Genomic DNA, 288,358 nt, shown 5'->3' on the forward strand with positions numbered 1-288,358 from the left:
CAACTAGCTCTGCAATGAGAGCTATAGTGATTGACACATAAGATGGGAAGAACAACGAGGAAGGAAAGAATGGAGCCCATGGAACACCTGATCTCTTAACCATGGTTAGCAGAATAAGAAGTGTCGCATCAGCATTGAGCTAAAGATATTCTGTGTTTCATTGTTGTTGTTGTTTAGTCGTTTAGTCGTGTCCGACTCCTCGTGACCCCATGGACCAGAGAACGCCAGGCACTCCAGTCTTCCACTGCCTCCCACAGTTTGGTCAAACTCATGCTGGTAGCTTCAAGAACACAGTCCAACCATCTCGTCATCTGTCCTCCCCTTCTCCTTCTCTTTCCCAGCATCAAGGTCTTTTCCAGGAAGTCTTCTCGTCTCATGAGGTGGCCGAAGTATTGGAGCCTCAGCTTCACGATCTGTCCTTGCAGTGAGCACTTAGGGCTGATTTCCTTAAGAATGGATAGGTTTGATCTTCTTGCAGTCCATGGGACTCTCAAGAGTCTCTTCCAGCACCATAATTCAAAAGCATCAATTCTTTGGCAATCAGCCTTCTTTATGGTCCAGCTCTCACTTCCATACATCACTACTGGGAAAACCATAGCTTTAACTATACGGACCTTTGTCGGCAAGGTGATGTCTCTGCTTTTTAAGATGCTGTCTAGGTTTGTCATTGCTTTTCTCCCAAGAAGCAGGCGTCTTTTAATTTCGTGACTGTTGTCACCATCTGGAGTGATCATGGAGCCCAAGAAAGTAAAATCGCTCACTGCCTCCATTTCTTCCCCTTCTATTTGCCAGGAGGTGATGGGACCAGTGGCCATGATCTTCGTTTTTTTGATGTTGAGCTTCAGACCATATTTTGCGCTCTCCTCTTTCACCCTCATTAAAAGGTTCTTTAATTCCTCCTCACTTTCTGCCATCAAGGTTGTGTCATCTGCATATCTGAGGTTGTTGATATTTCTTCCTGCAATCTTAATTCCGGCTTGGGATTCATCCAGCCCAGCCTTTCGCATGATCAATTCTGCATATAAGTTAAATAAGCAGGGAGACAATATACAGCCTTGTCGTACTCCTTTCCCAATTTTGAACCAATCAGTTGTTCCATCTGTGTTTCATAGGGATATATATTTTTTTAATTTGTGCAAATGTTCAACGCAGGCAGGAGAGTAGGATTGCTTCCCATCTTCACCCTCCATTGCTGATTGTACCTTGTAAGCGATTATCACCATGCATTTCAGCTGTGTCTGTGTAAACTCTCTCCACATGATTCACACCCGCAAAAGCACTTGGGATGAACCATTCAGAGAGAACCAACCTGCATATACACAGGAATCCCGCGGTCAGGACCAATGAGTGCAATTCCAGTTTCCCCCCTCACTGCCTGATTATGCCCATTGCAAGGATGTCTGCACAGCGTTTATGATTTTTCCATATTTCTACTTCCAAGTGTTTCTCAGGTGGTGCAGAGAGAGCGCATTCTGTGATTCCCTTCCCAACATTATGCTGAACATTTCAAGCAATCACAAATGTGGGAAGGGACTTTGTATCCCTCCTCCCCCGGTTAACATGCACATTGAGGCTATTTAGAATATTTTATACAAAGGACAAAAGAATAGCATTTCACAAAAACCTGTTTTGCCTACTGTATGCTATTCCATCCTTTCTTATCTGGCCACTTTATCTCCATGGATTTTTTCCAGAAGATAAATCTTTCAATCAGGATTTCTATACAAGCCAGATCCCTTGTCCACTGTGTTGTATGCTGACTTGTGTGTGTGTCTTTTAGTGATTTTATTCAACTTTAAAAAGACTTGAAAGGCAAGAAACATTAGATGTGCTATTCATTCTATCTGGGGGGGGGAGGCCTTTCACCTAGCTCCTCCCCACCTCCCCGGAGTTACTGAACAAGTCAGTGACAGCAGATTGTCACAGGTTTGAAAGGTAATAAAACTCAGTATTAGTAACTATGATCGCAAAACTAAGAAATAAGGATGAGTCACAGATAAGAGATGAACGGAAGTGTTTTGAAGAGTATCTCAGTGGGTATAATAGTCAGTTTAACCTACAAGTAGGAATGAACATATGAGCAGCAAGTAACATTAAATAAAGGAAGATTTGAGACAAAAATGGGTGGAATAACACAGTGTTTCCCAACCGGTGTTCCGCGGCACACTAGTGTGCCACGAGACGTTGCCTGGTGTGCCGTGGGAGGGAGGCGGGCGAATCGGGTGGCGAGAGGCGGGGCGGCGGCGGCGAGCACACGCGGGGCGGCGAGCGAGCTCCCTCCCACATCCCATCGCCGCTCGCTTCGGCCGGCCTACTGGGCTGTCGCAGGCGGAGGGCCTGCGCATGCGCGAGGTTTTCGCGCCTTCGGGATTCCCTTCACGTCTTCCTCCTCCCGGGTCCTTGAGAGCGCGGGAAGCGGCAGCGCGAGACCGACGTTGAGACAAAAACGCAAAGTTCCATTCAGGGCTCCCCTTTTGCCACGTCGTCTCACAGTTTGGAAGATAGCAGCTCTCCAAATTAATAGTCCTCTTTGAATAGGCGGGGCCTGAGCGTTCCACCAATTTAGGCCTCCTGCCGGGATGTGATATGGCTCCACCTTCCTCAAGGTGGTTCTGCTTTTAAATATTTTCCACCCTGTCACCATGAGGACTAGCGACTTCTTTTCGTAAAATATAAAATCGCTGCTCCTTGCTCTCGTGAGACTATGTGTTTTAATTCGAAAAGGGTGTTCCGTGTACATTTGTGCGAGCTGTGCTGTAAAAAAAAGGGGTCTGTATCCGTTTGTCAGTGGCAATTGGATGGCCGGAATAAAGTATTTTATAATTTTTCATATTTCTGTTTACTTACTATTTCATAATAAAGTAATTATAAAATACTATCTTTGTGTTTATTTGATTCCTATTAAAGAGAGTTACTTTATATATAGTCAATATAGGCACAGAGTTAATTTTTTAAACATTTTCTAATGGTGGTGTGCCTCGAGATTTTTTTCATGAAACAAGTGTGCCTTTGCCCAAAAAAGGTTGGGAAACACTGGAATAACAGATTGTCCAGTCAACAAAAGACTGCCTAGAATCACAGTGACTGCCTAGAAAGACTACCTAGACAAAAGACTACCAGGGAGAGATGGACTGGGAAGTCCGGGAGATAAAGATGAATATTGTATGGTGTGTATATGTTGTAAAAATGCCTTAACAACAACTCATTGGCTAGGACTGGACTATGCGCTGTGATCAGTTGAGCATGAGAGGTTCCTCAGAGACCCTCTTATATAGTGAATACGGTAAGCGTACAACTTCAGCACAGATGCATAAATAAAATGGAAAGCATAATATTGGTGGTCAATAAAAGCGGTTTAAAGACTGTCTCAAGGCAAATCTTTAAAAATGCAGTATAAACACTGACAACTGGGAAACACTGGCCTGCAAGCACTCCAGTTGGAGAACAGCCTTTACCAAAGGTGTCATGGGTTTTGAAGACTCTTGAACTCAGGACACAAGGGAGAAACGTGGTAGGAGGAAGGCACGCTTGGCAAATCCACACCGTGATCAACTCCCGCCCGGAAACCAATGTCCCCACTGTGGAAGGACGTGTGGATCCAGAATTGGCCTCCACAGTCACTTATGGACTCATTGTTAAAACCGTGTTTGTGGAAGACAATCTTACTCGGTTACGAGTGATCGCCAAAGAAGAAGAAGACATGTGAAAAAGATCTAGGGGTCTTGGTGGACCACAAGCTGAACCTGAGTCAACAGCATGATGCATCAGCCAAAAAAAAGCTAATGCTGTTCTAGGCTTTTCTGTCCCTTGCAATTATTACAACCATGCTTTTCATGATGATGAGCATCTAGTAGCTCTAAAAGTTGGTAAGATTGTGTTTTTGTTCCCCAGTGCTCCTTATATACAGCCCACCACTGGGTACTGAAATTGAAGGTAAGAAGCTTTTCAACCAGCAAAAGGTCCAGGAATAGATTCTTCTATATTCTTATAGAAGACTTTAAAAGAGGGCTGAACCAATTCATGTAGCAGAAGGCTGCCAGTGGCTCCTAAGCATGATGGCTACATGCTACCTACAGCATCAGAGGTGCCATATCTCTGAATACCAGGGGTTGGAGAACAACAACACAAGAGGGCTATTCCTCTCATGCGCTGCTAGTGGTCTTCCCCTGGGCATCTGGTTAGCCATGTTGTAAAAGATGCTCAATTATATAGGCCATTGACGTGATACAGGAAAGATCTTCTCATGTTCTGAACATGCTGTCTCAACTCCACTAAACTTTCCAAATGGAAAGGTTTCGGCTTCATGAGTATTTTAGATGGGGGTTTTTTATGGTGTTCAAATGTTTAAAATATGTGTTTATTTTTTAACTGCATTGCTTTATTTTTGTGTGTGTGTTTGCCACCCTCCCCCCGTGCTCCTTTGGGAAGGAGAATGGATTATAAATTTTAAAAAATAAAATAAAAGTCTTCTGACAGGTAGGAAAATCAGCAGCATAAGGCTGCTGGTTCCAAGAAACAAAAAAAATTAAACATCTTCATATATTAAGGCTTTTCTTTCAAATGAACAGTGCAACAACTAAAAAGTCAGCATTAGGATCCCTTGAGAGTGAGAACATAATTTCCACAAACAAATGATTCCTTAATCACACAATTTTCCTCTTATTTTTTTTATTTTTTTAAATGGCATGTTTCACAAACTGTTTACTCTGAGCCGCAGCTGAAGGATATTGAATCTTTGAAAAATCTTACTAAAGCGTGTAAACATCACTTGATTGGCAATGTACAGTCAAATATTTCCTATTTATGAACTAATTCCTTCACCAGATTCCCATAGTAAAAATGTTTATTGCCATTTCTAAATGAACTGAGCAACGTCGGCTCTCAATGCAACAGTGTTAACCCGAGTCCATAGGAGGGTGGCGTTTTCATATTCCTTAAGGGGGCTCGTGAAAGAACAGCCCCCTTTTTTTTAACAAGTGTGTCTTTCTTAATATTTTAACAAGTGCATAGACCTCTTGGGGGGTGCAGTGCACTGACTCGGCTTCCAACTAATGCATTCAGAATGGCTTTTCGTCTGGAATCTGTCACCTGCGTTGGTTAATGTGAGATAAAAAGCAGATGAGAACCATTTCATAATGGGCTATACATTACAGCCAGAGTGTTTCTCTTTCGTTTGAACGACATCTGACTCTGCTTCACACTGAGCCAGACTTTGGAGCAATGAACTAATCAGCACTTATTTGACTGGCATTAGTTTTCGATGTCCCCTTCACTAAGATCCGGGCGTTATTTTCATCCGGAACTCACCGGAACGGAGTTCCAGCACCTGTCAGGTGGGTTGTGGCGCTATTGCCATTCTAAGAGAACAAGAGAGGTTGACACCTCTCTCTGACACCTCTTTTTCTAGGAAAATAGCACTGCTAAGATCCTTTAAAAAAACAAACATTTTTATTAGATTTTACAAAAATGAGTTTATAACAATACATATCCACATGAAGAGATTTCTCTGAATCTCGCAACTTCACCCGGTCCCTTCCATGGGTCCTATTGTGAACATTTTCAGCTACATATTATTTCATAATCTACCATACTTTTCCGTGTATAGCATGCCCCCATCTATAATACGCCCCCTATTTTGGGGGGAGATTGCCCATAGTTGCTGAGCTTTTTTTTTTTGCAGAGGATTGACAGAGTTGTTGAGCTTTTTTGGGGGGGGGTTGCCAAAAATCACTCACCCACTTGGCCGGCAGAAGCAGCTTATTGATCTATGGGCTACTATTAAAATGAGTCTGCATTTTTAATTGTCTTTAAATTGTTTTTCCCCCCCATTATGTTTTTATTGTAATTTTACTGGTGTTAGCCGGCCTGAGCTCTGCCCTCTGGCAGGGGAGGGTGGGGTATAAATAAAAAATTTAGTATTATTATTATTATTATTATTATTATTATTATTATTACCACCATGGTTCTCAAACTTAATCCGTTCCAGAAGTCTGTTCCAGAACCAAAGCGTTCCAAAACCAAGGTGCGCTATCCCATAAAATGAAAGCAATAATCAATGTACTGTGCTATAAAATAAATAAGACAGTATTGTAGATGATGAAAATTAAAATTATTTTTTTCTTCTTACTTGCTCTGATGATAGTCATTGTTTGGAGGGGAGACTTTTATCCATTTCTGCAGTCACACAATCAATCAATCAGCTAAACTGGGTTCAACACAGTCACAAAAACAAATTAACCGAAAAAGCCTGAAAAACAAAAACGCAAAATCAAAAGCGTCAAATACAGTGGTACCTTGGTTCTTGAACTTAATCAATTCTGGAAGTCCATTTGACTTCAAAATGTTCAAAAACCAAGGCCCAGTTTCTGATTGGCGACAGCCACATTGGACGTTTAACTTCCGAAAAATGTTTGAAAACCGGAACACTTACTTCCGGGTTTTTGGTGTTTGGGGACTAAGTCGTTTGAGAACCAAGGTACCACTGTATTTTATTTGTCTTTTTTCACTCTTCCTCATAAACACATCTGTCATGACGTTTATCCTATTGATGCATACATTTATGTGCATTGCAGATTTATTCTGAGGGTTTTTTCCTTTTTAAAAAATAAACATTTAAACAACTTTAGAAATGTTTTCTTACATAACCCTTTATGCACTCCCTGCATGTCATAGTCCAGCCAGTGGATTTTAAACCTCCCTTAATTTCTGCATATTTTCCATGACTGGACTATGTCTCTCCCCCCCCCTTTTTTTTTTTTTAGAAGACGCTGACATCTGCAGCCCCTGGCTTGATGTTTTTCAAATATTCGTCAGGAATATTTGCCAACCCTCAAGACCACAGAAATCGCAAGGTGAACTTTGTGTTTTAAAAGCCAGAAGGGAAAATAATTTCATGGCAATGATGAAGGATTGGGAAATAAAGACCATCAGCACCCGTTGTAAAGAAAATAAATATGGCATCCAGTGAGCTACATGGAAAGGAGGAAAGGAAGATGGATTAACATTTCATTTCAGGAGAACCATGGTCTCTGTGGAACCCTACATGCGTGGAAAGTGCAGGGCTCCAGGTAGGTTTAATTGACCTGTGTGATTCCTGTCATCTCTAGCTAAGGCTGTGAAAGCCAGTATGGTGTAGTGGTTAAGAGCGATAGACTCGTAATCTGGGGGACCGGGTTCACTTCCCCGCTCCTCCACATGCAGCTGCTGGGTGACCTTGGGCTAGTCACACTTCTCTGAAGTCTCTCAGCCCCACTCACCTCACAGAGTGTTTGTTATGGGGGAGGAAGGGAAAGGAGAATGTTAGCCGCTTTGAGACTCCTTCGGGTAGTGATAAAGCGGGATATCAAATCCAAACTCTTCTTCTTCTTCTTCCTGTGTCTGAAATTATGGAGAGCCTCAGCCACGATGGCCAATAGTTAAGAACAATGGGGATTGTGTGATTGGAAAGCACCACATTGGCTCTCTCCAAAGTCCATGTCTTTGGAAACCAAATTGGCTACCCCATTAAATTCAGTAGCAAGCGTCTATCAAACACTTGTTCACATGAGGGTGTTTTTTTTTAAGAGTTAAACTTCTAAACGCAAGTTGTTCTTTAAGAGTTTAAAACATGGATTTTTAAATGTAGAGTTGTAAATGTGGTGTTTTAAACACTGGTGTCCACCTCTGAGGGTCCTCTGGCCGTTCCCTCACTGCGAGAAGTGAAGTTACAGGGAACTAGGCAGAGGGCCTTCTTGGCAGTGGTGCCCTCCCTGTGGAATGAGGAGATAAATAACTACACAACTTTTAGAAGACACCTGAAAGTAGCCCTGTACCATGAAGTTTTTAATGTTTCTTGTTTTATTATGCTTTTATATGTGCTGGAAGCCGGATGTTAATATTATTAGTACAGTCGTACCTCAGCTCCCAAACACCTTGGAGTTGAACGTTCTGGCTCCCAAACAATTGAAACCTGGAGATGACTGTTCCGGTTTTTGAACGTTCTTTCAGAAGCCAAATGTCCACGGCTTCCAATTGGCTGCAGGAGCTTCCTGCAGCCAATCAGAAGCCATGCTTTGGAATTCAAATATTTCTGAAGTCGAACCTACTTCCAGAACAGATTCTGTTTGACTTCCAAGGTACGACTGTATTAATATTAGTATTATTAAACTTTCTAATACGATTTACTGTTTTTGACATATCCTGATAAAAATAGCATCTTATGTCAAATAGCACCAGTTTTAGATGTTTTCTACTGGAGTAAAAAAAAAAAAGAATACCCATGTTTGTGATTAGTGAGTAAGATTTAGTGACGATGGTTTGAAACAGGTTTTCACAACCTGTAACCCACCAAGCCAAATATGGAGTGGCCACCATAAATCTGTTTTTCTGCCTTGAACTGCAAAAACAGTGGTGTCAAGCAGCAGCCAGGCCACCACTATGCATTTAGCAGCATGTAGTAGGTCTAGTTTTACAATAATAAGAATATTGGTGTCTGCTAAATGATAAGTTGCAATAAGATCGCATTCTCCACTTGAGTGTTGCAAATAAAAAAAGAGATATTTTTCTTAATGGGAAATAATGCATGCTTGAGCAATGCTTGTCAGAAATGCAGAGTGGGTCCTTGTATTGGATATTTATGGGTTATTTAGTTTGGCTTCTCATTTGCTTTCAACATTTAAGAGGAGCGCCATTAATGCAATTCATTGCTAAGAGTTTACTGACAAGAAAATCTGCACAGTGAAGCCATATATGATTTTTTAAGAAACATATTTTTTCAGGTGAAACTATTAACCAGGGTCCCAATTAAGCTCACTGTTTCCTGAAATTTTTGTATGTGGTGCTCCAAGAAAGAGAGTTGCATGGAAATACAGGCTGGATGGTGTAAGAGAGCAAGCAGGTGAGCCAAATGAACCATTCAGGACTAAGTCTTCACCTGAAGACAAAGGTGAATGGGGCACATTAAAATCTCTTAATCATAACAAGGTGAAAACCTCAGTTTGGGGATGGAGGAGGAATTAATTTTAAACGGATTTATGCACAGAATTTGAGAGCTCCAACCTAACATGTATTTTTAAATGCTATTTTTCTCTATCAAAATATCACTTCGAGACATATTTTGATGCATTAAAACTGCTGAGTGGTGTGTAGTAGGTCCATAACATTGATGGAAGAGCAGAATCTGGTAGCATAGATCAGATTTGACCCACACATTAGTTGGAGGCGTACAAATCAAATAATTTTGTATAGGAATTTCCAAACGTCCCATTCCTCAACCCCAACTTTTGCAGGCTGGCAAAATCCTTTATGGAAAAACCGCTCAACCTGTCCGTCTGCACCTTTGTCAACTCACCTCTTTTACCTTTGGTTCCTCTCTGCTTTTTTTATCTACTCTTCCGTATTGCATCCATCCAATCTATTTCCCTACTAGGTATTTCAGAGGGTTGCCTTGTGCTCCCTTTTTCTGGGACATGTCCTATTTTTCATGGGTAGAGTCGCCATAGCGATCCATAGTTAAAAGTAGGAGTCGGCAAATGTGTGCTCTTCCTTGCTCTTCAAAATATGGCAGCCCTAGACCAGGCTACAGCAGTGGCATTGGAGAGAAGAAGCATCAGGAGCAACTGCTATCTGCTTGCTTGCAGTCTTGTTCTCCGTCACTTGGTGACAATAGCAGGGAGGCAGTGATGAACCCACTGAGGGATTGGGGCCCACACAGAGATGGTGTTGTGCCCCAAAACCTGGGCACCCTATTGTGTGCATCTAAGATAATAAGATAATAAGATACGTATAAGGTCCGTATAGTAAAAGCTATGATTTTCCCAGTAGTGATGTATGGAAGTGAGGGCTGGACCATAAAGAAGGCTGATCGCCAAAGAATTAATGCTTTTGAATTATGGTGCTTGAGGAGACTCTTGAGAGTCCCATGGACTGCAAGAAGATCAAACCTATCCATTCTTAAGGAAATCAGCCCTGAGTGCTCACTGGAAGGACAGATCGTGAAGCTGAGGCTCCAGTACTTTGGCCACCTCATGAGAAGAGAAGACTCCCTGGAAAAGACCTTGATGTTGGGAAAGATGGAGGGCACAAGCAGAAGGGGACGACAGAGAACGAGGTGGTTGGGTAGTGTTCTCGAAGCCAGCAGCATGAGTTTGACCAAACTGCGGGAGGCAGTGGAAGACAGAAGTGCCTAGCGTGCTCTGGTCCATGGGGTCACGAAGAGTCGGACACGACTAAACGACTAAACAACAACAAAGATAATAAGTGCATATGAACTTTCAGAGATTAAGGCCATATTCACCAACATTTCTCTGATGAAAATAGAAATGTTCTATTTAACAACAACAATTTCATTGTGTATACTCCACCCATCTGACTGGATTGCCCTAGCCACTCTGGGTGGCTTCCAACACATATGAAAACATAATAAAACATTACACATTTAAAAAGCTCCCCTCTACAGGGTTGCCTTCAGAAGTCTCCTAAAGGTTGTATAGTTACTTATCTCCTTGGCTCGCGGGTCGCATAACTCCAGAACCTCCAACGTTTCTCAAAAGAAAATAGGAACATCCTCCATACCTTCCGACATTTCTCTGATGAAAATAGGGTTGTCCTAAGGGAAAGCGGGACATTCTGGGATCAGGTCAGAAACTGGGATGGCTTCTGTAAATCCAGGACTGTGCCTGAAAAATATGGACATTTGGAGGGTCTGTAAGGCCCAGCTTGTGGATGTTGAATAATACACCTTGAAACTGTGTGCCCTATGACTCATGGTCTAGTATGCCCAGAGTGGCAAACCTGGGTTTGCTGCTGCACAATGTGTGGAAAAGCCATTTTATATCAAAAGCTATGGTTTGGAAGCAGGTTTAAACCTGACATGCTATCCCTGGCCAGAGCAAGACAATCCGGGCAGATTATTTTCACAAGGACTATAAAACATATAAGAGACCCTCAACAGGACCACCAATCCTTTCTGTCTTAAGAGTGGATCTACACACTGGAAGGAAACACTGTAAATAAGTCAAAAATTAAATTGTTATAAGCAGTGCTTTTTTTCTGGAGGTATTCAAGGGAATGCAGTACCGGCACCTTTTTTTCTAGAATAAAAGCAAAGGTTACAACAAAAGAAAATAACTGCTATGGAAAATCCCAAATATTTTATTTTATTTGCTCTCCAGCACCGTTTGGTGTTGCATGTTTATAACACATTTGAAGTGCTATTTTTTGACTGGCGTAGCTAAGTCCTAAGTGTTCTAAAACCAACCTTGTAACAGTAAAGTGAACTCCTTGGCCAAAAGCACAGGAACGAGTTTGCCCTCCAAGGGTTAATACATCATCATTTTTACCAGCCAGCTAAACAAAAAATGGCACAAATCCTGCCACTCAGGTTTTCAAGTATCATCTACATAATACAACCCAGCTTCTTTAAGATTAGGGAGAAAGGGGACCAAGCCAAGGAGACAATGGCTGAATGAACCTCTCCAGTTGACATCACAAAACCATCATGCTATGGGATTGGCTGAATGAGCCAGCTAGGGCTCAGTCCTGCTTGTTGATACAAGTGCCAGTTGAACCAACCCCCCTCAACACAGCCAATCTTGCCTTATCGTGGTGGTATGGGTTGATGAAAGGCCCAAATAAATGAATAAACATAAGGATTTACCTAGTGTAGGGTTGCCATATTTCAAAAAGTGAAAACTCAGACACAAAACTTGTTGAGCTTTTCTGTTTTGTTTTGTTTTGTTTTGTTTTTGCCAAAGTTGTTGAGCTTTATTTGCAAAACCGCAAAAAAGCTGTTTTTGAGCAAATTCAAACAGTTACCGTATTTTTCGCTCTATAGGACGCACTTTTTCCCCTCCAAAAATTAAGGGGGACATGTGTGTGTGTCCTATGGAGCAAATGCAGGCTCCTTGGCTTCAGCGATAGCAACACGAAGCCTCCAAAGTGCAGAGGGAGCGCTCCCTCCATGCTCCGGAGGCTTCGCATTGTTTTCGCTGAAGCCTGGAGAGTGAGAGGGGTCGGTGCACACCGACCCCTCTCGCTCTCCAGGCTTCAGGGATGGCCCCTGAAGCCTTCGGAGCGCAGCACGAGTTCCTGCTGCGCTCCGCAGGCTTCAGGTTTTGCTGAAGCCAGGAGAGCAAGATTCTCCTGGCTTCAGCAGAGAGGGAGAGCTGTGCAGCGCCCCTTCAGCCAAGCGGGAGAAGAAGTGGAAGGGGCTCCATTTCTCCTGCTGCTTCGCTGAAGGGGCGCTGAGCAGAGAGGGGGATATTTTTTTTTCGTGTTCTCCCCCTCTAAAACAAGGTGCGTCCTATGGTCAGGTGCGTCCTATAGAGCGAAAAATACGATATTTATGAAAACTGGCAAAACGGCACTGCCAACATGGCTTGCCACACATCCAGCTTTCCCCAGACACTGCTTTTGATCACAGTATTCCAGGTATGTCTGGGGAAATGGCAACCTTAACTAGCGTGCCCAGCTGTCCTGAACGAAATGGCTTTCCTTGGGTACAGTTATGCTGAAGAGCCTCCTGTTTGAGCAGCTCAGGCCCATTTAATTGAACAATCCCTCAAAAAGTGATCTTTTCTAATGAGAATGAAAGGTTTTGTGAGGCATTGCTGTTGATCGTATACACGACAGGGTGTAGACTGTTCCGGAATCTCTCTCCTCATATAAACGGAGTGCTCCCGTCTCTTTGAAAAGCATTTTAAACTCTTTTCAGATCCCCCGCCCTCCACTTGGGTGCTCAGGCTTCTTTCCTTTGCCTGCCCCTCTTCCTGAGCACTCCAGCAGGTATTAGAGCTCAGAGGTTTCTGGTCTCCAAGTAGTTAAGTCTACATCAGCACTAATAGCTATGAGCTCATCTCGTATAAGCACATTTTTTCGTTAAAAACCCCGCAACCTCGGAAAAAAATGCGAGCACTCTTAAACAGCCCGGCTCGGAATAACTCACGATATGACGCATACCACAGGAAATAAAGTGGTATGAGGCACCTACAAAATATTTTTCAAACAAGTCATTGAAGCCGTAAGCCCCATGCCTCAGCTTTTAGGAAGTCACTTATTAAGAATCAACACCAGCCGTGCCAAGCTAAGCTCTCGCACTTGGTGATTTTCCAATTGAATATTCAGGGCCCCGTCTCGGTCTTGTTTTCAGGGAAGTACATGCCTGGAATGTTAGCAAGCTATTTGCTGGAGGGAGAGAGAGAGAGAGAGAGGGAAAATGCCCACAACAAGCCCAATGTTGATCACATTAATGCATTTGAGTGGGTATAGAGTGCAAATCATTGAAAGCACTTCCAGATCTCGGTTGCCGGGGGACAAAGCAGACTCTGTTCTCCGATCCGATGGTCATATTTTTCTGAGGAGGATGTGGTGAAGGAAGAGGGAACGCTGCCAAGCCCTGTCGAATGGTTCCAAACAGGGCCTAGGCCTAGCTCTTTGGCCATTGATGAGCGGGAAATGAAACACAGATGGGTCAGATGCGTGAGGAGAGGGGGGATTACAGGTCAGGCCAAGGAGTGGGAATAAATTAAGTGCTTATGAGGTACAGAATGGAACATTGTGGAACCGAAACAGAGCGGGATTGCGGGGGGGGGGGGAGAGAAAGAAACGTACATCCTAAAGCTGTTAGGCAAGGGGGGTGATAAAGCTCCTCTCTCCCCGTCACTGGAAATACACCATATCCCTGCTGGGATTACTGCGCAATTGTCCTACGGATTCCTAGGTATGGTGTGGGCATTTGGGAGCATGCAACCCCCTGGAGCAACCCGTAGGGAGGGGGAAGAAACACTAGAAAGAGGTTATTTATGGGGAGTAAGGGCGGGACGAGACATTACGGGAGCGATGGAGCTGTAGCCAAAAGTAGCAACTTCACGTTTCCTCCTCTCCTCCCTACTCCCGGTAGCATTTAGTAAAGTGAAACGTGATGTCATTGCGTTCCGGTTTCTGTATACCCCATCCAGCTTTGAATCCAACTGCAGAAGCAGTTTGGTGAGCTGTCACCATCTAGTGCCCAGTGCTGGCTTCTCCTTCCCTCAACCGCCACTACATGGGCTTCTGGTGAATCCTCTTGCCCCGAGGAGAGCAGAGTAGAAGAAAGAGACCACTGCATCAAAACCGTTGTTGGCACTGTTGTTGTCCTTGTGGGGAAAAATAAAATGACAATGACTCTTCTCGTCGTATTAAATTCATGTGCAACGCTCTGTGAGATCAGCCTAAAAAAAGAGATACACAAATATGTTAAATTAATGGTTTGCAGCATGGTAAGACCAGCCACGGCTTGAAATAGTTACCAGGGAAATTATAATAGGTGTAATGCCGTGGATTTACCATACAGCTGCCCTGTGTGTTAGGAGCTCCAGACCAAAGCAACCATCAGGCGTCTTCCCTGTGTTGAAATTTCACGGCTTGTTTTCTTAAAAAGGCATCTCATTCTTGTAATACGTATTAATGTTCCTCTGAAAAGCCAGTGCAAGGGGCCAAGAACACTTGCTAGGCCATTCACAAAAAAAACCAAGACCTTTTTCTTATGAGGATGCTCTCTGGGTTTATGGTTCTCAGTTAACTAAGAGGGTCAGCTTAAAGGTCTCCCCCAAACTCAGCTCAAGGAGTGTGCATGCACAATGTCTGAGAAACAAAAACCTCCAGGAAGTCATTGTCCTTTCTTCGCAGGTCAGCACTGGAGCTATATCCTCCAACATTTCTCCAATGAAAATAGGAACGTCCTATTCCATCATCATCATCATTCCCCACCCATCTGGCTGGGTTGCCCCAGCCACCCTGGGCGGCTTCCAATATTTATAAAAACATAATAAAACATTTCATATTCTTTTAAAAAAGACCTACACAGAGCTGCCTTCAGATATCTTCTAAAGGTTGTATAGTTTCTTATCTCTTTGGCTTGGGTGTCATATAACTCCATATCCGCTAACATTTCTCCAATGAAAACAGGAACATCCTACCGTACCCTCCAACATTTCTCTGATGAAAATAGGGGTGCCCTAAGGAAAAGCGGAACATTCTGGGATCAAATCAGAAACCCAGACGGCTTCTGTAAATCTGGGATTTTCCCTGGAAAATAGGGAGACTTGGAGGGTCTGCTGGAGCCCAGTCACTTTCCATTCCATCTTCAGTGTTACATGAGCTTCCTAGTGCAGTTTATTGTATAGTTCTGAAAAGTGGAGCTTCTCCGACTTGGTACCGTTATCAGATATATGGACCGAGGAATTCCCCTCACCCCATGTAAAACACTGGCACACACTACTGAGGTATAAGATTTGTCCATTTACCCATTTTTTCAGGTTTTAAAACACAAACCTTATTTTCAAAGTCTGATTCTGTACAAAGAAGGCCTTTAAAAAGTCAACACAGCTCTAATTCTTTCTTGCGGATCTGATGGAGTAGATTTGGCTGACTGGTAGTGTTTTGACCTTTGAAATAAAAAAAGAAAGTCCGTGAGACAATACCATCTCTTGGCAAGATGTTGTTGTCACTCTGAATTTTCACTTCAGCCACTGGCCAGATGCCACAACCACAGTCTTGTTCAAATGGTGTTAAGTCTCACCACATTGCCATGTCTGATACCCAACACTATCTATTTGACCATAAATCATTGCCTGTCAACTGGGCCCCCTCCGGATTTGTATAGTAATAAAACTGAGGCAATTTGGCATAAATGATGGGGACTAGAAAAAATATCTCATGTGGTTCCACTACTTCACCCCAGGTCACCTCATTTGCAAACTCTAGCTATTCACTTACAAATTTAATGTGGCAGGGGGAACTCCATTGCTGATGGTACAAAATAATTTTGTGCTTATGATCAAATGGTAATAACTGCCTTTTACCGATCATTAACAGTCATTCATTTTGTTTGTAATTAGAATGGACAAATATGTCCATTTCCTCTCTGTGACACTTTCACATGTTTTGCTCTGTTCCATTTCCACATCCGCCTGCAATTTGTCTATTTATTTTAAGAAAGCAGCCCTCTCAAAATACTGTATGTATTTTCAAATGCCATTTTTCTCTATCAAAGTATTACTTTAAGACATATTTTGATGCACTGAAACTGCTGAGAGGTGTAAATATCATAACATCGAGAGAAGAGCAGAATCTTGTGGCGTAGATAGGATTTGACCCACACATTAGTTGGAGGAGTACAAATCTAGGATTGCCGAGAAGTAAAAATCCGGACACAGTTGCTGAGCTTTTTGAGGGCGATTGTCCAAAGTTGGGTGCCCAGCGTGCACATGCCATGCCATCATGACATCAGCACAATGTGACGTCAATGTGACGTCATGACATCATGCCATGTCATGACAGTGCGGTGCATTTACGCACTCTGGAGCCATGACAGCAACTGGGCCAGGGCCTGCTTCTCCACTGTGGATGCACTCCAGAAGCAAGCAGTGGTAGATGGTGGCAGCAGAGGTGGAGTCCGGGCACCCAAAGCAAAAAAATTGTGGGTGCCTGAACAGCCAGGGTGTACTGGTCCCGGGGGGGTTACCGTTCGGCGTGGTCTGAGTCTGGTCTTAGGTCGAGGGTATGGGGGCTGTCCGTCAAGGGCAAAGCAGGGTCCAAGGCAAGGAGCCAGCCGTGGTCAGGAACTCTGGAAAAGCAGGACAGGGTGCAGGCAGGAACAGGTTACCAACGATGTTGCTCCCGCAACCTGGGACTGGGCTGACTGGCCTTTATCTCCTCTGAGGCATAGGGCGGTCCCGGCCCACAGGTGACTCGCCTCTCCTGGCCTTAAGGCGAGCACTCCTCCTGTGAGAACTTAGTTCCCTCCGCCTCTCTGCCCTGAGCCTCTGCAGCTCTGGAGAGGCTGGAGGGTTACTGGACCCAGAGGCAACCTCACCTTCCCCTGACAGGGCTGGGAGAGGAGCACCTGCAGGCAATGGGTCCTCCATCACCTCAGGGGCCAGAGCGGATTCAGCTGGTGTCTGCTCCTGAGGATCCGGCACAGGTGAGGGCCCTTCAAGTTCAAGCCCCTGCCCCAGCTCAGCCAGCCCTGGAGGTGGGGATTCCTGTGCAGGCTGGGATTCCTCAGGTTCAGCCTCTGAATCGGATTTCCAGGCCATCACACAGGACCTCTTGGATGTTTTTTTCAGGCCCCATAAAAGGTACTGGTGGCCTAGTGATGTATGAGCGCAGGTGGCGCTATGATCTAAACCAGGTATAGGCAAACTCGGCCCTCCAGATGTTTTGGGACTACAACTCCCATCACCCCTTACCACAGGTCCTGTTAGCTAGGGATGATGGGAATTGTAGTCCCAAAACATCTGGAAGGCCAAGTTTGCCTATGCCTGATCTAAACTGTGGGATGTGTTACATCAGTACAGTCAATTACAACTTTAATTCCTAGAGTGGACAGAGAGGGGAGGATATGTAACTTCCTGTTCGTCTTGTAAATGACACCGCAGATGAGTGTGACTCTATAAAAGGCAGAGCCATTTTCTCTACTGTTCGATTTCAACTCTGTTCGATTCAGTTCAATTAAGTCTCTGGCTCTCAGCCAGCAGCACCTAGGCCCATCTTCACAAAGGATGTGAGCCACTTTATATGTTTTAACCTGAAGCTTAAAGACTGCCTTCTAGGATTTGTACTGTGAGCAACTTATGAGTAAACTTATTGTTATACTTTTAAAAACAGACTCATGAGTCTTTATTGTATTTCAAGAGGGAGAAAAGGGGACACCAGGAGGAATCCATCTGGGCAAGTCAGATTGGATTAGTCATCTTGGAAAGGTTCAAATGAATCTAATCAACTAGCTTCTGTGAATATAGAGGGGCTTTGCTCTGCTACATCTACTAGAGTGAGTGAAGGAAGGAAGGAAGGAAGGAAGGAAGGAAGGAAGGAAGGAAGGAAGGATAATACTTAACAAATATTTCCTTGTCTATTATCCTAAGCATCCCCATATAAACCACTGAGCCTCTTGGGCTTGCCAATCAGAAGGTTGGAGCTTCGAATCCCTGTGACAGGGTGAGCTCCCATTGCTCTGTCCCAGCTCCTGCCGACCTAGCAGTTTGAAAGCACGCCAGTGCAAGTAAATAAATGAGTACCGCTGTGGCAGGAAGGTAAACAGCGTTTCCGTACACTCTGGTTTCCATCAGGGTGTCCCGTTGCGCCAAAAGCGGTTCAGTCATGCTGGCCACCTGACCTGGAAAGCTGTCTGTGGACAAACGCCAGCTCCCTCGGCCTGAAGCGAGATGAGCGCCGCAACCCCATAGTCACCTTTGACTGGATTTAACCGTCCAGGGGTCTTTTACCTATATGAGCGCACCATGTTGGCAACTCCTGTGTTAAAGCATTCACCGTATAGACAAAGACCAACTTGTGGGGTTGACTTCAGCACTTAAATAATGCCAGTAGCAACTCACTTCTGTGAAGCCGTGCTATATCCAGGCAGCAAATTCCAAGAGAGAGGCGATCTTCTTGCCTTCCATTGGCCACCTCATGAGAAGAGAAGACTCCCTGGAAAAGACCCTGATGTTGGGAAAGATGGAGGGCACAAGGAGAAGGGGACAACAGAGGATGAGATGGTTGGACAGTGTTCTCGAAGCTACAAACATGAGTCTGACCAAACTGCGGGAGGCAGCGGAAGACAGGAGTGGCTGGCGTGCTCTGGTCCAGGGGGTCACGAAGAGTTGGACACGACTAAACGACTAAACAACAACAATATATCTCTGTGCAGCACTGCAGGCAGCAGTTGGGGAGGCAGTTCCATTCCAGAAGAGTAGGGAATCGTTTTAAACTTGTTGCTTCAGGTGCAAAAGAACCCCTACTCCATCCAAACCCACAACGTCTCGGGTGTCGCTTCCCCACCAAGGCTTTGTTGTTAAATTTGCTAACATTTTGTGCCTATTGAGAAAGCCTCCTTAGAGGGGTGCGGACCTCAATAAGAGAACGGCTGCGCTCTTAATGAAAAAAACCTTCGGGATATTTCCTGAAGAAGGAGGGGAGTGTTCCCAGCTGTTAGCTCAGGTCTCTTTCTGGAGAACATCTGGAAATGCATCTCCAGGGACTGCATCTGGCTTCACTTCCCAGCACTCTGTCTCACTGATCTGGTTCCGTTCTGGCCCTCTGTACTCATAGTTCAAAGAACAGCAAGGCCTGTTAAGAAATTACTGCCATATTGTTCAGCCGGTTGCAACGAGCAAATATATGGAATCATAATTGGGAACATATTAAGGGAAACAGCTCGATAGAGATAAGCTGTTCAACTACATATGCTTCTTCATGAGGGCTTAGTGCCAATCCTAGAGGGTTTCCTTTTTCTTTTTGCTTAAAAAAGGGGGGGGGACTTAAATGTTTGTTACCAGTCCTTTTGAACTTCTGGCAAAGCAGATGGTAAAGCATTTTTTGATTCAAATGAAAAGCATCCTAGTATAAAAATAGCTTGTTCTCCCAGACCTCTCAAATTGAAACCATTGGCAGATTATTTATATATTTTTTGTTGCCCTCTTTCCTACGAATCTCATTAACATATGCATTTCTGAATTGCAGGTTAGTCTGGCCTGAATAGATATTCGACTTATTGTATACATCTGCATAGCAAAGACCAAGTGCATATGGCATATAATAGAACAAATTCTGTTTCCCCGCCCTCGCAAGACTGGGGTGGAATTTACACACATATAAAAAGCGCTGTGAAAATGCTTTTTTTAAAAATGTTTTGAAAAATACATTGAATTTGGCGTAGCTCACTGTCACCACCTAGTGTCACATTTGTATATTGCACTTTTATTGTTGTTTAGTCATTTAGTCGTGTCCGACTCTTCATGACCCCATGGACCAGAGAACGCCAGGCACTCCTGTCTTCCACTGCCTCCTGCAGTTTGGTCAAACTCATGCTGGTAGCTTCGAAGACACTATCCAACCATCTCGCCCTCTGTCGTCCCCTTCTCCTTGTGCCCTCCATCTTTCCCAACATCAGGGTCCTTTCCAGGGAGTCTTCTCTTCTCATGAGGTGGCCAACGTATTGGAGCCTCAGCTTCACGATCTGTCCTTCCAGTGAGCACTCAGGGCTGATTTCCTTAAGAATGGATAGGTTTGATCTTCTTGCAGTCCATGGGACTCTCAAGAGTCTCCTCCAGCACCATAATTCAAAAGCATCAATTCTTCGGCGATCAGCCTTCTTTATGGTCCAGCTCTCTCTTTACAACACATTTAAAACGTTTTATTTGCAGCTGTATAGCTGAGTGCCCAGGACTCAGGGCAAAAACTAGGCTTGTTGGAAGAAACGAACCAGAGATCTATGGGGCAAACTGTTTAGCTTCTCTCACGTGGGAATGCAATCAATCAATGGGGGAAGGGGAATGACAGCACTGTTGAAACTGGAACTGGTCTTAGCTAGGGAAGAGAAGAAGATAACAATGATAATAACAGATGAATACATATTGCCTTAAACTCCTGTTCTAAGTTGAGCAAACGCTTACTTGCATTTTGCTAGCAAAAGCTAGCAAAAGATGCCTTTCTGCTAGCAAAAGCTGCTCTGTTCGTGTTCTGAATTAAAGAAACCACACTGCCACTTGCAAAAGTCATCTGCCAGGTGGGGCAGAGTCAGTTACATGGATCACTGTGTGGTGGCTTTTGGTGAGACCTCACAAAGTTCTCATGAGATCTTGCTGAGCGCCACGAGATCTCGCTGAAAGCTGCAGCCTCCACTTCTCCAAACTACTATGCAGTTCCCCAGCCAAATCATGCATTTAAAAATGAATATACTAAATGAAAGGTTCATAAAAATGTAAATGTTAGTGATCTTCACATACCAAAATGCATTCTATGGGGATATTGCTTGCAAAGATGCCAATATTAGGCAAAATTGTACAGGTGAATTTTCAGGGATGCTTAAAAAAAACACAAAACCCTCAAGCTGATGCAGAAATATTGTGTGAGCTGAACTTAAAACTAGGAAGCTGAAAGAAACTGAAATTCACAGGTTTGACCATCGCTGTTCCTGAGTGACATAAGGGGGAGCTGACTGGCACCGTGAAGAGTCCTTTGGGCTGCAAACCAAGAGTAAACATTTCCCTGAGCAGATACAGGAGGAAAAGGACCAAAAAGGAGTAAATGGACTCACCGCTAAAAATTTTGTCATCAGCTTACATCCCTGGTATGAAAAAGCATTCGGAAAAGGTTTCAAAAAGTGTTAAATTAAGCAAAAGGTTTTCCAGTCTCATAATAACAGTAATACTTTTGTGCACTATTATATTTGTAACATGTGGAACTTCACAGAATTGCTTCTCTCGTCATTCTCTTCGTAATCAGGACAGTTTTATGGGGATAATATAGAACAGTAGGGCATGTCTTCGTGAGATTCATAAAACAGTCAAATGTTCGGCTGATGTTACTATTCTATCATTCTTATAAGGCCCAAACTTGCTACTCAAGATTTATTGTAAAGCCGGTTTCTTTTCCAAAGTTGTTATGTGGTTGTATAGATTTTGCAAGTCGTTAGAGCCTTTGTTACAGAACTATTTTGATCGATGTAAACGCAATAAGGTCTGGTAAAAATTAATAAAGAAAAATAAACAACACGGCTGAAAGTTACATTTACTGTGCAAGCTATGCAAATTAGATTAACTTGAAGCTGCCATAAATCTGGTATGACTGTTGGTTGTTAGAACTAAAGACGAATGCTTAGCACTAAAACCACGCTTTCTAAGTACTTGTCGTAACGATATTTCTGTAATGTGTTACTACAGCAAGCTGCTATTATCATTCCCTCAGATGGGAGCCTGAGAAAAATAGTGGCTTGCCTGTGATAGTGATAAGATTAGAACTGGGGTGCTTCTAGTTTATATATTGTTACATGCCACCCCAACCTCTGAGCTGTGCAAAATTCCAGCGGTTCTGAGATAGATAAGATAAAACTTTATTCGCATTAGCCAATGGCCATAGCAACAGTAAAACATTACAGTGGTACCTCAGGTTACAGACGCTTCAGGTTACAGACTCTGCTAACTCAGAAATAGTACCTCGGGTTAAGAACTTTGCTTCAAGATGAGAACAGAAATCGTGTGACGGCAGTGCAGTGGCAGCAGGAGGCCCCATTAGCTAAAGTGGTACCTCAGGTTAAGAACAGTTTCAGGTTAAGAACGAACCTCCGGGATGAATTAAGTACTTAACCCGAGGTACCACTGTACAGTATACGCAGAAAAGGAAATTTGATATAAGAGCACAATTTAAAGTCCTGACTCAGCCGTCAGTTCCAGGGGTTCTGAGAGCTTACCCGGGGTTTTGTTTCCTCAGATTGAGGGACAGCGGAGACTGTGGTGTCTTTATGATCTATGGTTCATTGCCACTCACATATGAAATCTGAGGATACTGTGGGGAAGGTCACAGCATCAACACCCCAAGAAGTTCATGCTCTGCTCAGAGCCACAGTCTTAGATTCCTGCAGAAATCAGGCATGGCTCTGTCTCACAGGCTTCTGCCTGCAACCAGTCTTGCTCTTGTCTTTTTAACTACCAGATAGTTGAGGGAGAGAGCATCCTCCATTTTCCCTTTAGCACAGAGCCCCTTCCTTTGTTAGCTGAATGGCCCATATTTAAAGGGCCATTACCAAGAAACTCATCAATTGTTTTGCCCAAGTCTGCATGGAGTTCAGCCTTACCGTCATCCTGACAAAGACCCATATTCAGGGTGTCACTCTGTGCATCAGCACTGGTGTCCACACTCAGTATAGACAAATATTATTATTAATAATAATAATCCAAAATTCTCCTAAAACACACATTTTCTGTGAAGCAATTTCCCCAATATGTGTGTTATTTTCAACGATCTATGCTATGCTTTATAGGGGGAAGGTAAATGGCATTTCCGTCTGCTGCTCTGGTGCCGGTTTGCCGGAGCAGCGTCGTCACGCTGGCCACGTGACCCGGAAGTGTCTGCGGACAGCGCTGGCTCCCGGCCTCTAGAGTGAGATGAGCGCACAACCCTAGAGTCTGTCAAGACTGGCCCATACGGGCAGGGGTACCTTTACCTTTTATGCATGTATGTGCAGACTTTACCCTAGTATACTCCTTCAGGTACAAAACACTTGGTTGGAGAACTGCGTGACAACATTCAGAGAAGCACGAATTATTTAGAATGGCTCTGTTTCCATTTGGTTCTTATTTGGGAAAGTGCAAGCTTTGGTATGCTCACATTTAAATGTGAACAGAACCAAATTTCTCAGCCCATTCCTATCCTCTAAATGAAAGTATCTGGTCAACGCATCTGGATAATTTAAAGGCGACAATGCATAAAATGGATGAACACATTTCTGTATCCTTACATGTAAACCTGCCCCCTTGTAGCTGTCCCAACACAAACACACAAACACTGTCTGCATCTTTTTAAGATTTAAAGATTTAAATTAAGACTATCCAAGGCAGCAGAGATATGAGATGATCAGAGCCCCACCAAACTCAAAGCATGGGAAGTCCCAACAAAAAAATTATAATTCAGGTGGAATATTTGGAATAATTGACATGTAATTGTATATTTTTTGGGGGGACGCAGGTGGCGCTGTGGGTTAAAGCCTCAGCGCCTAGGACTTGCCGATCGAAAGGTCGGCGGTTCGAATCCCTGCGGCGGGGTGCGCTCCCGCTGCTCGGTCCCAGCGCCTGCCAACCTAGCAGTTCGAAAGTACCTCCGGGTGCAAGTAGATAAATAGGGACCGCTTACCAGCGGGAAGGTAAACGGCGTTTCCGTGTGCGGCTCTGGCTCGCCAGAGCAGCGATGTTACGCTGGCCACGTGACCCGGAAGTGTCTCCGGACAGCGCTGGCCCCTGGCCTCTTAAGTGAGATGGGCGCACAACCCCAGAGTCTGTCAAGACTGGCCCATACGGGCAGGGGTACCTTTACCTTTACCTTTAATTGTATAATTTGGAATATTTAATGTGATTTGATTGGATTGTTAAAATGGGAAACTTAATAAAAATGATTTATTAAAAAAAAGAAAAAAAGTTCAAGATACTGAATTGTGAGCATACATTTAAAATATCCTTTATTTTGACCCTAAGGGAAAAGAGCTGCCGATTTGGGCAACAAATCTCCTAATTGTTTGGGAGAGGGTTTGTAATAAACTTAACTTCTGCTAGCTTTCTTCATGCCACCATGACATCTAGCTGTGTTTCTCGGGAGCAGGCAAGTCAGTGGCACAATACCACAGCAATTTGTTGTGTTGTCATGATCTCTTCATTTTTCAGATTTTAGGAAGCTCGACTCATTTGGATCTCCATGGAAACTATTCAGAAACGTAGCTAACCTGCTGCGGGAAGGCCAGGAAAATAATGCTCTCTCCTAGTGGATGGTTCGCCAGTTGAATAACGCTCAGCCGTGCAATTTATAATGATTTGATAAGCAGTGGCAGCTCGTGGATTATTGCAGTAATTCTCAAACGGACGTGGGCTACAGCAGTGCGCTGCGAGAGAACGGCTAAAGTGCAGCAAAAAGTTTAAAAAGTGACTGGTTGGCTGTTTATATGGCATGCACGCATTCCAAAACACACATCCACCCACTCTCAGAGGAGTCTGCCTGACGCCACTCTGCATGATCTGGCCTTAGCTCCTTCCAGTTAACCTCCGCAGAGAGGTCTAGAAGCCATGCAATTGGATTATCCCCATAATTTACAATGCAGATGGATTGCCAGCCGTCAGAGAAGTCTCGCTTTTACCTTCCCAGTCAGTGAGTATAAATTTGAAGGAGCGTCTCCACCCCCATTGTCCAGACCGGACCCTGAGCTCCAGCCTCGAGGGTCTGGCAGTTTTCTCACTGAGAGAAGTGAGGTTACAGGGAACCAGGAAAAGGGCCTTCTCAGTAGTGGTGCCTGCCCTGTGGAACACCCTCCAAGCAGATGTCAAGAAAATAAGCAACTATCTCACTTTTAGAAGACATCTCCCCTGTATAGAGAAGTTTTTAATGTTTGATGTCTTTGCTTTAATTTGTTGGAAGCTGCCCAGAGTGGCTGGGGTAACCCAGTCAGATGAGGAGCATATGATGATGATGGTGGTGGTGGTGATGGTGATGATGGTGATGATGAGTAGCCTCTTGATAGCTGGTCATTTGTGCTGGGCTATTCCCATGCCTGCTGTCTTTGTCCATGGAGTTTTCTTTTTTATATATATAATAATTTTTAATGATTTTCAAAACAGACAACAAACAAAACAAAAACAAAAACACACCTCAAAAGACAAATACATACAAATAAAATTTGACTTCCCCATACCTCCCTTTCACTGCATCCTTATTTTACCATTTTTTAGCAACCCTTCAATCAGTTCTAATTAATTCTCTTTAGATTTTCTTAACATTATCATTTACAGCTGTATTTCTCTGTTTCTTACCCCTTAACATCTTATCAGTCCACAATTTTACAACAATTTTTAAGATATACTTTAAATTTTCCCCAATCCTCCTCCACTGTCTCTTTCCTCTGGTCGCGGATTCTGCCGGTCATCTCTGCCAGTCCCATAAATTCAGTCACCTTCGTCTGCCATTCTTCCAGAGTAGGTAATTCTTGCATCTTCCAATACTTTGCCAACAGGATTCTTGCTGCTGTAGTTGCATACATAAAGAATGTCCTATCCTTCTTTGGTACCAATTGGCCGACCATGCCCAAGAGAAAAGCTTCCGGTTTCTTTGCAAATGTCCACTTAAGGACTTTCTTAATTTCATTATAGATCATTTCCCAGTAGGCCTTAATCTTTGGGCAGGTCCACCAAAGGTGATAGAAAGTTCCTTCAGATTCCTTACATTTCCAGCAATTATTATTGGGCAAATGATAGATCTTTGCAAGCTTGACTGGGGTCATGTACCACCTGTAGATCATTTTCATTATGTTCTCTTTCAAGGCACTACATGCCGTAAACTTAATACCGGTGGTCCATAACTGTTCCCAGTCAGCGAACATAATATCATGACCGATATCCTGTGCCCATTTAATCATAGCTGATTTCACCGTTTCATCCTGTGTGTTCCATTTCAGCAGCAAATTATACATTCTGGACAGATTCTTAGTATTGGGTTCTAACAATTCTGTTTCTAACTTTGACCTCTCTTTCTGAAAACCTAGTTTCCTGTCTTGCTTAAATGTCTCATTTATCTGACGGTAATGTAGCCAGTCTCGAACTTTATGCCCATGGAGTTTTCTTGGCAGGGATACTGGAGTGGCTTGCCAGTTCCTGCTCCAGATGGATCACGTTTGGTCAAAACTCTCCACTATGACCTGAAGTGGAAGAAATGGAGGCAGAGCGAGATTTTACTTTCTTGGGCTCCATGATCACTGCAGATGGTGACAGCAGCCACAAAATTAAAAGACGCCTGCTTCTTGGGAGAAAAGCAATGACAAACCTAGACAGCATCTTTAAAAGCAGAGACATCACCTTGCCCACAAAGGTCTGTATAGTTAAAGCCATGGTTTTCCCAGTAGTGATGTATGGAAGTGAAAGCTGGACCATAAAGAAGGCTGATCGTCAAAGAATTGATGCTTTTGAATTACGGTGCTGGAGGAGACTCTTGAGAGTCCCATGGACTGCAAGAAGTTGAAACCTATCCATTCTGAAGGAAATCAGCCCTGAGTGCTCACTGGAAGGACAGATCCTGAAGCTGAGGCTCCAATACTTTGGCCACCTCATGAGAAGAGAAGACTCCCTGGAAAGGACCCTGATGTTGGGAAAGATGGAGGGCACAAGGAGAAGGGGACGACAGAGGACGAGATGGTTGGACAGTGTTCTCGAAGCTACCAGCATGAGTTTGACCAAACTGCGGGAGGCAGTGGAAGACAGGAGTGCCTGGCGTGCTCTGGTCCATGGGGTCATGAAGAGTCGGACACGACTAAATGACTAAACAACAACAACAGTTCCCATGCCTGAATACTCCTCCATATAAAAACAAACTCAGATAGAAAACATGCTGTGTCGTTGTCTGGTGGGTGGCAGAACCATCTGTTTATAGAACATGATGGTTTGCTTGACATCAGGATCCTGGCAGTAGATCCAGCCCCAAGTCAACTTCAGTGGTACCACCATTGAGAGGAAGGCCCCAGGTACAATCTGAAGTGAGGCTTAAACAGACTCCCTTTTGAGACCCTGGAGAGCTGCTACCACAGAGCATAGACAGTCCTGATCTGGATAGACCAAAGGTCTGGCTCAATATAAGGCAGCATCAAATGTCCCCATACCATTTAGTTCAGACTGATAGCTCCTTGGAGGAAAAGTGGGATTTAAGTGTAAGTCATAACGAATTTTAAAAGCACGTAGGTTTGCGCTGTCAGTCAAAGTTTCTTAAGACAGATGGCAAGCCTGCAGATTGATGAGGAGGTGATTGGTACTGAAAAATATATTTCTCAAGCTGTGTTGAAGGAAAAAAACGGAATCCACATGTGTCTGACAATGCTCTGTGTAACTTGCAGAGGCTTCAACTTCACAGGGAAGCAAATCTTGGCAAAGCAATTGCATTTTTTCATATTATTGTTGGCTTCCCTGTGCATAGAGGCACAATACCTTCCGCTCCTGAGGTTCCACGTTTCGGGAAGTCTCGTTCTGCTTAATTAAGCAACAAAGCAGAGCGGCCATTGTTTACTCTTTATATTATGGGGGCATTAATTAAGGACTAATGAACTGAATACAAATTGCAGGCTGGAGTGGCAGCTTATTGTGATATCAGAAAAGTATAAATAATCTGTCCCTATTTAGCATTCCTCTCTTCTCACTGACATCTAATAGTGCCCTTTATCTTCAACGTAAGGAATATAGGATTCCTAAAAGGAGCAATTTATTTACTTGCTACATGGTTCTGTTTCCAGGCATTAATGTGATTGATGCAGGAAGACATATCCTTTTATGGTCTCTTGTTTCCCCGAAAAACACAAAATAATACACGCAGCCAAAGGAAGCAAAATAACAATAGCCATGTCCCTGTGTGCATCTGGCATCTGCGTGATTTCGCCACCATATATGTAAGCAGACAGTTCCAAGGAAGAAAAATCAGTGCGAAGTCCTGATTGGGCCTACCACATGTGAGCATGCAAAGCCAGAGATTTACAGAAGTGATCCCAGTTTCTGATTCAATCCCAGAATGTCCTTCTTTTCCTTAGGATGTCCCTATTTTCATAGGGGAAAGACTGTACTTTTAGGGGAAGGACTATAGTCCATGAAACAAAGGCTTTGTCTGCAGAGATGCCGTATTTCAAGCAGTAAAAATCTGGACAGAAAAAATGTTTCTTCTTTTTTAAGGAAAATTGCCAAACACGACACTGCCAACATGGTTTACCATACGTCTGTATTTTCCCAGATATTTAAGCGCTTTCCGCTTGGGCACAGCTTCTGACTGCAGTATTCCCGATAAGTCCTGTCTAAAACCCTAAAGACCTGCTGTCAAACATTGCAGCATTGCATTAACTGATCTAGGTGGGTTGAATTCAGAGTATGGTAGCTGTAATGGTTCTAGGGGTTGCTCGTGCATAAACCGGCGCCACACCTGGCTGGGTTGCCTGAGTGAACCTTTTCTGTCCGGACAGCCACTCGCCCGTGGCTGTCTCAATCGCTGGCAGAATCCGTCAGTGGGCGTTTCTTGAACTTCTTCCAGCAAAGAAGCTCTTTGATGCCTAGTCTCCGCCTACTCTCCCTGCACGGAAGCCTTCTGCGCAAGGAGGGTGTGGGCAGCGGAGGACCCTTACTCTCCCTGCTGGTCCCCGGCGAGGAGTCATGGAGCCACCTCGCCGATTCCCCCATCTGCCCCCCTTCTCCACTGGTGCTACGCTGATTCCCTTCCCCAGAAGATGGGCTGCCTCTCCCCACCCCGTGACGCTCTCTGGAATCCCTCTGGCCCTGATGGCAGTTCCCTGACAGTAGCTTTCAGGTGTTTTAAAACATTATTTTTTAAAAAATGAAGAAAGAAAATATTCTACATAGATTTAATTATTTATTCATTTGTTCTATTGTTTCATTGACGTGCGCTGCCTTGTGGGGAGGAAGATCATTTTAAAGTCAGGATACAAAGAACTGAAATAAAGCAGAGGCTGAATGGCCATCTGTCATGGATGCTTTAGTTGAGATTGCTGCATTGCAGGGGGTTAGACTAGATGACCCTTGGGTCTCTTCCAGCTCTACGATTCTCTGAAAGAAGCATAGCTGAACTACCACTTGAAAACAGCAGCAGCAGAATAAGAGGAGCACACAAACATCTGGGAGATCTCCAGAAACGGGAAGAGCAAGACACATCTCACCATACTTCAGCCTTCTCTTGTCCGCATTTGGAAATGTTAAAAGTGGCATCTGTTTTGACTTTGCTCAGGGGGAAAAAAGGCAAACCAGCTTTGATTTATTATTTTATTTTATTTTTAAAGGACATAAATTCATAAAAGGCAAGCTGGCTTTTGTGGTGGAACATCCAGCGGATAAAAAAAAGTATTTGGGTACATTTGAGACCCACATGGCCTGTGTTATCTTCTGGGTTGCCCAATCCATTCCTGTTGCCCTGGCTTACATGTTTTCCCCTTCCTTCCTCCTTTCCTTCTTTCCTCCCTCCTCTTCATGCCTTTCTTTGCACACTTGCTTTATTGCTGAGCCCCCACCCCGCCTTGAAAACAACACGCTGTAAATTTGTTTATGGCCCCCATTTTATTAATAGCGGCAATCAGTGGACACTTCATGGATATGGCGATTTCCCTCCAGCCGCAATTGTGTCTGCCGACTTGGTGGGAACCCCACGGGGTGCTCGTAAATGGACAAGTTTACAATCCGGCCGGCGTAAAGTACCCAAGCGGCATCTACAGCCAAGTCTCCTTTGTGCTCATTCGCCACCTGTGATGCCAGAGGGCAGAAGGTCAGGAAAGGGGGCTTCCTTTCCCTCCCCATGGATCAGGATCAGCCAGCCTCCATCTATCTGCAGTGGAAGACTTGTTTTGGTTTCTCCCATCATGACTCTGTGGGGTTGTTTGGATATTTTTAATTGAAAGACAAAGCACTTCCTTCTCAAAACTTGGCATCCATGAGGAGCACGGTGGGGGAAATGCTCGTTCAAAATAATTAAGGATGTCAGGAAAATCCTTTCCTAACTACTACAAGATGAATGCATTTCGTAGCATAGTCAAATTAGAGTCTCATAGCTGCAGAACTTTCAGCTGACCTATATTTTTATTTCCTTCACCCTTCCAACCAGTGCTGGGAACAAGCACTGTGGGAAATACAAGCTATTTCTAGTGTATTTAAATACCACTGATTAAAGAAAACTAACCTTAGAAAGAGAGAAACAGCCATATAAGCATCTGACCAGGTACAAGCTCATCAGAACCCTCTGGTCTGCAATGGCCTTACATTTACTGTGTGGGCCCTTTAAGCAGAATTAAGTCCAGAAGCAAAACAAGAACTTTAGTACAGACCCTCCAAGTGTCCCTAATGTCCAGCGAAAGTCCCAGATTTACAGAAGCTGCCTGGGTTTCTGACTTGATCCCAGAATGCTCCGCTTTTCCTTAGGACACCCCTATTTTCATTGGAGAAATGTTAGTGGATATGGAGTTCTGCGACCCCCGAGCCAAGGAGATAAGTAACTATACAACTTTTAGAAGACATCCGAAGGCAGCCCTGTGTAGGGTTTTTAAAAAAAGTTTAATGTTTTATTATATTTTTATATATGTTGGAAGCAGCCAAGAGTGGCTGGGCAACCCAGGCAGATGGGTAGGGTATAATAATGATGATGATTATGGAATAAAGATAAAGGAACCCCTGACCATTAGGTCCAGTCGTGGCTGACTCTGGGGTTGCAGTGCTCATCTCACTTTATTGGCCGAGGGAACCGGCGTACAGCTTCTGGGTCATGTGGCCAGCATGACTAAGCCGCTTCTGGTGAACCAGAGCAGCGCACGGAAATGCCATTTACCTTCCCGCCAGAGCGGTACCTATTTATCTACTTGCACTTTGACATGCTCTCGAACTGCTAGGTTGGCAGGAGCAGGGACCGAACAACGGGAGCTCACCCCGTCGCGGGGATTCGAACCGCCGACCTTCTGATCGGCAAGTCCTAGGCTCTGTGGTTTAACCCACAGTGCCACCTGCGTCCCGATGATGGAATAGGACATCCCTATTTTCATTGGAGAAATGTTGGAGGATATAGCTCCAGTGCTGACCTGCAAAGAAAGGCGATTGACCTCCTGGAGGTTTTGATTTCTCAGACGTTGTGCATGCACACTCCTTGAGCTGAGTTTGGGGGAGACCTTTAAGCCAACCCTCTTAGTTTATGAGAACCATAAACCCTCTCTCTGCTCAAAACCCAGAGAGCATCCTCATAAGAAAAAGGTCTTGATTTTTTTCTGAATGGCCTAGCAAGTATTCTCGGCCCCTTACACTGGCTTTTCAGAGGAACATTGTTATGTATTAGAAGAATGAGATGACTTTTTGAGAGTATGGAGGACCTCCCTCTTTTCATCAGAGAGATGTTGGAGGATATGGAGTTATGCGACCCCCGAGCCAAGGAGATAAGTAACAATACAACTATGTTGGAAGCCACCCAGAGTGGCTGGGGCAACCAGTCAGATGGACAAGGTACAAATAATAAAATAGTTGTTAATGATTAGGAAGTCCCTATTTTCATTGGAGAAATGTTGGGCACAGTATCTGTCTTAAACAAGAACAAAACAGCAATGGGAAACTCCTAACTTTACCCAGATACAACTAAGTCCAGCACCATGTAGTGACTATACTATGTATACCAACACTATCCCAGCACTGGCCTTCCTGTGTCACTGGAGAAGTTTGGACACAACTTTTTCTGCCTTATTAACCCAAGATAGGTCTGGACCTTTCACACTCTGTGCTTTCTCTACATCTTTCATCCTCCCTTCTTGGCCTGATGCAATTCATGGGTTAATTAAATGTAGTTTTCTTTAACAGCTGAACTGGGAACTTGCGATCTGAACAACTCGGGAGCTACAGCAGTGACCCACATTGACTCCAGATTCTGACAGGGCAAAATGGAGTGTGTCACTTCAGACTGTGGGACAACTCCTTTTCACGCAGGAAGGAAATCTCTCAGCTAGCAACCTCTCCCCTTTCCCTCCCCTTCCCACCAAAACAATAACAAAACCACCCTCTAGCAACTTCAGGAGAAAAAAAATCCCACTTCCCGAACATATTGCACACCTATTGATTGCATAGATTCCAGGGCTTTGGCAGTATTCCTTGACATGTTTTCCTGTTGATGCTCTTCCTAACATCCCCTATTGCTTTCTTGCCAATAAGAGGAATCCCCCTAACTTATTCATTCCAGACTCCACTACATGAGCACGCTGGTTGTGTAAAACGACAACGCAGAATAGCAAAGCACAAAGGAATTTTTCACAATCAGTTTGATCCAATAGAGCTCCATTTTCTGTCAACCTGCCACCTTTTGACCTCTGCCCTAAGAGCACTGGTCACTCAAGGGCAAAGGTTCAGTGGTAGGTTAAGTCTGTGTGTGTTTGTGTCGAGGGGCAAGGGGCTGTCTGCTCCTGCTTCCTGTTGTCTCTGGCCCAACAATGCAATTGCTTTCTAAATGCAAACTTCACCCCCGCTAAGCAATGGTATACAGATGTTCTGTTCTTCCCGTTCCCATGCCTTTGAGTTTTGTTGCACAACTAATCAAGTTGGAGGAAGTGCAGAAGGAAGGAGATGTTGCTTGTAAGTCTCTATCCTACTTTGGGGTCGTTGAGCTTAAGAAAATATTCTACATTTCCTCTTGCTAAGACCTTCCTTAATTTTAATCACTTATATATAGGATTGCCTGGTCGCATGGCAGAGATCTTCCCAACTTTTTTTAAAGAGCAACACAGCCTCAAAAAAGGACACCATCTTCATCATCGCCCTATGAAGCACCTCAAAGCGATTCCATCATATGATAGAAGGATATATAAAACAATGGCATATATAAAAACAGTTAAAGCAATTTCAAATATAAAAAAGCAATTTCAAATCCAGCATAGGTATGAACTAGGACAAGCCTCCACTTTGAAAGCTTGTTGAAAGAGGATCCCGTGGATATTGCCAAGGGATGTCTCCTAGACCAGCTTTCCTCAACCCCCAGATGTTTGGGCCTACAACTTCTATCATAGGATTGTCATATTTATTTCAAAAAGTAAAAACCAGAGCACACACACAAAAAACATGGTTTTGACTTGCCAGAGATCAAGAAACAAGCATCATGCTTCGGAAATTCCCACCAGAAATGCGGAGGCTGGTGCGAACTATGATCCAAAACAAAGGAGCTCTATGATCCAAAAGAAGGAGCTCTAGGATTTCTGAATTCAGGAGGTTGCTCAGAATTCTTCTGAATTCAAAAGGAGCTCTAGAATTTCTGAATGTGTACGGTTGCTCATTCCTAGGGATGAAAGATATCTCAGCTCTCTCAGTTTCTCAACTGTAAATTCAGTTCACATTTCTGAAGTAATTAACAAAAATAATCAAGCAAACAATCTGCTTTATTAGCATAGAGGAAGTGCATCATTTACAGTGGTACCTCAGGATGCAAATGGGCTCCGTTCCGGAGCCCTGTTCACATCCAGAAGCAAACGTAACTAGTGACAGCATGTCTGCACACACACACATCACTTTTCACCACTTCTGCACATGCGCGTGACGTCATTTTGAGCATCTGTGAATGCGCAAGTGGCAAAACCCAGAAGTAACGCGCTCCATTACTTCCAGGTTGCCACGGAGCACAACTTGAACGCGCTCAACATGAAGCATATTCAACCCGAGGTATGACTGTACGTGGATCAGAAAACAACACAGTTAATGAAACATAGTAGGAGATATTTTAGGATAAAACTGTCCAGATATCGTGAGGTATGGAAATTACTCTTAGCACCTATGGTGATGTAATACTCATGAATCCTGATGAATGGTGCCAGCATTTTAGTGCAAATTTCTCCAAATAAACGCATTTTTTATTCATGTACACATTTTCCCAAGCAAATTCCCCTTATTTGATTCATTTATGTGTGTTATTTTCACTCGTTTATTCATTTTAATGTACACTTTCGCCTCATGCAGGCATATTTGTCAACCTTGGTTGGGGAATTTCATTGCAAAATTTGGATCAGTGCGAATTTTCTTCGGTTCTCACATTGTTTCAGAAAGTGTGGATATAATAGCTTCACCTTTAAAATGCCAGTTATTTAACAGCAGCAACAATAAAAAAAAATCTCTTTCTTCTTCCTAAATTATGCTGCCGATATTAAATCCTTCATAGGTGAGGGAACCAAGAATGGATTTTTGTCTGTCAGGATTATAAACTCCGTTCGGGTAGTGAATACAAATTGCTGGCTTGAGCGTGTACCAAGAGCCAAATAAAAAAATCAGCTTTAAAAGATTAGTATATAGTGAAAAGGTCAGGGTGGGAGTCTTTGACAGATATCAAAGCGTGTCTGAGGGTACCATGGTGCCCAAAATCACCACATTGGATACCCAGATCCAAGCAGAGGAGTCAGCATGAAATTAACATGACGTTAACAGAGAGTGCTATGTCTAATTGTTGTTGTTTAGTCATTTAGTCATGTCCGACTCTTCATGACCCCATAGACCAGAGCACACCAGGCACTCCTGTCTTCCACTGCCTCCCGCAGCTTGGTCAAACTCATGTCCGTAGCTTCAAGAACACTGTCCAACCATCTCGTCCTCTGTCTTCCCCTTCTCCTTGTGCCCTCCATCTTTCCCAACATCAGGGTCTTTTCCAGGGAGTCTTCTCTCTCATGTCTAATTAGGTGTCCAATTTCTCTCCTTTTCTCAGCAGGTTGTAATGGAGACAGTGTCAGGTGTGGACCAAGGGCTCCTGGATTCGAACTCCACCACAGTCATGTTGAACTGCTCTCATGAGATGACCCCACCAAGTGGGATTCCCATAAACATTTTGTTTGTCACCATGAGAACGGGATGCTGGGCCATTGGCTTAATCCAACAAGCTCTTTTAGTGTTCTTATGATCTCAGGCCAGTCTCTATCACTCAGCCTAAGTTACTTTGCAGAGCTGTTGTAAGGATTAAAAGAAGGGGGGATAATTCTACATACATCATATCACAGCTGGCCCCAGAAGTACCCACATCTGACTGTCTCCGTTTCGTGACATCTGAAAGAAGTCTTTGAGGTCTAGGGATGAGAGGAGACACTGGTGACATGATGGGGTTTTGAGATGGCAGCTGTAAGGGATGCTGGGGCCCGGAGCTCAACATTTACGAAGTGATGGGTACCGTCTTCTGAATTTTTCACTTGACTGAACCACATATTAGAAAGCTAAAAGCAGATGTAGCTGTGGCCAAAACCATACAAAACTCAACTGAGTTTAGCGCAGAGGAAAGGAAACTTCAAGCAGTGGGTGTATTTCTGTTTTGTGGTTCCCCTTCACAGGAAACACAAAGGGTACACAAAGGACTGTAAAAATCTACTTTTAGCTTATGCTGACTGTGTTTGATGTACGTGACACTTGGTGGCGGGGAGGGGGAATTTTCCGTTCCCTGTGGTGATAATAGCATGTACAACTCACACCTGTATATTTATGGTAAAAAAAAACCCCTAGAACTGGCCAAATGACCGTCAGTTTTCATCCCTATTGTGTTATTTGAAGAGTGACTGCATACTTGCTTCCTCCCTCATCTGTTAGGGCCTCTGTACAATTCAGGAATCTAAATTGGAGCTGTATGCTTGAAGTTTCTTAAAAATATACATCTTAAAGATGTAAGGCATGACAAACAAAGGTCTGAAAATGCAAGGATCTTATAGGTAAATACAGAAGCAGATTTGTTTCTGAACGCACACACACACCCCAAAACCATCCTATATGTAATTAAACAGCATCACTATGTTGTGTTCTGTTTTTATAGTATATTGCAATGTGTTGTTATGAGTTCAGCATAATTCCTGGATTTAGTAAAATTTAGTGGGACGCAGGAGGCTGTGGGTTAAACCACAGAGCCTAGGGCTTGCCGATCAGAAGGTCGGCGGTTCGAATCCCCGCTTCCGTTGCTCCTGCCAACCTAGCAGTTCGAAAGCATGTCAAAGTGCAAGTAGATAAATAGGTACTGCTCCAGCGGGAAGGTAAACATGACCTGGAAGCTGTAAGCCAGCTCCTTCGGCAACCCCAGAGTCGTCCATGACTGGACCTAATGGTCAGGGGTCCCTTTACCTTTTATGTTGTGTTCTATTTTTATAGTATACTGCAATGTGTTGTTATGAGTTCATGGGGGAAGACTCCCCATAATTCCTGGATTTAGTAAAAAATATAATTAATCAAGGTTTGATTAAACTGTGAGAAACAGTGAACCCCTCTGTATTTAGTTTATGCTAGCAGCCCATTCCAACTTGGAATAGCCACTGAGATGGGCCATTAGCAGGGGCCAAAGGCCAGTGATGGCCCATCAAGGAAACCACCAGAGGGCAAAACTGCCAGGCAAGGAGGAGAATGGCTCCTTCTCTAGCTGTGTGTGTTAGTGGGCAGGGCAAGAAAAGAGTTAAGATTTCAGTGCTGGGTGATGTAGGCTGAGTGGCGCTTTGCTAGTGGTTCGAAAAGCAGGCCAGAAAGTGTCCAGCAGAACTCTTGATGGGCTGGCTGGAGCAGGGTAGAAGAAAGGGACAGGAAGTATGGCTGCTTCCTCTGTTTGTAGACCTAAGCCTGCTGCTCCTAAATAATCATCTTGAGATGCTCTGAACCTTCTCTTCATTGTAAATTCAGGGTGTGTATGTCTAAATCAACCATATATCATAAAGACACTGCAGTCTACCCTGTGCCCAGTGTTCAAAAGAAACACAAACTCTGGGTAAGTGGCTGGAACGTTTTGTGCACTGCTCATTGGAGATAAGGGTGGTGTGTAACAGTATTTATTATTTTAAACTTGCTTGGAGACCTTTGAGGAACAAGCAACTAACAAATAATAAGAATAAGAATAGCAATAATAATACAAAATGACAACATAACCAAATCACGGGGTACAATTCAGCCAAAGTTCAAAACTTTTCTGTCCCATTGGTTTCAGCGGGAAAGGTTTGCAGCCTTCCAATTCGAGTCAACGGTGCTTCAAAGCAGCTGGATCATGCCCAAGGTGATTCATCCACGATACCTAACAGAATGAGGTGGAAGTCCTTTGTGATGTCAGTTACCCACCCTATCCACATTATGACCAAATGCCAGGACTGTACTAACAGCCCGGCCCCCCTTCAGGGATAATCCAGACCCTCTCTGTGAATGTTCAGCTTTTGGTTGAAAAAGCAAATGCCTAGACCATAGCTGCATGTGGCCCTCAATTTCACTTTTTGTGGCCCTTGGCTTAATTTTGAAATCGATCTGCAGTTCTCATCCCTGGAAAGAATAATTTGTTGCTACTTTTTGGGAGAGAGAGAGAGAGAGAGAGAGAGAGAGAGAGAGAGAGAGAGAGAGAGAGAGAGAGAAGCAGTGTTAGAAAATGAGAGAAAGAAGAGGCAGAAGAAACAGAGAATGGGTTGGTCCTTTTCCCCAGTTTTGACTGAGGCACCACTCACTGCTACACCTGAAATGCTAGTGATCTCTAGAGAAATGTGGCCTGTGACCCACTCCCTCAAAAATGTCCACCCATGTCCTTGGCCTTTTGCTTGTGGAAAAACACAGAACACTGCTTTTTTTTGGTGTTCTATTCAGTGGCTCACTAAGAAGTATGCTTGCTCCTGCCATCAAACATTCTGGCCAATGGTACAAAGGCAAGCAGCAGGCACTGTATGGGTTGTAGAGTAATGGGAATAAAGGAAGCTGAATAATATAGAGTCAGAACCTCAGTCCATCTACAGTGGTACTGTAATGGTTATAGGGGTTGCTCGTGCGTAAGTTGCCGCCACTCCGGGCTAGGTTGCCTGGTTAAACCTTTTCTGTCTGGACAGCCCTTCACTTTGTGGCTGTTTCAGTCGCTAGCAGAATCCGTCAGTGGGCGTTTCTTGAACCTCTTCCAGCAAAGAAGTTCTTTGACACCAATTCTCCGCCTACTCTCCCTGCGCGGAAGTCTTCTGCGCAAGGTGGGTGTGGGCAGCGGAGGACCCGTGCTCTCCCCGCTGGTCTCCAGTGAGGAGTCCTGGAGCCCCCTCACCGATTCCCCCATCTGCCCCCCTTTATCCCTGGTGTTACGCTGATTTCCTTCCCCAGCCGATGAGCTCCCTCTCTTCCTACTGGGCCCTTCTCTGGCATCGCTTGGGAGCCTTGCCTCCACCTCTGGCTCAGATGGCAGTTCCCTGATAGGTACCTTGGGTTACGTACTTAATTAGTTCCAGAGGTCCATTCTTAACCTGAAACTGTTCTCAACCTGAAGCACCACTTTAGCTAATGGGGCTTCCTGCTGCTGCCACACGATTTCTGTTCTCATCTTGAAGCAAAGTTCTTAACCCGAGGTGTAGCCTTTTTAGGCTTTGCCCTCGGGTGGGAAGAGCATTGCACCGGGACAGGGAAATGGGAGTCAAACAGACACTCAAGGAATAATTTCAGAGAAAAAGCTTTATTTCTACCATCCGGGCTTGGTAGAAGGAGCTAGTGTGATAAATTCACGAACAAGCACAAGCACAGCCATTTGCACAGAGCAAATATTCCCCTCCAGTTCCTTCCCCTTTCTCCCTCCTCAGGAGCCCTGCCCCATGATGAGTTTCCTGAGCATGAACAGAAAGTTCCTGTCTTGAGACTCTTGGCACCCTTCCCAGAAAAGGGGGTAGAGAAACCAAGGGGGTTGAGGAGCCTTGCATTTCAGCGTGTCCAAGATGTGTTGCAACCGAATGAGATAAGAGTCAGTTCTGTTCTTTTAGCAAGGTCAACTAGGCTGGGAAGCGAAAAAGCATTGTTCTTTTTCAGCTACCTTTCTTACAGCAGAGCAAATGAGCAAATGCTTAGCTAATGCCTTTTAGCTACTTGAGAAGCTAAACTTCTCAAAGCTACTTTGAGAAGCTTTGAGGCTTGAGGCCTAGTGAGGGGGTGACTTTGGGCCTAGGTGGGGCACCTGTCCTCACCTCCTTCAGAGGTACTATTTCTGGGTTAGCGGAGTCTGTAACCTGAAGCGTATGTAACCCGAGGTACCACTGTACTTCCATATTGGCTACTCTGACTGGAGGCAACATTCTAGAACAGAGTTTCCCAAATTGGGTCTCCAGCTGTTTTTGGACTACAACTCCCATCACTCCTAACTCACAAGACCAGTGGTCAGGGATGATGGGAATGGTAGTCTGAGAACAGCTGGAGACCCAGGTTTGGGAAGCAGTGCTCTAGAGCAGCCTTTCTCAACCTGTGGGTCCCCAGATGTTGTTGAACTACAACTCCCATCACCCCTAGCTAGCAAAGCCAGAGCTCAGGGGTGATGGGAGTTGTAGTCCAACAACACCTGGGGACCCACAGGTTGAGAACCACTGCTCTAGAGGAAGTGGTTCAAAAGGAAGCCGGTCCCATCCTAATGTGGAAATGCCAGAGATTGAACTATGGACCTTCTGTATGCAAAGCAGATGCTCTATGATTGAGCTATGGCCCTTAGGAAGAGATACTCTTCTTGACGCATCATGTTCAAAATGCAGGTCCTGGGGAGGCAGGGGGCTTTCTCAGATTCCTCTTAGGGCCCGAAAGCTGTTGATTGGTTTGGGGAAAGAGGCAGGGAAGCAAGGAGGGCAGGTATTGAAAGGCAATGCCTTTAGCAATTAACTTCATGACCATCTCTTATCTGCTAACAAGCCAATAGATAGATAGATGATAGATGGTAGATAGATAGATCAGTGTTTCCCAACCTTGGGCCTCCAGATGTTTTTGGCCTACAACTCCCATCATCCCTAGCTAGCAAGACCAGTGGTCAGGGATGATGGGAATTGTAGTTTAAAAACAGCTGGAGGCCCAAGGTTGGGAAACACTGAGATAGATAGATGATAGATAGATAGATAGATAGATAGATAGATAGATAGATAGATAGATATAGATATTATTATTATTTATTTATTTATTTATTTATTTATTTATTTATATCCCATCCTCCCTAGCTGAAGCCGGGCTCAGGGCGGCTAACAACAATAAAATAGTACAACATTCTAAAATCATTTCATTATAAAATTAATTCAACTCAAATTGATGGCAACCATTGGGCTAGAGTTCTGTGAAGATTGCCAAAGGAGGATGTCAGGCTGTGCCCTGGCCAAAGGCCTGATGGAACAGCTCTCTCTTGCAGGCCTTGTGGAAAGATGTCAAGTCCAGATAGATTAGATGATAGATAGATAGATAGATAGATAGATAGATAGATAGATAGATAGATGGATACCTCGGGTTAAGAACTTAATTCGTTCTGGAGGTCCGTTCTTAACCTGAAACTGTTCTTAACCTGAAGCACCACTTTAGCTAATGGGGCCTCCTGCTGCCGCTGCGCTGCCGGAACACGATTTGTGTTCTCATCCTGAAGCAAAGTTCTTAACCCGAGGTACTATTTCTGAGTTAGCGGCGTCTGTAAGCTGAAGCGTACGTAACCTGAAGCGTATGTAACCCAAGGTACCACTGTAGATAGATGATGATGATGATAGATGATAGATATAGATAGATAATAGATAGATGATAGATAGATAGATGATAGATAGATAGATAGATAGATAGATAGATAGATAGATAGATAGATAAGATGATAGATAGATGATAGATGATAGATAGATAGATAGATAGATAGATAGATAGATAGATAGATATAGATAGATAGATAGATAGATAGATAGATAGATAGATAGATAGATGATAGATAGATAGATAGATAGATAGATAGATAGATAGATAGATAGATAGATAGATGATAGATAGATAGAGATAGATGATAGATAGATAGATCGATCGATAGATAGATGATAGATAGATAGATAGATAGATAGATAGATAGATAGATAGATAGATGATAGATAGATAGATAGATATAGAACAGATATTGTATCTTGGTATCTAACATGGCTGCAGGATATAATACAGACTGGGGTCTTGCAAATGAGGAGAGAGGGCCATGCAAGTTAGACAGGCGCTTTCCCCAAGGCTCCTATGGGTCAAACTATATAGAATTTATTCTGGGGGTGCGAATTTGCCCCCCTCCTTGGACGCTGCTGCCAGGGGTGCCTGCAAATCCTTGTCTCTCCATCAGCCGTCCACCTTCAGGCAGTTTCCTGCCTCTGCAGTTGAGATCTGCCATTGCCTGCCTTTCAAGTGTCAACACTCCCTCCCCCCCCCCTTGGCTAGGCCAGCCAAACGCTTGTTAATGAGAAATAGCAGCTGGGTGGAGGTGAACTACTGAGAAGTATAAAGGCCTGCTGCTGGTGCAGGAAGCAATGCCTTTTGGATCTTTTCAGCACTCCAAAAGCATTCGAATCAAAGAAGGTATGTTGCATTCATTAATCCCAGTTTCCCATGCAACGGTAGGCTAAACTAGACATCACACAGAGGATGCTTAGAAAAAACCTCCCTAGCACTTTAGGGTAAAGTTTTGTTCTCAAACTGAAAAGTAGCCTTGGAGGCTGCAAGCAGAAGTAGACGACCAGGGGAGTGGAACTGCTTAACCCTTTCTTTTCTGGTTAGTTGTCTACTCAGATCCACTCTCCCCACTGCTTTCCTATCCATTTCGAAAATGATTGTTGGTCCCCAAATAATAATAATAATAATAATAATAATAATAATAATAATAATAGTGTGATGGCCTGGGAGTCTGATTCAGAAGCTGAACCTGAGGAGTCCCAGCCTGCACAGGAGTCCCCGCCTCCAGGGCCAGCTGAGCCAGGGCAGGGGCTTGAATCTGAAGGGCCTACACCTGTGCCGGATCCTCAGGAGCAGACACCAGATGCATCCACTCTGGCTCCGGAGGTGATCGAGGACCCTTTGCCTGCAGGTGCTCCTCTCCCAGCCCTGTCAGGGGAAGGTGAGGTTGCCTCTGGGTCCAGTAACCCTCCAGCCTCTCCTGAGCTGCAGAGGCTCAGGGCAGAGAGGCGGAGGGAACTAAGTTCTCACAGGAGGTGTGCTCGCCTTAAGGCCAGGAGAGGTGGGTCACCTGTGGGCCGAGACCCCCCTTGTCTCAGAGAAGATAAAGGTCAGTCAGCCCAGTCCCAGGTTGCGGGAGCAACATCGTTGGAAACCTGTTTCTGCCAGCACCCAGACCTGTTCTTCCGGAGTTCCCGAGCATGCCCGGCTTCTTGCTTTGGACCCCGCTCCGCCCTTGGTGGACAGACTCCAGACCCTCGACCCAGGACCAGACTCTGAACACGCCTCATGGTAACCTCCCCCCGGGACCAGCACAAATAATAATAACAATTTATTTATACCCTGCCCATCTGGCTGGGCTTCCCCAGCCACTCTGGGCGGCTTCCAAAAAAATATTAAAATACCGTAATACATCAAGCATTAAAAGCTTCCCTAAACAAGGCTGCCTTCAGATGTCTTCTAAAAGTCTGGTAGTAGTGGTTCTCTTTGACATCTGGTGGGAGGGCGTTCCACAGGGAGGGCGACACTACCAGAAGGCCCTCTGCCTGGTTCCCTGTAACTTGGCTTCTCGCAGTGAGGGAACCGCCAGAAGGCCCTCGGTGCTGGACCTCAGTGTCCGGGTAGAATGATGGGGGTGGAGACACTCCTTCAGATATACTGGACCAAGGCCTGAAGAGCAGGTTGGGTGGAGCAATTTACAAATGGCCATTGTTTGAATTGTACTCAGGTCATACTTGGAGGCCCACTGTATGAGACAGGGTGTTCTAGATGAGTTTTTGGTCTAAAGCAGCAGGGCTAATCTTATATTTTTGTTATTTTGTTATTTTTCAGGGGGGGGAAGCATATAGGTGGTGCTGTGGTCTAAACCACTGAGCCTCTTTGGGCTTGCTGATCAGAAGGTCGGCAGTTCAAATCTGCACAATGGGGTGAGCTCCCAGCTCTTCCCAACCTAGCAGTTTGAAAGCATGCCAGTGCGAGTGGATAAATAGGTACCACTGCAGCAGTAAGGTAAACGGTGTTTTCATGTGCTCTGGTTTCGGTCACTTTGCCAGAAATGGTTTAGTCATGCTGGCCACATGAACCGGAAAGCTGTCTGTGGACAAACACCAGCTCCTTCAGCCTTAAAGCAAAATGAACACTGCAACCCCATAGTCACCTTTGACTGGATGTAACCATCCAGGGGTCCTTTCCCTTTTACCTTATACACATTGATATCACTTGGATTATGATGGCCAATTTAGTATAACACTGAAGGTCCACGTATTGAATACGATTTATCTTTCTATACAGTGGTACCTCAGGTTAAGTACTTAATTCGTTCCGGAGGTCTGTTCTTAACCTGAAACTGTTCTTAACCTGAAGCACCACTTTAGCTAATGAGGCCTCCCATTGCCGCCGCGCCACCGCCACACAATTTCTGTTCTCATCCTGAAGCAAAGTTCTTAACCTGAAGCACTATTTCTGGGTTAGCGGAGTCTGTAACCTGAAGCGTATGTAACCTGAAGCATATGTAACCTGAGGTACCACTGTACTAGATTCTCATTCTGGACATAAAATGTTGTTTGGCTGTATACAGATTCATTTTCTAACACAACGGGAACTTCAGACATTGTTGGACTGCACTCCCTTCATTCTTGACCACTGGCCACACTGTTTGGGGTTGGACAGGAGTTGGAGTCCAACAACGTATGGAAAACGACAGGTTCTGCAGCCCTATTCCAATAGATAGAACCTTCCTTAAATAGCAACCCAAGTTTTGGCTATTATCAAGATGTTCTCGAGCTGAAATGTAAGTTCACATAAACTCTAACCTCCTGCTTCCTTTATTTCAACAACCCATGGGTCTGCCACGATCATGTCTAGTTAGAGTTAGACGTTTACAGCTCAGTCATATTCTTATTCATAAGTAAGGCCCACTGTATTCAATGGAGCTCTCTCCCATGTCATTGTGGCTAGGATTAAAGCAGAGACAGGGGTCATGTGGCCTTCCAAATCTTGATAGACTCCAACTCTCACTGCTCTCAGCCACATATGGAGGGCAATGGGTTTCCCATCCCTGTATTACAGATTTAGGCCAGCATTACATAGATAACTTTGCTTGTAAAATAATTCATCTAAATGCCCTGTTCTTTTAAAGGCAATATACTTATCTGAGTTACTCATACACTTACGTCTTTTGTTAAAATAGTTGAGGGGAGGGCTTCAGGTCTTTTAAAAGTGTTTTTTTCTGAATTCTCTAATCCGGGACAGAAGTTGCGTCTTATAGTGGAAGAGCATTTCTTGTTCAAACATTTCAAAGTCCAGTCCGGTCCGTTCCTTCAACATTATTGCCTCCCACTGGACTACCGTTTAGTTGAAGGAGCATAGGAATAGGAACGAGATACTTGCAGACTTCAGAGCTCAAATGTTCACCAGGAGAGACAAACTGATGGAAGAGTATTTGACAGAAACACCCCACATGAGCAATGTAGATGGCTGCTTATACCACACAAAACCTGCTAACCATTTCCTAACAAGCAGTTTTTGTTAAACCAAGCAGTTAAACCAAATTTAAGCAACCAATAGACTTGGGGAATCACTTCAAGTTGGAGGAAATTGGCTGAGCCATTTCAGAACTGTGTAACACACACAAAATTGGACCCAGGCAGCCGACAATTTGTTGCTTGTGTATGCGATTGTGTTGGCTGTGCATGTTTCATCTTTTGATCATTGATGTTGCTCAAGCAGTAAAATTGCAGCAACCAACCATCACTCTTCTTAAGTTCATTGTTCATCAAAGTGTTGCTCAAGAACCCTTGACAGGTGGTTCTCATTAACTTCAATGAGAACCCAATGCATGCACCAGAAGAACAAATTTGGTCTCCAGGCTCTGCCAGCCTAAATATATATTCTTTGGTAGGGGCGGTTTGAGAGAGCAAGAGTGTTCTGTTAAAATATGTTGAAAAAGACATGCTGGCAACGTTTTTAGAGAACGCATCTATCTGTCGGTGGAACAGTGTAGCTGGAAGATGTTTAAATGTACGTCCACACAGAATGGTTTAATTTAAGCTGAAGAATTTAGTGGTCATCAGTTTGGAACACTCTCCCTGATGAATGAGTATCAGGGAGATTCAAAAAGACAGTGCACATAAATTTAACGGATTCGGGAAAAGAACAAAGAGTTCAAGGAGAAGGTGTTGGAGGGAGACTCAGGTGGTGTCAAGCTGAAGGAAATGTATTCTCCTGTTTTCTTTCAAAGAGAGATCTAGCAGCCATAACAAAAAGAGAGGGAATGCTATAAAAAGTAGGGGGGGGTGTTTCTACTATTGAAATACAGTGTACCTCTGGTTAAGAACTTAATTTGTTCCGGGGGTCCATTCTTAACCTGAAACTGTTCTTAACCTGAGGTACCACTTTAGCTAATGGGGCCTCCTGCTGCCACTGCACCGCTGCTGCATGATTTCTGTTCTCATCCTGAAGCAAATTTCTTAACCCGAGGTACTATTTCGGGTTAGTGGAGTTTGTAACCTGAAGCGTCTGTAACCTGAGGTACCACTGTATTGTTGACTTCTCTTTCTTTTCCTCTCTCCCGGCCTGGGCCCCAATCAACCTCCTAGGACAATGTACAATATATTTTAGAAAGCTGTTTATCTAAGGCAGTGTTTCCCAACCTTGGGCCTCCAGCTGTTTTTGGACTACAACTCCCATCATCCCTAGCTAGCAAGACCAGTGGTCAGGGATGATGGGAATTGTAGTTCAAAAACAGCTGGAGGCCCAAGGTTGGGAAACACTGATAAGGTATCATAACTGTTTTTTTCATTATGGTCCCTGCGATCAAGGATCAGCTTTGGGATAAAGTTTTGATATGACTGGACACCCGCTTGAACCAAGATGGCAGACTGATCCTTTCAGACCTGCATTGATATTTTGGTTTCTTAGACTTCCTGAGCAATGCTGGTTAGGCAGCTGCAAGTATGTTACAATTCTAGGTAGACGATCACGTGATTTGTTCTTTCATTGCAAGTCCATATCCGATATATAAATCCAATAAATTGAGCTGTTTCAAGTTTTGTGCTTTTCACTTTTTCTACAAGGCATCTGTTTTTGAAAAATGAAGTCAGGAATTGGGGGGTGGGGGGAGCAGTGCAAGCAGTTAGTCTTGCCTAGTCACAAAATAGCCTCAAATTGGATAAACCACAGTTAGTCTCAGGCTTCCATCCTCCCTTCTTTCCTTTCCTTCCCTTGCTCAGCTGTGGCTGTAAGGAGGTGATTGGAAGCTTTTGATTCCATTTTAGATTAAGCACAATTGAGCACTGCATTCAAGTCCTAAATTCCGATTAATGTTAACACGGCATAGGCAAACTCAGCCTTCCAGATGTTTTGGGACTACAACTCCCATCATCCCTAGCTAACAAGACCAGTGGTCAGGGATGGTGGGAGTTGTAGTCCCAAAACATCTGGAGGGCCGAGTTTGCCTATGCCTGATCTTAACTGTGGGTAGTCTAAACAAGCCAGCCTTCATAGTTGGAAGTCGCCTTGTTTCCATTAACCATCGTTTAAACTAGCCACAGTTTGTTGAGGTTCAGATGTCAGAACAAGCTGCACTTTTCCAAAGCAGTTCCTGAAGTCCCACTTGCAGAGACACGAGAAGAGAAGCATGGACAGACAGACAGACACATCAATCTATCAAACTTCTATGCTGTCAAGTTCCCCCTTTTTGTGTGTTCAGAACCATGTTGCTCGTGAATTTGATACAGGTGTACCTTCCAAATAGGAAGCTGCAAAGTAGTATTCCTTTGGGTGGAAAATATGCAAGAGTTATTTATTACACTGATATATTTATTATATCACAATCCCTCTTGCTGTCTTACTGTCTGCTTTGAGTGCCAAAGTGTCTGTTATTTCATAGAGTTTCCATACTTTCACTTTTGAGAAAGTTGTCAGCTGTTCAAAGTCAGAATTTTCACTGCCCCTCTTTATCACAGCTGAGCCAAAAGGCATTTTCTCCATATTATTTGTACGCCGAATATAAGAGCAACCCAAGAGCACCAGTGTTAAGGCATCAGGTATGTAGATATCATATAATTCACATTATCATTTCAATATTATGTTGACCTGGGCTGCATCTACATAGCTATAAAAAAACGCTCTGGAAATGCTCGGGGAGTGGGTGGGAGAGACTGTTTTAAAGCTCACAATGGAAAATTTCATAAGGTTCTGGTTTCAGCTCTACAGCGCCATCTGGTGTCACAGTGTTATGACATATTTATAATGTTTTATTTTTACTAATGTAGCTGAGTCCCTGAGCTCTGTTCACAAGTTACTCATGTCTAGGACATAATTGTGTGGAGTGTGGAGCAAGGTCATGCTTTTAGTCCTGCTTCCAGGGTCTCATTTCCCGCCCCCCCTTTCAACAACTGCATTGGATGTGGCTGTCCATCATTTGACACCTTCCTCCGGTTGATCAGGCAGGGTCACTGATAGTTTTCTGTCTCCTCTCTAGGCCAGTCAACAGACTAACAGGCAGAGCAAAGGCAACTTCACAGCAAGACAAATTTCTATTTTTACCAGATTACAAATTTTTGTCTAAAAGGGGGCTCTCTAAGGTATCTAAATGTTGGAGATGCAATAGGGATAATGCTTCTCTAAAACACATAGTTTTTTTCATTGTCCTATATTGAAGGATTTTTCGCAGAAGGTAACTGAAACCATCAACAGAACTGTATGCAACAACTTTACATTTACAGAGCAAAATATCTTCTTGAATTATGTACCCATAATGTGTCCTTACAAAAGGACAATACGAGTGGACTCTTCGTGCCCTTATCACAGCAAAAAGACTGATGAATTGGAAATAAAAATAAAAATGTGGCTTCCTTCTATAATTGGACTGAAGACTCATACAAACTCGCAACATATGAACAACTTGCATATAAACACAGACTTGCCATGGACAAATATTTGGAATCCATTCTTACAAATACTGTGATAGGTTAAGCTTTGGTGAAGTACAATAACAACTTTGTAAAATATACAGTTTTTGGGGGGTGTCCCCCTATTTTCCCTTCTATGTGTGTTCAGTTTCTCTTTTTCTCTTTCTCTCTTTTTATTTTACGTCTCACCATGTTTTGCTGTTGTTTAGTCGTGTCTGACGCTTCGTCATCCCATGGAGCAGAGCACGCGTGGCACTCGTGTCTTCCACTGCCTCCCACAGTTTGGTTAAACTCATGCTGGTAGCTTTGAGAACACTGTCCAACCATCTCGTCCTCTGTCGTCCCCTTCTCCTTGTGCCCTCCATCTTTCCCAACATCAGGGTCTTTTCCAGGGAGTCTTCTCTTCTCATGAGGTGGCCAAAGTATTGGAGCCTCAGCTTCAGGATCTGTCCTTCCAGTGAGCACTCAGGGCTGATTTCCTTAAGGATGGATAGGTTTGTTCTTCTTGCAGTCCATGGGACTCTCAAGAGTCTCCTCCAGCACCATAATTCAAAAGCATCAATTATTTGGCTATCAGCCTTCTTTATGGTCCAGCTCTCACTTCCATACATCACTACTGGGAAAACCATAGCTTCAACTATACGGACCTTTGTCGGCAAGGTGATGTCTCTGCTTTTAAAGATGCTGTCTAGGTTTGTCATTGCTTTCCTCCCAAGAAGCAGGCGTCTTTTAATTTTGTGACTGCTGTCACCATCTGCAGTGATCATGGAGCCCAAGAAAGTAAAATCTCTCCTCTTTCACTCTCATTAAAAGGTTCTTTAATTCCTCCTCACTTTCTGCTGTCAAGGTTCTGTCATCTGCATATCTGAGGTTGTTGATATTTCTTCTGGCAATCTTAATTCTGGCTTGGGATCCATCCATTTGCGAAAGGCTGGACTCACCATGTTTAGTGCACATATAATTATGTACTTTTTGAATTTTCAGTAAAGATGTTTGAAAAAAGGAAAAAAAGATTACAATTTTCCATTTTTACCAGATGCTGCTGAAGGACATACCTGATATCTGGGATGCATCAGAGCACAGGTGAGCTTTCTCACCTGTCCCTCCTGGCAAGCAGTCAGCAACGACTTCACTGCTAGGTCAGGTAAGAGGGTCGCCCACGACGGGACTGTCTCCTGCTGCCCTGTTGTTGCTATGAAAAGCACCACCTATTTCTTTCTGCATATCAAACTGTGCCAGGGAAGAACAGGCTGGCTGGCAACTCCATATATGAGATACCTTCCACTTTAATGGGACACTAAAAAAAAACTGCTTCAAAATGAAGAGGAAATGTACTATAATTTTGCCTCGTGTGCATTAATCCTGTTAAGTAGGGCCTCTTAAGGCCTGGTGGAATTGCACTTTTATCAATGAGGGTACTATGTGACTTTTTTTTTTTACAAATTCCACTGCCGTAGGAAAACGTCTGTTTGCTTTAAAGGCTAGATTAAGTTAAGGGTGCCCCCCCCCCCGCCCTGCTTTGCACACACAGAAATCACCATATTTAGGAAAATAAAAGTTGGCCTAGTAGAACTATGGAACCACAACAGTTTTAAAAATATTCAAAAAGTTGAAGTATCTCAGAAACTATTCTTTTAAATATGGGCTTCATTATTCCATGCTGCCGGGCTACCTACAGCTGGAGGAAAGATGTCCAAGTGGATGGTTCTCAGTGATCATAAGCGGTTTTCCAAAATAAACATGGAATTCGTTTTGTGCCTCCTTCCCAGATTAGAATTTCAATGTGCAAACACATTCCAGGGATTTGCCATGAAATAAGGCTCTCTTCTTAAATGCCAGGAAGCCAATCAGCAAGTAGAGTCAAGGACTATCCACAATCTCATTCCACAATTCCTGTCTCATTTATGGACACATAGGTAACTCAATCTTGAAAATGTCTGCTGTTTATTATAAAGTTACATTTATAGGCCAATGTAGCCATGAGCACTAAGGACACTTTCTCTCTCTCTATTTCTGCTGCACTCTAATAGGTAAAGGTAAAGGGACCCCTGACCATTAGGTCCAGTCGTGGCTGACTCTGGGGTTGCGGCGCTCATCTCGCTTTATTGGACAAGGGAGCCGGTGTACAGCTTCCAGGTCATGTGGCCAGCATGACTAAGCCGCTTCTGGCGAAGCAGAGCAGCGCACGGAAACGCTGTTTACCTTCCCGCCAGAGCGGTACCTATTTATCTACTTGCACTTTGATGTGCTCTTGAACTGCTAGGTTGGCAGGAGCAGGGACCGAGCAACGGAAGCTCACCCCGTCACAGGGATTCAAACTGCCGACCTTCTGATTCAAACTGCCGACCTTGAGAGCCAGTGTGGTGTAGTGGTTAAGAGCGGTAGTCTCCTAATCTGGGGAACCAGGTTCACGTCTCCGCTCCTCCACATGCAGCTGCTGGGTGACCTTGGGATAGTCACACTTCTTTGAAGTCTCTCAGCCCCACTCACCTCACAGAGTATTTGTTGTGGGGGAGGAAGGGAAAGGAGATTGTTAGCCGCTTTGAGACTCCTGAAGGGGAGTGAAAGGTGGGATATCAAATCCAAACTCTTCTTCTTCTTCTAGGCTCTGTGGTTTAACCCACAGCGCCACCCGTGTCCCTTGCTGCACTCCAGAACTACACAAATAGAATCACCTTCTGTTAGGATGGAGGCATCTATCAGATTTGGGTGTCTCTCACTTTCATATTTTTCCAAACATACATTCTCCACATTTCCATTTTTAAAAAACTGCTTTTGAAAATTCACCAGCATTATAGTTTGAATTTCTCCTCATATACACATTTCTCTACATAGTTCAGCCCTAAACAGCTTCGGCCCAGTATACCTGAAGCAGCATCTCCACTCCCATTGTTCAGCTCAGACCCTGAGGTCCAGCTCCGAGGGCCTTCTGGCAGTTCCCTCATTACGAGAAATGAGGTTACAGAGAGCCAGGCAGAGGGTCTGCACCTGCCCTGTGGAACGCCCCCCCCCCAACAGATATGAAACAGATAAACAACTATGTGATTTTTTTAAAAAGATATCTGTTCAGGGAAGTTTGTCGTGTTTGATGTTGCATTGTGTTTTTACTATTTCTTGCTGGGAGCCACCCAGAGTGGCTGGGGCAACCTGGTCAGATGGGCAGCATAATAAAACAACAACAACAACAATTTATTACTAATGCATATATATTGCCAACCATTCCCCCTAAGATAATTTTTGCATGTTGTTTTCAGGGACCCATACATGTTTACGCATATTTTTCCTTAGTATATGCTGGGTTCTTGGTGTGTGTTTTTATATCGGCATTATTTGGGTTGGAGAATTGCATCGCAAACCTTCAAAGACCTGCAAATTTTTAAAGGAGAGCAGTATTTTGCATTGTGTATTGTTTCAGGAAGTGTGAATTAGGTTGCTTTGCCCAAAAATGTGAACCACGCCAAATTTCTACCCCCACCCCTCTATCCCATGTCTGCTCAGTTTGCTTATGAGATTTCGAAGGGAAGCTGGTCCATAGCTTTTGGAAAATTGAAGAGTCCAATGGCTGCCACTTAACTTGGCATCTTCTGAGCTGCTTGATAAGTGGTGCCATGAAGAATTGACACGCTGGATCTGTTCTCGAAACTCTCGTCGCAATCCAGACCTGGCTCTGGAAGAATCTCCTTGTTTTTCCTCTTCTTTCTTTAATTAGCCCAAACTGTGGAGTTCAGAAAGGCTAAATAAATGTAGTATTTTAATGGCAGTGGAACAGCTGCAGAGGCAGACACAGTCGTTCATACATACGCATAACCTCCTGACCACGTCTGCCAAAAGGCTGTAAACAGGTGCACCCAGAGGCCGGAACTGTTTTTTAAAAAATAAAAATAAAAACTGTGACACTAATTTCATTGTCCGCAGAGAGCTTTACAATTAACTATGTGTTAGGACACCATAAAGGAATCCAGACACATATGGTCAGCTGGAATTCCAAGCCCCCTTTCCTCTCTCTCTCCCTCTCTCTTTTTTTCTTCCTTTCCCTCCCCTCACCTCCCAAAACTGAGCTGCAATTCCACTCATCAATACTGAGCTCTTTCGTACCATGAGGGGGACCCTGTTGTTGTTTTCAAGTAAGCTTCTGCATGGCTGTACATTTGAAACACACTCTTTCCCTCACGCCAGCTCCCTCAGCCAATAAAGCGAGATGAGCGCCGCAACCCCAGAGTCAGCCACAACTGGACCTAATGGTCAGGGGTCCCTTTACCTTTACTACCCTGGGAACAGTCTTTTACCCACACAGAACTACAGTTCCCAGGATGCTTTGGGAACAGTGGGATGTGGTGAATTTTTTCATAGGGGGACAGTTTTGGCCAGAGACACCAATTTGTGAGGAAGATTGGAGGGGCATTGCATGCGCGAGCATCATGCCTTCTTCCCTAAGCTGGGCAGAAGCTTCCCAGTCTTTGGAAAGGAGGCACCAGGGTGACATGTAGGTTACTAGCCCAGCCCCCCCAGTCTACTGAACGCACATAACTGTTTGGAAAAGACATGTTTTAAGCGCATGGGGTGTGTCTGGCTGTGAGAGTAGGGTAGTTACATCATAGAAAGCTGTCCTCCATTTGAAGAGCCAGCAGAGGACCTTCCTTTATTTGAAGTCTTCTGCTGAAGAGCTGTAGTGTCCAAGTCTGTTTTAAAAGAGAAAGAAGCATAATAAGAGACAACAGGGGCCTTGAAATTTTCAGCCAGCAACATCTGGGCCGTTGACTGAGCAGGCACAGGCCACAGTCGCCATCTTCCCTAGTGGTGTGCTGAAAAATTATCCTGTGGTTTCCCCAGCCCTTCACCCCAAGCAACCATTCTTCAACAAATAATGAGAAAAGGAATTGCATTAAAAAGTTATCAAAGGCTATATTTTATAATGAGAACGATTGGAAGCTTTTCACAGAAGACTTTATTGGATAAGACATGATGTTGTATAAATATCTGGTACTTTTAATTGTTGTTTTCTTCTTGTTGTTACTTTTAAACTTTTTGTACTTTTTGATGTGGAGAATTCTTTTTTTTCTCTTTTCTTTTCTTTTCTATTGTATTTTAAACCAATAAATATGTATTTATTTTTTTAAAAAAATTATCCAAGGCTAGATAAACTTTCAATGAATTTGCATGAGCGGGGAGCAAGCTTGTTGTCATGCCTACAGAAAAGTCGAACGGAGAACATCATGGGATTTTCAGGAAACATGGGTACCCCAAAAGTTTGCAGAGTGAACATGAATAAGTACCATGAAGCATGTGAACCGCTGCCCTAAAAAGGGCCAGTGTGCAGTAGTTTATTACATTGTTGAAGGCATGGCTGTTTGCTGCGGCCTTCTGCATGTTGATGAACTCTGCCAGGCCCAGCAAGCTTGGTCAATGGTCAGGGATTATAGGAGCAACATCTGGAGGGATACAGGTTTGCATGAGGAAAAGGCAGTCGACACCTTGAATCAGTATTTGATTCCTTTTGCATGTGTGTGAAGCAAAATGCCATCACTTTGTGACTGAAGGACCTGCTAGGAACACAGGTAAAATTGTCACGTCTGCTTCCATCCTGCCTTTAGTCACAACTGTAACAGTTCCTTAAAAGTTAATTCCCTTTACAGTGGTACCTCGGGTTAAGTACTTAATTCATTCAGGAAGTCCGTTCTTAACCTGAAACTGTTCTTAACCTGAAGCACCACTTTAGCTAATGGGGCCTCCTGCTGCCGCCACGCCGCCACTGCATGATTTCTGTTCTCATCCTGAAGCAAAGTTCTTAACCCGAGGTACTATTTCTGGGTTAGTGGAGTCTGTAACCTGAAGCGTATGTAACCTAAAGCATATGTAACCCCAGGTACCACTGTATAAATAAAGGAGTTCAGGGAACTTGTGTCCTTGTGAGACAAAATTTCAATCAGATGTTATGAACATTTACCAAAGAGAAAAAAAAAGATTTTTTTTTAATATTAAAAAAAATCACATTATTGGATATGTTTTTGCTTTGAGGTCAACAGTCTTTAACTGGGTTCCAGAGGAGATGTCCTGCTTAACTTTGCCCTGATTCACTCTATTTTTTTGGTGGGGGATCGTTCATTTCCTGGTGTGTTTCCCCCCAGTCTCCAGACATTTTCTCCTTGCCGGATAAGGTATGTGCCTGCGGTATCTCAAAATGGATTTAGAGAGTGCTTTTAATAGAATTCAATTTATAATCTTCAGTTTCAATTGTTTTGTGTAAAGTATCCTAGCCATGCCATTGGGTTATGGCCAAGAAGATGTGATCTTCTTTATAGTTGAATCCCAAAAGTTCCAAAAACGTTTTGATGCGGGGGGGGGGGAGATGGTTGGGGGGGTGACTAGATGCTGGAGTGCTGGCCCACTGTCATCTCTGATAAAAGATGGGATACCACATGTGCTTAATACTGGATCCAGAGCAGGAAGCAAAGTATCCGATGAGGTAGATGAAAAAATGCCAGTAACGGATATCTGGAATATGCATCTGTCAAAATGGAAAAAAAAGTTTGCCATTGGGCAGAAGTTCTTTCAATGCTCAGTAATTCAGATGCCTGAAACTTTCTGTCTTGGATGTCTGAGGCTTCAGTTGATTCACCTCAAAAATTTAATGAAAAATTCAGACCGACGAAGCTACTCTCTCGCCAGCACATTTATGAACAAAACCATACTTTCTTCCTTAATCTCACCCCCCCCCCTCAAACCAAGGAATGCATTATTTGCAAATGTTTACATAGCAGAGGCTGGTCCATTAGACTGAATTGCCCCACCAACCTCAGTCTCTCCTCAGCCAGCCCCCACCTGACAGAATTCTTACATCCAGCCCAGGAGGCATCGCTGCTGTCAATTTCTGCTTCCTTAGTGTCAGAACTCAGTTTGGAGGGAAATGGTGGCAAAAATGTCCATCATTGGTTCTGGCTCCATCTTGTGTTAATCACTCTGCCTTCCACCCTGACAGTACCAATAGTCACTAGATATTGCTGTGTTTAGACCAGGGTTTCCCAAACTTGGGTCACCAGCTGCTTTAGGACTACAAATCCCATCATCTCAAGCTAGCAGGACCAGTGGTTAGAGGTGATGGGAACTGTAGTCCAAAAACAGCTGGAGACCCAAGTTTGGGAAACCCTGATTTAGACTATAAAGAGGCTTTTGTTTTTGAAATGGAATTAAAGGAAGAAAGCAAAAGGAATAAATCATCACAACATTCCAATAGCATGGTGCAAAGCAGCACAGGTATAAACGCAGGTGTGACATTCATTCAGAGGAGCAGGGTGAAACCAGGTGTCAGGATGCTGTCAGCGGTTCCCGGCTGGTTGCCCAGGAAAGTATAAAGTCCAGGGGAAGTTTATTACCGTCCTTTTTTACTTCAATCTTTACACAGAGAGGCTATAGAACCCAGCCTCTTGGATAATGGCATCGTCCCATGTGAATCTCCACACACACACACACCGTCTCTCCCACTTCCTTATTCGTCATCATCATCATCATCTCTACAGCTGTTGCTATGTGCCCTCTGTCTTTGAGCTCTTTGCTCTCCTACTTTTAAGGCTCGCTGGGTTCTGGGATATGGAGGGTCTGGAATGCTTTCTAGTGACAACTTGTCAGCCGGGTCTTGTTCTGGCTCTCCCATGATTTCCCAGCTTTTCCCCTCCTTTGCCTCTAGGCTGCGACCTCCCTCAAACCCCTGTTGTAAAACTACAATGTCCTCCCTGGAAGGGTCAGGATAGGCAGTCTCCATCACTCCTCCTCTGCCCAGTCCCTGACAACAGGGTTGCCTGCTCCAAGCAGTATCATGAAGTGGGTGGGCATGGCAGAAGGAACTGAACTGGTGTCTGAATGGTGCACCAAGACATATTAAAATGTTTGCTTTATCTGTGACTTAAAAAACACACACACCAAAGTTGCCATCACTTTGCACACGTAGCCAGGAGTAATCAGTTAGACTTCCCTATGTTTGCATTTATACCCTCATGTTACGGGATGTCCTGAACCTAAAGGTAAAGGTAAAGGGACCCCTGACCATTAGGTCCAGTCGTGACTGACTCTGGCATTGCGGCGCTCATCTCGCTTTATTGATTGAGGGAGCGGAGCCAGTGTACAGCTTCCAGGTCATGTGGCCATCATGACTAAGCCGCTTCTGGCGAACCAGAGCAGCACACAGAAACGCTGTTTACCTTCCCACCGGAGCAGTACCTATTTATCTACTTGCACTCTGACATGCTTTCGAACTGCTAGGTTGGCAGGAGCTGGGACCAAGCAACGGGAGCTCACCCCGTCATGGGGATTCGAACTGCTGACCTTCTGATCAACAAGTCCTACGCTCTGTGGTTTAACCCACAGAGCCACCTGCACCCCTACCTAGTAGCAAATAAGTATGCCAAGTCCCCAGTCCAGGGTCAATCCATGTGTCCAAAGTCCAAACCTAAGCACAGTCCTGCAGAGCTCCTGGAGCATCCAAGCTGAGGTCCATCAACATGGCTATTTGAGCAGACCCAGCACCTCAGCTCTGTTGCCCTTTTCTATCTTGCATGATGATTGCAGCATCTGGGCTTGAGGAGGCAGGTGACCCTCACCTGTTCCAAGCCTACTCCAGCTGAGGAATCACACACCTCCTCCCTGTGCTGGTCCAGGGGGGAGGTTACTGTGGGGCGAGGTCCAGGACCTGAGTTGAGGGTCGGCAGACAGTCCTCCTCGGGTGAAGCGGGGTCCACAGCGGGAAGCCGGGCAAGGACAGGAACTCTGGGGGAAACAGGACTGGATGCTGGCCGAAACAGCTCTTCAATGACGTTGCTTCTGCAACCTGGCTGACTGGCCTTTATCTTCTCTGAGGCCAGGGGCGGTCCCGGCCCCCAGGAGACCTGCCTCTCCTGACCTTAAGGCGAGCACTCCTCCTGGGAGAAACCAGTTCCCTTTGCCTCTCTGCCCTGAGCCTCTGCAGTTCAGGAGAGGCTGAAGGGTTACTGGGCCCGGGGGAGACTCACCTGTAGGCACTGAGTCCTCAACCACCTCTGGAGCCAGAGTGGATTCACCTGGTACCTGCTCCTGAGGATCCGGCACACGTGCAGGCGCTTCAGAATCAAGGCCCTGCCCCAGTTCAGCCGGCCCTGGAGGCGGGGACTCCTGTGCAGGCTGGGATTCCTCCGGTTCAGCCTCTGAATCGGATTCCCAGGCCATCACACTCCCAGAGCTAGCGAGCCCCACCTGGCCAACTAGTGAGCTGGGCTGTGGGCCCTTACCTGCCTCAGCCTCCTGGATCACCCAACCTGCTGCTCCTCAGAGCCCACCACATTGATGGAGACCGGGGCCGCTATAGCTCTGGTGACCCGTCCTGCCACTCTGGTTCCTCCGGCTCCTGACCCCCATCCCCTCGTCATCCTCCATCACCCCATGAGTACTTCCTACACCAACCACTCCTTCTCCATCCCCAGTTTGCCCCAGTCCTGACTACACACCTCTCTGGGATCCTCTTCCCCATTGTCCTGCCAGTTCATGACACTGGAGGTCTTCACTAGATCAAGCAAACTCTGGAGTCTTCAGACCCAGTCCAGTTGTTCTGGGTGGCCCAGAGGAAAAGCTGCTTGGCTCCATTTTTAACATATTAAGAGCATATGAAGCACAGTCCTAGATGTGTCTAAGGAGAGGGGTTGTGTGTGTGTGTGTGTGTGGGAAGCGAACTTGATTCTTTGCGATTTGGTGAGAATTGGGAACATTGCTGTAATCTTTTGAGTACCACTTCAGTTCCAGGGTGTAAACCACAAGACCACACTTCCATTTTGGTTCCAAAGCGAAAGATTGTCATCCAATTGAATGAAATACTGCATGGCATTAAAGTCAGGCTGTTTCGCTGGCCTGCTTTCCCTCCTCTTACTAACTCGGGGGGGGGGGAGCAAGGGAAGGAGGTGAGATTTCCAATTTGCACGACGATGGCTCCCAGTCATTGGATAAATTATAACACATGCTGTGGTCGGGACACAAAAAGCCCTCTGGAATTATGCATTCCACTTGGGGAAGATATTGTGATAGCAAACATTAAAATATATGACTGCACAGATATTTGTGGTGAATTGTTATATAAACTTTTTCCCCCGGTGCCAAAAATAGAGTAGCTAAACTGTTCTCAACAGCAGTGGCGATATCTTTTGACAATGTGATACCCTGGGAGCAAAAACTGAAAGACGGTAATGAGAAAGAGGAAAATATGCGCCACTTCAATTGTATATATTTGAATACGATCCTCTCTTGTGCCAGAGGTCTTAGACTGATGTATTTGAGAGATTGCTAGACTCTCTCCTAGAGCCATTGGCAGGGTTGGACTTTGGTATTTCAATTTTCAGCGGTGCCCTGTGCAAGGCCAAAAATTGTCCATGCCCCCACCCTACTTCTTGCCTTCTGTACTGTTCAATTCACTATGTCATAACTTTGATGCCCTGCAGCGCCCCCTAGGCTCAGCACCTGGTGTGATGGAAGTGGACCCACTGTTCTGAATCCACCTAGGATTCATCCCTAGAACCAGGCGTGCCCTTCGTGTCTCGGAGCAGAAAGCCAAATAGAGACAGAGGGATTCCCTTAGCAGCAGCCGCAGGTGGTAGGAGGGCTAGGAAGTAGCTGCCAGGGGGTTGGAGCAGCACTCTGAGCAACGTTGGCTCCAACTTGAGAGTGTACATTCCGTGTCTTCCTGTGTTTCTGTGGATTAAAATAAGGAAACTGAAAGAAGCTCTCTGCATCTCTGACTTCACTAGGCAGTTAGCCAGTGAGCTGTTGATGGCGCCCCTGACAATAGGATCGTATGCAAGCAAGCAAACAAATGAATGAATGAATGCTCTTCCATGCAGAATGGACAGAATATCCATCTTCAGGTATGCCACCACCTCTCCCTATTCTATAAGGCCTTCAGGTGGGCAGAAAAGACTTTTAAAAAGAAAAAATCAGATTGCATTTTAAAAATAAACTCTGTGCATCTATTGCTTTTTTACAGGTATTTAATTGATCCTACATTTTAGGTTCCAAGCAGTGTTTGGCAGCGGCTTCATGGCCTATCTCCTCTCTCCAACTCAGAACTGCCTCTTTCCTTTTAGCCGGCCTGTCCTTTCGTGACATCAGGACCTGAGCACAAAAAGAGCCCTCTCTCCTCCGTCAGTTCCCAGGAACTGGAAGAACTCTGGTGGGATGGAAGAATGGGGGAAGCCCACTCTCCCAGCCACAGGCTGCCCACTTGTGCTTTAGAGCATCTGAACCAACAACAACAACAATAATAAAAATAAATAAATAGCAATAATCTGAGGCCCTTCGTTGAATGCCTCCTCCGCTAGAGGTCTAGAGGATGGCAACATGAGAAGAGGTCTTTTCTGCAGTGGCTCCCCATTTGTGGAATGCTTTACCCAGAGAGGCTCACCTGGCGCCTTCATTACATATTGTTAGGTGCCAGGCAAAAGCATTCTCCCAGGCCTTTGGCTCATTAAACAATCTATGGCCTTTTAAATTGTGGTGGGGTATTGTTTTCTCTTATTACAAGGTGTGTATTTATATTGCAAACTCCCCTGTGATCTTCGGATGAAGAGCAGTACAGAATTTTAATAATAATAATAATGTCCCTGATCCCAATTTTTTTCATTAAAAAAAATCAGTGTCCATTAATTTACCCAAACAAACCTTGCACATGTGGAGTTGGAAACAGGAAAAGGTGGCATTCATGCCCCTATCATTTTTTGAAGAGAGACAAAAAGGTATTGATGCACACTTTAATCCTTTTCTGCATAAAGGAAGCAAACCTCTGGGTTTAATGAATCAAAATTCCCTTTTGAAGTCTCTCCCCCCCCCCCCCGCATTTCTTCACAATTGATATGTACTGGAGACCAGCAGACATTATGTGTGTACGTTTCTACAGTCTCCCTCAATATATAATCTCCAGCCGGTTCCCTAGTCACAATTTCCCATGCTTTCAAAGCTTTGCTGCGAAGGCAATCAAATGCAAAGCCGACCACAGTCTCAGCATCCTCCATGTACTGGCATGAAGGCTTCAGAGGACGCCCGGCTGTGATGGCTGTTGTGCAGCCTCAGAGGCAATCCTATACCTCCCCCCTGGAGATGCTTTTTCGGGACTTGCTTCTGAGTAGACTGGGATAGGCTTGCATGGTCAGTCTGCCATCTCAAGCACTTTTACTGGGTGGAAAGTCCCGTTGAACACAGTGGTCCTCGTTTCTGAGCAAATCTGCGCAGCACAGTGCACCAATTATGTATTAATAGGAGTTAAGAGGGGTTCTTTCCCCCCCCCCGACTCCTCAGCACACATGTGGGCGAGTCAGCTGCAACTGATTTGAGCTGTGTACCAATTCCATGCTCCACCATGCCAAATGGCACCGCCTTGCAAAATATATGAGCTAAGAATTTCCCACGGAGCAGCTCCACGGCCGTCTATTAAACGTGTAATCCACAGAACCAAAGTGCCTTTTTGTTTTTTATGTACTTGGGAACAGCCCTCGGTGAAAATTGAATCCATTCCTCAAAGGGCTGGATGTTAAAAGCTGGGACAACTGAGGAGGAACTGGGCTCGTCTACGACGAAGGGAGAACCCAGAAGGAGCATGTGGCGGTGTTGTTTGGGGTCTCGGCTTCAGAAAGAAACTGGCAGCTCGGCTTAATCTACAGATGGTCACAACCGATGTGGGAAAGACAGCTGCTATTAAGAACCAGGCCTCATAAAACTCAAGACATCTGCACTGTGTCTATTAATGTGGCCCTTCAGATTTTTGGATCCTAAAGGCGTCCAGGTATCCGATTACATTTGGCAAGCAAAGGCCCGAGATACGAAGCAGTTGCCAGTTATTATACTATGTGTTATTGCTTTAGCGTTGATTGATTTGGAAGTCTTATATTCCAACTCCTGTGCACAAGGGACAGGTTTTGTTCTCTTTGCCAACAACCTTCCCCAGGGTGGAAAACCCACAGTTCGTTCATCTTCACAACAACCCTGAGAAGTGGAATAGGTTGAGAGACAGGGCAAAGTCAACCAGCAGGCTTCACAGATGCATGGAGTCATTCCCCTTCGTCTAAGAGCCAAACTACAGATTACATACAATCAGGGCTTTTTTTAAAGCAGGAACTCACTGGAACTCAGTTCCGGTACCTCTTATGTGGGCACCATAACCATTCTAAGAGAACAAGTTCATAGTGAGTTCCGGCACTTTTTTCCTAGAAAAATAGCACTGTGTACGACAAGATGGGGTAGAATTCTGGTTGCACCACTTCAAAAGGCTGGTGGGGTCATATTTTTCGAATCTCCCCCTGCACACAGAAAACAGCCCCCCTGAAAATTTGGAAGAGGGCTATAGCAAACCTCGCTTCATGTTGGGCTTCAGTGTGCAGATATAATAGTCCTCGCCACCGTTCAAAAATGTGTGTGCATGCAAACAGCTGTCTGAAGTGGTAAGGTAAAAGGTAAAGGACTCCTGGACAGTTAAGTCCAGTCAAAGGTGACTATGGGGTGTGGCGTTCATCTCTGCTTTCAGGCCGCAGACAGCTTTCCTTCATGTGGCCAGCATGACTAAACCACTTCTGGCACAACAGGACACCATGGCTGAAGCCAGAGCACATGGAAATGCCATTTAGCTTCCCGCCACAGTGATACCTATTTATCTACTTGCATTGGTGTGCTTTCACTCTGCTACGTTGGCAAGAGCTGGACAGAACAATGGGAACTCACCCCGTCATGCAGATTCGAACCGCCAACCTTCTGATCAGCAAACCCAAGAGGCTTGGTGGTTTAGACCACAGCACCGCCAGTGTCCCGACTCTGAAGTGGTGCAGTTCACGAACTCTACCACCTCACTCCACCATTCTGCCTATTATGGTATGACTCAGTGTCTAAGACGTTATCCACAACACCACACAAGCTTCCCACTTTACATACATTGCGGAGCTGAGGCAGGGAAATGGTAAATACTGGCCCAAGGCAAGCTATAATTGAGGCTGGCCAGCATTTCCCCCTAGATTGCTCTGTCAGCCCTTATGTGCTAGAGAACAGAGTGGGGGAACCTCAGTATTTATTGCATGGTTTCCTTTTCAAGGAGCACTGTGCTGAAATCCACAGACTGCTTAAACTGGTGTAGCCACAGCTGAAACCACAGATCCCAGGAACACTAATAGCACAATCCTAAGCAAGTTTCCTCAGAAGTAAGCTTCACTGCATCCAATCTAGCTTGCTCCTGAGCGAGCATATGTCAGAATGCAGCCCAGATTCCTTTTAAACGCTGGCTAATAGGCTTTGTAGGGACGCGGGTGGCGCTGTGGGTTAAACCACAGAGCCTAGGGCTTGCCGATCGGAAGGTGGGCGGTTCGAATCCCCGCGACGGGGTGAGCTCCCGTTGCTCGGTCCCTGCTCCTGCCAACCTAGCAGTTCGAAAGCTCGTCTAAGTGCAAGTAGATAAATAGGTACCGCTCCAGCGGGAAGGTAAACGGTGTTTCCATGCGCTGCTCTGGTACACCAGAAGCGGCTTAGTCATGCTGGCCACATGACCTGGAAGCTGTACGCCAGCCTCCTCGGCCAATAAAGCGTGATGAGTGTCGCAACCCCAGAGTCAGCCACGACTGGACCTAATGGTCAGGGGTCCCTTTACCTTTAATAGGCTTTGTGGATCACACTTCTCTGGTTTGTACATCATGGTAAGCGAGAGCCTGGCTTACTGTGGCTGGATCTACACTGACCTGTTTTAACATTATTTTCCTCCTATTAGAACGATATTGTTGTTGTTTAGGCGTTTAGTCGTGTCCGACTCTTCGTGACCCCATGGACCAGAGCACGCCAGGCACTTCTGTCTTCCACTGCCTCCCGCATATTAGAGATGTCTAAAACGATATTCGAGATGTCTAAAACATCACAGGGCATACTTGTTAATGGAAACATTTTTTTATGCTTCGGTTGGTCAAATAGGATCCCTTATTCTAACAGATAGCATTTATCACAGCATCAGCAGAATCAACTGTGATTTGAAAGATTCTTGATCTGTCGAGGGTCAAGAAAAGCAAAAAGGCAAGAGGGCTTCACAGGAGAATTTCTGGCTCTCAGGCAGGCCCAGTGAAGAAATGATGCATGGTGCTTTCCTCATTTTCACTCCCCTCTTCCCAATCCTAGCCCCATCATTCTTCTAATCTGGTGCTTTCGGCTTTGTTTAAAGGTCAGAGCACCAGTCTCCACATGCCAAGCCAACTTAGACAGGGCTGGCATCAGGAGTTGCCATCATCAGGCACCTATCAAGGGGTCCTGCTGTTGATCCCTAGTACCCTAACATTCATAGCAGGTGTGTGTCCATTCGTAAGTACATCTATGGAGCTCAGTGGGGCTTGCTCCCTGCTAAGGGTGTATTTGCAATCGCAGCTTCCCACCTGCTGTCTGAAGTGGCATCCCACACTCTTTCTGCCTTGAAATACGCAATGTGGAAAGGATGTGGGGATTGAGGAGCGAGTCGATTTCCCTAATTGTGTAACGCGAGATAATTGGTTCAGGCTCAGGCATACGGTACTCGGCGGGAGCCAAGAGTTGTTCTCCAAGACTGGCAGCTCCGGATCTTCTCAGCTCTTGCCAGGTTAGTTTGAAATGTCCCTCCATCCGTCCTGACAGATGCAAACCAGCTGCGTTTCAACAGGAGGACACAAGCGAGAGGAAGAGGCAGGCGAGTTGAGACTGAGCAGCAACAGCTTCTGGAGCCAGCTGGAGCCCAAAGATCACAGACACTGCCACAGCAACACACACAACAAAAAGATGTTGTTTAATATTTGCCAAACAGTGAAGTAATTCATCGCGAGGTTATAAGTGGATCTAAAAGGTCTGGAATTGCCTGCTGAAGATTAACGTAACATCTCATGTTTCCCAATGTGATGACCCAAACGGGAAGGAGAGTTGAACGGGGCTTGTCGGAAAGGCAATCGGGACATTCAGAGAACCAGCAGAAAATTCTCAGGCTGACCATCTGGTAACACATTTTCAAAAGGCCCTGAACCAGAATGACATTGTGAATGAAGATAGAAAGCAGAAGGTGGTGTAAAGAACAGAATACTCGTGTTGGAATTGCTCTCCACAGCATTTGATGCAGACAATCATTGTTCAGTGAATTGGTTGCGGGGTGAGACCCAGATCATTAACTCGGGTGTACACAAGAAGAATAAGAGTTTGGATTTGATATCCCGCTTTATCACTACCCGAAGGAGTCTCAAAGCAGCTAACATTCTCCTTTCCCTTCCTCCCCCACAACAAACACTCTGTGAGGTGAGTGGGGCTGAGAGACTTCAGAGAAGTGTGACTAGCCCAAGGTCACCCAGCAGCTGCATGTGGAGGAGCGGAGACACGAACCCAGTTCCCCAGATTATGAGTCTGCCGCTCTTAACCACTACACCACACTGGGCACTCTCCTCAAATAATTTCCACTGCTCTGTTCACTTTAATTAAAAATAAGCTAGCAAGTGTGCATTTTTTCTTGTAAACAGTTTCATGCTACCATTTTCTTGATACCATTAATCTCAGGTTGGCACATCAAACAAAAGACTAGTCAAAATTGTCGGTTGACACTAGTTAATTAACCTTCCTCCTATTTGACCCCCACAAATATTGTCAGATATTCCATGAAGTCATGTGGTAGCTGGTGCATGATGAATTGCCAGGCTGCCTTGAGTAAACTCATGGGGAGGAACACATTTAGAGCTCCCCATTACTACACAACAGATTCTAAACTTCACGAAAGCCAGTTTAATTAACTACCATTCCACCCCCCCCCCCTCAAACAATCCTGGCTTCATTTGCTATAGAACGTTTCAAAGAACTACAGTTCCCAAGGTACCTTAGGTGGAAAATGACAACAGCTAAACCTACTGTGACGTAGACAGGCCCAGGTGACTCAATAGGAAATGATGACGCATCTCTCAGGAAACCCCAGAAGTCCTAAGTTCTCAATAATTGCATGCCGGGTAAATAACGTCCTCCCTCTGGTAGCTCACCGAAGTTCAAAACAGGTCATTTTCTAAATATGATGCACAATTCTCTCTCACACACAATCTGCCATGATCATAGGAGAGCCAGGAACTGGCTGAAATTTAATTAAGTAGAATACTAAACAAGTATCAAATCATAACAGATTTGCTAATAGTGCTATTTCAAATGTGTGTTTTATAGTTGACTTCCTTTCAGATGCTTTTTTTGAAATGTTTAAGGTTGTTGTTGTTTTTGTTAACTTTGCTGCATTAATGCTGTAATTGACCACCTTCATAATGTTTTGTTTTGAAATCTTTAAGACAATGCTTTAGTTTCCTGTTAACTACAGTGGTACCTCATGTTACAAAAACCTCGGGTTACAAACACTTCAGGTTACAAACTCCACTAACCCGAAGTAGTACCTCAGGTTAAGAACTTTACCTCAGGATGAGAACAGAAATTGTATGGCAGTGGCAGTGGGAGGTCCCATTAGTTAAAGTAGTACCTCAGGTTAAGAATGGTTTCAGGTTAAGAACGGACCTCCGGAACAAATTAAGTTTGTAACCTGAGGTACCACTGTACATTGCTTTGAATGTATACTTTCTTTAGTAATGTTTTATTCTGGGTTGTTTTATTTGATGTTTAAATGTGTTGTAAACGGCTTTGAGGTTTTTTTCTTGAAAACGTAAAGCAGTATAGAAATGAAATAAATAATAATAATAATTACAGGTGGCGGCCATTGCAGTTTATAAGGGGCATGGAACTCTACGTTTGAGTTTCATCCAGATAATTATGGAAAAACTAAAGGATTAGGGAGGACAATGAATGAGCAAGTCTATACAGATATAGAATCATTTTTAGCTAGCCTGTGTAATATTGGTCTTAGAGAGAGTCACAGGATTCCCTTTTTTTACATAATTGCAGGGTAAGGAGGCAGGCGTAAGTGCTCCTCTTATGACTTGGATAACTACAGACCACACTGAACAGCAGAAGTGTTTCAGCTAATGAAATGTGTGTCAAGGTGGTGGATTCCCTGTTCTCTCCTGAGCTTGCGTCAAAGAAGGTACAATCTGCATTAGCATGATGCACTTAGGGGGAAATAGTGCTTCTTTTGGGGTACGTTTCTTTTGGGGGTACATGCATGGACCATTGCAGTGGAAATGAGTCACTGCCATGGTTCAAGAACTCAGTGATCATTGCTACATGCCCCTGAGGAAGAACTACAGTGGTACCTTGCCCTCGGCGGTGGTGGATGGTCGGTATGGCAAAGTACAGTACAAGGAGAGACTTTGCCTGTGTGGGCAACCTTGCGTAGAGGACCGGTACCACTATTTATTGCAATGCCCACTATATATAGAACCAAGAGACCGATTTATTAAAAAAACCCTGCTTACAAACGGAACACACTCGAACAGGGCGGAAAGGGTGAAATGGCTGCTGAGTGATATTGATGACTTCGCAACTTACAAAGTAGCACTATATGCGTTGGCAGCTAAGAAGATCCGGGGAAAAGAACTAGATAAAATAGCGGCCAATTGCAAAGGTGATTTAGACATTTAAGCTGGCACATTCTATCTGAGAACCCCCTGCTATTCTATCGTACGCAACAAATGATTGCTAGGAGACGTGACCGTGGTTTATTGTATTTGCAGTGCCTGGTGTTTTTATGGTTATTGTTGTTTTTCTTTTTGTTTCCTTTATGAATGAGGCCATGGAGTTTGGCTAATGCAATAAAGCTTATGATGACGACAGTGGTACCATGGTTCTCAAACTTAATCCGTTACAGGAGTCCATTCAACTCCCGAAACCATTTGAAAACCAAGGCGTAGCTTCCGATTGGCTGCAGGAGCTTCCTGCACTCAAGCGGAAGCTGCGTCGGACGTTCGGCTCACAAACCGGAACACTTATTTCCAGCTTTGCTGCATTCGGGAGGCAATTTGTTCGGCAACTAAGCCATTCGGGAACCAAGGTTTGACTGTACTCTGAAATGTGTCAGGCCTGAATGGAATCTTTCCTCAAGCAGCTAGCATCTTTTCCTGTTAGTGCTGTCTCCTTGGTTTTCTGGTAGCTTGGGACCATAGTTTCCATCATCCCTGTCTGTTGGCCACACTGGCTGGGACTGATGCTAGTTGTAAGCTGGCAACATCTGGAGGAGACCCCCATCTCCACTGTAAATCTTTGAACTTTAATTGCATTTGAAATTAACTGTAAGACCCCTTCTCTCAGGAAGAAGCGCAAACAGCCAAAGAGGGAGATTTGTAGCTTAGAAGCTGTTTCGATGGACCTAGTGAAGGCAGACATCCTGAGTAATTGCAGGTTTATTGTACTTCCGGCTGCATTGGCCGCCAAAAGCCAGTTTGGATATACCAAATGTTGCATTTGGCTTCCATGGCAACATAAACTTTAGGAGTCCAAACTGCTTGGCTGACATATTTACTGCGATGTTTTTCTTTACTTCTGTTCCCTGCCTTACAAGGTGTCTGTGAGTCCTGATTACTGCCAGAGACAGGCTCAGATGACTGCTATATTATATTATATTATATTATATTATATTATATTATAATGTACTATATTATATTATATTATATTATATTATATTATATTATATTATATTAACCATTGTTTCTCTTGCCCATCATGGCTGTATATGGCCTGAAATACTTTTGCATGAGACTGAAATTGGGAGATATAATTATAATGTTCATACCACCTTATCATGGAGGGAGAACTCAACTTTGGTTGCATTTCAGTGAGAAAGTGCCTAATACGTACTTCTCACCAAAGTGCTATACTTCATAGCTCCAAAGCAGCTATACTTCATAATTTGCTCGTCTTCAGGTTTTTCAGTGCAGTTTTCCAAGTAAAATGTGCCTAGTGTTGTATTGGTTAGTGAAAATAGCATATGAAAGTATTTGGGAAAATTGCTTCAGATGTTTTCTAAAAGTCAGACAGTTGTTTATTTCCTTGACATCTGATGGGAGGGCGTTCCACAGGGTGTAACCAGGGAACACTTCTCCCTGTGGGGGAACTGCCAAAAGGCCCTCGGAGCTGGACCTCAGTGGGTGGGGATGGAGCTGAACGATGGGGGTGGAGATGCTCTTTCAGGTATACTGGGCTGTTCATGGGGCAGTGCTGGATTAAACCCTGTGGAGACCCCTTGGCAGCCAAAATCTGGGCAGGAGGACAGGCCTCGTGCGCACACTGGAATAACCTTGAACAAAGAAAGCTTGATTGTTGTTTTCTTTCAAGATCAAATCAATCTTATTGTGATCCATTGTCACGGGACCCCTAAAAAGTGTGGGGTCCATAGGCCAGTGCCTACTCTGACTATTTGGTAATCCAGCCCTGCCCCATGGCTGCAGGAGAGAGAAGAAACGGAAGTTGAGGGACGCCTCCTGAAGCGCTGCAGCTGTTCCCCAAATGGAAATGGAAGGCTCAACATTTGTTAGGCACTTTCAGATGCTCAGCAGCCTTGTGTGGTTACAACAACCCTGTAAAGTAGGCCAGTGCCATACGCTCCCCAAATTGCAGCTGAATCCCTCGCAGATTGGCATCTAACCTCTGCTTAAAAGCCTCCAAGGAAGGAGAGTCCACCACCGTCCCAGATAGTCTTACCGTCAGAAAGTTCTTGCTAATGTTTACTCCGAATCTCCTCTCCTGCCCTCCCCTCTGGAGCAGCAGAAAACTAGCTTGCTCCCTCTTGAAGCCCTCAGATATTGGAAGATGGCTCTCCTCTCTTCTCTTCTCCAGGCTAAACATACCTAGCTGCCTCAACTGTTCCTCATCAGGCTTGGTTTCCAGACCCTTCAATCATCTTGGTCGCCCTCCTCTGCTCACCTTCCAGCTGCTCAATATCCTTCTTCAACTAGCCTGCGCTGACTGGCAGCAGCTATCCAGGGTTTCGAATGGGGGGGGGACATTCCCAGGACAGAAGGCCTGCATGCAAAGCAGATGGTCCAATGCTGCGCTATGGAGACCCCTAGCCTGCCTTGAAGGATGTGGGGGTGGTCTCCCTTTGGAAATGGGGCTGCAGCAAGAAGGATGTGAAATGCCGACGTGAATCTGTGGATAGAAGATACAGCCCAGCTGCAGGCGCAACAGAAGGTGCCTCCAAGTTCTGACAGAGAAGCATCACCTCTCAGGAGGGGCCAGGTCCAAGTGGAGGGGTTGCCATGGTGACAAGGACCTGCCCTCCTTTGTGACATCTCTTGCTCTTCCCTTAAAAGCCTCTGACTGGCAGGCGGCCATTGTGGGTTAGTGAGGAGAGTCAGGAGAGAGAGGTAGTGGTGGTGGTGGTGGTTGTAGAAGAGGAGAGGTTTGCTTGCTATTTTTCTTTTTCTTTTATTTATTACTTTTATTTGATTCATTTTATTTTATTTATTTTTATTTTATTTTTTATTTTACCTTTTTTATTTTAACACTTTTATTTTATTTTTTATTTTTTATTTTTTATTTTTTATTTTTTGATTTTTTATTTTTTTTTATTTTTTTTTTATTTTATTTTTTTATTTTTTTTTATTTTTATTTTTATTTATTTTTTTATTTTATTTTTTTGCATATTTGTGCACATTTGTGCACATTTGTGCGCATTTCTGCGTATTTTTACGCATCTGCACGTATTTGCGCACATTTGTGCGTATTTGCACACATTTGCGCACATTTGCACATATTTGTGCGCATTTGTGCGTATTTGTGCACATTTGCACGCATTTGCGCATATTTGTGCGTATTTGCGCGCATTTGTGTGCATTTTTTAATATATTTCTTTTGTTTGTAGAAGAATAGTTAGGGGTAAGTGTAGGGTTAGGGTGGGGGTTAGGTTTAGTGTTAGGGCTGGGTTTGGGGGTGGGGGTGGGATAAGAGTTTGGGATCAGGCTTGGGTGGGAATTTTAGATAGGTAGTTAGCTTAGATAGGGGGGGGGATTTGTCATCAAGAAGATGTGCCGGCTGTAAGTACCATTCCTTTGCTTTCTCTTGGTCTCCTGGGGGTGGGGTGTGAGTCCTGGGTCCCCTCCACACCTTTAGCTCTCTGGTCCACCAGGGACCAGAGTCTCCTCCCTCACCAGGAAGGGCAGGGCTGTCCTGTTAACGGAAAAATCCGGGGCTCCCTTGGACAAAAACAAAGACACCAACCAATAATACAAAGATATTATCAAAACCGCACAGATTACTACTGGACTGAAAAAATGGGAAAACAATGGGGGGAAAGCTTAAAATTCACCCTGTGCTATCTGATAAAAAGGTAAACAAATACCATTCCACAAACAATGTTTGTTTGTGCTTCGATTAATTTCATAGACATCATGGAAAAAGTGATTTAATAAATGAAAACAGATTATTTGTAACTTAAAAGGTGTCAAAGCCATAAAGAAATAGAGGAAAGTCAACTAATATAGCAGGGATTCAGACTTGTTTCGCAGAACAGAAAGAAAGTGACTGTTTGGCTGTAAGGGAAGAAAGACGAAAAGAAATACAAATGCAATGACTTTTCTGAGAATCTTGGGTACAGAATATTTAAATTACTGTTTGTATTCCCCCCCCCTTTTGTTTGTTTTTTGGTGGGAGAAAAGAAGGGACAAACTGGAGGGGCGTATCAGAATCCTCTCTGGGGCAAAAAGGCTTCACGGAAGCTTTGTTGCCAGGAGGAGTCCAGCTAGGGTGTTTAGAAGAGTGAGCTCCCATTTCCCTTTAATACCGGGGGGGGGGGGGGTTGCTCGATAACAAGCTACACAAGGAGATACATAAACAGAGATACAAGAGAGGGACAAAGAGGGAGGGGAAGAGAAAAGAATATCCTATTATTCAGTCTAACACTCAAGTGCCCCTCTCGGCCCTTTCTGGGCAAAACTCCGACGGATCGGACCGGAGAAGGCTAGTAGAAATCCAAAGGCAATCCCTGCCTACAACTAAAACCATGGGCAACTAGCCTGGAAACCACGGGTCTCTTAACCCAGAAAAACCACGGATCTGGCATTCACTCAGCACTGCTCACAAAACTAATCCTAGTGCGGGGCCCCGTCTTCTTCCCAAACCTCCCGCTCTACCGTCCACAACAGCCTCCTGCCTGACCTTAGAACTATGTCCGAATTCCCTACTGGACGCTTGCACAGTGCAGTGCCAGATTGGGGTCCGAGAAGACAAAGGTTTGAAAGGAAGCAAATGACAGAGAGAGAGAGAGAGATTTTCCACAACCCTTCCGGCCACGCTCCGAGAGAAGGCGTCAAGGAGAGAAAAAAGAGATTTTCCACGATCCCTTTGGGCACACTCCGAAGAAGGGAATCAGGAGAGGGAGAGAGAAGGACTTCCAGGACGCTTCCGGCCACGCTCTGAGAGAAGATGTCAAGGAGAGAGAGAAAGAGATTTTCCATGATCCCTTTGGTCACGCTCCGAAGAAGGGAATCAGGAGAGAGAGAGAGAAGGACTTCCAGGACGCTTCCGGCCACACTCTGAGAGAAGATGTCAAGGAAAGTTCAGCTGCCGTGAAAAGAAAAGTTCAGCTGCCGTGGAGACATTATTCTTCCACCCCCCTCCCAATGTACTAACTTCAAACCATCACGTCCTTGAATGTCCCTCATGGATCCCGGGATCCTTTTCTTTGGCCGGCTTGACCTTGCCTTTGCTCCCCTGGTTGAGCTTTCTGGTGACGATTGATTACAGCCCGCAAAGAGGAGGCAGTGAAATGAAAAAGGATCCCTGGGCTAAGGTTGCCCAGTGGCGCCTGATCCCCTCTATCTCCCCCCCCCTCACCTTCACAGGAGAACCAAGAGTCCCTGAGCATTGTCACCAAACTGTTAATGGAAAACTCTGAGGGCTCCCTTGGACAAAAACAAAGACACCAACCAGGATAACTTGGAGCAAAACAGCAGCCTGTAGGCTTGGCCTTTATTGATCTGTTGCAACAGGGTGCTCCCCTCACCTGCGGGAGAGAGGAGGGACCCAGAAAAATGGTGTGCAAGGCCTTATAAAGACTTTTGGAATTGCCACCCTGCAGATCAAGATCACCCCCAGAAACATCATACATACATCACAGAAGGGGTGTAACCTAAGACCACCCCTCAGATACAGCACACCTACATCACAGAAAGGAGGGGTTGAGGGAGGAGTTGTGGTGGTAACCTGAGTGTCCTGTCACCTGGCTGGTTCCCCCTTTCCCCCTCCCCATGAGTACTTTCCAGGTGACAGAGGGGAGTTTGCAGTTTCCTGCCCCCAGAGGGAAGAGCTGATCATTGTCCTTTGTTCCAGTCCGTGTTGAATCCATTCCCATATGCAAGTTCTTTGTGATCTTGATGGTCTTCTGTCTAGGACCATCAGGGCTGGCATAGCAACTGGGCAGGGCTCCTGTGTATGTGCTGGTATGCTCAAGGGATTATGGCTGCCCTGTATCAAACCTTCCCCATTTTGTAGTCCTTCCTCCATGGAGTAAAATAAAAGTGGAACAGTGCAAATCCGATGTATGGTTGATTTTCTATGGATTTATAACAGAAGTGTAGTGTATGTAGTGTGTGAGTGTGAGTGTGTGTGAAGTTTGTACAAACTGAATGATTGGGGGGAGGGAGTTCCTGCAACAGTCCTAAGAAGACGAGGCACAGCAGCCCTTTAACAGCTGTCAATGCTTGTCTTTCTTTGGGCCGGAACTCTTGAACCCATAGCACTTGGGACCTTCTTACTCTCTCTGCCAGCCATTTGTGCTCTGGGCTGCCTCTTTCCAGCTCTGCCGATGCCCTTTCAGGTCGCCGAACTGCAGAGAGATGGCAGGAATTGGGCCAGACGCCCCTCCTCTCACACACACACACGAATTGGGGCTGCCAGCTTCTGAGTTGCTCTCTCTGCTCGTCTCTTCTAGGTTCAGACGCTTAAGGCGGCTGATCAGCTGCAAGAAGGTGGCCCCCTTGGAAGTTCTGGAGCAGCCCACGGTGTCGGGTGAGCAAGTGGCCCTCCTTTTGGAGATGGAGGAGGGCAGGAATGGGCTGGGGGGGCATCTAGTAAAAAGATGCACAGAGCCAGACGGCTGGATCCAACCCGCCTATCTGCGACAGCATCTGGAAACCCAACCGCCGCCCCCCAGCAACCACCCCATTTTGTGTAGTCTGTTGGAGGAAGCAGGGGGGTGGGCTGTGGGGCAAGGCAGGGGGACAGTTGTCAGTGGGAGGGGCATCTTCCCTGGGGAGCCATGTTCTGGGGGCAGGAGGTCATGATTGTCCCCCAAGGCCTGGGCTATCCTTCTCCTGTAGTAGGACTTGGAATCCAGGAGAAAACTCTTGGAAAAGCCTTGCAAGGGGATCAGGGAGGAACTCACTTGTCCCCATGTCCTTCTCTTTGCAGATGTGCTGGGAATCCACATCCCTTCCGTTGCGGTGAGTATTGGATAAAACGAGAGTGGGGAGGGGATCCCTCAGACCTGCCCCCCTCTTGCACTGCACTCTCAGATGTGGAGGAGCCCTCCCCCCACAAGGAACTGACAGCCTGACTTTTGCCTTTCAGCTGCTGGACAAAGATCAGCTCCAGCTTCTGGGCATCATCCAGGACTGCCAGGCAGCTCGGCTCAGGGGGCTCCGAACCCTGAAGTACTCCAAGGAGGAGACTGCCAAAGCCATTCTGGTGAGTGATGGGTGGTGTGAGGGACCCCCATGGGGAGGGAGGGGCAGAGAGGGGCTGGCGTTTGGGGTTGGAGCCGTCCTCTGGAGACTCCCGGAAGGAGCTGACTTTCCTCCTCTGCTCTCTTCCAGGACATCCTCGGCCACTTGGAGTACTTCAGGGATCGCCCCCTGAGCCTGGCCCTGGCCTTCGAGGCCCTCCTGCAGTTGAGGTGAGTGGGGTCTTTGGACTGGGCGGGGCTGCAGGGGACAGAACTCCAGGGGGAGCTTTGGGGGGGCAAGTCAGGCAGGAGGGAGAAGGGTCAAGGGAGACTTGGAGGAGGCAGTGTCTAACCCCTTCCCTTTCTCTCTCCAGTTTTATGAGACCCCACTTCAGTCCCTCTATGGTGAGTTCAATCCTCCATAGAACAACAGAGGCAGTTCTGGGGAGTGCAGAGGAGGACAAAGAGGTATGTCCTCTGCTTTAACTTCTCTTTGCACAGCTCTTTCTTCTTTTTCACTCTTACAAAATTTAACCCAGTAGCACTCAACCTCTCTTCTCTCTTTTCCCACAGGAACTGAAGAGGCCATTCCAGAGCCTGCTGGGGGGTCTCCTCCTAGAAGCCCCCAATACTAGCACCCTTCTCCAGTTGCTTACCGTAAGTATCCTGATAGCACCAGGAGTGGTTTTAGGGTTGCCCCCCTGTCCCTTACCCAACTGACTGTCCCATTTCTTTCATCCCGCAGGACCTCCGATATTACGCCCTTTTGGGGAGTGAAGACCAAAGGAAATTAGGGGCCAGCAGTATATCCCTGCTGCTGGCCCTTTCACGAAGATTCCCGAACCTCAGAGTAAGTATTTTGCCTTCCTGTATTCAGTTCTTTGGTTGCTTCCATCCTTCCTGGGTGGGGCTGCTTCTCTTACACCCATCCAGGGTGGGGTTCATAGAGTCAACTGTCTCATATTTGTCTTTCCTCTGCAGAACACAGTAATTCGTCCGGAGCTGACATGTTTCAGGAATAATCTGAAAGAAGGTAAGCCCCACACCTTGGGGACAGTGAACGCCCTTGTCCCTTGTTTGCCCAAGACACACCTCCCAGGTCTTCTTGCTGGGAGTCCTGGAGGACCTGCCCCCTGCCTGGCAGGCCTTTCCCACCTGGCCTGGGAGGGCACCACCCAGACTGACTCCAGCTACACGAAGCGAAGAGGACTGAACTGATTTTCTCTCTTTTTCATTCTTTTCCATCCAGATGACATAATCGTTGAGGAGTTGTGATTTGGACGTCTCAACTGGCCAAAGACTGGCAGAAGAAGAGGCACTCACTGAGAATCAGGAGGGGGACAGATGATTTAAGCAGCCATGAAATATGGACTGAGATTGGGCAGAACAAGAAAGAAAGAAAGAAAGAAAGAAAGAAAGAAAGAAAGAAAGAAAGAAAGAAAGAAAGAAAGAAAGAAAGAAAGAAAGAATCCATGACAGATGGCCATCTAATCTCTGCTTTAAAACCTGCAAGGAAGGAGAGTCCATCAACTTCCAGGGGAGTCCATTCCTCTGTTGAACAATGTTCAGTCGGAATCTCCTTTGGTGTATCCTGAAGCCATTGGTTCGAGTCCTACCGTCCAGAGCAGGAGAAGAAAAGCTCGCTGCATCTTCCAAGTGAAAATGGCTCTCTCTGGTGTCACTAGATCAAGCTAATCGATTTTCTTGCATTACTTAAACGAAATAGTTTTTAATTGATTTTGAATAAACATGCAATAAATAGTTACTGTTCTGAATTTCATTGTGTTATTGTCTTCCATTGAAAAGGGGCAAGGAGAGGGGCTGGCTTTGGACTCAGAGCCTGACTGATGAGCTGGGGGGGGCAGTGGCATAGCAAGGTTAGGTGGTACCCGATGTGGAAAATTTCTTGTCAGCCCCCCCCCCCCATTGAAATTATTAAAAGAAGGAAAAATAAGATACTTACAGCTGCAAGTGTTATTTTCTGGTTTATTTACTTAACATTGTGAGCATAAGCACTTAAAACCTTTTTTTCACAGTGGGAATTTATTATGAATGATTTTTTTTTTAATTAATTTTGCTATTTTGCAACCTACTGTTGATGTGAAGTGCAGGAAGCTGAGGTACAACTGCAAGAAACAAGCACCAGTGCGGATATTCCCTCACTCTTAAAGAGTACCTAGAATACAAGAAGAGCCAGTGGGGGGGAAAAGGGGTGGAGGTGTCATCACTGAGGGGGGGTGACAAAATAACAAAAATAAGCGGGGGGGGTTTTAAAAAAAATTGAGCTCACAAAACTTTTTAGTTCAGTCAACAAATGTAACGAAACACGGCTGGCACTGGGCACCACACCATGGAGGCCGGCACTTACTGCAGGGCCTGCAGCGTGCCTGATCCACACGTCTCTCCTGGGAGTGACATGGTGGCCTGCAGGCTCTGCGCTGCCTGAAACGGCAGCATGGGGCTTGCATCTGCCCTCCGCCTCTCCTTCAGCTGCTCTACAGCCGAGGGGGAGGCGGCAGAGAGGTTCCACACAGCGCTCCCTGGCCCCATGGGTGGCTTGCCCTGCCCCCATTGGGCTGCTCGCCCCGCCCCCGGCTGCAGGATGCGCACCCCGCACCCAGCACCCGAGCGGCTGGCTACGCCACTGAGAAGAGCCCTGCTGAATCCTATCTGGAACAGAATCCTGTTCTCACAGTGGTCAGCTAGATGTCTATAGGAAACTCTCAAGCATATACCTTCCGATACGTATTTACCCACCAGCAGGATCTTGCACCTTTGCTAGTGCTGTGTACAAACATTTGAAGTGTACAATATGATTGCATCCTGCCCTATGCCCACCCCAGTTGTGCGGCAACTGAAATGTCTGTGGGTCCTTCCAGCTGGAGCCTGAATACTGCAAACTGGCCGTTCAGACATTGCAAATGGGACGCTGGCAGCAGGTTTTTCTTTGTTTGTTTTGACTTACCTGATTTTCTGTGAAAACTGTGACTCTGGATATAAAAGGAATGAAACACAGCCCAGCATTTTGATGCTGATGTCATGGGGGTGTATGCGAGAGGAGTGCCAATCCCACAATAAACACCAGTCTGGAAGCAACCTATAATATACCGGGATGCGGCAAGATAGGGAAACGTACCTTTTAACTCTTCAAAACTGCAGCGGCAGCACATCTCGCCTTGCCATACGGATGAGACTGTAACACAATAACATAAGACGATCCCTACTGGATCAGGCCACCTCGTCCGGCATCCTGGGGCTTGTCCACACCTGAGCAATATGTGGCTTTGCACCTGCCTGTCTCATTAATAGAGGGACATCCACATTACGTCCTCCACATCCCAGTGTTGTCCCAGATCTTTTCGAGCTTTGAAAAGTCAGAAATAACAATAACAATAACAATAACAATAACAATAACAATAACAACAACAACAACAATAATAATAATAATAATAATAATAATAATAATAATAATAATAATAATAATTTATTATTTATACCCCGCCCATCCCCGCACCACTCTGGGCGGCTTCCATAAAAACCAAAAATACAGTAAAATATCACACATTAAAAACTTCCCTGAACAGGGCTGCCTTAAGATGTAATAATAATTTAAGAAATGGCCACCATAAGTAGGACTCCCCCCCCCTGGGGGTATGAAATAGTATGCCGTACCCCCACACACACACCCCGTGTTAAAAGTGTGGCACTTATTGTAACGAATTCATGGTGATAACCAGCATTTCCCCCCCCCCTTAAAAAAGAATAAAGCACTGGGAGACCCACATTTAAAGGGTGGAAAGGTCCTAAACAACACTGGGATAGGAAAGTTTCCCTGAGCACTCTCCTCACTTGTGCTGTAACAAACTTATACAGGAGAGGTCCTGTATACCTGAAGGTGCGTCTCCACCCCCATCGTTCAGCCCGGACACTGAGATCCAGCGCCGAGGGCCTTCTGGCGGTTCCCTCATTGCAAGAAGTGAGGTTACAGGGAACCAGACAGAGAGCCTTCTCGGTAGTGGCGCCCACCCTGTGGAACACCCTCCCTTCCAATGTGAAGGAAATAAGCAGCTATCCTATCTTTAAAAGACATCTGAAGGCAGCCCTGTTTAGGGAAGTTTTTGATATTTAATGCTGTATTGTTTTTAACCCTTGATTGGGAGAGTGGCTGGGGAAACTCAGCCAGATGGGCGGGGTATAAATAATATATTATTATTACTATCATTGTGCTTCCTGGGCTTGCAGCCTCCTACAGAATCTCCCAGGCACATGTGGGGTTTTTTCATGCATTACCTTTGGCAAAAATGACTTACGGTAGCATAAATCTGCTCTAGAATCGGGTACCTCTGAATTCTGTTAGCTGCCTGGTGATAGGCTCATTTCAGTAATCAAGACAGCAATACTCCTCACAATATCTTCGTATGATTCTTGCAATCCCATCGCTCAGGATTTCCAGCTGTGTGTGAACTGACGCCTAAGTAAGACTGGCAGATTTGGCTTTTAAGTTCATTCCTGAAGATTGGGAGGGGAGAAGGTTGGGGGCTGGGGGGAGAGAGAGCAGTTTCCTCTATATTCCCCTCCACCCCATAGATGTCATTACATTCTCACTCCTTGGAGAATTAGCCAATGTGGAAATACAGAGGCTAACACTTGGCCTTCCTTCAGCAATGAACACATACCGCAGAGTTCACATTTGCTCAGAAATGATCTGGGTGGGGAGGGGGGAGCAGGGTGGAGAAGGGAGAGATGAAGCGAAGCACAACTGCAGATCATCAGTCTGGCTTAACCTTGTCAAGCAGGGATGAAGCAGGAAGTTTCTTGTGACAATGACTGGCAGGTATACAAATGGATGAAGGAAACATGCTGCAAAGCAGAGTGGGTCTCAGACAGTCAGCTGGAGCACAGGAAGAAGACACAGGCAATAGCCAAGATCAGAGGAAACTGACGTTGGTGGCAGACATTTCAGCAAAAAGATCTATTCCAGATGCATTTTATTGGGGGTGGGGAACTTTTCCAGCAACGCTGCTTGCTAAGTGATTGCAGTGAAGATCGAAAGATTTCATGGGGGGGGGGGTTAGCTTTTTAAAGTACACTGTTACAAACGTGGAAATGAAAAAATAAATTGAAGGAAGCTCAGAAAGAGGAGGGTGGAAGTCGAGGTTTGAAATGTTGGAACTATTGTTAAATTATATAAAGGAAAATTATAAATAAAATTAGTATTCTTTAAAAAAGGATACCTTTACAAAAGTCAGCTGCCTGCCCCCTCTCTGCCGAGCGGTGGCAAGAACCCACAGAGTCACAGGCACCCACACAAGGCCTGTGTCCCTTTGAAGACGCAGTGGAGACTGGGCATGTTTAGCTTGGAGAAGAGGAGGTTAAGGGGTGATATGATAGCCATGTTCAAATATATAAAAGGATGTCACATAGAGGAGGGAGAAAGGTTGTTTTCGGCTGCTCCAGAGAAGCGGACACGGAGCAATGGATCCAAACTACAAGAAAGAAGATTCCACCTAAACATTACGAAGAACTTCCTGACAGTAAGAGCTGTTCGACAGTGGAATTTGCTGCCAAGGAGTGTGGTGGAGTCTCCTTCTTTGGAGGTCTTTAAGCAGAGGCTTGACAACCATATGTCAGGAGTGCTCTGATGGTGTTTCCTGCTTGGCAGGAGGTTGGACTTGATGGCCCTTGTGGTCTCTTCCAACTCTATGATTCTATGATTCTATGACTGTTGTGGCTTTAAGAATATTCGCCTATTTACACCTTCAGTCTGCATGGAGGGAGTCAAGATCTTATAACACGGTCGTTTCAAGAGGCAGCCGCTCAAGCAGCCGGCAGCCAGCCTCCTGGAAAGGTGGATCTCAGCTCTTTTTCCTAATTCTTCTTCCCAGAAACCTTTTCCTGTCCCCTCAAACATACACCTCATCACTTTTGTCATGTTAACAGGTTTGCTCTTCGCCCAGCCAGGCTGGTTTACATAAGCCAGCTTAGGAATTCCCTGAATTCCTTGTCCAGCACAGTTCTGCACTTTAATCTATATCCCAGTTAATCAAAACCCTGGCATTTATTAATTTCTGGGGGTAAAGGTAAATGCCCCTTGAGCATTTAAGTCCAGTCAAAGGTGACTATGGGGTTGCAGTGCTCATCTTTGATAGAACCCTTTGAGGAGTTGGAGATGGTGTTTGTAAGTGGTCCATGTTTCACAAGTATACAGTAAGGTTGGTAATACAACCTTCTGAACAGATGAAATATTCAGCAGTAGAAGGTGGTTGGTTCAATAAATAACAGCTGGTTTGCACTTGTACATATCTCTCTTATTTACCCAACCCCTGATAATTCTCAGTGGAATCTCCATTAAAAAAAAAAAAAATCAGAGCCAAGCACACTCAGGCAGCAAATAAGGGTCCAACACCCCCAGAAGACACATGCACTCATCATGCTAAATGTAGCTGGACTTCAATATTCTAGATGGAGGCATTGCTGGCTGGGTGAAACACTGAACAAGAAAGTAAATTCTGTTAATTTAAGTCCCACTTTTTCTGACCTAAATTCAGTCTGGTCATTCTTGGCTGTAAGTTGGAAGTTGAGGGCGTGGTCCTTGTTGTACGCAAAATTGAGTGGCGGAGCTATGTGACACTCAAAACCAGTCTTGAGGAGGCTGTGGTTTGGACCGGTGGGGTGGGGAGCAGGCATGTCAAATTTAAAATCACCCTCCCCAGGTTTCTCCCCTCCCCCCATAGCAGATCCAGATGTGTTTGCTCCGAGGGGCTCTTTAAAATAAGAGTTTTGAGGGCGGGGGAAGGCAAACCGACAGGTGCTCAGGAGCACTGGAGTCAGAGAAACATCTGCTGCGGATGTCAGGAATGCACAAAAGCTGCTCTGTGTTGGGTAGTGAAGCATAGGAGCAAAGGAACAGCTGGAGCAAAGGACGGAAGGAGCCCGAGAAAAACAAGGTATCAGATTAAAAGAAGACAAGCGAGGAAAGCTACTTTAGGGGCCTGGTAAACAGTCTCTAGATAGATGATAGATAGATGATAGATAGATGATAGATAGATGATAGATAGATGATAGATGATAGATAGATAGGATAGATAGATAGATAGATAGATAGATAGATAGATAGATAGATAGATAGATAGATAGATAGAGATAGATAGATAGATAGATAGATAGATAGATAGATAGATAGATAGATGATAGATGATAGATAGATAGATAGATATAGATGATAGATAGATAGATAGATAGATAGATAGATAGATAGATAGATATAGATAGATGATAGATAGATAGATAGATAGATAGATAGATAGATAGATAGATAGATAGATAGATGATAGATAGATAGATGATAGATAGATAGATAGATAGATGATAGATAGATAGATAGATAGATAGATATAGATAGATAGATATAGATAGATAGATGATAGATAGATGATAGATAGATAGATGATAGATAGATAGATAGATAGATAGATAGATAGATAGATAGATAGATAGATGATAGATAGATAGATAGATGATAGATAGATAGATGATAGATAGATAGATAGATAGATAGATAGATAGATAGATAGATAGATAGATAGATAGATATAGATGATAGATAGATAGATGATAGATAGATAGATGATAGATAGATGATAGATACTGGGGAACTGTAGAACTGTAGCTCTGTGGCTGATCTGGATTATTTATTTGTTTATTTGGTTTATTGTAAGGCTGGTCAAATCTGTTAATTTTGGTTTTGGTTTAAATTCAATTCTCCACATTTTAGAGTGATTTGTGGCTTGCTTGCTTGCTTGCTTGCTTGCTTGCTTGCTTGCTTGCTTGCTTGCTTGCTTGATTGCTTGCTTACTTGCTTAAAAATCTTCATGAAAGTTTGCCAGCATTTCAATGTCAATTTCTCCCAGCATACACATTTTTGCAAGCAATTCTCCCTAATTTCTGTATGTTACTTTCACTCATAACTGCATTTTTATGCACACCTTTGACACATGCATTTTTATACACATTGGTCATCACAGAATTCAGAGAAGAATGAATTTCAAGGCATAATTGTATTTCGGTTCTTGTCTTGGTCTGAGAAGTGAGAATTGGGTGGTTTCACATTCACATGGAAACCAGATCAAACTCCTCCTCAGCCATAACTGTAAGTCTCCCTCTGTGTCTTCAAAGAGAAAGATGGGTTGCAAATTGTAGCATAATAAGTAGGTTGGTAGAACATCTGATCAATTAATACTCTAAGGCAGTAGTTCCTAATTGGGAGTCTGGGGACCCCTAAGGGGTCTGCATAACACAGCCAGGGGTCCGTGGCACCATTCACATAACAAAAACTAGTATAGAGATATCAATGTTTTCAAAAGTAGGGGGTCCATAACTTGGCTTTTGAAAAACAGGGGGTCCGCAGAACTTAGCTAATTGGGAACCATTTAGCTTCCCAATGAGGAGAAGCAGAAGAGAAGTGTATTCTGGCTTCTTACATCAGCCAGGGGATCGAGAGACACTGAGAGGCTGCACTCCTCTGCCTCTCAGGAATAAACATCAAGACAACCGGGAAGCCGTCCTGGCTCTATCCATCAGCCAAAGAAGAAGCAGCTGCAGGGAACTTACTTTCCCCCTCCATTCCTGAAAGAATGTTCAACTCTAGTTGACTGTTGCAGAAGCCAAGCCGGAGAAAGAGGACACCTAGGCCTAGGGACTGGGGAGAATTTCTACTCTGTTTGCATTGAAAGGCTCTCAAATCCACCCTTTCCGACACAATCTGTGAACCAAAATACAGCCGTCTTTCGAAAATCGCACTCCTCCGAATTTTACAATGCCGTTCTCCGGCCCGGAAATGTACACAAGAATGCACAGCCCAGGAATAAAATGTGCATCTGTTAGTGAAAATAGCATGGTGGGGGAAAGGGTTTTATTAGAGCCATCCAATACGAATAGAACAACCTGGGATTGCTGGCTCATTTCATGTCAAGGTCCTCCTTGAGGATACATCTGATACTATTACACTGGCTGTAGCAGAATTCCTCTTGAAGGCAGTAAAAATAAAAAATCAGTATGTGCTGCCTCTGTTGACTAGCAAGGACGATCTTACACCTTAATAACTGTTGATATATACTATTGTTGTACTGTGTATTTTGGGTCTACGGACAGCAATAAAGCTGTGTGTATGTGTGTTTATTAGAGGGACATTGCTTTGCAAAAACGTGTCTTAGGGAAAATTGCCCCCAAATTATATATATTAGTAAGAATGCAGGTGAATTATCAGGAGGACTTTTAAAAAAATAAAATAAAATGGCAAGTTCCAATTTGAAGAACTAAAGTTCAGATTGGAGAAATGAGAAACTGAGAGACACTGAGATTCGCTCATCCCGCCTCCGACCCCATCCATCATTCAAAAGAGCAAGAGAACACCAGCAATGGAAGACCAACCTGATCTGAACTGCATTCTTATGAATATTTGTTGGAAACGTAAAGAGAAGGAAGACACTTTCTACCATATGTGGTGGACATGCAAGATAACAAAAGCATACTGAGAAATAATATATGAGTTAAAAAAATGTTTGAAATAACGTTTGTGGGAAAAACAGAAGCTTTTTTACTAGGAATTTTAGGGGCAGAAATACCAAAGGAGCAGAAAAGACTATTTATGTATGTGATGACAGCTGTGCAGATACTTTTTGCCCAGAGATGGAAGGAAGCTAAAGTCCCTACAAGAGAAGAATGGTTGATAAAGATGATGGAATACGCCAAAATGGCAGAAATGACCGGGAAGATTAGAAACCAAGAAGATAAAAACTTTCACAAGGAATGGGGGGAAATTATAAGTTATCTTGGAGAATACTGTGAACAATTAAAAACATTAGCAGGATTGTAATAGCACTTGTAATGTAACAAGAACTATGGTAAGAATAGAATTTTGAACGAAAAGTGGAGAAGAAGAGTTTGGATTTGATATCCCGCTTTATCACTACTCGAAGGAGTCTCAAAGCGGCTAACACTCTCCTTTCCCTTCCTCCCCCACAACAAACACTCTGTGAGGTGAGTGAGTCTGAGAGACTTCAGAGAAGTGTGACTAGCCCAAGGTCACCCAGCAGCTGCATGTGGAGGAGCGGAGACGTGAACCCGGTTCACCAGATTACGAGTCCTCTGCTCTTAACCACTACACCATGCTGGCTCTCAACATTATTATTAGAACTTATTAGATGCAGTTGAATAAGATTAACAATGGAACCCATGGAGGGAAGTCCAGTGATTCAAGGAATCCCATATTTTTATGATTATGCTTTTTATTTAAATGTCAATGTCATTTGTAAAACTGAATAAAAAATATATATTAAAAAAAAATGAACTGCATTCTTAGAGATGACCAATTTTATTCCAGCCCTGAAGAACTGATCTCCTTCCTCCACCTTTTCTCTCCTCTCCCTGTTTCAGTGTATGTCTTGCTTTTTTCGTTTGTGAGCCTGATGGTCTCTGTCTGCTTAATGACAGGAAGAAGCTTCAGGAGTCAATACCTGTTTGAAAAGCGGATTCAGTCAGTAAGCAAACCAATAAACCAGAGTCCTCTGAACTTGTGAGCTTACCTGAGTTGGGCTGCATACACACCACATATTTAAAGGATTGAGCTGGTGGCGCTGTGGGTTAAACCACAGAGCCTAGGACTTGCCGATCAGAAGGTCAACAGTTCAAATCCCCATGACGGGGTGAGCTCCCGTCGCTCGGTCCCTGCTCCTGCCCACCTAGCAGTTTGAAAGGACGTCAAAGTGCAAGTAGATAAATAGGTACCAGCGGGAAGGTAAACGGCATTTCCGAGCGCTGCTCTGGTTCGCCAGAAGCAGCTTAGTCATGCTGGCCACATGACCCGGAAGCTGTATGCCGGCTCCCTCAGCCAATAAAGTGAGATGAGCACCGCAACCCCAGAGTCGTCCACGACTGGACCTAATGGTCAGGGTTCTCTTTACCTTTACCTTTATGGCTACCAGGTTTTTTCAATGAATCTGGGGACACATTTATTATTATTATTATTATTATTATTATTATTATTATTATTTTGAAGCTGAGTAGCAACAGGGAGTCAGTAGCGGGGATGGTGAGGCAAAAGACCCTGGGCCCAAGCACACGTGCTGTTATGTACTGAGTTGAATAGGATCCAAACTGCAGCAGTCTGATTGGTCCTAGAACAATAGGCTCCAAAAGGCAGCAGTCTGATTGGTCCTAGAACAATAGGATTCAGAATGCAGCAGTCTGATTGGTCCTAGAACAATGCAGCAGTATGATTGGTTAGCAGGAACCACCCAATCATGCTCCAGATAGAAGTGAATCCACAACCTGATTGGCTTACAGTAGAATTAGCCAGTCATGTGCAGCCCATTGTGTAAATAATGTATATAAAGCAGATACTTTGAGGGGACTTTCATTCATTCCTCCTCACCACTATGAGCTGAATAAAGAGCATGAAATCACTTTGCGACTCTGAGTATATTTCACATGCATATTGTATAAAGATGCAAAGCCCTTCTTTTGCACCCTGTGAAACATAAATGCGCAGAGTTTTTAAAACCTAGGCAACAGCCGCCCGCCCACAACTCCCTAGCCTCCCCCGATCAGTCAAAACAAAGGGGGGAAGGGGGCAGGAGATCTGTACTGCCGGACGTCCCCAGTTTCCATTCAGCAATGGCAGCAGCGGCGGTAGTCAGCAGCCCAGAGCCAGCCTGGTAGCACAGTTGGCTCTGGCTGGCTTCAGGAGCTGCCTGCTGCCATGGCGCCCCGAGTTTGCCTCCTGGAAGTCCCCATATGATGTGTCTTGTGCACAACACATCATATGGGGACTTCTGGTGAGGAAAAATGGCAGGCGCCATGGCAGCAAGCAGCGAGCAGCTCCTGAAGCAAGCCAGAGCCAATTGCGCTACCAGGCTGGCTCCGGGCTGCTGAGGCTGCCGCTGCCAAGTTTCCCGGGGACGGATTTGCAAATCTGGCGACATTCCAGGGACAGAATTTGTCTGGGGACAGATTTGCAAATCCGGAGACTGTCCCTGGGAACCGGGGATGTCTGGTAACCCTAGCTTACCCCCCAAGAATCCCAGGAACTGCAGTTTCCCCCCTACATTTCTCAACACCCACATTTAAAGGGCTTCCTTAGGGGAAGTCATGTGGTGCCTCGGGCACTGTTGTAAAGGACCCGGGAGTAAAACAAGGACAAATCTTTAAAACAAAAGGGACAGAATATCACAGTAAAATATTTTCCTCTTTTTTTGCAGAGGTTTTTATGAAAGTTTTCACAATGCAATAGGGTTATATCTGGAACCAGTATCAAGAAAGAAAGAAGAAACAACAACAAAAGAAAAGAGAGGAAAGCAAAGAAAGAAAGAAAAGAGAGAAGAAAAACATTTGAAAGAATAACACACACACACACACACCTAGTGAGAAGGTTTTCCCTTCTCTCAGCCTCACACCCTAAGAAATCCTATTCTTGCCTGTTTTCTATCCATCACCTATTTATAATTTCCAGCACATTCCTAACCCCATTGAATTCAATGGGGCCTACTTTGGTCAGGAGTGCAGCTTTAGTGTCTGTATATGATAATAAGACAAGGTGGGGGGAGGGAGAGTTGGAAATTGCCCAGAGCGGCAGAAAAGTAGTCATAATCTTGTGCCAGCCCTGATCCTGACCCTGATTTCAGAGCACGCTCGCTGCTCCTTTCACCCCTCCGAAAACAAGTCGGAGGAATGTTCACAAAGTCCAAGAAACACAGGTAAAGCTATGGGTGAAAAAAAGAAAGATGTTATGTGTGTGTGAGGGAAATAAAACTCGGGATTTTGGGTGTGGTGGAATGCGTTCGGGAGCACAAAAGACCCATTGTTAATGTGGGACGAGCCTTTCCCCAGTAGGGGAGGGAGATGAGAAAGAGTTTCTAGTAGATCAGGGTAAAAGCATAAATGCTGTTAATACGACACATAGCTGGTGTATAGAGTCGGTCACAACTGGACCTAACGGTCAGGGGTCCCTTTACCTACCAAATCCTTAGCAGCATGTGGGGATTTTCTGACAGGTGCTCAAAAGCTCCTTCGTGGACAGAGCAGTGTGGAAAGCGAGCCGTGAAGGTGGAAAGATGGAAAGCCATTGACCATGTGATATAAATGCATTTAGTATTTAGCACAAGCAGCAATGTCTCATTATACAAATATGAGCCAAGCTCCACTTTCTGGGTCTCCGTATATTCAAACAGCAGCATGCGATGGTGAGAATGACTGCATGTTCAGAATCACTGCATCGCTTGCCATTCTTCCTTCTATCGACACCAAGCTATCCCCGAAGACAATAAGATATTGTTCCTAGTACATGCAAAAGGGTTTTGTTCTGGCAGGTAGAGGCTTCCATCCAGCCAGCTTAAAATAGTAGGTTAAAGAGAGGCTTGACTTGTTGAAACCGGGCTGTCAGAGCACTTGATAACAGCAATGATTCACTACTGGCTCGAGCTGTTTTGTGGAAGTATTGCAAACAGAAACCAGACATTGAGTGAAAAAGAGACTATTGCAGGGTTGGGGGGGGGGGGGGAGAGAGATGTTCTAACAAGGAAGAATGCCCAAGGTAACAATGGTGTTTCAAAACAAATAGCTGCAGATCTTGACGTTACAAAGTGTCCCAACTGCGTGTTTTTGAAATCCCCTGCTTCCAAATGTTTTCTCAAGACCGAATCAAATTAAACTCAGCTCCCAACGAAGAAAAGCAAATGGTGTGCATTCTACAATTTTGCACTAACGAAAGGGGGAATGTTGCACTGAATTCAACTGCCTTAGAATCATAGAAGTGTAAAGTTGGAAGGGACTACAAGGGTCATCAAGTTCAACTTCCTGCAATGCAGGAATCTCAACCAAAGCATCCATGACAGTTAGCCATCCAAACTCTGCTTAAAAAGCTCCAAGGAAGGAGAGCTCATAACCTCCTGAGGGAGACAGTTCCACTGTCAAACAGCTCTTACTGTCAGAAAGTTTTTCCTGATGGTTAGTCGGAATCTCCTTTCTTGTAACTTGAAGCCATTGGTTTGAATCCTCACATCCAGAGCAGGAGAAAACAAGCTTGTTCCCTCTTCCATGCGATGGAGATATTTGAGGATGGCCATCATATCTCCTCTCAGTCTCTTCTTCTCCAGGCGAAACATAAATCTCATTTCTTTAAAAAGTTCCTAGTGTGGTGCCAGTGTGGTGTAGTGATCTCGTAATCTGTGGAACTGGGTTCGTGTCTCCGCTCCTCCACATGCAGCTGCTGGGTGAGCTTGGGCCAGTCACACTTCTCTGAAGTCTCTCAGCCCCACTCACCTCACAGAGTGTTTGTTGTGGGGGAGGAAGGGAAAGGAGAATGTTAGCCGCTTTGAGACTCCTGAAGGGGAGTGAAAGGCGGGATATCAAATCCAAACTCCAACTCCTCCTCCTCCTCTTCTTCTTCTTCTTCTTCTTCTTCTTCTTCTTCTTCTTCTTCTTCTTCTTACTGATATAATGATAGACTTGGGAAATTGACTTGAAATTCCACCGCAAAAATAAAAGATGTGCTGTACCCCTGTTTATTTGGAAGTCAGTCCTATTGCTCAAAATGCATCTCACTTCTGATTAAGGCTGCCGTCTTATGCGTACTTACTTGGGATTATTGAACTCTGATTAAGGCTGCCGTTTTATGCGTACTTACTTGGGATTATTGAACTCAGTAGGAATCACATCTGAAGAAATAAGCATAGTATTGGGTTGTAAGTGCATGTAAGTGCATGTAACTGCAACTTTAAAATAGCCTCCAGTGGCGGGGTTTGGGGGCCCCATGATGTCCCTTCATACTGAGCAAAAGCCGGAAAAAAATGTTTAAAAAGTATATAAAAATGATGCGAAGTAAGCATAGCTGTCAACTTACAGATTTGAAAATAAGGGATCAGCAGCCTTGAAAATAAGGGATCAGCAGCCAAAATAAGGGATTTTAGTCAACCAGCAGCCAAACAAAGCCTCAAGTGGTTGTTCCCATAGCGCAGCAACCCGGCAAAGGGGATGCAGCAAGGAAAACCACCATCACCTCTCCGCTGGGAAGCGCTGAGCAAAGGCGACTCCCCAGGCAACACGGCCGATTTGATCGGCACAAGGCATGCAAGCTCCACCCCCCCCCCAGTCGTTCTTAGACTCCTTATTGGGTGAGCAACACAGCCAAGTAACACAGTTGGAGCCTCCCTCCTCCCTGGTCAGCAGGGAGGGAGGGAGAGGAGCTGCTTCCTTTGAAACCCAGGAAATTTAAGGGACATCATCAATAAGGGACAGCAGAGGGACATGATGCTGGGATAAGGGACTGTCCCACTAAATAAGGGATGCTTGACAGCTATGGAAGTAAGCCCAAGGTATGTTGGTCACAGAATTCACCTTTTCTTAATAATTACATCTTTATTTAGGTTCAGCGTGCACAGAATGCTGCATATAGCATGTATGTGGGAGTCTTTTTTGGATACTAGTTGCACTGGGAGGAATGCAAAAAAATTTTTTTTGACAAAAATGGATAAATTCCTCGCAGTGCAAATAGCAGCTTCAACGAATGTTTTTCAACAGGACACCAGAAGGCAGGAAAGGGTTAAAGTCCCCCCTCCCTGCATGCTGTGATCCCATTAATCCTTCTCTTCATTTGCATTTTTTAAATAAAAAAACCCCTATGCATTTAACCCACCAGTTTGGGTCCCAGTTTAACAGATGCAAGAGACCACATATCAGAAGTGCTGTTGTCTGAAAACTTGTGCATTTCCTTCCCCATTCTGCCAGCTGACCTCCTTCTTGACCCGCAAAAGCTTTGCCATTCCTTTCTCCCCTGCCAAGTTATGCGGTGGTTTCGCGATGCGCACAAATAAATGATCAAGCTCCCCGGGACATCCGCTCCAACACGTTTGAAGTCAAAGCTTCAGGCGATGCAGACTTTGGCAAGATCAAGACGTTGGTATTTGAGGGAAGAACCTTGTTTTTAATCCAGAGTTCACCAGTCACCTGCCAGGGTCACCTGAGAACTGCCGAAGGATTGTACGTGCGAGGCTGCTCAGAAATTGCCGTTTCAAATATCTAAAGTCTGCAACGCACACCTGAGTTTTGGTTTCTGAACGTGCAGGTGGCAAGAGACACATGTGATGCAGCTCTCTGTTCAGACACACGTATTTATACAGCGATTTCCTTAAGAGCTCTAGGATCATCTCACGAATCCTTCCAGCAACCTGCACTGTGGGCCAATATTGCTATCAGCATGTTGCAGACCCAGGGGACTGAGGTTGAGAGAAACAGTGGTGGGTTGGGGTTACTTGGGATATACCTGTCTTGAACCACCTAGCCAAGTATCCACGATGCATCTAAAACAAGCAGGACAAACATTTCACATGATGTGAATAAATGCAGGCATACAGTGTGCAAGTTTATTCTCTTATAAATTGTGTGTGCAACTTGTGAAGCAAAGTCATGACACAGACTGTCTATGCAAAGAGGTATTCAAAAGTTAAACAAATGAAGGGGATGACAAACACTCTCCTTGGCTGTAAGGTAGGGTTGCCGTATTTCAAAAAGTAAAAAAACAGGGACAATGAAATTCCAGGACAAACCTAAATTTCCTGCATCCAACTTCAGAGAGTTCCAATATGTCCTAAGGGACAATGTGTTAAATAAAGGGTAAGATGCAAGCACATATAAAACGCTCCAAGAACACAGAGCCAGCTGTTCTCAAACTGATCTCGTTTGCTGACAGGGATCAACAATGGTTGGGCAATCACACATACAAATTATTTGGATGTCAAGGAGATAAATAGCTATACAACTTTTAGAAGACATCTGAAGGCAGCCCTGTATAGGGAAGTTTTTAAAGATTGATGTTTTCATATGCTTATATATTTGTTGGAAGCAGCCCAGAGTGTCAGGGGCAATCTAGTCAGATGAAAGGGTACAAATATTATCATCATCATCATCATCATCATCATCATCATCTTCCCCTGCCCCTCAGTGTCCGATGACATATTGCATTCCAAAAAGCACATACAGTGGTACCTCGGGTTACATACGCTTCACGTTACAGATGCTTCAGGTTACAGACTCTGCTAACCCCGGCTTAAGAACTTTGCTTCAGAACTGAAATCATGCTCCGGTGGTGCGGCGGCAGCAGGAGGCCCCATTAGCTAAAGTGGTGCTTCAGGTTAAGAACAGTTTCAGGTTAAGAACGGACCTCCGAAACAAATTAAGTACTTAACCCCGAGGTACCACTGTACATGAAAAGGTAAAGTTACACAGGAATATAATATTCCTATTTGCCTCACGGAGCTACAATTCTCAGAGAGGTTAACAGTCAATCCCTAAGGAATTTTGGGAACTGTACCTCTGTGAGGGAAATAGAGGGCTCCTGACAACTCTCAGAGGTCTTCACAAACTATACTTCCCAGGACTCTTTAGGAGAAACCAGAGCTTATTTTTTCAGCTGGAACTCACCAGAAAGTTTCGACACCTCTCAGGTGGATGTCGTTTCTGTTATAAAAGAACAAGGTTGATGTTCATGGTGAGCTCTGGCACCTCATATTCTAGAAAAATAGCACTGGGAGAAACCGCTGCTGTTTAAAACGGTATGATACTGCTTCAAATGGAGCCTGAGACGGTTTGTCCTCGCAGCTTTTTTTCTTCTTAGGGGTCGTAAATGTAATTTCTAGTCCACACTTTCAAAAATGAGCCACGAATGATCAAGATGCTAAACTTGCATGCTTTTCCTTCTCCTCTCACTATGCATGGCTGATACAGCTCAGCTTGAGAACCTTTGTAATATGGGTCCCTCACTGTTTTATCTGCCAATGTGGTTACCTGCTAGTGCCAGATTTCCATATAAGCTAAACAAGCTATAGCTTTGGGCCCCACTCTCTTGGGCCCCCCAAAAAATTAAAGGGGAAAAACTGGATAAAATACATATTTTGTTATGTGCAAATTGCTTTAGATACCTATTAGCTCCATAAATTACCATATAACATATATTCAACACAAAAAACAGCGATAATTTTTTGACAAAGGACAGCTGGACATATAAAGGGCCCCATTACCTTCAGTAGCTTAGGGCCTCACCAAACCTAAATCCAGCCCTGTTACCTACCTACTCCAAGACTGGGAGGTTAAGCAGGTTGTACACCGAAAACAAGAACATCTGTATTTGTAAAGAAGGCTGCCATACACCCGGAAAATCCCAGACATCGCCGGGATTTTGATCCCAAAAATGACACCTGGACGGATTTTTTACTGTTCATTCCAAATGTTGTAGGACAAGCCATTCTGCAAGTGGTTGGGGGTTTTTTTGCCAGTTTTCTTTAAACTAGCAGAAAAACTTTGTTCAAAAAAGAGAGAAAAAGAGAGAGGAGAGAGAGAGAGAGAGAGAGAGAGAGAGAGAGAGAGAGAGAGAGAGAGAGAGAGAGAGAGAGAGAGAGAGAGAGAGAGAGAAAGAAAGAAAGAAAGAAAGAAAGAAAGAAAGAAAGAAAGAAAGAAAGAAAGAAAGAAAGAAAGAAAGAAAGAAAGAAAGAAAGAAAGAAAGAAAGAAAGAAAGAAAGAAATGTTTTTGTCCGGATTTTCACTTTCTGAAATGCAGCAATCCTGCACAAAAAGATGTTGCATTTGGGCTAGGGGATTTCTCAGTAGCTGAAATCCGAAAGCGTCCCACCTTGGCTCGATATTTCTCTCCCCACTTTCACCCCTCCCATTTCCCCGCTCAGTCCGATGACAGTTAGGTGAGAAAAGCTGCCGACAGCTATTGTCAGCGCTGCGTTTCAGCCCTGCGGTGACTGGTGCCATTTCTGCGCTGGTCGCATTCCACGCAGAGGGGAAGTCGAGGAAGATGGGGTTATAAAAGGGAAAGGCTTTCGACATTCCATATCCTCCTCTCATTTGCCAATTCGGAAAGCTGCCTCACAAATAGGTCACTCATTAAATGCTTATATAGCTGGATTGAGGAAGGCCACTTCTCCGGAGAACAACGGAAGAGAGGAAAGTGGTTTATTGAGCCTTCTGGGTGGTCACAACGGTCAAGAAGAAACCCAAGCTTAATGAACTCATTACCCTTCAGGTCCTCATACGGATACTCATTACGCAACTGGTTATTTACCCTGTGTAAATATCTGTGGGCATTTTTTTTCTCTCGTCCATGTTCTGTACTCAAGTCAAAAGAGAGGGAGGTGTCTTATTTTGTTTTTTTAAAAGTTGGCTCCTGATCTTGCAAAGTCCTTCGGTTCCCCTGTATCTGATAACTAAAAGAACACTATTAAATTCTAGTGGAGCGGTCGGAAACGAGAAGGGAAATGACCGGTTCCGACCAAAGGTCACAGTTAGAAAGATTTCCCAATAAACGAATGCCGAGAACTGCAGGCTTAACAAACTAGGGTGCCCAGAATTCTTTGAGGGTTTGGGGGGAATGTGGTTTGAATGTGCTTTGAAGCTATAATGTGTACACAATCAGAAGGGGGAAAATGTGTGTCTGTTTCCAAAATCAGCATCTCAGGTGAGTTTGAAAACAATTAAAGCAAGATTCCTGCATTCAGAATGCGGCAGCTAGACTGGTGACTGGGAGTGGCCGCCGGGACCACATAACACCGGTTCTGAGAGATCTGCATTGGCTCCCAGTACGTTTCCGAGCACGATTCAAAGTGTTGGTGCTGACCTTTAAAGCCCTAAACGGCCTCGGTCCTGTATACCTGAAGGAGCGTCTCCACCCTCATCGTTCAGCCCGGACACTGAGATCCAGCGCCGAGGGCCTTCTGGCGGTTCCCTCATTGCAAGAAGTGAGGCTACAGGGAACCAGACAGAGGGCCTTCTCGGTAGTGGCGCCCGCCCTGTGGAACGCCCTCCCATCTGATGTCAAAGAGATAAAGAATTATCTGACATTCAGAAGACATCTTAAGGCAGCCCTGTTTAGGGAAGTTTTTAATATGTAATGCTGTACTGTTTTTAACACTGATTGGGAGCCGCCCAGAGTGGCTGGGGAAACTCAGCCAGATGGGCGGGGTATAAATAATAAATTATTATTATTATTATTATTATTATTATTATTATTATTATTATTAATTATTATTATTATTATTATTATTATTATTGCAGGGGGCTGGACTAGAGCACCCCTACGATTCTATTTTATTCTGCATCAGGAAGTTTCTCCCGCGTTTGATCTCGCTGCACACATAGACGTCATAAACGCATACAAATCTGTTTCCTTGAGCCAACGACAGCCTCTCCTCCGAACCTGCCTCACAGGATTGTTGTACATAAAAAAAAATGTGTGAGGGAAGGGATCACGTGCAACACCTTCCACGGAAAAATGGAATGAAATTAAAATCAAGCTGCCTCAAGTCACTGTTGGGGAAATAACAACAACAATGGAAACTGTGAAAACAATCAAGAACATACCAGAGAGTAAATCCTATTGAAGCCTGGGGGACTTAGTTCTGAGTCAAAATGCTTAGGATTGCAGTGTAAGGCTGCCCAGTGTTGACCCATTTACCTGGGAGTAAGCTCCATTGAATACAGTGGGACTTCCTTCTCAGCAGACAGTGTAAGGCTCCATTTGCAAGAAAGGAATCGACACTCCCACCCATTTCCTACAAAATCGCTGGCTGCCGAAGCATTGCAATTAAAGAATTTAAGGTGGATTGGTGACCTTTTCTGTCAAAATCATAGGAAGGGTTTTCTTCGCCAGTTTCACCATTTCCGATATTTTATTTGCAGTATAAACAGGGCTCCATTTTTGCGCACCCACACACACTTTTTATTGTTCTCCGACGATTTCCGCCCGGACACTGCTTGTGGCTGCAGTATTCCGGATAAAATTCCTGACATATGGCAATCCTAGGGATGGGGGACTCCAATAGTTAACATTTCTGCTCATCGTAGCAGAGAGTGGTGCACTTTGGGAATGTACAGAATTGGACGCCACTTAATTCCTGTCTGTGACGTCAACTCTTTATTCAGAAAAACCAAAACAGCACAGGCCTCATGATCCCAGCAACTCTTCCTAGGTCTTGCCCCAATGAGGCCGTTGTGAGGAATGAAGGTCCCCACCTTCCCACCGTTATCTAAGATTCCTCCCTCAGCAACCAGAGGCTCCTTTTCCTCATTTTTCTTGTCTCCCGTGTTCTGGAAGACCAGGGAGGAGGGCAACTAGACACAGAAGGAGGGGTAGACTCCTTGGCTTCTCTCCTCTCCAGTCTCTGCTCCCGCCTAGGAGTCTGGACTGCTCTCTGCCACGGTCTCTTCCTGCTCATTAAACCCTGTTGCCTCGTCAGCTTCTGACACCTCCTCCTTCCAGTCTGCTCCCTCTCCTCTCTCTGACCACTCACCATCATCCCACCACCAATCCCCTGGCTCTTCAGCCTTCTTCCCTTGGGGGTTCCCTGACTGGTGCTCCACAATAAAAATACCAAATCTTAAAAGCCAACCCACATTTACAAGACTTCTCAAAACATCCAATACCCATAAGTTATGATAGAGCTGATGTCTGTCAGGATTTTCCCCAGACATTACCGGGATTACAAAGGTAGAATTTCCAAAAGGCGGTGCTGGATCTTAGACAAGTTAAATGAAAAATCGTGTTTTTGTAAAACACCACCACCACACCTCAACAACTTTGGGGTTTTCCTTAAAAGGCCTTCCCCAAAAGACTTTCAGGGTGTCTTGGCAATCCTAAACTATGAGCCTACATCTCGTTACATGTGCACAAGTCCCATTCAAGTACGTCTCCCCAATTGATGGAGATTCTGTATAGGAGTCAATCCAACGACAGATTTAAACGCTTCCTATGATACTAGTAGCTTAATATAGAAATAAAAAAAAGCAGGACTTTCTGCCAACATGGCAATAACAAGAGACTACAGCCAAAAACCATTAAAATGTTCAGAAGAGATCGTCTAAGTCCTGTTTATTTTATTTTCCTCAAATAACTCTTTACAAGAACAATGTCTACTAATCCCTCGGCTTTAATATTTGTCTGAAGAGAGAACAAAATGAACTTGAGATAAGTTCATAGATATCCAAAACTGAAGTCAAAGAACAAAACTTTATGAATGGGCTGTTTAAGGTTCTGCTATTTTGATCTCTGATGCAGAAGGACTTTTGGTCCCAGGAACTGAAATGCCTGTTTCAAATGTAAAACAGATTATTTTTAAAATCTACTGTATTTTTCGCTCTATAGGACGCACTTTTTCCCCTCCAAAAATGAAGGGGAAATCTGGGTGCGTCCTATGGGGCGAATGCAAGCTTTCGCTGAAGCTTGGAGAGCGAGAGGGGTCGGTGCGCACCGACCCCTCTCGCTCTCCAGGCTTCAGGAAGCTATCAGCAAGCCTGGGGAGCCCACGGGAGTTCCCGCAGGGCTCCCTAGGCTGCGGATAGCAGTCTGCTTCCCGGAGCGCGGGGCGCGCTGAAAGCAGAGTGCCCGGCGCTTCGGGCTGACATCGGGCAGCCACACAAGCTTGGGGGACAGCGGGGAGGCGAAGCGCCGCCATCCCGCTATTCCCCGACCTGGTTTGGATTCCCTGACCTGGTTTTGGGGGGGAAATAAAGGGGGGAAATTCCTTTATTTCCCCCCCCCCCAAAAAAACTAGGTGCGTCCTATGGGACGAAAAATTCGGTATATTTAATATCAAACGTCTGTTAAACTTTATACTTAAATCTCTTACAAACCAAATCCATGACCCTCTATTAAAGCAACTACTCTATTCCCAACTCAAGAATGGAAAGTGTAATGCTGGTGGTCAGCAAAAGAGGTTCAAAGACTCTCTCAAGGCAAATCTTTAAAAATGTAGTCTAAACACCGACAATTGGGAAACACTGGCCTGCGAGTGCTCCAATCGGAGAACAGCTTTTACCAAGGGTGTCAGGACGAAAGGGAGAAACCAAGCCAAGAGGAAGCCGTGTTTGGCAAACCTTCAGCTACTACCCAGAAACCTATGTCCCCACTGTGGAAGGATGTGTGGATCCATAACTGGCCTCTACAATCACTTACAGACTCACTGTTAAGACCATATTCATGGAAGACAATCTTACTCAGCTATGAGTGATCGCCAAAGCAGCAGCTTTGATCTAACTAAAAATACCACTCACACAAGTATGTCCGTTCTCTCTCTCTCTCTCTCTCACACACACACACACGTTTACAAATCCTCCACAACACTGTAACAAATTTATAGTTTTAAAAATGGAACCAAGCAGAAAGAATCCAGACAAACCATTTGACCTGATAGAAACTGCAGCAGTTTCCTAATGTGCAACATAAAACCAGGAGCCTTTATTCCAAAACAAAAACTTTTATTCACCTGCCTCTTATGAGAACAAATAATGCAAAAAAAAAGGAAGATAAATAAGAGAGATAGAGAGGAGAGAAAATCATAGAAAAAATACTGATGAATTCAGAGAGAAACACATGGGAATTCCCCAGAGAATCTTGTTTTCATGAAAAGCAGTAGTGGGCTTTTGCTTTCAAACTCTTCGGCCTTTTTTTTAAATTATTATTAATCCTGAAATATTAAAGAATATAAACCTTATGCATACAATAGATACAAAATTGGATACAGCACTAAATGAGACATATAATTCCTCTACACATTAGTATTAAAAATGCAAGAGTTCAAATTAAGAAACAAACAAAAGAATAAATGTGCATCTACCACTCCCCAAACGCAGAGTGATTAGTGATTGGCAGCAACTGAGATGAGAGCTGTTTGTGGATATCTGGGAGATTTTGTCCCCCGTCATGCCAGAGTGCAGAGTCCCAGAGATGTTTGGGGAAGAAACACATGTGCTTCAACATTTGCCTCCCCATAAAAAGCCCTAGATATATTCCTTTGCATGGGAGGGCCATCATTACTATGGTGCAGATACCACTGATGGCGAATTGCTTGTATTTTTGCAAGGAAAATGAAAATGTGCCCAATGGAATTGACCTAAACTTAACATCATTCCTGTGAAAGCATGGCGAGTAACCTTTGGGGTTAAGGAACGGTGATTATGGAAATACTCCCACAAAACACAACGACAAGGAAAACTGACACTCCGGCTTAAAGAACTAGGTTGTTCACCCACTGGTGGTGTGCAGTGTCTGTTCCTTTCACCTGGAATGGAGCAGGGCTCCTTGACAAACTCACCTAGAGGAGTGGAGGGTGTGCAGTCGGAGTCAGAGAGTGTACAGTCCTGATCTCCAGTTAGAGCCAATGATTGCAGGGCGAGAAAAAGGAGTGGGGTAGAGGTCTACCTACCTAGGAAAAAGTGCAGGACCAGACTAGCAATTATCTTACGCTAGCCTTTCCAATGAGATGATGAACATGACAGTGAAACGAGTGTAAGATTTCCCCCCCTGCAGGACCGGGACTCAAAATCCATCAATTTGTGCCCTTAAGGAAACATCATTGTTCTGATGCACATCTTAATTCTTTTGGCTCTGTACAGATTCTTGCCAAAAGCTTTCTTGCAGGGCTTAACGCTCACAAAGTTACACAGCCCCAAAGACCTGTATGCACATCAAACTGGTAAGACATTGGAGAAGAAGTGATATTGCTAATATTTTGCCATTGTTTGTAATCCGGACACTTCTTTTTGAAGCGTAAGGGCTGGTGGGAATGTTTTGGGAGCAGCGCAGCCACTGATCCAACATGGCTCAATCCCATGTTGCTCTGCTAAGGCAGAAATAATGGAGAGGCCACAGAGGAAGAGAGAGAGCAATCCCATTACTCCCTGATCTGATAACTGAGGCTACTGCTCCCATCTCTCATCTGGTTTCCTAGATCACTAGAACAGCATGGGATGGTGTTACACTTTCCTGTAACATAATTATCAGATCAAATATTGGGACTTTACGAACTACAGCACATGCAGATTTTTTTACTGTATATGCATACTTTAAGAATCTGTTCAAATTGGGCTTAAAATGGCAGTGATTAAGGCTACTGCTTTTATGGCCCACATCTATGTAGGGGGAGACGGGACCCAAATTCACACCAGTGTAAGAGAGGTGCACTAGGGAAACCTTGGTTAGCCCTCGACAGCTTTTCAATGTGTGTTTATAGAACTACATATCATGTGATAGAGCAGTTTTTATGTGCATAATTGGATGAATGCAATTTACATACTAACAGAGTCTGAGTGGCTTACTGTGAGTCATTCAGTACAAATTACTTGTACTTAATGAAACTTCTGTTAAGTAGATAGTACATAATACTGTGAAAACAAGTTACCACTTTAAATCTTCCAGATACAAAACACAAATTAGTCAAGTCTGGCTGTATTCAACTGCTTAGCAGACCATATGCATGGAATTTATTCTTTTTAAAGTTCTTGTTAAATTAGCACATATGCATATGTGCAAGACAAAAGGCAATGCTTAATATAAATATTTAGTGGAATGAACAGAAATGGCACTTAAGCATAGACCACCCTGTCATTCCCTAAGCGGCAAAAAGATCCTGCTTCAAATTTATCTCCTGCTTCTAGTAGTCGTCTTCCCCTATTCGCTTGGAAGGTTACAGATTGGCTGGAAGTTCACATTGGTATGAGAAAGGAATGTCTGGTCGATGCAGTCTGGGAATAAAAGAAAAGAGCTGTATTTTAGTTAACTAAAAAAATCAGCGGGATAATCAAACAACATATTTAACAATACTGCATTCTGAAATATGTATGTGAATATAGTCTCTCGGGGATATTTCAGTACATGGAGAATTTTTCACCGTTACAACAAGAACTCCAGTAGAGGCAAATTAGTTTCTGGGCTAAGTTAAAGGTGCTTTAATCTTTAATACCCCATATGCTTTTCCCCTGTGGTATCTGAGTGAGCATTTTCCCCCTGCATTCGTTCCCAGGTGTTAAGTACAGGAAGCAAGGCTTTTCCTGCAGGTGTAACCACCATCAGAAATGTGACTGGCCACCACCTTAGGGTGGTGGCCAATTATTGTGGAATTCCCTTCCTTCAGAAAAACTCAAGATTCATTTAGTTGCCCCTTCTAAAGCCCATGGGAATCTCTCTGTTTGGAAACATCTTAGGTTTGTAAACCCTTGGGAGACACGGTTTACAGACTGCTACCTATTCCATGTCAAGGGATGCGGGTGGCGCTGTGGTCTAAACCACAGAGCCTAGGGCTTGCCGATCAGAAGGTCGACGGTTCGAATCCCCACAATGGGGCGAGCTCCCATTGCTTGGTCCCTGCTCTTGCCAACCTAGCAGTTTGAAAGCACGTCAAAGTGCAAGTAGATAAATAGGTGCTGCTCTGGCGGGAAGGTAAACAGCGTTTCCGTGCGCTGCTCTGGTTCGCCAGAAGCGGCTTAAATCATGCTGGCCACACGACCCGGAAGCTGTACGCCGGCTCCCTCGGAAAATAAAGCGAGATGAGCGCAGCAACCCCAGAGTCATCCACGACTGGACCTAATGGTCAGGGGTCCCTTTACCGATTCCATGTCAAGAATGGTCAGACACTCAGCTGTTTTTATTGAGAATTTATGCTATGATGTTGTTTTCACCTATGCTTTAAGGGCTCCAGTCAGTTATACATTTTGAAAACAAGCACACCGCTCATTTACATTGTTCTGAAGCCATATTAAATTGGTTGGTCTACATTCTTATCTGCAGCCCCTGAATTATATTCAGACTTTGATACAAAGAGTAATAACAGATTAATACTAGATTATAGTATAGTATAGTAGATTATAACAGATTAATACTGAATATTGATAACTATTTAAGTGTGAAGATAATCTTTGCCTTAAACACATCTTCACCACACTATATTTGGGGGCCCTTTCTTCATTTTATCCCTTCCATGCATCTATGTATAATACTATAGCTTTTGTGGTCAGTTTAGGGGCATGATACTCTGGGGATGTTAAACTCTGGACAATATCATTTATATATAAACTAAATAGTGTGGGAGCTAGGATGCAACCTTGCTTAACTCCCTTTGTGGCTGGTACGGATCCTGTGAGCTGCCCATTTGTAGAGCAACACACTTTCAGCACTGTGTTTTTATACAGACATTTAACAAAGAGCAACAATATTTTTATCTATACTTGGAAGAGTTCAGCTTATCCCACAGTCTTACTCAAGAGACTGAATCAAATGCAGCTTTCAGATCAATGAAATCTGCATATAGCACACCACCTGGTTTCTTAACATACTTATCTATAAAATGGGCTAGTAAAAAGCAATGGTCTATAGTGGATCCGCCTCGTCTAAATCCTGCTTGCTCTTTGGCAAAAATAGCTCCATCGGTTATCCAATCAACTAGCTTATTGTAAAGATGCTTTGTATATAATTTGCTAATTACAGGTAGCAAACTAACTGGTCTATAACTAGCATGCAAGGCCCTTTTTGAATATAGGGATGACTACCGCTGTGGCCCAAACTTCAAGAAATAACCCGGATGAATCAATAAATCAGACTATTGTGCATTTAAACTACTCTGTCCTTTCCTCCCCACCCCCACCCCATGAAAGACCCTTCCGGAAAGTGAACATTGTGCATGCCACCTCTCTCTTCCTTGAAATCCCTCCTTACAACCCACCTTTTCCACATGGCTTTTTGTTTATCCTCTTAATCCTCATCCAAACTTCAAGTGTTTGCAACAGCATTTGCCCACATTCTTCCCTCTTCTGTTGTCCCCCCCTCCCCACTCTCCCTTTTAGATTTTAAGCTCCTTGGGAAACAGGAACCCATCTACATTGCTGGCATAATTCTGTAAGGCACCACTGCACACTGACGGTACAGTTTAAACATCCTCTTCCTTGTCCAGGGAGATGAGCATGTTTGGAAAGAGTCAGGACTGTGATATGAATATTATACTAGGACCACAAGTGTTGCAAAGGGAAACCTCTCATTCAAATCGCACTTTGGCAATGAACTTGCAAGCTACTTTTATGCCCCTTGCTATTTTCTTAGCCCGCATGACACACACTCCCAAACTGAAACATGGGATAATAATGCCGGTCTAACTTGCATTTTTGTCAGAAGTCCTTGCAAAAGCCTTAAGATAAGTGATCTGGAAACTGAAAAGGGAATGCAAATATCATGGGCAACGTTCAATGGGATCATACTACCATCAGTTAAGGCCTGGTATGTCTCTTTTCTATAGAATGTGGGTTGAAGTTTAAATGCTCATGGACTTTGAAGACATAACAGTTACGCCTGCCAAATGTTAAAAAGGTGTTTAGGGAGTTGATTTATCCTCACTACAGAAGAGTCAGGCATTTATGCAGAGGCCTACAACATTTAATAAAGTTGGGGAAATGAGATATTAACAGCTTGCTTTTTCGTCAGAGGAATGCATGGGACTTGCTGGTTTTTTTTAAAAAAAGAATGGGGGAAACTCAACCCTGACGTTGCAGAAATAGGCTTGACAAACAAAGGCAACTATCAAGCAATATAAGGCAATATTTGTGCATGCATGCCCAAGTGTGCAAAATGGAGAAAGCAATTTCGCTGAAGGCATTTTCTGTGCCAAGTACTTACCTACGAAAGGAGCTACGGTGCTTACCTCTAGTACAAGAAGAAAAATCTTGTTCTATGAGCAGCTGCCATACTTTCAGACATGTTTCTGACTTTCAGGTAATTAACAAAACCTCGGAAAAATAGGAGGAGACCTGAAAGCAGAGGTGCAATGTGAAACGTTGATTAAAAGATGCATTCTTATGCTAATTGAAAGGAAGCAAGCTTTCAACGATTTGCCATTTTACACGTTCAGTACGTATGCCAAGGAACTTTTATAGAGTCACAGTCACATCAACATACCTTGGCAAGTTCAAGGAAAGGGTGTTTTCCTAAGCTGGCTTTCTAAGTAGGAAGTCAGGGACTGTACAGAGAAGCTAAAAATATGCGGCAAGTAAGATGAAAGCTTAACTTTCCTATGCAATCAATCACAGTATCTCCAACAGGAACCTATATTAATTACTGAATCAATCAACGGCCTTAATTTTAATTAGACTTGAGTTTTACTCTTGCTTTTTCTGCCAAGGTATGTATGGGCTATATGGGCATTTATTTGCATCTATAAATTGCCGCTGTTTACATTTAGTTCTTATATTTTATTGTTTATGGGCCGTTTCAAGAAAGTTGGCATGGAATTTTAAAATAAAGTGGTAGGAATAAGATGTAAATAGTTGGGGTGATAGTTATGCCACAAGGCAAGATCACCAGCTGACCCAAGTAAGTGAGCCAAGCTTCGGATGTACAATGGATGCTCAAATACACTTAAAAGCCTTCTTTTCCCCAGCAACCTTCCCTGCAGCTGCCCCAGAAGCCTGAAGCTCGGCAGACAGCTTTTCAAAAGAAAATTGAGGGAACAGAAGCACTGTGTTCAGCAGCATAAAGCCCTTCCCCTTGCCTGAGTGAATAATGATTAATGCACAGTGCATTTCTAAGGCAAAAAGGATACCTCCATGGATTGAATACAAAGTGACAGGCACACTCGCATTCAAAACCATTCATATAGTCCAAGAAAATAATTATAAAAACTAGGTATCTTAAAAGAAAAGCTTATACGCAAACTTTGACCTTATATACTTGAATAGTCTTAGTTCAGTTATGATGCTGTGTTTTAAACATAATGAGATCAATTCAGAAACAAGCTTCATCTTATTCAGATTTAGAAAACGTAAAAAATAATTCAGAAAAATCTACCCTCTAACAGACTTCTATTTTTCTGACTTTTAAAAAGGAGCGGTGGTAAAACAAAGAGTATCAATGAAACCCACAGAGTATGAAAAATATAAAACAGATTTTCTAATAGAACGTTGAGGATAGGTATCAAATGACCCTTTGCATTAGCATGTTTGGGATTTTGCTTTTTAAAGTTAAATTAAATATTTAATTGATCAAACTGTATTTATTAAGGACTGGTGCCACATTCAAGCATGAACCGCCTCTTGTGAAAATTACTTTGTCTGTGAAGAGGCAATATGGAAATTCTATCTAACGTGCTTGATCTGTGATAAGTTCTACCACTGCTACAGTAAGCCCTTGATTTCAATGAGCATACATGTGCAAATTTACTGCCAATCTTTCTTAAACCCAGTTAGGATTGTTCTACGCAGTTATCAAGTTAGTTGGAAGTTCAGAAAGTAAAGTTTTTGATTGGGACTTACCAAGTACAAGAAATATCCACCAAAGCCAGTATTGTCCATTGAAATAACCAGTAAAGTAATCTGAGAACTGGAAGGGGAGAAAAGCCCCCAAACATGTTAGCTACATTTCAAATCATGCTTGTAACATATTAGGTTTACTGAAAATACATAACATTATTACAGAACATACACAACAAATAAATAAAAAATCACAATTGGTGCATTTGGGAAGACAAATATACTCTGTGCAGCTTTAGAATAAATGAGGAGTTATTTCTTTTACTTTCTTGCAAGCAAAGAAGTCTCAACCAACCTGTGAAAAAATGGTTTATTAAGCACTGCTCATTAGAATCAGACAGTCACCATAATAAAGGTTGCGTTTGTAAATCCGTCTCTCCCCCGCCCCCCCGCCCCGTGTCTGCCATCTCAAACACATTACAGGAGCCTGCTGCTTTCGATATTAACACCAAAAGTCACATTAGTTTAATCTTATCAGATGGGGATGTTTGGCTGACCCCACAAAAGGAGAGCTTTTGACCTTCTGTACACCCCCTGCTGATAATCGCTGCCAAGAATACCAGTTCCATAAAGACCCCTGATTCATTAAACTCTTTTCATTTTCAAACTAGATTCTCCTGCATTCAGTTCCCAGCAGTGAGCTGAACGCAGCTAAATGAACCTTGAAGGGCCAATTCAATCGTTCCTGTTAGCGAGCACGGTAGACAGTTTTGTCTTCTCTGTGATGTGGGAATCTGAACAGGCAGCTGGAGGGTAGGGTGCGATGGTTTTGGAGACAGGTATCTGGCCTTCAGCAGACTGCAGTCTGCATGCTTCACTGATAAAAAGGGTTGACTCAAATGTCTCCAAGAACTCAGCACTGTTACAGCCTGAAACTCAAAGTAACGCAGAAGGTGCACTGCAACTTTTAGAGGGTGGTAAGAAACAATTTAGCCAAGCAGGGGCTATTCAATCACTTCCTTCTCTGTTGCTACAATTGCTCCAACTTGCCAATCAACTCTAGGTTGTTTCGTGTCAGTAAATAATTGGCTAATTGGCTAATGCAGTATGTTAAGTCAAACATTTAAAAGAAACAAGGCAGGGCCAAATGCTCTTATAAATGATTACATAGCAGAAAAATAAGGCCAGTTTGCACATAATCATTTAAACTGGCTAATGGAGCATTTCCATTATTTAAAGCTTGTTAGTGTATTTATGGCATTTGCAAAAAGAAAACACAGTAAAAACAAAAATACTTCCAACAAAGTCTAACAATATGCCTTCATTAAATGCAGAAAAGCTTCCCACAGTATTACAACACATTCACTAAACTTTAGTAAGAGGTGGCCACATTATTATAGCTTGGCCAACTATGAGTGTCTCATAGGGCCATGAACAACCTGTTCCTGCCAACTGCAACCAAGCAGTACACTTGCCTCTGTTTTTGTGTGGTCCCACCTATTTATATCACCTAGATTTGGCATCATGACGCAACTGCAGTGCAGCAGAGGACGCACACTGGAAAGGGCTTGAGCCTGCTGTAAGTCCTGAGATTTCCCCAGGCTGTGGGCAAAAAGAGGGGAGCTACAGGAAACCCAAACAGGCCAGCAAGGAAGGTTTGTAATAGCTGTAGACAGAACAGGTCAAGTATCTGACATCTATTAAAATTCCCATGCCTGAGCAATTTTAAGGGGGTCTCTGCTGCTGTGTTAACTGCAACAGACTGCCTTTGCTCCCACTGCTTTCCTTTGGATGTGACCTACTTGTCTCACCTTTGCACCCTCTCAAAAATGTGGCAGGAGCAGGGAATCTGTGGCATCCTTAAGTAGCTGCTGGTGCCCATGTGCCCTAGGCGTGCCTAGACCCTCACGCCTAACCTGAGCCCAAATTTTAACATTAATAGCACTTAGAAAAGCTCTTAATGGTTTGGGGCAAAAAGGTAGCATGTTGTATCATTTATTGGGAGCTTCTGTACCCTGTCCCACAACAGCTTAAATACAATCAATTAAAAGAGTACACTTCCAGACTTCAGGCCAAAAAAATCCAAAATGAATGGCCCAAAATGAAAAAGGGATCTGAATGGAGGAGGGGGAAATCAAACTCAGAGACCAATTCTTAAATGTGAATAGTAGGTCTTATAATAATGATTAGCTAGAATGGAATACACAAACTACCAAGTTACTTGATAGACATGTTGTTCCTCTTGCCTAAATTGAATCATCTGTAGAAATAGCATCATAATAGTTCAATAAAATTAAAGCATTAAAAGATAACCAATTAAACAAAACAACTATAAAGGCAAAAGTTCCTATGTCATAAAAAACAACCACATAACTCAAATTTTCTTGCGTTAAACTACAACAAATTCTTGGTCCTTTAAGTAGATTCTTGATCAAAGTGGAAATAATTATCTGCCAATATTCATTTTAAACAAAAAAAAGTCCTTTTAAAATTCATTTTAAGACCTGTAATTGAAAGAGACTTACTCGAACAATGAGAATCCATTTGATCAGAGACAGCCCAAATCCACAGATGGCACCATATCTTCCTGCTATGGTGTTCGTTATACAGAACGATAAGCAAAATCCAATCCAGTTGAAAATGAAGGCCACTAAAATGAAACGAACGTCTCATTAAAACTTAATTGCATTTATTTTAGCCGAATTCATATGTGTGTGTGTGTCTGTATGTAAATTGACTTTATCAAGATACTTATTTAAGACTGTTTAAAAGGTAAAAGCAAACAATAAAAAAGAAACCGCTAAGAACGGAGAAGCAATGGAGTAGCTCGTAATATTTAGGGTGAACTGGGATGAACCAAATCAAAGTTCTAAGACATGGGTGAACGGTCTGGGAATCAGCATGTTTTTTACATGAGTAGAATGTGTCCTTTTATTTAAAATGCATCTCTGGGTTATTTGTGGGGCATAGGAATTCGTCCTTTTCCCCCCTTTCCCCCCCTTCAAAATATAGTCCAGCCCCCCACAAGGTCTGAGGGACAGTGGACCGACCCCCTGCTGAAAAAGTTTGCTGACCCCTGCTCTAAGGCTTCACAGACACTCCTGACAAATGTCCAGAGTGAGCAACTCTGAGGATCTCTCAATAAATAGCAAAAAGCTTGAGTCAAAAAAGTGTATTATGGACATATGGACTTCCTCACTTCTAACAAAGTTTCCCAATGAAAGATGACTTTAAAAGAAGCACTCATTGTTTTAATACCCCGGGAGGTCATCCAGAGATTTGAAGCAAGATGTCATCAACACGCAGATAACATCCAGGTGCACTTTCGCTTTTCATGCAAGACAGGTGAAACTGTAGGGATGCTAAACGGATGCCTGGATCTGGTAAGTGATGCATGAGGGCCAGAAACCTGAAATCCAGTCCAGACAAGATGGAGGTGGTGTTAGGAGGTGGTTTGTCTGCTCTAGGAGAAGTTCAACCTGTTCTTGATGGGATTGCATTCTCCTTGTCTTTGAAGCCCTGAGTAGCCTCCATAGCACGTAGCACATAGCAGCTTTCACCAGCTTTGGCTATGGACCAGCTCTAGCCCCTTCTGAACACATATACCCTGGCGATGATGAAACACTTAACAGGCTTTTTAGGTCACCAATTTCAACTCTATTTTTAGCTGGATGCTGGCTGTTCCATCTGTATTTTTCATTGAAGATATTTTACCCTTACATTGCTTTTAAGGATTTTACATTGCATGCCTCTCTGGAAATTTCTCTGTTAAAAGTGAGGGGTTTCAACTGCTGGGGATAAACACAACCCACTATCCAAAGATTAACAGATTTAATTGTCCTTTTCTTTCTAGAGGTCCAGAAATTGCAGGGAGGTTTTGTATTCCCCACCCCATTGCTCAATACTGCTAGACTGGAAAAGCAGCCTCCACAGTGGTGTGCTAAATATTTAAAGGAGCATCACGTCTTATGCCTTGTGCTAAAGAGGTGCACAAACTCACATTTCCATTTACAAGTGGCAAGTTCCATCATGTGGAGCTCTTATTTTCATTAGAGTACTCAGCTATTCGAGAAGCTGCTCCAGTTTCCCAGAAACATTAATCAGCGCTGTCAAAATGTAATTTTACTCTTCCACCAGTTCCTTGTTTACATCTAGATTGCACAACTTGCAACCCACCGAACTGAACATAGCCTAAAGGCCATATATGGTGACTACCCAGAGCTTGATAAATCTCCCGATTTTGCTGCCTGTGAAAATTCGGGGCGGCGAAACCATTTGGTTCATACGTGGCTCATCTGCTATGCTTGGGCAGTGCTGACCTGGCTGACATGAATTGAAAAAAGCCCCTGCCCCATTATCCTAATGCAGAGCTTTCCAAACTTTTCATGTTGGTGACACACTTTTTAAGCATGCATCTTTTCACGACACAGTAATTCAGTTTTACTAGCAAACCAGAGGCTTTCCAGCCACTGGAGGAGCACGGGGAGCGTTCGTGCGACACACCTACAGACTGCAGCTGACAAACTTAACGTGTCGCGACACACAGTTTGGAAAGCTCTGCTCTAATGTGATTTTTTTACTTTGCAAACAGCAGCCAAAGATATGCTTGTATAACATATCTGTAGTATTCAATTAAAATACAAACACAGAATCTAAAGACCTGCGTTATTGCAGTTAATTTCAAGTATCGACATGAATAGTTGCAAAACATTAAACACTTGTTGCATATAAGTTCTGAATGACAGCAGCTGCAATACAGAGAATTGTCACAGGATGGCAGTCACGTATCATGATCCACAGCAAGGACGGAAATTAATTTAACTTCAAAATAAGGAGCAATGTTCAGTGTGTGTGACACACTATGGAACTACTGGATTCAAATTACAATGCTTCAATTACTGTAAATTCAGAATCAGGTGCTTTTATCATAACACTGGTCTACTGGGGAGGAGGACAGGAGCTGGGTGAGAAAGATTATCATCCTACTCCACATATCAAGAGCCCAGCCTATGTTACTGATGTCAGTAAAAACTGATATTTGAGAGTACCATAATCAACCTACACTTTGCCTCCACTTATCCAGCCTCGGAAGTCAAGTGCAAATATATCATCGGCCGCTCATGGAGTTAAATTTGCTCAAACCGCATGTCAATGGCAACTCTTAACAACACAGATCTCTCTCAGGATTCTAACATGCTTTGCAATTTGATGCATAAGCCTAAAATCGTAAAATGTGAGTATCAAGGCTGGTTGTGGCTCCTTGTGGCGCACATGAATCTAGGTCAAACTGCAAATTGCCTCTGCCTAACGTGTGGAACAGCCCTCAGAAGAGAGCTAAATGATGAACAAGACTTTAATATATTTCTCTATTCTCCATTAGTAAATGCTGTGTCTTGCGTGGCTGGGAAAAGAGGATTCTTAGAATCATAGAACTGCAGAGCTGGAAGGGACAAGGGTCATCTACTCCAAACTCCTGCAGCGCAAGAATCTTTTTGCCTAACATGAGGCTGAAACCCATGATCCTGAGATTAGGAGTCTCATGCTCTACCAACTGAGTGACATCAAGAATCCTGCTGCATTTGCCATGGAGGAGGAACCTCTGGCTCAAGGTCTGAGTGTGTCCCCAGGACTCAATCCAGGCCCTGTGCTCCCCCTTCCCTCTACATCCTCCTCTGTCAATTTTGCCTAGCTGGAATGTGTCCTTGAACTACGATGAAACCTTTTGCATGTCTGAATGGAAGATGGACAGTGATCGGTGTCTGACCACACCCATCACTGGTATGCAACTGTCAGAAAGTTGTTTGCAATGAGAAGTGGCCCTTGGGCTGAAGGGTGTTCCCCACCCATGTCTCAAACAACTGCTGCTTACGAGGACACAAAGATGTATTACTTACTGAAAAAAGCCAACATGAAGATGCCATCATTGCCCACGCGAAGCTGGTCTGCGTCACTGAAATCGTCCCTTGGGGGATACTCTTCTTCCTTTAAGATGATGATGATGATTAATAAACACACATTGCATGGAATTAAATTAATACTTTTCAAACTACTAATTTAAGTGGGAGTAGGTATCTAGGTAAAAAACCAAGGTGAATAGATATGTACACTTCAGTTGCTTAGATTGCTTGTTCATAATATGTTATTTTTATTTATTAAGTGTACATGGCCACACATCAGTAAAATTCTGTGACTTACAAAATAAAAACTGAAATATTTAAAAACATAAAATGCAATAATTAGAAAAATAACTAAGAAAAAATCCCTAGTTCAGTATCATTTATTTTAACATTGTACTGAAGTCAAGCTAAACCTATTTACTGAAGTGTTTTTAAATTGCTTCATATACTAAGATTCCTAAGGACAAACAGAAAAACGGTATCATAAAAACAATCTAGTAATGGCAGGGTCGAATCTTATGGGTCTGGGAAAACTTGGGACAAGAAGTTATGTCTTTGTCAGATGCTCGAAGCAACTGACAGAGGACACTTCAGGTGCAGTGGAGGGATGCAGGATGCAGAACACAGGAGCAAGAATAGAAAATTCTGATTTTCCGCTTACTGCTTGAATGGGAAACATGCAACCTACTGGATGTTGCCAGACTACGAATTCCACCCTCCCTGGCCAAACCACGCTGGCACGGTTTGATGACAGTTGGAGTTCAGCAGCATCCACAGCCCCCATGGATTCCCTCCGTGCTGTGGGGTGTGGTATGAGTACAGGACTTTACAGAGGAAGGCAGTCCTTTAGGTAAATAACTTGTTAAGTCCTGTCTAACTCTGGAACAAGACCTTGAAAATGACCTGGCAGCTAACTGGCAACCAGTGTAGTTCTCTCTGTAATATGTTTGCAGCCATGTGCCCAACTCAACAACCTGGCTGTGGTGCGGTGTTCTGCACTGGCTACGGCTTGTGGAGCTGTCTCTTGAAAGGCACATTAAGGTAGTCCAGTTTGAGATTACCAACACACATACATCAGGCGGCTACGCTATCCTTGCTGAGGAAAAGGCACAGTTGGTGAACCAAATTAAGCTGGTAATAGGCATGCCTTGCCATTGATGTTACCCAGATCTCCCTTGGCAAAGATGGATCACAGAGCACACACACCCCCATGACACATCTGGTCTGTTAGAAGGAGTGCGGTCCCATACAGACCTGGGAACCACCCACCAACCAAGTCTCCCTCTTACCAAAGTATAGGCCAGGCTTCCTCAACCTCAGCCCTCCAGAAGTTTTGAGACTACAATTCCCATCATCCCTGACCACTGGTCCTCCTAGTTAGGGATCATGGGAGTTGTAGGCCAAAAACATCAGGAGGACCGAGGTTGAGGAAGCCTGGTATAGGCCCATGAATGGCTTCTCTATTCTCACCATTCCTAAACACTTCATCTCTTTCCCAAGCTAATGGGTTAGGCCCACATTCCTTCCTGGTTGTTCCTTCGTCTCTCTCTCAAGAGTCAACCAAAACAAGCAGCAAAGGGTGGCAGCCTCAATGAACCACATAATTTTACGAAAAAGTTGCGCTCTAAAATTACTTAGCCGCTGAAGTCAGAGAGCCCCTTCACATTTCACGTTCTTGGGGTGCAGTGTGTAACATGCATGACAAAGACACTGGTTAAAAATGCACACATACAGAAGGGAGCAGTGACTGGCCGCTCCCCCAAAATGTACATTTATGGAAAACACTAAAATGTCAACGGGCCACCAGTTTATGTATGGATATTTAACACCCTAAAGTGTGGAACACCTGCGTGCTTTCTAATTAACTCAACAGAAAAGTTCAGGTGTGTGTCTTTCTTCCCTAAGTCTTGCTACAGTAATTAAGATTTTAGATTCTGTTGAGTTTATGTGTCTCAACAAGGAGCCATAGTTTACTGAGGGACTGCAGAAAGGTCTAAGTTGGTTCTCCAACTTCTGTATTGAAAAGGAAATCAGGAAATCAGTCCAGCGCCGAGGGCCTTCTGGCTGTTCCCTCATTGCGAGAAGCAAAGCTACAGGGAACCAATCAGAGGGCCTTCTCGGTAGTGGCGCCCGCCCTGTGGAACGCCCTCCCATCAGATGTCAAAGCGATAAACAACTACCTGACATTCAGAAGACATCTTAAGGCAGTCCTGTTCAGGGAAATTTTTTATGTGTGATATTTTGAGTGTATTTTTGGTTTCTATGGAAGCTGCCCAGAGTGGCTGGGGAAACCCAGCCAGATGGGTGGGGTACAAATAAATTATTATTGTTATTATTCCGGGAAAATTATTTCCGCTGTAGAGACAGGCCCAAAGAAACTCCACCAAAGCCCAATGTTTAACCTGCTCCCTATGCTTACTGAGCCTTGGGCTTCAAGTCTTAACTTTTGGCTTCCATTCTTTAGTAAATAAAGTAGGTGGTCAGAAGGTATCCAGCTGGTATTTTAGCGTTAGATCAAAATGCACAAAAATAGAACTACAGCTAAGACACTTCAGCAACTTCCAAGAATTCTTGTCATTGTTTTCTTGTTTTCTTAGTGGCACTTTGGGAAGTTTGAAGATTATTTTTGTTAACTTGGTCATGAAAGAAGCTGGAGAACCCCTAATTCTACTGCATTCCTGGATATATTTTATTTTGAAGATGCATATAGAGCATTATCAAGCCATTTTTTAAAATGCTGCAGCAGCCCCTGTGTAAACATAGACAGACCTATCTATTTTCTGATTTCCACCCTCAACTGTTCACATACATTTTAGTAGTTAGGGACTCTCTCTAAATTCCCAGTAAATAATATGAACTTAAATCTCATTGGTTCTAGCTACGCTATTGAGATATTCAACATGTGCTTATGTAATTGTCCAATGTAAGACAATAGTTCATTCATTACAAGTGTGTAATGAATATTCTAAATCAAAAGCTTTGCTGCTGTCAGACAGCAGAGGGTGCTAACATCCTAAAAAATACAACTTCAGTTGAGGTACCATAGTTTTGTTGCTCATACCATTGCAATGTTAAGCAGCAGTCTGGTGTCCCTACATTAAAGGGATATTTATTCATCATCTTTTCTTTCTTTTTTTTTTTTTTACTTGCTAGTATGTACTATATAATAGTGAAAATTATACCTATTTTGACTATATGGAAAGACATTATAACAAACATATATCTGCTTCGTATTCTGCCTGATAATGTTTAGTAGCTGCAGCATAAGCAAGTATTTGACAGAAATTAGCCTAAACACATCTTCGTTGGTATTTTAGAAGTACCAAACAATCATCATTTGGAAGCATAAAGGTGCTGCGTAGTAACACCTCACAGAAACTCAATGAACCGAAAGCAAGTGTTGCATTTTATTTCCTTTCATCCTTCCTACTGGATACATTTCCCACTCCAACCCCACCCCTACCCCCCCCCAAAAAAATATTGGAAATTGCATCAATATCTAATACAAAGGAAGAAACCTTGTTCACAGCAAGATATACTCTAAAACAAGGGAGGCTCAATTGCCCACAGAAAGGATACTAGTTTGAATGACCATGATCAATGCTCCCCAAACTGATGTTATCCAGTTGTTTTAGACTAGAACTCCCATCAATCACAGCCAGTATGGTCAATAGTCAGGGATGATGGGAGCTGTGGTAGAAGGCACACAGTGAAGGCTCTTCTAGAGCAAGGATGCCCAGCTTACCAGGTATTCCTGGTTATTTCCCTCATGTTTTCAAATTTATTTCGACTACTGTAGCAGATGAAAGGATATCTTCATAACAGCATAATCTTATGCATGCTTACAATTAAACTTAAGTCCCAGTGTGCTCCGTAGTCCTTATCTCTATTTAAGTCTTTATAGAAAACTAATGAGAATCTTCATACAGCATTGTGAGATTAGAATCGCGGCAAGTTCATCGAGTGAAGGCATTGAGAAATTCATTTGTTTCTGCTTGGCAGGAAGAAAACTCACTGCAAAATCTAAACTTCATAGAACTGTTTCATACCTCTGGTGGGCTCAGGAATATTTCATCAAACAGACTCCTAGACTCCCTAAATTGGCCGTGCTAAGCATGTAAAGAAAATAAGACAGAAGAACTAAAGGAATGTTAAGCCATTCAGTACAAGTCAAACATTCAAGCAATGTTTCTAGCAAACTAAATTAGAATTTAAATGTAATGTAATATAAAAGGAATTGAAAATAGCTCACAGAGAGAGATCCAGTAATTCAAATACTGACAGTGCTTTTCTAAACATTTGTATTCAGAGGCAAGCCCCACTGTACAATGGGACTTACTTCTGAAGCATAGAATTTTAGCATGGAAATAGATTATTGCTATTTGGTCCGATTAGAAATGAAAAACTCATGAGGAAACAGTCACACAAAAAGGTGTTTTACTACACAGTATGCAACAGCTTTTACAAATGGGCAACTGAGGTCAAAATACAGGCTAAAACAGCTTTCTGTGGTCTTAACATTTATCTGGGATAGCATATCACATTGTTACTGTGATGGCAAACCCCTGTATTTGAGCAAACACTTTCTTATCCGATTTATAAGATTTGAGAGTAGTTAAAAAGGGCAGGAAGTTTCCAATGCTACCCCCATTTCAGTGTAAGAGTGAGTGAGTTTGTTTAAGTAAGCAAATGTCTTTTCATTAAGATGAATACAATATGTTGCATTCAATGTAGAGCTAACCAAAACATTCCATCACTGCAAGGATTTCTTCTTGCTCCTGCACCCCCTAAATCAATTCTGGGGATTCCTCCAACCCAGTTTAGCAGATTTGGGGTGGCACAAGGAGCATGTAAGGAGGTGAGGAAGGGAAATCCCCTTGTAACACCACTAATTGTACTAGCACAGCTATTTAGCTGAATACCACCTACAGCCCAGTACAATGACATCAGAGATGGAAAAACATTTCAAATATTTATGCAGTAGTTTTATATTTATATATACCAGACTTGAACAAGAATGAGAATAAAAACCTGCAAAAATTCCTATGTGCCAGCAAAATTATTAAGCATGTGCATGCAGCCAGGTACCTGCAGTTTTGTACTGTGACATATACTTACTCTCTAGCACTGTAACCGGTGACCCTTCAGATTAAATGCAGCTTAACCACTGCATATGGTGGCCCACCAAGAATTCAGTGGAGCTACTATTGTTGCCTTTCTAGGTCTACGAAATAGAAAGGACTACTGTGCTCTTGTAGCTGGTGGACTGTGCATAGTTTGATTAGTTATGAACTGAGTTCATGAATATTAAGCATGAAATAAAGCATGAAGTAGTCAATGGGTCCTTTTTTTCTTTCCTTTACTCCGTAAAGTGCTACAGAAACATTCTCTATTCTTAAGATGCTTTGTACAAATAATCAAAGCAACCCCCTCTTAATTTAGCTAGCTAATATATCCTTTAACAAGCTAAGCGTCAGTGAAGTTTGCTTCGGAAATTGATTTTTATCCAATATATAGTGAAGCCAATCCGAAGTTGCGCATTTCAAAATTGCATGTTTTCATGCTGCCCAGATTGCTCACTCACTCTTTGCGCTGCTGCTGCTTCTGCTGCAACAGCTGCCATTGCTGCAGCTTTGGCCTTCTCCGCTTCATCATAAGTGGGAAGAGAGGTAGCTACACTGTATGGAGGTGGCACAGGGTAAAAGTCATTAGGCGATTCCATTTCTGTTAAAAAAAAACCACAGAGACACAAAGATCAACTCATGTTTTAGAGGCTAAATAATCGTTAGTCAGAACTAAAAGTCTATAAAGCCTTTAAGAATGCTGTATTGTTTCTTATAGCTAGAAATACTGAGGGTGGTTTGATATATTTATCAAAACAATTGATTCCTCATATCTCTGTCCTGTTAGGATTGTGGTCCACGTTTAATCAAATAAGACATGCTAGCCTTAGCATACATAGACAGAAAGGCATCCAAGACAAATCCATATCACAAAGAACATTAATTTAATCTGGTTATTTGCTCTATTAAGCACAAAGTCATTTGGGGTCCTGTACGAAAAGAAAAGAGCAGATCGCATTTTATAAAGGGCAGCAGAAGGAAGCATGAAGAGATGATGGCACCATATGCATCTGAAAAGATTATTCAAGCTATATTTACTGCTCCAGCATAGCTAAAAATATCTGAGGTTATATAAATGAAAGGAAATACCTGCTGTTGCAGCTGCTTCTGCAGCAATACTACAGTAAGGTGGAGGTGAAGTATCTTCTTCAGGTAAAGATGCCTCCATTTGAGAGGCTGGTGCAGTTTCTGTAGAGGTGGAAGGTTGTTCAGCCACTGATGATTCTGGAAGATCATCTTCATTGTGAAGCTTTTAAGAAAAACAAATACATTCAGGGAACTGTTTCATCTACTCCAATGCAATTTATTAAGTAATGACTGAAGAGAAACCAGTAACAAGAGTAACTCCTAATCTGGACTTAACCATACTACAGTGGTACCTCTAGTTACGAACTCAATTCGTTCCGGAGGTCTGTTCTTAACCTGAAACTCTTCTTAACTAGTGACGTGCTTTCGCTAATGGGGCCTCTTGCTGCCACTGCACCGCTAGCACACAATTTCCGTTCTCATCCTGGGGCAAAGTTTTCAACTCGAGGTAACTCTTCCAGGTTAGCGGAGTTTGAAATCTGAAGCGTTTGTAACCTGAGGCGTTTGTAAGTCGAGGTACCACTGTACTCACCTCCCGCCTCTCCCAAAAGGCAGCAAGTACGTGAAATGTTTTTCCCCCAAAAAAATGTACAGTACTACTTACAAGTATTTGCCCGTGATAAAAGGCTGAATGGTACTGTAGTGTTTCACCATCACCCTATTGTGTGTATTGGGGGAGGGGGTGTATTTGAGAGTTTTCCTAAAAGAACATAAGGATCAACTAGACCCAGACAAAGTAAATGAGTGAGAATATATGAAACCATTTCATGATATGTAGATAACAATGTGCTATTTCAGAATATCACAGAACATTGCCTAAACTGTCAACTGCCCTCTTCCTGACAGATAATTGGGAGTGAAGTCCAACTCATTGCACCTTTGATGTATTGCGACTTATTATGTAGCTTGCACTAGGCAATCTTCTAACAACCCTTGATGTTAGGCCCTATAATGTGCAATTATGGTTGATTCAAATACTAGTCCAGAGTGTGAAGCAAGAGTTTCCTATGAACAACAATAACATTTCAGATTTGCCTGAAAATCCTCCAATTATTTCACTATGTCTACAAAGTCCTAGTTTCAGAATATACAGAACAAGCCATGATAGTAAAAAATAAGGGTTATGCAAACCACTTGTAGCTGCCCAGATTTAAATATATATATTTATATATATAACCATTCAGAAATGGTTGAGATGCAGCCATTTACCATTTCCTCAAGAAGTGTAAATTCTTGTCATCAAATTGGTGCTTGTTCTTTTTCTGAATTCTTGTTATACAGCTCATTCTGTTTGCCAGTTTTGTGATTCATCTGCATTTACATTATGATTCATCTAGGTACGTTCAAGAGGCTAGTTATAGTTTGCACTTACGTGATATGAACTAAAGAGATAAAAAGAACTGTTCTATAACTTGTTCATTATCAGCAGTTACACTGCTCGCATTGTGCGAGTCAGAAGTAATTCTACTAACAACTAACATCAGATCACATTGGCTGTTTTAAAGTCCTCCTCTTGAGCAAGAGTTGAAAAATTCCACCACTCAATCTACAACCAAAAAGGTTATATAACAGCACTCAAAAAGCATTATCCTGTAAGTGAAAGCATTGCGAGACACCTTCCAATTCCTCAAGCCTTTCCCGATGTCCCTTGATGAAAAGGGACCTTATACCAAAATTTAAAAGCTCTGTGAAATCTAACAAACATCCCTGATTTCACAGTTTTGTGAAGGGGTGTTTGTGTACAACAGGGCTGTACAGCCAATGTCTCCAGGCACCCTGAGGTCATATGGCACCACCTGCCCCAACCCCAATGTTCACGTTCAATGAAGATGTCTTCTACAAAGAAAAGCATATACATACAGACGTATTTACACAAGTTTTACTTTGCAGACATCTAGGCCTAATGCTTAGACATCCAGAGCACTTACATTTCACAACCCTAGATTCACGTCCAGATGAACGTCCTCACATTCTTCACAGCATGTGACTTTACACCATGCACACATGAAAGTGTATAGTATTTCACAATACTGCAGCTTCTCACACACAGTTTAGCTCTGTGGTGTCTGTTCTATTTAGGTGTTTTATTTCAACCACCACACTTAACTTTCTGCTTTGGACATTTGGAGATCAACATGTTGACGTTATGCCTTTTGGGGTTGCACAGAGTGTTAATTGCAAAGACAGATACTAAGAAATGCACTGGATTCTTAGTGACCCCAGATATTCTGTTTCATGAAACCCAAATTCCTGTGCCATGAAATGCACAATTGTTTGAAAAATAAAATTCTGTTCTGAACTTTTAAAAAATGCACTTTTGTAACTTGGGGGGGGGGCTTGTAATATATATGCAAATTGTGGGAAGATATGAACTGTTACCAGATCTACTCATGTTTCTGTGCAAGAAACAATTGTGCATCACAGATTTCATTGCAACAAGCATGATTACTCTGCAAATATCAACACTGCTTTGCTCTGACACAGAGGCTAATCTTATTAAGGGCAGGGCTGGGCTTAAGAGGCACAGCATTAAAGAACACAGGTAGCAAGTTATCCTTTGTCATCACAATATAATTTCTGGCCTCCTGCCAGAAAGGAAGCAAAAGACAGGTTTCTTGCCAATTGGACCATGCTCTTAGTACACAACTTTTTCTACTTCAAGGAATATTATCTTCATTAATATTTATTAAACTTGCACCCTACCCTTCCTTCCAGGGCAGCAAACATCAAAATGTTAAGACAATTTAAAACCTCTATAAGCCATCTAAGAACATAAGCACTTTTTCAATAACTGTAGAGTAACTCCCAATAATCTCATCACTGCGAGTTGGTACTTGCTGCGAGGGTTGCCTCAGTTATTTTAACCAGTTAGGTATGTAGTTACATGATTCCTTATGTGTATCATTTATAGACAAGGAACTTCCCTGTACAGCACAGCTAATATAGGGAGAATATTTGTCAGTATCTACCAATACTTAGCTTGAACCACTCTCTGCTTGGAGAATATTTTTTTTATATATAAATAATTTTTATTATTTTCCAATACAAAACAAAAAAGAAATACAATTATACCAAATTTTCACAAATTTTCACAAATTTGTTGCTTTTTGGACTTCCTTCGGATTCTCTGAGAATCGTCCATATTTACTTCTCAGTTTACGCATTTCTCTGTATATATTGCCATTCAGCTTCCCTCCCACTCCTGTTTGTGTTTTTAACAATATATATCTGTTTTCATAGTGCTTCTTGAAACCCCACCAGTGTTGTTTGCACATCTGCTTGGAGAATATTAGGCTGGGGTGATACTTAGTTTCAGGTACTGTAACTTCCTCCTGTTTCTTACAACAGAGCCACACTCATTACTCACAGCCAAGCCAAAACAAACATATTATAGGGCATGTGCAAAGCTCCAGCTGAATTGAGCATCTGGGGAATGGAACCAGATTTGGGGGAAGCTGATAAAAAATATGTAGGAAGCCCACCGCAGAGTCAAATTTCTCCCACTGAACAAAATCTTGCTGCTTGAACAGAGCAAGCTTTGAATGTTTAGCCTGGAAAAAGATGGCACTGAGAGGAGATATGATATCCATCTTCAAATATCTAACAAGCTGTCACATGAAAGAGGAAGCAAGCTTGTTTTCTCCTGCTCTCGAAGGTAGGCCCTAAACCAATGGATTCAAGTTACAAGAAAGAAGATTCCAACTAAGCATCAGGAAAAACTTTCTGACCGAAAGAGCTGTTCGACCGTGGAAAGGATTCCCTCAGAAGGTGATGGATCCTCCTTCCTTGGAGGTTTTTAAGCAGATGTTTTAGTTGTGATTCCTGCATTGCAGGGAGATGGACTAGATGACCGCTGGGGGTGCCATGCAACTTTATGGTACCATGATTCTACTAAATAAGAGCAGGCTGTGTGGGTGAACTGCAGGAAAGAGTAGATTTTCCCAGCTCTACTTTATTGCTTCTTGGGTTATTCCTTGAGTTGTACTATTTAGTAATAAGGAAGAATAATTTCCAGAATTCTGGTAGACAAAGAAAGCACTTCTGAAGAAGAGGAGGAGGAGGAGAAGGAGGAGTAGTAGTTTGGACTTGATACCCCACCTTTCACTCCCCTTAAGGAGTCTCAAAGCGGCTAACAATCTCCTTTCCCTTCCTCCCCCACAACAAACACTCTGAGAGGTGAGTGAGGCTGAGAGACTTCAGAGAAGTGTAACTAGCCCAAGGTCACCACCCAGCAGCTGCATGTGGAGGAGCAGGGAAGCAAACCCGGTTCACCAGATTACGAGACTACCACTCTTAACCACTACACCACGCTGGTTTATTGCTTTGGCCAACATTAAACTTTGTTTTAACTATCCCTGCTTCCTTGAACAGAAAGTCTGTGAATTCACTGACGGGGAGGGGGGGAGGGAGCAACAGAAGACCAGCACTGCCCTCTGAACTACATACTTCTAAAGGAAGCAGGGAAGCAAGATGAAAATCTTAGCCCGGCAGTTTGAATTACATTTATGTTTCACAGATGGAAACATTGACAACAATAATGATAAGCAATCTTACATTTTTGAGTGATGTGCCTATTCCCCCCCCCCCCGCCCACCTCTGTGATATTTGATCTGGCCACAAATGAAAGAAAAGCTGCAGTCCTATTCACCCTTATCTGGGAGCATGTTTCACTGAACTCAGAAGACTTACTTCTCATCAGACTTGGATAATATTGCATTGGAAGTGATACTCGTTTGCGTGTGATGGAATGCAGATGGGAGTGACAAACAAGGTAGCAGCTTTCAAACCATCTACTTTCTCAGCAGAAAGAAAGAAAGAATAATCTGCAACACTTGTGTGTTGCAGAGAATTCTGCAGTGTTCTAGGATTTATGAGGGGAGGGATGGCAGCTCCCCCTTGGAATCCTAGCCAACTTCTGATGGACTTATTAGTGCCTGCTGGAACTCCTGCAAGAATGCCCATCTAAGGGGGACTGAGCAATTTATCTTTGCTGGAAAACTTTACGTACAGATTAAGTTATGCCCAAGTCTTGCTTTGTAAAACCAACATTGGGGGAGCATAAGAATTCTAGTAAAAAAAAAAGCACAGACGATGAAAACTGAAGTCAGCCCTGTTCAAGGGCACAAATGAAGGAAGGACCCTGGGGCCAATCTTGATAGGCACCATGTGAACTGAGAGTGAATCTCACTATCTCTATTGCTGCAAACTGAAGGAGAAGATCAGTAGCGCTGCAGAAGCTGCCTTACTGAGAAGCTTGTCCACCTTTACAAAACCCTGAACAGCCTTCCAAGGAATCACTGGAACAGAGTTCAAACACTATTGCAACAGACACAGTGAATGATTGTTACTATAAGCTTCAAAAACTGGGAAAGTTGCTAGTTGCTGCTGAATATTGGTGCCCCCCTTCACTTGTGGTTTCCTATATTCAGAATAACAACAAAAATCTGTTTAAAAAAAAACCTGTAAATTTCCCACATTCACAGTAATAGACAGAAATACATTATTGATTCCAAGTGTAGCACAAGCCCCTTTCACTAACTCAAGCCTATCACATTCAGATATACAACCTACAGATTTTCTTGGCTGTGGTTCAAAATTTCACAATGAGGTTGATCATATCATATAACATGGGCGGAATTATGTCAAAAGTGAGACAGCAGATATCTACTGAATTTTCACTAGTTAGAAGTGAATTCTGTTCTGAAGCTTGGTGAAGGCTCGGAGGCCACATATGGCCCACTAGGACTCCTGATCTGTCCCTCAGGAATCAAACCAGGTCACAGCCCTTCCCCCAGTCCTGCTCCATGTTTTCCTTGAGTGCTTCTACCTGGCTGGAATTTGCTCTCTGTGGTAACGCCCCTTGCTTTCCTGGATTTAGGTGTGTGCGAAAGAGAGGGAGACAGATAGAAACATCTGACTTATGCAGCTTACTGTACAAAGGTAGAAGTGCAGAGTTGGAAGGGACCCTGAGAGTCATACAGTCGAACCCCCTGCAATGCAGGAATCCTGCCCACAGCCACACCTGGTTAGGCTCAAGCCATCAACTTTCTGCTTAACAGCCAGACACACTGACCCATGGCGCCATTGGTAGGAGTCACATATCTTGCTCCACCCACTTTTGCCATGGTCCCTACCTACGTTTTGACTCTGGCCACTCCCACCACTGCCATAGTTGTTTCTCCATGCCAATGCCTACAAGGCACTGAAGCCCTTGAGCTGAAAAAAACGTTCTCCCCCCTGCTCTTCTCCCTCTTTTGTTAAGTAATAGAAGTAAAGGGAGAAATAGGACATGGTATGCTGCATTTCCTTCCTGTTTTCTAAATAGTTGATCAGCGAGGTTGCTTACAAGGTCCATATAGATTTCAGATGCAGCATTTGCCTCACTTCCTCAATGAATTTATGAGCAACTGTGATACAAGGAACTTGCTTGAAGCGGAGCAAGTGTTAGAATGATGACACCCCAGGAAGTTATTCATACAAAAATAAGCAAACCTTGCAAAACACCACTGTATAGAAAGAGCGATGCCATCATAGTTATAATTGATGGCTACCATATTCTGCCTCCTGTTATAAGAATTCTAAGGTCTCAAATATAGAATAAATATTAACAAATGCTCACATATCTAAATATATAAACCATGTGTCTGAAATAGTACAGGAGAGCAATCCTGATGCCCATTTTGACTCTCTCAATGACCTCAAATATTCCTCTGCAGCAAGGGAGGCAAATGGGGAAAGCCTTCCCATTGTATTTTCACTTACAAATCATATGATGTATGCATGATGATTTTGGGGTGGTCTTTGGCTAAGGGGGTTGGGCAATGTCAAAAGTCTTTAAAGGTTCCTGCACACTTTTGTCTCCCTCCTTGGAACAGAAAAATAAGTATCTGCCTTGCTTTCCACTGGATCCAGTCTCCATCCATTTTTCTCTGACCGATCATGGACTTAGGGGACTCAAGAGTCCCATGGGGAACTTGGCAGCAAAAGCCAAACCCCAATTTTTACATCACTCCACAGTCGAGGCAGCAACACTTCCAAGTACCACAAGAAACCACAGGAGGGGGAGAGTGCTCTTGTGCTTGAAATCATGCTTGCTAGTTTCTCACAGGAATCTGGTTGGCCACAGTGAGAACAGGATGCTGGCCTTGATGTGCCAATGGACTGATCCAGCAGGTCTTTATGTTCTTATAAAGAATGCTAATTAATGCTCAATCAGTTACCCTTACAGCATTCCTGTAAACTAGGTCAGTAAAATTAATATACTGAAGTCAAGGAATTGAAGTGGAGAAACATTTGACCTAGGTCAGAGATTTCAACCAGCGACTGTGTAGAAAGCCATCTTGTGAAATACTAATTGGTCATATTCATAATGCACACAAATACTAAAAGCTGATATACATAACCGGTATACAGAAGGAGGAGCAAACCCAGCATAAATTTTCAGTTTTCCCTATACAGCATAGTAAGAGCTGGGTGGTTTTGATTTTTAAAGAGAAATGTAATACAAAGGAGGAGTATCTGGAGCTGACTGTAACAGCAGTGCAATTAGTTAAGGGTGGGAGGGGTGAAGGGAGCAAGGGGAAGAACGAAGGGTTTAAGTGGCCAGTGACAAAATGCTTCAAATGGCACATCAATTTTCAGACGTACCCCTTGCTGCCTGCCTTCCGCATACGCATATGGTGTGGGCAGGCTTTTAGTTTTCAAAAAGTCAAGACATCTAGTGAACCTTCCCTTGCCACTTTCCATTTCTTAAACTAATGTTTCTGGGGAGAGAAGATTAAACTTTAAACATTGTCATAGGCCTGGAATGGAGAACCTATGGCTCTCCAGCAGAATTAGGATTCCACCTCCCATCAGTTTCATAGCTAATGGGGAGTTACAGTCAATGGGTGGCCACCAATTTACCATCCCAATATATAGGCCAAATATGGGAAGTGACTTGATTCAATCTGTATAGTCAGCTTCTGCTTGGGGGTGGAGGGTAATAGTTATTTCTGAGCTTGATTTTCTGGAGAAAGGGTAAGTACAGATCTGCAGCAGTCTCCTCACTCAAACTATGCATATCTATGTGCACCCCAAAATACTCCTTAATTTCTCTTCCCGAAATATGCATGAAAGGGTATACTTTTTTGTATATTGTGCATGAGCAATCAGATTTAAAACCACATCAGCATGTAACCTAAAATCAGAGGCATGGGGGAAGTCTTACAGTACATCATTTCATTAATGCCTATTAAAGTTTCATTTGCAAGCCAAGGGTTATGTTTTTCTGATTTACTTGCTTTAATGACTGGAACATATCCAATTATAAGCCTATTTATTTGTTTCTTTTTTTTCTTTTAAATTGTTTTAACACCCTTAATTTCTACTTGCCATGAGCAATAACAAACAAGCAAAAGCAATAAGTGCAAAGGAGTTTGCTTTAAGGGTTGCTCCATGCCAAAATCGTCCATCATGTGATAAGCCAAGGAAGGAACAAGTTAAGTGCTATGTGGTTAGTTCCTTAAGTTCTGCACGCAGCCAATCCTTAAAGGCACCTATGATGTAACTACAGCTGCCTCCAGCAGAATCAAGAAACCACCTACGGTTTCCCAGCACAAACAAATGCTATTATCTGCTTACAGAAAAGGTTCAGCAGGGGTGAAAGAAACCTTCTAAGAAACATTGAGCTTCACACTCTTTCCATTCATAAAATGAGGCACAGGGTAAGAGATGCTCTGGTTCTTAATCTTGTATGTGCAAAGATCTGCTTTTAAGCATGTTTCAATGCACATTGTTTGAAGTACACTTTGTATATAGTCACATTTCCAGGGACTGTGTGTATTCAAAGCAAAGAGAAATATAAAGAAATAGCAAAGTCCAAAGCAACTTTTTGCCAAATACTTTTGTTTATAAATTTAAATCCAGCATTCTTACTCAGCCATTCTCAAAATGGTTTGCAAACCAGAATAAAATCACAATGCTGGAATATCTTTTATTCCAAAATATGAGCTCTTTTACTATATTCAAATATATTCCTTATTTCAGGGCACAAAATTTTATAGGGTGGAGCTTCAGAAAGTTGAGGCTCGCTCATCCTACACATAGGAAGCTGCTTTATAGTGAGTCCTGCCACTGGTCCATCTAGCTCAGTATTCTCTACATTGATTGGCAGCAGCTCTCCAGCGTTTCGGACTGGGGATATTTCCAGCCCTGCCTGGATATGCCAAGGATTAAACCTGGGATCTTTTGCAGGCAAGGCAAGTGCTCTATCACTAAGCTCCAGCCCTTTCCTACAGAGAGATGTAAGAATGCAAAAAATTGTACTAATACAGCATGTTAGTTTACAGATAAGGAGTGGTCATTAACATCTAGAATGAGGTAGGCTCTTTTTAATAGTCTACGTTTCTAGTAAAATGCTTACCCATCACTGAAAAACACCTTAATTATGTAAAAGCAGCAGCAAAGAATAGGTAACATCCAGTATGGGGATATAGGTTTCACACCTTTTGTCCAATTTCGACCCAAGAGCATTCAAACTGACCCCAAAAAAGACATGAGGTACTGCCAAAAATTTGGGAGCATCATTGAAACAATGTAGAAAAATCTGTTAATAATGGCAAAAAAAATCTCTTTTTTACTTTATTTTTAGATAAAATTGTTCATATAAGTTGAGAAATGACTGGCATTTGGCATATTATAGGTACACCAACATTTTCCTCTCTCGGCTTGCTATCTGACATCAAACATCTCTATTAAGATAGTATTCCTGGTATAAAACAATACTCCCCACCCCCACCATATTTCAGCTAAGTTCCTTCTATTTAGAGGGTAGTTGGTACCATCTTGAGGAAATAAAATAGGTGGGATTTGTTCCAAAGCCTCTGACCTTAATAAAAGTGTTAGTTATGATGGCAGTCAATAACGAGTGGCTTTCACTGAAAAAAAGATATTTCAGAAATAGGTAGCAAAAATATGAAATATGAAGCAACAAAATGACAAAACTACATGATCATCCTCAATGTGAAATAAAAAGCAATTAGAGGAAAATTAAAGAGAACCTGATTTCATAAGAGTACGTTTTATTATGCCAGTATGTTGCCAATACATATTCCTTTCTTCGGACCACTTATCTCCATTACAAAATTCACTTTCAAATGCAATACAGAAATCCCAACAAGAATTGTGCTCGGTCGTTTCTTCATTTAATAAGAGAAACTGTGCACCTATGGACTCTTCAGTGTTACCAAGCAATATAGATCTGGGATGCCCCGGAGTGATATAGGTGTGGCATTAAGTATAAGAGCTGGAGCTGGAAACTGCATGTTGTTTTACAGGCTTCAAGGTTTTCATGGGTAATCAGTAGATTTCTTAACTGAGGCTTTGTCCGATTCATTGGTATAGGCAGTGTTAGAAACTTTTGATATGAAAGCTAGGAGCTCAATGGCACCTTCAACCTAGGTTATGGGCGCCACAACGGAATGTCTAGGCACGCTTTTTTTAATAAGTATACAAAGCTGAAAAGGAATGAACGGCAGCTAAAATATTATGTTCATTTTTCACATGGTTTAGTCCTTCCCCTGCCCACCTCCTAAAAGGGGTCTCTTCTCCAGTCTTCAAAGAGTAGCTGGAAGTGGGGAAGCAGAAAACGGTCACTCTGCAGTTTTAATCTGAAATCTTATGTGCAGAGCTCAGAAACTGCTCGCGCTAAGGGAATTCCCTGGCGGAAAACGCGCCTTGAACAATGGGCGTTTCGAATGCTGGGGGTGTAGGCCATTTTCATTGGCGGCCCTTCGAAAGCAGCACACACGCTTGTTAGGGGAGACTCAAAACCAGGTGCTACTGTATATTCAATGCTATTGCAGTGCACTTACCCAAACAGGAAGTGGCAGCACGGAAGGCTGTCTGCGGTTGGCAAAAGAAAAGCATCATCACCTGCTTATTGAATCATAAAAGTTCCCTCTCGCTCCCTTCACCAACCGAGGGGAGGCAGGGAAAGGGCCTAAAGTAAAACTTTGGGTAGGAACTGAATTCACATGAATCAATTCATTGATGCAATCATATCCACCGAAAGGCAAGGCAGGTGATGAATTATTGTTCTGGCGCGAAGCCCTACAAACCCGTTCTCACTGTGTTGACCTCCGAAAGGAGCGTGGCAGCATTTAAGCCGCCCAGAGTGGCTGGAGAAACCCAGCCAGATGGGTGGGGTATATAAAATATTTTTTTCTTTTTCTTTTTATTATTATGACCGCAGCCCTGCGGCGGAATCAGAGGTAACATTGAACCCCACCGTAGCATAGAAAGGTCTGCTCTTGAAAGGCAAGCACGAATCATAGTCATAATAATAATACAGTGGTTAAGTACTTAATTCGTTCCGGAGGTCCATTCTTAACCTGAAACTATTCTTAACCTGAAGCACCACTTTAGCTAAGGGGGCCTCCTGCTGCCGCCGCGCCGCTGGAGAACGATTTCTGTTCTTATCCTGAAGCAAAGTTCTTAACCTGAAGCACTATTTCTGGGTTAGCGGAGCCTGTAACCTGAAGCGTATGTAACCTAAAGCGTATGGAACCCGAGGTACCACTGTGCCTTTATTATTTTTACGCCGCCCATCTGATTGGGGTTGCGCCAGCCACCCTACAAAGACACAACAATACATTGTGTACTATTTCACATCGAGGGTGGTGTGTCATTTTGTCCTCGCGATTTGGAACATTTCCTCTTTTCGCTCCCTATTCCCAAAGCCCAAGATCTTTTGCTTTGTTTTGGGGTTTTTTCGGCGAAAGCCACGGGCCGTCGAGTGGCGACCTCCCGTTCCTAACGCGGGCTGGACTAGATGACCCTCGGCGTCCCCTCGACGGGGGGCTCCGAAAAGCTCATCTGGGCGGCAGCCAAAAGGGTAGGGGAAGCGCAGAGGAGGAAAGGGGGGGACCGTTAAGGACGAGGAAGGAGGAGGCCTCACCCCAGGAAAGTATTACAGAGAGCGGAGGCGCTTCCCGTTCGCCCCCGGAGGCCTGAGGCAATGGAGGGCTCCCCTCCTCAGCCTCGTCTCCCAAGCTGGCCAGGGGAGGCCTCGAGGTGGCCTGCGGCCTACCCTAACCCCGCCCTGCCGACGCGCTGACAGGACCCCGCGGCGCCACTCACCACTTGGTACCGGCTGGCGGGCTGCTGCTGGTGGTGCTCCATCCCGGCGACGGAGGCCTCTTCGGGCCTCGACGCTCGGCTAGGTGCTGTCGCCGCGGCGTCTCTCTAGCTCTCCCTTCTCTCTCTCTTTCCCTCCGCCTTCGTCGCTCTCGGGCCGGCTCCTCCCCTCGCGTCGAGGCCGCCCTCTCTCGGCTCGTCCCCCTCGGAGGCGCGCGCGTGACGGGAGGAGGAGGAGGCGTCGGAGGAGGCCTCATTTCTCCGGCGCTCGCTCCGAAGCACCGCGGTAAAGGTGGCCCGGGTCGGTTTTCGCAAGACCCGCTTCTCCGAGAGGCTCCCCGAATGAAACCGGGCCCCCCCACCCTCACAAACTGCGCGTCCGGATTTGTGCGGACCTCACCGCCGGTTTGCGCGGCCGCGTGTCCGGGAAATTCCGGGCGCGTGGCGCCGTGTGAGGATTTGTTGTTGTTTAGTCGTTTAGTCATGTCCGACTCTTCGTGACCCCATAGACCAGAGCACGCCAGGCACTCCTGCCTTCCACTGCCTCCCGCAGTTTGGTCAAACTCATGTTTGTAGCTTGGAGAACACTGTCCAACCATCTCGTCCTCTGTCGTCCCCTTCTCCTTGTGCCCTCCATCTTTCCCAACATCAGGGTCTTTTCCAGGGAGTCTTCTCTTCTCATGAGGTGGCCAAAGTATTGGTGTCTCAGCTTCAGGATCTGTCCTTCCAGTGAGCACTCAGGGCTGATTTCCTTCAGAATGGAGAGGTTTGATCTTCTTGCAGTCCATGGGACTCTCAAGAGTCTCCTCCAGCACCATAATTCAAAAGCATCAGTTCTTCGGCAATCAGCCTTCTTTATGGTCCAGCTAGTGCCGGATTTATGTATAAGCTAAACAAGCTATAACTTAGGGCCCCTTCTCTCTTGGGAGCCCCCCAAAAAATTAAAGGGGGGAAAAAACCTGCATGTGCATTTCCAAAATATAAGATAAAAAAAATAAAAATAAAACCTACATACAGCAACAGGGGTTTTTTTGTGTGTAGGCTCCTATTTGTTATGTGCAAATGGCTGTAGATACCTACAGTATTAGGTCCATAAATAACTATATAGCACATATCCAACACAAAAAACCAGCGGCAATTGGTTGTTGACAAAGGACAGCTGGGCATATAAAGGGCTCCATTACCTTCAGTAGCTTAGGGCCTCATCAAACTTTAATCCGGCCCTGGGGGGAGGCAAGGCTCTATACGCAGATAGAGGAGCTGCTTTTTTTTAACTGGGGGCGGCAGGGCTGCCTAAAATGAATTGTGGAGATGAGAAGGGACCCAAGGATCATCTAGTCCAACCCCCCCCCCATGTAATGCAGCGATGTTTGGGAGTATTCAGAGCATATGACTATATAATAGGACAGAGCATCACTCTAAGTAAGGCGTAGGAGACAATTCCTCGGGGCTGAGGCTTGGGCAAAGCCAAGCCCCCACCCCAATCAACCGAAATGGATACAAATTTGAGGTTCTGACCCCCCCCCCAACAAAAGCCTGCCCCACAAATCAATACAAATCTGTGGTTCTGCCCAACCAAACAAAAATCCTAGCTACACCCATTGGCCAAGGGGTCTTCGCACGCCCCCCAATAACTTATTTGAGGGGGTCACCCCCCACCCAAAAGTTGCATTGCCATTCAAATGGTGTCCGTCCACAACGTCATTATCATCAGCAACATCATAATCATCAGTGCTGTTTTTCTAGGGAAAGAGGTGCCGGATCCCACCTGAGAGGTGCCAAAGGCTCATTCACATGCATATCTTCAAACACGATATATGCCATCATGATTCCACAATGCCCTTCGGCAACTGGCATAACTCAAATAGGTCAGGTTCAACTGCGGAAAATAAATGGGCACACATCACGACATTTAGACTGTTTCCAAAACCAGTGAGGGGGCATTTCAGTCTCTCTGGAGGCAGGCAACTCTAGCGTGAAGCTTCCTAATTGGAATTCATTAGCAGTTCTGATGCTATGGCGTGTGGTTAGCTCATTACCGAAAGCGTTTGTCTCTTTTTAGCTGTCGTTCTTGCTATACCTATTCGTCTGTTGTGGCTGCTCCTCAGAAGTAGATCACACCCATGCTGATGGCATCTTGAACTCGTTCATTTAATCACTCCCACTTTCTCTGATTCACAGGCATGACTGCTGTTGCTTATGCAGCCAAAAACAACACCACACACTTCCACAAGAGTTGACAGCAATAGGCTTGGTGAAACCCTGAGGCTTGAAGCAGTAGAAAAAAATCATTAAGGAAAGTTGATGAGGACTGGGCATGCTCACGATTCATAGAATGCTTAATCACTTTTTTTGGGGGGGGGAGGTGGAAGAAGGAATGGAGTGGAATGACCTTCCAGACTGGCTGAGTGAAATTATAAATTGTTCACTCTACACTGCAACATTTTGTTGCAGCTCCCCCATGTTGGCTTCTGCATTCATTTGTGCTCTGCTCAAATTCAACTGTAATGCATCTACTACTACCTCTTCCTTCGCTTGCCCTTGCTCTGTAAAAATACTCTTCCTTGCATCCTCTTTAATAAGGTCACACACACAAACACACACAGTTGCTGTTTTGTTGTTGTTGTTTAGAGATGGTCGTCGTCTTCTTCTTTGGTGAGCACTCGTAGCCGAGTAAGATTGTCTTCCATAAACACAGTCTTGAGTCTCTCAGTGACTGTGGAGGCCAATTCTGGATCCACACATCCTTCCACAGTGGGGACATAGGTGTCTGGGCGGGACTTGATCATGGTGTGGATTTGCCAAGTGTGCCTTCCTCTTAGCTCGTTTCTCCCTTTTGTCCTGAGTTTGAGCGTCTTCAAAGTCAATGACACCTTTGGTAAAGGCTGTTCTCCAATTGGAGTGCTCGCAGACCAGTGTTTCCCATTTATCAGTGCTTATGTTGTTGTTTTTTAAAGATTTGCTTTGAGAGCATCTTTAAACCTCTTTTGTTGCCCACTGGTATTTCGCTTTCCATTCTTGAGTTGGGAATAGAGTAGTTGCTTTGGAAGACGATCATCAGGCATCCGCACAACATGGCCGGTCCAACGAAGTTGATGTTGAATATTGCTTTGACACTGGTGATCTTTGCTTCTTCCAGCACACTGACATTAATTTGCCTGTCTTCCCAGGTGATGTGTAAAAAATTTCAGAGACACCGTTGATGGAATTTTTCAAGGAGTTGGAGATGACATTTATAAGTGGACCATGTTTCACAAGCATACAATAAAGTAGGTAGTACAATAGCTTTGTATGCAAGCATTTTGTTTTCCCTGCAAATGTCCCAGTCCTCAAACACTTTGCACTTCACTCGGAAGACCTCAAGCGATGTTGGATTTCAGCATCAATGTCAGTTCTTGTGGAAAGATAAGTGCTCAGGTAGGAAAAGGGATTGACACTTTTTAACGTTACACCATTGAGTTGGATTTGTAGCATTACAAAGGGATTGTTTTGTATTCACCAGTATAGAGAAGCATCACATCTTTTTATGCTGCTGCTTCTGGCAGCCATTGTTTGCTGGCATCCACAGCACTTTTATCAATATATGAATACCCACTCACCCCACTTTGATGCCCAAAACATGTATCTGATGGTTGGCTCTGATCCCCAGAAACTCATGTCACTATGAATATGTTGGAATTGAAAAAAATTATGACTTTTTGTTGTTCTTGCTGCAACAGAGTAACATAATATTTGAATCGCAGTTCTTCAGCTAGGAAAAATAATCTGGATACTGATACCTGAACATGACACTTCTGGCTTTGCAGATAGTATTAACTTTTTATCAGTTTTTGCCACTTTTATTACTCTAAGCAGGAACTGTGGCAAGCGCTCACAAAGTAGGAGCAATGGAGTTACTCTCAAGCTTAGGACCAACACTACTATTTACTAAAAGGTTCAACATGGGCAGTCTCACAAATTTAATAGTTTCATAAAATATGGAACTTCAATGTGAGTCATTATTAAGCTATCTGAGTTATTATTAATAAATGTATTTCCTTACAATGGCTTCATACTTGGAGGGGATAATGTGGACTGAAACTAGCTTTCCTGAGGCCACCCAATGAATTAATGGTTTTGTTGATATTTGATTGGGGTACTCTACTTTCCATTCCAAGAGTCAACGCAGGCATTATTCAAGTAAGCTTGTCCATGCAAACAACTGTTCATGCAAGTGGTCTGCTTGAAGGAGTAGTTTAATGTTGAAGGACAAGTTATGTCTCTTTGGCCATGGGTCAAGGTTGCAATCATGGGAAAGTATGCAGTAACATCTGCAACTTATCTTAGTTACCTTGGCATTCCAGCTTTAAAGATAAAAGTTGGCATCATAAACCCAAGTAAATCTGTTTTTGTAAAATATAAACATACACCATGCACAACTGATTACTAGGATCTTGTTATATAGATACAAAACTCTTAGGTTTTAGGAGCTGGAGATTTTTAGGAGTTTTAGGAGCTAGACAACATGTTGAGGTAATTACGGAGCTTTATATGGGATCCTGGTCATTAAAATGCCATTTTTGGACATGCTCTAAGATAGACCCAAGGAAACCTGTAGTCCTCCAGCTCCCATCAGACCCTGACAGCATTGTCAGTAATCAAGGATGATGGGAGCTTCTGTCTTAACAAAATCTGGAGAACTGCAATTTCCTCTTCCTTGCCCTACAGCCATGGGGGTATGCCCTCCAACATTTCTCCGATGAAAATAGAGACGTCCTATTCTATGACAACAATTTTATTTTTTATTCTCCATCCATCTGACTGGGTTGCTCCAGCCACTCTGGATAGCTTCGAACTTATATAAAACGACCTTCCTTATATAGGGCTGCCTTCAGATGGTTCAGGGGTCAAATAACTCCAAACCCTCCAACATTTCCCCAAATAAAATAGGGACATACTACCATACCCTCCAACATTTCTCCGATGAAAATAGGAAAAAAAGGAAAAGTGGGGCATTCTGGGATCAAATCAGAAACTTATGTGAATCCATGATTCCCTGGAAAATAGGGACACTTGGAGGGGCTGTGGGGGCTATAAGTGTAGCATAAAGCTTGTGACCAGTGGCATAGCGTGGGTTGTCAGCACCCGGGGCAAGGCAAGTAATTTGCACCCCCTAACCCGTGGATTTGCGCCCCCTAACCCTAACCCCCAGATGTTGCGCCCGGTGCGGCCGGCCCCCCCCCCGCACCCCCACACTACTCCACTGCTTGTGACTGCTGCATGAATTGTTCTGATAGCCTGCAGATTAGATTTGTAGTTTCCCCTCATTCCTACTGCCTCTGCTAACAGACCCAGAAACATTAACGTTTATGATTGTTAGTTCTTTACATTTAGACATTTCCCTCCCACGTTACAAGCTCGGCAGACGTAACCCTCCCCATATCACACTTTGCAGGAGTTCTTTGTTACACCTCTATAAGGTGAAAAAAGTATCATAGCAACAGAGGTCTTTATTCATTCAGGCAGCTACCCCGCTTATAAGTGCCTATACATGGTAGGAGGTAATGGCAAATTAAGTTAGGTCCCCTTTAACAGAAAAGTTCTCTTGCCACCCTCTCCACTGTCCTGCACATTTGCTTCATTCAAGGCCACCACCAAGCACATTCATTTAGTTATTACTTATAAGCGTAGGCACTGCTATTGTCTCTGGTTGGTCGTGACCATGCTAAGATGCTGGCCTTGGTGATACCTGAGTCAGAACACTCAAGGTAAATAATACAGATTGGCAAGGTTTTGGGGGTAGAGGAAAATAATCTCCGTTGTGATGGAGAATGGCAGTGACATCACAAAACTCTAAAACCCCTTCAATTTAGGCCCAATACTTAAAATGCTAGGTTTGAAGTGCTCACTTTTCAATATATACTTGCTAAGTATTATCCAGAGGCAATCCTATTGTTTTGGATATAGAAACGCATAGGAAAAAAGCTGTATACGTTCTAAGGGACATTTATGAGAAAGTTGCCATCATACGTGTCCTCTAAGTTGCTAACTGACTCAGTTAATTTAAAAAAGACCAGTAAAGTTTATTTGGATTGGGTTGGCACCACGCACACAGCCCTAAATCTGCCCTGATCTGGTTTCCTCTCCCTCTGTTCCACATGCAGAAGGCACGTGGAAGTAAAGTTGAATCTTACTTCAACATTGGCAATGGGATAGTGTTCTTCTGAATACCAGTTGCTGTCAACACCAGGAGGGGAGAGTGCAGTTGCAAAAGGAATGCAGCTCCAGCTTGTATCACATAAGCCATGGCACATCTGTACATGCATCCTGACTGCTGAACTGCATGGCTCAGGGGGGTGGCCTCTCGAGCTTAGGGTTACCAGACGTCCACGGTTCCCGGGGACAGTCCCCAGATTTGCAAATCTGTCCCCAGACAAATTCCGTCCCCGAAATGTCCCCAGATTTGCAAATCTGTTCCCGGGAAATGTGGCAGCGGCAGCCTCAGCAGCCCGGAGCCAGCCTGGTAGTGCAGTTGGCTCTGGCTGGCTTCAGGAGCTGCTTGCTGCCATGGCGCCCGCCATTTTTCCTCGCCGGAAGTCCCCATATGATGTGTTGTGCACAAGACACATCATATGGGGACTTCCGGGAGGCAAACTGGCGGGCGCCGTGGCAGCGGGCAGCTTCTGAAGCCAGCCAGAGCCAACTGTGCTACCGGGCTGGCTCTAGGCTACTGACTGCCACTGCCACCGCCACTGCAGAAGGGGAATCGGGGACGTCCAGCGGTACAGATCTCCTGCCCCCTTCCCCCTTTGTTTTGACTGATCGGGGGAGGCTCGGGAGTTGCGGGTGGGTGGCCATTGCCCAGTTATTTAAAAACTCTGCACATTTATGTTTCACAGGGTGTGAATGAGGGGCTTTGCAGCTTTATACAATATGCATGTGTGCTTGGGCCCAGGGTCTTTTGCCTCACCATCCCCACTACTGACTCCCTGTTGCTACTCAGCTTCAAAAAAAAAAGGGGGAGGGTCCCCAGATTCATTGAAAAAAATCTGGTAACCATACTCTAGCTGCTCACTGGGCCTGAGGCCTTTCCGAATAGTATTGTCTGCGACATATGAAGAGGAAGCCGGCTGTTAAGTGGGAGGCAGCTAGCCAGCCAGGCCAGGCCACCAGCAAGTGAGCACTGTCACCAGTGGGTTACTAGCTAAGGTGGATGGTGATGACTGGAGGGTATGGGGCTGACCCTAGCCGCTCGCTGCATCACAGCCACCTCACTCTGGCAAGAACAAAAAGGAAGCCTCCATATACTGAATCAGACCTTGGGTCCATCTAGCCTAGTACTGGCTACAGGAATTGAGATTCCTATCTGGCGATTCCAGGGATTGAGCCTGGTGCCAAGATTGCAGTCTTCCTGCACTGCAGGGGGGGGTTGGACTAGTTGATCCTCAGGGTCCCTTCCAACTCTATGATTGTATGATCTTCTCCATGCAAAACAGATGCTCTGGCACTGGGTTCCCCTTGGACTGGCCCTGGAGCATTCATCAATCTATGTGACAGAAGCTTCACTGTAAAATAGCAAGCCTATGTTGAGTTTTACACATACCAACCAGTGCCGGATTTACGTATAAGCGAAACAAGCTATATCTTAGGGCAGGGGTAGGCAACCTAAGGCCCGGGGGCCAGATGTGTCCCAATTGCCTTCTCAATCCGGACCATGGGTGGTCCGGGAATCAGTGTGTTTTTACATGAGTAGAATGTGCCCTTTTATTTAAAATGCATCTCTGGGTTATTTGTGGGGCATAGGAATTCATTCATATTTTTTCCCCAAAATATAGTCCAGCCCACCACATGGTCTGAGGGATGGTGGACCGGCCCATGGCTGAAAAAGGTTGCTGACCCCTGGCTTAGGGTCCCACTCTTTTGGGCACCCTCCAAATTTCACTATTAATACACTTCTTCTTAATTGTATTTCAGTTCAACAATTACTTTGATAAAATACAAATTGGTTATGTGCAAATGGCTTTAGATACCTATTAGGTCCATAAGTTACTATATAGCATATATTCAACACAAAAAACAGTGACAATTTGTTGTTGACAAAGGACAGCTGGACATTACCTTCAGTAGCTTAGGGCCTCATCAAACCTAAATCCGGCCCTGAGACCAACACACACCAACAATGAGGCATGCTTACTCATGTAAGTGCACCTCTTTACTGACTGCACACTCAATGTGATGCCACAACTCTTGGGTTGGGGCAACTGGCTAAAAGGTTTTTAAATGTTTTAAACGGTTCTAATTTTGGTTCCTCTGTTTTGTTTTTGTCGGTTTGGTGTTGATTTAATGTTTAGTTGGGAATGGCTATTATTTTAATTTGGGTATAACTGTAAAGTCTTTATTATTGCTATTATTGTTATGATTATTGTTACTATGATTATTGTTACTATTATTGTTTCTATTGATTTATTGGTTTGTTTGCTGCTCTTTTAGGATATTTTGTTTTTTACTGTTTGATGCTTTGCTGTGTTTTTATATATGTTGTAAGCCGCCCAGAGTGGCTGGGGAAACCCAGCAAGATAGACGGGATATAAATTTAAAAAATATCATCATTATCATTATGGCATGGATAAATGTAGCTACTAAACCTTACAGTGAGAGTTGGGATAACATAACCACCCCTTTGGGTTTGTTGCCAGGATTCTCTGGACTCTCTGAAGATCAGCTCTCCAATAATAGATGTTATAAGAGACCTGCTTGAGCTCACATCCGTGGACCCAAGCAATTGTTAAGATTTCCTTGACAGACAAGCTATAAGCGTCTGATGAGCAAAACCATATCCTGAAACACAACCCGAGAAGGCCCACAGTATATCATCAGATAGGTAAGGAAGGAAGCCTCCTAAATGGCATCCTGCCCCTCTCATCTCTAAGTAATGGACAAGCCAGCTGGGTTAAAGAAGAAGAAGAAGAAGCAATAGTCTGCTAGAAACACAGTTGTTTTTAAAAAGCATTGCTTATTTTTAATAGGAATACTTGCAGGTGGTAACCTCAGGTAGGAGTTCTGTCCTAAAAGAGGCACGCTTCATTCTCTTACACATAGGAGTGAATGGTCCGTCTAAAGGCTACATGCTGGGAATAATTGGTTTGGAATCGCCCAAGAAAGATGTTAGATTGTTTTTGCATGCCACAACTGCAGCAAGAATTTTGTTGGCCAAAAATTGGAAACTACAAGAAATGCCTACAGTAGAGCAGTGGCGTAGCGTGGGTTGTCAGCACCCGGGGCAAGGCAAGTAATTTGCACCCCCTAACCCGTGGATTTGCGCCCCCTAACCCGTGGATTTGCGCCCCTAACCCTAACCCCCAGATGTTGCGGCCGGCCCCCCCGCACCCCCCACGCTACGCCACTGCAGTAGAGGAATGGCGGATGAAGATGATGGACTTTCTGGAGCTGGCCGACCTGACTGGAAGAATCCGCAAACAGAAAGAGGAGGAGCACCAAGAAGAATGGAAGAAATTTAAGGATTATTTAGTTAAATATGCTAAGATAACATAAGTAGAATTATTTGTAAGTACCAAATTGGCCTAGGAGTTCAATATGTAAAATTGTATAACATTATGGATAGAGGATAATATGAAAAGAAAGAAAGATGTTAATTGACTAAGTTTATCTCAATTGAAAGAAGTATTGGGAAACTGCTACAATGACTTATATGGAAACTCAGCTAGGGGGTTTTGAGGAAGTCACCCAACAATGATAACAAAATTGGGATTTTAACAGTTAGGATAAATGTTTGTTTGTTTATTTGTTTGTTTTATATTGTAATGTTTTTCTTTTATGTTTGTTATGTTTGTTAAGCCCTTCACGGCCTAGGACCCGTGTACCTATGGGACCGCCTCTCCCGGTATGACCCACGGAGAGCCTCAAGGTCCATAAATAGCAACACCCTAGTGGTCCTGGGCCCTAAGGAAGTTAGATTAGCTTCAACCAGAGCCGGGCCTTTTCAACTCTGGCTCCGGTCTGGTGGAACGCTCTGCCTCATGAAACCAGGGCCCCGCAGGATCTGATTTCTTTCCGCAGGGCCTGTAAGACAGAGTTGTTCCGCCTGGCCTTTGGCTTGGAGCCAATTTGATTCCCTCCCTCTCTTTCTTTTTTCTTTTCCTTCTCTTCCTGCAATGAGGCTACATTTTAATATTTTAATGTTTCAATATTTTAATGTTGTATTTTAATGCTGTTTTTAAGTTGTAATCATTCAACTTGTTTTTACTATTGCTTGTAAGCCGCTCTGAGCCCAGCCTTGGCTGGGGAGGGCGGGGTATAAATAAATTTATTATTATTATTATTATTATTATTATTATTATTATTATTATTATTATAAATTCAGAAAATTAATTTGAAAAAAGGACACATGCTGAGCCAAGGGGTGAGGCAAAGGGGTGCCGAAGTGGAGGTACTGAACAGTCGCCTGCAGCACCATCAATACCTACCCCTACGATCTGTCTCCACGGAGCTTTTTCCTTCTTTCTTTCTTCTGGTCAGTCTCTAAGAGCAAATTGAACCTAGCTGGATGACAAGGGCTAGGGGGTAGGGTGGGCACCAATGTCAGGAGCAGAGGAAGGTTTTGTCACCCTCCAGCTGTGCATCCTACTAAATTGCACCCCTTCTTTCTGCTTTGGATGAGAATGGAGCAGCCCCAAGTCCAGTATTAAGTTCTGCTGCCCACATGACATGCAGTTTCGACCCTGGATGATGCTTGCAGTGAAATGCATAGGATCGCCATATATACCGAAAAATTCTGGTCAGTGGCGTAGGGTGGGGGTGCAGGGGGGGCCAGCTGCACTGGGCACAACATCTGGGGGTTAGGGTTAGGGGGCACAAATCCACGGGCTAGGGGGTGCAAATTACTTGCCTTGCCCCGGGTGCTGACAACCCACGCTACGCCACTGATTCTGGTGATGTCCTGGGAGCGGAGGCTAACATGGCCACTCGGAGGGATTTTTAAAATTTAATACTAAAAGTCCAGGATTTTGTCTGTTCCTTGGTGGAAGCAGAAACATCTGCTGATTGCCACCCCACCAAAAAAAAACTCAACAACTTTTTGGACGATTGTCCAAAGAAAACTCTGGATTTTTTATTTCTTGAAATATGGCAACCTTAGAATTGCACAACAAAAATAAAAAAATAATATGGCAACCTTAGAATTGCACAACAAAAATAAACAGATGCATAGATTTTTCTACACTGACTTAGCCAAGGACGCAACAGACTGGGAGGTGAAAATTCACACCATAAACCAAAGCAGAAGCTTCTGCCATTGCCTGCTTACTCATAGTCACAAGCAAGTGAATTCAGTGTAACTTACTCCTAAGCAAGGATGGCACCCTTTCTTTAAATTAATGACTACAAAGAAATAACAGCCAATCCGTCGGTCAACTATTATGTTAATTGCATTAAATGAAAAGTGTGGTTCTCAGTAGCTAAATGGGCATGCCAGGAATATAGCGAAACTTCTCCTGCAAGTAAACATTGCATCCTCAAGTTGCATATTTGTTTAAAAAGACTTGTTTCGAAAGATCAACATGATGAGCAGAACTTGAAAACCCTGAAAACCCGACGCAGGTTGCTTTCAAACTGGAAGCCTGATATAACACTTGAGCCTAAACAGTGCTTAAGGAAAGAATATCCACTCCCAAGTGTACCCACACTAGGATTACATGAAAGGGCAAATTGAACACCCTCAGATCTAGCAGAGCTCTTTGGTTGACAGCAGACAGCTGGGTAGGCATCTGATTACCAGTCAAATCTGTCCTCGAAGCCCACACAGGCTGATTTCACCTAAACTGAAAAAGAGGAATCTTTCAGCTCCACAATCAATGACAGTTTCCACTAAGGTTAAGCTGAAACGGAACGGGCATTAAGGGGACATGGGGTGTGTGAAAGGGAAAGCTGTAAAAAAAGGGTGTTTCTTCAACCCCCCCCCCCCCAAGATAAAAGTGATGTGCCCACTGTCTTGGGTGGAGTGGCTTGGAAGCCGTCTTTTCCAAACTTATCAAATTATCCCTGGATTGGGGAAATCCAAATTTACTGGGGGGAACCAGCAGGATAGCTGCTGTTGGAGTGAGATGTCATGCGGACAACACCACATTAATAGGAATGCAAACAGTATCGAAAGCACATCAAATGTAGGCGTGGACAAGCCCCATTTTTTACTTCTGTGCAAGCAACAATATCTTAGGAGGACTTCATTATAGGTCTACTTCTGTGCAAATTGTGCAGTGAAAAGTGCACCTGGCGTGTAGTTTTACCCAGAAAGATCTGGGTTAGGGTTAATGTTTTGTTTGTTGATGTTTGTCACCATGTTAGCCCCAAACAGAAGGTTTTGTGCTCTTTCTACACTGTGTCTTGTTTACAGTACACACACAGTTCCTTCTCTTGTGATTTGTGACGGATGTCTTGCATCTGTTTTGAAACTGATGGTGCCAAATCTGCACACACCTGGTTGCTAGTCCCCTTCATCCCATACATTTACTGTGGGAATAGGGGAGGGGATGGACCGAGAGATTCAGAAGAATGTGGTGACAATCAAAGTCGGGTGGGGGTGAGAGATAATTTTGAAAAGAAGCCTCTTTGGTGGAAATTTTCAGGAACAGTGAAACATGCAGACTCAGATTAAAAAATATGCAGTCCAAACCTCAGAGGAAGATGGAAGAAAACTCATGAGATGAAACACAGGATGAAAGAAATTTCAGTACCAGATGCCCTTTGCTAACAAGTCATTTTGTAGCCAGGTTGATATGCCTCTGTTGTGGGGTACTATTGTTGATGCTGAAAAAGGAAAACCCAAATGGCATTACACTGTAATTCAGGGCGTGATAGGTGCTGATTGCACAATGGAAAATCAGCATGTGTTGGCATGTCCTATAAGAAACGAAAGGCAGCCAAAATGAAATCTTCCTTATTGTGTGTAACTTGTTAATCGAGCAGCATAATTCTTGCTTTGAGTGGGAGGTCTTAGGTTCAGTACCCAAACCACTGTCCAAAGCAAGGATTGCTAACTTGGCAACCTGTTCACTGGTGTCGCTGGACAGGTGTCCCAGACTGAGCTTTTATTTTTTAAAAGTGAGGAGGGGGAGAAACAAGCCTTTAGCCAACACCCCCCCCCCACTGAAAGTTATGGAGCAAAAGGTGCAGGTCCACTCTAAGTGATTTCTGTGAAATGAGAATGAGTGTGTTGTGGCCACAACCTTGCATATTTTTGCTAGTGCTGAGGAATGCTCCCTGTTGCAATTAGACCTTGACAGCATCAGTGTGTATGAAAGCAATACCTTTTGATCTCTACATTTAGGGCCAGTAGGCTATAGCTGACACCCCATTTAAGGTGGTCTAAAGTGGCTGTCTCTCTAACGTTATGCCATGGTGCTTGTGGCAGCCAATTTGTGTTGTGCCATGCTGCCCCCTCACCATTGCAGCTATTTTGTGGTCACAACATTATGATGGAAGATTGGGAAAAATTATGGAAAACTGATTTAAAATTTACAGATTGTTCCCTATTGAAGGAGAACTATGTGAAGATGATGTATAAATGATACACAACACCAGTGCAGTTAGGGAAAATGAACAAAACTAGTTCAAATATATGTTGAACGTGTAAAGAAAAGGAAGGGATATTTTATCATATGTGGTGGGATTGTAATGCAATTTAAAAATTTTGGGAAATGATATACAATGAATTGAAGAAAATGTTCCATATAACATTTGTTAAAAACCCCGAGGCATTTTTGTTGCGGATTGTAGGGAAAGACCTGCCAAAAAAGCTGAAGAACATCTTCATGTATGTGACAACGGCCACAAGAGTTCTGGTAGCACAAGGATGGAAGACTGAAGAAACCCCAACTAAAGAATCATGGCAAGAAAAACTGATGGACTATGCAGAACTCGCAAAACTGACATATAAGCTACGGGACAAGGATAATTGTGACTTTAAGGATGAATGGGAACCCTTTACAAAGTATCTGAAGATGCAACAAAGCGAACTGGTCTCCTTGGCAGGTTTTGAATAAACATTCACAAACTTTTTATTGATAATAATCAGCTAAATAGTTTGAGGATCTATACAACTTTGTAACATGCAGAAGACAGTCTCAGAGAAACAAAAGACTGGAACTGAGGGAAGTCAGGGGGTGGGGGCAGGTGGGTTTTGTGGGGGGGGGAGGAAGAATGGGGGGGGGACAAGGATGATATGTTTTTGGATGATATGTCTTGTTTTAATTTTGAATAAAAAAACTAAAACAAAAACCATTGCAGCTATTTTGTGACTGGTGCCCCCAGCACTCTCTCAACATTTGAAATGTGCCCACTGGCCCAAAAAGGTTGTTGACCACTATACTAGAGCAGCAATGGGGCAAAGCTTGGGGACACTGCTCAGTGGCAGATCATCTGCTTCATATGCAGAAGATGCCTGGCATCTCTAGACAGGGGTCAGAAGGAGCCCTGGAGAACTGCTGCCTACCAGACAAGACAGTACAGTATTTACCTTTGTGAACCAATTGTCTGATTCATATAACGTAGCTTCCTATGTTCCTGTCTCTAGCTGAAGATACATAGTACCGTATTTTTCGCTTTATAAGATGCACCAGACCACAAGATGCACCTAGTTTTTGGAGGAGGAAAACAAGAAAAAAATATTCTGAATCTCAGAAGCCAGAACAGCAAGAGGGATCGCTGCGCAGTGAAAGCAGCAATCCCTCTTGCTGTTCTGGCTTCTGGGATAGCTGCGCAGCCTGCATTCGCTCCATAAGACGCGCTTCATAAGACGCACACACAATTCCCCTTACTTTTTAGGAGGGAAAAAGTGAGTCTTATAGAGCAAAAAACACGGTACCTATGTGAACCAATTGTCTGACTCATATAAGGTAGCTTTTTATGTTCCTGTCTCTAGCTGAAGATACATAGTATTTTTAACGGTGGCGTGCGGAAATGAAGAAAAATCACAAATAGTTTTAAAAGATGTAGCATAATTTTCCAGAACCACTCCAATATCTCAAGGTATCAAGGTATTAGATACCTGGGTTATCTGGTTGTTTATCTAGAAAGAAGATTAACGATTCCAAGACGAGCCCCAGGAAGCTCGCTGTGTGTGTTCCTTCTTCCTGGGAGAGCAACAGCTCTCGGATAAGGAAAGAACAGAATTGCTTGTGAACTCTTAGTTCAGCAGAATTCTTAAGCTGGATTTGCATACTCTCTGGTTTGAGGTGTCTGTTTGAAATCAGCAGATGGTTGCAGTTTTGGAAATGAGTCTCCAAGGATCTAACCTTCCAAGAGACCCCTAAAGCACCGGCTTGTATTCAATGGCATTAGCAGGCAATGGCCTAGAGCAGTGTTTTTGGGTCTCCAGCTTCTGTTGGAATACAGCTCCCATCATTCCTAGCAAGCAGGGCCAGTGGTCAGGGATTGACCCATTCCAAGAACATCGTACAGTGGCATACTGTGGGGTGGGCACAGGAGTGGTTGCCCTGGGCGCAAAATTGTTAGGGGCACAACATTTCAACACCAGGTGCTGCCTCAATACAGCTGCACGTATCGACCGCTGGGCTTCATTGAAAGCAGCTTCTCCTTGCAAACCAGGAAGTGAACTCTCCAGACAACGAACGACTCTTCTTACCTCTGTGGCTGCAATCTCCTGGATGACACAGACACCTCTATTTTCAGATCATAAAGTCCTTTACACAGATCAGCTATACAGTACTCAATGTGAGACTTTAATGTTGTGTACAGTGTAAGGTGGGACGCTGGTGGCGCTGTGGGTTAAACCACGGAGCCTAGGACTTGCTGATCAGAAGGTCGGCGGTTCGAATCCCCGCGACTGGGTGAGCTCCTGTTGCTCAGTCCCTGCACCTGCCAGTTCAAAAGCACGTCAAAGTGCAAGTAGATAAATAGGTACCACTCCGGCGGGAAGGTAAACGCTGTTTCCGTGCACTGCTCTGGTTCGCCAGAAGCTGCTTAGTCATGCTGGCCACATGACCCAGAAGCTGTACGCCAGCTCCCTCGGCCAATAAAGCAAGATGAGCGCCGCAACCCCAGAGTTGGTCATGACTGGACCTAATGGTCAGGGGTCCCTTTACCTTTACAGTATAAGGTTGGGGGAGAAGAGAGGTGGGGAGAGAGAGTAGCAAACTTTCATTATTTTTATTTGGGCCTTCTATAAGGGAGATGTGGTTGTGGTTTTATGCACTTTGCACATTTTTTGAAGACAACGGTGCTGATTGTAGTACCGTATCTTTTGCTCTATAAGACTCACTTTTTCCCTCCTAAAAAGTAAGGGGAAATGTGTGTGCATCTTATGGAGCAAATGCAGGCTGCGCAGCTATCCCAGAAGCCAGAACAGCAAGAGGGATTGCTGCTTTCACTGCGCAGTGATCCCTCTTGCTGTTCTGGCTTCTGAGATTCAGAATATTTTTTTTCTTCTTTTCCTCCTCCAAAAACTAGGTGCATCTTGTGGTCTGGTACGTCTTATAGAGCGAAAAATAGGGTAAGCTACTATGAACAAGTTTGTATGGTTCTGTGGCTTCAGCAGTATAGTACAAACAAGTTTTAAATGAATCCACAGCTCTGATGCTATGTTTACTCTCAAAGCCTTTTAAGTTGAGCAACGGCCAACCAGGAGTGTTCAAGAATGTATAAACCATGATGTGATACATTATACCCAGGCCTAAGAAGAATCTTCTGAGTCGAGGCTGCAACACTTACAGGACTTTTGAAACAACAAGCTCTTGGGCCAAAGAATTGAATGCACCAGCATGATGCAACAAAGGAAAGATCTCTTCCATCTGCTGACCCCTACAAAATATTATCCCTAGGGAGCTGCCTAGAAGAGTTGCTTACTCAGAAGCCCTGGAACTAGTTCTGATCTAATAACTTATCTGTTATGCTGACCTCATTTTCCCTGCAGCACACTTTCCATGCAACTGATTAGCAAAAGAGATGTATGATAACGAATGAGACTTTCAGGCCTTCATCTTTTGATCCTCAATTATTATCCTCGACAGTCAGCGATAAATTGGGAGATGCTTTGGGCCATGCCTGTCTTTGGACTAGAAGCCGGGAATGAATAATGGTAATCGGTCCCTGTTTTTAGTGCTTGCTTATTGTAACTTTGCACCCTGCCGTGAAATGGGAGGTGGGATCCTTGAAGGAAAGGCGTCATCAAGAGGCATATCCTTCTTCTGAGAGTAGAATCAAATCTGTAATGTAAGCAGCGAGTACAAAGATACAGGATGTCATAGCAGCGTCAGGTAATGTGCTGAAGAAGTTTCATTGAATGCATGTGTAGGTACAAAAAGCAGATATGTTAATCAGTCACAGTGCCATGAAACTACCATCTTAAGGCAGATCTATCCATTTGACAAGTGCTTAGGGAAACACTGGTGTTTAATTCAGCTAGCACAAAAGGCCTTGGTTTCGTACATACAAGTATGAGCGTGTTAAACAGTACACCCATGTACACATGCTAAGGAAATTGTAATTTGCCAAGATTCCAAAATCCATCTAAAGTGATGTTTAAAAATGATGTCCACAGGTATTTGTCGGAAATGTAAAGAAAGAGGAGGAACTTGCAAATTAGGAAAGGACTTCTGGGAAATGATATATAATGAAATGGGGGGGAAATGATGAAGGTATCTTTTAAGAAGAAGCTGGAAGCCCTTTTTAAAGGAATAATAGGGGAGGACATTCCAAAACATCAAAAGAACTTATTGATGTATGCTACAACAGTGGCACGGATGTTATATGCCCAGAAATGGAAGGAGTAACTCTGACAAAAGAGGAATGACAGATGAAACTGTGGGAATATGCTGAACTGGCTAATTTAACAAGCAGAATTCAAGACCAAGAGAAGAAGATGTTTAAGAAAGAAAGGGAGAAATTTGTGGAATATACACCTTAAAACGCAAGCAGGACTAGAATAATCAGAGCAGAGAAACGAAATAAGGCTGAAGGTGAATATAAAATGGTAAAGTAGCATTTTGGATATGCAGTTGAATAAGGGAAACTTTCATGAGCCACTGAAGTGGGGGAGGGAAGTCAAGGATAACAAGATTACTTTAATAAATGTGCATTTGTTGTAAAATTGAAAACTTTAAATAAAATGTGGGGGGAAAGATGTCCACAGGTATGATGATCATACATGTATGTTCTGTGTTCACTAAAGGAAACACTGGTTTAACATCAGTATAGTAAAATATGAAGTTTCCATCAGTAATTTGGAAGGGAATCGTACTGTAAATGTAGGGTATAAATTTCCCACCTTACCCGTTTTGGTTAAGGTTGTAAATGTGCCCCAAATGGATTAAACGGGCATATATAGATAAACAATGCAAACTAGTAACTTTGGTAAGCTTATTTGTAAGGTTCACGTTTTGCAAAACAGTAACTTTGGTAAGTTTATTTGTATTCTACATGCATTGCCATTTTCAGTTAGCAATAAAATTGCATCTTGAATGGAATTCCACAAAGTAGCTGCTTAAATAGGCTTTGTTGCTTAATTGTAACAATGCTGACCTCACAATGCTGCGTGCAACTGCGATGCATCTTCTCTGCAAGATTATTCTAATCTGCATGCATCCTGGTGTATTTATAGCCAATATCATCTCCTTACAGAACCCTTCAGTCAGGTGGCAATTTCTATATTTAGCTGAACTGCACATTAGTCCACCCTAGGGCAGGAGTTCTGATTTCAGATTTACAATACAGCAAACTTTTCAGTTGTCGGCTCTGATGAACGACATTCATGAATGAGTGCCATTTTACCCTTTGTACTATGTCTGTCTTTATATTATTCAAAAGTTTAGCCTTGAGTAGCTCAAGTGGATCTGGGCGATTGCTAAATAAAATAAAACAAAACCCAAACCACACCAATAGCCCAAATCATTTCAAAGTTACTAAAGTCCAGTTCTGTAGGCAATGGCTGCAAGCATTAGCATTACAAGATCTTTCTCTTTAAATTCATGCGCAAACATTTTGAGATGATTTGAGCCACTTAAAAGGAGAACTATCTATCACAAGTATGTTTCTTATTTCATAATGATCCAGAGATTGTACCCGAGCGAAGCAAATGTTGCATATAAAACTTTGGGGTGCAAGAAAGTTGACCCTTGTGGAGTACAGTGAACTGCTGAAACTTAGGACAAAAGAAACATATAGGAGGGAAGGACGTGGGAAATAAACATTACAATTATATCTAAATACTGATGTCTTGCGCTTTGTTTCTGTACAACTACCACCACAACAAACACTTCTAAGATTACAGAACTTGTCCTGTCTGGAAGATTCCTGAGAGAATCCAAATGAACTGTATACAGTACATTTGTCTGATAAAAGGAAGTCCTTCATAAAGATGTTTGCAATTTTATTTATTTATTTTAAAAAGCCGCCGTACTGATTTCCCTGCTGCAGAGTAGGTTTTCTGTCTGTATTCTCTTTTTTTTAAAGAGAAACGTGTGTATTTGTTAAGGTTGCTGTATCACGTACACATTTGGAGAGATTTAGATTTTTTAAAAAAGATCGGGAAGAGTTTTCCTTTCTGGCATACCTCTGAACTGTGTATCCTTATGGGAGAAATATGGGAATTGTTAAAGCCAATGTATAGGGCAGCCACTTAAGCAGAAGAAACAATGTTTGAGCTCCCTCTGGTGGGACCACAGAAGAAGGAAATAAAATAAAACTGGTCACTGACAGACTGCCAGTTGTTTTACAGCAGAAAATCAATGCCTTACCAGAAATTCAGGTTTGTGCAATCAAAGAGTACTAAAATGTTGTATTGTTCTGGCCCTACAAATCCACTTGTAAAGGAAAAGAGAGAGGTCACTTTGGGGTTAGAAAAGGAATGAGGAAATGCATTTTGAATGTGGCACAAATAGCCAATTAACCAGTACTTTTTTCTGGAGGAATTCAAGGGTAAGCAGTACCAGAACACTTTTTCCGCTGGAAAAAAACTGGTTAAAAGTGTGGGCTTCCTGTAACAACATCATGGATAGTAAGCGGCACTCTTCTTCTTTTTTTTTTGAGAAGAAAAGTGCAGTGTTTAACTACTGTGTACTGAGTTACCCTTGCCACCCGGCTCGTCGGACGAAGTCCGCGGGTCCTAGCAGAAGAAATGAGCTCAGCCGGAGACAGAAGCAATAAACGGAGATCCAAAGTTTATTGCGCAACAGGTTCAAAATGGAATTGAACAGCGAGAAAGGGGTGACATGAACTTTTGAAACTCCCTCCATGTCCCAGAATACAGTGCAAAATACATCCCAGTTATATCATGAATACATTAAGGAAAGGTTGGGTTACACAGATTACATCATTAATACATTAAGGAGAGGTTGGGTTACACCGGATTAACATAAGGAGGAGGGAGGGGGGAACATGCAGAGCTGGAGATATGTGCAGATAAGCACATCCTGAGTACTGGTGATGAGAAGACAATGGTAGTCTGCCACCTGGCATTGCCCGGAGGAAAGGTTTGGCAGAGTGATTTTGACACCTTACTTGAGGGATTATGGATATGGATTTTATAGATTTTAGTTCCCTTTGACATTGACAATTGGCAATAAATGGATATATTGTAGTGAAGAAGGTGAAGAAGACATGCCCCCCCCCCTTCCGTAACACTGTTTAACTTCACCGCTAACAAGTCATAGCAAATGCTCAGCAGAGCCCAGAACTCGTCTAGCCCCCATTTAAGTTTTGTGCAAGCAAGTCAGAATGAATGCTCCATAAACAGGCCACCTGGAGAACACTTCTCTTTCTAGAGCAGAGATGAGGAATCTGCAGAACTGCAGATTTTGGACTCCCAACTCCTATCTGCCCCTGCCAGCATGGTCAATCATCAGGGATGAGGGGAACTGTTGTCTATCAATATATGGAGGATCACAAGTTCCCCGTTCCTGTTCTCTCTACAGCATGGGTAGGCAAACTAAGGCCCGGGGGCTGGATCTGGTCCAATCGCCTTCTCAATCTGGCTCATGGACGGTCCGGGAACCAGCATGTTTTTACATGAGTAGAATGTGTGCTTTTATTTAAAATGCATCTCTAGGTTATTTGTGGGGCCTGCCTGGTGTTTTTACATGAGTAGAAGGTGTCCTTTTATTTAAAATCCATCTCTGAGTTATTTGTGGGGCATAGGAATTCATTCATTTCCCCCCAAAAAATATAGTCTGGCCCTCCACAAGGTCTGAGGGATAATGGACCAGCCCCCTGCTGAAAAAGTTTGCTGACCCCTGCTCTAGAGGATCAATGTCATACAAAATGGTTGGCTCTAAAAGCAACTGCTTATATAGGTAAAGGTAAAGGACCCCTGGGTGGTTAACTCCAGTGAAATTTGACTATGGGGTACAGCGCTCATCTCCACTTTCAGGCCAAGGGAAGAAGCGTTTGTCCGCAGACAGCTTTCTGGGTCCTGTGGCCAGCATGACTAAACCGCTTCTGGCAGAGTAGAACACCATGACGTAAGACAGATCACACAGAAACGCCATTTACCTTCCCACCACAGCAGTACCTATTTATCTACTCGCACTGGCATGCTTTCGAAGTGCTAGGTTGGCAAAAGCTGGGACAGAGCAATGGGAGTTCACTCGGTCACAGGGATTCGAACCGCCGACCTTCTGAGCCCAAGGGACTCGGTGGTTTAGACCACAGCGCCACCTGCATCCCTGTTTATATAGTGCAAAATTTATGCCCAACTCCCGGTAATAACAACTCCACTAGGCATTAAGTTGACTCCAACAATGTCATCCCATTGGCACAAGGACTTCTACCTGTACAATTATACTTCCTCTGCCACCACATGCCTCCTGCAGATCTATTATGGGGTTTTCCCCAACCCTGCCAAAGAGATGGAGGGGATGAGATTTCATTGGATACAGCGATTGTTTTGTCATTCACGGTCACTGACATTAAAACCCTCACTCTATGTGCACACACATACACACAAACTGTAAGGAAAAGGCACCTTTATAATTACTTTGTTTGAAAGGGCTGCCGAGACAGAAGAAGAAATCCCGACAAAATAAGAATGGATACAAAAACTTATGGAATGCGCAGAAATGGCAAAGCTTACCGGAAAAATAAAAAATTCAAGATAACAATTTTTTTTATTATAAAAGAATGGAAATGGTTTTATTGAATATTTACAAACAAACTGTAACCAGATAAGAACATTGGCAGGATTATTGTAATAACCTGCAGTTTTGTAACATTTAAAGTAGGTGAATAAATGATCAAGTTCAGTTAATTTGGAATATGCAGAAAATATAAAAAATAAATTTAAGGAACCGCAGAAAGAGGGGGAAGGAAGTTGTGTTTCAAAATTTTAAAATGATTGTAAAATTATTGAAATGTATAAAGTTGAAAATCATACAGTAAATAAGAATTTTATATAGATATAGATGATAGAAAGAAAGGGCCGCCAAGGTGTTAATAACGAATGAATATGGTATTGAAGGGTGGCGCTGTGGGTTAAACCACAGAGCCTAGGACTTGCTGATCAGAAGGTCGGCGGTTCGAATCCCCGCGACGGGGTAAACTCCCGTTGCTCGGTCCCTGCTCCTGCCAACCTAGCAGTTCGAAAGCACGTCAAAGTGCAAGTAGATAAATAGGTACCGCTCTGGCAGGAAGGTAAACGGCATTTCCGTGCGCTGCTCTGGTTCACTACAAGTGGCTTAGTCCTGCTGGCCACATGACCCGGAAGCTGTACGCCGGCTCCCTCGGCCAATAAAGCGAGATGAGTGCTGCAACCCCAGAGTCGGTCACAACTGGACCTAATGGTCAGGGGTCCCTTTACCTTTTTATGGTATTGAAACAGAGTCAGATTTAGGGCAGTGTGACTGGTTTCTCCACGCCGGGGTACTGCAGTTAGGACACGGTGCATGCGCAAAACAGAGAGAGAGGCAGGGAGGGGGCACCAAATTTTGGGCTTGCACAGGGAGCCGCTGAAAAGCCAAAGTCCACCCTAGTTGAAACTATACCTAGGAAGCACTCCACTTATTCAAACAAGGCTAAGTGGCAACAGAACAGTCTCCTTTTCACCATATTGAAAATTAACTTTGCAGCGGGGGCCCTCAGACCTTCCCACTGCCGTGACGGGCCTTGTGGTCTCCTTGGAGCATGTGACATCTCACATTCTCAACCCTTCTGAAAAAAAGTTAGGGGGAGCCAGGTGCCTGTGCCCTCCCCAACTCATAACAGTATGATTATGCCCATAGTACTGACGGAGAACTGAGGCAAAGCCGTCCCTTACCTAAAACTACCTCATGAGTTCATGGAAGGGGCAAGATTTGAATTGAGGATCTGCTGATTCGTAACTCCAATCCAACCACTTACCTGGGACTTCTGAACAGACACGCGCAGGATTGTGGTGGCAGTGTCCTTGCCACTTCGAAAGCGGCGGTGTCACAAGCAAGGAAACAGGGAGCACAAGAACATAGAGATGAGCCCAGCGGATCGGACCAAAAGCCCAGCATCCTGTTCTCAAAGAGGCCACCTAGATGCCACCTCCAAACATGGCACCCAACTAAGACACTAGTCCACATGAAGCAAGCACAGAAGTCAGTAGGCTTACATTGCCGAGTTTCCTTTTGCCGACTCTAAGTCGCAACAAGAAGCGGAGGTGAAATTTGTCAAACCGAAGCATTTTTAAAAGTTAGAAATGTTCAGATGTGTACATTCTTATTTTATGTAAGTATATGAGCTTTGCTGTGGAGGTCCATTTTCTAGGAACAAGATTTCTGACAGTTCTCCCCCCCCCCCTCGAAAAAAACCTACCCAGAATGCCAATATCAACATTCCAATATTTGGAATTAACCGTTTCCCCTCCAGTCTTGAACCTGAAATATTGCGATTTCCATTTGGATTTTCTCGTTCATTTTCTCCCACATTCCCAGCTTACAAAAAGACAACTGCTTTCTAACTCCATGTATATGTACAACACATTGATATTCTTACATCACAGTATGTAAGAACAGCGCCTGCTGTTTTTACTCCGGGGGTCCACTATTCTCCTCCTCTGTAAAAAAACGATCTATTCGAATGAGGGAAGATGCAGTACCTGAAATCCATTCTGCCTGTTTCCTATGCCAGATGGTGAAATTCCCCTTGTGTCAATTTCCATACTTCATGGGCACACAAAATCAGGCCCACAGACCGTAGTGTCAAATCTCATTTTTCGCACGACAGCCATGGGCTTGACAGGCTCATCCCGATGTCACCAAGTTCCACGCACGGTCATTCCATTCTACAAACAATTGTTTAACAGCCAAGAGTCTCCGTGTTGCTAAGGATATTGATGCATTCCAGGAACATGGAGAATTTCAGCCTGAGATCCTCAGTTCAGGTCCATTCGCGGTATGTAGCATTTTATGGCTCAAATCCTCAGAGGCCGTTGTCACACTACAGGATTTTAATGGCTTCACATTTGACTGCTGTAGTCACATGACGGAATTCATTTCTATTTTTGCTGTGTTCAGGAGGAGGATAAAACTATTTATAATATTTATTATACAGTATTGATGACCATAATTGATACTCCCATGAACACGGAAGCAGTTAGCTCCTTGGAGGCACTTGGAATACTATAAATAGCCAAAACTATAAAACTAAGAAGGCCAAAAACTTCTATCCTCAAAACAGTCCCTTCCTTTCCTTTTAAATTAGCAGCCACAAATTGCATATGCCATACAGTCTTGGGCCCTCATACCCAAGATTTATGGAATTTATGGACAAGATAGCATTCTCAGCATGCTTTACATGTGACAGGCCACATATATCTCATAAAACATGAACAGGAATGCAGCTAAGGTTGTACAACACTGCATCCAGCATGAAAATGTTCTATCATAAAGCATGGAGAGTTACAAGTGCTGCTGTTCCTTCATCCCCGAGTCCAGCTAAATCATGAAGTGAATTCTTCATTTTGTAATTACATGACTAATACAGTTTGTTATTCCATATTAGTATATTCAAACCCACTTAATGGCGGCGAGATACACTTTAATACACTCCCCACAGCCTGCTATATTCAGTGTTAGGGTAGGCAAAAATGGGCAAAATAGCTGTTTCCCCAGTGAATATTTATGAATAGAGTTTCCAATCCACTTTAGCGACTGAGTGCTGAGTTTGTGGTATAATAAGAGCTTTGCAAACTTTTCCTGAAAGTGATTCCTGCAGGGTTTGGCTTTACTTACTGCCAAGAAACTGGGATGAACAAGAGGAGAAAAGCAGAACAAGGCAACAGGACACATTCCAAAAGCGCAGCATAGTCATATGCCAGACGCAGGAGAGTCTTGCAGAACACGGAAAGGCAAGCACATTGTGGCAGAACGTGCTCATTCCAGGCGCACAAACACATTTATATAGAGGGCGGAAATTCCAAACCCTCCAACATTTCTCCAATGAAAATAGGGACATCTTATTCAATAATAATAATAATAATAATAATAATTTTATTATTTATTCCCCGCCCCCCCAAGACTGGGGTGGAATCTACACACATATAAAAAAACGCTGTGAAAATGTTTTGAAAAACACATTGAATTTTGCTGAGCTTACTGTTGCCATCTAGCATCACATTTGTATATTGCACTTTAAAACACATTTAAAACGTTTTATTTGCAGCTGTAAGTTGCTACAGCCACTCTGGGCAGCTTTCAACATATAAAAAGCATAATAAAAATAAAACACTAAAAAACTTCTCTCTACAGGGCTGCCTTCAGATGTCTTCTGAAGGCTGTATAATTATTTATCTCCTCGGCTCGGGATTGCAAATATTGTAACTCCATACCCTCCGACGGGCCACGCCCCCTCGCTTTTGAAGGCGATCCCGGCCCTTCAAACCAGCCGGGGATGCGCGCGCAGCCTCCTCCGGCTAGTGACGCCCCGCCTCGCCGTGCGCCTGCGCGCTAGCTCGCTCTCCCGCCTCCTGCTTTCCCCGCGCGTTGCGCCCCCTCGCGAGGTTTCCGCAAGCCTCGCGACGCTTCCCCGCCGCCATCTTAGTTGTTCCTTGCGTGAAAAGAAGACGAGGAAAGGAAGGGAAGGGGGCGGGAAAAGGGGGGGGTGGAAATAAGAAAGAAAGGAGAGAGGCTTTAGCTGGGGCCGCGTCTGCATAAGCATTCCGGGGTCAGAGTCAGGGCCGGGGAGGCTGCCTAGCCGCCTGCCGTTACCCCTTTCCTTGGCTCGGGCCTCTCTCTCGGCGTCCCCTCAGGCCCGGGGCCCTCGCCGCCAAGCCCTCGTCACCGCTGCCTGAGGAGGCGGGGCTCGGGCCGGCTCTGGATGGTGGCGAGAATGATCATAGAAAACTTCGAGGCGCTGAAATCGTGGCTCAGCAAGACCTTGGCGCCCATGTGAGTAGTAGGGAGCGTGGGGAACGTCTGAACGCCCGCGCACACGTGTATCCAGGGCGCCTTCATTCTGCATATGCGTGTGCGGAGGTGCATAAATGCGCACCCGCCCGCGTGGATCCTCTGCAAGCGGGGCTTACAAAAATGGACCCATAGTGTCGTGGGGGTGGGGTGTCTGGTGTGCAGAAACCTGACTTCTTCCTCCCTTGCATCTAGTTCAGTGGTTCCCAATCGCTGCAAGGTTTGGCTGGGGGTGTTGAAAAGCGGGGTCGCCTAGCCCTAACACACCCCTGTCCCGTCCCCCCCTAACCATGAACACCCTATGCCATTCAGTGTTCAGTGTCTGAACAGCTTCGAGACATGAAGCTCTGTTACTGTATCTCAGAAGCAACTGGAATGCCAGTGTTAGAAACCGAGATGGAAAAGCTAGGAGCCCTGTGGCACCTTAAACCTAGGTTATGGGCTCCACAGTGTGCTTTGTTATTGTCTTAGCAAGACTACAAAGCTGTAAATGAATGAACAGCAGCTAAAATGTTACGTTGATTTTGCACATGGTCTGGTCCTCCACTAACCCAGAAACAGTGCCTTGGGTTAAGAACTTTGCTTCAGAATGAGAACAGAAATCACGTGGCGGCAGCAGGAGGCCCCATTAGCTAAAGTGGTGCTTCAGGTTAAGAACAGTTTCAGGTTAAGAACGGACCTCTGGAACGAATTAAGTACCTAACCCGAGGTACCACTGTATTCTTAAGAGGGCCTCTTCTCCAGTCTTCGGACAGCAGTGGGGAGGCAGAAAAAGGTCCTCCTTTCCTTCCCCTCTGCAGTTTTAAGCAGAAATCACAGGTGCTGTACTGTGCCCAGAGCTCAGAAACAGCTCACGCTAATGATTTCCCTGTCACAGAACACGCCTCGAATAATGGGAGTTTCGAACGCTGGGTGTAGGTAGGCAGTTTAAAAGTAGCACACGTGTTCTCTTCAAAGCTATTGCAGTGCACTACCCAAACAGAAAGTGACAGCCTTAAAGGCTGTCTGTGGTTAGCAAGAAAACCATCATCACCTTATGATTATTGACTCATAAAAAGTTTCGAACACTGTTCCCAATTAGGGGTCCAGGTATCCCTGGGGGTCCACAGAACCTATCCCGGGGATCTGCAACTTCACCCCTTGCTTCTCCCTTAAATAAATTTTTACATGGTAATATCACAAATTTTATCATCTTTTTTTTAGCGTACCTAAAATTGTTTGCTTATTAGGGGCTGCTCCACATTTTGTTCATAAAATTGCCTTGCAGAGGTAGCTACCATAGAGTTATAAAAATTTCCCATGGCTTGGATTTTGAAAAATAGGGAGTCTTCAGTAATTAGCTAATTGGGAACCACTGATCTTGTTCACTCTGTGAAGGTGTGTTTGTTTTTGTATGGAGGTGCTTTCAACTCACGACAGCCCCTATACCTGCAGCCTGTAGTGGTACTACTCGAAACAAAAGTTGGAAATTAGCCCACATAGGTATTGTTGCCTCGACATTTGTGGAAGGGACTTCTGCGCAAGAGGATGGGTGACTTGACCTTCCCTTGCTGTATTTGTTGTGAAAGTTTGCTGTGCTTAACTGATCTGCACCTATGGCTTAGGTATGCATATGCCTTGATCTGGTACACCTGACTCTTCCATATGTATGTTTCAGACTTTATAGTGTGTAAATAACTGATGCTGTATAGAATTATACCGCCATCATATTGGATGATGTATAGTTTCCTTATGAGAAAGCACACTTAATTAACAAATGCTTTGTGCACTTCTGTCATAAAGTCGTGTGAGCAAGGAATTAAAGGGTAAAAGTAAAAGTTCAGTTGCAAGAAATTTTCGAAATGTCAACTGTCGTTCTTGCCTGTTTGAGACTCTTGCCTAACAATGTATTAAATTGAATTGTTGGTTCATTCTTTGGTGCTTTGAATTGAATTGTTGACACCAAAGTTTGAGAGTGCAGTGTGTTTTTAATAGATGTTTCTTCTTGCCAGCTATTTCCGGGCTACCACCAATTCAAAGGGTTTGCACTGTGCAGCTGATATGTAGAAAAACATGCAGGAATTGTGATTTGTGGCAAAGCAAGGTGTTGGTACAGTGGAAATACTCCTGGGATGAAGAATCAGAAATTCTTTTAACATAACAAAACATCATTTTAATATAACTTACTGCATAAAAGCAGAATGGACAAAACACGATAAGAAAATTTCATGACTGTGCTACTCCTTTGCATTGTCTCAGAAGTTGAACACTGTAAGTTGATTTCTGGATGTGTAACTACATTTTGGGATTATAGAATTGTAGAGTTGGAAGGTACCCCAAGAGTCATATATTCCAGTCCTCTGCAATGCAGGACTCTCTTGCCCAATATGGGGCTTAAACCCACAACCCTGAGATTAACAATCTTATGCTGTGTGCAGATTAAGCCTCTATAACCAGCGTGATAAGAAATGGTATGAAGAGTTATCATTGGTTCTCAGTTTGTCCAGTTTTTGGTCATGCCAGGGATTCTTGTTTCAAATGCAGAAGTAGGGACCTTGTACAGAAATCATTACATTCTTTGCAAGAGCTGATTTGTTTGGCTGAGGATAGTGAACCCTAGATGGAAATGCAATATGAGCTTTTTAAACACACAAGTCCTGGAAGAAGCAGATGACCAGTTAGATTCTAAAAGTGTGATTTTGGGTGCCAAATAAATACAGTGGTACCTCTGGTTACTTACTGAATTCGTTCCGGAGGTCCGTTCTTAACCTGAAAGTGTTCTTAACCTGAAGCACCACTTTAGCTAATGGGGCCTCCCGCTGCTGCCGTGCCACCGCCATGCGATTTCTGTTCTCATCCTGAAGCAAAGTTCTTAACCCGAGGTACTATTTCTGGGTTAGCGGGGTCCGTAACCTGAAGCGTATGTAACTTGAAGCATATGTAACCCGAGGTACCACTGTACTGAAAATGCAAGACGATTCTTTAACTGTTGTGCCCAGTGAAGTGTGCTGTGTGTGGAAACAAGGGGAAATCTTGAAATCCTTGGTCAGATATGTATATTTTTGTGCAGTTTTGCAGTTAGGTTTTAGGAGTGGTTGGTCATCTGCTACATCTTGTTTGGAAAAGCGGCACCGCATTGTGGTTGCTCTCTGCCTTAAGAACAGAAGAGATAGGACACATGTAGCCACTTCATAAAATGGGAAGGGCTGCAGCTCAGAAGTAGACCATTTTCTTTGCATGGAGGTTCAATCCCCGGCAACTCCAGGTAGGGCTAAGAGAAATTCCTGCTAGAAACCCTGGAGAGCCATTGTCAGTCTAGACCAGGGCTTCACAAACTGTGGTCCACAAACATCATTCTGGTGTTCCAGTGTGCCTGTGAATTCTGTGGAATTCTATGGACTTCAACTTGTAATCAGTGTTGGATAAGAAATAAAAGAAGCAGTTAAAATGCAAATAGAAGTCACACATCATTTCGCATGTGCATTACAATAGCTAAAATAGGCGCGTGGGGGGGGAATCATTAAGTGGCCCTTCAAGAGTCTAATTTTCAAGTGGTTCATAGAGGGGAAAGTGTTAGGGAATTACAGGTCTAGATAATACTGAGCTGCTTTGACTAAGTGTATGGTCGTTTCCTATACTGCATAGTACTTTTCTGTTAATTGTGGAATTGGGAAATGCAGCACTGCTGCTGATGTAGTCCTAGTGCTCTGTTGTCTAGCCTTCTTAACAAGCAAAAGGTCTTATCTAGGTAGAGTTGAGGGAATCAATACAACCATTGTAGCATTTCACTATTTACCTACTTGGGGCAGAGTAGCATAGTGCAGCAATAGCTGCTTGGGCAGGTTCACCTTGAACTTTCGGGTGATCTTCGGAAACGATTATTACCAGCCCTAAGTGAGTAGCAAATTGCATAGCTACATTTGCAAGTAATAGTAGCATACCATGGAGAAAGATTCTAGTTCAGCTTGTTCTTGTTGCACTGGATGGGCACACTTTTTTTTCCACACCAGAGAGCTTTAAAAAATGTGATTCATTCCATCGTCTGAAGTGAGATAGTGTGTTCTGCCATTCCCATCTTATGCATGTCTGGACCAGGCTATTCTTTGCAGATAAATATGTGGCTAAGGAAAACATTGACTTGGAATCCTTTTTTTAAAAAAATATCACTTTTTGATACCAAACATGGAGACTTCTTTGCAATCAATCTCTCTAAGAAACATGCATAAACTTTTCTTTCATATGGCTACCGATACCACTTCAAATATGGTAGATTTTCTTAATGGAGAATCTATCTGATAAAAGATGAGTGTCCTCATAAGACAGCAGTCTTGTGAACACAATAAGTAAATATGGAATGGTTATTGTGAAAATAGGTTTTGATGATTATTCTAAACAGTTTTTCTCCCTGTTTTCCTTATTAATATACTTGTCTCCTAGTTTAAAAGCATCGCTGGAGGTGCTGTCCGTGTAGACTGGGCAAACACTTTCAGTGATTGTTGTTGCCGTGTTGATTCACTGCAGTGCTCCCTGGAGTTTACAATCATATTTATTTCTCATTTGAACTACTTGTTTGATTTGGCTTTTTCAGGATATTCAACCTATTGCCCTTTAGTTTTTTTGGAATGATACTTTTTGCACAAGCTTACTATTTTCTAACTCAGGTTATTTTGGGAAATTATGGTTAAACATTGCATTGTACAGAGACATTGTAGAAGCATAGGCTCATTAAAATGGAAAGTGTTCCTTCTGCTTGTTAAATGCCCTGGGATTTTGTTACTGTAATTCATTATGACGGGAATACAATCAAGGAGATGGTTTAAATGTAGTTCGTGGTTTTATTAGTACTTTGGTTTCCCATCTTTTATATTACCATAAATAAGCTGTGTGTAGGAGAAATCTTTGGGCAGGAAGAGTAAGGGGCAGCATTGAGAGGCCTGCAAGTCCCCCAAAGAAGGCAAAGCCTCAACATGATGCAGACATTTATTGGGACAGTAAACTGAAATGCATTGTATACATTTCTGAGGCAAAGAAATTTCTATTCCATTTACGTTGCCTGAATAAATGATAAAATGGCTTGATTGAATCGTCACAATGTAGAATAGAAATCTTTTTCATGAAGAAGGAGATCACTTATTTACTTGAATCTAATATGCCATTGAATCTAATGCACACCTCAGTTTTCAGAACCTTGAAACCGAAAAAGTATTTGCTGGCAAATGTAAATGTGCCATAGAATCTAATGCACACCTTAATTTTCGCAACATCATTTGACAAAAAAATGTGAGCATTAGATTCAAGTAAATACAGCATGATGGACATACTTTATTTTGTAATGAATTTCTGCACTTGCCTTTTTCGGGACTTAAAGTCCTCTCTTTTTTAACTTCCTGAGAGGATTTGTTTTCTTCTTATATTCTAAAAGTTTTTTGTCTCCTGTTTTATTAGATTTTCTCACATTTTTCATGTCATTTGGATTCTTTATACATAGTTCATAGTTTAATATATGATCAAGTTGCATGGATGACCCATTCATTTTGGTCCCAGGGAACAGCACTAAAAACTGTTGTGTTTGGAAAATATGATGTTGCAGGTAAGCTACTAGTAGTTGGATTTGTTCTTTGCTATTTGCACCACTTTTATATAATGTTATCCAAAAGAATACAAAGATAAAGTGTGTACAACTGAATGTTGCTGAGTGGGCAGAGTTTGTAGCTCAGAACTGGGGTATACATTTATAACTTTCATTAGGCTTCTGAAACTTGATTTCTGGAAATATTTGCTCAGATGGCTAAACATATTATGATGCTATGCCATATTGGCAACAAGATTCTTGTCAACAAGTCAATTAAAAATGGTGAATGTTGTATGTAAATAGTTCAAATGAGTTTGTGAGCTATATAAAAACTGGAAGAATGTCTGTAATTGACAAGAGAGCTAAACTTCCATTTTTTAAATGACTTCTTTTTTAAAGGTTTTTAATCTTGTACCATGTAATTGTTTAAACTCTTCAGCCTCGGAAGGTTTGCTGAGTAACCGCAAAATACAGTGATTTTTAACAGGTGTGTGTTGCAGTCTAGCATGGTTTTGAAACACTTGAAGCAGATGTAAGCTTCTGAACTTGATGCATCCAGGGGAATCATGACACAGGAAGCTTCATATGGTAAAGGTTTTAAAGGGTACATACACAACAAGGGACATCATCATGGCAACCAGCCCCTACAAGGTCTTTTGTTATCATTCCAGCACCATTGTTGGCTCACCTTCCTCTTCACTCAACATGATTTTCATGCTTGAGTCAGACTGTTGAATTTCTGAGAAGCTCCCTTTTTTATTTAAGATTTCCTATGCACCCTTTATTGTAAGGTCCCAGGATGGATTACAACAATAAAATGCAAAATTATGAAAACAGATAAAGCAATTGCAATGATAATGTATGTAAACGGTTCCAAACAGAAGACAACAATGTAAATTCAACAGAGGAGGAGGTGGTTTCCAGATGAAACAGTAGAACAGACTCTCATGAGAGTTGGTGGAGTCTGCTTCCTTGGAGGTTTTTATGCAGAGGTTGGTTGGCCATCTGTCATGTATGATTTAGTTGAGAGTCCAGCATTGCTGGGGTTGGACTAAATGACCCTTGGGGTCCCTTCCAGCTCTACAATTCTATGATTCTATGAAACATTAATTCAGTGGCCATATACTGTGCAGAATATATATTAGATGTATGAACACCTGAAATGCTTAGAAATTTTAATGTAATACTGGTAGGGGACCTTTCACCGATAACTTTGAAATTTTAAGACAGAGGTTTTCAACCTTTTTGAGTCCCCAGCTCCGTTGACCAACTCCATTTTTCTGCTGCACCCCTGTGGGGCTCAGGAGCCCAGTTATGTCACCCCTTTCTCACAGAACTGGCAGCCTCTTACCCTTTTTTGAACACCCTCCATTGTGGAGTGTTTCCTCAACCTCCTCTTACCTGTCCTTGGGAGTCCTCCAGGCGGTCACTACTGCCACCCTTGGTCTCTCAGCTCCCCCCAGCCCCAAAGAGAGGTGCCTCCTCACACTGCCTCACAGTGGCCTGGGAAGAGGATGCCCCCAGCCTTGGTGGCCCAACGGAGACTGGCCAGAGGTGAACATGAGGCCAGCACCTTACTCACTTTGGGAGGCAGCAATTGCAGCAGCAGGTGCTGCTGGGTCTGTGTGGTGGAAAGGCTCCCTTTCAGAACCAGACAGTCAACTCCTCGGCAGGCCTTGCACACAGCAAGCACAAGAAAGGCAGAACCATGCCTGCCTGCCAGGCCTCCCACTTGTCTGTCCATTCCCAACAGCAAGGACCTGGCGGACTGGCTGGCTGAGCTCCCTCGCCCGCTTGCTTGCTTGCTCCAAGGCTTCCTCAGATCCTGGCAACCAGCACCCCCTGACCAGTCCCTGAGACACCATTCGCCTGGGGAGCTGTGAAAGCCCTTGGGAGGCAGACACATGAGAGGGCATCAGAGGAGGGAGGGGGGACGAGGGACTGAGGTCAGTGTTGCCTGTGGCACATCTGACCTTCTTTCAAGGCACCCCAGGGTGCCATGACACACTGGTTGAAAACCACTGCTTTAAGGTATCCTATACCATATTTCACAAACTTAAGTTACTTGTTACTCAATCACTGTATTGTTATTATTTTTAAGTGCTTCAAAATGGTGGGTTGTAGCCAGCAAAGGTCTATTGGTAGACCCACTGAAATTTAATGTACCTATTAATTTCAGTGGTTCTATTCTCAGTACAACAACAACAACAAATTATATTATTTGTATGCTGCCCATCTGATTGGGTTGTCCCACCACTCTGGGTGGCAAGATACACCCTGTATCTTGTTTTTAAGAATGGGAAGTACTTAATTATTATTATTATTATTATTATTATTATTATTATTATTATTGGGCGGCTTCCCAAAAAAAATATTAAAATACTCTAATACATCAAACATTAAAAGCTTCCCTGAACGTATTAAACTTATGTTTAATATTATGTTCGGTGTTTTTTCTAATCTCTGTGCAAGTGACTAACTGTTTTGTCTTGAAGAACATGATGGATAAGGAATATTTAAAATAGTGTAAAGTTAATTTTTAATTTAAAAGAACATCCAGTCTTGCAAAGACCATTGATGCTTTCAGGTGTTCCCAGTTTCCTTGAACCATCTCTTTAAGGCTACTTTGATCATGACATTCAGAGAACATTACTTGTTTAGATGGAATATTACACTCCTCCACAGAGAGACTGAAATTAGTCTCCTTTAGATAGATGCACAATGATGAAACAATTTAGTAAAGTTTCAGCTGAACCCTATGCCAGTCATGTATCACACCTACACCTTAAGGATACTCTAGTTGGATAAGTACCGTAAATTTGAAGATGACGCGTATGAGCATATTGAAAAGCCTAGATCTCCCTTTATCTGGAACTCTAAAGCAATTTGGTGGTAAACATGTGGAATGTTATTGACCCTACCCTGATACCATTTGTGGTGGTGTTAAAGGAAATGAATGTCTTGGGATCATGTTGACTTCTTGGACTTTCGTGCAGCTTTTATGGTTTCTCAGTTACTACAGTAGTGGCAGAACTGACATCAAAAGTTGTAAAAGTAAAAACCTTGATTTTTCCATAATTTAATCCTCACAGAAAAAACCTATGGCAATTTATACTTCACCATAGTGCTTTTTTAAATAGAACTGTATTATAACAAGCTTAATACATGCAGGTATCAATATATAACAGTATTCCACAACCTTTCATCATGATTGTCCTTGAGCCAACTTTTGGTTAGCCATGAAATGCTTTTATGTTTAGTATTAGCCGGTTCTCTTTTTCTCTATGTGATACCTCATCAGCTAATTACATATAGTCTGCAGAACAGTAACTAATGGTTAGAAGCCCAGTAATTATCATTGATAAAATGAACATCACAATGGTAAAACTATTCCAATGAAACTTCACCCACCTTTTTTTAAATAAGTAAGAACAGCAGAGGCCACAATTCCTTTACTAACTATCAAAATGTTACAGGCGGTGACCATATTGCGTGGGGTTTCTGTTCTTGCGGAGCATATATTAGCCAGTCCTGTTCTGCCCCGCCCCCATTCCACATCCAAAAGCTCCCAAGTGTTGGCAATTACACATCAGTTGAATGCTCCTAAAATGGTCATGCCTGTATTTTAATGATTGGGGCAAAGGGGATTTTAATACTTTGCAGAAAGCCTGGCTGAGGGGTACACAATGCCCAGCATTTTGGGTCAACCTTACACATTTTGACCCTGTCACTGAAGGCTGGGTAACCCTTGTTAAGGGATGGGAACAGCCATGAGCACAACAGTGGTCCAAAATGCAGTGAAGCAAAACAAATGGATGAAGCTCATAGACTGGCTTTTTCAGTAGAAGTTGACACTTGATTCATTTTATATAACACACATCAATGCAAAATGAAAGTGTAAAGATACGGAACACCCTGGGCATACTGCACCAGCTTGAGTTAACTTTTTAGGATATCTTCATTACTGACAGAAGTCTTGTTTTGCTTCTTTTACAGATGTGATGCAGACCCATCAGCTCTAGCTAAGTATGTTCTTGCTTTGGTAAAGAAGGATAAAAGTGAGAAAGAACTGAGGGCGTTATGTGTTGATCAGTTGGATGTGTTTCTTCAAAAGGGTAAGCTCTTGTAAATATATCACTGACTTGTTCTGAATTCTGACTCCACCTTGAATTAATTGTATATGATTATTATTGCATCCTGGGCTGAATGGCTCTGCATTAAATATAACAAAAAAGTATGCAGCCCAACAGATTTGTTGATTCAAAGAAATAAAGTAGTGTATAACATCTAAGAGACATTATAGATACTCAAATCCTGTTGTAGAAAATAAATGCATCATATGTCTCACTCTTGGAAGCTATGAATCCTTTTGAGTGCTTATTGGATCATCATCTAGAATTAAGTATTAGAAATACTAAGAATTAAATAGTAGATGCCTTAGATATATAAAAAATACAGTCGTACCTTAGAAGTCAAATGGAATTCATTCTGGAAGTCTGTTTGACTTCCAAAACTTGCAGAAAACAAGCCGTCACTTCTGATAGGCTGCAGGAAGCTCCTGCGGAACCCGCGTCAGGCGTTTGGGTTCCAAAGAACATTCGCAAACTGGAACACTGACTTCTGGGTTTGCGGCATTCAGTAGCCAAAACGGTCTACTCGTAAGGTGTTTGACTTCTGAGGTATGACTGTAAATATAATAAATTCAATTACAGAGCACTCCCCAGGCATTTTTATAAACCCAAACATTTTGTCATTTTTAAATGAATAGTGCAGTTTGTGAGTTTGTATCTGTCACACCAAAAATTGATTGTAGTCAACCCAAAGTTGTGTTTTAGTCTACCATCTTGATTCAAAATGGCCCCTGGCACCCAAACATTGACGAAGACTACCGCCCCCACCTTTTGCATTCTTCTACCAAGTTTGGTGACGGTATATCAAGAGGCAATCTATAGAGAACAGACGAACAAAACTTTCGAAAGTGCATAGTAGATATACTTCTCTCTCCTCTGTGCTCTGCTTGCTAGAAATGCTCTTTTTCCATGTGCTGTCCATAAAGAGTGTGCCAACACTTGAGGAGGCAGATGAATGCCTGATGCTGCTTTTCTCAAGATTGAAAGCTCCGGGGATGGGTTTTGGGAATAGCACTGTGCCATTGATGGGAAAGGGTTGGTTTACTGTAGGTCTTCTCTACTGCCTACAGTTGTCATGTACCCCAAGCAAACAGAAGAGTGACCATTTGCTCAACCAATGCAAAATGGCTAATTGAATTCTGAGTAATACTAGCCATAGAAATTGTTTGTCAAGTGTTACCTTTGGATCTTGTTTTAGAGACCCAGATATTCGTAGAAAAACTTTTTGATGCTGTGAATACAAAGAGCTATCTACCTCCACCAGAGCAGCCGACATCGGGAAGCCTGAAATCAGACTTTTTTCAGCATCAGGAAAAAGAAACTAAGAAGGAAGAGGTAGGGATCAGTCATGCACCCTCTTCTTAATGCGTATCTTGCAATTTGTGTCTGTATGTTTAATCTGTTTTCAGTTACAATGCATTTAAATGCCAATTTCTTAAAGCTCAATACTTTTGATAGGTGATTGTTGAGGATAAACTTCCCTTGGTGACTCTTAACTACATGATATAGTGAACCTTATAGAATGAAGCTATGGGTGTTACTATTGGATCGAGGGTGTGAGACTAGTATTTACAGGTGCAATATTTGTTTGGAGAACCTTGAGCAAGAGTGGATTATCACATATATGTCTAAAAACCACCCTTCATCCAAAGTTCACAGAGCGATTTGCAATATAAAATCACAAAAGGACATACCATGGTAACAAACAAAAGCAATACCTCCCAGTTTAAAAGGTCATTGATTGTTTAATTAACCCAAGGCATGCGAGAAGTGGAATTTTTTGCCTGATGCCTCTTCTGAACTTCAAATTCTCATGTCAAAGCATCTTCTTTGTTACAAAGATGTGCAGTTCTAAGGACTGAGGTTGGCGTAGAATTCTTGAGAAGGATTTTGAAATGGTTCTATTTTATTTGGTTGCTGGATGTTTCTCTGGGTGCTATACTCTTGTCTGATTTTCCTTTTCCTTCTTTATCAAGGTCATTAAAGAGGAAGAGCGAGAGAAAAAGTTTTCTAGAAGGCTAAACCATAGTCCCCCTCAGTCAAGTTCACGCTATCGAGAAACCAGGTGATCATGTATTCTGTCCCTTGTAGTAAAAACCAGGAGAGGTTATTTAACAAAGTTTTCATGTTGTTTTTTACTGGCTTTGCCTTCCTTTTTCATGTATAAATGTTTTGAGGTGGATTTAGTTACATTGTTTGCTGTTACAGCAGTTTGAAACAAATTATATGGTAAGGATACAAAGGTATAAATGAGCAAGTCTCCATGTGTAATACATACAGAGCACAATCCAAATTTTGTAATTTTTAATGAAGTTTTTATAGATACATAAGGGAGTGTGCTTTCAAACATAGCTATCTCCTTCTACCTGACAGTTTTGAAGTTAAAGAGCACCTTAGTGAATTTTGTAGTACAAAATTGTCAACCTCTGAATTTTCCTACAACGACTCTGCATCATCAGTGTTATTTACACCCACTTAAATGGATGGTGATTGTCTTGAGTCAATATACATTTTGTATGATATATTGGGGGAAATGCACAACACTTGCATCTGCAGGAAAGCACCCAACTATTCACAGATTATTGCATTTGAATTAGGATTTGCCTTTGGTATGCATCCATTTTTCATGGAAGCAAATCCTGCCTTGGCTACCACTTAGAATGTCTGAGCTCATGAAGGTCTAGGCTGCATATCAAACAGTGGAAATATAAGCCACTTTACAATACATTGCTGGGTTATTTGAAGTATTCTCTCCCCTTTCATTTGCTTTGTTTTCTCTTATGAGAGTCTACATCGGGGCGGACTTTTTTCTCTGCTCATGTGTTTTCAATGAGAGTAGGAGGGAAACTTGCATTATTCTAGGTGCATTTTGTGACGTGGAATGTCATTATTGTGAGCAGCTTCTCAGCTCTGGGTGCAGTGCTGCACCTGAGATTTCAGATTAAAACTTCAGAATGGAAGGAAAGGAGGACTTTTTTCTGCCTCCCCTCTTTCAACTACTCTCTGAAGTCTGGAGAAGAGACCTGTGAAAAATGAGCATAATATTTTAGCTGCAGTTCATTCATTTTCAGCTTTGTATTCTTGTTATAAAACAGCACTCTGAGACGTTTCGTTGATGTGCCCATGACCTAGGTTTAAGGTGTCATGGAGCTCCTAGCTTTCCTATCTTAGTTTCTAACACTGGCGCTGTGCTATTGGTATTCCAGTTTGCTTCTAATATACAGTAACAGAGCTTCATGTCCTTGAGCTCAGAAACGCAAATGGCATAGCATGTTCTTGTATCTATGGGGAGTTCATGGGGGAGGGGATAGGAGTGTAAGTTAAGGCTGGGATATACCGCTTTTCAACATCACAGTGTATCACCAGCCAAACATTACAATATAGTAATGCATCGTGATGATGAAAAATGGAGGGGTGGAACAAGCTACATCGACCCCTGGCGCCTCAGGGGGCCGGGGCCGATGCAGTTCGTTTTCCCTTCAGCGTTCTGAGTGCTGGCAGCAGAGGGACTCCAGAGCGGTGGTGGATTCACTCATGATATACTGCTCAGAAAAATGCCATTGTGCTCTGGCCCTCAGACCAGTCCTGGGCGATGTATTGATACCTGAACCAGGGCTTTTTTTCAGCTGGAACTCACCAGAACTTAGTTCCACCACCTCTTTCTAGAAAAATAGCACTGCCCCACACTATATAGCTTTTAAAATGGCTTGTGGTAGGTGATAACTGGTGCTGGTTCAAAGTTTGGTTTTGCCCAGAATTGGCACTTAAAATAGTGTTTGCGTTCATTTTAAAAATATTTTCACTGATTCTGATACAAATGGTTACACTCTTATATTTGGTATGGATTTTCTGTTTAGAGCCTAGAATTTATTTCTGTGTAACAATCCAAAATATTTAGAAGCAGGGATGAAAGAAAGAAAGAGGAGCGTTCTCGCAAGAGAGACTACGACCGGAATCCCCCGCGAAGAGAGTCCTATAGAGACCGCTACAACAGAAGAAGGGGGCGGAGCCGGAGCTACAGCAGGAGTCGCAGCAGAAGCTGGAGCAAGGAGAGGTTGCGGGATCGAGACCGCGACAGGACCAGGAGTCGAAGTAGAAGTAGAACAAGGAGCAGAGGTGAGCGATGCTCTGCACAGGCTGACTTGCAGCATTGCAATTCTTTTTGTAATCTGCTTTAAAGGCTTTTGTTGTTTTTTTTACAATCAAGCAGTATATAAACTTAAATAAATGAATGAGTGAGTGTAGGACTGTCTCCAAACTACAAATTGGTACTCTGTAGAAAATGAACGTTTTCAGGTTTGGATGGATAAATCTTGCTTACCAAAGGCTTTTCAATATATGTGGTTAGATATCATTTGATACATTCAAATGATCATTAATGTTCTGTCCAATACTGGACATTGCAAAAGTCTGAGGATACCGCTGAGAGGCGAGAAATCATATGTGCTGCCTTGGGATCCTCAAAGGAGATGCAGGATATAAAGTAGGAAAACATATACCGTATTTTTCTCTTCATAAAACTCACTCCCCCCCCCCCCCTAGAAAGTAAGGGGAAATGTCTGTGCGTGTTATGGAGGGTATATGATTATGTTTATGCTCTAGAAAAGCTACGAAGATTTCTTTTGAAAGTACCAGGACAATAATATACAAATATGCCACAGAAGTGTGTTCTAACACACACACGTTTTAAGTACAGTGCCATCCTGTGGATATATACTTAGAAGTAAAACCATGGTGTTTGATGGTGTGTGTTCTCATGCATTGGATTAGCAGACACATGCTTATTGCTTTCCTTCGCATGTTTTTTCCACACTCTGTACACTAGAGGTGCAAAGGAGCAATTGAACCGAGAAAAACTGTATATATTTGAATGGTCTTTCTTCTGGTTCACTTGCCTGTTTCTTCCTGTGGTGAGATTATTGGGGAAGAAGAGCACACACAATCTCTCTCTGGGTGAAATCTGATGAAATGACATCACAACAAGTTATTGGGTTTGATACTTCATTTGTCCCACAGCAAAGGGCTTTCTTTATGTGTTTTAGGATTTAAGACGCTTAGCCAATTGTATTTTGTAAATGTGATTTGAGGTTGCCATTGGCTGTCCTGCACGCTTTCAGATCGATAAACCAGCTGGGATAGGGAGTTTTTTTAGTTTTAAAAATGTTCATCAGTTTGCGTAATACTTGTCTTACTGACATAATGTGGATGCCTTGTTCTTCTTTGCAGAAAGGGATATAGGGAAACCAAAATATGACTTGGACAGAACAGAGCCATTAGAAAACAGCTATACTCCTGTTTCTTCTGTAACAAACATTTCATCCAGCCATTACCCTGCCCCTACACTAAGTAGCACTATAACGGTCATCGCTCCTGCTCACCATGGAAATAATACTACTGAAAGTTGGTCAGATTTTCATGAAGAACAATTAGACCACAATTCCTATGGGAGACCTCCACTGCCAAAGAAACGTTGCAGAGACTATGATGGTAAGAACAAAAAACGAGTTATCCCATTGCCTTGCCGAGCATTGACAACAATAACCAGTATATCTTCCAGACATTTTAAATATTTTCTTTTAAACTATTTCTTATCCTTAGTATTTCGTATTTCATTTTATTGTTTTACAAGTGAAACATAAAAAGTAAAAATGGGTGGAGCTTTCTTTGCGATTGGAGGTTTATGAACTCATTTCCAAAACTGAATGGAAAGCTATTAATTTGCACTGCTCAGAACATCCTGGTAACATACTGTTTTAACTTTTCAGAAAAGGGTTTCTGTATGAGAGGAGATATGTGTCCATTTGATCACGGAAGTGACCCTGTAGTTGTAGAAGATGTGAACCTTCCAGGCATACTGCCTTTTCCAGCGCAGCCCCCGGTTGTTGAAGGACCACCTCCTCCAGGACTTCCTCCACCACCTATTCTTACTCCTCCTCCTGTAAACCTTAGACCTCCTGTTCCACCTCCAGGCCCTTTGCCACCCAGCCTTCCACCTGTTACAGGTAGGATGTACCTTTTAAATTTCAAAATAACTTACTGTACTATGTTGAAACCCATTAAAACACTGTTCAGATACAATGTTTCTAAACGAAATTGGGGGAAATTCTTAAAAATGAGGAGGAAAACAAGAAAATATCCTGGGGCATGGAGTTCCATAACTGGATTTCCGTCACTGAGAAGTCCCTAGGTTTTGCAGCAGCTTGATACATCTTAAAGCATAAGGGCCTCAGCAAAACAAGCACAGAAGGTCTCGCTGCCTGGGAGAGGGAATATATAGAAAGTAGTGTACTTTTAGGTATAACGGTGCAGATCTCGTAAGCTTTAAAGGTCAAAATTGGCACATTTATTAAATTTGCATTCAGACCAACTGTATCTCTAAGGATGAGTGTTTATATTGTCTCTATTACCTGTTGCATTTAAAATTCTGGTGGCCGAAGTTTGAACTAATTGTGGTTCAGGCACCAAGCTGAAATCTGTAACCAACCAAGCACTACTCCTCTTTCCTTTTACTACTCACCTTACACTAATAGGGAACAGCATGCTACTATTTTTACAGTGAACCTACATAGTACGGCAAGTAGCTTCCCTGGTGACTGTACACTTGTTAAACATTGGTTAAAACATCCAGGACCTTTATTTACATACTGAGGATAGCCTTAGTTAAACAGCCAGAAGCTAAACAGTGAGTTCTTCTATCCCTATGACTGCCTTTATGCTGCTGTCTGCCTCTGAAGATCCATAGTGCTGTCAATGGTCAGGGTATTATATTTTGTGCTGTATGTGGTTGCTTTTTTCTTTTCACTTTTGGTATTAAATTATTTCTGGTTTTGACAGGACCACCACCTCCTCTCCCACCTTTGCAACCCTCTGGTATGGATGCTCCCCCAAATTCTGCAACTAGTTCTGTTCCTACGGTTGTAACAACCGGTATTCATCACCAGCCACTGCCTGCTCCACCCTCTCTTTTTACAGGTGCAGTACTAGAATATTTACTCATGATAAAGAACGTTTTATTATCCTTAGACAGATGCAATGGACAATTGGAGTGTAACAGATTTTATCATCTGGTAGAAACTTGTCATTGTCAAAGGATAAAACTGTAGAATGTAGTTTTACACTCGACAACAGGATCAAAAGCATTGCAAAATTAGTTCCGAGCCCCACGGAACATGAAATGTATTTTTTCCAAGCAGCCAACTTCTTGCAGCAAACTACTTTTGAAACTCATGGGGCTTAAGCAGTTTGTAATTTTTTATTTTTTTTTGCAAATTTATGAATGCTTCATAGCCTGAAGCCATCCAAGTGGTGTACAACAGGATAAAAATAAGATAAAATCTACAAAATACGAAATATGTCATGGGGATCAGATGTTCATATTCAAAACAGAATTATTATTTTTTTAATCCACTGAGCTAGTTCAGGCTCCACAGAGGAGCCAAAGCAGCTCTTTGGATCCTGGCGAAGATTGTCCAGAGGAAAGGAAGGTTTTGATCTGTCCACTACAGATAGTTTAAGTTTCTATGGAGAGTGTTGTATAGACTGCCTTGTTTGAATTTGGAGCTATGTAACCCTTTCTGTATTGTAGTGTAACTAGATAACTTTGTCTTTAACAGAAACATACGACACAGATGGCTATAATCCTGAAGCACCAAGTATAACTATCACTTCAAGGCCCATGTATAGACACAGAGTGCATGCCCAAAGACCAAATTTGATAGGACTTACATCAGGGGATATGGACCTTCCACCAAGAGGTATCGTGAAAGATTTATTGATCTATGTTCTCAAGACTCGTCTTAACATTGTTTTTTAATGCAGTACTAGGAATAATTGCGTGAGTGTGTGTTATGTTTTCTGCCATTTTGAAATCTGCTAGGAGCAAGATGTTTTCCAAGCTCTGCTGCCTAACCAACTTGTGATGTTAGAATAAAACATATTGATAATACAGGACTTGTTTGACAACGACATGCTCGTTATGGAAGCCCCTGTTCATAGACAGCGAAAATGTTGCTTTTGTAAATTTTTTAGCTGAATGTTGGTTTAATGCTATTGTGATATTTTATTATTGTATGTATGGGTTTTACCTATTTTATTGATGCTTTTGTATTTTTAAGATGTCTTGGGGTCTCCCATGTTGTCCAAAGGCAGATTTTAAAAGCTTGCTTAATATATCATTTGAACATACCTTTTCGCTATGTCCCATCTTTTTTCTGATTTAAGGAAGTATTTATGTAGTTATGAAATGTTAAGAATATCTTCTCTGAAGTAGAGAAAATAACAAATCAAAATTTTGTGTGTGTGTTTGTTTTTGACTGATATTCTACTGTGGAGAAACTAATACCATACTGTTCTGCACATGTACCTAAACCATCCAAAATAATAGATGTGTTTGCATTGATAAAAGTCCCAGTTTACAAGTTCATTATCTGATTTTAAAAATGCACCAAAAAAGAAAAAAATTAAATGGTTGGTGGGGAGGGAGAGAGATATCAGCTAATGCATGATGAGACCTGGGCTTCTGATCATTGCCATAAAACATATTGTGCGTTTTGGAAAACTTGGAATGGTCAGTACTTAGGGCACTAGGAATGGTATAGCTGCTTCAGGATACTATAAAACGGCCATGTTACATATATGATTGGTGCAGATGATATTCTACCTTCATCTTGCTTTACTATAAATTGGCTTGAAGAGTTGTGGGGACCTAAACGTTTTGGTTCACTTTGCAATACATCACACAGCGCAGGATGGTATTCCTTTAATTCTTTCTGCGCATGCCAAAACTCCTTGTTTTTCCGCTGGACTGGTTTGGTTCCCTGGCTTGCAGCTTGAATCACCTGAGGCCAGGGCAGTTTGCTCAGAAAGATGTTTAGGGGAACTCTACTTTTGCCAGTTTGGGGGCCAACAAGACTTGCCTAAACTCAGGGTATCAACGGAAGGCATGGTTGGATCTGACAAAGAAGGGTAAATTTGTGTGGGAGGAAGAGAGACTAGTTTTCAAAGCTACAAGGCTCTCCTGAACTACCCATGTGATATTTGTACTGTGCATCTGTGACAGCCCCCCATCTCTTGTCTAGCTTCTTTTTCAAAAATATTGGAAAATATCAAAGGCATCCCTTTCGGGCTCAAGTCATAAGCCATCTGCTAAATATCTAAAAGTTGAAAAGAAATATTGCTTTCTGGGCAATGTATTCTGTAGTTGCCCTGTGGGGTTTCTTGCACTTCCTTTTGAAGCATCTGGTTTTGGTATCTGTTGGAGACCAGTGCTGAACCAAAGGGACCTTGGGTTTGAAGAAGTATAGCACTTAGTATGTTCCAAAAATGCAATAAGTCAGCTGATGGTAATAAGGAGAGAAAATCCTACTATAAAATGCACAGACAAACATCTTTTAAAAATTAATCAGTGTACTCTTCTCTTCCACACAGAAAAACCTCCTAATAAAAGCAGCATGAGGATAGTGGTGGATTCTGAGTCCCGAAAAAGAACTATTGGTGCAGGTGATGGAGTTCCAGCAAAGAAGAATTGGTTTGACAAGTGAGTAGTTGCTAGATGTGTTAACTGCATACTAATGCCTGAACTATGAAATGTGTTTCAAGTTTGCTTTTCCAGTGTTCAAATTTCCAAACCATTCAATATATTCCAATTAAAATTTCTGTTTTTTGGTTTGGAGTATCCCCATCTCCGTGATATGGATGTTTGTCACAGGTTGTTTTGTGTAATAGTCGACACTTGTCCATACACCTGTACAATCGGGTGTTTAAATTGTGTTATACAGCCTTTCAATTGGTTCCCCATCACTATGTGTTTTTAGATTATGGGGGAGAGGGCTTTCATCCTTGTAAGTCTTGAGCATTTGGTTTCCATGATTAAGTCTGGTTCAACATGGCATGACATTGTAGTAAATTAGTATATGCAAACCCTGGTTGGCCTATGAGAGAGTCACACTGCTCTGAGTGCCAATTATAGAGGCACAAATGAATGGGTACCTACAGCTTGTAGCAGGAAGGACAACATATGTACATATCTGCAAATTAAGGAAATTCAGACATTTTTAACCTTAAAATCTAAAGTGGACAAAGCTTGTGATCTTAAGAGGCTTTCGGTGTTGGATTACTGAAAATTTCAGAGCACCCTCCCACCCAGATCTGCCCAGATCTGGTGAGTTGATGCAAGTGTTTTAAAGGGGATCAGCTCCCAGAATAACTGGTGTTTCTTCTAACTCCCTGCTTATCTTTTAAAGAGACATTTTGTGCATCCACACTGCAAACTCAAACCATTGGGAGGCCTTTGCCTGCAATGAGGGAGGCCTGCAACATCCTGTGGCCCCTTTGCCATGTGGCCAAGGGAACATAGGGTTGCTACCTTTGGTAGTTGTTTGGTGTCAATATGTGCACTCCTTCCACTCTCGTGTTTTATTTTTTGCATTTCTAAACAGCCCTTCTTAGGGCAGTTAACAGAATAGTAAGAATTGCGGAACAGTGATTAAAAACGTATGTAAGCATTTGTTCATCTGCAACAACTTCCTTATCTCAGCAGACCAGATGTCTTCTTAGACTCCACATCTGTCTCCCAAAAGCCCAAAGGAACAGGAGCGTCTTCAGTTGAGACCAGAACATTTCCTAAAATGTAGCTTTAGACTTGTTTTTACTGAAATTCCACATCTTACCTGTCTGTCCCATTGCAAATACGTTGATTACTAGTAGCTCAAGACAGTCCCCAACTCATTGTTTTATTGCAGGCAAAACTTTAATAGAACAAGCAGTCCTGCTTTCCAGAAGAAGGTGCAATTTGGAAATGAAAATACTAAACTTGAATTGAGGAAAGTTCCTCCAGAGCTTAACAATATCAGCAAACTAAATGAGCACTTCAGCAAATTTGGAAATTTAGTAAATTTGCAGGTAGGTGGTATCTTTGACTTTTTCCTTGCTCCTTGTTAGAGCCTAGATCACCAGGGTGCTTTTTCTAACAGGGTGGCAACCTTTGGCCTTCCAGGTGTTATTAGACTCTTATCAGACCTCACCTGTGTAGTCAGTGGTCAAGGATGATAAAAAACTGTAGCCTAGCAACATCAGGTGGGCTGTAGGTTAGCAACCCATGCTTTATAAGGATGAGCTGAAAATTCTTTGATTTAGTCCACTTTGCCGGTAATATAACAGCCAAGTATAAATGGTTATGCTTTCTGCACTCATCCCACTTCCTTAGCCCTGTTGCCTTTGTCTCCTGCTGTAGTTTTCTCCTTACTTCTGGCCACTACTGCCATCCCTTAGAGCAAAGGTCTTTGTGATTGTGCAGAGACATGAAGCATGATTGGTCTAGGGATGCCGATGTCACAAAATAGCCATGTCTTACATATTCAGATAGCCTTGCAGTGGTTTTCTACACTGCTGTTCCTAAAAGAAAGGAGCTCTGCACACATCAAATCATTATACAGAAGGATGTGCGGAGGCAAGTGTGACCATGTTGTTGTTTTCACCCTCTGGAAAATAATGTTCTGTCATCCCCTCCACCAATATGTAGTAAAAAAGAGGGCCTGAAATTAGAAAGAAACGCTACTATTTATAAAGTACCAATGCACATTTTGCACAGTGTTTGTACATTTAGAAATGGTGTTCCAAATGCATTACAGTGAAACCTTGTTTGTCGAACGTAATCCATTCTGGAAGCCCGCTCAGCTTCCAAAATATTCGACAACCAAAGTGCTGCTTCTGATTGGTTGCAGGAGCTCCCTGCACTCAAGTGGAAGCCGCATTGGACATTTGGCTTCTGAAAAACATTTGAAACCCGGAACACTTCCGGGTTTTCAGCTTTCGAAAGCCGAAGTGTTCCAAAACTGAGCCGTTTGGGAACCGAGGTTTGACTGTATTAATAGTTATTCTTCTATCTCCGTTCTCTTTTGCTACTTACTTCCCCCTTCCCAATCCAATTCCTGTTGCCTGCTTAGATTATAGCTGTAGGTATCTTTGAGGCAGGACACATTTTGCTTCTGAAAGTCTAGCACGCTGGCGGTTTGGGGTTAGTTTTCCCAGTTTCCCCAAGTGATGTAGCTGAATGGGGACAGCAAGCCTGTGTGTTGTTATTTGTGCTCTTATTCTTGGCTTTTCTTAAAAACTATAGGTTGCCTATCAGGGAGATCCAGAAGGTGCCCTTATCCAGTTTGCTACCCATGAGGAGGCAAAGAAAGCTATTTCGAGCACAGAAGCAGTATTAAATAATCGCTTCATCAAAGTCTATTGGCATAGAGAAGGCAGTGCTCCACCAATGTCAACTTCAGTACAGAAGGTAAAGGGGTAGAAGAAACAGGGTTTAAATTTTGTTTATTTTTTTAAATCCACGTAAATATACATTAGTTTTCATGCACATACACATTTATGTATGCTTGTGTTTATTTATGCAGAAACACCCTACCCTTGAGGAGGCCTCAGGGGTAATGTTGGAAGGTTAGCAGTGGTAATTCATTTAATATCTGATGTGCTACAAACACAAGATAGCAGCCTGGCTCATATGTAATTTAGTGGCTGCATTTGTACCTAACTCCAAGCCATGGTTTGCTCAACAACCCCGAGTAATCTCATAGATGAACAAATGAGCCATGGCTTGCTTGCTTTCCACCTGCTTTTGCATTGTTCCTTTGTAGCCTGGCAAGCACCTGGGGTAGAGTAGCTAACTAAACCATGGTTAAGCAGGGCTGTTCAGGCATAATACCAAACCATAGTTAAAACAAGCCAACAAAAAATCATGGCTTCACATCAGGGCTTGTTGCTAGAAGACAAACCATGATTAGCCTACAGGACGGTTCAGTTCAAATGTTCAAACAAGCCACACTATTTAAACAAACAATGGCTTAGCTTTATGTTCCAAAGAGTCCAGTGTTTCAGAAATTAGTCTGCATGAACCTTAGGTTTGCATGCTTCTCCTTCAAGAAAGGAGAATATTTTTCACCTTATGCTTTAGAACTACACTTCCTAGTGACATTGGAATGAAGAATTCTGATTTATTCCAACAATGGTTAGTAAAAACAAACTGTCAGGCTGTTTAGACTTTGAAGTAATTCATTTTTAGCCTTAGAATTTACTCTAGTACTGTAGCTTTGTAAACAATTGCAGTGAAATATAAATGCTCCTGCAAAAGTATTTGATGCTTAGATTAGGAAATTTCTTCAGCAGATGAATACTTGCAGTTTAGAAAGCAATGGAAGAATGAGAACATCTGCACTTAAACATTTAAAAATGGTATTGGGGTGAAAAGTTCATTTTGAAATGTTCATGTGCTGCTATAAAGATCTGCTCTTCTTTTTAAGGTAATGCAGCCTTTAGCTCAACAGCCCATTTTACCTGTTGTGAAGCAGTCTGTCAAGGAACGATTAGGTCCAGTACCTGCCAGTAACATTGAGCCTGCTGAAGCTCAGAGTGCCAGTACAGAAGCTGTTCAGGTGGGTATAATATTTGTTTTCCAAAATATTAAGAGATCTGTAAAACTAAACTGAATTTTCCCTTTGATAAAGGGTTCTATTTAGCAGAAATTGGTGGCCTTTTTTTAATAAACATACTGAAATTTATAGATGGTTTTTCCCCCCTAATACAGACTACTGGTAAAAAATCATGTTTCAATTTGTGAACCAGGTTAGAGGCTCTTTAAAAAAACTCCCTTTCACAGCCCTAGACGATAACTGACATAATACTCTTGTGATATACTGTTTTATCAAAGATGAAAGATCTGTCTTTTATGCTGCTGGTTGGGTAATATTAAAAGTCTTGGTACAAAATACATATCATACCAATATTGGAAAATGTTAATTATTTTACAAGCAAAACCTATCCACTTAAGCAAAGTTCTTTATGTGGAAAAATATGGGCAAATCAATTTTTATTTTCTGTTTTTATGGAACTTTGGAAAGCAATGTCATTTTCTCACATGTTTTAGGGAGATTGAGGTAGTGACATGGCACTGCTATTTTTTTGCGATATCTGTGTGCTTCCCATAACTCCTAATTCCATTATAAGATTATCTTAACGGTGTGCCCTCTAAAGAAAATGCAGAGAGCACACTGTTGAGTTGAATTGTATTCACGTTTGTTAAATCGGTTTGCAATCTGTCTTCATGCAGTTCTTGGTATATTATCCAAACGAGAACTACTGCACAGCTTCAGCCTGGGTGTGGAAACCATATGACCTTAGTTGGAGGAAAGGGGGTTGGTTCATCGATGCCTTGATGCGCTCTTCTTCATCCTAGCCTCTCCACAGCCCCTTTTGAAAGCTTTGTTGCTGCATCTCATTGGCCTGCTCTTCCCAAGCATTTTGGAGCATGGCTTCCAAGCTGCTGACATCTCTCTGCCAACCCTTAAGGTCCTGGAAATCTACAGGGTCTTGTGATAATGCAGGAGGATGTGTTACCATGGTGCTCTGACAACTTTTCACTACCTTGACCTCCTTGTTGCTGGGATAGGCACCTGCCATGCCAGCAATGGAGCTCCTGAATCCTACCACATCCAGCAAAAGGTGGGCGGGACAGATTCTTGAACCTGTTGGCCATGACTGTTAAAGTGGTGCTCCTTACTCTCGTACACTGCAAGCACCTTTTCTTTCAACCTCATGGAGGCTGTACTAGATCCATCACTCCGGTCTACCTACCAACCAGGCCAGCCTTTCTAACTGAACTTAAAAGAATATTTGAAAATGCGAAGCTTAAGAAATAATGGCTTTGCTTATAGCTCCAGTTAAAGTGAGAAGTGCCCGTGCTTAGTTTAAAAATACATGATCACAAACTATTTTTTTTAAATTCTTTTTCCTAGAATGTAACAAAACTGTCTGTGAAGGAAAGGCTGGGCTTTGTACCTAAACCACCTACTCCAGCCACTGAAAAGGTAAGGAAATAATCGTGCCCTTGAACTGTCACATAGCAATAATATCACATGCACACTTAGCATAGGTGCTTCTAATGTCCATTAAACATGTGAATGCAAAATGATTGCATGCTTCTCCTCCTCCTCCTCCTCTTCCTCCTCCTCCTTCCAATGAATAGAGCTCTGCAGTGAATTGAACACAACTAAACCTTGCTGACAAAGTTAAGATGAAATAAAGTTTTCAGTATATATAGGCGTCTTCATGAAACCTAAATGGTTGCGGTTTGGGCAGGAGCTTGCATGACAGGGTTATCATTTGTAATACTAAATTGAGATTGGGCCTGTGAATGAAGAGTGGACAAAATTATGGTCCGTTGGAAATGGCCTCTGAGATCTGGTGACAGGCATCCCTTACCGTGATTCTACTTCTTTGGAGGTCTAGGATATTCAATAAGAGCTGGAACTGCATGGGTGAGCTGCCTTCTTCCTGAAAACTCTGAATGCTCTTAGTGAGTGAGGGGTAGCTTCTGCTGAATTCTGCATTTTGCTTTCGGTGTTGCTTTTGCTGTTGCCTTACTGCTTGCCCAGTCTGCTTGGGTACATGACCTGCATCTCGCAGGATTGAGATGCCGCTCCCTTCTACAGCTCTTCTGTTCTGCTTGGTGAAAACTGCATGATAGAAAGGGGAAAGAGAGGTTGTCTGGAATGGGTGCAGCATCTTCATCTACTGCTGCCCTTGGATTGTGGACTTAGCTTCTTGCCTTTGCTGAACCAATATACATGAAATGTGCTTCAGGATCATTTGACTTGGATAAAATTGCTCACACTTAGTGCTATAAGCTTTCTGAAAGCTAGTTGGAAGCCCTGTTAACATCTTACTTGTATGTTGGACATAAAAGCACATAGAGCAAGGAGCAGAGCTATGCTTTTAGGCCTGCCCACAGCATTGTGTGTTTTTCCTTCTCCCCACAAATGTAGCACTATGTGTGGTTGTGTTAACAAATGGCCCAATGTGCAGACTCTTGCTCACGAGTAGTGGCTCCACATGATCTACATGATCAGGTGTTCTGATTGAGTGCAGCGGGAACTCAACATGTTGGGCTTTTTGTTCATACAACATTTGATGGTTTTTGAGGAGTGGGGAAAGACTCAGGTCATGCTAAGAACACAGCCCAGGTGCCTGTTCTAAATATGTATGCCCTACTTGCAAGTAATGTGTGAATAGGGTCAGTGTTGCAGAAAAGGGGGTGGGAGAATAACCTTAAATTGTGGTCTTGCATGTTTGTGAATGCTTAAAATAGATTTGACACCCTAGAATTCATTTCTAGTGCATGTTAAAGGAATATTTTGAAAATGGTTTCCTTCTATAGGTGTTATCTACTTCTACTTTGACATAGCTTCAATATACATATTAACAAACTGTTTGGCTTGGTGGCGTTGCTTCTGTATTTGATGACGCACAATACAAAATAAGACTGGTTCTGAATTTTTTATTTGTGAATCCTTTCGTTTGTGACACAGTGTGAGGCAAGAGAGTTAACACCTTTCCCTCCTTTATTGTTTTTTTCCTGCGTGTGGGTCGGGTGACGAATAAGATCTGTGCTAAGTTTATGGAGTGTATTTTTGAGACTTGTTTCTTAGACCGTAATATTCAGTACTGTATAGCAAAACTCTCTTGAAGCCGAGAAATGTTTAAAAGCAATTTTGTATGGCAGGGTGGCGATCTGCCGTTCAAAGGGGAAAGTCAACAATTCCACTGGACATCCTCAGACGTTAAGCAACAACCATTTGGGAGTGAGCGGGGTAGGGATTGGCGGAGAATCTGCTACTAGGTTTTACTGTGCTAGGAATTTCTGAGAAGAACATTAATTTCTGTATAGTTTGTGTTTTTCAGTGAAAGACTTTTTAGCAATATAGAAATTCTTAGATTTGCTAAGCAGATATCTCCCTTGGCTATAGAGCTTCTATATCCTAGGGTCCTGTAGTCAGAAGAGTACTTATGTGTCTTGCTTGTATACTTGGGTGTAAGTGATCAACTTGTTCCACAGTGAGAATGAATCTCTCCCCAAGTCAATTTTACTGAGTTGTTGTGTTTCATCCTCCAATACTGCATAATGCTTGGCTTGCATGCAGCTTGGCTTGCTTGTTTATTTGAGCTGTATGTTTTTTAACCAACCATATTCCATGTTGGATATAATGCTTCTTTCTAGGATGCTAGGGACATACAAACATCTCGGGCAATTGCTGGCAGCTGGGAATTGATCTTATTAGCTATACTCCAGCTGTGGATTTCTATGACTTTGTAACTACATCACTTGCCAGCACTTAAAATATTCACCCCGAAATAAGTGAAAAAATGGGAACTCCCATTTCTTAATTAACTGATTATATTGCATAGTCTGATTTATATAGAAACTGCCAGGCACAACTTTCCTGCTGAAACAGAGGCACATGTTGATAAAGCTCAAGTAGATTGTTTTCTACAACACATGGAAAACAATTCTGGAATTCTGACTTTAGAGGCAGTCCTAGCCTGTCTTTAAATTGACATGAGTTTGTTTACTCCATTTTTTATGTTCATGCCATCTTTGCAATCACAGCAACAAGCGTCTGTCTTGGAGTAATATACTTTGAATCCTATATTTACGAATTCTTTATTTACTAGCAAAATAAAATGGTTTCCTTCTGTAGGTGTTGTCTACTTCTACTGGCTTGACAAAAACAGTGTATAACCCAGCTGCTTTGAAAGCAGCGCAGAAAATGTTGCCTGTTGTTAACAGTTCCATGCTAGATTCTAGTGAAGCACAGAAGAAAAAACAGGTAAATTGAACTCTGCTTATTTATAAAACAGCAATAATTTATTTAGAAATTTGCAACATCTAGAACATAGTTTGTCATGATTGCTTATTCCTGAAGAAGCTGGATACTGTGCCTTTGCCAGAATCTCTGTCAAGTTCTGAAAATTATTTCAAAAGTTGTAGTTTGAGATGTTTTGTTGGTGCACCTTCTCAGTAAAGGCTAAACCTGAATCTGCTTTCATGGACACATTTTAGGAAGAGGGGTAATTTTCTCTTTGCTACCTAAGGCAGTGGGTTGCTAGATGCCATTTGATTATCTTACTTGGCTTCTAGGGTTGCAGAAGATATAGTACTCAGACCAATTGCTAGAATTTAGTTGTGTGAATTATTTTTCTATTTCATAATATTTATATACTGCTTGAATGTAAGAAAAACCCCCAAAGCGATTTACAAAAAGATTAGACCGTTGTAATTGCAGTTGTGCTTGTAGGTGAAGGATGCCTTTCTTACAGTGGGTCAGGCCAGATGCAAGCTAAAGCTTTCTGATCATCTAACAACGATTAGAATGAAGATGCTCGCTTTTCTGCGTCTTCCCCTCTTTTTAACAGATTCCCTTCCCTTCCATTTTTCGAGCTAACTGTGCTATAGTGTCCTGTCCTCGCTAGTGTGCTTGCTAAAAATGCTCTACTCCAAATCAGTTGCAGCCAAGGTTAGCAGTGGATTTGTAAACTGAAGGTTGAGCAGTTCATGGCTAGTGGAAATTCAGGTGCAGATTTAGTGCTATATCAGCCTTATAAAGCAAGATGGAAGGAGGATTTATGTGCAGAAGCAAAGGAAGAATGTAGGGGAAGTTAGATAGGAGTTACTCATATCTTGTGACTTTCATTAGACTTGGTTTGGTGCCTAACTTCTGGTATTCAGCGCCTACATAGAAATAATACCATCAGGAATTACGTCTGGCCCGCTAAATCCCTGTACTGTGGACAAAAGAAGACAAACGATGTCCTCTAAACAATAAAGTACAATGAGCTATTTGAAGATCTTACACTCAAAAGCGTGAAAGAAACATCTTCAGTACCAATTACTGAAATGCCCTTAGCCCCAAGTAGCAGTTTAATCTTGTGTTGATCTTAAGGACAGAACTTTGTTTCATGTTACATTTTACAGTAGTATGTATTTTCTGCTGCTGTTCTTCTTGCATAGCTTTCTGAGTCGTCAGTTTTCTTCACCTTTTTTACCAATGCACTTCATCTTTGGGTGTTTTCATCTCCCTTTTCTAGAATTAAATAATCCTGAGCAATCTTCCTTGAGCTGCTGCTTCTCTTAACGTCTTACATTTTCTCATTATCCTTGGAGAGGAGACTTGTTTCTTTTTTCACTTGATTTGGACAAGTGTAAAATGTTTTATCGGCATTTTCCTTTCAGGGCTGTAAGTTTCCAACATCAGATTTGCAGTATTCTGCACAGTATTTCGCTGAAGAAACCCTAGTATAAAAACATAATATTGTGCACATTCCTTTTCAGAATGTCAAACCATTTTTCATTAGTTGAATTTTTTTATCAGTGTATAGTTAGGGGAAGGTGATTAGTATTTGAACTTTGCTATGGGCATGAGAATTTATTTGAATGCTGCGGTAGGTGATAAGATCTTCAGAACAGGGATGCAGGTGGTAAAATTTATCAGGAGAAGCGAACTCTGGTATTATTTATATATGTAACACCTAGTGGTAGAAATCATTTGACATTCTGCATACTTCATTTTGCCGTAAGATAAATAAACTTGGTAAATATACTTCCTAATGTCCCAAGATGAGCAACACATCTATGTTATCTAAGTAAATCCAATAATTCACCAATTGAAACTCTTGCATTATCCAGTTTAGTCTCCAAGCGTAACAATTTGGAATCATTTATTGACCTTTGCATTTCTCTGTATGGTCTGGATTATTTGGGGAAAGGCCTTGAGTGATACTCAGCTAAGTTTTACTTAGAGTAGACCTCTTGGAATTAATAGCGCTTAGTCATGTTCATTAATTTAAATGGGTCTACTCTGAATAAGTTGAATAGCACCCCTTCAGTTTGGTGCCCAACTATGGTTAAGAGATGCCACATAAGGCTAATATGTGCAATACATCTGAAACATTGACACCTAATTCTAATGTTTTAGAATTTCTATGCATATCTTCTAATAAAAGGGGGTGAGATCCATAGTTACCTGCTTTCAGAAACAAGTTTGATTTCTTACAAATCTGGTATTAACCACTTTAGAAAGTTGTCACGATAAAAGAGTTTCTTTCACTTCTCTTGCAAGTTCAGATTTGTTTCAGCTACTACAGAAAAATCAGTAAAATAAAATTCATTTGATCAAATATTTTGTAAGGGGTGTCTTATTGCATCACATTTTCTTCAATTGTAATTCAGACATGAATGGGATTCACCTCCACTTGAAAACAACTGGCTTACTCAGTACTGTAGTCCCATTAATGTAGCAGTTCTGCAGGCTGGTTTCTTCATTTGCAGAGACCAAATATGCAGATTTCTTTCTCAGAGGCCATTGATTCAGAATGACCCAGATTTGTGTCAGATCTTTTTGTATTTAATCATTGGGAAAAGTAATTCCTCTAATTTCCTTGCATATTAATCATATTTGTCACCAGAAATTGGGTTTCTGGATATCTTGCTCTGAAAGTCATGATGCAGGTGGTTCAGTGCTTTAAGAAATTGTTCTTGAGGAGAACAAGCTGATTTTGGAATAGCAAAATAGGCCACATAGGGTTACAGCGATAATTATTTCCTTAACTTAGAGTCTTACATGCTTTGTGACAAATTTTCTCTGTTAAACTGTGTTGAATTTCACTTTTGTTCAAGTTATGAAACTGAAGCACATGACTGTCATTACCGTGTCTTGCCTCAAAATGGAAAACTTTCTGCTAATATGGTTTTTTTTTTAAAAAAAACATAAATCGCAGTCACAACTGTGATGAACCAGTAAATATTTCTGTTAACATAAAACAACTTCATTGCAATTCCTTATTCAAAGAGTCATGGAAAGTTCAAACAGAAAGGAAACAAGGAATTCAGAAGCGGTCCTAAGAATGCATTCCAGATTTAATGAATTGCATTTCCTTGCTATGTGTAGCTATTTTTCTGTAGGCTCTTAATGCATATTGGTTGGAAATCCAATATATTTTTCAATATTTTTGTTAATTTAGCTACTAGAAAGGTGCAATTTAGCCATAAAAGTTATGCATCCTCCAGACCCCTAACTTTAGAAATGCTCCAACAAATCCTGTAAACAGCACAGAATTAGTAATCTTGGAATTCCAGAATGGCACCTGTGACAAAAAGTAATGCACAAAAAGCTCTAAATATATAAATGATGCAATCGTGCAGCATCCCCATAGCAAAGCATGGAACCTTGCACTTCCTAATCCTGAATATGGTAAGGGAGTGTACAAGTCTCCAGAGGAGCAGATATAACACAAGCATTTGGTCAACAAATATCGGTTGTCAAATGATGTAACTGCATATATTGCTGTTCTGTGTCAATTATAAATACAGGAAGAGATGATATCACATAACCATTCAAGGCGAGATTCCATGTATTGTTCTCTCAAGATGTTTGAGAACTGACATTGTGCAAGTGGTAGCATACAGAGTTTAATAATAGTAGTTGCATCAGGGGCTGAATATGATCTTTCACAAATGCAACATACCCATTGGATTCTGCTGTTGTGCTACATTAAGACATAGGCACGAGTTAGCGGTATGGCTGCCATTTTTGGAGATCACCTTCAGCGTGCCCCTGCTCAGTCACATCAGTTCTTTCCACATTATTGGTTTATTCTAATCGGACAGAATATATGAGTAAAATGGGTGGAATTGCGCAGTTACTCATCAGCTTATGTTTAACAATGGGCGATAATAATTGTGTTTTTATGCTTCCAGGAGGCACTAAGACTTCAGCAAGACGTGAGAAAGAAAAAGCAAGAGATTTTAGAAAAGCACATTGAAACACAAAAGGTAAATATATACATTAATGCAACTGGGCTACTGTTGAATAATATTAATAATCATTGATGTATTGTAAGACAGTGCTACTCAAAGTGGTGGTCCATGTACTGATGTTGGTCCACAAGCCATCAGTTGCTGGTCCATGACCCCATCACAGCCCAGGTTGAGTAGGATGCTTCAGGAACCAAATATTGGCATATTGTGGGTAGGTTGTTGATACACCACAGCAACATAGTTTGAGAAGCAATGTTGTAAGATACAGTGCTTGCTACGTCACTGTAAAATCCTGTGCTGTAAAGGTTGCTAAGCGGTGATTCAGGTGAAACACAAATCTTACTTATCATTCCAGGGCTCATAGGGATCCCACTAAAATTAATGAATCTAGGGCGGTGTGAGCTTGTGCACACCCAGATGAAACTTTGCAAGTAAAACAGAAAGTGGTGATGGAATTAATGGGATGGAAGCCTCTGCCTCCGTATCCTAGGTATTAAGTCTGTGTCATTTGAGTGGAATTCCGCTTGGGTCGCCAACCAAAAATCCACTCTGGAAGGCCCAAACTGTGTGAGGTGATGCCACAGGGCTGAAGGGAGAACTAGCGAAGAATCGCCCTCCCGCTTTCATTCATGGAAGCCCTTGTGGAAGGTAAACCACTCCTTCCAAGAACGAAATAACTCCTTCCGTGGACAGAACCGTTTGCATCTGGCTCATGGAAAAATAATTCCAGATTCTCAGCTGAAGCAATCCATGCTATTCGCAGCTGGTGTTACTGCCAAGCTAGTACTACTTTAAGAATATGGGTTTTAACAGCATAAAAAATCTTCCCAATCAAGTTGTGGAGAGCTACAAATTCAGTTCAAATCTGCCAAACACCGCCAAGCTGTCCTAGCTGTTCTTTCCCAACTCTTCACAGAGGAGAGCACAGTTGACAAATTTTGTAGAAGAGTTACACGAATGACTAGTGGAAATCTGTATTGGAGAGTTCTCAATGCATCTTTCTAAGCGCACTAAGTTTGGTATCAAGACTGTACTTCCTACATCAGAATCTAAGGGTTGTTTAATTCCTCTCTCCAGTTGGAGCTGTTTTCCATTGATCTTGGTGCCATTTTGGATATTTGGCAGCTTTCCTTATTATGTATGGATAATTTTTTTAAAAAAAATATCACTTGTGTCTTCATAAATGTGTGCGATGGTGGGGAGCTTAGATAAACTTCCTTCGAAGATGAAAAATAACCCACGGGTAAAGGATTCCTGTTAGTAATATGTGTAATTTCAATAGATGCTGATTTCAAAACTGGAGAAGAATAAAACAATGAAACCGGAGGACAAAGCTGAAATCATGAAAACTCTGGAGACCTTGACTAACAGCATTACCAAGTTAAAGGATGAATTGAAAGGGGTCTCCACTCCAGCAAGCACTCCCCTGAAAAACATGAAAACAAAAACACAGGTATCTGTATTTTGTCATCATTGGATGCTTTTAAGCTATCTTTTCTTTAAATCATTTTCTTTTGATGTATAAGTTTGCTGCGGAAAGCTGGGAGCGGATGCATTGATCACATTTTTGTTTTGCTTATCCTCCAAGATAACATACATAGGACTCTCTCTTTCCCACCACCACAATCCCATGACTGAGAAGTAGTGACTTGCTTAAAACCACCAAGTGACCTTTATGGCTGAATAGAAGTTTGAATCCATTCACCTGTCACTGGTGGGTCATTACAACACACCAAGGTTATGCTAAATCCAAACCACAGAGCCTAGGACTTGCTGATCAGAAGGTCAGCGGTTCGAATCCCCGCGACAGGGTGAGGTCCCGTTGTTTGGTCCCAGCTCCTGCCCACCTAGCAGTTCGAAAGCACAGTCAGAGTGCAAGTAGATAAGGTAAACGGCGGGAAGGTAAACAGTGTTTCCGTTTGCTGCTCTGGTTCGCCAGAAGCGGCTTAGTCATGCTGGCCACATGACCCGGAAGCTGTACGCCGGCTCCCTTGGCCAATAAAGCGAGATGAGTGTTGCAACCCCAGAGTTGGCCATGACAGGGCCTAATGGTCAGGGGTCCCTTTACCTTTAAGGCGGTTTTCAGTGTGGGAGAGGAGGAGACAATTTTTGAAATTTGAGAAAAATAAAACTGCATTACCCTCCTGGATTTATACCCCGTTAAAAAAAGAAGGCCCTTATGCTAACCTAGCAATCATCCTTCCCATAGATGTCAGCTAATGTTTCTTTTGAAGACATTCCCCCTGAAACTTGAAACATTGTAATGCTCTATGGGAGTCTGGCTATTTACTCCCACGTTTTCTGCACGAGTTAAGAAATGCATACTAAATTGCTTAGTATCCTTTAGATGCAAAAAGAACTACTGGACACTGAGTTGGACTTGTATAAGAAGATGCAGGCAGGCGAAGAAGTCACTGAACTAAGACGAAAGTACACAGAACTGCAGCTTGAAGTAAGTTTATTTCATTTTTGATGGTCAGCACGGCACTATTCCACATGTATCCCCCCCTCAGTGAATTTGTGTAACAGTTAGGAAAAAATAGATTCTTACAACATATGACAACATCATACGCATAAAATAAAATATCCCACCCTAACCCAGAAGATGATGTTTATGCATTATATCCAAAATAACATCCAAATAACTTAACTTTGGGAGCAGCATGCATTTTCAAAATGTTCCCCTAGGTGGTGCTGTTGGTGTTTAGAACTGTTAAGCAGTTACTGAAATGTCTGTTTTCAATTCGCTGCCTTTAAAAGAACGCGAGCGCATTGAAAATAATGCATCACCTTAAAATGATTGTATGTTAAGCCCAGACTCCTAGAGTGAAGTGAAATGAATGGCAGAAGGTCATCTGATGCAAAGTTAGTTCTCTTTCTCTTTGAAACCGAATTTTGCTAATTATTGCTTCCCAATTCTTATCGATTTGCAAAGCATATTAAAATGAAGCGTTACGTAATGCCAGCTTGATCAGCATTCTTTCATATTTCATTTCTTTGGAAGTGCCTTTACCAGGCCTAAACTTCATACACTGGCATTTGCTGCCCTGTTAGGTGATTTGCCGCACCATATATATATTGCTGTCATGTTGTCCCCAAACAATATGGAAATAAGAAGTGGCAAAGTCTTCAAGGATCTTTCCATCTGTGTGTTCCTCTGCCTGCCTTGCGTCTCTGACTCAGTGCAGCGTACCCATGGGGAGAGAGCCTGTAATCCCATCAGGCACATAGTATTTCCTAAATGAGGCAGACATGAATTTGGCCCAGGACAAAACAGACTGACCCACTACCACATATTAGAGAGAGATTACCACATATTAGAGAGCTAAGAAAATGAATGGGTGGATGTAAGCATCTGGAATGATCAAATGTCTTTGGGAGTCCTAGAATTTGTGCCTGAGTGTGAAAGTTGTTGCATGTAATTGCTCTGGGGTGTGTTTCAAGAGGTTTACTATTCAAGGTGACTTGGTGTGGTGTTGCAAAGGCTGTCAATTGGCAAGTCTGGCTCAGATCTTACCTCTGACATAAATTCCTGAGGTAGCATTAGACTTGTGTTTCCCAAACTTGGGTCTCCAGCTATTTTTGGACTACAACTCCTGCCATCCCTAGCTAGCAAGACCATTGGTCAGGGATGAAGGGAATTGCAGTCTGAAAACAGTTTGGGAAACACTGCAATTAGACAATCTCCCCTGAGTCCCCATTTGCAATGTGGAAATAATAACAATATTGGTATATCATCAAGATGTTTTAAGGTTTACAGTAGCATAAGTTCAGACCCTCGTACCTACGGGACCGCCTCTCCTGGTATGTCCCACAGAGGAACTTACGGTCTTCAAACAAAAACATATTGAAGGTCCCAGGCCACAGAGAGGTTAGGCTGGCCTCAACTAGAGCCAGGGCTTTTTCGGCTGTGGCTCCGATCTGGTGGAATGCTCTGTCACAAGAGACTAGGGCCCTGCAGGACTTGACATCTTTCTGCAGGGCCTGCAAGACAGAGCTGTTCCACCAGGCCTTTGGCCAGGGCACAGTCTGACTCCCTCCTTTGGCAATCTTCACAGAACTCTAGCCCAATGGTTGCCATCAATTTGATTTGAATTAATTTTATAATGAAATGATTTTAGAATGTTGTATTATTTTATTGTTGTTAGCCGCCCTGAGCCCGGCTCCGGCTGGAGAGGGTGGGATATAAATAAATTTATTATTATTATTATTATTATTATTATTATTATTATTATTATTATTATTATTATAATAACACATATGGATAGGTTTGGCTTGCATTAGATGTTGTTATTTCATGTTAGGCTGCGAAACGAGGGATTTTGTCCTCGGGTCGTGGGAGAGGAATTCATACACGAGGTCGTGGTGCGTCTCGCGGCAGAGGCAGGGGAGGACGAGGCCGGGGTCGGGGAAGAGGTGTTCCTATCCATGCCGTGGTGGATCATCGTCCAAGGGCACTTGAAATCTCTGCTTTTACAGAGAACGACCGAGAAGATCTCCTCCCACATTTTGCGGTATGTACCCGCCCCACTGCCTTCCTGATCTCAGTGTGATAATATGTCTTAGAAACCTAACATTCTGTTGCAATATGATTGTGATCAGTGAAAATCAGCAAAGTGTTGTAAATCAAATATGCACCTCTAACTTCCGGAGGAAGGCCTTAGGCTAGGCGGGCACTATAATAATGTTTTGTTAAGTATGTGAAATTAAGTGCATTGGACAGGGATGATTGGTTCTTATAGTCACGACTGCAGGTTTGTTTTGATGCCTTTCCTAACTTGTCCGTCTGTGCTGGCAAACAGTCATTCAGAGAGAAGACGAATGGGCACCTGTCACACATGTAGGCTTTTCTGCACAGAAATTATCTTAAGAGTGTACTGTTGCATAATTTGAAGTATGTTGCAACTGTTTCTTTCTACTGTGAATAAATTAACTAGAAAGGCAACAGCCATTCCCTGACCTGTGTAAAACACTCGATGCCTATGTTTTTTTCTGCATAGAGTTTATTTCACAAACTCATGTGAAGCTACCCTTAGCAGAACTAAGAACTGAAAATAGCTCTCTTGATCCAAAGTCAAAAGCAAGCAAAGTTTCAGGTCAAACTTCAAGTACATCCGACATAATAAATTCTTGGGCTGCTCTTTGGAATCATAAAAGTTATCATTAGTGACCTATTTATAAATTGAATGTCTGTTTTCCTTAAGTTTCATTTTTCAGTTTCCTTTTCTTCCATTTTTAAAAATTTTGGGGGATCGTCTATTTTACAACTATCTTAGAAGATTTGGGATCATTAGGTTGCGTTCTCAATCCAGAACTGTTAACAGCCCTTGCATGTTATGCATCAAGGAGAGATTATTTCAGTAAGGTGACAATTGTCCTCCTCTTAAAAAGCAATATGGTGAAATTGAAGACTGCCAGATAGATGACTCGTCTCTCCATGCAGTGATTACTTTCAAGACGAGAGCAGAAGCCGAGGCAGTAAGTATATCCTTCTTTTTTTGTTTTCATGTTAGGTGGTAAGGTTGAGGTTTTAACTGCATCTAAGTATTGTACAGAGCTTCTGTGTTCCACCCCTTCCTATTACCTGTAATACATGTGTCGTGTATTAGCATACGCTTTGTCTGGCTTCAGTTATTTAATTAAATAATGAAGACCAAACCACTGAAATAAAGTGAGTGTGTACAGAGGCTTTGCTCTCATTTTCCCGTTTCAATCTAAGATGTTAGAGGATGGAGGACTGCGGGGGGGAGGGGGCGTTTCCTATAATGAAGTGTCTCTGGCAATGTAACCTTAAGCACTTAGATTGGATTCAGCTAAGGAGTCCCATTAATGGAAGGATTTCTGCTGGTGCTGCAGGGATCTTCCCACCCCACCCCAGGCCACCACACAGACAACCGGTTGGCTCTGGGAGCGTTGAGAGAACCTGCACAACAGTAAGCAAAATGTGGAGAGGGGGGTTCGTTCCAAGCATCATACGGAAATGCTTGTGTCTAGGGAATGATTGCTACAGCACTACATTGAATTCTTCCCTTCATGGTTTTGTTTGTGTGTGTGTGTGTGTGTGTGTGTGTGTGTAAGTGTAAAATACAATTTGAAACGCTGACCTCTGTTCTATTTATCAGCTTTTGTCATATTGGCGTTTTCTTTGGTTGTAGTTCTCTTTCTCAGCTTTTAGTTGAAGAATCAAGAGAAAATGTGCTTTATGAAAGCTAGAAAGAGCTACGGCCTGAATTCCTTGTAACACATTTGTTTTCCATGCTTGTGAGCACAGGAATAGTCAACTAGGATTCTCTTTAACATCTTGCAGCTTCTAACAGTATTTCATCACTAAATGGGGAAGCAAAGTTTTGTGCAAAATTACTTTGGAAGGATTAAGGCCCCAAAGATGCACTCCAAAACCCTGAGTGCACATTGCGAATGGAACAACACATTTGTGTTTTCTCTAAAACTTTCAATCTGATTGTGTTATGGATATGAATGTTTTCTCGAATACAAGCAGAGGAACTTGATTAGCTGTAAAACTAACAAAAAAAAAAAAGGTCATAGTGTATAAATCAAATATCTGCAAGTTAAGTTTCTACTTGTTAGCAAATCAAATATATTATAAATAATAATTGGTAGTAGAAGTTAATCTTCAAAGTAGTTATAGCTTTCTTTGAAGGAATGGTAGCTAATATTTTACTGTCTTGAATGAAAGAGGTTTAAGTTTTATGGCCGTGTGCATTTGAGCTTGGAAGGGTGAGGAGGATTCCCTAGTCGTAAAATGTTGCATTTTTATGTTGCAGTAATTTCTTTCAAAGATTACAAGTTGTTTCTGAACCCAAATGTCATATATAAGTATTCTTTAAAAATTCCAGTTTGTGACATTGCGATGAGACCATGGACAAAAAACCCACTCCTGTGGTGCATTTTAATAGGCATGGAATCTTTTAAAATTGATCATAAATTTATATGTACAGATTTAAAATTTATACCTGGGGACCTTAATATCACACAATTCATGTTCAGATGTCATCAAACATGTAATTGTTTCCACATTTCACATTATGCTGTACTTTCAGATTGTACTATAAATCTTTTGTGACTGTGGCAGTTATTTCGGAATGTTGCTAACACTGATTTATGGTAGTTCATGTTACTTTAATTTGAACATACTATTTCCAAAGCAGCCACTTAATGCAGCTGGTACTTAAGAAGGCATGAATATCCCATAGGTTAATTTTTTTTTTTTAACATTTCAATTACCAAGCCTTTACAGAAAATGGAATGCTTTTCGGCAGAATAAGTTATATTCTTTAAGTTTATTTTTTTAAAAAATCAACTCAGTTTTATTTTCAGGATGCCCCGTTTTGGGCAGTAGTAATAATGTATGAAGATTAAAAAGTATCAATATTTCACAAGCAAAACACCAATGAGGAGATTGTTCAGTAACAGTTGGTTTCTCTGAACAGCATGCTACCTGCATGTTGAAATAATTCAGGACTTTAAAAAAAAATCATTTTTCTTCATTGCCTTGTGTATGTGTAGACACCAAAAGAAATCTGGAAAGGCTTGCATGAACATTTACCTTTGAAATAGTAATCTGCAATAGAATACTAAGACTACAGTATACCTTGTAGGGTTTGCTCACACCTGCATTGAAACCTAGGCTTAAAATTTGCCAAAGGACTTGGGGATGCCCACTGGGGTGTTGATTTGTTCTTTAAACAACAACCCCCCCCAAAAAAACCCACCTCCCAATGCTATATCATAACCTGCTTTTGTGATTTCCAAAGTGATTTGCCATGTGGCATAGTGAAATACTGTCCTAAAAACAAGTCCTGAGAGTTGGGACAATTACTTCAGTTGCAGCCTAGATACGCAGAGGCGCATTTAGTTTATCCTGGTATTTGTTGCCATTTGACCATTTCCCCCCAGAGGACATGTTTCGTTTTTAAAGAGAATATTGCTCTTCTCTTTAGGCTGCTATCCACGGATCTCGCTTCAAAGGGCAAGACCTGAAGTTGGCCTGGAACAAGCCGGTCGCAAATATCTCAACGATGGAAACGGAGGAGACTGAACCAGATGAAGAAGAAGTAAGTTTGCGTCTCCTCCTCCTTTACAAACAGACGAAGGAATAGAAAACTTGTTACTGTTGCTGTTTAATAAAGATAGCTTTTGCAAATTCGTAACAGCTCTGGTGATTTTGTAACACTAATACCACTTGTTTTCTCTGGGGGAATGTGTGTCTCTTTGGTAACAGAAATATTAGCAGAAAACTCGAAAACAGTTATTGAAAAGAGGATGTCAATATAATGCTCTTAGGGATAGTATGCAACCAGATCATACTCAGTTGACCCACTGAAGAAAGGCAGTTTATTTCATATTTATAAAATGTAAAATAATATATTAATAAGTGTCCATTATTTCAGTGAGTCTACTAGGAATAAGACTTGATCAGAAACCATCCCTAGACTATGATTCAAAAGTTGAGTGGGTAGTTCATATACAGTGGTACCTCGGGTTACATACGCTTCAGGTTACAGACTCTGCTAACCCAGAAATAGTGCTTCAGGTTAAGAACATTGCTTCAGGATAAGAACAGAAATCGTGCTCCGGCAGCACGGTGGCAGCAGGAGGCCCCATTAGCTAAAGTGATGCTTCAGGTTAAGAATACTTTCAGGTTAAGAACGGACCTCCGGAACGAATTAAGTACTTAACCCGAGGTACCACTGTACATACTTTCGTCTTAATATCCCTACAATTTCCATGTATTGCGCATTGGAGCAACTTTTATATATTTATTACATTTTGTTTACTGTTCCCCCTTTCAAGTAGTTTAGGGGTCATGTAAGGATAAATAAATTATTTTTTATTATTATTATTATTATTATTATTATTATTATTATTATTATTAATCCTTACACCAGTTGTGTGAGAGAGTGAGTTGCCAATAGCTATCCAGATTGTTTTGTGGCTAAGCAGAAATTTAAAACTGAGACTTCCGGTTCTATCTACAGCATCAAACTAGTGCATTCAAAATAGCATGCTCAGATAATAATTTTCATCCAGAACTATTACAAGTGGTTGATATTCAGATCTTACTTGGTGTATGTGCTGAATGTAAAAATACTGCAAACTCTCTTGCTATCTTCTTGTGATGCAATTAGGAATCCTTAATTTTCTCAGAATTTGTGTATTTTGCATTTGTAATAGTTTTGGTACAGCACACACCTATATTTTCCTTTTTTCTTAATATACATTCTGTTACTTAAGTCATGTTTTCTGTCCTGTATGCATTGGCCTTTTTCTGATTTACTTAACCAGGTTATATTAATTTACGTTCTCTTCCACTATTACAGAACCAGTCCCCTCTTTTCTTCAATAAATTCCCATACATAATGGATTTCCAATCAAAGTTCCCTCAAGCATTTTGTATTTCTTAAATGTCAGCTTTTCCTAAGATAGAATTTCACGAGTGCTTCTAGCACAGACACTAAGGAGTATTGAAATAGAATATTTGTAATCACCAGGTCCTGGATGTATCAGCTGTAGAGTAAATTATGAGTGAGAACCTACATTGCTTTCACTGTAAATTTTGTCGGAGTTGCTGTTCCACTGTCAGGATATTTTCTGTTATTTATGGGTTTTGGCTCTGACCTTCGCGTAAGCACCTCCTAGAAAATGCATACTCCATTTATGAAAAATTAGTTTCATAACTTCTCACTGGAATGGATTATCTCTCATTCTGAACTAGTAGCATGTGTTCATTGCAAAAATATTATATTTATTTAAATAAATATTAAGTAATTACCTATATTCAATAAATAATAAGAGGAGAATTTTGGCTCAATAGTGGATAGACCCTTACTTGGGTTCAACCCTATCCAAAATGCTCAGGATGAAAGTAAAATATATGTGCATTACTAGATAGCAAGGTTTGTTTAGATCTTATATCTTGTAGATTGCTTGGAGGGAAAGAAACCACAAGTCCAGGGTTGGCTATAATGACCAGCCAAACCATGGTTTGTTTCCCAGCAGTACAGCAGTAGCAGGAAGGGGTCAGGGGGAGTGTTTTAGCTTGTGATTTCAGCACATGTACCAGGACAATGCATGTTTGCATTAAAAAGTTTACTTTAACTATGTTTTAATGTGGCATGCAAACCAAAACTGAATATGCATCTGCTGTCTTGTTGAGTGTTCAGCGCACATGACTTCAACCCTGGTGAGCCCTCTGTGGGCTGGTCCATAATAACAAGAGCGACTGGTTTGGATGTAAAATAAATGAGCAAATGACTCATGCTCTCCCCTCTAGTCCTCTGGTGCAGTTACAACGAAGAGATTGGAAATTTTCTTTTCCATTTGTAGCTAGCCATGGTTTGCTGTTACATGCACACTGAAGTGTGGTTAAACGGTGGTTTGCCAAAACTAGCCAGGAACATAAATCACATTTTGGAAGTTGGCTTGTCCAGACAAGACCTACAACCGTTATCCATACCTCATGTCACTTACAGAATAAATCAATGATGTTTAGAATTTATTAGATAGCTTTTCAAAGCATTATACACTTTGCAGCAGCATAACGGCTTAACATAAATAAATGAACCCCAGCATGAGATGTATATCTCATGATCTGTAGAATTTCCTGCCATTTGTTAATCTTCATAAACAACAACACTTGGCATGGAAGATGCTAACATTCTGATTGTGTTTTTCCCATACTTTCAAACTGCAGAAGTAATTTGCATAGTCCTAAAAGGTGCCTGAATGCCACACACCCCTTTTCGTTAGGGAATTTCATATCTTCAGTGCTTCCGGCATGGTCTTACGAAACATTTCTTTTTCAGTTTCAGGAAGAATCCCTGGTAGATGACTCATTGCTTCAAGATGATGATGAAGAAGACGACGACAATGAATCTCGTTCTTGGAGAAGATGATTCAGCGGATTGCTGAGAATGCTAGAACTGTTCCTGTGTTGCATTAGCATTTTCTAATGTACTTTTGCATATTTGTACTTCGAGGAGTTTGGGTGAAAGTGGTGAATTTGGATTTCAGATAAGACTCAAGCAGCTGATTGGTCCCGTCTTTTGAGTGATTGATGTTCGAGTTGCATTTACATTTCGGTAAATGATTGCTAAAGACATCATATTAGGAACATATGCAATGTTTTTATTACTCCTACAGAAACATTACGGAATTCTTTGGGTTCTTTGTAATTTAAAGACTTGGTCACACAACAAGATGACCAAGAGTTGTTATAACATAGATTTTTGTTTTGTTTTGTTTTATTCCAAGTATGGAATGGAAATTTGCATTTAAGATCTTTGTGAATGTTTTCAGAAATAATAATAGATAACATTACTAAACGGAAGTCTCTAAAGTTACGTATTCATAATATTGCATAGTAGTATACTTAGGCTTTACTATGTACTAGCCTTTTGTTGGATTTGTGTACGTATTTTACGTATGAGTTTTAATGATACAGTGTATGACTGCTTTGCATATATCTCCTTATCACTTTAAGATGTTTAAAAAAATAAAGAGATGGAATGGTCTTGGGGAAAAAAGCAAAAAAAAAAAAAAAGCAATAATGACGTTATACTACGGCCCATGATAACAAAGAAAAAAAATTGAAAAAAAAGAGAGACCATTCCATGTGGCGACCCCCCACCCCCCCATATTCACGAAAAGAGCTGAATCACTATCACTATTTCAACCTTATAAATAAAACAATTTGGCCTTGAAGCCAAATGCTGAAAATCCTTTTACGCACAATTTAAATTGCCAGCTGGCTACCTAACTTCAGAACCAGGCTTTCAAAGGGAGTTCTTGCTTCAAGAACAGCATGGCCACACTCACATTTGAGAAAGCAAGAGGGCTTGCTTTTCTTGTGTGGCAGAAGCTCACGTTTAAAGAAATGCAGCAAAGTGACGTGACCGGTAGGTACTGTATTAATTTTATTTATTCTTCGTTAAGCTCTCAATATTGCACACAGAATAAAAATTGAGGTTATCAAAATGGGTTATGCTCTAATAGACAAGGCATAAGGGGCAAGGGGAGAAAAAAACAAGAAATAAAATAAAATTCAGAAAGCTGGTCCAATCACTTTACAAATGATAGGGCAGATTGGTCTCTGATAGGTTCTTTCCTGGGAGGGAGGAACCTAGAAGTAGCCAGAGCAGTCATGCCTCCTTGCCCCTGCCATTTACCCTTTAGATACAATTTTGCACCAGATTATATTGTGTCTATGTTGCCTTTACAGCTTTGGGCATCCATTATTCTCCAGTGTTAAGTATTATTTTTTTAAAACCCTCCCCTTCTATTTACAGCAGGCCTATTCTACTTCATCACTCCACGAGGCCTCTTCCTAGGTTGTTCTGACTACCATCAGCTTTAAATTACTCAATTTTAAATCCATTAAGCCAGTTGAATATTGAATTGATTGCTGTTATATTTCCTTTTAAAGTTATGCTTTCCATCCTTTATATTTTATCACCCATTGAACAGTTGTTCTGATGATTTCCTTTTTTCATTTCAGGCAGATGGTTTGTAAAGCAACAAAGAAAGCCGCAACTTTTGGTCTTTCCCCCCATCTTTAATTTTGATTTATTCTTTGTATCGCAACTGTACTGTCTACCTGCCTTATTGGTAAGCCATGTAAGCTGGGAACCTAAGAGAAGTTAACTCTTGCAAGCTAATGGAATCGCTATGGACCCCGGCAGCTGTTTCAAAATATTGTCAAATATTTTTTAGCAACTTGAAGCACTTCATACTCCCCTGACCGGCTTAGTGGGGTCTGATTACCTATGTTGAAATGAACAAGAAGATGAAACTACCGAATTCTTAAGCTTGTTGGGGTCTGTTCTGTCTCCCAACAACTTCTCAAATAGGCTAGAGAAAATAACTTCGCGTTTTGCCTTATCATTTTTATTCTTCTTAAGAGTGTGCTTGTACAACTTAGAGGAGGAGATTTGTTAATTTTTTTGTAAACCTTTTTCTGTACATTCCTGTGTATACCAAAAAAACACCCCACTATGAACCCATTACAAAGCAGTGCAGGGGTTCATTGAAACTCGAGAGTGAATTTTACCCTGAGGTCTCCAATGTCGCAGATAGAGCTGGGCAATGTATCGGTAAATGGTCAGAAACTGGTACGGCGTTCAGATCACGATGCCGGTTTCAGACATTTTGAGTTGGCAATACAGGTGGCAAAGGCGCAGGGAGGTGGCAAAGCCGCAGGTGGATGGGAATCTGAGAAGGCACTTTTTCGGGCTCCATTTGCCTGCTTCACCTGCCTGTGGCTTTGAGGAAGCCCCCGTCCCCAGCTCGTGCGAACCGGAACATTACCGGGGTTCACTCAGATTCCCGCCCCCAGCGGAGCAATTTAAGGAAGCCTCTGCCCCTCCAGCTCCTGTAAGCTAGAGCAATAGGGGGGCTTGCTCAGTAGGGCTGGACGATGTATCTTGACTGCTTCTTCCTCCCCTAAGGTGGGAGATACATTCCAGACATTGTGATATACAGTGGTGCCCCACAAGACGAACGCCTCACAAGACGAAAAACCCGCTAGACGAAAGGGTTTTCCGTTTTGGAGGCGCTTCGCAAAACGAATTCCCCTATGGGGTTACTTCGCAAGACGAAAAAAATCTTGCATCCCCCCGTGGGTTTTTTCCGCTTTTTCAGCCCTTTTCTTAAGCCGTTAAGCCGCTTATCAGCTGTTCCGCTGATAAGCCGCTTAACAGCTGATTGCTGGAAGCCACTTGACAGCTGTAGCGCTAATCCGCTAAGCTGTCAATGGGCTTGCTTCGCAAGACGAAAAAACCGCTATACGAAGAGCCTAACGGAACGGATTAATTTCGTCTTGCGAGGCACCACTGTATCAGCATATCGCGGTAGCTAGCTGCTGATATATCCTGATATTGAAAAACAGATGTTGCCCAGCCCTTGTAGGAGGGACACAGGTACTGCAGAACCAACCCTACTGAAATTAGGCTTGAAAAACATACTCTCTTGTAGCTGATAGAAGAGGTTGTGCCCATGACAGTGTCTCTACTCTACAAATTTGCCCACCAACTAAAAAGTTTGGTGAAGCAGGTCCTGGGGCTTAATTCTGCTCCAAATTTTATCATGACACAAGAGTTAACATCCTCCTTAGTGTGAACTTGTACCACTGATTTCTTTCTTGCATTGTTGATTTGGGGGCCAGGGGATCTTATTTGTCTATTGGGCTACCTTGAGCTCCTGCCGCTTACTAAGAACCCAGTATTTCACCTAGGTAATTTATTTTCTCTTTTGCTATGAGCCCCCTACCCCAGTATTTAACTTCCAAATTTCTGTTTCCTCCTCCAAGATTTTGTGATAGCCCAAGGAGGAATTTTAAGTTAATAATCAGAGGTCCAATGTACTCTTCTCTTCGTCTTGCGGTTTTTTCGTCTTGTGAAGCAAGCCCATTAGCGAATTAGTGCTATTAGCGGCTTAGCGGGCTTAGCAGATCAGCTGATAAGCGGCTTAGCGGATCAGCTGATAAGCGGCTTAGCGGATCTGCTGTTAAGCGGCTTAGCGGATCAGCTGTTAAGCGGCTTAGCGGATCAGCTGATTAGCGGCTTGGGAAAAGGGGGGTAGGAAAAAAACCCCGCAGGAACTCGCAAGACATTTTCGTCTTGCGAAGCAAGCCCATAGGAAATTCGTTTTGCGAAGCACCTCCAAAACGGAAAACCCTTTCGTCTAGCGAGTTTTCCGTCTTGTGAGGCATTCGTCTTGCGGGGCACCACTGTACGTTATTCTATGAACTGTCTTTAAATTCAAGCCATTGAGTTGTATGCTGGAAATGTAGTTTCTAGGTAAAGGTAAAGGTACCCCTGCCCATACGGGCCAGTCTTGACAGACTCTGGGGTTGTGCGCCCATCTCACTTAAGAGGCCAGGGGCCAGCGCTGTCCGGAGACACTTCCGGGTCACGTGGCCAGCGTGACATCGCTGCTCTGGCGAGCCAGAGCCGCACACGGAAACGCCGTTTACCTTCCCGCTGGTAAGCGGTCCCTATTTATCTACTTGCACCCGGAGGTGCTTTCGAACTGCTAGGTTGGCAGGCGCTGGGACCGAGCAGCGGGAGCGCACCCCGCCGCAGGGATTCGAACCGCCGACCTTTCGATCGGCAAGTCCTAGGCGCTGAGGCTTTAATCCACAGCGCCACCTGCGTCCCAATGTAGTTTCTAGACAGGTCTATTACTGGAAAGCAAAGAAAATTTGTTGAAGTTAAGCAGGTCTGGAGCTGGTTAGTGCTTGGTCTGGAGACTCCCCTTGAGTTCTCTTAAAGGAAGGCTTTAAATGCAATAATTAAAAATATAGTCACAATTGCAGAGTTATTGGTTTATATATGTTACTAGAAAATGTCATAGGGGGTTTAGTAAATGCTTTCTTGCAAGTGATCTAGTTTTACGTTTCATGCATACCGATAAAAGCTTGAAAGAATCTGTCCGTCGTGCAAATGTAAGCCTAAGCTTCAGTGCAGTGAAAAATGAAGAATGTACTAAGTTCTCAATGCATAATCGTTCTTCTGATGACTGACTTTTAATGGCGTTTATAATCTATCTACTTATTAGCTTCAAACCATGTGTTAGTGATAACCAACTTTTTTTTTTACTATTATCAACAGCAACACAGTTTACCGTGTGGTAATTTACGTAGTTTACATGTGGCTTCATGGAAGGCCAGTTGCCTGGATCATTCTGACATGTGTTGTTTTTAGCACAGTTCAGTACTCCACCAGAAGCAGTGTTAGAAACTCGGATATATAAACTAAGTGCCAAATGGCTCCTTAAACCAAGGTTACAGTCCCCAAAATGGAATGTCTAATTTCCTTTTTTGGGCAATAGAGTCTTATTTTTCAAATGGTGGACTGAATGACTGATTCTCAGTTAAACCTTTGGCTAGTTCAGATGACCACCTTGAGCTAGGTTAAGAATTTTGAGAACTTAAAGAAGAAAAGTCACTTGATCCAAGGCCAGTCTCCCTCCCTCCCTCTTGGCCTATTTAGGGTTGCCATACATCTGGGAAATCCCGGACATGTCTTCTTTTGAGGGTCTGCATGCCCATCCCAGGGGCAAATGTTCGAGTTTCTGGGGTAAATTTTTACAGTGGTGCCTCGCAAGACGAAAAGAATCCGTTCCGCGAGTCTCTTCGTCTTGCGGTTTTTTCGTCTTGCGAAGCAAGCCCATTAGCGGCTTAGCGGGCTTAGCGGATCAGCTGATAAGCGGCTTAGCGGATCAGCTGTTAAGCGGCTTAGTGGATCAGCTGATAAGCGGCTTAGCGGCTTGGGAAAAGGGGGGGAAGGAAAAACCCCCCACAGGAACTCGCAAGACATTTTCGTCTTGCGAAGCAAGCCCATAGGAAATTCGTTTTGCGAAGCACCTCCAAAACGGAAAACCCTTTCGTCTAGCGGGTTTTCCGTCTTGCGAGGCATTCGTCTTGCGGGGCACCACTGTATATAAAAATATATATATGTGCAGGCGGCTCTGGCACAGGTGACTGGCATGCACAAGCAGGAGACACGGCAGCTAGTAGAGATGACTGGCAGGAAAATTAGCATGGGTTCCCCCCCCCCAAAAAATTGTCAAAATATCTGGATTTTTACTTCTTGAAATGTGGCAGCCCTAGTCTTACCTCTTTCTTAACGGTGACTGCTCCTGCTCAGGCTGCACAGGAGAAGCATTTTGGTTCCAGAAATTCATTTTGGTTGTCCAGATAAAAGATAACTGATAGAATTCTACAGGAGGGGGTCTTGGTGGGCAAGAATGGTCCAGATCTAATGATCCTTAGGCATGCACCTTCAGGTGCTGGAGGTGTCTGGCACGGTTTTGGCCCCCAAGTGGTTGAAACTCGGTCGCAAGTGGTCGAAAATGGCGTGCAAAATGCGCCTGGCTAATTTCAAACGCCAGTGCTGAGGGCCTTCTGGCGGTTCCCTCGCTGTGAGAAGCCAAGTTACAGGGAACCAGGCAGAGGGCCTTCTCGGTAGTGGCACCTGCCCTGTGGAACGTCCTCCCACCAGATGTCAAAGAGAAAAACAACCACCAGATTTTTAGAAGACATCTGAAGGCAGCCCTGTTTTGGGAAGCTTTTAATGTTTAATAGACTATTGTATTTTAATATTTGGTTGGAAGCCGCCCAGAGTGGCTGGGGAAACCCAGCCAGATGGGTGGGGTATAAATAAATTATTATTATTATTATTATCTGAAGCGGGAAGTGTGGTAGGATTCTTCTTGCCTCTTCACAAGGCAATACAGATGGACTAGCTTTCCAAGTGGTTAGATGCACGCTTTGAATTACTTGCAGGAAAATTGCAATATGAATCCTCTCCATGTTTTGTTTCCTACGGTGACACTGGCTGCTTTTATAACCCGCATCAGTTGCATTGTGTTGCCAAGAAATAAGAAATGAACGAGGCATCTCAGAAAATACCCACATACCCCTGTCATGGCTTTCTCCAGTAACCCCAAATGCTATGCATTCAACTGCAAACATTTTGACGTAACTTGGATATCCCTATTAAGGTGGGGAAATGGGGGGACCATGTCGCCGGGGAGTTAACTGAGACAGGTTTCCTTGCAAGATGGAAAATGAGATGTTATAATCGTTACACAAATGAAGTGTCACACAAATCTTTACCTCTGGAAAATGAATTGGGAAGATGGCTGTAATTTTTAATTAAACTGGTATGTATGATTGCTGAACTCAAAAGTTCCTTGGAATTTCTTGGAAAGGAAGATGAAATCGAAACAGCTGCTGGGATTGTATTGTGTATGCTCCATTTGCAGGGAAAGTAACACGTTCAGCACACTGGAAAGTGTATCATGAGCAAACTTGCCTATCTCATTAAATGGATGCACTACAAGCCAGGAGCTGAGAGACGGATCAGTCCCCTTTTCCCAGCTGGAATCCCAGCCATCTGCGATGAACAAGATCTTTGTATTGCTAGATCCAAATAACTAAATCAAAGCTCTTGGCTTTTCAAACGCATGATCTGTGAAAACTGGCATTGTTAAAATGTACAGTTATTTTAAAGATTAATTCAAATATACAATCCGTACATGTGTATCTCTGTTAAACAGGAGGCCTGGAGTTTTAAGCTCAGATTTTTTTTATTGTGCCTTCCAGAGGTTGCTTCTAAGAGGTTGATACTTTACCCAGCTTTTGCTCTAGCTCCTGCCATTGTTATTTTTTTCCTATTCTAGAAAAGCTGCAAAAAGTAATGACTAGATACGGGGGCCCACTAGGGGCACATTGGAAGATGGCCGACAATACCATCTCTCCGACCCACACGGGGTAATTAAGAGGCTGTTATGGGAGTAGGCAGCCTGCCTTGTTGCCCCAAGGAAATGGGGAACACTGCCCTTGCCTGCTGTGCCCATAAATCGCCCCCTAATTCAAAAGAAGGGGGTGAGGGCCCTAGGCAGAATGCCTCCGTGTGGACCTCGGCTCTCCTGGACGCTGTCTCTGATCGCGCACTAGCTGCAGCAATTTGGAATAATTAATTACAAAAGAAGCAAATGCACATATTTCAAGTGAAGAAGGGGAGTGAAGACTGCTAATTTAAGTGACCTCTGCGAAAGAAGACGACGGGTTGGAGAAACAGGAATATTTTGCGATGAAGATACACCAAAGGCTGGGTATGTTGACAACGGGACTGAATGGGGGGGGAACCTTTTTTACTTTCCTTCTGTGTTATGTACAAGAACCCCTCCTCATTAGAATCGTCGGTTGAACTGACCCAAGCAGGATGATTAAGGTCTGTGTGGAGATAAACTTTAACCAAAAGTATGCTTTATGATCAAAAAGCAATAAGAGCTTTTGGAATGGTGCAGCAATTAATTCGGAGTCACCATCTTGCCAAAGGATTTATAGCTGGGAAGAGGAACGGACTTGTTTTCAGACTGCATTCCTCGTGAATCTCCTCAGAGGTTTTGAGAAAGGAGGCAGATTGGTGAAGATTATTGACGCTAAGACTGTTTTGATGTATGGAAGTGATGTTATATGGAAAACGTCTGGATATGGCTACTGGATAAAAAAAAAATATCCACGCAGGATTGCAAACTGTTCTAACCAGCTTGTGGAGACTATCGGAGGTCACAGAGAAAGGAAAAATATATGAAAATAACAACAAGAGATGTGGAAAAACAATAAGAAAGGACTGGATAGTACTGTGAACATCATAAGGTTAGATTTGTGGACATTAAAACAGCAGTAAGAAGCAAGAAGTTGATTGGATCCCCTTCGGAACTTGAAATATGGGTACCCCCAACAAAAATTTAAAATCCGGCTGTGTAATTTGGAATTTATGTAATTTGTTTCGATTTGATGTGATTGGTCGGTTAATAAAAAAATATTCTTAAAAAAAAAGTAATGACTAGATACTGTTAGTTAAGCCTTGAAAACAACAAAATAGAAAAAAAACAGGGTTAAAAGCAGTTTACTTAAGAAGAAAGGTTATACGGCCAAATATTACTGCAGAATTTATCATACTAGTATTGAAGAAACACGGCTTATCCTCAAACGAACTTCCTTGTTTTACAGAACTTTCCCAAGCTTGAATGCAACATGTCAAAATCATATCCTGGATTCGACAGAACCAACTGGATACCATGGTACGCAGAAGGATCAGCCTCCAAAAATAAGCAACTGAAGATTTTGCTGATGTTTTCGCAAGTTCGTTGCTTTCTCTCACCTTAACTGCTCCATTTTAAATTAATAAAACAACTTTTGCACCTTCTGTAATCTGTCAACATAAAAGCAAAGCCTTCCCAATTTTTTTCCTTTTCACATTTCCAAAATGGATGAACTAGATAAACAAAACACTTCAACAGCCATCATTATTGAAGATATTTTCCCCCCAATTTGTATTTTATAAAGTACCACTGATTAAAAAAACACCTATTGGAATCTGCTTTTCGGTTTATATCTAATAAGGTATTAAAAGTATTTTTTAATATTCATTGCCAAATGCATTATGACATTGGAGTCCCTAGATGTTTCCCACATTCTGAGTGTTTTCTTGTTATGTAAAAAGTAATTGCTAATCTTCCATATCATTGTTACTCTGTATTAAATGCTTAATTTTTTGTCAGGCCTCTAACTGGACGGTATTTTCCTTTCAGCACCATAACAGAATGTCACATTTGAAAATATTGAAATGAACATGGCTCATCTGGTCTCATTTTGGCTTTGATCTGTTAAGTGACAAAATTTACTTGATCAAAAAGGGCCCTTTATCTAAACCAATTCCCCCACAAAAATGAGTAGCTCAGTATAGCTTGTTATCAGATTTGTTGATTAATATCATGTGAAGGGGGACATTTCAGAATTTTAATGTTCATTTACATTCCACATTGTTAAAGAGACTTGACGAGGATTGCATGTTAAATTATTTCAATACTTGCTTGGTTAGAAAACGCAGCATATCATTTGATCAGTGGTACACAGGTTGTTGTCTCAAATAATTATTTTCTCCTTGCATTTTTCAAACTATTGTCAGTCTGTATTCTTGTTAATTCTGAGCCTAGGTTGTAGGAAACAACTGAGCCACCCTGAAACAAAACCTTTTATGACACTCAAGTAGATTTTTTTTTTTTTGCCTGCAAAATCTAAATGTATTTTTGCCAATTATAATTCCATGCCTTGATGCATGGTGTTGAGATAGTGGTTAGAGTTTCCTCCTCCCTTTCAATATTTATCTATCTATCATCTATCTATCATCTATCTATCTATCTATCTATCTATCTATCTATCTATCTATCTATCTAATCTAAATAGTCTTAAGTTTTATAAAGGCAAATACAAAGCTTAATATCTTCCCCCCTTTTTAAACCAAACCAAGACTTTTATCTAGATACAATAAAAAACACAAAAAGGGGGGTGGGGAGGAGAAAGAAAGAAAAAGAGAAAAGAGATTAAAAGAGAAAGTTAGAAAAATAAGATTCAGAAAGTAAAGAGCTTCTGATTCTACATCTATATGCTATATAAATACAATATTCACTTAGTCCAATCCAACACCCAACGAAGCCACTTTCTGTATCAACAAACATTATCTCCAATCCTCCAATCCAGGTAATCATTATACCATTTTCTTTTTCACATAAAAAGTCCATGAGAGGTTTCCAGGCTTTAACATGCCAATTTTGACATCTCAGCTAGGTCTATATCTAGGGCTGCCACACACCCGGGATTTCAAAGGTGGAATCAACATGCAGGGGAAATTTTCCAAATGGTGACGCTTCGCCCTGTATCTTGGGCAAGTCAATTGGAAAACCACGGGTGTGGGGATTTTTTGTGTTTTTTGAAAAGAAAAAAAGTTCAACAACTTTGGTGTTTTCCTAAGAAAAGCTCAACAATTTGGGGGTCTTCCTCAAAAAGACTCAACATCTTTTAGGGTGTGTTGGTTTTTACTTTTTGAAATATAACAGCCGTTCTTTCATTTTTGGTGATAAGGGGTCCTTTCCTATAATTCTTGAAACCTACCACCCAACAAGGGGACGCGGGTGGCGCTGTGGGTTAAAGCCTCAGCGCCTAGGGCTTGCCGATTGAAAGGTCGGCGGTTCGAATCCCCGCAGCGGGGTGCGCTCCTGTTGTTCGGTCCCAGCGCCTGCCAACCTAGCAGTTCGAAAGCACCCTCGGGTGCAAGTAGATAAATAGGGACCGCTTTCTAGCGGGAAGGTAAACGGCGTTTCCGTGTGCAGCTCTGGCTCGCCAGAGCAGCGATGTCACGCTGGCCATGTGACCCGGAAGTGTCTCCGGACAGCGCTGGCCCCTGGCCTCTTGAGTGAGATGGGCGCACAACCCCAGAGTCTGGCAAGACTGGCCCGTACGGGCAGGGGTACCTTTACCTTTACCTTACCACCCAACAAAACTTTTGGGTAAGGAGATGTCTGGCCGACAAAGGAAAGTACTTTACATAGGACATAATTCTGTTTATGGATTTTACCGCCAGAAGTTCATAAGTGTTGCCCTCGAGCTTAGATGACTTTAAAAGGGGGCTTAGACAAATTCATGGAGGTGAAGTCTTATCAGCTACTAGGCATGATAGCTAAGTGTTGAATATAGATTCCAAATGTGGTTTGTCTCTCAGTACTGTCAAGCAAGAACAGGAGAGGGCTGTTGCTTGACCTTGTGTCCTGAATCCTGAATGCTTTAGTTTAGATTCCTGCATTGCAAGGCGTTGGACTAAATGACCCTTGATTTGCATGTGTGCTTTTGAAATCCCTGCAGATCGTGCTTCTTCTGATTGAAAGCTTTCCTCACCTGTTAATCCCCCCCTTTTTTTTCTGTAGCAAGGATATAGAAGGCCACCAATCTGCTCAAAGACCAGATTTTGAGAACACACATGCTTTGCAGGTCGTTGCCAAGTTTGAAGAAAGTTCCTTTTTATAGCAAAAGCTACGCTTTCCGTCCAGATTTTCTGAAAACGAAGTAGAAACATGTTGATGGCGATAATACTGTTATGTACATGGTTTTTTTGTTTGTTGGAGGCTAGGGGGCAGTCTGTCTCCGTAAGTGAAACCAAATTCATTTTCTCGCTCTTGCTGGCTCCTCTTCAGTCAGTTTCCCCTCTCTTGGGCCTTTCCCATCGAATGAATGAATGAATGTTTGTGGCCAGTATTTTGCGTTGAGGTTACACATTCTTACAACGGCCCCACTTGAAAACTGGTTCCGTCAAAAGTTCAGAGTTTAGCCTGCTCTGCTTTGAGAGCCACTGAGATAATGTGATTTGTTAACCTTATAAGTCACCGCATGGCTTCTTATCAAATGCATGGCTGGTGGTGATTTCGTGACCTGGAAGGCGATTCCCAATTGTAAGGTATATTATTGTCTCTACCTGCCTGCATTACCTGCCCTTCCTACAGGTTGCTGCTGAAGCATAGCATAGCAAGTCAGAAAAGAAATAGATAATCCTACAGAGAGACTCCACAGCTGCACAATTTTTTGCTTTGTTTTTCAGCTGCTGTTATAGTTCTGTCTTCTCTGCCGATAATCTCCAGACGGTCACAATGATGGCTTCCTAGCTAGCCAGCTGCTCCAAAGGCTAAGCCACAGGAAGAGGCTTTGCGTGTTCTTGATGTGCCAGAAAAGTCGCCAGCACATGGATCATGGGGCTACGTAAACGATAATTTGCAACGTGAAAGGCGGGGAGGAATGAACTTCCAACTCGCCAGGAGAGGGAAAAGACACTATTTTTACAAGGTTCAGGTGTCTTTCTAGCATTTCCCTGAGCAATTTGCATTTCCGTTCCTTGTAAACGTAGGAAAGTTGCACGTTTGCCAAAACTCAGCAATAAAGTCGACTAAACGCTCATTATGTTGTGGTAGTTTTAAAATAGTCTTTTTTAAAAAAAGGAAATTCTAATGCACAACTTTCTTCAAGACCGCAAAAGAAGGTATTTTTAATGTGTTAAGATATTAGAAAATTTCTTTCATGGTTCCCAGTATCCTACTTCGGGGTAGTAATGTTTTGGATGGATTGGTCTAATGTTTTTCCGTTCCTGGCATATGCTTAGATCAGCAGCTTGAATGTGTAGTTTGCCCACAATCTGGTGAACAGAAGCTCAACGCAGGCCTGTTGTGTAGCCTTTCCATTCCTTTCCTTCTCTTATTTTTATCTCCAGCAACTTCTCACAATTCCTGCACATCATTAATGTGTACGGAGGCGCCAACTTCTCGGGATGATTGAGGGGGCCCTACGCGACACGCACAACCGGGTGAAGCCAAACACCTTCTGAACATAGAGGGGTCCTGCCTCCCTCAAATAAAAGAAACCTGGAGGGGCCCCCAAAGTGCCTCGTCCCCCAGGAACTGGTGCCTATGAACATATACCATTGGTGGGGAACCTTTTTCAGCCCTTCTGGGCATTCTTTTGGGGGCCGCATATGGGCCGCGGTTGATGATTGCCAAATCCGGGTCTGTTTATGTGGGGAGAGGCGGTCTGTGACATATTGTGACATCTTTGTCTCTAGATGCCCAGATGTCATCTGTGGCTACAAGTGCCTTCCTCAGCTTGTCTAGACAAGCAAGAGATATTGTCAAAATTCAAGGCCGTATTTTAGCCACATAAAGACCCCAAAGGACGTTGTGTCAGGGGGAGGGGTATTATTCCCAATGGTTCCTTATACCTCAACCATTCTCCGTTTCCTCATCTCATCCTTTTAATCTTTCCACGATCCGTGTTCTTCTTCCCCTTTTCAAATGCTAGTTCTGTAGGATGATGATAACCTTCTGGTCGCTGGAAGAGGTAGTTAATCCTTCTCACTGGGAAGCTTATCCCCTGAATATTGGGGGGGGGGGGAAATGAAAGTATTGGTTGAGACAGTAAGCAGAAGGAAGAAAGAAAGGAAAAGAAGACCTTTGAGCAAATGGCGGTTAGACTACTTGGAACATAAATTCATAAGACTTTAACCAATTTATACCAGCTGCTATTCAGATTTTTCAAGCTAAAGTGTCATCCCAGCTACTTTTTGAGATCCCAATATGGATACAAGCATATCATAATGATTTAGATAAGATACACGCGAGTTTCTTGAGACGTATCCTGGGGCTGCCAAGTTCAATCAAGTATGAGACGATGTGAGGAAGCAAAAAAGTAGCTACAACCAGTCATTATGGCAGCAACCATAGCTTGTGACATTGAAATACTCGTTCTGTGGTGGCTTGGTTTTTCCTTTGAACGTAACCAGCTCTGTTTCCCACCTGTATGCAAAGGAAGGAATTTAAAATGGGGAAGTTTGCTTGGCGCAGTTTAACCAGCGTTTGCAATGCTGAAACACTCATAGTTCCTGCATGTTAGCTGAGGTCCCTTTCTCTGATTTTATTTGCGGGTATTAAGACCTCTTTGTTTAAAGGAGATGACTTGTGGCGAGGTAGATCCCAGTGTGAGTAGCGTTCCTCAACTCAGCTATGAAGATCACTAGATAGTTCTGGTCTTACTTTACATATAGACTGTGAGGCTAGGATATTATAATTTGCTTCTGGCTGCAGGATGGAATACAAATGTTATAAATTCTCCTCTTGTTGTGAGTTAGGCTTCCAGTAGAAAAAAAAATTGAATTCTGATGCTAAAAGATGAACTTCCATGTGTATACATAAGGCAGCCTGTAGTGTCGTTCATTATTTGTTACATTGCTAACTATTCAAATACTCATCTCTGCTGTGAGCCCTGGAAGAGCTGCCCCCTGCCTCGCAGGACCTTTTCCGCCTGACCTGGAAGGGCAGGACCCTGACTGACTCCAGCTACAAAAGCTGAGGCTGCTGAACAGACTGTTGGTTGGGGTATAAACACTGGCAGACGGTGGGGTGCCATCACGGCTGCCCCCTTGCCCACACTGGGTGCCACGCCCCCAGGACATGCACAAGCACCGCCCCCACCTGCTCTCCACCCCCAGGTGCTGTAGCATGAGCTCCGCCACTGGGTATAAATAGCAAAATTATTATTGGTATTATTATTATTGAATGTGCAGGACCTTTTCCACCTGGCCTGGAAGGACTGACTCCAGCTACAAAAGCTGAGGCTGCTGAACAGACTGTTGGGGTGGGGTATAAACAATAAAAGTATTATTATTTTATTATTATTGAATAAAGGTAAAGGGCCCCCTGATCATTAGGTCCAGTCGTGACCGACTCTGGGGTTGCGGCGCTCATCGCGTTATTGGCCAAGGGAGCTGGCGTACAGCTTCCGGGTCATGTGGCCAGCATGACTAAGCCGCTTCTGGCGAACCAGAGCAGCGCACAGAAATGCCGTTTACCTTCCCGCTGGAGCGGTACCTATTTATCTACTTGCACTTTGACGTGCTTTTGAACGTGCTTCCCTCTCACCCCCTTTCTTCCTCAAGTGCCATTCCATAAAGTGTCACAGTCCCGTAAAAAGATGCATAACCCAATTATTATAATCTTCATCATGTATTTTCTTCTTTTCTTCACAACGGAGGGCAAATACATGGGCTTTGATGAAGTATACGCCCTACTGGCATTCATTTCTTATTGTTCTGCTTTGACACATTTGCATTGGCATTTCAGGTCCTGCGGCGTGCACCTTCCCGGAGAAGTTTAAAATCGGTGTTCTATACTTACTAAATTTTGGGAGAAAGCTCTGGATTTTATAACTATGACTGTTCCGGAAAAAAACCTAAAAGCAGAGAATATTCTTCTGAACTATATACCTACTATATGGAAGTAAACAACCCGACAACAAAAATGGATTATATGAGCTGTAATGGTAGCCAAGAGCCTGATATTGATGAACTGGAAGAGTGAAGATTTGATCTCCTTTAATCGGTGGATTGATAATATGATAATACTTGCGACTTACAAACGGACCGCTTACAGACGTAGACTCTGCTTGGATAAATATGACAATATTTGGAACGGATTTATACAAAACATAGACTATTAATATTTCTATTAGTACAGTGGACCCTCAGGTTACGTTACCTTTGGGTAATGTAACTTTCATGTTGTGAAAGCGGCAAACCCAGAAGTGTATTCTTCCGGGTTTCGCCTTGCCTGCATGCGCAGAAGTGCTCTGCACACCTCGCGCATGTGCAAAAGCGCTCTATTGCTCCATGTGTGTGTGCAGAAGCAGCACCTCTACTTTCAGATTTTTGGGGGGTACATACGGACCCCTGGAACGAATTACATTCGTATCCAGAGGGTCCACTGTATTAGGCTAACAATATCAAATTTATCAAAGAATGTATAGGTTTGGGTGTTTTTGGTATGTATTCAAATAATGTTCCCCCCCTTTACACAGTTCTTTGTTTTGTGCTTTTTTTCTTCTTTTTGTATCACTTTACTGCTTTATATTTGAATTTCCCCCTAATAAAATATCATTTAATAGAAAATAAAATAAAATAAGAAAATCAGTTCATGAGATTTCCAGAGCTCTCCTCCTTGTCACTTCTCCATCAGCTTTCGGTCCATTTAGTCTGGGCCTCTCCTCTGTACGGCTCCAGCTCCTGTTGTGAGGGATCGGCCTGCTTGAGTGATCTCAGCTTTTCCTGTCACATCACATTTGCATAAAAGAGGACGGATAACCAAATTTGAGCACACAAATGAAAACGCTAAGCGCCGAACCTGTCACAGTTGTTGTCCAACTAATTGTGAAAAATCTGATTTGCCGGCTTTTTGCTGTTCATCATCCAGACCCCCTTCTCAAATTTGCCGTGCCGTTATGCTACCATACCTGTACCTTTTAAACTGTCTGCGTGAACCTCACGCCCTGGGGATTACTTACCTCTCCCCCCAGCTTTTAATGTCGGCTCATCTACTTGACGAAATTAGGCCACCACGGCAAACAAACACATAATTAAAAACCTGGTAAGACAACGGCAGTTGCATCTCCCTAAATTGATATTTGCGGTCGTGTACTGGCGTGTTGAGTGCCCTCCCTCTCTAATTCTGTGTGGGGTTTTTTTTATTGTGTTGGCAGAATATATTGCTACTTGTTGTCATCGTTAAAGTTACTTCCAGGGATCACATAATTAAACCCTTATTGGTAAATTTACCTGGAAATTCTGAAACCTATCTCAGGTATCTTCTCGAAGGTAAGACAAACGTTATTACCCTGGCCGTGTCAAAATTTCTCTCGGAGGTCATAAGAATTAGAAGTCAACATCCTCTGGATAAAACATAGTGGCTGCCTTGGGTTGCGAACGTGCATCTCACACGGATCACGTTCACAACCTGAGTGTCCACTGTATAGCCATCCAAATTGGTGGCCATCACACCTTTTGTGGGAAGAAATTCCATAGGTTAACTATAACTTTCAGCATAAGTGTGTATCTGTTGCATATACATACACATCAACCCTGAAGGTGTAAAACAGGTATGAAGTATATCTTTTATCTACGGCCAATTCAGATGTTTGACCTGGGCTTGATCTAGACACATCAGAAAAGCGTTTCAGGAAAACGCATTGTAAACCTCAAAGAGGGGAATCCCGTTGGCGAAAGACTGGACTCCACAGCACCATCTGGCGTCACAGTGTTATAGTGTATATAAAACGTTTTTCTTTACTAATGTAGCCGAGTCCCTGGTGTTCTTGGTTCAGTGCAAGAGGAGAAGATGAACTGTGCAAATGTGTGTGCTTGCTGCCGTGGAAATGTAGTTGTTTGAGTCAAGGTATTGTGGGTATGGATAAATTCTTTATGGGATTACATGTGTGAATCCTTACACTCCACAAAAGCCGACTTGTGCGGTGACAAGAAAGCTCAAGTCCGGGCTCTCCACACTGAGGTCATGGATCCAGGAATGAATAGCTGAATGGCTTTTAAATGCCAGCCGGCGAAAGCTGAATAATGTTTGCTGCAACACTTATGAAAAGCACTTACGCTCTAACATTGTGCCTTAAGGGATCAGGGAGTTTTGCTGTTAAAAACACATTGTTTGGCTTTTAAATTTTGAAAAGCATAAGAGCGAATGGCATCCATTAAGTGTAAGGGTCTGTGTTTTAATCAACACTGAAAAATGAGGGGGGAGGGAGCAGAACTACAGGTTATAAGTGGACTCTACACACCAATGGATTTGCCACATAAGTGGAGGGATTGGTGTGCATCACATAATATCCAGACTTCGTCTTTTTTTTAAAAAAAGACATTTTATTGGTTTTAAAATAAAAAGTACAAATAAACAGAGATCAATAGAATCATACTGTATGAGGGGATTCTCCAAATCTCAAGACTCACCCCCCCATCCCATTCATGGAGTCTTATTTGAAACATCTACAACTGCATATTAGTCCTATTTTTTATATCAAGCCATATTCATAATATTTTTTACATAAGTGAGTCAAAATCCTGCTCTTGTTTCCATCTGCTTCCAGTGGTCTCCTAAATAAGTTATAAATAAGTGCCAGGTTTACGTATAAGCCAGGCATGGCCAAAGTTGGCCCTCCAGCTTTTTGGGACTACAACTCCCATCACCCCTGACCACTGGCTAGGGATCATGGGAGTTGTAGGCCAAAAACATCTGGAGGGTCGAGTTTCAGGGAGTCTGATCTAGAGGACCCACAGATTCTCTGCTCCACCTTCATTTATGTGGTCATCTCTCACCTGAATGTGCATCTGTTTTTCACCCAAGATGGCCAGTTCTTAATTCCTAAGTTGTACAAATTGAGCTGGTGAGGATTCATGATCCCAAGTTTACTTTTAGAGGTATTTCCCCGCACCCCCCTTGCCCGGTTGTAAAATTTCTTGACGGAATGTTTGTACAGAACTGACACAAGGTATGTGTGAAGTCTAACGATCCATTTAATTTTTGAACCAATATTAGTGGGAAACTGTTTTGTGCCGTTCCCCTAGGTCTCAAACACACAGCTCCTTCCTATCCTCCTATTAGACATCTATTGACATTTGATTAACAGCAGTCCTTTCTCCCGCTTCCATTAGTACCTCTGTGAATTGTGCAGGGATTTTTCTCATTTTCCCTTGTCTACCTGGGCAAATAACCGTCCCTCCATTCTCTCCCTCTCCCCACGTTCTCTTGCAGAGCTAGTAAAGTATCCACACACATGCAATTTGATTTTCTGCAGAGCATGTCAGAACTCTATTCTCCTATAATAAGTTCTAGCATGTGCAAAACTTTTGTTTTTTCATGCTTGCTCATCCAGTTATAAAGCGAATTAGGTTTTTTACTCCTATCAACACCATAAGAATGATAGGCTCTGATCTTGAAACGGGCACACAGCATTCTCAGACAACTGCATTAACAATGGAGGATGTGAAAGCCACCTTGTATATCTCCCACAATGCCTCAGAGTGATGCTGTGTTGGGGTATTATGGGGCAAGCACAAGAAGAAGAGTTTGGATTTGATATCCCGCCTTTCACTCCCTTTAAGGAGTCTCAAAGCGGCTAACATTCTCCTTTCCGTTCCTCCCCCACAACAAACACTCTGTGAGGTGAGTGGGGCTGAGAGACTTCAAAGAAGTGTGACTGGCCCAAGGTCACCCAGCAGCTGCATGTGGAGGAGCGGAGACGCGAACCCGGTTCCCCAGATTACAAGACTACCGCTCTTAACCACTGCACCATACTGGCTTTCCAGAATGGGCTTTCCCACCTCCTTTATGCTGTAGCCCCCAATGTCTCTCGACAAACAGAATTATACAGTTGGAAGGGACCCCAAGGGTGATCCAGTCCAATTCCCTGCAGTGCAGGAATGACAGCTAAATAATTCCAGACAGATGGTGAATGAAGCATAATAATAATAATAATATTATAATAATTATTTATTTATACCCCGTCCCTCTGGCTGGGTTTCCCTATCCACTCTGGGCAGCTTCCAAAAAAGTATTAAAATACAGTGGTCTGTTAAACATTAAAAGCTTCCCTAAACAGGGCTGCCGTCAGATGTCTTCTCAAAGTCTGGTAGTTGTTCTTCTCTTTGACACCTGGTGGGAGGGTGTTCCACAGGGCGGATGCCACTACCAAGAAGGCCCTCTGCCTGGTTCCCTGTAACTTGGCTTCTCACAGTGAGGGAACCGCCAGAAGGCTCTTGGCACTGGACCTCAGTGTCCGGGCAGAACGATGCGGGTGGAGACACTCCTTCAGGTAGCGTCAGGCATAGAGTCCACCACCTTCTGAGATAGTTCATTTCACTGTTGATCAGCTCTTACCATCAGAAAGTTCTTCCTGATGTTTAATGGGAATCTCCTTTCTTGTAACTTGAAGCTATTGGTTTGGTTTCTACCCTCTGGAGCAGTAAGCACAAGTTTGCTCCATGTTCCCTTCAGATACTCTGAGGCGGCTATCACATCGCCTCTCGGCCTTCTCTTCTCCAAGCAAAACAAACCCAACTCTCTCAACCGTTCCTCATAAGGCTTAAGGGTTTCTTAAGGGGTTGAGGTCTCCCTAGAAAAGTGTTTGTAGCTGGGTTTGTGTGTGGGATAGGTGGAAATAAAAAAGACCACCCCTTGTCTGGCTCTAAGTTACGGCTGCCATACACCTAAAAGTTGTATAGTTATTTATCTCCTTGACATCCAAATAATAATACAGTGGTACCTCGGGATAAGAACTTAATTCATTCTGGAGGTCTGTTCTTAACCTGCAACTGTTCTTAACCTGAAGCACCACTTTAGCTAACGGGGCCTCCCGCTGCTGCTGCGCCACTGCTGCACAATTTCTGTTCTCATCCTGAAGCAAAGTTCTTAACCTGAGGTACTATTTCTGGGTTAGCGGAGTCTGTAACCTGAAGCGTCTGTAACCCAAGGTACCACTGTAATAGTAATAATAATTTTATTATTTATACCCCACCCATCTGGATGGGTTTCCCCTGCCACTCTGGGCAGCTTCCAGCACATAAAAAATGGTAAAACATTAGACATTTCCTGATACAGGATTGCCTTCAGATGTCTTCTAAAAGTCAGCTAGTTGTTGATTTCCTTGACATCTGAAGGGAGGGTGTTCTACAGTGTGGGCGCCACTACCAAGAAGACCCTCTGCCTGGTTCCCTGTAACCTCACTTCTCGCAGGGAGGGAACCGCCCGAAGGCCCTCGGAGCTGGACCTCAGGGCTGAACGATGGGGGTGGAGACGCTCCTTCAGGCATACAGGACCAAGGCCGTTTAGGGCTTTAAATGTCAGCACCAACACTTTGAATTGTGCTAAGAACTGTTGTTATACGGTCTCGGCGGCCACTCCCAGTCAATAAATTGTACATGTGATTGCCCAGCCGTTGTTGATGACTGTCAGCAAACAGGATCAGTTTGAGGACAGCTGGCTCAGTGTTCTTGGAGCATTTTATATGTGCTTGCATCTTACTCCTTATTTAACCCATTGTCCCTTATGACATACTGTATTAGAGCTATCTGAAGTTAGATGCATGGAATTTAGGCTTGTCCTAGAATTTCTGAAGCGGGCATAACATAGGAATTAAAAGCCTGAATGTCCACATCTAGAGCCACCTCAGTATAATCATGGGCTTGCTGAGTAGCCTTACAGTAGGGTTGCCATACGTCTGGATTTTACCAGGATTTCAAAGGTGGAATTGACATCCAGGAGATATTTCCAAAAGGTGGTGCTTTGTCCTGGATCTTAGGCAAGCCAATTGAAAATTTGCCTCTCTTTTGGCGTTTTTGTAAAGAAAAGCTCAACAAGTAACAATTTGGGGGTGTCCTGTTTTTTAGTTTTTGATATATGGCAACCCTACTGCAAGTAGCTCCTGCTCCTACTAGAGCTCGCTTGAATCCACACTTTACAAATCCGAATTTCGGTGGTGGGGATGACAACAGAGGGAAAGGAAGGATAGCAAAGGATGAATGTAAGCAAATGAAGTTGCTGGCAGGGTTTTCAATTACTAAGCAGTATTTATTCAGAATGCATAAGAAAACATTAGTCTATTAGAATATTTAAATGTTTCACTTAAATACTTGCAGTAGGAAAGATTAAATAAGCAGATGCTTTCTTGTCGGAGTATTCCTTTTAGCAGCTCTTCTCTTCTGCCCAGGCTGAATCTCCACTTGAGATCTCAGAGGTTGCCATTTCAGGACCCCCTGTGCCTCACACCTGCCTAGTTTCGTTTTTACATGACCAACCCTGTTTGTTTGTTTTTTAAAATAAAATTACCTTAAATACCATTGATGTTTAAACTTGAGAATCCAGATCTTGTATTTGCTGCTGGGAAAGGAGCTATGAAAGTGCGATTAGCGTTTCTACAGATCATTGGTTAAAACAATTTAACCAGCCATTTCACAACTGAATAAAACCTCCTAGAGTAATTACACCATTTAGCTCAATGTTGAGAATAATGAGATTATATGGAACAGATGCCATTGGTCAGGCCATTTAGATATTTGGGCTGTTCCTCAAGAACATGTTAGAAAATGTACCTGATTTAATTGCCTGTTACACACAAAATATCAAGAGCGCCGTACTAAACGAACAAGAATAACTTGGAAGAAATTAAAATAGGAGAGTTGGAAATTTATGCCAGTCACAGCTATAAGTTGGTACAATTATGACCATTTATAATCAATGGTTTCTTGCCAACCAGTGGATGTTTATTTCCTATAAGTAGGGGTGTGTTGGAGAGAGTAGAAATAAAATGAAAAAGAGAAGAAAAAGAAAAGTCAGTGGGACCAAATAAAAAAGAACAGGTGAAAGGCAGGACACTAGAGGTGGGGAGAAGAAGTGGGGAGGCCAAGGGTAGTTCCAGGTGCATAAGAACTGAATGAAGGGATGAACAAGCCAGGTGCTGACCTTTAAAGTCCTAAATGGTTAGGCCCTGTATGCCTGAAGGAGCAAGGGACACGGGTGGCGCTATGGTCTAAACCATTGAGCCTCTTGGGCTTGCTTATCAGAAGGTTGGCGGTTCGAATCCCCTTGATGGAGTGAGCTCCCGTTGCTCTGTCCCAGCTCCTGCCAACCTAGCAGTTCGAAAGCATGCCAGTGCTGTGGCGGGAAGATAAACGGCATTTCCATGCTCTCTGGTTTCTGTCACAGTGTTCTGTTGCACCAGAAGTGGTTTAGTCATGCTGGCCACATGACATGGAAAGCTGTCTGTGGAAAAATGCCGGCTCCTTCGCCTGAAAGCGAGATGAGTGCTGAAACCCCATAGTCACCTTTGACTGTACTTAACTGTCCAGGGGTCCTTTACCTTTACCTTTTTACCTTTACCTTCATCCCCATCGTTCAACTCCAAGAGTCTTCTGGCAGTTCCCTCGCTGCTAGAAGTGAAGCTACAGGGAACCAGGCAGAGGGCCTTCTTGGTAATGGCATCAGATGTCAAGGAGATGAGTAACTATGCAACCTTTAGAAGACATCTGAACTCAGCCCTGTATAGGGAAGCTTTTTAATGTGTAATGTTTTATCATGTTTTTATATATACTGGAAGCCACCAAGAATGGCTGGGGCAACCCAGCCAGATAGATGAAGTACAAATAATAATAATAATAATAATAATAAATTCTTTAACGTTCCATTTAACATTATCCTCACTTCCTTTCTGGTTGCAGATTTTGATCTCAAACTGAAACTTAATGGAGCCGATTTGAAATCCTTTATCTTTCCTTTCATGGTATGCAACTAAGTGCGTTGGTAGGGTTAACATAAATTGAGCAGTGAAACGTATTACCAAGATTAAGTAAGATTCTAAGTAAGAGAAGAAACCACAAAGGCGGCAGGGGGGAGTTCGATATGTATTTGTGTTGGAAGTACATGACTCTAAGATGTGTACTTGTAAATTCTTGAAAACTGAAAATAAAACTCATCGAAATCCTTTATCTTTCTGGTATCTGCTTGGTATCTCCCGCAAAAGTGTCCCACACCCTCAAATATGTTCCCACAGTAAAACAATAATTAGATAAGGGTAATTTGCATCAATACTATAAAGTTCCGAAGAACAATATCCCAGGTAATTGGTCTTGACCAACGTAAATAATGTGCGGCCTTTTTATTTACATTTGGTTTCTCCCATAAACTGCCTACTGGGTTGCAAGGAAGTTAGAGCCTAGCAAAAAAACGAATCCCCATCTATCAGTATTAATCTCACACTTTACTGAGGTGCTATCCATTTATCTTTCAGACACAAATTAGAAATTCAAGAGTTTTAACAAATGAGCCTGCAAATGTAAAATTATTAGGCCATATATTTTTTACTACACACTGTGCAGTGCCCTCCACAAAGCTGTCCCTTCAGAGAGCGTTTTTCTATTTTGTGTTATTGATGGCAGCTAACTAATCACATTTTTAATGTTGTCTTTGGGGAGGGCTGTTTGAGTGCCTGGGCAAACTAAACTACCCAGAATAAATCTACCTTATTAAATGCTTGAAATTATGTGTCTTTTACGATAAAGAAACTCCCGAGCATTGTTACATTTGCTAACCTGCTTCTTCTCCCCCCCCCCCCCAGAAATCAAAGAGACTTGGATTAATTAAAATAATACATCAAAACTGGGGATTGTACGGAACATGTCTGGGTATGAGGGAACAGGCAAGAAAAAATGGTTAATTGGTCTCTTTATCCCTATTCGCACACCACCGCCACCGAAATAGGCTAGCTTTTAAAGGAACTCTTAAAGCTAAACAAAAGTAAATCTAGCAAGGAGCCAGATCTATTGAAGATTCGGCAGAAACAATGGCTGCAGAGCACCACCTCCCCAGCAATGTCTGCTGGCTTCACAAAACCACTGCAACCAAATCTGCTCCTGAGCTCTTGCACAAAATATCCAATTTACGTGAACCTTAAAGCATTCCACTGCAGCACCTGAAGTTTATTTCAGATTTCATGAACTGAAACAGATCGTGTCTTTGTTGTTGTTGTTTAGTCGTTTAGTCGTGTCCGACTCTTCGTGACCCCATGGACCAGAGCACGCCAGGCACTTCTGTCTTCCACTGCCTCCCGCAGTTTGGTCAAACTCATGCTAGTAGCTTCGAGAACACTGTCCAACCATCTCATCCTCTGTCATCCCCTTCTCCTTGTGCCCTACATCTTTCCCAACATCAGGGTCTTTTCCAGGGATCTTCTCTTCTCATGAGGCGGCCAAAGTATCGGAGCCTCAGCTTCAGGACCTGTCCTTCCAGTGAGCACCCAGGGCTGATTTCCTTAAGAATGGAGAGGTTTGATCTTCTTGCAGTCCATGGGACTCTCAAGAGTCTCCTCCAGCACCATAATTCAAAAGCATCCATTCTTCGGCGATCAGCCTTCTTTATGGTCCAGCTTTTACTTCTGTACATCACTACTGGGAAAACCATAGCTTTAACTATACGGACCTTTGTTGGCAAGGTGATGTCTCTACTTTTTAAGATGCTGTCTAGGTTTGCGATCAGAAGGTTTGCGTCAATCCCTGTGACGGGGTGAGCTCCCGTTTCTCGGTCCCTGCTCCTGCCAACCTAGCAGTTCGAAAGCACGTCAAAGTGCAAGTAGATAAATAGGTACCGCTCCGGCGGGAAGGTAAACGGCCTTTCCGTGTGCTGCTCTGGTTCACCAGAAGTGGCTTAGTCATGCTGGCCACATGACCCAGAAGCTGTACGCCGGATCCCTTGGCCAATAAAGCGAGATGAGCGCTGCAACCCCAGAGTCGGTCACGACTGGACCTAATGGTCAGGGGTCCCTTTACCTTTACCTTTAGGTTTGCTATTGCTTTTCTCCCAAGAAGCCTACTTTATGGTTCTGCTCTCACTTCCATCCAGTAGTGATGTATGCATGTCTTGGTTTAATAGTCATTCCCTCTCCTTGAGGAATTCCGATGGCTGTTGTTCTTATCTGTGAAGTGGGCTGAATGAATTCTCAGCATCTTCTCCAAATTACAGTTCCCAAGATGATGTAGTAATTTATTAAAAACAGTTATACCTTACCTTCCTGGGTTTTGTTTTTTTTGTTTGAAAAAAACCAAACAATTAAGACAACTTGCAATATCAAGGTTAAAATAATACAACCTCCACACACAAACACAAACTGGCAGAGCAACCCACCACTTAGCATCTTTTGGGGGAACTGCATTGATCAGAGGAGACCTTCCATCCATACCTGCCATCCATTGCCTTGAAGGTAATGTCGGTGTGCCAGATTCCCTTCTGACCACTAGACTAAGGTTACCAGATTTTTTTCAATGAATCCGGGGACACTTTTCAACTTCAATAGGAATGATAGGATTTTGTATGGGGACTGATTTGTAAATCCGGGGACTGTCCCCAGGAAACGGGGATGTCTGGTAACCTTCCACTAGACATGTGGCCAGTTCCAAACTGGGACATTATGGGGAAAAGGAAGGAGAGGGTCTGAGCCAATGTCGAAACTGTTGGATCCTTGGCCCAGCATTCAGCCTGACCCCCTTCTGGCCCGGCTACTGTGTGTGGCCCAGCTGCTAATGCGGTGCTTGCCCCATCGCTCTTGTCAGCCCCACTGGGCAGTGAGGTCTGGTAGAATTGCACCCTAAACCATAGATAATTACATTGAAAGAATAGGATTGCCATATTTCAAAAAGTAAAAACTAGGACACCCCGAAAGTTGCTGAATTGTTATTATTATTTTAGGAAGACCCCTTGATTGTGGAGCTTTGTTAAGGAACTCCCAAAGTTGTTGAGCTTTTTCTTTACAAAAACTGTGTCTGTCTGTCCCCCCAGTCGATCACATTATGTGGCACAGACACACCATTTGAATGGCAATACCCATTAACTTGGTGTGTGTGTGTGTGTGTGTGTTGGGATTTCAGTTCCCACCAGCTGCGAGCAGGCAGCTAGATTTATGACATCATGTGATGTCTCTGAGCGTGAGACAGGAAGTCTCTACCAGTTCTCATTGTAACCGGGGAGTTACAGTGAGTTTCTTTCGCTTCTGAGTTGAAGCTGGAGTCGAGTTGGAGACTCTTGTGTTCTACTGCTCAGGAGAGCAGTCATGCTTGTACAGTCTTAATAAAGTAGTATGTAGACTACGGACTCTCTCTTTCTTCTGTGATGGATTGGCAGAAGAATGCGAGTGTGCTCTCTGGAGGGAGGGGTCGCTTACTGCCGGTCTCTCTGGACTGAGGGAGATTTCCAGCCAGAGAGTGACCACCGGAGAGAAGCCCCGGTGTCTTGGGAAGTTGGCACCTTTCCCCGGGGGCGTTTTTCCAACAAAATTTTCCTCAAAATTTTATGGGTGGACCGAACTCCCTTCAGCCCCTAGGAGTTGGCTCCTGTGTGGTCCTATGAGTAGGGTTGCCATATTTCAAAAAAGTAAATACGATGACACCCCAAAAGTTGTTGAGCTTTCTTTGGAAAGACCCAAGATTGTGGAGCTTTTTTCAGGAACCCCCAAAGTTGTTGAGCTTTTTTCTAAAAAAGCGCCAAAAAAGGCAATTTTTACTTGCCTGAGATCCAGGACAAAGTGTCACCTTTCAGGAATTCCCCTTGGATGTCAATTCCACCTTTGAAATCCCGGTAATATCTGGGAAAATGGCAGCCCTACCTAGGAGTGAATTTCTAAATGCTTAACGCTCACTTTCTGTTTTATCCTCACGGATCACAGTGTGCCTTGAGAGAACTGTGGTTTCTTTTTACCACAGGGAGGAATTCTGCTACTCACAACTTTGAAATGAATCTCTTGTAAAATCTTGGGCATTGCCAGCCTTGCTGAAGTTAGATTTTAACTCAGATTCCTAAACAGCAGCCGCTAGCTCCCTGTTATAAGTGCAGCATTCTTGTTTTTTCACTCAAATTGCAAATGCAGAGATCTCTCTCTGGATTGTGACCCTAACATTTGGAGAGGGGCTTTAACCCTTTGTCTCCACTATGGTCCTGATCCTGAACCTTCCTGGCAACAAGTTGTTTACAAGCTATTTTACACTTAATGGTACTGATAGAGGCCAAGCTGAGATCACTGAGACAGAAAAACATCCCAGGTTTCCTCTTGCAATAAAAGGGATTCAAAGCAGATTCAGACCATCTGATGTAAAAACCCTCCAACTTTTTCACCAAATGCTTCCCAAGCAGAGAGCTTGTATTCTTCTGTTTTTACAAAAACCCATTCAGCAGCTGCCTTTCTATCCCACGGTAAATATTTTTCTTCACACGCCTAGGAAAGCACTACCACGGGCAAGGAAGAAGAGTTGTACAGTAGCCATTAACAAATGGAAGAAAATCATAACGGTGGCAAAGGGGGCGAAAAATATGGTACTTTAATTTTGCATCTTGAGGCTGTGGCAGACTCCTGAGTAACTGCATCATCTAGCAAGGCAGTTTTTGCACATGTATTTTATGCGTTTGCTCTGCACGCTAATCCCTAATCTCACGGTTTTGTGTACTTTTTGATGTCTTCTTTATTGTTTGCGATTACTTTTGCTATGTTCGTAAATATGTAAAAAAAATTTTAAAAATCATATTAGGAGTGATGTATGGAAGTGAGAGCTGGAGCATAAAGAAGGCTGATCGCCAAAGAATTGATGCTTTTGAATTATGGTGCTGGAGGAGACTCTTGAGAGTCCCATGGACTGCAAAAAGATCAAACCTATTGATTCTTAAGGAAATCAGCCCTGAGTGCTCACTGGAAGGACAGATCCTGAAGCTGAGGCTCCAATACTTTGGCCACCTCATGAGAAGAGAAGACTCCCTGGAAAAGACCCTGATGTTGGGAAAGATGGAGGGCACAAGGAGAAGGGGACGACAGAGGACGAGATGGTTGGATAGTGTTCTCGAAACTACCAGCATGAGTCTGACCAAACTGCAGGAGGCAGTGGAAGACAGGAGTGCCTGGCGTGCTCTGGTCCATGGGGTCACAAAGAGTCGGACATGACTAAATGACTAAACAACAACAAGCCACCTTGAGTGTGGTTTGAATTATGGAAAGGCAGCACATAAATAAAATGGCGATGATGATGTATGCATTTGCACAAGGCTAGATAGCTCAGTTGGTGAGAGCATGGGGCTGATAACGCCCAGGTTGCAGGTTCGATCCCCGTATGGGACAGCTGCATATTCCTGCATTACAGAGGGTTAGACTAGATGATCCTCAGGGTCGCTTCCAACTCTACAATGCTATGATTTTGTAGGTAGTAGGGAACATGCAAAGTGGAATCCCATGGCTGCTTTTAGCATTATGCTTCCATACAGCATGTGGGCAAAAAGAATGCCCATAGTTGTTGAGCCTGCATTTCCAGTATATAAAATTTGATTGGGTGATATATTTACCTACCGTATTGGCCCGAATATAAGCCGCACCCAAATAAAAGCCGCACCTTTAAAATTCAAGGGAGGGGGGGGGAGAGAAAAAAAGACAATACTCAAATATAAGCCGTTCCCTTAAAATTCCGCAGGCACTCACACTGGTTCCATTTTACTATAGGTCTGTTTCAGCAGTGATATAGTAAAAGCCAATTTTTGCAAGGTCGCGAATTTCAGCCGTACTTTAACTTTTCACGATCAGAATTTTTTGGGGGGGTGAGTGAGGCTTATGTTCAGGCCAATACGGTACAGTGCTACCTCAGGTTACAGATGCTTCAGGCTACAGACGCTTCAGGTTACAGACTCTGCTAACCCAGAAATAGTACCTCAGGTTAAGAACTTTGCTTCAGGATGAGAACAGAAATCATGCAGCGGCGGCGCGAGGCCCCAGTAGCTAAAGTGGTGCTTCAGGTTAAGAACGGACCTCCGGAACGAATTAAGTACGTAACCAGAGGTACCACTGTATATTTATTTGCTTCTTATACCACTCTCACACTGCCTATGCACTTCAGGGACTGCAGTTGGGGTGCCACTGGGAGCACAGAGAGATACGTAAGATAAATAAAGCCATCAGCGTAATTTAAATTCACAACCGCATTAAAATCCAAACACGCATTCTTCCAAAACAGCACTCCCCACATAGACAGCTATTGGGTTCGATTTGCGAAGCCTGTATCGTCTTTTCCCCCTTGTAATTAGGCAAAGTTTTCAAAAACCAGTATTAAACATTGCCATTTAGACAGCACTGGGGGTATGTTTTCCAGCATTAACTATGTATCTGCTTGGAACCATTTCTTCGACTTTCAGGGGGAATATTCCCAAATTAGGCGCGTCAGGAGGATAGACTAAAACGCTCGATGATACCTCGCCGGCTCTTTTGTTGCCCAAGGGAAATTTCATCTGTCACAATTTGGTTGCGCATTTTCGTCTCTTCCTCTGTTCATTTGGCCTTTAGCTTTTTTTTAAAATCCAAACATGCCAATATGGTTGGGACTTTTATTTTTCAAAAACAGCAGCCACAAGAAGTTGACTGTAAATTGGAGAGCTGGACCCAGTTTTGCTGCTGATTGCTTAAATGGATCAACGCCTAATTTGGCTATGTTTGAACGAATTGGGAAAGGGGGGCAGAATTTTTTCTAAAGCTATGTCTCCCCGCCATTTTTAAAAAAGTGATCTGTGACTTCACCCATTAACCCTATTGCACTGTTTCCCCGCAAAAGATGAAATGAAAGGTTCCCCATTTGTAGAAACAGGATACACAGGATATACCTTCTTGCAAGGACAATTTGGCCTCAGTCACTGGGCATAAAACAGAGCATCACCAGGTAGATGTAACAGCTGCATCCCAGTAAAAACGCCAGCAAAAAAAGACCAACCTGATCCCAATTGATGCCTATTAAAAACTCACCTTTTCAGACTCTCCAATTTTCCCTATTCTCTCTCTCTCTCTCTCTCTCTCTCTCTCTCTCTCTCTCTCTCTCTCTCTCTCTCTCACACACACACACAATTAAACTTTCTGTTTTACAATTTAAAATACTCATTTAAACATCCTTAAAATATACGCCGGCTCCCTCGGCCAATAAAGCGAGACGAGCGCCGCAACCCCAGAGTCGGTCACGACTGGACCTAATGGTCAGGGGTCCCTTTACCTTTAAAAGATAAATGACTTCCCTTCTTCTCCGTCCACGGTTCATTTTGCATTTCAACCTGAAAAGTTTTTAATTTTTGACGTTTTATTGTGCTTTTAATTTTCTGTTGGGAGCTGCCCAAAGTTGCTGGGGAAACCCAGCCAGATGGGCAGGGTATATTATTATTATTATTATTATTATTATTATTATTATTATTATTATTATTTCGTAAATCCCTCATATTTTACAAAAACTAAACCATTCAGTATTCCATTATTACATCCATCAACACTTATTTACACTGTTGAATTTATCTTAATGCTCAATGTTTTCAAGTGTACACAATTTCCCCCATATATTCAATAAATGTTTTCCAGTCTTCCCTCAAGTTTCTCTATTTTCCAGGGACGTCCCTGATTTAGAGAAGCCACCCCAGTTTCTGATTTGATCCTGGAATGTCCCGCTTCCCCTTAGGATGTCCCTATTTTCATTGGAGAAATGTTGGAGGGTGTGGAGTTAACTGACCCCCGACTGAAGGCAATCCTGTATAGGGAAGGGTTTTTTTTAAAAAAAATATGTTTAATGTTTTATTACATTTTTATACATGTTGGAAGCTGCCCAGAGCAGCTGGGACACTCTGTGTTGGGTATAAATAGTAAAATTATCACTATGGAATGTCTCTTTTTTCATCGGAGAAATGTTGGAGGGTATGCCTTTTTAGCCTCATTTCATCATCCTATGATCTCTATCCCTTCCCCTCCACTCCTGTATCTTCTAGTCTTTCAGACTGTTAGCCTGAGGCAGGGCTAGTATATTGTGATTTATGTACAGCATAATGTAAATGCTGCAGAAATAATAACTTACCATGCATTGCATATCCCGTTGCCTGTAGCGATTGTTCCCATTGGGTGTTGGACCTGGGTCTTAGAGATGCAGGTCCACATTCAGCCTCATCATCAACCTTCTACATACAGGGTTGCCATGGATCTTGACCTCTACCTTCTTTCTGAAAAATGGGAGTAATGTATAAGACACAAGCTATAGTGCAAGAGCAGCAAGATGGCTGATCTATGCTTGCAGCGGATTTGAGAAGGTCAGTTCCTGGAATTAGAAAATATTTCAAGGGGGGAGGCAAAGTCATCTTGTTATGCTGTTTTTATTTATTTAAATGAATGAATGTACACCTTTCCGTTCAGAGCAAGAAAGCTTCTGAAAGTAGCTTATAACAATCTGAAAACAACTTTAAAGCAAAAATAGTAGAGGATAAGAACCCAGTGCAGTAACAGCAACAGTATCAACCAGAATTGAACACATATTGTAATGAGAAAAGCAACAATGCCTATGTAACCACAGAAGGTAGGATTTTATATGTGCAGAAATGGAAGGGAGATAGGATTGCCATATTTCAAAAAGTAAACTTCCTCCTGATACCTGCAAAGTTGTTGAGATCTTTTTTTAAAGGAAACCACCGAAATTGTTGAGCTTTTTTAGGAAAGAAACCCAAATTGTTCCGCTTTGGGGGGAGAACCTCCCCCCAAATAGTAATTTTAAGCTTTTTGAGCTGTTTCCACTGATCACATTGACATATACCATGACATTTTGCCAATTCGGCAAAATTCCCTCCCTGACGCCATTTTTACACCAGAAAACCAGGACATGTCAGGAATTTTCCTGACGTACAGCAAGACTAAGAGGAAGAAGTTCCAATTAAAGAAGGAACGGGTAAGTGAGATAAAGGACAATTCAGAAGTGGCAAAATTAACAGCAAAATTAAGAGAATCTAATGATGAGTGTCTTGTGGAAGAACGAATGCCTTTTTTGGACTAAAGAAATATAGTATGATGAACTCATGAGCAGGATTTGAGCTATGAGCAACAGAAGTAATTAGATTGTAATATTGTGGTTATTTGTTGATAGGTAGAAGATAGGATGCAGCAGAAGGGGAGGAAAAAAACTGTGGAAAAGGGGGTGGAAAAATAGACAAAAATAAAAGACTAAATTGTGTTATGACTGTATATGTTAAAAATGTTGAAACTTAATCAAATAACAGGAAGGATTTGAAACCGGCGGGACCATAAATTCACGGAAGGCTGGAGTAAATTTACGGACTACTTGAAAAGTATTTGTGAAGATCAGATGAAGTTTGCAAGAAGTTTTGTGAGGAGTATTATTGGAAGTATTGCAAAAATGGAGAAGGGGGAGGATGATTTGTTAAGAGATGTAAAGGCAATATAAAGTTAAGAAATGCATAAGAAGTGGTTAAAATGGTGGATCATCAGAGGTGCTGATGGAAGTATAAAAAGATTGTATAAGTGATAAGTTTTGTGGTAAATTTTATAATTTATATGTTAAAATCAATATGTGTGTGTGTGTATAAAGAAACTTAATCAAATATAATAAAGAGAGAGAAAGAGAAGCAACAATATGCTACTCGAATACTCAGGAGCACAAATGCCGGCCAATAATAATCAAAGAAATAGTAATACTATGGAATAACAGAAATCGGAGTAATAACCAATAATAATGATAATATAATACCAATAATAGTAGTAGCAAATAACAGTGAAAGAAATAAAAAGCAACCAGTAATAATATAAATCACAGCAATAGCATCAGTAGTTCCCAACAACAGCAACATTAAAAATAAGAAATAAGCATAGCAGTGAATGGTTTTAAATAATAGCCAAATAACAGCAGCGGCAATAACTTGAAGTAACAACAATAACAAATGATAGCATTTATTTATTGTCTTTTTTCACCTGTCCTTCAGCAGGTGGACCCAGCGTGTGTTACAGCATATAAAAACACAATTATTAAAACAGTCAAACGAAACCACCTCGCTCGTAACCCCCCATATCAGTAATCCATATAACGTATTGCCTCTGTGGGCTCCTTCAGGAAGAAGGTTAGGATATAAATTGAATAAATAATAGTTATTACAGGGATCAGTTTTCAAAAGCTAGAGTAAAGAAGTGTGTCCTCAGCCGCCAATGGGAGCTGTACAGAGGTGAGGTAGGAAAACATTTTTGGACCAGTGGGCCAGCTCTTCATCCCCTCACCCGTGGGTCAACTTGGGCAGGTGGGTGGGTCCATTTTCTGATACTATAATGCAGTGGTTTTCAACCAGTGTGCTGTGGCACCCTGGGGTGCCTTGAATGGTGGTCAAGGGTGCCATGGTGCAACACTGGCCTCTGTCCCTCTTTCCTCTCCTCTGATACCCTCTGTTAAGTTGTGGGTGAACATATCAGACGACACAGCGATTCTTCAAAGAGCTCTTGTTTATTCACAGGCCAGAACAGAACTGAACGGAAGGGTTCAGCCAACTTGCTTATATGGAGCTCCACTAGAATGCAACAGTAACCATTTTCTGTAACTATCCAATCACTGAACGTCACTTTCGATACCTTATTTGCATATGTGGACCTGAACTATCTACAGTATCCCCCTGCTGGCCCAGGGTGAGAACTTCAGTACATAACACCCTCTCATGTGTCTGCCTCCCAAAGGCTTGCACAGCTGTTTGTTGCAGTAGCCGTGGCTACAAGCTCCGCAGTTGAATGGTGTCTCAGGGACTGGTCAGGGCGTGCTGGTTGCCAGGAGCTGAGGCAGCCTTGGAGTAAGCAAGCAAGCAAGCGGGTGAGGGAGCCCAGCCAGCCAGCCCACCAGCCCTTGCTGAGAGAGCCAGTGTGGTGTAGTGGTTAAGAGCGGTAGACTCCTAATCTGGTGAACTGGGTTCGCTTCCCTGCTCCTCCACATGCACACGATTTAGAGGCCCTGGGCTTCAGCCTACTTAGCCTATACATAAATCCAGCACTGTTCATGGTTCTTTCCCAACTTAACTTTTTTTCTTTTAAAAAATGCTCCCCCCCCTCCACATACTTCCAATCTAGTCACTAGTATAACTTACATCCTTGCATTTGTGAAAGAATAAACCTTGGATACCTTTTCACAGCTGCTGAAAGAGTCCCATTTGATCCATTTTCTCTCTCGGAAAGATAAAGCCCGTCGAAAACCAGATTACGTGGGTCAGGATCCTGACACCTCTTGTTTAGCCATAAGCAGGTAGAGGGATTAGAGTGAGTCCGAATGTGGAGTTGAGTTCAACAGCTTTGTGCTATGAAATCGGATATATATTCTAGGAGTATTTTTCACCAGCCTCTACTTCCTTTGCAAGAAAAAGCAGTACATACAAACATCTTTACTACAATTCTGTGTACAAAACCAAGCAGCTAATATAGTATTTGGAATAATTGATGAATAGCAAACATTTCTGACATTACACAGCACCGTGGAGGCTGTTTGTTCCATTCATTTTCTTGATGTTAAGGCTAATTGCTTCGCTTTAGAGTATGCACTGCTTTATCGCTATTAACTTATATAGAGTTTTCTTTTTAAGGAATAGAAGCTTTCTTTAAATTATGAGGGCCGTTGTATGGGAACACAAGTTTGGATGCAGAAAGCCTCCAGTTCAGTTGTTCAAAACTGTAGTGTTGATCTCCAAGAAAGATTCATAGACTTGAGCAGCTTTCTGTGCATTTTTCAGTATTATATATTGGGATCTTTATTAAGGTTCAGGTGCTATTGAACTGGTTGGACACATCTTTGAATAGAGATGGGGGTGTGCCTTGAATCTAGAACAACCAGTTGTTAAAGTGGATCAGAGCCTGTGTCTCCACAATGCACCCTCCTTGAATTGAAATACAGCTTAGTTTAAGAACAGCTTAGTTTATGAACTTGGATTATGAACGCTGCAAAGCCAGAAGTAGGTGTTTTGGTTTGTGAACTTTGCCTTGGAAGCAGAACATGTTTCACATCCTGTTGAGTGTGTTCCATTTGTAAATTGAGTCCCCTGCTGCTATGGGAAAGCATGCCTTTGTTTAAGAACGCTTTGGTTTCAGAACAGACTTCCAGAATGGATTAAGTTCGTAAACCAAGGTACCACTGTATGCAGCAAATTTGCAATTCTCCCAAGAAGCGAAGGTGTTTCTAAATTTCTCTGTGAGTTATAGATACAGAGATAATTCCTTCATCAAAAACTCCTTCAGATTCTCTACAGCAGAGGGCAAGAGCAGCATTGCATCATCTTTTGGACAGCTTGAATTTATCAGAATTGTTAGGAAGGTTCTGGCATGTTTTCTTTAGTTGTACTTGGAGTCAGATCTCTGAACATACAAGTAGGGAGCAGTGGCATAGCATATGGGGGCACAGGGGCGGTTGCACTGGGCGTAAAATTGTTAGGGGGTGCAAAATTTCAACACCTGGTGCTGCTTCAATACAGCCGTGCGCTTCCATCACTGGGTTCCGTGTGAACCAGGAAGTGACCTTTCTAGACAACAGTATGGCTCTTCTTTTCTTATCTCTGCGGCTGCGATTTCCTGGGTGACACAGATGCCGTTAGGCAGTTGAATGCGCATGTGTACTCCATTTTGTTTCCCTACCTCCCACCCACCCTCACTCCGCATGGCTCCGGGTTCTGACAACCCACACTATGCCACTGAGCAAGCAACCCTCAGCAGCAGACTTATGGTAGTGCCTTGGATTCCTAGTGGTAGGGAAGCCATATTTCAGGAAGTGAAAATGAGAACACAAAAGTTGTTGAGCTTTTTCTTTTGCAAAATCTCCCAAGAAGAAAACAGTTTGCAAGCAGGTCCTAAAACATTTCAGCAAAAAACCCCTCACCCACTTACACAATGGGTTGCCATATGCCTGCGTTTTCCGGGACAATTCAAACGGCTGCCGAAATTTCTGCCTGGGCGAGACTTTCGACAGCGGAATCCCAGCAATGTCTGGGATTTTCCGGACATATGGAAGCTTTACCTAGTGGTCTTGCACAGGGCAGTTGATGTTACAAGGCTTGTAGACACCACTCCAGGCTCTCCAGGAAAGTCTAAAGGTAAGATAAATGTGTTAAGTTGTGGGTGAACATATCAGACGACAGAGCGATTCTTCAAACAGCTCTTGTTTATTCACAGGCCAGAACAGAACTGAACTGAAGAGTTCAGCCAGCCTGCTTATATAGAGCTCAACTAGAACGCAACAGTAACCATTTTCTATAACTATCCAATCACTGAATGTCACTTTCGATCCCTTATTTGCATATGTGGACCTGAAATATCTACAGTATCCCCTGCTGGCCCAGGGTGAGAACTTCAGTACATAACAACATGTTTGTGGGTAAGGTAACATCCTTGCCTCCATATGAATGAATGAATGAATTTATTATTTTGGTCACAGACCAGTTCCAGCTCACATACAATATCAGGGAAGTCATAAAACTTGATAGGGATACATTTGAATTTGCAATTAGGTATAACAGGGACAATACAGATATAGCAACAGTTAAAAATATACAAGTTAAATCTTAATCAATAAAATATAAGCTCCATAAAGTGCAAGTAGATAAATAGGTACCGCTCCAGCGGGAAGGTAAACGGCATTTCCATACGCTGCTCTGGTTCTCCAGAAAGGGCTTAGTCATGCTGGCCACATGACCCGGAAGCTATACGCTGACTCCCTTGGCCAATAAAGCGAGATGAGCGCTGCAACCCCAGAGTCGGCCATGACTGGACCTAACGGCCAGGGATCCCTTTACCTTTATATTTATATACATGTGTGACTTTATTCCTGACAGAGGCAACATCTGATCCATATGTATTTTTGAGGCCATGGAAAGAGTGCTACAATAACATATCACCTAAAATTCATCTGCACCTTTGTTCATCTAAAAACTTCTTTCTTGTCCTGTTTTCCTCCTACCAAAGAGCAAGCTGGTGAAGCTCTTGGGTCCAGGATCTAGTGATTTCTGAGCTGGATCTGCCCATCTTGATTTGGGGACTTTCTGCAGGCTACCCCAGCAGGGCTTCCATCAGTGGTAGTTCTGCTCACTTTTCGTGGATTGAATGAGGAGCTCTGCACTGTTGAAATGATACAGGCAGAGACCAGCAAGTCTGGGTGGAGGAATGATGATGATGATGATTTATTATTTATTGAATTTACCGTATTTTTTGCTCTATTAGACTCACTTTTTCCCTCCTAAAAATTAAGGGGAAATGTGTGTGCGTCTTATGGAGCAAATGCAGGCTGCGCAGCTATCCCAGAAGCCAGAACAGCAAGAGGGATTGTTGCTTTCACTGCGCAGCGATCCCTCTTGCTGTTCTGGCTTCTGAGATTCAGAATATTTTTTTTCTTGTTTTCCTCCTCCAAAAACTAGGTGCGTCTTGTGGTCTGGTGCGTCTTATAGAGTGAAAAATACGGTATATACTGCCCTATACCCAGAGGTCTCGGGACGGTTCACAGAACAAAACCAAAATATAAAACCACAAAATATATAATCAAAATAGCAACAATAACCCAATAACCCCACTCTGCCAATTCCAACCCCCCCCCCAGCATGGTGCAAAGCAAAGTTTCGATTGCAGCCTTGGTCTGGATCCAAACCATAGTATCTAAAAATATGGCGTTTCACTGGAAATGGCACCGCTGAAACTAGCAACAGGGCGGTGGGTTCTCATGAACGAACAAAGTACATTAATTTCAATTTTAAACTTTACATTTAGAGGCCCAGTAGGGATCAAATGCATTCTTTAGTTTGACTTAAACACTTAGTACTAATGAATCTTTTATTTGAGAGATAATGGTTACTAATTAAAGAGCTTTATTTTAAGCTGCCTCCAAAAATACTTCACTTCATCATCGGAAGAAACAATTACTGTGTGTTGCACATAAAGGGAAAGTTCCTTTCCAATTTGCCCCTAAACTTCGGAGAAGTTGTGCTTTGTAGCTTGCTTAGTAATTCATTTAAGGCCACCCGGACTTCATGTGGCAAGCCGAGGCTTCCTAAATTTAATAGGAGAGTGGCTGGGCACCACTAGATGTGACAGCGAGAGATTCATGGTTGGACCTCCCAGAGTTTTTTGAAAGGGCAAATACAACTGTGCAAGCCCCTGACTTAGACTGAGTTGCAAGGTGATTTTCTCACCTGTCAAACTCTTTGCATCCCATGGAAAATGTACCCATACTGTGAATATGATGGGTGCCATCCAGCTTTAGTGATATTCAGAGTAGACCCATTAAAATCAATGGACTTAACCATTTATGTTTAAGTTCCATTGGTTTTAGTGAGTCTACTCTGCAAGTACGGCTTCGCTAGATCTCACCCTGTGTGTTTTGCTCTGCAGAGAAAATGGCAGCTATAGCACAGGGGGTTAGCTAGACTGGTGACTGGGAGCGGCTGCCGAGAACATATAAGAACCGGTCCTGAAAGACCTACATTGGATCCCAGTACGTTTCTAAGCACAATTCAAAGTGTTAGTGCTGACCTTTAAAGCCCTAAATGGCCTTGGCTCAGTATACCTGAAGGAGCGTCTCCACCCCCATCGTTCAGCCCGGACACTGAGGTCCAGCTTCGAAGGCCTTCTGGCGGTTCCCTCACTGTGAGATGTGAGGTTACAGGGAACCAGGCAGAGGGCTTTCTCAGTAGTGGCACCCGCCCTGTGGAACGCCCGCCCATCAGATGTCAAGGAAATACACAACTACCTGACTTTTAGAAGACATCTGAAGGCAGCCCTGTTTAGGGAAGTTTTTCATGTTTGATGTTTTATTGTGTTTGTAATATCCTGTCGGAAGCTGCCCAGAGTGGCTGGGGAGGTCTGGCCAGATGGGGCAGTATAAGTAATAAATTATTATTATTATTATTATTATTATTATTATTATTATTATTAAACCAAAAGGTGTAATTTTGTAGGGGACAGGGGCAGCCAGCTACTATAGATTTTAAAACCATCTTTGTAATTATAGTTTTTGGATCTGATCTTACCAGATTTTCTGCAAGCTGCCCTGGGCACCCTTTGGGGAGGAAGGGTGGTATATAAATTTAGTAAAAAGAAGCAAAAAGCTTTTCCACTCACCCTTGCTGAACAAGTTACATATGAACTGGGCTTCAGTCTACTATGTGCAAACTTTCTAAATGTTAGGCTGGTCATGCATGTTGGCTACTTGAATAGGTAGTTATTTGCCTACATCAGGGTTCATGAACCAGCAAAAACGCCCCGTCTACACTATATCAGGTTTCTATAATTTTATTTTATATAGACTTCCGGAGGCGGCGCAAAACGGCAATGGCGGTCCTCTTTACTTTGTGAAGAGGGGCTCCGTGGAAAAGGGTCGTCCGCTGCGGCAAAGCGGAGACCCATTAAGAAAAACCGCAGGCAGAGCGAGCCTGCGGCCGTGGGACTCGGCGGGCGCCAAAAAGCCCCCCCAGAAACGAAGAAGGGACCTCGTAAGAGGCTCCGGAACGTGAAAGGGGGAGCGGCGCTGTGAGTTCATCGCTCTTTTCGTGGAAGTGAGCTGCTGCTGCCGATGAGCGCTGACCTTTCTTCTTGAAAACATCGGAATTGGCTGGAACATACCCGTGAGTAAGGGGTATTAAAGATTGGACTAAATTTGGGAAATTTGGCTGAAAACGGGAGGCGAGTAACAGGAAGTCCGTCTTCCGATCCTGCTAGCTGGATCAAAGCAAAGACTTTGAAGTGGGCTGAAGCGCTTGAAAAAGATTTTAAAAGCAGAACAAAGGGGCGTAAATTGAATCTGTACCCAGAAGATAAAAGGATATATTGGTTAACTTGGTGGATTTATCTATCTCGGACTCTCTTCCTACTTTTGAACTAAGCGAAGATAAAAGGGGAAACCTAGTCGCCGGGCTGTCAGCGCACGAAGGGAGAACTGTCAAACTGCTGAAACTGTTACCGGAGTCAAAATTGTTACATAGACTGAGATATTAACGTTTAAACATTGTTGCTGGGACCTTTCTGACACCTTGTGGCACTACTTTAAGAAATAGAAACCTTCGGAAGCCTCCTTTTGTATTTGGGAATTACAAAGGCTCAATACGGGGAACAAAGGAACTTTAATGGCGGAAAAGAACTTCTCCTTCCTTTGAAATTTTGAAACACTCCCTCTAGAGGATTGCGGTGATATAGAGGCCTGGGAACTGTATTTTATTGGGATTTTCTGTGGTTAAATTGTTTACATTTTGGACCTGTCTTTCTCATGGATTAAAAGACAATTTGACCTTGAACAGAGGCAGCTGTGGAATGAGTGGCACAGGGAAAACAAGAGCAGCTAAAGCTAAAGAAAAAGAAAAGAAATCTGTGCAACTTGTTCAAACAACCTTAACTCATCAACGCAGATCATCTGTCCCAGCTGTGCTGATAGCACAGGAGGTGGAAGCCGAACCGCCTGACACAGAAGATATGGCAACTGGAGGATCTGAGACAGTCCTGAAACAAATTTTGGAACAACTGGCACTTCTAAATAAAAAAGTGGATGATCAGTCATCTAAAATTGACCAAGCAACATCCACTATTAGCAAACTAACGGATCAAGTTTCCCAGCATACACAGGCAATTGAAAAATTGCAAGGAGCTACGGCGGAAAATTATAAATTAGCTGCGGAAGCCAACCAAAAAGCTGAGCAGGCGAACAAAAAGGTTGATGAGATCAAGGGGGAAGTAAGGCCTCTGAAAAGACAGGTAGGGGAACAACAAGCCTACCTGTCACTGGTGGAATTGAAAAGTAAGGAAAGTAACCTCAGGCTAAGGGCTGTCCCAGAATCGGAATTAGGTAACCTAGAGGGCTTTTTGACACTTTTATTCTCTAAATTCTGGGGGATTGAGGAAGATAAAGACTTTAAAATTGTGATGGCCTTCAGACTGGGAAGATCGGTAAAGAAAGACAAGGCCAGAGACTGTTTGGTTGTCTTGAGAACAAGAGAGGAAAGAGATAAGATATTGGGCCTACATTTTAAAAAATCTTTGGAAGTAGAAGGTAAAAAGGCTGAAATCTATAGAGACATTCCTAAACACCTATTGGATCTTAGGGCCACATATATAGATCTGACCAAATTGTTGAGGCACAACGCAATTCCCTATAGGTGGGAATTTCCGCAAGGACTATCATTCACCTACAAAGGAAGGAAAGTAAGGATTAAATCACCTGAGGACCAGCAGAAGTTCCTGTACGACCACGAGGAGGACCTCCAAAAGGGAGCTGCAGCTTCTTGGCCACCACCACCGGGATTACCACCTGGACGTACACCATCTGGATCTGGACCAGCACCACCACCCCCGGGATCGGAGGGAAACTTAGATACCCAATTGTGACACCCACTAACTGATCAAGGATGTCTCTGCAACTTCTTAGTTGGAACATAAATGGCGGAAATTCTCCAGAAAAAAGGAAAAAAGTATTTCATATTTTGAAAAAAGAACAATTGGACATTATTTGTTTGCAAGAAACACATGTGACAAGGCTCCATAGAAAAGTGTTAATCAACAAAAGATTAGGCCAAGAATTTATTTCATCGGACAAAGTTAAGAAAAGAGGAGTGGTGATATATGCAAAGGAGAGCCTGTCACCTAAATTTTTATTTAAAGATGAACAGGGCAGAATTCTGGCGATTGAAATTCAGACACAAGGAGAAAAATTTTTGATATTAGGAATATACGCCCCAAATGAAGGAAAATCGGAATTCTTTAGGAAGCTGCACGAGACTATGCTGGATTATTTCGACTACAACAACATCATTATGTTGGGTGACATGAATGGGGTTGTATCTGTAAACATGGATAAATCGCAAAGTACTACTATAACGAAAGACGGCAGACTACCTAAAACCTTTTTTGAAATGACTGACAATATGGACCTGACTGACATATGGAGGGTCAAGAACCCTCTAGGGAAAGAAGGAACTTTCTTCTCTGAAGCTCATCTGACATGGACGCGAATCGACCAAATATGGATAACTAGAGGACTGGCACCTAAGACCAGAAAAGTGGAGATCTGCCCAAAAACCTGCTCCGACCATAATGCTTTGAAAATGGAATTGAGACTAAGTACAACCGGATCCTTTAGATGGAAAATGAATGACACATTATTAAGAGATCAGGAGATTGTTAAGAAGGCCCAAAAAACTTTAAAGGACTACTTCGAGATAAATCTAAAGACTGCCGTGGAAAAAAGAATAATCTGGGACGCAAGTAAAGCAGTTATGAGAGGGTTTCTAATACAACAAAATACGATTAAGAAAAGGCTCTGGAATGAAAAGAAGGAGAAGATCTTGGAGAAAATAAGAGAAGGAGAGAAAAAATTAAGATCTAGGCCCAAGTCGAAGGAAGTGCTGAGAGAAGTGAAGTTTTTCCAGGCACAATTTTCGAAATTGATAAATCAAGAGGTGGAATGGAAAATTAAACAAATGAAACAAAGATCTTTCGAATCAGCCAACAAGTGTGGGAAACTGCTAGCATGGCAGTTGAAAAACAGACAAAAACTTAATACAGTTACAAATCTAGAGATCGAAGGGAGAATGGTTCAGAAACCCGAGGAAATTAGAAAATGCTTCCAGAGATATTTCAAAGAACTTTATTCACAAGGGCCGCAAAAAGACTTTGAGGTAGATCAATTTCTTAAAAATAATGGATTACAAAAAATACCCCAGGAAATGAGAACAATCCTGAATTGTAACATCACGCAGCAAGAAATCGAATGTGCCATTCAGAAGCTCCAATTGGGCAAGTCTCCAGGCCCGGATGGACTTACTTCTAAATATTATAAGACGTTGAAGGACTATTTAATACAACCTTTGTTAGAGGTCTGCAACCAGATTATGGAGGGGAGGAAGGCACCGGAAACGTGGAAAGAAGCTTTCATCACGTTGATACCAAAATTGGAAACTGAAAAAACCCAACTTAAAAACTACCGTCCCATCTCACTCTTAAATGTGGATTATAAAATTTTTGCAGATATTTTGGCTAATAGATTTAAAAAAGTATTAAATGAAGTGATTCATAAGGACCAAGCAGGCTTTTTACCTGGCAGGCATTTGTTTGATAACACAAGAAACATCATTGACATTTTGGAATTTTTACAAACAAACCTTAGCACAAGAGCGGTGTTGATCTTTATCGATGCAGAGAAAGCCTTTGATAATATTTCTTGGATGTTTATGAAGAAAAACTTGGAAGGGATGGGAGTGGGGCGGGGGTTTGAAAATGGAATAGAAACAATCTATTCAGAACAAAAGGCTAAACTGATAGTAAACAACGTGGTGACAGAGGAGTTTAAAATTGAAAAAGGGACACGGCAGGGGTGCCCCCTATCTCCTCTATTGTTTATCTCAGTCCTGGAGGTGCTACTGAACATGATTAGAAAGGACCGGTTGGTACAGGGAATTGTGGTCGGAGTGAAACAATATAAACTGAAAGCATTTGCAGATGATTTGGTATTAACATTACAGGAGCCAGTCTCCAGTACTAAAAGAGTGCTAGAAATAATCTCTGACTTTGGTCGGGTGGCGGGTTTTAAGTTGAACAAACAAAAAACCAAGGTTTTAGCAAAAAATTTGACAACTATAGAAACAGATGAGTTCATGAAAGAAACAGAATTAAATGTGGTTAAAAAAGTAAAGTACCTAGGGGTGTATCTGACCTCCAAAAATTTGAATTTGTTTAAAGATAACTATGAGAAATGTTGGTCAGAAATCAAAAGAGATTTGGAAACATGGTCAAGATTGAAACTTTCCTTGTTGGGCCGAATAGCAGCTATAAAGATGAATGTATTGCCGAAAATGTTATTTCTGTTCCAGGCCCTACAGATCGTGGACAAGGTGGAATGTTTCGGAAAGTGGCAGAAGGATATTTCTAAATTTGTTTGGCAGGGCAAAAAGCCCCGAATAAAGTTTAAAATACTAACTGATGCAAAAGAAAGAGGGGGATTTGCCCTGCCAGACTTGAGGTTATATTATGAATCTGCAGCCTTCTGCTGGCTGAAAGACTGGATTTTGCTGGAAAACACTGATGTCCTAGATCTGGAAGGGTTTGATAATGCTTTTGGCTGGCACGCATATTTGTGGTATGACAAGGTTAAGATCCACAAATTGTTTAAAAACCATATTGTCAGAAGGGCAATTTTGATGGTCTGGACAAAATATAAAGACTTATTGGAGAGTAAGACTCCGAGGTGGCTCTCACCGGTGGAGGCCAAAGCATGTAAGAGACTTAACATGGAGGCCTACTGGCCTAAATACTGGGAAATAATTGAAAAAGTTGGAGACAACTGGAGGCTGCAGAGCATGGAAAAGCTAAAAAACAAGGTGCGAGATTGGTTACACTATGCTCAAATTCAGGAAGTGTTTAAAGGGGATAAAAAGGTTGGATTCCAGGTGGGAAAATCGAAACTAGAGACAGAGTTGTTAGAGCCAAAATCCAAGTTACTTTCGAGAATGTATAACTTGCTGCTTAAATGGAATACACAGGATGAGACAGTCAAATCCGCCATGATAAAATGGGCGCAGGATTTAGGGCATAACATTATGTTTGAAGAAAGGTTATGGAACACCGGAATGAAATTTACGGCATGTAGTGCCTTGAAGGAAAATATTATGAAAATGGTATACCGGTGGTACATGACCCCAGTCAAGCTTGCAAAGATATATCACCTGTCTAACAACAAATGTTGGAAATGTAAAGAGGCGGAAGGGACATTCTTCCACCTCTGGTGGACCTGCCCGAAAGTGAAGGCCTTTTGGGAGATGATTCATAATGAATTAAAAAAGGTACTTAGGCTTACCTTACCCAAGAAACCGGAGGCCTTCCTCTTGGGCATGGTGGACCAGAAATTGGTTAAGAAAGACAGAACTTTCTTTATGTATGCTACTACAGCAGCAAGGATTTTGATTGCAAAGTATTGGAAGACACAAGATCTACCCACACTGGAAGAATGGCAGACGCAGTTGATGGACTATATGGAATTGGCCGAAATGACTGGCAGAATCCGAGACTTGGGAGAAGAAGCAACGGAGGAAGTCTGGGAAAAATTCAAGGACTATCTGAAAAAACACTATAAGCTGTATGAATGCTAAAAAATGCACTCCTTAGGAAACCATAGCTTCAGTAACTGTAATTTAATGAAATGGAAATTAAGGTACAAGAAGACAGAGGTGGAGTAATCAAATAATTTTATTGTGTTGAAATTAAAACCTTTAAGACTTGGGTTACAACATTTTGCGATTAAGTAACACGATAAAATGAAAGATACATTAAGCTCTTTAAAGAAGTTAAGAAATTGCTGATGTTTGGTAATACAAAGAATGCAGGGGTTGGATGATGCGGGGAAGTCTAAGTATTGAAATTTGTAATTTGACCTTTGTTTTTATATTTTATAAACTCAATAAAAATATTATAAAAATATATATATATAATTTTATTTTATATATATATTTGCATTTTAAAGGTGGTGTTTTTGTGAGCTTTATTTTGCACGAGAATAGCAGTGACAGTAAACGGGAACAAAAATCTCAAAGTCTACAAATGAAACACAAAATGTAATCATCATCATTTCTCTGCTATCAGCCTCCAGAGTTGGGGTTGATAGCAATTGGAGCTCAACAACATTCGGAAGGCTGCGGGTTCCCTGTCTCTGTTCTAAAGGATTTTTAGGTATTTAGGTACCGTATTTTTCGCTCTATAAGACTCACTTTTTCCCTCCTAAAAAGTAAGGGGAAATGTGTGTGTGAGTGTGTTATGGAGCAAATGCAGGCTGCGCAGCTATCCCAGAAGCCAGAACAGCAAGAGGGATTGCTGCTTTCACTGCGCAGTGATCCCTCTTGCTGTTCTGGCTTCTGAGATTCAGAATATTTTTTTTCTTGTTTTCCTCCTCCAAAAACTAGGTGCGTCTAGTGGTCTGGTGCATCTTATAGAGCGAAAAATATGGTACATTTTGTTTGGAAGTTTGGAAGTAGTCCTGGGCTGAAATCTTCCCTCCAGTTTCTTGGAAGTTTAATTCCCTGCAAGATAGGTGTCTACTTTTCTGCCTTGTTAACGGGACACTTTTTGAACTCATCTTGGTGTGTTTGGGTTTATGCATTTTACATAATTATTTGAAGGCATTCATATACTGCTTAATCATTAGCATTTCTAAGGGTGTGTGTGTGTGATTTCAGCTTCCCTTACTGCTGCAAGATGGCCCAGAGAGGTGTGTGGAAATGTGTGTTTTTCTTTTGCGCTTCCTGATCTGGGACGAGTTATCTCATGACATCTTCCTTTGGGCTTTAATTGAAGCTCAGGAAACGAAGGGAAGCCATCTGTCTAGAACCTGAGATTGGTGTGGTTGCCGGTTTTGTTATTTAGGGAATCTTTCCATTCTGATTTCTTTAAAGGTAAAACAAACAAACAAACAAACAAACAAACAGAAAAAGAAAATACCTTCAATGTTAAAATAAAAAATATATAAACGAACAGATGCCCGGAGCATTATAGGCCTCCTTCTCATGTTTCTGCACTTACAGGAAAGCCCAGCTGAGGGTGGCACTGCAGAAAGCATGCAGACAACCTCACAACTCTGGTAAGTGCAACAGAAACCCTGCGCTAGACCCATGAGGATTTCACAGAAATGTTTCCTTTGATAATTTTCAAACACAATTTCTTTTCTCATTTGTTGACAAAGAATGGGCAAAAAAAGACAAAAGAAAGTTTCTTAAAGATGCCTTGTCTTTGTCTTTTAGGTAAAAAGAAAATTCCCAGGTTTCTCTGAGGAAAAGAGATAACTGCTAAGCCATGGGACTGCCAGAAATGACTGACAGAATCCGAGACCAGGGAAGAGAGACAGCGGAAGAAGATTGGAAGAAATTTAAGGACTATCTTAGGAAACATTGCAAAATTAATGAATGTTAGAATGACGTTGGTTTAGAAATTATGTGGTTCCCAGCTGTAATGGTTTAAGTAAATAGAAAAGAAAGGTTAAAAACTAAATGAAAAATAAGGGAGAGGATTTGCTGAATTAATAATTAGAAAATGGAATACAGAAAGGGGAGGTATGAGGAAGTCGGGGAAGTAAGGTATAAGAAAATAAGGGAATGAAATTATACTTGTTTTTTGTTTGTGTTTGTTTGTATTGTTGTTTTGTTTTGTTTTGATATAATTTTTGAAACTTTAATAAATATCTATCAAAAAAAGAAGAAGAAAAAAGAGAGATAACTGCTAAGCCAGCTTACGTGTGGTGTATTTTTCAGCCGGAACTCAGTTCTGGCACCTCTCAGGTGGGTGCCATGGCCATTCTAAGAGAACAAGGGAGGCGTTCGTGGTGAGTTCTGGCACCTCTTTTTCCAGAAAAATAGCACTGGGTGTAGGTATACCTCTGAAATTCATAATTTCTATCTCTCTCTCCACACGGTAAAGTGATAGTCACAACACCTGCTGTCTTGGTACTGCAGTAGGTGATAAAAAAATCCTTCCCATTGACTGAGAGCTTCTCTAGCTGCAAAACAAGTGCCAACTTTGGATGAGTAGACAATATTATTTTTCAGTGCAAGCAGGGCGGTAGATTGAGGTGTCTACAAAATGCTGGTATGGAAAGATGCTTTTCAGTGCTAAGTGAGCCACCTTTTCCATGATTATGGCTGGAATTCTGTGGGTGTTGAAGATTCAGAGTTTTCACACAGTGTCCATCGTTGGAGAGACCTTTGTTTGCTTTTAAATTGATGGGCGGGAAGAAGAAGAAGAGTTTGGATTTGATATCCCGCTTTATCACTACCCTAAGGAGTCTCAAAGCAGCTAACATTCTCCTTTCCCTTCCTCCCCCACAACAAACACTCTGTGAGGTGAGTGGGGCTGAGAGACTTCAGAGAAGTGTGACTAGCCCAAGGTCACCCAGTAGCTGCATGTGGAGGAGCGGGGAATCAAACCCAGTTCACCAGATTACGAGTCCACTGCTCTTAACCACTACACCACACTGGCTGGTATTATTGCTCTGGCATTGGGAGCAGGAATCCTGCACTGCGGGTGGGGGGCTGTTGGCAGCGCAGTGCCAAGCACCCCCTGACGCTTGGGCTCTGCCACCCCCTGGTACCACATGGCAGTGCAGTCGGATGTTGGTTTCTCAGTCGCGCTCCTCTTAGGGGAGCTCTCTACAGGTGTAGTGAATAAGAGAACATTATGCAAAAGACCAAGAGTTCATTAGCGGTGATCTAATTATCACTTGATGGATTTTGTGAGACTGCGGTGTTTTTTAGAGCTCATTGGTGATGCATAAAACTTGAGTTAACAGCCTCGTATCCAGCCGTTTATAATAGTTACTATTAATGGTGTGAAATTGCACAGCAATTGCCGCTGAGTAAAAACTCAAGCCATGGTGGACTTGCCCTGTTGATTTCATTAAAACCTTTTTTTTCCATTTTTCGATTTAACAATAATAACCATCAATTACATTTACATACATACTTATTTTGACTTACCTCCTCCCCTTCCTTGGTTTCTGATAAAAACATTCCCAAAACTGCATCTCCCCCTAATCAGCAAATCCAATGAATTGTGGGTGGAATGTCTCACCTGGGCGCAGAACATGGGTGAAGAGTAGAATAATCTCCACCAATGGCTATGTAAGTTGGCCTGGACATTCCTGTTTGGAACTCTCCTACCATGGTTCCTGCTCCCTCCTCAGTGCCTTGACTTGGTGGCTTCCGGTCGCCGAATGAAGCCAAGCAGCTACTGCCCAGGCTTCTAGCAGTAACGGGCAGGTGTTAGTCCCAGTACATGCTCTATCTGGTGTACTGCAGATGCCAAACTTGGCTGCTTGTACTGTGTGCAGCTTGGCAGGATAACATCCCCTCTCTTCTTTCCTTCGTTTTATGCAGCCATTAAAACATGTTTCCCTCCCAATTCATTCCAAATCATTTCCCAGAAGTCTTTTACTAACTTACAAGACCACCACATCTGATAAAATGTGTGTCCCGTTGATTTCGAGGGGACAAAAGTGTGACTAACTTGCAGAGCCAGCCAAACCATGGCCAGGCAGATGTTGGGCATGACACAGCCGAATAGCCACTGCTACATTCCTGTTTGCAGAAGGCAAGGAGAATTTTACCCTGGGGTATGTCAGCCCCAGAGCTGGCATAGTGATCGATTCTGATGCTATCAAGGGATGGCAATGAGTCTGGCTCTGATCCAGTGGATCGTGGGTTGGCCCAGGTCGTCCCCAATCCTGTTTCATTGGGAATGCCCACTGGGAATGCCCACATTTGGTGGGCAGAATAGGGAGCCCTATACTTGCAAGGTCATACTGGGGCAGCATATGAATAACAAAATCATCATCCTCACTCCATGGCTGAAGGCTGCTGGAGCTTTTGTTAGCTTGGCAGAGAGAGACCTTCTCCTCATCCAATTCCCCCTCTCCCAGAGTTGTGGATCAAGGACGGCACCCTTATTGTAGAATGAATCCTGCCCACAGAACAGTGTCATATGTCTTATTTTACTACCCATTACCAGGGCAAGAGGAGCGGGTGGCAGGAAAATGGACAGAAGCCATATGTAGCCCAAATGCGGCGGATGCTAAAACTTTATTATCTCGCTTTTTAAAACACAAACGCACACAACAATCAAAAACTTGTTTTTGTTTTGGAATGACTGTTTGAATATCATTTGCCAGCAGCAATTTGCCAGCGGTTTTTAACTTTTCCTTTTGTTGTACGCACTTTAATCTGGAGCTGTAAAAACCTCCCAATTAAGCTTTCTGAATAAAATATAAACGTTTAAAAGCAGCTCTCTTCGAGCGCCGCTGAAACAATGCACACAGGAGACCGTAGCGGAGGCCTTGCTTCCATGTCGAAAGTGCTTCCTAGCTTGCTTTGTAGGGTTGCTCAGAGGAAGTCAAGCCAAGGAAGGATATTAAAGAAAGAAGGAAAGGAGCCACTACAGACCTTCCCTTTGCAAATCTGGTTTCTTTATTTCTATCATTGTTGGCTCCCCTGCAATTTTCCTGGACCGTTTCTAAGCATTCCTTCGGAGTTCTGCATACCCCAAATCTCTCCTCACTTCGATGGAACCGCAGGTCTGCAGCAGCGCTTTTTGTGGGGGATAATATCACTTGCTGCAAAACGGTGTCAGGGAACAAAAACCTTCAAACCCACGTGATTCTGGAAACATTGCAGACAGCCGATCTTCACTGGGTTCAGAAACAACCTCTTCAGATTCTGTATATCATAAAATAGGGATGACTTTCACCATGGCCAACCAAATACTGGTAGAGAAGCCCTCAAGAAGGACATGATTTCAGAATTCCACAAAACCTATATTCTGTATCACGCTTCCTCTACCAACGCCCTAGTGGAACAAGTGAGTCTCTCTTTGTCTCCTAGATTACAGTAATGATGGAGCAAGGCCATGGGGAGATCATTCAAGAGTTTTGGAGCTGCCGCCAACAAGCCCCTGCTATGGGTCCACACACACTGTATGTCCTCAATTGGCCCCTGGCAAATTGATATGGGAGGAGTTGCTCCCACAGATTACGTTTCATAACCAAAATACAGTCTTTCTACTTGCTCCTTTTGTAGGGTTGCCGTATTCCCCAAAGTGAAAATCTGTACAAAGTTGTTGTGCTTTTATTCGGGAACATCTCCTCCCCAAAATTCATTTTCTGTCTTTTCTTTGATTTTTAAATCCTTTTTTTTTTTAAAAAAAAGAATGCCCTACTTGCCCTATGTCTGGGTTTTCAAGGACATTTTGCCAAATCAGCAAAATCAGCGGCCGCCGAGACCATATAACACCGGTCTTGAAAGACCTACACTGGCTCCCAGTACGTTTCCAAGCACAATTCAAAGTGTTGGTGCTGACCTTTAAAGCCCTAAACGGCCTCGGTCCAGTATACCTGAAGGAGTGTCTCCACCCCCATCATTCTGCCCGGACGCTGAGGTCCAGTGCTGAGGGCCTTCTGGCGGTTCCCTCATTGCGAGAAGCAAAGCTACAGCGAACCAGGCAGAGGGCCTTCTTGGTAGTGGTGCCCGCCCTGTGGAACGCCCTTCCAGCAGATGTCAAAGCGATAAACAACTACCTGACATTCAGAAGACATCTTAAGGCAGCCCTGTTCAGGGAAGTTTTTAACGTGTGACATTTTAGTGTATTTTTTGTCTCTGTGGAAGCCGCCCAGAGTGGCTGGGGAGGCCCAGCCAGATGGGCGGGGTATAAATAATAAATTATTATTATTATTATTATTATTATTATTATTATTATTATTAATCCACCCAGATGCCATTTTGCTGAATGATTCCCGGACATGTCTGGGAAAACCTGGACATATGGCAGCCCTTCTTTTTGTTCAGATTTTTTTTAATGCATATGGCTGCCTAGGTCTTTCTCCTTTCCTTCTTTCTGCCCTAAGCGGCTTCCAATTTTCCAAAAGGAATCTCCCAGTTTCTAGGCAGGCAGATCCAGAGGTGATGCTTAGTTCTTCGCTCTGTTGCTGCTGTAATTAGCATGAAGAATTGAACCTCTTATTAGCATAAGCTTTCTTGATTGATTTCCCCCCAAACCAATTGTCTGGCAGTCCCTCCCTATCTGACTTACCAGATAATGATTGGTTTACATCACTAGGGGTGCATGAGCAGCTTTTGCCCAATTGCCATGAGTTAAAGTTTTAAAAAGAAGGTAAGCCTTACAAATGGGGCTCTGAGTCCATCTACCTGTCACAAGAGTGTGCCGGCAGTAAATCACACCATTCGGAGTTGGAGTTAACTCTTTATTAGCAAAACCATTTGCAACATATGAACAACTTGCATATAAATGCAGACTTGCCATGGACAAATTCAGTGATATCTGGAATGTTCTTACAAATACTGTAATAGGTTAAGATCTGGAGAAGTACAATAACAACTTTGTAAGTATACTCTTCTGGGTTTTTCCTCCTCCCCTCTTTATCTTCCTTCTACACTGGTGCTATTTCTCTTTTTCTTTCTCTCTCTTTTATTTACGTCTTATCATGTTTAAGATAAAGGTAAAGGGACTCCTGACCATTAGGCCCAGTCCTGGCCGACTCTGGGGTTGCAGTGCTCATCTCACTTTGCTGGCCGAGGGAGCCGGCGTACAGCTTCCGGGTCATGTGGCCAGCATGACTAAGCTGCTTCTGGTGAACCAGAGCAGCTCACGGAAACGCCGTTTACCTTCCCGCCAGAGAATTTATTTGCTTGCACTTTGACGTGCTTTTGAACTGCTAGGTTGGCAGGAGTAGGGACTGAGCAATGGGAGCACACCCCATTGCGGGGATTCGAACTGCCGACCTTCTGATTGGCAAGTCCTAGGCTCTGTAGATTAACCCACAGCGCCACCCACATCCCTTATCATGTATAGTGCACATATAATTATGTACTTTTTGAACTTCCAATAAAGATGTCTGAAATAAATAAATAAATAAATAAATAAAACACACACACCCTCTTTATTAGCAAAAATGCAAGGTCTGCAGACCTGGTTAAGTGTCAAGCCTAATGAGCAGAGCAGCTTATCCCTGGTAGGTCTGGCCCCATGAATCACTTGCCAAGACTGAAAGTCCCACCTCCATACAGCCATCTAAGTCCCCTCCTCCCCAGGGCTTTCTCCAAGCAATTGGAGATGGTTCCTGTGTGCAGCTAACCTCTGCCCTTTTCATGCCTCTTCTGGTTCTGGGAGACCGCAGGAGAGGGGAGCTTGTCGCAGCAGGAGATGAAGACACCCAAGGTCTCTCTCTCTCTCTCCACAGCCTGCGTTCCAGCCTCCATAGGCTTTAGGCAGTTTACTCTCCCTTCAGGAGAACTTAATTTACATCCTTACTCCAAGAAGCTTGGGAGACAAAGGACCAAAGGCAACTCCTTTCAAAATGGAGATTTGCAACCCAATACTTCTCACATGATCTAAGGTTACAACACTCATAAGTTAGCTACCAGAGAACAACAATCAGTTAGTTAATCGTTAACCCATTAAGGAGCTCCGAGTCCTTTAGAAAACAACATTGGGGGAAAAACACTAATGTTAACAACCCTTCAGCCATACACATTTAGCCATTTTTTGTTTCTGTGTGAATTAAATCAGTTATACTTAACACTCTCGTGGATGGCAAAGGAGGTAATCAGGTCCCATACAAATGCAACAAGAAGTTTCGAAGCAGGACAAAAAGATTAGGAGGTTCTCACATCTCACCTTACATAGCTTCCTACATTTGGCAAATTTCATCAGGTAATGGCTCCCAAAGCAACTTATTCAGGCCCAGTTGACCCTACCAATTTTTCATCATTTGAAGATGTGATAATAGGTTTGCCCAGAGTTTCATTCTTAAGGTGAAGCAAAACAACGTATGCAGATATTCCACACTTTAGCCTACACCTCTCTATTGGACTTTGTATGTACCAAGCTGGCCATGCCAGAGCATATGTACTTCATAATGCAGACATCCTTTAGTTCCATATCAGCACCAGCTTATCAGCAAATCCAATGAATTGTGGGTGGAATGTCTCACCTGGGCCTAGAACATGGGTGGAGAGTAGAATCTCCACCAATGGCTATGTAAGGTGGCCTGAACATTCCTGTTTGGAACTCTCCTATCATGGTTCCTGCTCCCTCCTCAGTGCCTTGACTTGGTGGCTTCCGGTCGCCAAATGAAGCCAAGCAGCTACTGCCCAGGCTTCTAGCATTAACGGGCAGGTGCCAGTCCAAGTGGACGCTCTATCTGGTGTACTGCAGATGCCAAACTTGGCTGCTTGTACTGTGTGCAGCTTGGCAGCATAATAAGCCCTCTCTTCTTTCCTTCGTTTTATGAAGCCATTAAAACTATCCATGACCAAATCAGAAATTGCACAGCTGTTTCAATAGCGGCAAAACTGCTCCGAACCGGGAGCCCCAAGCGTAGGGAAAGAGGCCTTGGTGAATTGAGCGCTCTCTGAACTAACTTGTTCGTGGAAGCCCATGTATATTTAAAAAGCCTCTTGTTAGGGAATAGAGCCATAGTTATATGCTCACAATGTACATTCTTGTTGTTGTCGGTGCTCCCGCTCTGTTCCCAGCTTACATCTTTTTCGGAGCTATTACCCAACAATGTGGCGTTATCAACCTCCAGCTATTGTAGCACATGAATATAATTATGGCTGAAAACACTTGGACTCCCTCCTAAAGTTAACTTCGCTTTCTCAAAATATGACTTCATGGTAGGTCATAACTGAGCCACTCTAGTTCCGATGAACTAGCAGCATTTCTGCCTTGAGGAATGACGCACTCTAAGCCCAGTCATCTTCATTCCTAATTGCACCGATCCACGCTCAATTGGAACACGCTCTCCCTCCACCCTAAATAAGTCACAAATTTTGAAAGACAATGTTTACGCCTGGCATTTCCCAGAACAATCAGAATAAGATTTATTTAATGAACCATTTACTTAGCAGCTAATTAAGTTTTGCATCATGAATAACACATTCGGATTGCTGCAGCATTGTGAACAAGGATTCAATAAAATCAGCAATTAAAATTCCAAGGTTCTGTTGCTTTTTTTAAAAAAAATAAAAATCTATAGGGGGGAAATGCCCCAGAGAACAATGTTTTTTTAATATATTAAAAAAATGCTGAAAACGATCTTATCAAACAATAGTCCGATTCAGTCGCCTGCCCACTCCCTCCACTGCAAAATTTCATGCCCTGATCACAAACAAATAAGAAACGGGGGTATTTATTTATTTATTGTGTTTATATGCCTATTTTTTTTGTCAGAAGTATCCTCGCATTGCAAAAGTCAGGAATCATGTACCTTTAAGGAAAAGTAGGAATATGCATGGCTCTTTCCAGTATTCTAAACCTGGTTCACTAAAAAAACCAACCCATGTGTAATCATTATATTTTCTTATTTACAGATGAATAAGAAATCTCTAATTTCCTCTGGCTTATTCAAATGCTGATTATTCTAATGGCTTGGATACAATACAGGTAATTCCAGGAGCGAATGCCACTACCTTGCACCATGTCCCCGTAGGGCAATGTCTAGTGATGTCTTGCCTGCTTCTACAATGAAAATCCACTAGCACAATGGGACTTCTGGTTTTTCTTCTCCCTTCTGCAGCCCCCTTTGCACCCTCCCCAAATTTGCACCAAAGGGTCCCTCAACCCACACCGGGGCTGATTTTGGGGATGCACACCACTGGATCTCATTCATAGCATTTGTCACATATTTAATGTATAACTGGATTTTGTCTGGCTTAAGGGGTCAAATGTATACTGGAAATGTAAGGAAAAAGAAGGCACCTTTTATCATATGTGGTGGAAATGTAAGGTAGTAAAATAATTTTGGGAAATGATACATAATGAGTTGGAAAAAAAATGTTTGAAATAACGTTTGCTAAAGAACCTGAAGCTTTCCTCTAAGGAATTCTAGGTGCCAAAATCCCAAGAGACCAGAAAAGACTATTTACCGTATTGGCCCGAATATAAGCCCCCCCCCCCCAATTCTGACCCTGAAATGTTAAAGTGCGGCTTATATTCATGACCTTACAAAAAATGTTTTTTACAATATTGCTGATGAAACATGGTAAAATGGAACAAAAAAAAGTTTTATTGCTGATTTGAGAGCTTGAGTGCCTGCAGAATTGTAGCAATTGAATAGCGATTTGCAATTTTAGCGATTGTACGGTAACTTTTGTGGGCTTGCAAGATCAAAGGCTTAAATTGGCTCGGAGTTACAGTTCTACCAACCGCAGCGATTTTCAGCCTGTAACCCAATTTTAAGGGAGCAGCTTATATTTGGGTATCGTCTTTCTTCCCCCTTGAATTTTAAAGGTGCGGCTTATTTGCGGGTGTGGCTTATATTTGGGCCAATACGGTATGTATGCGACTACGGCTGCATGGATGTTATTAGCCCAGAGATGGAGAGAAGATAAAGTCCCTACCAGAGAAGAATGGCAGATCAAGTTGATGGATTATGTTGAAATGGCTAAAATGACTGGAGGACTCAGAAATCAGGAAGACCTTTTTTTTAAAAAAATAAAAGAATGGAGGGAAATTATAACTTATCTTAAAGACCATTGTAAATAGTTAAAATCATTAATAGGATTGGAATATCACTTGTAGTTTAATGGTGAATTTTGGATACAATGGAAAGATAAAAGGTTTGGATTATTATAAAAGGTGCAGGAGAAAATGATTAACAACAGGGCTCACAAAGGGGATGAGGGAAGCCCAAGAGATGCCATGAAATCTTGTTTTTATGTTGTATGTTGGACTGTAAATTTTTAATCTGAAAAACCTTATATATATATATACAGTGGAATGTGCCTCCTGCATGGATCAGGGTCACAACCCGCAGCGTTTGCAACACAGCGCCGCGTCTGCGCATGTGCGTGACACGATTCGGCGCTTCTACGCATGCGAAAAGAGTGATTTAGTGCTTCTGCGCATGTTTAAAAAGATTTAAATTTTGTTGAATTTTACAAGAAAATAAAAAGAGAAAGAGAAACAAGGAACAATACATAACACTGTAAACACATTTATATACATGTTTTCCAAAATGCAGACTAAAAAGAAAAGGACAAAAGATAAAAGAAAAGAAATCATAACCAATATTACCAAATTCATGCTTCAAACATTACAATATATAAATCCTAGTTAAAATATTATAAAAGACTTCCACCGCATTCACCACATGTCTCTTAGTTATCTTGCTTGCCTTTACATCTGTGCATGCACGAGCGCCAAAACCCAGAAGTAACCCGTTCCGGTACTTCCGGGTTTTGGCACGTCCGTAACCTGAAAACACGTAACCTGATGTGTCTGTAACCCAAGGTACCACTGTATAGGGCTACTGTATAGGGCTCAATATATATAGGGGGGGGGGGCTGGATTGTATTCTACATTTGAACTTGCATTTGGAGAGGTGAAACAGGCATTCGCTGGAATCCAGACTGGAATTACACTGCAAATTTAATACGCATCGAGTAGACAGCATCAGCTGCTACATATGCTAATTCTAAGCATTCCATAGGAAGCGCATTTAACCTTGCAAAGCGTTTCTTATAGTTTAAGAGGGAAATGTTCATTTTTAAATAGGAAAGCACATTTTCATATCCCCTACTGAGCCTTTGCGTATGCCCTGTCTTTTCAGCTTGGCTTTTATGCAGAGCTGCTTTTGATCTACGCTTGCTGAGCATTCCCAGAAATGATGATCTGGCTTTTTATATCCTGCACTTTTGGCTTTGCGAGCCGCACATTCCCTGGTGTTAAAGTGATCGGAACAGCCCTTGGCCAGAGAGGAAACTCTGTGAACTCTGCGTGCGTGCTGGAGACCTGTAGTTCTTCAGTTCACACCCACTCTGTGGAGGCCTGCCGTTCCGCCATTGTGCCCTATATTCAATGAGCGTGATTTGGTATGGGGTAAATGCTGTCGATTTCACTAAAGGTAAGTGGTTGCTCAATATGGTCACTACCAGACAACCTGTTTCATGAGCGTTCATCCTGATTTGTTTGTGTGGGAGCAATTATATCCCTTCTAGCTCAGTAGTTTCCAAAATAACTTGCAGTGGCTCTCCAGAGTTTCAGGCAGGCTGTCCTACCTGGCGATTGAATGCTCTACCATTGAGCCAAAGCCCTTGCAGAAATTGCACAAAGTTTGCCTGCAGCTTGGGTTAGATGCTCCCAAACTGCAGCCCATGAGCTTCATTGCAATGGACCGCGGCATCCCTACATTAAATAGTCACATTGATTTTTAATTGTATTCTTATTGCTTCTTTTATTTCTTATATTGTACTTCATTGTGTTACAACTTGAATTTTGTGGAACACAAGTTGTAATCAATAAAAGACGCTATACAAGAAATAAAAGAAGCAATTAAAATACAATTAAAAATCATAGAGCACCAGCACAGCATATTACAATTGTTACAAAGGCCAAAAAGGAAACCCAACAAAAACCATTAAGCGGTCCATCAAGACCGCCTGCAATTTTGAAGTGGTGCATGGGAAAATAAAGTTTGGGAACCAGTGTCTTTGATGATGTTGGCCATTTACTGAACATTCATTCTCATTTGCTTGTGGGGAGGTTAGACAACGTTGCTCCAAGAACATGTTCTCCCAAACTTATCAGTGCATTTTCCCATCACTTTACTTATCGCAAAAGGTCCAATTTTGGGGTGGGGGAGGGCTTCGCGATCAAGGGCTCCAAATCCCATTTAATTATCCAAACTGAATTTGTCTGTAAGCAATTGTATCCCAACCCAAAATAGTGACAACCTTGAAATGCCCTTAGATACAAGGTGGCTGTTCTACACCTACTCCTGATGTGTGGCAAAGTATCTCTACCCCTTTTCTACACTGATAAAGACAAACAAGGCTGAGAGGTCACATTGGGATAGCTTGGCAGTTCCATATAGGTGTTGTCTGAATCGGCATAATGGTCACACATTTAAACTTATCCCTTGGTTAATATTTGAAGTATTAAAATACAGTGGTCTGTTAAACATTAAAAGCTTCCCTAAACAGGGCTGCCTTCAGATGTCTTCTCAAAGTCTGGTAGTTGTTCTTCTCTTTGACATCTGCTGGGAGGGTGTTCCACAGGGAGGGCGCCACTACCGAGAAGGCCCTCTGCCTGGTTCTCTGTAACCTGGTGGTAGGGAATGCAATGGGGAAATAGTGTAGTGAATTGGCAGGACGATGGAGCAAAGGTGGAGCAAGGTGGGTGCGGACCGCCCCAGGTGTCATTCTGAGGGGGGTGACATTCGGAGCGCTGCCTGGCTGCGAGCTGGTGACACATGTGCCGTTGCCCCCGTTCCTGAATGAAGGAGGCAGGCAGGCAGGCAGGCAGGCAGGCAGGGGAGAGGATGAGCTGCTTGGCTTGGCATCCCCTGGGAGGATTGCCATGTGTGGCACCCCCCTGGGACAATCATGCGGCCCCCTGGGCGCCTGACTGGCTTGCTCCGCCGCTCTGATGGGGAGGAGGAGGATCCCGGTGAGGACTGCAGCTGGGACTGGGACACACCGGGGCAAGCAGGGGAGAGGGAAGGAAGTTATCCCAGGGTAAGAGAGGATGGCGAGGGGATGGAAGTCAGTGCACAGAGGGGGTGGAAGTCAGCGCACAGAGCATCAGAACCCATCACCAGAGCCAGAGGGGCTGTGCTGGTTCTGTGGTTAACCAAGAGGCGAGGTCTGAGTCCAGTCCAAGGTTGAAGGTGCAATATGGAGGCAGTCCGTCAAAGCTGAAGCTAGGTGCAGGGCAAGGAGTTGGGTGAGGTCAGGAGCTCTGGCAGAGAGGCAAGACAGGGTGCAGGCAGGAACTGGCTACCAACAATGTTGCTTCCACAACTTGGGACTGGGGCTGGCTGGCTTTTATCTGCCCCGAGGCATAGGGTGGCCCCGACCCTCAGGACTCGCCTCTCCTGGCCTGGAGGCGAGCACTCCTCCTGCGGGAACTTAGTTCCCTCCACCTCTCTGCCCTGAGCCCCTGCAGCTCAGGAGAGGCTGGAGGGCTTCCAGACCCAGAGAAAACCTCAGCTTCCTCTGACGGGGCTGAGGGTGGAGCACCTGCAGGCATTGGGTCCTCCATCCCCTCAGGAGCCAGAGCAGAGGAAGCTGGTGCCTGCACCTGAGGATCCAGCACAGGTGAGGACCCTTCAAGCTCAAGCCCCAGCCCTGGCTCAGCTGGTTCTGGAGGCGGGGAATCCTGTGCAGGCTGGGATCCCTCAGGTTCAGCATCCAAGTCCGAATCCCAGGCCATCACAGGGGCCCCTGTCCCCATGAACACAGTGGGCTCTGGGGCATAGGGAGCAGCAGGATGGGTGCTCTAGAATGCTGAAGGAGTCAGGGACCCACACCCCAGCTCCCTAGTTGGCCAGGTGGGGCTCGCTAGCTTTAGGAGGAAAGTGGGTGATTCCTCAGCTGAAGAAGGCTTGGAACAGGTGAGGGTCACCTGCCTCATCAAGCCCAGATGTTGCACTCAGCAGGCAAAGTACGAAAGAGAAGCAGAGCTGTAGGGCTGCCCCTTTCCACTGCTGCTGCCGCCACCATCGCAATCTTGCGTCAGAGCTGCTCTGTGGTGGTTGGCGAGGTCTATCCATCGCCATCTGCCCACAGCTTAGCTCCCTGTTCTTAGGGACTGAGCCTGGGGGACCCACCCCGACACGAGAGCTAAGTGGCGAAAGACGCAAATGCGCAGGCTGAAGCGCAAAAGGGGAAAAGATGAGTCAAAGCTCCAAGTAGATGTCTCACAGTGCTACTGAAGCTGCAGAACAGAGCGTGGAAAAGCAGAGCTCGAAAAGCTGATTTTCCAGCTGGAAGACTCCTTTCCTATCAGCAGGAGATTCCATCTTAGGAGCTGTGGTCTTTCAAGGGGTGGGCGGCCCCTGAGCCTTACTCTTCTGCACTGGCAGAGAAAGGGGGTGCGGTGGGTGTGGTTCAACCCGGGTGTCATCCCTGAGGGGGGTGACATTGCCCCCCGCCCCTGGGATGCGCCCCCATGCGCACAGCATGTGCGCCACTCCGCCTCTGCTCTTCTAGACTGATCTTGTTATTGGTGGCTTGATGTAGTGCCTGTATACAATAAACTTCCATGGGGGGGGGGAATTCAGCACATTTCCCCCTGTACCCAAAAAACTTGTAGGGCTAGGTGCCAAAATCCCAAGGGAGCAGAAAAGACTATTTATATATGTGACCATGGCTGCGGGGATGTACTTGAGCCAGAGATGGAGAGAAGATAATGTTTCTACCAGAGAAGAATGGCAGATCAAGTTGATGGATTATGCCGAAATGGCTAAAACGACCGGAAGAATCAGAAATCAGGAAGATCAAAAATTTTAATAAGGAATGGGGGAAATGTATAACTTATTTTAACGACCATTGTAAACTGTTAAAATAGTTAGTAGGATTGGAATATCACTTGCAGTTTAATGGTGAATAATAATAATAATAATAATAATAATAATAATAATAATAATGAACTTTTATTTATATCCCGCCCTCCCCGGCGGAAGTTGGGCTCAGGGCGGCTAACATCAAATATATAACATCGGTATAAAATCAAACAATAATTAAATTACCTCCTAAAAACGGTCAGAACCAAGTTTTGGACACAATGGAGAGGTAAAAGATTTGGATTTTCCTAAAAGATGCAGGAGGAAATGATTAAGAACAGGACCCACAAAGGGGAGGAGGGAAGTCCAGGAGATTCCTTGGAATCTCGTTTTTATGTTGTATGTTGGATATGTGACTGTAAAATTTTAATCTGAAAAACCATTTTAAAAAAATCAACAAACAAACAAACAAAACACCTGTAGGGCTGTCACTGTGTCCTGGATCCTAGGCAAGCCTCTTTTTGTTAAAGAAAGAAAGAAAAAAGAAGAGCTCCACAATTTCGGTGGTGGTTTCCTATAAAAAAGCTCCACAATTTCGGGGGCTCCTGGTTTTTACTTTTTGAAATATGGCAAACCTACACAACTGCCCAAAGTGATGGACCTCAGAGGGGGTTCAGATGGAAAGGCACCCCCAGAAACTACCGCCGTGTTGCAACAGCCATGACGGTCCTATATCTCTGAACGGATCTCGGATTGAGACGAAGGTGGTTTTTCTTCTTCCTCGATTTGTGCAGCTGGTCTCGTGTCTAAGAGAAGAACAAAAGATGCAAATTAAATAAATAAATAAAAATCAAAACCTGTGCCAGTCTTCGGGCTTTAGCTATAGATTTCTGTCAGCCACTTTCAAGTGAGTTGGGGAAGGGGTAGGGGAAATCTACTGTACATCAAGAGTTTCTTTTAAAGGCAGAACGCCGGTAGGCTCTTCTCCTTGTTTGTGTTCCAAAAAAAATGAAGAAGGAGGTAAGTCTGTGGCCTCCAGCTTTGTGGCGATGCTGAAGTCTGGCTCTGATCTGAAATCCCTTGCAGAGAAGACGATGGAACACGAGGAGTACAAACTTGCCCATTTGCGTCTTCCCTCTGCTTATCGCTGCAGCCAAGCACACGCTGATTAATTCAAATCGCAGCTGACTATCGGCAGCGGGCCACTAATGGGGATAACTTGCTCCGCTCTTTGTTCACCTTGCACAGCTGATGTTGAGAAGGGCTGTCATGCGAACAAGGGATGAAACCGCGACAGGAAGGCAAGGGAAAGTTGACACAGATGAAAGGCTGGGGACTATCCCCGGCATTGGAAATAAGGGAAGGACGCAAAGGGTCAGAGCTGCAAAGGTTTGTTAGAAAGCAGCTTGCTGATTTCTGTGCCAGATACATGAAAGGCTCTCCCTTACCATGTCATAAAGGTAAAGGGACCCCTAACCATTAGGTCCAGTCGTGGATGACTCTGGGGTTGCAGCGCTCATCTCGCTTTACTGGTCGAGGGAGCCGGCGTACAGCTTCCAGGTCATGTGGCCAGCATGACTAAGCCACTTCTGAATCAGAGCAGTGCACAGAAACGCCGTTTACCTTCCCCCCGGAGAGGTACATATTTATCTACTTGCACTTCATGCTTTTGAACTGCTAGGTTGGCAGGAGCAGGGACTGAGCAACGGGAGCTCACCCCGTCATGGGGATCCGAACCGTCAACCTTCTGATCAGCAAGCCCTAGGCTCTGTGGTTTAACCCACAGCACCACCCGCATGCCATGTCACACCCTCCAACATTTCTCGGATGAAAATAGGGATGCCATATTCCATAATGATATTTTTACTATTTATACGCCACACTTCTTCCTGGGTTGCCCCAGCCACTCTGGGGCAGTTTCCAACATATATAAAAACATAATAAAACATTAAACATTTTTTTAAAACTTCCCTTCAGATGCTTTGGGGGGTTGGATAGCTCCATACCCTCCAACATTTCTCCAATGAAAATAGAGACATCCTACCATACCCTCCAATATTTTACCAATGAAAATAAGGACGTCCAAAGTAAAATGATGAAATCAAAAACCTGGATGGCTTCTCTAAATCAGGGACATCCTGGGAAAATAGGGACACTTGGTGGGTCTGCCATGTCTCAAGAATGGGCCTACCGCCATCATCTGTTATCCTTCCCTAGGGCCAAACCAGACATGTATGGGGCAGTTTTCTGTTTGATGGTGTCCTCTGTTGGAAGGGCTGTCTGATTCACAGATAAAGAAACAGAAGAAGGGAGAAATCAGCCCACGGCCTTGAATCCCCCATTAGCAGAAGACAGATTTAACAGGCCCCTGCCCAGACTTTCCCCACAACAATGAGATACAGTGTATTTGTAATTAATTATAACCATTATTTCCAAACTTTTCTAAACTTCATAGGAATCCCCTCTGGCAGGCTGGCCAGAAGTCAATGGTTGCCCAATGCCTATGCCAATCCTCTTACATCTGTCATCAATAAAGTTGTGGCCTTATTGGTCTAATCAAAGTGTGCCATGCCCATCATTTATACTCAGTCAGGGAAGGTGGGGTGTGTGTGCAGAGCCTGGGCAAGCTCACCTGCAAATGCTGATTCACCAAGCTTGGCTGACTTTCATTGGATTTACTGACTTGGATTTAACAGGCTGTTGCTCAATATACCAAAGGCAGCTTCTCTAAAGCAACAGGATCTGCCTCACTCCAGTATTTATGCAGACACTGAAAGGCAGCACAGAAAACAAATTTATTGAGATTTATTGGTGGGCTGCTTTCAGGTGGTTGGGTCACAAGCTTATGTGGATAGGCAAGATGAGAGTGCTACAGTATGCTGCAGGTTCTCTGTGTACCAGTGGCATAGCGTGGGTTGCTGGTGCCCGGGGCTGCATGTTAGACACATTCAACTGCCTCACAGCATCTGCATCACCCAGGAGATCACAGCCACAGAGATAAGAAGAGTCGTTCCATTGTCTGGAGAGGTCTCTTCCTGGTTTGCACAGAGAAGCCATTCAAATTTTGTGCCCCCTAACATCACCTCTATGGCTCTCGTACACTATGCCATAGCAGTGTATTAAGAATAATTCTGAACCACCACCTGAGAGTCTCCTCTAAAGTCCTACTGGTTCAGTGAAGTTTTCTTCTGCCTCTAGCATTATCGCAGTAAATCTTAAGAGAGTGTCAGTCATGCTCGGCACATCTGCCTGGGAGTGAAGGCCTCTTCCAGTTACATCTGCTGGACCTGGCTCCTTATTTTATTATATTTTTAGCAAGATGTGCTACCGTGTTCATGTGTGAGAAACTGTAATGCATCTTTCACATTTAAAGTGCCCTCTTCAGCTTTCTGCTTTGCAACCTCTTGCCTGCTTTCACTGTTAACCACTAAATTTTTTATACCGTCTTGAGCATCTCTGAAAGAATTGCAAATTCCAGATAGGGCATGATTAATTTAGCACTGTCGTCTCCTACAATATAGCGTACAACCGTCCATCCTTTTCCTCTGCGGTGCTACATCTGATCTCCGCTCTTAGTGGAGAAGTAAATTAAGGCAAAAGGCTCGAGTCGCTGTTGTGTGCCACTCTTAAAATTAATTTTTACTGACAGTGCCACAGAGTCGGCAGCCTGGAATCGCATTATGGTAGGCAGAAACCGCAGATTAAAATATGTGTATTTGGGTTAGTCGAGGAAAAGAAAATCTGTTGCTCTTTCTATGTTATAGTTGGTTTCCCTAAGGATGCTGACACTCTGTTTGGGAAGTGGAAGGCAAATCAGAGCTTTTTGTGTTCTGTTCTGCATAGCAGTCTCTCTTGTGCTTTATGTATAACCACATACCCTTTCAACATTTACTAGGTCCTCCTTAACCCCACCGTCAGCATGAAGAAACCTCACTGGGTTTGCCATGTAGTGGTTGTGTTATAGCTATGGGATAACCAGCCTTGTATAATCAACATGCTTAAGTCTAATTGATGCATGTAGGGGTTAATACCATAGAATAAGCTATTCTGCCAGACTTTGGTATGTTAGGATTGCCATATTTCAAAAAATAAAAATCAGGATACCCTGAAGGTTGTTTTGATGAGGTTTTTTATTATTATTATAAGGCAACCACTGTTTAGTTCTCTTTAGGAAAACCCCAATAGTTGAGATTATTATTATTTAATTACAAAAACGTGATTTTCGATTGACTTGCCTAAGATCCAGGACAAGGCACCACCCTTCAGAAATTCCCGCTGGATGTACGGCAGCCCTATATAACCACACATCCTTTCTACATTTCCTAGGTAAATGTAAAGGTACCCGTGACCGTTAGGTCCAGTTGTGGACAACTCTGGGGTTGCAGCGCTCATCTCGCTCTATAGGCCAATGGAACTGGCGTTTGTCCGCAGACAGCTTCCGGGCCATGCGACCAGCATGACTAAGCCACTTCTGGCGAACCAGAGCCTTCCCGCTGGAGTGGTACCTATTTGTCTACTTGCACTTTGACGTGCTTTTGAACTGCTAGGTTGGCAGGAGCAGGGACCGAGCAATGGGAGCTCACCCCGTTGCGGGGATTCGAACCGCCAACCTTCTGATCTACATTTCCTAGGTCTTCCTTAATCCTACTATCAGCATTAAGAAACCCCACTGGGTTTGCCAAGTAGTGGTCGTGTTATACCTATGGGATAACCAGCCTTGTATAACCAATGCGCTTAAGTCTAATTGATGCATGTAGGGGTTAATACCATAGAGTAAGCTGTACTGCTAGGCTTAGCTGTGTCCACTTCCCTCACCCTGGGAGGAAATAGGTAATCAAGCCAATTGTTCAACCTCCAGTCTACCGGTGAACAGCAGCCAGAGCCATAGCTGGGGGTGGGGTTTCTGTCCTGGGCGAAGCCTCCAGAGAGGCTCCATTGAGGCTTCCGACCTCCCAGCATGTCCCATGAAGCTGAAGAAGGCTCATTTACCACGCAATGCAGGGAGAGGAAGAGTTGGAAAATCTGGAGAGGCTGCGTGGCTCTCCCCAGTGAAGCAGAAGATAGGATCTCCTGTGGGCTTGTTACTGTGTGAGAAAGAAATTCTGCAGGGGCGGGAAGCTGAGGAAGAGAATCAGTTGGTCTAGATGATCCTTGGGGTCCCTTCCAACTCTACAATTTTATGATTCTTTGACCCCTTCAGAACTTGTAATGTGTTTATATAGCTAAGGTTGAGCCATTTCCCAGACTATACATGATCTAAACACATGAAAGTAAGGGGAGGTGAGCATTTTTCCTGCCAGAGGCACTTCGCTGGCAAACTCTGCTCAGCCTGGCTGCATTAGAATTGTAATGGAAAGGCACTTTCTACTTTAGACTTGCAAAAAGCATTTCTTCACCTTAAGGTAAAGGGTAAAGGGACCCCTGACCATTAGGTCCAGTCGTGGCTGACTCTGGGGTTGCAGCGCTCATCTCGCTTTATTGGCCGAGGGAGCCGGCGTACAGCTTCCGGGTCATGTGGCCAGCATGACTAAGCTGCTTCTGGCAAACAAGAGCAGCGCACGGAAACGACATTTACCTTCCCGCCGGAGTGGTACCTATTTATCTACTTGCACTTTGACATGCTTTCGAACTGCTAGGTTGGCAGGAGCTGGGACCGAGCAATGGAAGCTCACCCCGTCATGGGGATTTGAACCGCTGATCTTCTGATCGACAAGTCCTAGGCTCTGTGGTTTAACCCACAGCGCCACACGCGTCCTTTTTCTTCACCTTACACGGAACCTAAAAGGTGAGTAATCAAGTCAGAATAAAATGGAAAGGACTCTTGTTGAAGCTTACTCAGGAGTAAATTTACACATCAAAACTCATTGAAAGGGTTTGCATGGAACCAAGAAGAAGGATGGGTGGTGAAAAGCCCCAAAGAGAAAGAAAGGAGGGAGAAAAACACATTTTAAAAGGAAGTCAGAGGGTCTTGGCTGATCTTATGCAAATACAGTCTTTTAATGCTCCTAGGACCAAATCAATCCAATTCGAAACCCAAACTCAGATAGACAATTGCTGCACGTGGAAATTCTACTTTTGAAAAAAAAACAATTTGCTTATACTGGAGGAATACTGAATTTCCCTTTGGTCATACAGTAATAATACTTATTAGGAATCCTATTCATACACAAATACGCCCTTAAAACAGGATTTGTAAGCGAAAAGACAATGAGAAGGCTTTCCCCATTTGCCTCCCTTATTGCAGAGGAGAGAGTCAAAATGGCTTCAGGATTGTTCTCCTGCACTATTTTAGAAACATGGTTTATATATTTAGATATGTGTGCATTTATGAATATTTATTCTATATTTGAGACCTTAAAATTCTTATATCAATGGGGGGGCTATAATTTTATCTAAAATTGTTGCCCTACCAAACAACCTGATGTCCACCTTTCCCAGATGTTATAACAGGATGTACTTATGTAAACCTGAAGAGACTTTCAGGTTAGGCCTCTTAAGGCTATTCACAAGCGTCACAGTGGACATAGGATTCTGTATCATATAAAATAACACATCTTGTTTTGCTGTATTGTTAAACTACTTGTGGCACTCTAACACTTTGGGAGAAGCCTTCTTTTCCTTTCCCTTTAAAAATGAGGGTCTATGCTTTATATCAGGCACCCCCAAACTCGACCCTCCAGATGTTTCGGGACTACAACTCCCATCATCCCTGAGCTTACAGGACCAGTGGTCGGGGATGATGGGAATTGTAGTTCCAAAACATCTGGAGGGCCAAGTTTGGGGATGCCTGCTTTACCCTCAGCAGAAAGGTCCATTTAAAAGGAAATATGTACAGTGGTACCTCGGGTTACATACGCTTCAGGTTACATACACTTCAGGTTACAGACTCCGCTAACCCAGAAATAGTACGTTGGGTTAAGAACTTTGCTTCAGGATGAGAACAGAAATCGTGCGCCGGCAGCACGGCAGCAGCAGGAGGCCCCATTAGCTAAAGTGGTGCTTCATGTTAAGAACAGTTTCAGGTTAAGAACTCTGAAACGAATTAAGTACTTAACCCAAGGTACCACTGTAGTTGTTTTACTTCTGTTTTTTGTTTGTTCTCAGGTGTCAAAGTTAGCCTCCTGGCCCTGCTCCTCCAGTATACCACAGCAACACTCCCCAGTATGAATCCCTGGTTGGGCTTTCATTTACCATAAGCAAAATCCCAGGTAGCTAGGTGATAACACTCCCTGGAGAGTAATGCCTCATCTTGCCCATCTTTGGGGGTTCACTTTGGCTTTGGTCTTGCGTTCTAAAGGTATAGACTCTGTGCATGTACAGGTGCCTGGAAGGTATGGAGTTATCTGACCCCTGAGCTGTCTGAAGTTTTCTTAATGTTTAATGCATTATTATGTTTTTATACAGTGTTTTTTTCCTTAAAAAATGTCTCAAGAAAATCACCATTTTACAGTTCAAATCGGGGAAAATAAATACAGTAAATGGACAAAAGTACAAAGAACATGCATTACCTCATATTACGCAGCTGACAGCTCACAGTAACTTCCACATTGGCATGAGGTTGTGTGCACTAACATCTTCCTGACTTTCATCAGTAAAACACCCCACATCCACATTCTACACTGCTTCACACATTCAGCGCTCGCCTCCGTCTGAAACTCAGGAAACACTGGGAAAGGAAATGAAGCCACCATTGGAGGTGATAACAACAAAACTGACCAATCACTGTGCTAGATTCCAACTCCTACTTCACACATTAAACGCTCGCTTCCGTCTGAGACTCAGGAAACACCGTGACAGGAAATGAAACCGCCATCAGGGTAGCAACGGAACTGACGATTCACCATGCTAGAGAAGAAACTTAAAATTTAATTTTTTAAAGTTCATTCTCCTATTAGATTCACAAAATATTATAGGTATGCGTCCCCCTGCATCCCCCCCCAAAAAGCACTGTTTTTATATACGTTGGAAGCTGCCCAGAGTAGCTGGGGCAATCCCGTCAGATGGGTGGGGTATAAATAGTAAACTTATTATTATGGAATTGGACGTCCCTATTTTCACTGGAGAAATGTTGGAGGGTATGCATAAACTGAGACCCCTGTTTGGATCCTGGAAGCTGTGTACGGATCCTGGGTGCTGTACTGGGGTTATTTTGGCTGCAGCTGAGGTGTAACACGTTGTTTGCTTCTTACTTGCCTCCAACCCAGTCCTACAAATGGAAAGCTCTAGCTTCTCAAAAAGGTACTTTAAAAGAAAAAGAAAGAAAACCCTGCAATCACAGGGAGGGAGGAACTTTTAAAGGTACCCTCCAGAGGGCCGTGTCGATATGCATTGTAATTCCATCAGAGCTGAATCAAGCGAATGAAAGGAGGAAAGCACAGAACTCTAAAGGGGCCCAAATCTCTCACGGCTGAACCATAAAAGGATGAAATATACAAAGGATATACAATATAAGCGTCTGCCAGGGTGCCAGATTCGTTTTTTTAATGGCTTTCCAGCACCCCCTGCATGCAAATATCCGACTCTCGTAGTAAACAAGTATACGAGAGGAAATATTGCTCATTTACAGACTGAGTTTGCATTTCTATGTACTATAAAGAAAATGCTATAAATGACAAAATGGTCTGGAGTGAATAAGGAGGGCTGTTTGCATTTTTCTCTCCCCCACCCCTTGGGTGATAGAACCGATATTATTTCTTTGGGGATAAGAGATCAGTTATCCTTTTCCCTTATTCCCCAAGTAGTTCCAGAGAAAACGAGAGAGAGAGGGGGGGGGGGAGAGAGAGATAGAAACAGAGAGAGAGGTGTTAGTTAATTTTGCTCCTGGGATGGCAACACGTAAAAAGTAGACTTTCCAAACCTTTGCTTAGTGTCTGTGGAAATGAAGATATTATCTGGAGTGTCAGTGTTAAGGGACTTGTAACAGAGACGGAAAAACTCCTGGAGGTTTTCGGATTACTTGGCATCTACTTAAAAAAAAATAAATGCAACCGTTCAATTTATGGTTTTGAGGCCAGGAGACAGCACACACACAGAGATATTTCTATCATGGCCAGGGCTGAATCAGCAGCAGACATTGGGTGTAACAGCAGTGTACTAATAATAATAATAATAATAATAATAATAATAATAATAATAATAATAAATGACTCAGTGCGGGTGGCGTTGGGCTGAAACCATTCCCCTAGCCATTGATACTACGAAAATATTTGAATCTCTATGACAACACAGCTATTGCTGACATCACTATTCTGAATCTACTACTTTATGGCACGAGAGAAACATGTGAGACAAGCGCTTTGGGAAGTCCCCGATTCAATCCCCAACTTTTCCAGCTAGGGCTGGGAACATCTCCTGCCATTACATAATGAAGTTAAATCAGGAGCTATGGAAGATAGTTCCAAGAGGGATGAAGGGAAGCAGATGGAGAGGGTGTTGGTGTCTGAACTCTCCTTTTGATGCAGTCTGCAACAGTCCTGGGGGAGTGGAGGCATAATAACCATAGGAGGAGCCACCAGCCTTACAAAGGCATACCCTCCAGCGTTTCTCCATTGAAAATAAGAATGTCCCCTTCAACATTTCTAAGTGAAAATAGGGACATCCTATTCCACACCCTCCAACATTTCTCCATTGAAAATAAGGATGTCCCCTTCAACATTTCTCCAGTGAAAATAGGGACATTCTATTTCACACCCTTGAACATTTCTCCAATGAAAATAAGGATGTCCCCTTCAATATTTATCCAATGAAAATAGGGACATCCTATTCCACACCCTCCAACATTTATCCAATGAAAATAGGGATGCCAAGCACCATTTTTCTATAAAAAGATGTGCAGGAGCTCCTTCGTTTTCTTATATTGGCAATGATGCACATCTGAGAGGTGTTGGAATGGAGTTCTAGCGAGTTTCAGCTGAAAAGAAGACCCAGGGACATCCTATTACCCTCCAACATTTCTCTAATGAAAATAGGGATATCCTAAGGAATAGCAGGATATTCTGGGTTCAAATCAGAAACTGGGACAGCTTCTGTAGATGCGAGACTGTCTCTGGAAAACAGGGACACAGGAGAATCTGCAAAGGCTGCATGAGAAGAATAATTTCTTGGTGATCGCCCTTTAGATAGGCATTGTCTTTTATATTAAAACAAGCAGTTGAGCTCCATTAGTAAATACCATTGTCTGTTCTTACTGAAAGCCTGTGGATACCTCTGTCTCTCTACTGCCAGAACCTTTAACTGTAAAGAATATTTAGATGTAAAGATGGGTGCATGGAAAGAAAGAGCAGTGCTCGCCCATTGGTTGACTTTTGGGTGAATACAATTGGCATAGTCTCAATTGCAGAGCAGAATGGAGCAATTTTAACTCAGAGATGGATTGTGAGGACTCTGGCGATTGCCAGCTCCTCTTTATATCTGTATGCAAGGCCTGAACATGAAGTCTGCAAAATGGAACAGAGCCCACCAGCTGGGTACTGTGGCCTACAAAGTGCGGCACCCCCTTTCTCAGGCAACTCCCCAATTTTTTGCAGCCTCGGGTAGGCTGAAAGATGGAGAGATTTACTCAAGCTGCCAGTGGGATGGATTCTGCTTGGTGGGTCACTGAGTTGTGATGGTTTCTCTGTGAACTGCCCTGAGACCTCTGGGTATAGAGCGGTATATACATTCTATTATTATTATTATTATTATTATTATTATTATTATTATTATTATTATTATTATTACTATTATTGTGGTACCTTGGTTGTTGAATGTAATCCATTCTGGGAGTCCATTTGACTCCTGAAACCATTCAAAAACCAAGGTGCGGCTTCCGCATTGGCCGCAGGAGCTTCCTGAACTCAATCGAAAGCTGCGGAATTCAGCTTCTGAAAAACATCCGCAAACCGGAACACTTACTTCCGGGTTTGTGATGTTCGGGAGCCGATTTGTTCGAGAGACAAGCCTTTCGAAAAGCAAGGTACCACTGTAATAATAATAATAATAATAATAATAATAATAATAATAATAATGTCTTCATCCCACACCCTGTGACTCCTCCACCCCACCGTGCTTCATCATCTGGAAGACAATGTTTATCCCAACATTCATTGGGAAATCTGAAATGGGCCTCATGATACATCTTGATTAATATATTTAAAATTTGATTTGTATCAATTTTGGTTTATTCGAGAATCATTTATAATTCATACAATAATAAATACGAAATGGCAGAGAAACGTTTAGCAGGGATGACTACTCTTTTCAAACTTTGAGCAGCCTGAGGTGGAGGAGGGAGGATGCAGGAAGAATAGAACTGTGTTGTCAGCCACCTCCTTCAACTGCTTGCTACCGGCAACCTGTTTGTAAGTCATACATTCAGAATGAAATGGTTGAAATGATGAAAAGGAACAAAATCACGAAAAGGAACATTATGTTATCAAACACAGTGGTACTTCGGGTTACAGACACTTCAGGTTACAGACTCCACTAACCCAGAAATAGTACCTCGGGTTAAGAACTTTGCTTCAGGATGAGAACAGAAATCGCACGGCAGCAGCAGGAGGCCTCATTAGTTAAAGTGGTACCTCAGGTTAAGAACAGTTTCAGGTTAAGAACGGACCTCCAAAACGAATTAAGTTCTTAACCCAAGGTACCACTGTAGAGCCCTATCTGGATGCTTGTTAGCTGTGCCCCTGATCTTCCTGTGATGAGCGGAAAGGCTGGAAGTGGGATTGTAATTACATTCAGCTGAACACTCACCCAGGGGCGGAGGAAGGGGTGTGTGGTAGGGGCGGGCCGCCCCGGGTGTCACCACTGAGGGGGGTGACAAAATGCCGGGTGGCACTCACCATGGGGCCTGCAGCGTGCCCGAGCCACGCTTCTCTCCTGGGAGAGATGCGGTGGCTTGGGTGCCCGCCGCCTCCCCGCTGCCCTAAGCAGTCCACCAGCTGCCTCCACCTCAACTGTAGTGCAGCTGAGTGGGATGAGGCAGGGAGACTCCTCAGAGGCCCCTCGGAGCGTCCTGCCCTGGCTCGCCCTACTCTGCAGGCGGCTGGCCCCACCCCACCCCCGGGCACCCAATCGGCTTGCTCCACCGCTGCACACACCTGCCTTAGGTGCTGCCTGCCCATCATGGCAAGGTTTAATGGATATTCTATGGCTGACATATGTCTGGAATTTCCTGGACATATCTGGAATATCACAGATATATGGCAACCCATGTTGATGGTTTCGTTTTTGTCAATTTCCCATAAAATTTGGTCAAAACTGCCCCTTTTCTTGCGATTTTGCCAAAAAAGCTCAACTATATATATACAGTGGTACCTCTGGTTGTGAACAGAATCCGTTCCGGAGGCCCGTTCACAACCTGAAAAGAACGCAACCCATGTCTGTGCGTCTGCGCATGCGTGGGTTGCGATTCACCACCTCTGTGCATGTGCGTGACGTCATTTTGCACGTTTGCCCATGTCCGAGTGGTGAAACCCAGAAGTAACCCTTTCCGGTACTTCTGGGTTGCCGCGGGAAGCAACCCAAAGCAAATGTAACATGAGGTATGAAATGTGTATACCATGATTTAATGCATGGACATAACAATTAAAACAGCACAATCTCATGCTAGCACGACAAGAGTCAGGATGTCAGGTTCTATTTGCCCAGAAGTTGAGATCTTCTGCAGATATCCTTTTCCAGGCTCCCCCATCTAGAAAAATGAGGTGGGTGGTTATCAGGGAGACGTCCACATTGGTGGTGATGGTCCATTTATGGAAAGCCTTTCCCAGAGAGGCTCACCTGGTGCCCATGCAGTGGTCTTTTGTGAATGAGGTGGAAACCTTTTTCTCAGTACTTTTAGTTTTTCTACTGAGTTCTCCTTTGCTGGATTTTTGTGCTGGTTCTAACCAAGTGGTTTATCGTAGCTGCTGTGTATTATGCTGATTGTTCTTGGGGTTTTTAAGCCAGTCTGTTTTGCTTTATTTTATCTTGTTTTTAGTGCTTTTATTGTGAACTATGAATTGTACTTTAATATTCATGTGAACCACCCAGGGAACTTGGTTAGATGAACTAAATAAATATTTACCTAGCAGGGCAGTATTGGCCAGTTGTGGCCATCAGTGTCTACCATCGACTGTCCATTCCCCCACCTACAAAGTCCTCTTCATCGTACTTGCTTGTTCCTCCAAAGGTTTTGCTCCCGAATGTTACTATTGTGGAAAAAAATTATCCCAGAAAGCCAAATTTCTTTTTAAGGGAAGACAATCCTAAATGTCCATTTATAGTGAGGGAATACATAGCCCTCTTGACTTTCTTCTTGACAGATAACTTCTCAGTGGATAAGACACTGTTTTCCTCAGAGGTTACTTAATCTTGAAGACTCATTAATCAACTGGGATAAACTTCGTGCTCCAAACAGGTGTTTAATTGAATAGGTTTTTCCATCCATCCAATTTATGTTAAAATCCCCTTGCTAATTAGTTCAAACTTACTCCCAAGTCGATTGCAATCAATTGTATCACTACATGTTTTTTGGTGAAAAAGTACACAACTGTCATTGTTGAATTATGAAAATAGTAAGATTTGGCTCCATGCTTCTAAGTCCAGATTTTGAAGAGGACCCTTAATGGTTTACAATGGATGTCCTTCCAAATTAGTGTGCATTGCAGATATTTGTGTGTGTTGAACCAACAAGTGACTACAGTGATCTACAATGCTGATTTTTACCATTGTGGCTAGAATGATCTATGGTGCCAGTTTGGTTATTATGTTCCAGTTGGCAATGATACACAACAAATTGTTGCCTTGGGCACTTATTGTTATCGTATGTTACATGTAGAAACTAGGGTTGTCATAAGTCCGGATTTTCCTGTGATTTGAAAGAAGGTGGAATTGACGTCCGGGAAGAATTTCCAGAAGGCCTCGCTTTTTCTTGGATCTTAGGCAAGTCAATCGAAAAATAACTTTTTTGGACGTTTTTGTAGAAAAAAGCTCAACAATTTCCTAAAAGAAGCTCAGCAACTTTCGGTGTGTCCTGGTTTTTATTTTTTGAAATATGGCAACCCTAGCAAAAACAATTCAGTTTTTGACAATGATCTCAGTGGGAGTGAAAAGGTTTCGCTAGTGCTGTAATTGAATGTCACCTACAGCAAATCTTAGAGATGGACTGAGAGGGTCTGGCTTGGGTGAAACGTCTTTGGAATTCTGACTGAAGAGTTTTGATAGCAACTTTTTCAGGAAGGCTCTGAACAAAAAAACCTCAACAAATTGGGGCCCTCCCTCAACAGAATTTGGGCCCATGAGAAAATGTGAGGGGCCCTGGTGTCAAAGAGGCCCCCCCACCTGTTCTAATGTAACATTGTAGTCAGTCCTATCTGAAGCTAGAAAGCAAGGCAACAATCGCAATGGACCCCTTTTTGCTCTGTCCTTTTCCAGGGCATTCCTGTACTTCGAAAGAAGGGGGGAGGTAAGATGCATTAGTACCTCTGGGTTGTTTTCTTTAAGTGTAGCTGCTGAGGCTTTTCTACAGCTTTGAGTAGTGGGGGGAGTGGGGACATTATTCTGTCCTCAAACATATACATTTCCTGTTGCATTCGAGATTTAGGTCATACTTTTCAGGGGTTTTTTTATAAAGGGGACGGCATCATTCTTCCAGAGAATCAGGTTTATTTTAATGCCAATCATACATTTTTACAGAATTGTGGAATTCAAGCATTAAAAAATATATATTAGTGGGACAAATGGAGGAGGAGGGTTTATTTCCTGCCCGAAGTTTAGTCCAATGGGATTAGAAACAGCTGAGATATTAAACCTTGAAAGGGGGATTTATAATAGAAAGGCTGACAGAACTTTAATTATAGCCAGTAGCACTTCGGCATACTTAAATGTACTCTGTTTTCATAAGGACACTCTCCAAAACCAGGAGAGGGAGAAAGTGAGAGGTTACACATGAAACTGCTCTGGAATAATCGTTGGGGAAACATAAGCTTTTAAACCAATTTTGAAAGACCAAACAGATCTACATTTATAGATAAATTATTAAAGTGATTTATCATTTCCAGCGTCATATACAGTGGTACCTCTGTTTAATAACAATCTGGTTTAAGAACAATTTGGTTTACAAACTCTGCAAAACCAGAAATAGTGTCTTGGTTTGAGAACTTTACCTCTGTCTAAGAATGGAATCCAAATGGTGGAAGGGCACCGGCGGCGGAAGGCCTCATTAGGGAAAGCACGCCTCAGTTTAAGAACGGTTTTGGTTTAAGAATGGACTTCCGGAATGGATTAAGTTTGTAAACCGAGGTACCACTGTAATGTATACAAGTGACACAGAGATGTTCAGTCGCATGACCTCCCCCTCCTCAGGTGCTCAGGTTCAGTTGCTGAAGAGGTCCATCTCCCCAAAGTTCTGAGTGCTGAACCAAACCTTGTGTCAGGGACTGTGCTGAGGAGGGCTGCATTGAGGAGAAATGGTGGGAGCCACCCCTCCCCTGATCCTGATCCTGCTCTTGAATCTTCCCAGGAGCAGGAGGACAGTTTAGACTTGGAACAGTGGTTTGCAGAGGGGCATAGTTCAGAAGGCAGAAGCTGGGAAATACCGGATGGCGAACAGCTAGTGGAAGAAACACTAGAAGAGAGAGAGTTAACAGATTCACAGTCTCTGACCAGCATCTACTCTCTCCAAGGATATGGAGAGCTCAGAATGTGTTAGAACAGAAAGCACAGCAGGTACAAGCTCAGAATACAAGACGTAGGAGCGATGTAGATTAATAGGGACGGAGGGGAGAGTGACCCTTAATTGGGAGCACCGCCATTCTAGGACGTGTTCTTTGTTCTTGCACTGTGATTAGTAAAGATTCTAACTGGTAAGAAGTTCCTTTTGTTTGATCTTTTGTTTACTGCCACAGGGAGGAAGCTGATTCCCTGACACCTTGTGGTTGCTCGGTTTAAATAAAACTGACCTACCTATCCAATGATGGTTGTTAAGGATTACTGAGATAAATCACCCAGCAAGCAAGTTATACAAATGCTAAGTATCATCAAATACATATGATTTTTATAAATGGCACTGCATGCCCGTGTACATCTCCTTTTCTTAGCCTTGTGCATGACTATAATGGGGTGGGGAGACACGTTGCGTTAAATAACATTGCTCACTTTGAACCATTAGTGGAAATAAAGAGAATTTAGGGCCAGTCTACATGTTACTTTGGTCACATATCCCCACTCTTTGGGTTCCTCTAAACAATCTAAGGTGTGAACTGTTATCCCATTGATCTCAGTTGTTTCAAGGTGCATTTCAGATTCCCACCGGACCTGGAGGTCACAGCAGTGACAGCCTGACGCCTCGCTGAAATGAGCAGGCAAACTCTGACAAGTGAAAACAGTATCCCCAAGTGATTTCAATATAATGTGTGAACTCCCTCTCAGCTCCTGGTGTTTGGTTGTTAATCAAGAAGATTGCCCATCTCCGACTCCGAACAGCCTTTTGTTGTGCTTTTAACATCTGTACAGCAAGGAAACATTCAATAAGTGTATTTTCTATCACTATCTATTCAGTCACCCATTCACTAAGGATCAGTGTAGTCTAAAGGTTAGGGGGGTTTGGATGCAAATCACTTTGCCATGAAACCCATCTCTCAAGTCTACTCCATCTGCTATGGGGATAAGTGTGTGCTGCTTTGAGCTCTTTAGCAAACGGGCAGGATATAATGGAATCATAGAATTGTAGAATTGTAGAGTTGGAAATAGAAGGGACACGGGTGGCACTGTGGGTTAAACCACAGAGCCTAGGACTTGCCGATCAGAAGGTCGGCGGTTTGAATCCCCGCGACGGGGTGAGCTCCCGTTGCTCAGTCCCTGCTCCTGCCAACCTAGCAGTTCAAAAGCACATCAAAGTGCAAGGAGATAAATAGGTACCGCTCTGGCGGGAAGGTAAACGACATTTCCGTGCACTCCTCTGGTTCGCCAGAAGCGGCTTAGTCATGCTGGCCACATGACCTGGAAGCTGTACACCGGCTCCCTTGGCCAATAAAGCGAGATGAGCGCCGCAACCCCAGAGTCGGTCACGACTGGACCTAATGGTCAGGGGTCCCTTTACCTTTATTACTTCACTTAACTGGGACACTACACTTCTGTTGATGCAGCCTAGAATATGTATATGCACAGATCATATACATATGTATAAATCTTTGCATTTCAGAAACACCAACAGTCTCCACTGATCTTTATCCCAAGAAAACCAAGCCCTGGGGCACATCCTGGAACCCTGGAAACCACTCACTGCCTGGAGACTGAGTTGCAGACCTTGCTATTTTTCTATAAAAAGAGGTGTTGGAATTCACCATGAACGCCTCCCTTGTTCTCTTATAATGGCAATGGCACCCATCTGAGAGGTGCCAGAACTGAGTTCCGGTGAGTTCCAGCTGGAAAAAAGCCCTGATTGCGGATAACATTTTCTATACCCATAAAGCACAGAAAACACTTCCTAGGATCAAGATTTGGTAACCAGACAATCTAGGCAAGTGAATACTCAGTGAGAAGATTTTTATCTTCGTCAAATTGCAATGTAGGGGAATCTAGATGTTCAGCTTTTTCTCCCACTTTATGTCTTTTACAAGTTTTGAACAACCACCGCAGCAGCAGCAGCAGCAGCAGCCCACACGGAGCAGAGCAGAGAGTTTAAAGCAGTAAAAGTTGTTCTTAATTTCCATTGATTCACTTTGCATATATCAAAGAACATTTTACGACACACCGTTGTGCTGATGGAGGTACAAGCAAGGCACTAAGCATAATGTATAGGCCATGCTGAATGATTTATTGAACTGACTGGTTAGAATAAAAAAAGGGGGGAAAACAAGCAAGGGACTAATCTGATTTATGGTTCTAATTTTGTTTGGTCACAGTGTTCCTTGCCTTTTTGTCGGATGGAAGAATTACCATGAATGATAAACTTCAAGTAATCATTACCTCTGGCATTTGTAAGTGTGCTTAAGCTGCATACTTAATTACAAAAAACAAAGATGTATTATTTTCACACAGTTTTATCCTGCTGCTGAAGACCTTGCGAGTCCGAGGTGTTTAAATATCAGTTATTAAGAGGCTAATAAATAGAAGTCCAGTGTTTAGCCAATTCATCAGCTAGGTTAAATGATTGTGGCTGCGATCTGTCGCCAGGTAGAATATACATAATTCCTTGGGAGTAAGCCAAATGGAATTCGGTGGGACTTACTACTGAGTAGATGGCTCTAGGATAGTGTTGGAAAACCCTTCTGATCAGATAAAAAAGATGCCCTATTAATTAGGCAATAGATTTTAAAAATTAAAAGTGAATCCAGCCATTGAAGGATGGAAGAATTGATATAAGGTTCAATGAATCTCTTCCGTTCATCCCTTCTTCCACAGTGGATGTATAATCTGCACTCATCTCGCTTTACTGGCCGAGGGAGCCGGCGTACAGGTTCCAGGTCATGTGGTCAGCATGACTAAGCAGCTTCTGGCAAACCAGAGCAGCACACAGAAATGTCGTTTACCTTCCTGCCAGAGCGGTACCTATTTATCTATTTGCACTTCATGCTTTCGAACTGCTAGGTTGTCAGGAGCAGGGACCGAGCAACGGGAACTCACCCCTTCGTGGGGATTCGAACCGCTGACCTTCTGATCAGCAAGCCCTAGGCTCTGTGGTTTAACCCACAGCGCCACCTGCACTAGCCTATTACCCTTCTAATCAACTTCAGACAGCAGAGTGAGGGGCTAACCAACTACCTGACCTCTGGTTGGTCACATTGCTGCTGCTCACCAGGAGGTAGAGAAGAAGGAGGTAAGACAGTGGCGAGATTGGCTCATCTGGTTCATTTTCACCATGCCAATTTGGTGTTCCTGCCAGTGTGCCAACCTCACCATTGCTTTGCACCCCCTCCCCACCTCTTGGCTAGCAGCAGCAACACAACTGACAGGAGGTCAAGCTGTCCCACCTCCACAACTGTCTTTCAAAATTTGCAATTCTCCAGATTTTGCAGTCCAGTTCTCCAACCAAATAACGTCACCAAAAAAAAATTAAAAAAAATTGGGGAGATGTGCACATTGAAATGCATATATTAGTGGAAAATAGCATATCACATATAATATGATATCTATTAAATATTAATATAATTTTTATTATATGAGGGGAAATGCATGCAAAAATTATGGGGGGGGGGGAAATTGCACTAAAATGCTGATGAATTTTCCTGTTGACTTTTAAATAATTATATTTTTTTAAAAAACCAATAACCTGGAAATCAATGTGGAAAACTGAACTTAAGCCTTTAAAAAAGAGAAACCAAAATGGACAGATCCATTCATCCCAAGCTATAGGTGGCACTTTGCTGAGAGTCCTCTCACCCCACCCAGGTACCAGGAGTTTAGAAAGGAAAACATTTAAAACCCTAGAAAGGCCTGGTGGTATGTTTCGTGTTAATACACACATTTCTTTTTGCTTCCTGAGACACCGAGGCCCAAACAAATGAATTTGTAATATGTTTCTGGTCAGTCTTATTAGGATTCATACAGTAAATATAAGGCAATAATATAATGGAACTATATTGCCATATTGTCAGGGAACTGACATCTAAAGCGCCGCAGGTGCAAAGGCTCCCTGAGGTTGAGAGAGCAGTAGCAGCGGAAGAGGGAACCAGTAGAGGGCAAGCAAGAACTCCAAGGGAAAGTGAGTCGGAGGGATGGCTCAGAGACGCTTCAAGCGAAACCAGTGGGGAGGTCTCAGGACCTCCTATAGGGACACCCACACCTCGACGGAAACTGTCACGCCGAGAGGCCAGACGACGTGTTTCCGTTAAGGAGCTTTTATGTTGGAAACGTTTCCGAAAGCAGCCACTTTCGGATTCTACTAGTGATTGACGCAGCCATGCTGGAGGGGCTCCGTCACAGGCAGAGGTTTGAAAACCTGATCAAACTCTGAGGGACTTGCATTTTACGCACAAGCAGCTCATCGTCCCATCACAGCAATCCGAAAGTCACCGAAAGCCAGCTTGTGCAGAGAGAAGCATCATGAGCAACCCAGCCGGAACCGGGGGTGCAGGAGCAGCTGGAGGGGGTCCAAGCCTGGAAGAAAGGTACAGAGCGTTGGAGATCCAGTTGGCGCTGCAAACGGCGAGGCTTGAGGAGAGGAGGGCTCAGGATGCAGAAAAGGGAAAGGAGAAAACCACCCCGCTCGCCAGAAAGGTACCAGGATTGGTGCAGAAATTCGGGGGGGATCCCAGGAACTATCATGCCTTTAGAACAGAGATGCAATACGCTCTAAACTTGCAGTTTGATGACTTCCCCGACGAGGAATCGCGAGTGGCGTATGTGATTGGCCATCTCGAATCCGGGGCGAAAGATTGGGTTAGACCCCTGATGGCAGCGAATAATGAGATCTTAAAGGACACGAGGAAGTTTTTTCGTGCCATGGACCTGATGTTTTCCAGCGATATTGAGCAGGGGGTGGTGCGAAGGCAGTTAATGGCTTGCCAGCAAGGAAGCAGATCTGTCCGTGAGTACTGGACTGAATTTACTATGCTGATTCATAAATTGGGGTGGGACCTATCGGCGGAGCCCATCCAAATGCTTTTCGAAGAGGGGCTTTCTTCAACCGTCAAAGATGAGCTTTCCCGGGGGCCCAGGGCGGAGTCTATGGACCAATTAACCAAATCTGCGCTGGCCATAGGAGCGCGCCAGGAGGCGAGGGCTTTGGAAAGGCGGGAAGGGAAAGGAGACCGTTGGAGGGAGTTCCGCATTCCAGACATTCCAGAGCCATCTTTCCCGCCGGCAGAGCCGATGGAAGTTGGAACAGCGCGGGCGCGCGCAGTTTCAAATCCCAGTGAAGGGCGGAAGAAGGAGGGAAAGAGCGCCAAGAGATGTTATCTCTGCCAACAGCCAGGGCACTTTGCCAGAGTCTGCCCACAAAGAAAGGAATGGCAAGGGATGGCAGGAGCTGTTGGGGGAAAGGAAGAGGAAAGCAAGGAGCAAGTAAAAGCCAACGCCTGGCTGCCACCGTCGGGGCACAGCAGCCAGGCCAAAGAGCAATGAAAGTGCCCATGCCAGAACCTCCCAGACCTGCTTTAGTGATAGAGGTGTTACTAGAACTGCCAAACGGACACCCACTAAAGGTCAAGGCGCTTTTGGATTCAGGCAGCTCCTGTAATTTCATGAGTAAGGAGTTTGCAGCTGAGCACCAGATACAGACCATCCCTTTAAGTAACCCCTTGCAGGTGACTACGATTGACGGCAGAGAGCTGTTGGGGGGAGAAGTTAGCCAACAGACTGTCCCGATGATAATGAGAGTGGCAAGGCACACCGAACAGATAGCGTTTAATGTGGCCATCCTGGGAGGAGCGCCCATCATTTTGGGGATGAGCTGGCTGGCGCTACACGATCCGCTAGTGGGCTGGCATCAGAGGGTGGTCTCCTTTGGGTCAGCGCATTGCCTAGAACACTGCAAGGAGGGGAAGGTCTCGGGAGGAGACAGAGTCACCCTAGCGGGGATGGAAGTGATGGGCAAAGGGAAGGTGCCCCCGCAATACGCAGATCTGAGCAACGTATTCAGCGAAAGGGAAGCAGACAAACTGCCACCGCATAGACCCTTTGACTGTCAAATCAACCTACTCCCAGGGGCCCAACTCCCAGTAGGCAAGCTGTACGCCATGTCAGACAGGGAGATGCAGGAGCTGAGGGAGTTCATTGACAAAAACTTGAAGCGAGGTTTCATCAGAGAGTCCCGAGCGGTGGGGGGCAGCCCAGTGTTTTTTGTGGACAAAAAGAACACAGACAAACCGAGACTGGTGTGTGACTTTAGGGCCCTCAATGCAGTGTCGGAGCCCCTGGCTTTCCCTATGCCCCGAATTGACGACATTTTGACCAGAGTAAGGAAGGGAAAGATTTTTACAAAACTGGACCTGCGGGGGGCGTACAATCTGATACGCATAAGGAAGGGAGATGAATGGAAGACCACCATGTTTACCCCTTTGGGAGCCTTTGAATACCTCGTTATGCCCTTCGGTCTACAAGGGGGCTCCGCCTGTTTTCAAGCTTTTATAAACCACGTTCTGGGACCTTTGCTCTACAAGAACTGTGTGGCCTTTTTAGACGACGTGTTGGTGTATTCGGAAGATGAGGAACAGCATGTGAGGGACGTTCGAGAAGTGTTGGGCAGGCTGCAAGCCAACCAGCTGTGGGTGAAACTGGAGAAGTGCCAGTTTCATACCAAGGAGGTGGAATTCCTGGGGTACCGCTTGTCAGACAAGGGATTGGCCATGGATCCAGGCAAGGTTCAAGCGGTACTGGAATGGAAGACACCGAAGACCAAGAAGGACGTGCAAAGATTCTTGGGGTTTGGGAACTTTTATCGGAAGTTCATCAAGAACTTTGCCCACTTGACGGCGCCCATCACCGACTGCCTCAGCAGCAAGAAGAAATTTGTTTGGACGGTGGAGGCGGATCGAGCCTTTGAAGAACTGAAAAGGGCTTTCGCCTCGGAAGAACAACTTCTGCATGTGGATTTACAAAAACCCATGAGAGTGGAAACAGATGCATCCGACCGGGCTATAGGGGCGGTCCTTCTTCAACCGGGGAGGAGTGCGTCGGAGTGGAGACCGTGTGCATTCTTCTCGCGGAAACTGAATAAGTCCGAGAGGAATTACACGGTGTATGACAGGGAACTACTTGCCATTCACGAAGCATTCCGGAGGTGGAGACATTTATTAATTGGGGCACAACACAAGGTGCAAGTGTGCACCGACCACAAAAATTTAGAGTATTGGAGAACAGCTCGAGTGCTCAACCAACGACAAGTGAGATGGGCACAGGAATTCTCCAAATTTAACTTTGAGATTTGTTATGTGCCAGGCCCAGAAAACATCAGGGCGGATGCGCTCTCACGCAAACCAGAATATTGGGAAGGGGAGGAGGTGATCGAAGAGAGACATGTCATCCCGGAGGACCGCTGGGTGTGTGGGGCGGCGCTGGTGGGGCAACGGGAACTGGTGGAGGAAACGGAAAATGATGAATATGCCCAGGATAAGCTCAGAGGTCTCAGGGGGGAGGGCGAGAGCCCCGGAGGTTTTGAGGAAAGAAATGGGGCATTGTATTACAAAGGGGCACTGTATATACCCGAAGGTGAATTGAGGGGGAGAGTACTCAAGCAGTTGCATGATAGCCCCACGGCGGGACATTTTGGGCAACACAAAACCATGTGGTTGGTTACCAGGGAATTTTGGTGGCCTAAGGTGAGGGAAGATGTAAGGGAGTATGTAAGAGGGTGTGACCAATGTCAGCGAGCCAAAGGGGAAAGAAGGGCGCCGGCAGGGTTATTAGAACCTTTACCCACACCAGAACGGCCTTGGGAAGCGATATCAATAGATTTTATGACGGATCTGCCAAGGTCCAAGGGGAAAACAGCCATCATGGTAGTAGTAGACCTGTTAACTAAGATGTGCCATTTTGTAGCATGCTCACATGCAGTCACAGCGGAAGAAACGGCGAAGTTGTTTGTGGAACATATCTTTAGGTTGCACGGGGCTCCCTCGAGGGTGATCTCAGATCGAGGCAAACAATTTACTTCCAGGTTCTGGAGGAAGCTCATGAGCTTGCTACACGTGGAAGTTAATTTTTCAACTGCCCGGCACCCTGAAACCAACGGGCAGGCGGAAAGGGCAAATGGCATTCTTCAACAATATCTTAGGTGTTATGTCAATGACAGAGAGAACGATTGGGTCGAAAAGTTGGCGTTGGCAGAATTTGCCTACAATAATGCGGAGAATGTGTCCACAGGGATGAGTCCCTTTTTGGCTAATTACGGGTGTCACCCCAGGGCATTTCCAGGGGAAGGAGGGGAGAGATGGAGCGTTCCAGCGGCTGAACATTTTGTAGAAGAGATGGAAGCCATCCATCAGCAGCTCCAGCTCAACTTAGAAAGGGCCAAGGCACAATATAAGAAGCAGGCAGACAAGAACAGAAGGGAAGGTGAAACCATAAGGGTGGGGGATCAAGTGTGGTTGTCAACCCAAGGGTTGCCGTTCAAAGGGGGTTGTAAGAAACTGAGGCCCAGAAGATTGGGACCCTTTGAGGTGATTCAGCAGGTCAACCCGGTAGCTTTCAAACTCCGATTACCCAACCACATGAAATTGCACCCAGTGTTCCACAGGTCGTTACTGTCACCATACAGGGGGGGACGTGAAGGGGAGCACGTCAGGGGACCAGCCTTGGAAGAGAGGGAACGCCGCAACCATGTAGCGGAAATCCTCGATTCCAGGTGGAAGGGTAATCAGGTGGAGTATTTGGTGGCGTGGGAAGGGGAACCGGAGTCAGAAAACACCTGGGTAAGTGCAGAGGAAGTCAATGACGAGGTTTTAACAGAAACGTTCCACCAAAGGTTCCCGAGGAAACCTCAGCCTATAGCAAGGTTTAGGAGGGAGTATTTCGGCACCACCGATGAGGAAGAGGAAATGGAAGGGTTCGCGGAGTCGGAGTTGGAAGATGGAGTGGACTCTGATGACGAAGAGTACCTAGAGAGTAGGAACAGCAACAAGTGGAAGGAAGTGTTCGCGACGTCGGAAGATGAGGGAGGTTCTTTCAGGGGTTTTACCTCCTCACCGCCAGTAGGAGAGGAGACGGGAGGGGGTGAAGGGGGCCCTGGAGGGGAGGTGGATGTCAGGGAACTGACATCTAAAGCGCCGCAGGTGCAAAGGCTCCCTGAGGTTGAGAGAGCAGTAGCAGCGGAAGAGGGAACCAGTAGAGGGCGAGCAAGAACTCCAAGGGAAAGTGAGTCGGAGGGATGGCTCAGAGACGCTTCAAGCGAAACCAGTGGGGAGGTCTCAGGACCTCCTATAGGGACACCCACACCTCGACGGAAACTGTCACGCCGAGAGGCCAGACGACGTGTTTCCGTTAAGGAGCTTTTATGTTGGAAACGTTTCCGAAAGCAGCCACTTTCGGATTCTACTAGTGATTGACGCAGCCATGCTGGAGGGGCTCCGTCACAGGCAGAGGTTTGAAAACCTGATCAAACTCTGAGGGACTTGCATTTTACGCACAAGCAGCTCATCGTCCCATCACACATATCAAAATGTATTATCACATCCATAAAGTTTGCTGTATCTGTTGAGTCCAGAGAGACAGAAAACACCGGAAAGTTCACGAAGATGACCATAAAAGAAGAAATGCTAAACCTTTGGAGACAAATGCAAATAATATAGGGAAAACCATGAAATATGTCATTCACTTTTCTTTTATGTAACCAACAGTTGTTTCGATATTTATGTCACTCTGTGAAAGTAATGTGTTTATTGAAATAGGATGTGTTTTGCACTGTGGACGGGATGTTATGTTTCATTTGATTTCCAGAAGTGATGGATTCAAAAAAGAAGATTGGGGCCATAAATAGGTACCTCTGTTCAATATACCCCCCTCAATTCTCTGACGCTTTCTACTAGTAAAATGCTGTTTGCATGGGATTGACCTTGTTAGGTTAGAGGCTAACACCACAAGAAGGAAAGATTGGGCATAGAAAGCTTTAAGACAAAAGGAAGGACCCATTTTCTCCATTTTCTCAAAACAACTCTCGCAAAAGGATGCATCCTGCAGAATGCATCTGTGATGGTTTGAAGGCCACCACTTTCTCCCGTCCTGGGATTTCTCATTGGGCGCTGCCAAGCAGCGATGGGAATTCCTGGCTTCTAAGTGTCCGCTACTCACATAAATAATTTAAAACCCACTTCATATCGGGTTCCACATTTTAAAATATGTTTGTTTGCTTGCAAGGGGATACATGTAACAAGGGCTTCAATGTTTGCAGAAGACATCTGCTCCGACGTCGCAGCATCGCCTGAAAAGCAGACGACATGAACACTCGTTTCTCTTTCTTTCTTTCTTTCTTTCTTTCTTTCTTTCTTTCTTTCTTTCTTTCTTTCTTTCTTTCTTTCTTTCTTTCTTTCCAAATGATTTTTATTCGTTTTCCAAATGATTAGAAATCAAACCGAATGAAATTAATTTGAAACAATTTCTCAAAATCATGGTTTCCCGCTCCTTTTCCGAACATATGATGATGGTCCTCATCATTTCCTCACGTTGCTGCATCATTTATTATTTAGAGTCTGGTTGACATCCTTCACTCTATGGATAAAGATAAAGGTAAAGGGACCCCTGACCATTAGGTCCAGTCGTGGCTGACTCTGGGGTTGTGGTGCTCATCTCGCTTTATTGGCCGAGGGAGCCGGCGTACAGCTTCTGGGTCATGTGGGCAGCATGACTAAGCCACTTCTGGCAAACCAGAGCAGGGCACAGAAACGCCGTTTACCTTCCCGCCATAGCGCTACCAATTTATCTACTTGCACTTTGACGTGCTTTCGAACTGCTAAGCTGGCAGGAGCAGGGACCAAGCAACGGGAGCTCACCCCGTCGCGGGGATTCGAACTGCCTACCTTCTGATCAGCAAGTCCTAGACTCTGTGGTTTAAACCACAGTGTCACCCGCATCCCATTCACTCCATGGATACTCAATCCATATACAGTGGTACCTCGAGTTAAGTACTTTATTCGTTCCGGAGGTCCGTTCTTAACCTGAAACTGTTCTTAACCTGGAGCGCCACTTTAGCTAATGGGGCCTCCTGCTGCTGCTGCACCTCCAGAGCACAATTTTTTTTCTCATCCTGAAGCAAAGTTCTTAACCCAACGTACTATTTCTGGGTTAGCGGAGTCTGTAACCTGAAGCGTATGTAACCTGAAGCGTATGTAACCCGAGGTACCATCCCGAATAACTATTTCGGGATGGGGGGGGACCCAAAACACTCTGTCTCTGTCTTGCAAAGTTTTTTCTTGCCTTTTAAGAAGCAGCCCATAGCCTGGAACAGGTCATGGAGACCACCCGTTCCCACACACTGAGAACAGAACAGAACAGAACAGAACAGAACAGAACAGAACAGAACAGAATAGAATAGAATAGAATAGAATAGAATAGAATAGAATAGAATAGAATAGAATAGGTCCCCCTGGGACCAATGAGACTTGGTGATGTTCTCAGGGGGAATCGCATGGGGAAAATATGATTGCCCCTAGTGTTTCCCTGGACTGAAAAGTGGGGTTGCAGAACTGGGGTGAACTGAACTATAATCCACCCCCAGTGCCAGGTCACAGTACTAATATCCAATCTCAAGAATTACCCAATAAGTCACCTCGGAGTAGTTTTTTAATTACCAGAGGCCCTCTGTTGCAGACTGTCAGGAGTTCAGTCCCCGGCTTGATAACACAGCGAGCGTAGTTAATTAAAAAGGATGATTTATTGTCAAAACCAACGGATAACTCTGGACAGCTTTAACACAGCCTCCGCCATCATGAATCAAGATGACCCTTCTGAAGAGTGCTTCCTGCGAGACCAGAAGCAACTGAACTTTCGCTTCTGACATCTCTTGTTTTGCTTCCTGTCTTGCAGCCCTCCCATTCGCTGAGACCTTGGGCTGAGAGGGTCAGCTCCTGCCTCTTCCCCATTCTCCAAGAGGCTGTCTCTTAGCTCTTTCCCGCCTGATAAACTGCTTCCTTCTCTGTTCGCAGCATTTTGCACTTCTTGGGAGCATTGGAAGGGTTCTGGCTCGCTCTAAGTCATTCCCTTATCATTCGGCATTCCAAAGGGTGGGGATGTTGGCACTAGCCAATGCTCATCCTGCCTGGCAGTTAACCCTCTCTGTTCCTGGCTGCTTCCTTCAGCTGGTTGCAGACCTTCCCTGGGATCTGGTTGCAACACTTCCCTGGGGATTGGCTCATTCATGATACAGACCCTCCAAGTGTCCCTGTTTTCCAGGGACCGTCCCAGATTTACAGAAGCTGTTCTTGTTTCTGATTTCATCCCGGAATGCCCTGCTTTTCCTTAGAACACCCCTATTTTCATTGAATAAATGTTGGAAGGTATGGTACGATGTCCCTATTTTCACTGGAGAAAGGTTGGAGGGTATGGATTAGGGCGTCCCTGTTTTCATCGGAGGAATGTCGGAGCGTATGCTCTTGCAGTCTTATAACTTGTACACAGGGCTCTTTTTTCAACCGGAACTCACTGGAACTGAGTACCGGCACCTGTTTGGTGCGTTCTGGCACCTCTACCATTCACCTGTGCTTGGGGCTGCCTGCCAGAAGCAAAGAAGAGAACCCACCTTAACTTTAAAGAAAGGTCAACAAGTTCCTTTTTCTGCTTATACATGTGTGGCAAAGCAGAACCACAGTTCAATAAAGCCACGTATGCTTCAGAATTGCTTTTGCCCTGTCTTGAAATGTTAATTTCTCTAACATGGTTAGCTGTCAAGCTCTGTCATACTGAGGTTAAAGAGCTTTCTAGAGCCCTTCTAAGTGACGGGCAAATTTGTATCCTAAAGCCTGGCATAGACCAGTTGAGGGGCCACTGGAAATAGAACAGATGTGCTGCTCTGCTGTCAAAGAAAGAGGCCCACCATGGCAGGATTGTCTTTCGCGCTCCCTCAGTACTGTTAGGATATAGTTCCATTCCACCTTAAAAGGGACAGGCAGGACTATTGTGTGTCACACACCTGTTTACATTTCCAGCACAGTCTGCTGGGAACTTCTGTTTTGTATATAGCTTTTGTGTTACTGCTGTTTTGCTGGACATGAAGGGAAGCAGACATGTTTTTCCCTTTGTTCCTGAACTATGCTGAATAAACGCTTGTAAATATGCTTACACACATCTCTGTCCGCCACTTCCATTGTGGAGATTTATTCACTCTGCTAATTAGCGTGCTCGGTAGCTTCAGAAGGCTACTGAGGCTCGAGTCGCTGACTGATTGATGCTGTACCGGAGATCTTCCGGCTGCCGGCCGGTGGCTGGAGCAAGCTGGGGCCCTGCCAAATGCCCCCATCTCCCCGGATGTATCCCAACAAGTAAGGTAAAGGGACCCCTGACCATTAGGTCCAGTCGTGGCCGACTCTGGGGTTGCAGCGCTCATCTCGCTTTATTGGCCAAGGGAGCCGGCGTACAGCTTCTGGGTCATGTGGCCAGCATGACTAAGCCGCTTCTGGAGAACCAGAGCAGCACACAGAAATGCCGTTTAGCTTCCTGCTTGAGCGGTACCTATTTATCTACTTGTACTTTGACGTGCTTTCGAACTGCTAGTTTGGCAGGACCTGGGACTGAGCAACGGGAGCTCACCCCGTCATGGGGATTCGAACCACCAACCTTCTGATCAGCAAGTCCTAGGCTCTGTGGTTTAATCCACAGCACCACCCGCATCCTCATCCCAACAAGTACACCCATACAAATTTATACATGTGATGATGATGATGATGATGTGAGCAGCTCATTTAAGGGCATGACTGTAGAGTCAAAGGATCCTAAGTCCCATCATCCCATGACAAATGCTAGAAGGGGCAAAATCCTGGCGCTGGTATAGCATCTTCCATCCCACTAGAATCAACGGGAGGGGAAAATGGAAATGAAAGAAATAGCTGGGTAAGCCATTCCACATTTCCTTCCCCTGCCACAGATAGCTAGCAGGGCTTCAGATGGGGGGGTTGACTGATCCATCAGGGAATGTGACTATATATAGCCCAGGGATGTCAGACATATATCCAAGAGCCTTATCAACTCCTTCAAGGGCTCCCAGTCTAGCCCATCAATTCTCTGACATCTTTGGGGTTTGTCTAAACAAAGCTCAACAATTTGGGTGGTTTCCTAATGTGATTTTTCAATTGACTGTTTACAAGGGCTGTATATTGTGTATGGCAACCCTCCCTAACCTTCAGAAATGGCTTTTGAGGGGTGTTTGGGTAGGGATTCAAAAGCCAACCCATTTCTTTGGCCCTTTGAATCCAAGCCATGGTGTGGTAACCATGCAAAAGAGATGCACATAGACTGCATCCCTCAATATTCCACAATGATGCTAAGTGAAATTCTGTCTTTCCTCCCCAAGCCTTTTCTTGTATAACAAATGAAAAACTAAGTTACCATTGATGGCATTATTCTGAACTGGCATTTCCACTCTTTGCAACCATACATATTCATAAAAACTAACTCGGTTAAAGAGATTAAAATCAATTGGTTATTTTAAAAATTTCTCCGCAATCAATTCATATATGAAATTTGACTCTAATAACACCCAAGTGAATCCATGTTGAAAGTTACTCCAGGGAGAACAGGACTTCCTTTTCATTACTTTTCTACATCTCATTGATTTTGATTCACGTTTAGAATGACACTCTCAAAAGAAAATGCCACAAATTAATATTCGTCAATTTACAAGAATGACAGCCAGTCCCAGGGAAGTGTGAACTCTTCATTTTCCTCTGCACGTTCTATGCCTTCCATTACATGATGCTGATGAATGTATGTTTAATACAGATATACTGTGGATGCATCAAATGGCTGGTCGTAATTTGCCACTATAGCACAGGGAATGGTAAATGCTCATTCTTTCCCAAGATTTAGATATTTGAACAAATCATCAAAGCAATCAATTTTACTTTGTATTATAAAACCGTTTAAAAGAACACGGCAACAGGCTTAGTACTTCGGGGTGTTGTATTGTTACGGATTTAGCTGTCAGATGTATGTGAGTAGGAACATCACTCTGGGTTTGGCAGGAATGGGGAACCTCACTCCAAGGGACTGAATGAGGTCCTCCAATCATCTCTGTCTGACTTTTGGGATTCTCCCGGGCCACACACAACCAGCACTGGCACATGTCCTCCAGAAAACTGCCCAGAAAGGAATGTTGATCTCAGGCTGCAAAAGATTACCCATCCCAGCCTAGCCTAGTGCCTACAAAACAGATGTTCAGCTGCACTTTCACTGCTAAGGGTCAAGACCAAGGTCTTTTGGTGCTCTGTGGAAAAACAAATTCTTAAACACACCCCTCCAGCTTTTTGCACTGTAGGCACCAGCCATGAGATGTTGCCGGACTCCCACCATCCCTGACCAGCCTGCTGCCTGAGAATTATGGGAGTTGGAACTGATCAGCATGAGGAAGACCACAGACTTCTCCTGAGATGGACTTTGCTTGCAAAAACCTTGCTGAAATGAACAGGAGATCATGCCCTCCAACATTTCTCGGATGAAAATTGCTGTTTTTTAGTCGTCTTAGTCGTGTTCGACTCTCCGTGACCCCATGAACCAGAGCATGCCTTGGAAACTCTCACTTTCTTCTCAAAGATTCTCCTTTTTTA

General features: G+C 43.2%; 3 protein-coding genes and 2 long non-coding RNA genes across 11 annotated transcripts; 4 read left to right on the forward strand and 1 right to left on the reverse strand.

The window, feature by feature from the left end:
• The first annotated feature begins 72,426 nt into the window (after positions 1–72,426).
• On the forward strand, positions 72,427–75,136 carry LOC309368328 (uncharacterized protein). Of its 2 annotated transcripts, none has more exons than XM_081908288.1 (9): positions 72,427–72,706; positions 73,109–73,140; positions 73,268–73,384; positions 73,513–73,592; positions 73,736–73,829; positions 73,935–74,018; positions 74,107–74,211; positions 74,343–74,460; positions 74,611–75,136. In XM_081908288.1, exons 1-9 carry the CDS (start codon positions 72,535–72,537, stop codon positions 74,634–74,636), a joined length of 828 nt encoding a protein of 275 aa, XP_081764414.1. In that variant the 5' UTR covers positions 72,427–72,534; the 3' UTR covers positions 74,637–75,136. The 2 variants fall into 2 exon arrangements, with proteins under 2 accessions (XP_081764414.1, XP_081764415.1); XM_081908289.1 differs by having other exon boundaries at positions 74,343–74,394.
• Positions 75,137–96,644: 21,508 nt separating this feature from the next.
• Positions 96,645–151,843, reverse strand: NDFIP2 (Nedd4 family interacting protein 2). 4 transcript variants are annotated; one of them, XM_081908290.1, is made up of 9 exons: positions 151,703–151,843; positions 115,525–115,684; positions 114,897–115,036; positions 113,362–113,421; positions 109,310–109,397; positions 105,941–106,065; positions 103,479–103,545; positions 101,873–101,978; positions 96,645–98,930 (listed from the first exon to the last, which is right to left on the reverse strand). In XM_081908290.1, exons 1-8 carry the CDS (start codon positions 151,763–151,765, stop codon positions 101,875–101,877), a joined length of 807 nt encoding a protein of 268 aa, XP_081764416.1. In that variant the 5' UTR covers positions 151,766–151,843; the 3' UTR covers positions 96,645–98,930; positions 101,873–101,874. The 4 variants fall into 4 exon arrangements, with proteins under 4 accessions (XP_081764416.1, XP_081764417.1, XP_081764418.1 ...); XM_081908291.1 differs by lacking the exon at positions 151,703–151,843 and adding an exon at positions 127,642–127,810; XM_081908292.1 differs by lacking the exon at positions 113,362–113,421.
• Positions 151,844–151,913: 70 nt separating this feature from the next.
• On the forward strand, positions 151,914–196,991 carry RBM26 (RNA binding motif protein 26). 3 transcript variants are annotated; one of them, XM_081908177.1, is made up of 22 exons: positions 151,914–151,998; positions 163,558–163,676; positions 164,890–165,026; positions 165,668–165,756; positions 167,590–167,807; positions 168,918–169,178; positions 169,457–169,693; positions 170,526–170,663; positions 171,305–171,445; positions 173,118–173,226; positions 174,431–174,590; positions 175,807–175,971; positions 176,990–177,121; positions 178,481–178,552; positions 181,223–181,351; positions 185,278–185,352; positions 186,620–186,790; positions 187,685–187,789; positions 189,642–189,851; positions 190,729–190,815; positions 193,299–193,412; positions 196,164–196,991. In XM_081908177.1, the coding sequence occupies exons 1-22, from the start codon at positions 151,940–151,942 to the stop codon at positions 196,251–196,253; spliced, it is 3,018 nt and encodes a 1,005-aa protein (XP_081764303.1). In that variant the 5' UTR covers positions 151,914–151,939; the 3' UTR covers positions 196,254–196,991. The 3 variants fall into 3 exon arrangements, with proteins under 3 accessions (XP_081764303.1, XP_081764304.1, XP_081764302.1); XM_081908176.1 differs by lacking the exon at positions 151,914–151,998 and adding an exon at positions 153,671–153,992; XM_081908178.1 differs by lacking the exons at positions 151,914–151,998; positions 181,223–181,351 and adding an exon at positions 153,670–153,992.
• A 5,575-nt stretch (positions 196,992–202,566) lies between these two features.
• On the forward strand, positions 202,567–205,828 carry LOC309368363. Its single transcript, XR_014167734.1, has 2 exons — positions 202,567–202,796; positions 204,881–205,828. It is a non-coding gene; the product is annotated as an uncharacterized lncRNA (long non-coding RNA).
• Positions 205,829–207,198: 1,370 nt separating this feature from the next.
• Positions 207,199–208,651, forward strand: LOC309368382. The gene is made up of 2 exons (XR_014167756.1): positions 207,199–207,802; positions 208,204–208,651. It is a non-coding gene; the product is annotated as an uncharacterized lncRNA (long non-coding RNA).
• The last annotated feature ends 79,707 nt before the right edge of the window (positions 208,652–288,358 follow it).

Source organism: Podarcis melisellensis, assembly GCF_964234715.1.
Source record: "Podarcis melisellensis genome assembly, chromosome: 4".
Taxonomy (NCBI): domain Eukaryota; kingdom Metazoa; phylum Chordata; class Lepidosauria; order Squamata; family Lacertidae; genus Podarcis; species Podarcis melisellensis.

Excerpts from the sequence above, each read along its gene's own strand:
- LOC309368328 (XM_081908288.1), top strand. The coding sequence starts at position 72,535 with ATGGCAGGAATTGGGCCAGACGCCCCTCCTCTCACACACACACACGAA. Across the intron at positions 73,141-73,267 it reads TCCACATCCCTTCCGTTGCG|CTGCTGGACAAAGATCAGCT; the intron begins GTGAGTATTGGA and ends TTTGCCTTTCAG. Across the intron at positions 73,830-73,934 it reads GTGCAGAGGAGGACAAAGAG|GAACTGAAGAGGCCATTCCA; the intron begins GTATGTCCTCTG and ends CTTTTCCCACAG.
- NDFIP2 (XM_081908290.1), bottom strand. The coding sequence starts at position 151,765 with ATGGAAATTGACACAAGGGGAATTTCACCATCTGGCATAGGAAACAGG. Across the intron at positions 106,066-109,309 it reads CTTCATGTTGGCTTTTTTCA|TGGCCTTCATTTTCAACTGG; the intron begins GTAAGTAATACA and ends GTTTCATTTTAG. Across the intron at positions 101,979-103,478 it reads GTGGATATTTCTTGTACTTG|GTCTCCTCCTATTTTTCCGA; the intron begins GTAAGTCCCAAT and ends CTCTGCTTTCAG.
- RBM26 (XM_081908176.1), top strand. The coding sequence starts at position 153,922 with ATGGTGGCGAGAATGATCATAGAAAACTTCGAGGCGCTGAAATCGTGG. Across the intron at positions 153,993-163,557 it reads AGCAAGACCTTGGCGCCCAT|ATGTGATGCAGACCCATCAG; the intron begins GTGAGTAGTAGG and ends CTTCTTTTACAG. Across the intron at positions 169,179-169,456 it reads ACGTTGCAGAGACTATGATG|AAAAGGGTTTCTGTATGAGA; the intron begins GTAAGAACAAAA and ends TTAACTTTTCAG.